This window comes from Myotis yumanensis, unplaced genomic scaffold (genome assembly GCF_028538775.1).
Source record: "Myotis yumanensis isolate MYYU_CA2020_CCGP unplaced genomic scaffold, mMyoYum1.0.hap1 SCAF_6, whole genome shotgun sequence".
Lineage (NCBI taxonomy): Eukaryota > Metazoa > Chordata > Mammalia > Chiroptera > Vespertilionidae > Myotis > Myotis yumanensis.
Genome location: NW_027223757.1, coordinates 60111101 through 60399458, shown reverse-complemented (window position 1 = coordinate 60399458; position 288358 = coordinate 60111101). Strand labels below are relative to the sequence as shown.

The 288358-nt window shown below is 38.5% G+C and overlaps 1 protein-coding gene and 1 pseudogene across 1 annotated transcript; one reads left to right on the top strand and one right to left on the bottom strand.

Annotated features, from left to right (window-relative positions):
• Positions 1–91354: 91354 nt before the first annotated feature.
• Positions 91355–92063, bottom strand: LOC139012866 (large ribosomal subunit protein eL13 pseudogene; annotated as a pseudogene).
• A 14680-nt stretch (positions 92064–106743) lies between these two features.
• On the top strand, positions 106744–229880 carry MEI4 (meiotic double-stranded break formation protein 4). Its single transcript, XM_070419333.1, has 4 exons — positions 106744–107050; positions 134233–134768; positions 176080–176211; positions 229611–229880. The coding sequence occupies exons 1-4, from the start codon at positions 106744–106746 to the stop codon at positions 229878–229880; spliced, it is 1245 nt and encodes a 414-aa protein (XP_070275434.1).
• Positions 229881–288358: the final 58478 nt, after the last annotated feature.

Here is a 288358-nt window from a genome sequence, read left to right as displayed (position 1 = left end):
AACTCCTTAACAGCTCTGAAGATACAATTTTTTTCTCCCTTCAGCACAGAAACAAAAAAGTAAAAAGCTACCTACTAGAAAATTGGCACTAAAAGGATGATTCCCTTCTAGTTCACCATCCTCCCTAGAATACATTCTTTTTCCCAAAAAGAAAAAGATTTTTTTTTCCAGTTAGGTTTTTTTGTGTGTGTGCCCTGACCTTCTTACCATGCAGTAATTGCTGGTCTAATTTTATACAACCGGAGAAGATTGTATGTCCATCAACTTGCTAACAATGGATTCAAATATAAACTGCCTCAGGTAAAGGGAACACATCTCTAACACTACAGCAGAATATTTTAAAGCACAAATTGGTGTAGGGTTCCCAATGATTTCACCACAGCTTCAGCACTAAGAATTTCTTTTCAATCAAGCTATGCCATATCTGGTCTGTGAGAAGGTGTAAGATAGACTCATGAAGGACTAAAAGGATGTAATGTGGTGGATATGTATCCTAAGGTAAATTACAAGACATTAACTGGGGCCCAGCCAGCATGGCTCAGTGGTTGAGCATCTACCTATGAACCAGGAGGTCACAGTTCAATTCCTGGTTGGGGCACATGCCTGGGTTGCGGGCTTGATCGCCAGTGTGGGACATGCAAGAGGCAGCTGATGAATGATTCTCTCTCATTATTGATGTTTCTCTCTCTCTCTCTCTCTCTCTCTCTCTCTCTCTCCCTTCCTTTCTGAAATCAATAAAAATATATTTTAAAAAATTAACTGGGTTTCAAGCAATCTCAACTGTTAAGGATTATGAGCGTATTTTGAAAATTACATTAATTGCTTTGAACAACAGTGCCAAGGGCAATGTGATCTGTAGTTAACAGGTTTATATATGAATTAATAATTAAACATAATAAATGTCCTCTGTCTTTTAAGATAATAGCAAGTTATTATTATACAACCTGGAGGCCCAGTGCACAAATTCGTGCACCAGTGGGGTCTCTCTGCCTGGCCTGTGGGATTGGGCCAAAACTGGCTCTCTGACATCACCCAAGGGGTCCCGGATTGTGAGAGGGTGCAGGCCAGGCCGAGGGACCCCACCAGTGCACAATTGAGGCCTGAGAGGGAAGCGGGAGGTTGGCTTGCCAGGGAGAGACCGAGGGAGGGCTCTAGGGTGTGTCCAGCCCAACTCGCTCAGTCCTGATCGGCCAGACCCTAGCAGCAAACTAACCTATGGGTCGGAGCATCTGGCCCCTGGTGGTCAGTGCACCTAATAGCAAGCTGTTGAGCAGCCTTAGCATTCATTAGCATATAAAGCTTTGATTGGTTGAACAGATGACCTGATGACCGAACACTTAGCATATTAGGCTTTTATTATAAAGGATAAACTGACCTCTTTTTTTTTATCAATATCCTACCAAGTGAAAGCATGCAGGGCTTATGGGAAAACTAGATCCTGCTACAGCATTCCAGGAATCCTGGAATGCTGTAGTTACTCATGAATCCAATGAACTTGTCCTTTAGAGCCTAGAAGAAAAGAAACAAGCATCACCTCAGGTAAGAACCAACATCAGCTATGATAACAATGTGAGAGAAAGTATGAAGATATCCTCTCCGTGGGGATGAGGGAGAACAGTCAGGTACCGCTACCTCTGCCCTGCTGGGGAAGCTGTGGGAGGCAGAGATGACATAAACTCCCTCCTCCTGCCTACTTTCCCCAGAACCAAGAAGCCTGGACTTCAACAGAGGAGGCCTGCTCACAGAAGCACTACAGTGTCATTAACCCCATTTGAGAATTAGACTGAGCATCTCACTGCCCTTGGGAGCCCTGCTGTCAGTGGGCAAGAGCTGGGAATCATTACTTGGTGTCAGAGAGAAGGAGGGCTACACTGGGGAGCAGCTCTCCAGGTGGACATAACATCTGAGAGGCGTGGCTCTCCAAGCAAGTCAGGAACCAGACAGAATGTTTTTTTAAATCCCCATAGTGTAGGAGCCTTGCTGCCTGTAAATCAAAAGCCTGGACTGTTCTAAGTCCTTTTGCTTTTTCTACTGAGTAAATGAAAAATGACATAACATTTGTCATTAAAAAAACATACACACACACACAAACAAGTGCTTGAAATGTAGAAGAAATGGGGGAAAGCAAACAGATACTTTGCTTATTAAAAAGTCTGAGGTAGCCCAGGCTGGTGTTTCTAAGTGGTTAGGGCATTGCCTCATGGACCTAAGGGTCTCAGGTTCAATCCCTGGTCAGGGCATGGGCATGTGCATGTGCATATGCATGATCGATGTCTCTCTCTCTCTCTGTCTCTCTCTCTCTCTCTTCCCCCTCTTCATCCCTCTCTCTAGAATCAATGAACAACATACCCTGGGGTGAAGATTACAAAACAAACAAATGTGAAGGGGGGTCAATGGGGGAAAAGGGACAACTGTAATACTTTAACAATAAAGATAACTTTAAAAATAAAAACAAGCAAACAAAACCCGTGAGGCCAATACTGATATAAGATGTATAGATGGAATTGTGTCAGGATCTTTTAAAAGAAGTGCCTAAAGGAAAGTAGTCCAATTAACATAGGAATAGGAGCATGCACTTAATGATTACTAAAGTAGGGAGAGAAAAAATAAAAAACTTTAACAAGAAAAATATCTGGAATTTTAAAGCAATAAGACACTTGGAGAAAGAAAAAGCCCCAATTAAAAAATACATTTAAAGCATGTGACCATATAAAAACCATCCAGATAGCACATATTTAAATTGTCAAGTGAATTAGTTGCAAAATGACTTTCATCAGATGCTGATGAAAAAAGAATGAGTAGTTTTAAAGTTAAAATTTAATAAATTATGCAAATATAAATAAAGCCAGGTAGTAAATATAGATAACATGTTTATGTAAACTTTTTATTAATATCAAGAAACATTATTTTAAAGGTAATGTAATGGGCTCAAAAGCAGCCATATTTATAGAAGAGAGTGCTAGAGATGACACTAAAGAGAAATAGCTCTTATAGAGCATTTAAATCTGAGTATAAATTTTCTCAGGCTTCCTATTTTCCCTTCCTGTTTTCTAATCCACCTTTTCTTCTTTAAAATATTCTTCAGAATAGTTCAGAATATTGGAGTCAGCTTAAGAGAGAGGAGCCACAATATTGATAACACCTTTGGAAAAACACTCAGAAAAGTCTGTGTATTATAATCAAGCAAACACATATTAGGGGCTTAGATTTCTGGGATTCTGGGAAGTCATTCCTTGGTATTTTAGTGGACATAGACAAACCTCTTGTGTAGTGGGAAAAAGTGAGAAAGCTACAGTCAACCGAACCACATTTATCCTAAACTGTACCCACTGCACTTATTATTTTCTTTTAAAAAACCCAAAGAATTGATCTCAAAGACTTCGATACATAAAGGTCACATTTAAACAAAGTTGTAGCAGCAGAAATAGCAGGGTTGAGGCACTCAAAGAGAATTCATGGAGAAGCTCCATACCGCAGCTGAGAGGTCACGTCTTAGAACCAAGACTGCCGGGCACTGTGAGTCATGCCTTGCCTCTCAGATCAGCAGCGGTCCTTGTCTTCACTTTTCTGCTATTTGTTCTTCCTTTTTGTGTGGTTTAGCCAAAGGATCTCTCTGTCTCCAATTCTGTTTCTCTCTCTCTCTCTCTCTCTCTCTCTCTCTCTGTTTTTGTTTGTTTGTGTGTTGTTTGTTTTTTTGGTCCTCTCTCCTTCTCTCCCTCTGTCTCTCTCTCACCCTCATCAAAACACACTCTCCGGTTTCCAGGCAAGAGTGATAGGTGTATCCTGATCTCTTGACCTCCTGGTGAGGGTCACAAACACCAAAGAAAACTCCTACATTAAGAGAGCAAAACCAAACAGAAACTGCTGCATGAAGAAAAGTCCTCAACAATTTTATCTATCTCAAAAAAACCTATAGAAATGTTGAAAATTTGAAGATCAAGTAAAGGCTTTAATATAGCAAAAATTCACATTTCAATTTTAATGGTTTTTAAATAACCACAAGGTTCCTCTTTAAAGTGAAGAGTATACCAGATGGTTCTTTGTCGGCACAAATTGTTCTCAATGTTTATCACGGGTTTCTGTAAGTGCCTTTGATTGACAGCGAGCGGTTGTGTTACAAAACAGTGTGACATCAGGTCAATCATGATGGAACTTGATAATGCCACATCAATAATGTGACATTTTATGCTCTAGTTTGGAACAAATTGCCGAAAGAAAAGAAAGTGATACTTAGCAATGGATGAATATTCTAAACAAATGTTAGCTCATCACGTTGTGGCCTCTGTTGATAGTATTCAAGGCCTATGGCACCATCCCAATGACCCTCAGAATCCCTAATGACTCTTAGATTGAGACATAAAGACATCCTCCAATGTAGGACATCACATGTCCTGTTGTTTTCATAAAAACCATTGCATTATGTAACATAATATATCTAATTTCACATCACACCATTAGACACATTTGGATACATATTTCAGGAGCATAACAACTTCTAAAGGATGTAGCCCTGCAGCCATAATTATAGGGTGAACAGAGTAGGGAAAAAAATGGTCTACCTTCTGAAGGGTAGATTATTCAAATAAGCAAATCATCACATAAAATAAAACTGACCCATCGCTTCCTCCATTAAATGAAATTGCTGTGCTCTGCTCTCCCTGTCTGTGATGGCAGCGTGAGCATGGTGGGTCCCAAGGTTCAGCTTAGCCACAGGAGAGCAAGCAGAGAGTTACCAAGGGACCACAATGAAGTAGGAACTGTCTGGCCTGCAAAAAGCATGGTCCAGAGGTGGAGTGATGAAGAAAGTAGGGGAGGAGAGGGGGTGGCCACTGGTGTCGATGAACTGTGGTTGGGAACCAGATTTATCTATTGGGGAATTTGATTAATTCTCTGACTTGTGTGGTGAGAACCCTCTTCCTCACCTCCCCATTTACATCTTCACGTAATTTCGTATTTTAGTTGATGCGTGGAAGAGGTGGATCTGTTTGGGGCATGGGACATCATGCTAAGGGCAGTTTTGAGGTGAGTGACAGTAAAAAAACTAAAGCCTCTAGCACAGCGGTTCTCAACCTGTGGGTTGCGACCCCTTTGGGGTTCGAAAGACCCTTTCACAGGAGTTGCCTAAGACCATCGGAAAACCCATATACAAATACATATTGTTTTTGTGATTAATCACCATGCTTTAATTATGTTCAATTGTAACAATGAAATCGGGGGTCACCACAACATGAGGAACTGTATTAAAGGGTCGTGGCATTAGGAAGGCTGAGAACCACTGCTCTAGCAGAAGTCTCATGGAACTTATGTTCCTACTCTTTGCAGGAACAGTTACATTTCTATTCTCTGAATAAAACCACCACTCTCCTGCTTTTATAACTTGGATTTTTCTATCCTTTTCCCATGAACTGAACATAATATCCCTTCAAGTTGCATTTCCATGAAATTTGTTCTAATTTGCTAAGTGGATTTGAGCTCTTCCTCCCTAACATACACACTTTTTAAAGTATATTTCTATGGCACTTAAAATAATCTGGCTTGTATTCTACCTGGTTTGGCATTCAGCTTGAGGTCAGGAATTGTGCTTTATCTTTATAGCCACTGAGGTGTCTAACCCAGTACTCAACAGATGTTAGTTAAAATACATTAAACAGCCCAGGCCCGTATAGCTAAGTGATTAGAGTGGCAGCCTGCACAGTGAAGGGTCATGGGTTCGATTTCTGGTCAAGGGCACATACCTGGGTTGCAGTTCGATCCCTGGTCCCTGTCAGGGCACAAGCAGGAGGCAATCTCTCAATGTGTTTCTCTCACGTCAATGTTTCTTACTCTTTCTCTCTCCCCCACTCCCACTCTCTCTGAAAAGCAATGAAAAATATATGCTCAGGTGAGGATTTAAAAAATGCATTGAACAAAAATGCTAGATTGTCAATAAGAAATGCAAAAATTAGTTTCCTGTGTTCTGCCTTACTTGCTAAAGCTATCTTTAAAGGAGAGAGGAGGAAATGTTTAAATTTAAATATTTAATTTATGTCTAAGTCTCATAGCCTCTTATGAGATACATTTATTTAATAATCCCTTCTAACTATAGTAAGAGAGCAGATATTTCTTCCAAAGGGAAATATGACCGATAGCTCCTATCTGCTCTATTTTAGAGAAGGTAGAAAGTGAGGTTCTCTGATAACCCTGTATTGGAAGGCACAATTTTTTCATGTAGTACAGTATCTGTAGCTGTATTCTGTATTCTCTCTTGGCACACAAGTTGTTCTTTTTCAATAATTGATTAGAGAAACCTATGCAGAAGTATATTTTCTTTAATAGTTGTTTTCTAAAAGAAACACTTATTTGTTCTTTTGATGTTTTTCTTTGACCTGTTTTTTGCGTTTATTCTTTCCCTTTGGAAAGAAACAGTTAACACAGGACAGCACTTAACTCGACCAGTATTATTTATTTTGTAGTTCACTGTCCTGACAGAGGCACAGAAAATGTGTCTCACGTGGGGTCTTATATAGTATCCAGTTTCTTCTGCAGGCTCAGGCATAAGCAGGAGACAATAGTGACTGATTGAAGCCACAAAAGCCCTTGAATTCTTCTTTCACAAAAGTAATCTTTCCCTTTGCATGTTTCCTTTCTATAGCACATTCTTTCGCATGACATGTTACGCTACATCCCTGATACTATCTGGAAAAAAACAACACAGAAAAGAAAAACAAGTCTAAGCAAAATACCATATGCTGTGGACCAGGGCATGAAGGCTTATGCATTTCAAATATGCTGTGAAAGTAACAGAATGTTACCGCCATTCCCAAATAAAGCACTATCTAAAAAATATCTTTAAACATGCTTGGAGTCTACTGCTTCTGCATACAAACAGGATCAGTAGGATTACTTAAATGAAAACACATTGATTGTTGCACCTTCATTGACATATTACTTCAGATTTTGTTGACTAAGAGCTATTGGGGAAAGTCTGCTTTCCTGTAAATAGAATTCTGAGAGAGAAAACAGATGGAAGAAGGGCATTGCTGAAAATGTGGATTCTTTCCTCAATACCATTAAATTATGATAAGCCCTAATGTACAAACAGATGTTTCACCTCAAACACAGTGTGACAAATACTACAGTAAAACTACATCTTTCATTTTATTGGACATTCCTCCCTTTCATGAGGCTTAGGTGATTTTGACCTTCAGAATTCCCCATTTCATGGTACCTGGTCAAAAATGTCATCATTCATTGAACACAGTTATTGAACATCAATACATGTCAGACAGTGTTCTAAGTACAAAAAATAAAGAAAGACTTTGCCCCTCAAGGTGTTCAGAGTTTAGATGGTGAAAACAAACAAACAAACAAACAAACACGATTGAGTCCAGCAGTGGTGGAGCAGCATGTTTTGGATGAATCCTCCTGTCCATACTAAATACCAACTCTTGATAAGATAGAAAAGGAACTGCTGAGGGCAGTGGAGGTGATGAAAGAGCAGGAAAAGAGGGGAGTCCAAACTTGAAAGAAGGGAATTGTGCTGTGGACGAGCAAGATTTGTGTTATGCATCTCCAAGGATCCTCCTCAGTCCGTACAGCATGGGACAGATAAACTTAAGCAGACAGCTGCACTATTGTTGGCTTAAAGAGACCTAAGTAGAAGATTTTGAGCCACCAGAGGGATTGGAATTTGAAGTGGGAAAAAAACTCAGAAAGGAGGGTCTCTAGAGAGGAGAGTCCAAAATCTGCATATACATTTCCTTAAATCCTTGGCTGATTCTTAAACTGTGCATGTGAGAAGAAAATGAAATGAAGCCCAAGAAGAAAATGACAACTGGAAGACTGAAAGCGCTTAGCAGAAATAGCAATACCTGTTGCCCCTGGCAAAGGAGGCAATGTTTAAAGTTCAAATTTCACATGCTAGAGGGGCATGGTAAATATCTCATAGTTTTTTGTTTTCTTTTTAATTTTAAAAATATTTTTTATTGTTGATATTATTACATATATCTCCCATTTCCCCCTTTCCTCCCTCCTCCCTGCCCCTACCCCTCACCCCCAGGTCTTCACTACCCTATTATCCATGTCCATGGGCTATGCATATAAATATACACTGAGTGGCCAGATTATTATGACCACCTGACGTTTGTAGGCAAATTAGCTATAATTTTCGCTGAAGTTGCTAGATTGCCAGACCATTATAAATAGGGAAGCAGGTTGTTTACCACGACAGAAGTGATTTTTTTCTGAAGATATGGGAAACAACGCGATTTAACAGCCTTTGAACGTGGGATATATATATATAGAGTAGCCAGATTATTATGACCACCCCATCAGTACTTCGTTGGGCCACCTTTTGCCTTCAATACTGTGGTGATTCTTTTTGGCATTGACTCCACGAGATGTTGAAAGGTGATGTGAGGAATCTGACACCATGCCTGATGAATAGCACTGTCCAGTTCTGTGAGATTTGATGGTTGTGGAACCAGCTGCCTGATGGCTTTTAACTTCGGCCCACAAATGCTCAATTGGATTGAGATCTGGTGATTGTGGGGGCCACCTAAGCAAGGTAAAGTCTCCCTCATGTTCTTGAAACCACTCCTGCACAATACGAGCACCGTAGCATGGTGCATTGCCTTGTTGGAAGAAGCCATCTCCTTTGGGATACACCATCAACATGAGAGGATGAACCTGATCAGCAACGATACTTAGGTATGTTGTGCTATTCAGACGTTGTTCCTGACATGACACCCAAACCATGACACTGCCCCCACCAGCTTGAAGGGTTGACTCATGTATGTGGGTGCATGTTTTCATGCTGTTTCCGCCAAATTCCCACTCTGCCATCTGCATGATGCAACTGGAAACGTGATTCATCGGACCACATGACTTTTTTCCAATGCTCGACTGTCCAATCCTTGTATTCCAGTGCGAACTGGAGATGTTTTATCTTGGTAACTGCATACAGCAAAGGTGTTTGAACAGGCCTCCGGCTTCCATATCCCATACAATGCAGTGTACGGCTAATTTGCCTACAAACGTCAGGTGGTCATAATAATCTGGCCACTCAGTGTATAAGTTCTTTGGTTTACTTTTAATTGAAATTCCAGAAAAGCATTGCTTTAGGAGTAAGAAATATGTCATAGAACTAAGGAAATTTTCACAGGCCAAAAGACTAAACTAAAATAAATTTACCTAAAAAAACTAAAAACCAAGCCTCTGAAAGCACAATTCATGGTAATATACGATATTAGGAAAAATGAAATAATTCTCATAGGCTTTATATCACATCATCCACAATTATAAAAAATGTGAAGAAATAGAAAAATATGATTCAATAGTCAAGAAAATAATATGTCAATAGAAACAGACTCACTGACAATATTGATGATGGTGGATTTAGGAGAAAAGTATTTATGATTATAATACATATGCTAAAACATCAATAGGAAAAATGAATATAATGGGAGAAGACATGGAAATTTTAAGAAGAATGAAACTATAAGAAAGAATGGTAAGTGTGGAAATGAAAATATATTATTTAAAATAAACGTATGAGTTAGTAGAATTAACCATATATTGGACACAGAAAAAATCTGTGGCCTTGAGAGCAATTTAAAAGCAATCAATCACTCTGAATAACTGAGCAAAAATGGAAAAATATTAACAGAGCCTCAAAAACTGTGGGACAATTCAAGCAGCTTACCAAATACATAATTAAAATCCCAGAAGGAGAGAGAAAAGGGGAAGATAATGGGACAAAAATAAATATTGGCGGAAAAACTAGCGGAAAAATTTCTAAATCTGATTAAAAAGATAGCCACCTACATGTGGTAGGATTGTCCCCAAACTTGTAGAGACAAAATCTATAATGGATAATAATAAAAATAACATGATGTGATTAATAGCAAATTCAACATTGCTAAGAATTAGTGCATGTGAAGATACAGCATGACAAACTAAAATGAAATACAAAAAATAAATAAATAACACTTTCCAAACTGGATGCAAAAGCATGAAGCTATCTACTAGTATGTGAGATCGTGGCCTGAGTGGTCAGAGAAGTAGGAAATGAGTCTAGAAGCTGTGATAGGTATCCTGAGCCAACTAAAAACTTTTTAAAAAAATATATTTTATTGATTTTTTACAGAGAGGAAGGGAGAGAGATAGAGAGCTAGAAACATTGATGAGAGAGAAACATCAATCAGTGGCCTCCTGCACATCTCCCACTGGGGATGTGCCCGCAACCAAGGCACATGCCCTTGACCGGAATTGAACCCGGGACCCCTCAGTCCGCAGGCCGATGCTCTATCCACTCAGCCAAACCGGTTTCAGCCCAACTAAAAACTTTTAACTTTATATCACATCTTAGAAGGTGATTGAATGATAAAGTCACAAAAGGACTTTAGAAATCTTTTAGTCTAAAACCATCACCTTAAATCTTTGACTTTCACTTACCCTGAAAATTATAATAACACTAGAGGCCCAGTGCATGGATTTGTGGGGGAGGGGGAGGCTGGAGAGGGGCCCTCAGCCTGCCCTGCATCCTCTCCTAATTCGGGACCCCTGGGCGAGGCGGGGTTAGCAGTGCACAAAGCGGCAGGTGGCCAGGGAGGAGCCAGAGCCAGGCCAGGCACCACCCAGCTCAGTGCTCTGGCTGCTCTCTCACTGCTCCTTAGTGCTGCTGTGGAGGTGGGAGAGGCTTCTGCCACTGCCACTGCACTTGCCAGCCCTGAGCCAGGCTTCTGTCTGAGCAGGGCTCCCACAAGGGAGCACACTGACCACCAGGGGCAGGTCCTGTGTTGAGCATCTGCTTCCTGGTGGTCAGTGTGTGTCATAGCAACCAGTTGTTCCAGTCAGTCCATCATAACGGTTGCTTAGACTTTTAGATAGATAGATAGATAGATAGATAGATAGATAGATAGGTAGATAGATAGATAGGTAGATAGATATTCCATTTAGAGGGTTGCTTTTGTAAATTTGCCCATTTGCAACTATGTTTGGGAAGAAAATGGAAACTGTACAGACATAGAAACAGCTCATAAAATAGACATAAAGAGCAGTTTGAAAACCATCATAGAAGCAAAGATTTGACAACTCTGCATTTGGGGACTACTTCCAGCAGTGATTTAAAGAGAGAATGTTTTTTGTTTTGTTTTGTTTTATTTTTGTAGGTCAAGGTAAGCAATATTAGTTGAAATTGAAAACTGTCTCTTGGAGAGGAAGAGGTAAAGAAGTTCTAAGAATAAGGAAGAAAACATTCAAGAGGCAATTAACACACTCTGAAAAATAACCAGGAACACGGGGGGAGGGCTCTCACACTTCAGAGGCCTAGTTAAGTGAATCATCCAGTTAAGTTATGTGTTGCAGAGAAATTTCATACAAGTTGAGTTTCCCCCTGAATCTAAGGATTGTTTATCATCTTTAAGAATATTTCTTCTGATTTTATCACTTCTGCCTTTTTTCTTTTTTTTTTTTTCCTTTGCATTTCAGGAGCTGCTTCCAGCTTACAGGTATTGCTGCTTAAACTTCCTCAAGCTAGGGAGGGTGTGGCTCAGTGTAGGGCACATGCCTGAGTTCAATCCCCAGCACCTCGATTGTTTGTTCATCTCTCTCACCTCCCTCAGAACTAAAATCTCTCAATCTGACTATGTCCTTCAACATTGGATAGTAGTTGCCTTACCCTAATTTTATAGTAAAGAAAGAAATTTAGACCCTTTCTCTTCAATTCAGACCCTGTGGCCTATATCATATTTTCAAACTATCTCTCTCAAAAGTATTACAAATGCAAAGAAGAGTAAACAGGCACCACAGTAGATCTTCTCAATATGCCTCCAGATTCCACTGTACTTAAGCACTCATATTTTATCATAAATGTCATGCATCATTTAATAATCATACTTGTTATAAATTTAAACTTTATTCTTTTTTCCCTTAACACTTCACCCTACCAGATTTTGAGTAAAAGTGATGCTCCAGAAAGATGCAATATGCTTATTCTTTCACTTCCCACCCAACTGGTACATCGGTGCCAATGCCAGAGCAAATGGTGGGCCCACAGAATCAAGTGTTCCAATGCCCTAACGTTCTGACATTTGCTTATCAGCCCAGACTCATCACTGCCACACTCCCACGGCAAATTATACTCCCACAATACAGTGCTGCTTGTATGATCTCGAGGCTAGGAACTGATAAACTCCAGAATTCATCTCAGAAATAGATACTGAATCTTTCTAAAGCTGACTGATTTTCTTGGTGTAAGAGTCCTACCGAGTTGTCACTTACGCTTCCAAAAAGAATCAAGAAATAAGAAAAGAATTAGAAATAGTTTGATTCCTCTAGTAAAAAGCTTCTAACTGAAAGCCAACATCACGAACTGAATATGTGACTAAAGTAATACAACTGGGATTGTTTGTAAAAACTCTCGTAGAACTCTCACTGTTTTGTGATTGTATTTTGAGTTCCTTTTCCTCCTACTTGTCCTCCCCCCTCGCCTATTTTAAAAATATTTTTAATAGTTATTGATTTCACAAAATAAATGTTTGGATAGAAAACCTGGTATCATGTTGATGTCTGCTGTCAGAATTCAAGTAAACTTCAAATTCAATTTTCCTAATTCCCCAGCTGTTCTTTTATGAGATTGTATACCTCTATCAAATTTAAATTTTTTGAATAAAAGTTTGTAAGTCTTTCCATTGAGTTAATTATCTCCTGCAGCACATGTTCTTCCCAAACATCTTTCCACAAGATCTCTTATGGAAGAACAGTCCAAAGCTACTCACGAAAAGTTTGAAAGTGCACAAGGGCATGTTTCAAGGTTGAAAGAGATGAATCTGAAACCTTTGACAGGGTCTGCAATTCTCTCTGTAAGGGACAAACTTTGGCAAGCCCCTAGTCCACATTAGTATAAAGACCATCTGCCACCAGCACTCACCCTGAGCATTCTCTCACAGACACCCCTTTGGTGAAGAGTTATGTACTTTCCACTACCCATAAATTCTCCAGTTTGTCGGGGCTGCCCACTGAAAAGCAAAGGGTGCTGAATGAATGTTTTCTGTAGCAGAAAACACCACACATTATTTTTGTTTAAACAATCCATTATCTTTTAAAGGCATCAGAACAATAATTTACAGTTTCATATATTTACTCATGCAGCTAACATTTCAGAGCTCTTTCCCTTCTCCATGCAGACCTGTACTTCCATTTGTGTTATTTTCTGTCTGCCAGAGGAGAACTTTGACCTTGCTGTGCACTACTATCTGTAATCCCTCCAGGTGGCACTTTCTCTAAGGTTCAGATAGTTTTCTCACACGTGTGAGTGGGTGGGTATTCCGCTGAATCCCCAAGGGGCCATCCAGCAGATTTCTGGGGTTTGCCCTCCTCTTCAGGACTCTGATTGAGAACCGTGGGCACCTTTGTTTCCGCAGATTTTCAGGTCTATCCATGTCTCACAACTACACATCCTCACATGAATTTACCCTCCTGTGTTTGCCTAAGGCCCTCTCCCCAGAGCTCAGAAGCAAATCCAAGTGCTAAACAAAGGGACCAATACCTGAGACTGACAATAGACTATCCTCACCATCCAGGTTTTTACCCAGACTCCCCAACAAAATATACTCTTTCCCCACTGCCTGTTATGAGATGACTTGTGTCCCTCGCACCCCACACCCCATAAAAAAAGACATGTTAAAGTCCTAACTTAACTGCTCTGTGAAGAGACAGACACAAGCATGAAGAACACCATGCGACTACAGACAGAGGCAGAGACGGGAATGATGAAGCTGCAAGCCAGAAATGGCCAAGGACTGTGGGCTACCACCAGAAGCTAGAAAGAGGCAAGGAGGCATCTTATCCAGAGTCTCAGAGGGAGCATGGCCCCCCTGAGACCTTGATTTCCCACCTCTAGCCTCCAGAACTGTGACAGAACACATTTCTGCTGTTTTAAACTAGCTGGTGTGCAGGAGGTTGTTAAGGCAGCCCTGGGAAGCTAACACACTGTCTAAAATGCTTAAGCAACTTGCTCTTCCAGGTCGTACCCGAGACTGTGCCACATACTGTCCGATATGTCTGAACTCCATTTGAGCCCCCTGTGGATTCATGTGCAGGAAGAAAACGTGCCTAGTTCTGACTGGTAGATGTCAAGAAAATTTCATAGACAAACATTTTTTCAATCCATCTCATACATGTTGGTCAGATTTTGCCATCCAAGGGGTGAAATAATAGAATATATATGTCCCTGTCCCCTGGTTTCTGGCACAGAGCTCCTGAAACTCTTGTAATTTACTAAGTGATAAGAACACTAGAAGCACTCTTATTCTAATATTTGCCTTTGACCTCGCCCTTAACAGAGGGGTCTTAAAACCCATGGAAAATCCTAAGTGAAAACAGCAGCAGGAGTGTCTTTGGTTCTGTTTTTGTGACTCTGAATGGGCTCCTGGATGGCTCCTGGCTGAGGGGGTTACTGGCAAAACCAGGCCAAGACTAGAGGCTTGCATTTTTCAGCCCCGCTGAAATGTGTCTAATGTTACAGCTCAGAGGAGATTCCAAAAATCTGCATCTAACTTTCTTGATTACACTATGCCTTTTTTTTTTTTTTTACAATTCCAGACATTTAATATATCTCCTTGTGCTGCTTATTTTTTCACAACCATGCAGATAAGTATAATGAAGAGTATTACCTATTTATTTGTAAAACACTAAAATATGTTTGATATGAATATACAGTTGACCCTTGAACAACATGTGGGTTGGGGCACTTCCTCCCTCCTTTCCACACAGTTTAAAAGTTGTGTATAACTTTTGATGCCCAAAAATGTAAATACTATTAGCCTAGACACATCTTTGTATGTGTGTGTATGCACATAGACACACTTATATGTATACACATAGGCACACAGACACATATATACTGTATATGCACACATAAATGCATACATACAGCTGTGTGTATGTAAAATATATTTATAGGACAATACACTGATAATTGTCCAAGCTATTTTTAATAAATCTTCAAATAACTTCAAAAAAAGAAGCAATGTTAGAAGAAGCTAAAGGACTGCGAGGCATAGAAAAGTTATTACTAAATGCATTCAATTCCTGAATGTTGTATAGATAGGTATGAAGTAACTGTTAGGATGATGCCAACATTTTTCAAAAGAGTATAGGATAATATCATACAAAGGTAACATCTTTATAAGGATATGGGCAGTAAGTTTTAGAGTTTGCTTTTTAATAACGTCATTCATTGGCTATCCTGAAGCAAAATGCTGCCAAGGCTATTTAAAAGAAAACAAACAACAAAAAAATCCTTTTTATTCTGATAAGGAAACTCCAATAGTTAAATACCTTTGAACAATTATGTGACTACAGACACTAGCATACTGCTAGTATTTCAACACAACTAAACCAAATTTAATAAGGCAGGGTTTGCAATGTTTTTGTGCTTACAACTGAAGATAACGTCAGCAATAAATTGAAAGTTAAATAGGGACTCAATAGGCAAAAGTAAAATTTGCTCACTTTTTATGCTTAGATTAGAGAGGCTGTCTACCAGTATCAGCCACTAAGGAAACTAAGGCTTTTAACGGCCAAAGAAAACATCTTATAATGGCATATGACCTTTTATTAGTTTCTGCCAAAACAGTGAAGATTTAAACTTGTTGAAGAGCAAGTTGTTATCCTCTTCCAGATTAAAGCCCGAGACACTGAGGGATTCGCTGTGTAGATATGTTAGTATTCAAGTTTGCAACAATTTCCTTATGTTCCCTGGCCCCCTCCAATTTCCTCACCACCTTCCTTAATTGAGGACTTTTTTGTTGTACCTTTGTATCTACCTGGTGACATGAAATATAATTTTCTTGGTAGAATTCTTTCAAAACACACACATAGATGCATTCACTTACACACTTGTACAAAGAGCAGTTTGTATGTTCAGGCTAGTAAAAGCTTCACTCATATTGTTTGAGAAATTAGATTCCTCAAAGTAATTCTTATTGATTGCTAGGTAAATTTTATGAATTTAGACCTATAACTATAAAGTACTATAAATGATAGATGCCAGGTGACAGATACATAGATACATAGAGAGCTACATTGGTTCATACGTAGATATAGATACATGGCATTGTCAACTTCAAAAGGATAACAGTACTTATTTAACCATGCTTACTCTGGCCCAGCAAAGATTGATGCCAATCTTTCTAGAAAAATAATTACTTGGTACTCTTCCTTTAAATATCTTCAGAAGAGCAATCACCTGACAAATAAATTCTGGCTATACCTAAGTCAAATTCCAAACGTTTTTAACATCTACCCTACATTTATCTTACCTGTTCTTTTGCTCTATACCTTTTGCCCTAACCTTTAACAGAACTGAAACCATTGTCATAGAATAGACTTCAGAATACAATTAAATCACTTCTCTAAGCATTATCTTCTCAAGACTAGACAGTAATTCACTTTAAATGTCAATTATAGGGGTCATTTTACAGTAAATAGTTCTACAGTGAATAAAGAAAATCAAAACCTTTTGCCATCAATGACCTTTTCTGGCCCAGGACTGGAAATTAAACAAAAGCCTACCATCTGCACACCTGGCCTGATGGGGAGATAAGCATAATGGCCTGTGACCTTTATAAATACGATGAAAGGGGAAGGGTGGCAGATTGTTCTTAGACTGTCCTATGCAGGAAAGAACAGAAAGTCAGGACGGAAAATTAGACTTGACATTCCCAGACCTATTAACAAGTCTGGATTTTAGACATGTTCTTCTATTGGACCCCAGGAACATATAACTTCATCTCTAAGGGTTATTCTACATTGTTTTTATGCTTCTACAAAGAATTTTTTCATAGGCACCTTTAACTCAAGAGCTCTACATCTATCAGCTAATAGAACATTACAAAGACTGCTATTCTCTCTTATAGGAAAATATTGGAGAAAAATTCCTTTTGAAATCTTTTTATGAATATAATATCTTTCACATAAATCAGATGCACAAATCTTTGTCTCACTTTCGATTTTTGCTCAGCTGTTAACTCAAGACTAATTACTGTAGTTTCAAGGGGCCTGCTGCACAAATCTTCGTTCCTACTGTATGAACTTTTAAGTAATTCTCTGGTTCTTTACTTTTTTTGGTATTCCTTTACATGACTTTGGTCAGCTCAATTAAAAGCCAGAGGTTTTAGCTACTAATGCTCTTTTGCTAACACTGTAGCATGTTTTCAAATTTCTGAGTAAAGAAGATTCCTTATTTTGCATAATTAGTACAGATGCAGTGAGTTGTGCTAAATCACTCCTAGTCAATTTACATTTCCTCGTTGAAAACTCTCATCTATAATCTAAGAACACATTGATATTTCATTTGTTAAGAAACAGGACAAATATTTCTCATCAAATTTTAATATTTCATTGTAATTGAATAGCAACTCTCCCAAAATGCATAGAAAAAAAAATACTTTACATGTAGAGCATTTGAAAAGGATGGTAGTATAGTAAAACCTAATGCAGTTCTAATAGGGATTGTTTTTTGTTGCTTAAAGTATTACAAAGAGTATTACATATGTCTCCTTCTTTTCCCCCCCTTGACATTCCCCCAGCCTCCCCTATCCCCCAGTGTCTTATGTCCATTGGTTATGCTTATAAGGATTTAAATAATAATTCACCCTTCAACATTAATAGAGAACATTTTTAGAAGACTGTGAGAATTTTATGTGTTCCCCCAACTAATTCTGCATGTTGACAATAAAAATAGACATGGCTCATTTTATTACTCTACTTAGTAGGATTATAGATTATATTGTCCAGTCTGATCACTATTGAGACTGAAAGGTGTTATCAATAATGCACTCAAAGAAAAGAAATAAATCAGAAAGATCCTGGGGGAAATATCGAAACCTTTGCATAAACACTAGAGTTACAAATAAAATTGTAATCTTCCTCATGTAATTCAATGAAGTTAAGTTCTACCAACTTAACATGTAACTATTTATAAACCTAGTTAACATATTTATATTTGAGACAGATATTAGTCTTGATACTGGAACTCCACTACTGTTTAGGCAAGGAGAGGCAATGTGCTCAAGAATATGTCTCTTCTTCCAACTTCAGGATACGAACCTCGCTTGGTGTTATACTGACTACAATACTTCATTAGCAAGAAATACACACATTCTCTGTATGTACATGTGCATGAACATGTATGATTGGTTGTGCACTCCAGGGGTAGTTAGTTATCATTTGAAATATCCTAATCAAAGTATAGATAGCTGGGATCTGAAAGATTCTAATCTGGCACCCACATTTCAGAACAACTATAAGTGCTTCTACTACTATAATCTATAATTAGCACCAGAAGGCTTGTTAGAAAGTAGTTTTTTCTTTATGAAGTTATGTTGTTCAAGTTGTGTAGAGTGGCCTTTTCATCAGTGCCTGGAAAGGATATAATAATCTAATGAGCCCAGTAGCCTACAGTCCTTAGAACTAAGTGCTTAGTTTAGGTTTAAGAACTATCTCTAATAATAAAAGTGTAATATGCCAATTAGACTGGATGACCTTCTGGACGAAGCCAGGGCTGGGAGGGAAGCCCAGGTCCTGGGTGCCAGAGAGAAGCCGGTGCCAGCAGCTGGGGGAAGGAAGGCCTACTCTTGCACAAATTTTGTGCATTGGGCCTCTAGTGTTAAAATATTTATGGAGGATCTTCTCACCTGATTGATCTGACTGGAAGCTTAACTGAACCCTGCCACTGAAATAAATATGTTGGATATGCTTCCGTGGAACCTGTCTTTTGTCAAACACTTGAAAGGATAGGAACTGGGCCTTCACTGAGTTACAAAATTGATCATAACAGTTTTGTTCCTGCTGGCTAATAAATGTTGGAGTGTGTAGCAGAATTTTCTCTCATTGTAATAAAACATCTGATTTATTTTAAAATGTATGAAGGTTGTATGGTAGCCTTTGTGTATCTCTTCCTCTTTGAAGCTACCACGTCTTCCAGAAAGAAAGAAATAAAGTGAATGACACGCAGTCAGTGTCAAATCTGAAAAATGAAACTACTGCAGCTATTTAAGAGTGTGAATTTGATACAGAGAATTGACTTATTGGAAGTGTATTGGAGGACTACAAGCAAGAAGGGAACAGGGAGGCAACAGTGACAGAAAAAATGCAGAAAGCCGCTTCCACCCCAGGCTGAAGGAAAGAGTGCAGTTTTTCAGAATCTAGAAGCTGCGAAGAGAGATGGACTCAGACCTCAGAGAAGGGGGCACTGCCCAGTGCTGGCAACTCAGTCGAGTCAGCAAGTGGGGGCGGGGGAGGAACTGAAAATGGAAACCAATTGACTGGGGAAAGAACCATTGCCTGGAGATGCTATCAGAAGCAAGAGACATAACAGGAAGTTGCATATCTCTTTTGTCTCCTCTTGCTTTCCCTTCTGCCTCTGGAGCCCTCTACTGTCAATCTCTCGGGGAGAAAGTTAGCAAATAGAAATGTTTGCAGAGGCCCAGCCCAGCATCACAAAGCAGAGTCCAATACAGAAAAATGGGTTGGACTCAGAGAAAATATTTTAATAATTTGCACACTGGCTTTGGTCATGTTACAACACACAACAATTCTGCACCTTGGCAATTATTGGTTTGGGCGATCCATGTGAACCAGTTTTGACTAAAGAAATCTATGGGGAATCAACTTGGGGTTACTTTTCATTGTGAAATATACTAGTAGAGTTTTTTTTTGGGTAGAGTTTATAAAATAAATTTTCTATAATGCATATGTTAAGTTTAAAGATTAATAATAAAAACCAAAAGTAGGAAATAGAGCATTTTGTGTCCTAGAAGCCTCCCTTTTATCTTACACTTCTCTGTTCTATCAACTCACCTTAAGGTTATCATAACCCTGAAATTTGTGTAAATCATTCTCTTACTTTTATTTATAGTTTAACCTCTTATATATTGTTTTATAATAGAGAACCCTAAAATAAACCCTCATAAATAGGAACAACCAACTTTTTCACAAAGATGCAAAGGTAATTTAGTAGAGAAAGAAAAGTTATTCCAACCAAGGGTGATAGGCCAGTTGGATGTCTAGGAACATGAACTTGAATTCATATCTCATATCACATAAAAATAATTCAAAATAGATCATAGACCTAAATGTAAAACTAAAAATTACAAAACTTTCAGAATAAAACATAAGAGAAAGTCTAGGTAAACTTGGGTTGATCCAATATCAAAATATCAAAAGCATAATCCATTAAAAACTAAATTTATAAACTTAAGATCAAAATTAAGACTTCTGCTCCTTGAAAGATATTTTCAAGAGAATAAGAAGACAAGCAAACAGACTAGAAATAAATGTTTGCAAAGCTCATGCCTGATAAAGAACTTATATTCAGAATATGTAAAGAACTCTTAAAATTCAACAGTAGGAGAACAAATACTCAATTTAAAAATTGGATAAAGACTGGAACAGGTACTTCACCAAAGAAGACATATGGAGGAAAATAATGGTATGAAAAAATATGCCTAATATCATAAATCACTATGCAAATTAGGAAAATTAAAATTAAAACCAGAATGAAATACTACTAGATACCCATCAGAATGTCTAAAATATATTTTCAAAAGCTAATCATATCAGATTATGGAGAGGATGTGGAAAAACTAGAATGCTCATATACTCCTGGTTGGAATGCAAAATAGTACAGTCTTTTTGGACAGCAATTTGGCAGTTTCTTAAATAGTTAAGCATACACCTAGCATAGATTCAGCCATTGCACTTGAGGAGAAAAAGAAATACATGTCCATACCAAGACTTGTCTAGGAATATGAATAGCAGCTTTATATGCAAGAGCCAAAACCTGGAAATAATTAAAATGTCAGTCAACAGGTGAATGGCTAAAATAAATTGTGATATATCCATACAATGGAATACTATTTGACAATAAAGAGAAATCAACTACTGATACAACAACATGCATAATCTCAAAATACTTACTATGCGTGACAAAAGCCAGACCAAAAGATAGTCATACTGTATAACTTCATTTATATAGTAAAACTCTAGAAAAGGAAAACTAATATATAGCAATAAAAAGTAGATCCATCATGATGTGTGAATGGGGGACATGGCACAGAAGGAGATGAAAAGAAGGAATTACAAAGAGATTACAAAGAAGAAAACTTTTGAAAATGATGAATATGTTTACTGTCTTGTTTGTGGTCATGGTTTCACAGACGTATGCAATGTCACAACCTATCAGACTTTATACTTTAAAAATATATGCAGTTGATTTTATGTCAATTGTGCTTCAATAATGCTTATTAAAATAAATATTTCTTTTACCTGGTTTTGAACTTTAGATAAATGAAATAATATTTTAAAAATTCTTTTGTGACTTGTTTCTTTCATTCCATATTATGCTTTTGACGTTAACCCTGTTGATCAATCAGTTGATTAGTTATCATCTTTTTCATTGTATTATAGCTTGCTTTTATATAAATGTATCACAACATATTTATCAACTTTGCTATTAAACATTCTGGCTTCTAGTTATTGGCCATGGTAGACAATGCTGTTCCAAATGTTCATGTGCTCATCTCCTGGTACACATTTGGAAGCATTTCCTTGGGGTAGATTCTAGGAGTTAATTGTGGGATATTTGCATGCTCAAATTTTCTAGGGAATACCAAACTGTTTTCCAACGTGGTTGCTCTAATTCATACTTCCTTCAGCCATGGGTGAGAGTTAAAGTGGCCAATAGACATAACAGCATCTGATTTTTTAATAGCTGCCAACATGGTGTATGCCACAGGTCAGCTTGGGCTGCCATAACAAAACACGATAGACTGGGTGGTTTAAAAACAGAAATTTATTTTCTCACAGTTCTGGAGCCTGGAAGTCTGAGAGCAACATGATCAGGTTCTGGTGAGGGCTCTCTTTCTGGCTTGTAGATGGACACCTTTTGACCAAGTTTTCACATGGCCTTTCCTCTCATCATAAGATAGAGTTTATAAATTGGCATTTAATCCACTCTGAGTAGCAGATTTTTGTTTGTTTAAATTACAAACTGTTCAACATCATCACTGGTCAACCATAATGGCTATGAGCATAGTAACTATTGGGTAAAAGATTTGGGGAAAAGAAAAAAGAAGGATCCTTAATCCTTGATAATGTCATTGAATCCCTACGTGAACCCAGGAACCACCTATTTCTGGACTGTATGAGAGAATGTTTTTACTGTCTAAGTCACTCCTGTCTGAATATTCTATTACTTACAGATAAACTGTTGCTATTTGATAGAAGGAGCTACAATTACCTGGGCACATTTTCCTAAACATAATTGGGAAACAGAGCAGAAACTAGCATAATCAGGACAAACCAGCATAATCTTGATCCAATTGGTTTTTATCCTGTGTTCCTGGAGTTGGCATGATGCATGTATTGTTACTTAATTGGACCAGTTTCCTTCTCTTTGTTGAGGATTCTGCTTTTATTAAAGGATATCAGGGTCCAAAAGAGAAAAAGAAGGCTGTGTTTCTTTTGTTTGTTACAAAATACGACACAGTTTCATTATTGAACTGTAGCCCCCACAGTTGGCTCCTTGTTATTAATACTGAGAATCAGCAACCTCTCCAGACAGCTCCCCTGAAACAGCCTTGATCCTGGAGGCTGGCGGACCGGAGAGATTTAATGTACTAATAGCAGTACACACGGTGCCATTCTGAGAACACTGCACTTGGCAGAACATTATTGCAACCAAAGGGCAATATTAATGTCTTATGAGGATGTAAACTTGTTGCAAATGCACCTGAATTCACAGAGGTAAGAAAATGAAGATGTAAGTAAGCCTGGGGGCAAGTGTTTAGCTTTGCAGTTTATTTTCTGCTTAACAATAATGGGAGAAGGAGTACTAACCTCCTATTACTTGTGATTCATACAGCAATCCTCTTATACCTCAGGTGGACAACTTTGGGAAGACGAAGCTGTTTGCATCTATATAGCTCAGAGAGTGATCCTCAAGACCTGGACTGTGAAAACTTGACAGTGCGAGGCATCAGACCATTTAGAGAAACGCATTATGTGCAATGTGTTCCAATTAATATGAAAACCTATCACTTCTCCAAAATCATCTTGCAGGGTAAGCAGTAAATGGATTGATATTTTACAGATTCTGTTGGTTAGGGTAACTAGAGCATAAGTCATTATGACTATCAGTCACTAATTATTACGCTGAATGCATATAATAAAGTCTCTCATTTTGCAGGAAAATAGCCTCTTTGGTCTGTCTTTTCAAACCCCAAATCACTTTATTTCTGTTCAGCACCTTTTATAGAATATGACCTCCAAAATGAATTTGTTAGTTAGCAAATTTTGGTGATAAAGCCCTACACAAAAAGAGGTGCTCACTTTTGAAGAAGTAGGAAGTTGAAGCAGAACACAGGCTACATTGGGAAGTCCAGGGGCTCAGGCCCTAGGCCTGACAGTGCCTCAGTGAACTGTGTGAATCTAGGTAAATTACTATCTGTGCCTCCTTTTCTTAACTTTCTTCCCTAATAGAAGTTAAACTAGATTTCATCTATAAAATTATATGTTCACTTCCTTAGTTCTGAATTCTACAAGCCCATTAACTTTATGCTGACTTTATCAGTATTTAAGACATTCCCTCTCATCATCACTTTTAACAACTTTCCACTAAACAACAAATGAAATATCATCTCTCAGAAAAAGTCTTACTTTTCAAAGAAACATTGGACCTCATGACCTTTTTTCCACTTTTATTGAGAAATAATCCACTTACAACACTGTATAAGTTTAAGGAATATAGCATGATGATTTGATTTACATATATTGTGAAATGATTACTGCTATAGATTCAGCTAACACCCATTTTCTTATATAGAAACAATAAAAAGAAAACAACAGAAAAAAGGAAAATATTTTTTCTCCTTGTGATGAGAATTTTACTAGGATTTAGTCTCTTAACTTTTCAACCTATCATACATCAGCGTTAGCTATTGTCAACATGTGGCACATGACATCCCTAGTGCTTATTCTATCTAATAAAGATGAATTATGCAAATTGACTATCACTTTGTGACAAAGATGGCAGTGCCCACAGTCAATAAGGAGGGAATATGCATATTGACGTGACAAAGATGGTGGTGGCCAAGCTGGGATGCTTGCATCATCACCATGGCAATGATGCAGGTGTTCCGCCCTGCCCCGGCCACTCTGGGCCTCTGGGCAGTGTGGCTCTGGGCCGGAGCGAAGGCGGTGCTGGCAGCCAGGGGAAGGACGGCCTGTTCTTGCATGAATTTTCATGCATTGGGCCTCTAGTGTATCTTATAAATGGAAATTTGTACTTTTTGAGCACCTGCCTTCAATTTCCCCTCACATCATTCTTCACCGCTGGTAAGCACAAGTCTGATCTCTTTTTCTATGAGTTTGGTGGCTTTTTAAAAAAAATTTTTATTGATTTCAGAGAGGGAGAGAAAAATAAAAACATCAATGATGAGAGAGAATCATTGATCGGCTGCCTCCTACACACCCCACCCTGTGGATTGAACCCACAACTCAGGCATGTGCCCTGACAGAGAATCTTACTGTGACCTCCTGGTTCATAGGTCGACACTCAACCACTGAGCCATGCCAGCCAGGCAGTGGCTTGTTTTTTTAAGATTCCACATATAAATGAAATCATATGGTATTTGTGTTTATTAGTCTGACTTATTTCATTTAGCATAATTCCCTCAGGCTCCATTTATATGGAATAATATTCCATTGTATATATATAATATTCCATTGTATATAATATTCCATTGAATAATATTCCATTGTATATCTATATCACAACTTATTTATTCATTCATCCATGAATAGACACTTAGGTTGTTTCCATGTCTTGGCTATTGTAAATAATGCTGCTATAAACATGATGGTGCATATACCTTAAGTAGTATTTTTGTTTCCTTTGGATATATTCCCAGAAGTGAAATTGTTAGATCATATGGTGTGTCTATTTTTAATTTTCTGAGAAATCTCCATACTCCTTTTCATAGTGACTGTACCAATTTATAATCCCACTAACAGTGCACAAGAGTCCGCTTTTCCCAAAATCCACACCACCATTTGTTAGCTCTTGTTAGCTCTTGTCTTTTGTATGCTGACCATTATAATATGTATGAGGTGATATCTCATTGTGGTTTTAATCTTCATTTCTCTAATGACTTGTGGTGCTGAACATCTGTTCATGTACCTGTTGCCTTTCATATATCTTCTTTGGAGAAATGTCTATTCAGGTTCTTTGCCCATTTTTTTTTCTTTTTGTTACTCAGTTGTATGAATTATTTAAATATTTTAGGTATTAACTCATCAGATATATTGTTTACTTTTTTGCATTCTGTAGGTTGTATTTTTACTTTGTTGATGCTTTCTTTTTTGTGTGCAGAAGTTTTTGAGTTTTATGTAATCCTCTTATTTATTTTTTATTTTGTTGTTTATATTTTATTTATTTATTTTTGTTAATCCTTACCTGAGGATATTTTTCCATTGATTTTTTAGAGAGAATAGAAGGGACGGGGAGAGACACAGAGAGAGAAACATCAGTGTGAAAGAGACACATCAATTGTTTGCCTTCCACATGGGGCCAGGGATTGAGCCTGCAACCAAGGTAGGTGCCCTTGACTAGAATTGAACCCAGGACCCTTCAGTCCACAGGCTGATGCTCTATCCACTGAGTCAAATGGTTTAGGGCTGTTGCTTATGTTTTTGGTGTCATATCCAAAAAAGTCATTACCAAGTCCCATATTAAGAAGCTTAATTCCTGTGTTTTCTTCCAAGTGTTCATGGTTTCAGGTCTTAGATTTAAGTCTTAATCCATTTAGAATTAATGTTTATGTGTTTTATAAGATATGGATCCAGCTTCATTCTTTTACATGGTAATATACAATTATCCCAGGACCACTTATTGAAGAGACTGTTTTGTCTCTATTGGTTCCCTTGTCAAATATTAGTTGACAATATATGCATGGGTTTATTTCTGGGCTCCTGATTTTGTTCCATTGGTCTATTTTTCTGTTTTTTTTTATGCCAGTTCCATGGTTTTTATGATTATAGTTTTATTGTATAGCTTAACACCTGGAAGTGTGATGCCTCCTGCTTTGCTTTACTTTCTCAGGATTTCTTATCAAAACTCATAATCTTGTTACATCTAAAAGTCTTAATATGTTTATGTATTATGGTTTTGCTCAGATAAGCAAGAAAAAGCTAGAGTCTACGAACTGACATTTAAAATGTGCAAATCACTCATAAAACCCATGCACATAATATTCTGCAGCCATGTATATAATATTGCATTGGAGGGCAATGAGCTGGAAAAGAAGTATAAGGGAGGGTCCTGTGAATAATCTACAGTGATAGAAGCAGGGGAGCCATGGTCACCTGATTATGGTCAGAGCCATGGTCAGAGCTACACTGCAGTATGAACTTCTTTGTACCTAATTCCTTCCCTTTCACAGATGACAGACCTGCATCAATCATGATCTAAAAATGTCCCCTGCTCCTCCTCCTACTCTCTCTCTCTCTCTCTCTGCTTATTCTTCATAGACATTTCCCCCAGTAAAGCTTTTACACCTCTAATTACATCTTAGTGTTTGCTCATTAAAGGACCCAACATAACACATGACTACTTGAAATAAACACTATTCTAGACTTTCTGTCATCCAAGTGTGACCATGTAATCATGTGGCTATAAATGGATATGGTGTAATAAAGTTATCTAACAGAAGTAGGCTTGACCTTCCCTTCCCCTTAGCCTCCATCCTTCTTACTAGAATGTGGGCATGATGATTAGATGCACAGCAGCTAACTCAGATCATGAAGTAGAAGCAACATGTATAGGATTAGGGCTACAAATCCCTGAGGACCAGAAACCATCATATCAACCTAGATGATCCATGTTTTCATGAGACAGAAAAATAGTTCTATTTTAGCTTCTCTATCAAACACTATAATGCAATCATAACTCTACAGGTCCCTAACCTTCAGGGGGGTGAGGAACGAGCAAGAAAATCGCTCAACAGGAACTTATACACAGTAGCATGGAATAGTGTTTCATCCACATGTGTGCAAGCACATATATTCATGTGCGCGCGCGCGCGCGCACACACACACACACACACACACACACACACACACCACACCCAAGATGAAGACTTTCGGAGAAGGAGATATCAGGAATACCAGTACCAGCTTTAGTATATCTGGGTACGGCCATAATCTGGACTGTGGAAGACAATCAGAATGTGGAAAGGAAGAGTAGATCAGGAAAAACAACCTGAGCATACCATTACTATAAGATTAAGCAACAGACTGCCCTGAGTACAGTAGAGATGATTTGGTGGCAAAGAGTACAATATAACACAGGTTGGGCGAAAGCATGAAAACTCTGCTTAGGCAACAATCCTGAAGACACCTGTGCTGGTTATTTATTTGATCTGAAGTCTGTCTCCTGCCCTTCTCCTCTCTGCTGTGTATTACAAGGCTACAAGGTCCTAACCCTCAAACCACACGTACCAAGGTCCTTTGACTAGATTTGGCCAATGGGAAGTACTGGCTAGACTTTGGAGAACCGGAAGATAGACAAAACCAGGATTTATCTTTATCTTAATGTTCTTCAATTACTACATCTCCTTAGTGTTTCAAACTTCTACTTCAAACGTTTGCTTCACAGCCCTGGCTCCTGGGCCCAGACACACTTTTTCTTCCCTGTGTTCCTCTTGTGCTAATGGCCATAGAGGCTTCCTATAGTTGCCAGTCTTGATATTGCCTCACCTTTTCCTGTTTGTCCTTTTAGCACTTCTGACGACTTAGTAGTTAATGTCCTGTATTAAATTCCCTCTATTGAATTACTTGGTTTAACAGATGGTATCCCTATCGTGTGCATATGCCTGTGACATTAATTTACATACAGTGAAGACTGCTTAATGTAAATATCCACACTTAATGGTCTGAAGGCCTTATTCAGCCACAAGAGCACCTTCCGTTATGCATAAGGAGAGTTGGAAGTGATAGAGTCAGCATCCCCAGAGCAGACAATAATGGACAGGGAGTTGGTGGATAAAAACTAGCTTCTTCACCCAGGGCCAGAGGAAGTGGATAACTCTGGATTGTGTGCCACACTTTTCCTCATAGTTCTTACAGCTGCCCATCGTAGTAACTAGCTTGATCTCACCCACTTTATATTGGCTTCCTTCTCCATCTTCTTTCTTCTCCATTTGTCTACCAATTTACTAAATAATCTACTTGCACTTGAATCCTTGTCTCTAAGTCAGCTCTACTGCATTTAGGGTAGTCTCTGGGTCAACTTCTAGGTCAAACAATAATACTTGTTTCTGGGCCAACTTCTAGGGAAACAATACAATTGGTTTTTGTTTGGTATCTGAGGTAAGAACCTAAATAATACAGAACATTTTCTTTTCCACACTTGAATTGTTTTTCTGTTTTACACTGTTTTTTATTAAATTTATTGAGGTGACATTGGTTAATAAAATTATATAAGTTTCAGCCCAGCTGGTGTGGCTCAGTGGTTGAGTATCCACCTATGAACCAGAAGGTCATGGTTGGATTCCTGGTCAGGGCACATGCCCAAGTTGCAGGCTGATTCCCAGTGGGGAGTGTGCACGAGGCAGCCAATAAATGATTCTGTCTCATCATTGATGTTTCTATCTTCCTCTCTCTGTCTCCCTTCCTCTCTGAAATCAATAAAAATATATTTTAAAAAATTATATAGGTTTCAGCTATATAATTCTGTAATACTTTATCTGTATACTAGAGGCCCCTCAGCCTGGTTTGTGGGGCCTGACATCCCCCGAGGGGTTCCAGATTGCAAGAGAGGACAGGCCAGGCCAAAGGACCCCACCAGTGCATGATTGGGGTGGGGAGAGACGCGGGAGGTTGGCCCGCCAGGGGGGGCCTGAGGGAGGGCTCCAGGGCATGTCTGGCCCATCTCACTCAGTCCCCATCTGTCAGACCCCAACAGCAAGCTAACCTACCAAAGTGTCTGCCCCCTAGTGGTCAGTACACGTCATAGTGACTGGTTGACTGGTGAACTCTCTGTCCCCTGGTGGTCAGTGCATGGCATAGCAAGTGGTTGAGCGACCTTAGCATATCATTAGAATATTACGCTTTGATTGGTTGAACAGCCAACCTGTCTACCAGACACTTAGCATATTAGGCTTTTGTTATATAGGATTGTATTGTTGCAAAACATTTTCTTGAACCCCATGCATTCATCTTTCACAGTTCCCTGTGTAAAAACTTCATCATAATAGCATTTACCTAATACATTTGGGTCTGGGCTCTGCATTTTTTTTTTTTTAATACTCAGTACTTTCCCTGGCACTAAGTAGCAGTCCAATAGATGTCTGCTGAATAGAAGAATGAATGAAGAGACAGGAAGAAAGAAAGTCTAGGAGAGGAGAGATTCTCATTGTATGCCCAGCACTCAGCACAGTGCCTAACAGGTCAGAGACACTCTACATATCTATTGATAAAATTAATAACTGACTGAGTTTGGTGATGATTAGCTTGTAGTTTAGAGTTGAGGACTTGGAACTAGATTATTCCTCTGAGGAACTGAATAAATGAAAAGAGAATATTGGTACTAGATGAGTTCATTTTGTAGTAAGAGAACTATAGTTGAAGCATTTGAATATAAAAATATGAAATATAAACTATAATGACATAATTACCTTAAAAATGACACAAGTCAAGAATCAGGGAGATGTCTAAAGAAATAAATATGCAATAATGAGATTTAAAGTCATCAAAATTGAGCATTTAGAAAAAGGTGGCTAAATTTAGATATAAGATTTGGCAAATTTACTACAAGTAACTTCATGAATAATACACTGCACTCAAAATTTGTTTATATTTTAAAACAGTTTTCACTATAGTTATGTGAATTACTAATCACAGATTTTTCTTAAAAAAAATAAGTGCCATGAAGATTTTAAGAGGTCATATTTTTGCAGTCATAAACTTTTCTTTTAGTCTTTTAAAGAAGGATTTAGAAGAATTATATTAAGTTCCCATTCCCTTCACGAACCCAAAGTATAATGAATAAAAAACATTTGATTCTTAAAAGTTTCTACTGAAAATCCAAACATAAATCTTTGTGCTATTCTTATGTACATATTAACAGAACCAGGTCCTTTAATAACTTATATTCAGATAAATAACTATGGGCAGAAAGAAAAAAATGCTGGTGCTACATCATAGTCATCACATAATAGAAATAAACTTTAAATACTTTCTGTTTGTTTGTTTTTAACAAACATTTCTTAAGATAAAGACTCCATGTCATGAATCCCGGAGAAAGCCAGACAGTGGTGATGCTGACTCAATGAGGGCAAAAGGAAAAAATCAATATGAAAAATTGCTCACTCTTTAAGCTACTCATCTACCTAATTCAGACTCCACAGCAAATCTTTGTTGTTGTCCCAGAATTCTCATGCCTGATGAAAGCCCCAGGTAGTTGTATATTTGGATAAACAGCAGTGGCAGCCTCCCAAGGCAATCTTCAAAAACGGGAGCTTTGTGTTACAGTGTTTATATGTCTTGATTCTCAAGAGGCTCAGCTCAGAGGAAGCTAAATATCACTGGTATTCATTTTATTGCATCAAATACATTTTTTTTTACCAATTTCTGAAAATCTATTAGGAACTATTATGTATTAGGTGTAAGTAATAGATACACTAAGATATATCACTATTAAAAATATAGAAAATAGGTTAAACATCTATTAAAAGTGTAAAAGGCAATGAAAGATTTTTTAGAAAATAAGTCAGCCTTCCTAGGTCAGTCTGCATCAATCCAACCTTCTTCCTAATATGCACAACCTAGATTCAAATACACTGTAGAAGATAGAGATTTTAAAAAATGCATCATCCTATTGTGCTCCATACTTCCCCATTCCCTGGTATATTTATTTATTTTTGTCTATTTTGTTTTATTTTCTGAGAAAGCTTCAACTGGTGAAAACAGTTTTTCCCTTAAGTTGGTACTGTTGTTTGTATTATTACCTGTCCATCCACCATCCTCATCCCAATGTAAGACATTAACACATTTAGAACACGAGAAAACGACCAGTAATCTATGGAAGCAGTCTACAGAATAGTCACATTAGGTTTTACATAACTCCAATCAAGCATCAGTCCTTTTAATAATCACATCGACTTAATACTATCTTGGAAGAGTTTAGAAATTTATTTTAATATCTTCAAATTTATAGTTGAGAAAACTGAATTGCAAAAAGTTTAAAATGACCAAAGGTCATCATTATTATTGCAAGTTAATGCAAAGCATGGAGAACCTAAATCCTCTGCATCCCATCTCAGGAATTTGTTTCCATTATAGAATCATCAGCTTCTTTTACCTTCTGTGTTGTATGTTTTAGCTCCTGTGACTAATATTATTATTTTAAATATCATTGTAAATATTTTTCCACTGATAAAACTTTCATTTGATGCAGACATAAGAGTCATTAGCCTACTAATTCACTCAACAAATTTTTATTGAGCAATTACTATATGCCAAACATTATTCTAAGTTCTAAGAATAAAGAGGTAAAAAAAATCCCTGCTGTCATTGGAAACTACAATCTAAGTTTCACATTACAACTCTTTATTGGCATAGTCCATCTTGGTCAATGAAACTGTGTCTTTGGTTAGAATTTTTTCATACCAGGAATTTATACCATTTCTCAAACAACCAAACAAATAAAACTCTTTGAATGGCAAGAGCAGTAGTTTTTCTAGTTTCAGAATTGAAATTACAGTGAGCAGATAAGGGGATATAGTAAGCAAAGTACAGGATAACGACAGGGATAAGTATCAAACTGGTGGGAATAACTAGTTCTTGCTGATTTCCATAAGAGCAGATACTAGTAAACACAACTGAATGCAACAAACATTTATTCAGCTCCCATGTGACTGTTGTCTTACTAGTTATCTTGTTAGCTAGTTATGTTAACTTGTTTGCTATTTATTTACAAGCACCTAAAACTTTGTGTACCACATCATAGATGCTCAATAAATATTCTGGCAATGAAAAAACAGATAATGTAAATCAGATACTATACTAGATCCCAGAGATACAATGATGAATAAAATATGACCCCATATTATAAGAAGCTCATAATTTCATAAAGGATCATAAATATAATGTTTATTAAATGTCTTCTGTTGACAAAACACTATGCTAGGCACTGTAGTGAGGATAAATAAAAAATGAATAAAACACAATAATTTTCTTGGGAAGCTTCCTATCTAATAATAGACAAACATGGTAATTAACCATACCTCTGACACGCTTCCCATTGGCTAATCAGGGCAATATGCAAATTAACTGCCAACCAAGATGGCGGCCAGCAGCCAGGCAGCTGAAGCAAACAGGAGGCTTGCTTGCTCCAGTGATGGAGGAAGCCAAGGTTCCCCACCTGCCGCCGCCCAGCTCTGAGCTGCACTCTAAGCAACTATGTTGCAATTATAGAAGCTAAACAAACCCCAGAAACCTGCTTTCAGCCAGCTGGCCGAGCTGGAGTTGCAACAGTGTTTCAATTATAGAAGCCAAACAAACCAGATATCTGCTTTCAGCAGCCGAGGTCTCAGAGCTGGAGCCGAGCCTCAGAGCTAAAGCCGGCTCTCAGTTCCAGTGACAGCCATAGAAGGTAAATAAATCCTAGAATAAAAATAAAAAAAAATAAAAAAAGGAGAGATTGGGAGCTTCAGTCACCCACCAGCCTGAAAACGGCCCTCAGCCCCTCACCCAGACTGGCCAGGCACCCCAGTGAGGACCCCCACCCTAAAGGGGGTGTGACCAGCTGCAAACAGCCATCATCCCTCATCCAGGCTGGCCAGGCACCCAAGTGGGAACCCCACTCTGATCCAGGACACCCTTCAGGGCAAACCAGCCGGCCCCCACCCATGCACCAGGCCTCTATCCTATATAGTAACAGGGTAATATGCAAACTGACCCTAAAAGAAGAAGGACTGGGAATGACTAGTCACTATGACACACACTGACCACCAGGGGACAGACACTCAATGCAGTAGCTGCCCTTGGTGGTCAGGGCGCTCTCACATGGGAGGAGCTCTGCTCAGCCACAAGCCAGGCTGATGGCTGCCAGTACAGTAGTTGTGGTGGGAGCCTCTCCTGCCTCCTCAGCAGCACTAAGGATGTCTGACTGCAGTTTAGGCCTGCTCCCCGCTGGCAAGTGGACATCCCCTGAGGACTGCCGGGCTGCCAGAGGGATGTCTGATTGCCATCGTAGGCCCAATCCCCCAGGGAGCAGGCCTAAGCCAGCAGGTGGTCATCCCCTGAGGGGTCCCAGATGGCAAGAGGGCACAGGCCAGGCTGAGGGACCCCTCCTCCTCCCCAAGTGCACAAATTTTTGTGCACCGGGCCTCTAGGATTTTATAATAAACTAGAGGCCCGGTGCATAAAAATTCATGCACTGGAGGGGGGTCCCTCAGCCCGGCCTGCCCCCTCTCACAGTCTGGGAGCCCTCAGGGGTGGGAGGCAACCTGGTGATCAGGAAGGCGACACCCCATCACACCTCTTCCGCTGCCACTGCTGGCAGCACAAGCCTCAGCCAGCCTTGGTTACCTGAACCTTGGGCCGGCCCTGGGCCGCTGGGCAGCCACCATCTGAGGCTTGTCTGTGCCTTGGCCTGCTCTTCTTGCCCGAGTCTCAGTTAGTGGGGGGTGCAAGAGGACCCAAGGCCCCGGCAGAGAAGAGGGTACTGGGCACCGCCATCTTGTGGCTGTGGGTGCAGCCATCTTGTGAGGGCATAGCAGTCAATTAGCATACTCCCTCTTTATTATATAGGATATTTTGAAAAATAAGACTACGGAGAGATTTTACATTTCACTGGTATAAATCAGAAAAATGTTCATAGAAGTAATGATTTTTGAGCTGGGTCCATGACTTCAGTTGGACTATTATTACCTCTCTGTTCTCATTCCCAGTAAGAAACATTATGCTTTTTAAAAAAAAAGTATGGTAAAATAAGAATTGGACTAATTAAAGCCATTAAAAAGGGAAATAATCAAATACCTAGTTATTTCTATAATAATCAAATACCTTATGCTTAAGGTCATTTTTGGCATTTTATACAATGGTCTTCCTCATTTTAGGAGAATAATTCAAAATTAGGTGCAATTCTCAAAAATACACTGTTTCTTTTTGTTTTGTTTTTGCTTATTTTTTAAAACATATTTTTATTGATTTCAGAGAGGAAGGGAGGAAAGAGAGATAGAAGCATCAATGATGACAGAGAATCATTAATCAGCTGCCTCCTGCACTCACCGCACTGGGGATCAAGCCCGCAACCTGGGCATCTGTCCCCACAGGGAATCCAACTGCGACCTCCTGGTTCATAGGCCAGCACTCAACCACTGAGCCATGCCAGTTGGGCCACTGTTTCTTTTTGCATCTACTTGTCTCTGATCACTTCCGTTCCCTCTGACAAAAACTTCCCTGTACTTGGTGTCCCCCAAGACCACACACACTTAGGTTGATTTGGTAGGAGGTTTCACAGAACTCAGCATATGGCCATACTCATAAATGCAATTTATTACAGCTAAAGCATACAAGTAAATATCAACAAAGGGAAAAGATGCATGAGGCAAAATTTGAAGTAAACCAGGTGCAAGCTTCCAAGAGCCCACTCCCAGTGGAATCCCACAGGATGCACTTAAAATTCTGCCAGCAACAAGTTGTGACAAGACCTATGAAGTTTTATCTATCAGGGAAGCTCATTAGAAACTCAATGCCCAGGATTTTTAATGGGGGGAGGGGTCGTCTCATGGGCATCTTCTGTTTAGCACCCTAACATGCACCAAAATTCCAGACTGCTATAAGAAAACAGGTGTTCAGCAAAAGCCGTATTGTTTGTGTACAGTTTAGGTATAGTGAGCCTTCTTATCAGGGGATGGTGAGAACAGTCTAAGTTCTCAGAAACCCAGGTAAGGACCAAATTTGCAAGCAGGTTTTTATAAGAACAACAGTGTCAGTCTTGCTTTGTTAACTCTTTTCTGTACACTTCCCATTTCAAACTCTTAGTATGATACTCATGAACCTAGACTCGACATAAACATCTCTTAGTAAATATTTCCCTAACACATCCAGATAAAATTGATCATTACCTTCTTTCCACCACTACTGTAATGGGTGTATAACTCAACTCCAATATTGAACTCATTACATTATATTGTTATTATTGGCTTCTGTGTGTCTACCCCATAACTGCAAGTTCCCTGAGGGAATGGGTCTTAAGCATCTTTGTACTCTCAGTGCTGATTGCAAGGGCTTCAGGCACATCATGAGAAGTCAGGTTCTTTGAAAAAGGCAATAATTCTGGGAAAATAGAAGGCAGCAAGAAAAGAGGAAAACTAAATGTGAGGTGGAGTGACCCAATAAAAGAAGCCACAGGCATGAGTCCCCAGGAGCTGAGCAGGGCTGTTGAGGACAGGACATCATGGGCATCACTGATGCACAGAGTTGCCAGGAGTTGGAGCCAACTCAATGGCACATAACACACACGTCTCTGTACACGGGCAGGCTCATTTGCCATGTGCATCCATACAAATCATATTTATAAAGATTTTTTTTATTACAAAAATGACTGGGGGTGTTATTGACATTTAATAGGATCAGGAATGCTAAACATCCTGCGATTACTGAACAATCCTACACAATAATGGATTATATGATTCAAAATACAACAGCATCTATATTGAGAAGAGATGCCATAATTCCAGGCACATTCTGGAAATCAGCAGTAGGGTCAATCCCATTCAGCTACCATAAAATAGAAATGTGTGTTTGAAAGACTCTGAATGTTCACTATATTGATCAAAAGATATTTGAGAAATACAGGGAAGTACATAAGAAAAATGAAATCATCAGTAAGCATCCTTCCTTTAAAAATATTTATCTTTATTGTTGAGGACATTACAGATGTCCCCATTTTTCCCCTATTACCTCCCCCCTCTGCCTGGCTCCTGCCCCACCTCAGGCTTTCACCACACTTGTTTGTGTCATTGGATTATGCATATTTGCATGTAAGTTTTAGAAACATGTTTGTCTTTCAACTTTCATGACATCACACTCTCCTAGTCATTCTATTTGCCTGGGGTGCTTCTTCTAAAACTTTTTGTTGTTCTTATCCTTTTAGATCTTTAATAAAACCCCCTTCCTCCTTCTGTTGCTATACTGCCTTCCAAGGTGATCTCATTTAGATTCATGGATATAAATAGAATCTACGTATCAACGACTCTAAAATATTTATCTTGTCACTGAGATCTCCCAATCTCCCCAGAACTCCAGACTGAAAATCAAGTGCCATTCTACATCTCTAATTGGATGTTTAATTGGCATCAGAAATTTAATGAGTGTAAACAGAAAAGCTGATTTCCCTCCCCACCCTCAACTTACTATGCTTTAATTATTCCCAACTCATAAAGTGATGCAATCCACTCTCTCCATTCCCACTCAAAACTAATCCCTAGGATTTATCCTTGATTACTCCCTTTTCCTAAACCCACATCTAATCTCTAACCAAATTTTGTCATGTCAATATCCAAAGCATTTCTGAATGTCTCCATCTCTCTCTTTCGTATAACCGTCATGATCTGAGTCTCCATAACCTGGTTCTCCATAACCCACTGCAATAGTCCCCCTGCCTTCTACTGCCTATCCCATAAAGATAAGTCAGAGAAATCCTTGAAAAACAATGGTCTAATTACACCAGTCATGCACTTTACTTTAAAGTAACTATTGTATTTGAAATTAAAATCAAAACTCATTACTTTCAAAACAAAATAGCTAGAGGCTGCCTACCTCCACAGCCTCATCTGGCTTTATCAATGCTGGATTTCTTTTATTTCCTGCAATATGTCAATCTCAGGATTCATGTAACCGCTTTGTATTAGCTGTTGTTCCTCATGCCTGCAATTCTTTTTTAAAATTTTTGCATGAATTATCATAAATACTTTCAAATGATGGCTGCTCAGAGAGAACTTTCCTGACAACACAATCTAGAACATTTAAGAAGCCACTCTTTATCACTTTATACCATTTTTATTCTTGTTATAGCCACTTTATCTTACACTTCTTTCTTTACTCCCTCCCCCTTCCTCTCCTTTCTCTTTATGTCTCCATTTACCATAATGTAAGCTCTGTGAATGTAGAGACTTAGTCCAACTTGTTCACTTGTGTATGTCTAGAAATTAGAACAGTGCCTAGAACAGAGTAAGCACACCACAAATATTTGTTGAATAATGAATACATCAGTTCTTCTTCTTGAGAGAAATATAATAAACATTTTACTGTGCATCCTTTTAATCTTTTTTATGAATACTACAGTATTAACAAATTTGAATCCATTGTTTGACTTCATTAATTAATCATAAATCTCAAAATCTAGTTATACAGCAGGAACCTTGGGAGATATGATTCTACATATTCTCTTTTAAGGAGCTTAGTATTTAGACAGAGTAAGGAGATACCACACAGCACAATCTGAAAGTTAATAAAAATACATCATAATATCAAATGAGCTGTCATAGAATCTATTCAAGTTCCAAAGAAGACAAGTTTTGTAGAAATTCAGTGAAGGGAGGGTTCTTAACAAACTAAATGAATGATGGTGTACTAGTTTGATGTTGGGACAAATACTAGTAGACAGAGAGGGTATAAGACAAGAGGAGGACACAACGGTAAGGTGAGAGTGGTAGGATAAGGATGTATAGTGGAAGGTACTGGGTGCCAGGCTGAGCTGCTTAAACTTAATAGGATCAGCAGTAAGGAAGGCTTGCAAGTAGAAAGCGACATAATGAAGATTAATCTAGCAATAGTATAAGAAGAAATGGAGGAGTAGATATTGGAGGCTAGAAGGACCAGTTGGGAAAGTTTCTGTAGAGCCAAGCATGAGACAATAAGGCTTAGACTAGGATAGTGCTAATGCCAAGCAAAGGGATGATGGGAGAAAAAAATGGTAATTATGTTAGATGATGGATGTGTTAATTAATCTGTTTGTGGTTATCATGTCACAAAGTATATGTGAAAATTCTTGAAATATATGTCACTTTACATCATTAACCTTATCTGATTTTTAAAGTTTGTGACAACCTTACAAAGGTTATGAATAGCATTCTGATTATTTTCACATCAATGTGACAATCAAAAGCCTTTAAATGACAGCAATTGAAAGAAAAATTTCACCTAAGTGACAATTATTGAGGATCAAATTGCAACCTTTGTTCCCCTGACCAGTCTTCACACAAAAAAAATATATGAATTTTCATGTTTTCAATAGTACAGGTATAGAAAGCTAAATAACACACTTCATTCCTTGCATTATCTAAAAGAAGAGGGAAAATAGTCACAAAATCATTTACTAAATGTATTAAATTTACCTCAAAAAGAATCCAAAATATATAAATTACTAAAATATGATATATATAAACTTTCTGTTTAATTCTGCCTAGAAACATAGACTAATATGTTATTTAGCTCTGCAGAAATTAAATAAAAAGTTTAGAATCAGCCTTAAATCAAACAAATGTGTCCAACATTCCTTAATGCTTGCAATGTGGCAAAGTCATTAGTATACACCATTGCTCTGAAGCCTTTAGTCCTGTGAGGTTCTTATCAATAAATTATTATTTGACTTTAGCCTTCTGTAGGATCATAAATACAGAATCAGAGCTTCAAATGAGAACTATTTTAGGCCCAGAATATGTAAAGGACAGCCATTCTCCTTCTCACCTTTATTTTCCCCATACTTTGGAGATAAAACAACACCAAAAATGGTAGACAACATAAATTGCCTTTATTATTTGTGCTGTTTTTGCCTAGCATGAGCCCATGGAGACATTTGAGAAATGAGGCATCGGTCTTCTATGGGAACCCGCAAGAGCTCATTTTGTTACAGGGAGGCCTAGAGAATGTCAGCATGGAGTTGGTTGCTAGTAGACATGTCATTATAAGGAAAAAGCATTTCTGAGAGTGAAGTCACATGCAGGAAATCAAAATGAAGAGAGGGGAAAGGAGACTTGGCAACATAATTTGAGTAACTGGGACTCTGGATTTTTCTTCCGTTTTGTCAGCAAATAGGTTTTGATTTAACTTGTTTGAGTCTCTGTTACTTATTTGCAAAAAAGTAAATAAATTCTGAGAACTATACTTTCCTTCTCGGACTCAACCTTAAGTGCAATTTCATTTTCCTACTATTAGAAAAATCAGAACCACGTCACAGACACTCTTCCAACGGGAATGAATTCATAGAAATATTTTGTAGCACTATAAGAAATATATGCAGTGCTTCTAGCTTGAAACGCTGCTTAATCTAAACAGTCTTTTAGGGTTTACAGTCTATGTAGTCTATTTTGTGCCAACATATTATTTTTAAAAATATGTCTAATTACTCAGTGGTGAATAATACATTATTAATAGTTTCTTTAGTCACTGAACTTGTTATTTCATTATTTGGTTCATATGTTGATACCATCTTAAAATGAAACCACAAAATCAATTACCTAACAAAACTCCAGTTTAAATTACAAAGACTTAAAATGAGAGTTGGTGTACAATACATGAAAAATCTAGTCAAATGTACTGATGGCACACAGAGTTTTTAAATATAGAATTCTAGAAATTGCTGGAGGTAAAGAGCTTGAATCAATGCCATATTTCATATAAAGAAAAGACTTTGTAACTTGAAAATAATTGAGCAAAATTCTGCCCTCAACTATTGTGCTTAAGAAAAAAAGGACCTAAAGAGAATATTGAGTTTACTCAGTATGTAATTGTATAGCTATTTTGTGCTTTCTACAAAGAAAATAAAAACCAAAATCTTATTCATGCAAAAGAAACTGTCATTTGAATTAATTTGTTTTCTTTGAAAATAGAAAAACTTAACTTTCTTATGATTTCTTTATACAACAAATTGTATAGAAGATATGTTTAACAGTAATGTGATACATAGTACATGTAGGAAAAAAGCCTTGTTTTGATAAGAGATTTTGTTTACTTTTTCTAGGCACCAGCTTTTTTTATTATCTGTAATAGAGTCTGTAGAATTCAGGATTCTTTATCCGTTAAAAAGAGTCTTTTTTTCCCTCTCTATCAATCAAACAGGAAGATGTGTTTATTGAATCTATAACTGGTATGAAAATAAAATGTGCTTTATTTAAGAGAAACTTAAATAAACCAAATTATATAAGATATAGCCCTTATATAATCTTTATCCTTGTGAATTAGGAAACTGTATTGGCCTCAACCAGATATTCTTTCTCTATTGTACCACATGATAGTCATTGATAACTATGGCCAAGTAGTTTAGTGAAGTATTTGTTCAGGTAACAAATATTTATAGAGTACCTACTATATACCAGGTACTGTTCTCCACTACAGATACAGAGCCGTAAACAAGCAGAGGAAGCCTCTATCCTCAAGGAGCTTACATGTTATTAGCCAGACAATAAACAAATAACAATGATATAAAATTAGGTAATGATAAGTGCTAAGAAGAAACATAAAGACAGTGAGAGGTGTGATTGTTAATTTCATGGGTCCACTTGGCGAGGTAATGGTTCCCAATTTTTAGTCAAACCCTGTCTAGATGTTTCTGTGAAGGTCTATTTAAGATGTGATTGGCATTTAAATAAGTAGACTTTGAGTAAAGCAGATTAACCACCATCATGTGACTGGGCCTCATACAATCAGTTGAAGGCCTTTAAAATGAAAGATCGAGGTCCCCTGAAGAAGAGGAAGTTCTGCCTCTGGGGTGCCTTTGGATTTCTGCTGCAACAACTCTGCCCTGGGTCTCTGGCCTGCTGGCCTGGCCTATAGATTTTGGACATGCTAGCCCCCACAATCACATAAGTCAATTCCTTAAGATTATTCTCTCTCTCTCTCTCTCTTTCTCTCTCTCTGTATGTATACTTGTGTATACTATTGCAAGAGAAATGGGAAGGGCCATGGTGAGAAAGTGATTGCTATTGTACATAAGGTAATGGAGAAAGAATTGATAAGGTAACATTTAAATAAATACCTGCAGCCATGAGGTCATTGGAAGGAGTGAGTTTTAAAACTGAGACTTGCACTCTAGCCAGTTTGGCTCAGTGGCTAGAGCGTCGGCCTGCAGACCAAAGGGTCCCAGGTTCAATTCCGGTCAAGGGCACATATCTCCGTTGCAGGCTCCTCGCTGGCCTAGGCCCTGGTCAGGACACGTGCAGGAGGCAACCAATTGATGTGTTTCTCTCACATCGATATTTCTCTCTGTCTTTCCCACCCTCTTCCACTCTTTCTAAAAATCAATGGGGAAAATATACCTGGGGTGAGGATTTAAAAAAAAAGTGAGAATTGCAAGTGCACAGGCCCTGAGGCAGGAACATGTTGCGCATGAGCAAGGAACACAGTGGCCATTGGGGCTGAAAAGGAAGGAGGTAGGTAGAGAGTGGTCCAACTTGAGATCAGACAGGTGAGGGGAGGGCTGATCTCTGAGTTCCCTAAAGGAAAACAGTAAACCACTAGATACAGGGGGTCTTTCCAGCAGAGGAGTAATATGATCTTACCCTGTGATTACCCGACTGGGGGTGGTGAACACACCATACAGTGTGCTGGTGATGTGTTATGTTAAGGAACTGTGCACCTGAAACCTATATAATATTTTTAACCAGTGTCTCACCCCAATAAATTCAATAAAAAAGAGGGAAAAAGAATGAACAAACCTGACTGCCATGGTGAGAGTAGAATCTAGGGGACAAAATGCAGTTATCCAGGTGAGTGATGATGGCGAATTACATTCACTCTCTGAATAAATTCTGTAAATAGAGAAAACAGTATTGAATCAAACAGGGAATGCGACAGAGAAAAAGGAGTCAAAGCTTTTAACCTGAGAAGCAGAGAATAATAAAGGTGCTCTTGACTGAGATGGGCAGTGTTGGAGGAAGAAAAGTGGTTGTGGGTGGGGAGATCCGCAGTGAGCTTTGGTCATACTTAAACTTGAGATACTGATTATTCATCCAAGTGGGGGTGTGGAGTAGGCAGCTGGAGGTGTGTCTGGCTCGGCGGTAATGGTCTGTGAATCATTTACTTAGAGACCCGGCTTAGTTGTTAACCTAGTTATTGCTACCTCGTAGGAGGCATTTGGGGAAATATGGGGGCTTTTTGGTTGTCATTATGACTAGAGAGAGTTAACTGGCATCTAGAGGACAAACACCAAAGATTCTAGGATTCTTGCAATGCACAGGGTGGGTCCTGAAAACTTCGAAATTCCTCTGGGTTTTTCAGAATTCTTGAATGCACTGCTGGAGTAATTCCAGTAAGGTTAACGGTTTGTTGGTTTTTATATATTCTGATTTTTTCAGGAATATGACTGCTATGCAAATCAACACAATATTGTACATTGTTTTGATCTCAACTTCTCAAGAGATTTTCATTGCAGAAAATAATGTGACAGTATCGTCATAACTGATATTTGAGATAACAGCTTACCCATCCCTAAGTACTAGTCTGCCTTTAGAGCCATCACATTCAAATATTTAAGCAGAGAAGACTTGAGATTCTTCTTTAAACATACATAGAATCAAATCCTATTACATTAATGGAGGTACATAAAATGTAAGGACCTTATCAAATATTATTATGATGATGATAAAATATTTCACCTAACTGCTTATTGATTTTAAATATTTTGTAGCACTATAGGAAATCTATGCTGTGAAATTAGTTATGAAAATTTTTATTGATTTGCTGCTTCTTTTTTCAATTTCCTCTATTCTCAGTTGCCTATCAAAGAATATGGTCTCCAAGTTTTCATTATATACCTGAAGCAATTAGTGAACTTTTAGGGAGAAATATATTTTATGTGATAACATATGCATAACATAGTACTTTTGAGCAATACTTATATAAACATGGCCCAGTTCATTTATGAGAGTATCTTATTTTCTCATCTCTGTCGTTTCAGTGCTCTACACTTTGACTTAGAACATAATGCTTACTTCAGACAGATATTTGCCTATTTCCTCATAGAGCAATGCCTCCGGTATTTCTCTTTTTCTAAGAGCTGCAGACCATACATTGAGGTTTGGTCATACTTCAATTTGTGATGCTGATTATTCACCCAAGGGGAGGATGGACACAGGTTGCTTCCACCTTTTGACTATTGTGAATAATATGCTATGAACATGGATGTGCAACTACCTGTTGAAGTCTTTGCTTTCGAGGGGAACAATTTTGGGGGATATATATACCCAGAAAAGGAATTTCTGGATCATATGATAGTTCTATGTTTATATATATTTTTTAGGAACCACCATACTGTTTTACACATTTGGCTGCACCATTAGTTATTTCCATCAGCAATGTACAAGTGTTCAAATTTCTCCACACCCTTGCCAACATTTGTTATTTTCTGTTTTCATTTTTATAATAGCCGTCCTAATTGGTATGAGGTGGTATCTAATTATAGTGTTAATTTTCATTCCCCTAATGAGCAGTGATAATGAGCATCTTTTCATGTGCTTATTGGCCTTTTGTGTGTCTCTTTTGGAGAAATGTCTATTCAAGTTTTTTACGCATTTTTTTTCATAAAGTTGCTTGTTTTGTTGTTGTTGCAGCTGAAGACTTTTTAATTCCTTTTTTCTGCAGGGTAGAATTCTTCACGACTGCTTATTTCTGAACTCATAAGAAAGCAGCCCACTTATCTTTACAGTTTCTTCTCATTTCAGATCTCTGAAAGTATTAATCTTATTTTAAATACAGTAATGCATATTAATTTTCTTTTTAAACATGTTACTCATTATTGTTATGTGTTTGGAATAGAGGAAAAGCTTCAGATTATAAACTGAAAAAAATAAGCTGAATTAGAATTCTCTTTTCCCTCCCATGTATCTTAGAGGATTGTGAAAAACATTTGTAATGATATAATTTTTGTCACTTAGAATATTGGTATAAATAAATACTAAAAATATAAACATGAAAAACATGAATACTTTTAATGAACATCATCTTGTTGTTCCAGAGAGATTAGTATAGGGGGAAAGACCAGTACATCTGGCAGAGATATCCAGATGGGGAGGTGGGGAGTAGTTAGAGATAAAGCATGTATACCTCACAAATATTCAGAAAACAGAGGGCTTTTAGGGCAGTGTATCTTGACCTTGACAGTATTCATATTTTAGATAATTCTTTGTTGTAAGAGACTGTCCTGTGCATTGCAGGATATTTAGCAACATCCCTGGTCTCAACCCACAAGGTAGCAGCAGCACCTCCCTACCCCGTCATAACAATAAAAAAAGGTCTAAAGAGATTGCCAAGTGTGCTCTGGGAGTAAAATGTTCCCTGGTTGAGAAGCACTGCTCTACCGCTATGACTATGAGTTAAAGGTGTGAAGTATATTAATTTCGAGTGACCCCTCCATAGAGAGAAAGTGGCCACGTCATGTCACAGTAGACCCATGTAGGATGATAGCATGTAAACATCACAGATCTTTGAATGCTAGATGCCACTAGATGCCACTTTGCTCAACCATGTTACCTTCCAGTTTTTTCTTCTCAATAAGAAGAGGGAAAGTAATACTCTGGAACTATTCTATACACGTATGTTAAAAGTAGCCTCAGATTACTGGAAAGACTTAGTTAGAGAAAACACGTGGGCAAGTCAAACACATTTTTCTCATCTCAAGGACACAGAAAGGAGTCATTGTTGTGAGGACACCTGGCAGATAAGCATCCAGCAGGCCAGAGGGAGCGGCCTCACCCTGGAGGTGGGATGGGAGACGATGTGTGTGCTGGAACTGGCGGGAGGATGTATGTTTGGGGTTAATACCGCAGTGAGTGAATGAAGTTACATCAGAACTTCTGGAGGCCTAAGCGTTTTCTTACAGATGGGCCTTACAGCTATAACACTACGGTCATTCTACAAAGAACCTTGTTTGAAAACATGCCAGAAACCTTTTAACTTGAGTCAGTTGCCCCTTGTCAATCCCAGAATTATTTAATACATGATATTGCTCAGCCTTGAATGAACTTATCATTTATGATTGGTCACCCCAGGCTAACAGAGCCTGGTCCAAGTAGATTCAAGAACTCCTAGGTTAGGAGCTAGAATGATGAAAGTTTTCCCAGAAGTGTCTGAGAATCATGCTAACAGACCTTTGGCCAATGAAAGTCCTATCCTCCAATTGAATCTAGGGAGATTTGCTTTAAGAATAAATTAGAATTAAATGAAATAGTGCAAAAAAAGTGCCTTATCCATAGGTCCTCAATAAAAAGCAGCACCATGATTATCCTTATCACTGTTAGAATTTTATTGTCCTTAAGATAGCAGAATGCAAATATTTAGCATTGAGGTTACTCTTGGAAATGGGGCCTGAGGACTTACTTCTTCTGGTCTGGTTTGCAGCAATGACATTATAGATCGTAAACTGGGTCTCCTGGTTGCCTCCAGAAGAGATTCTTTAAAGGACATTTTCTTATTAACAGTCTTTTAGCATATATCCAGGAAAGAAATAATTGGAGCCTAAGAAAATCTGGGTATATTTAAGAAACAGAGCAAGATCCTGTAACTAAAAGAAATAGAAATATCATTCAGTCTTTTGCAAAGGACTCAGACATATGTGTGTATCTCTGATAAGGTTAGTGATTTCTCCTCTAATATGTTCCTATAGCTACTAAATTTATTAAAGTGAATTTTTGAAGATCTTTTGGGTAGAACTAGTTTGAGAAGAAGGGAGAGAACAGGATTCAGGATTTCTTTACTCTGGATCTAGTCTTGCAGTATGAGAAAGTCAAAAAGACGAAATGTTATGTAGTCACACCTCATTTGTAAACTATTACAGCTACAGATAAGAGCACTGTTTTACTTGGTGTAAGCCAGGCTAATTAACAGGATGTGATTTGTTAATGTACAGTTAAAAGTACTGTATGCTTACTCTGTGTAAACCGAGCTAATTAACAGTAAGTTCTTTGTACATTTTTTCTCTAGAAGTTGCTGATAAATGTAAGTAAAACAATTTCACTTAATCTTCTTGTATCATTTGTAAATTTTAAGATTATCTTTATTACCTTCCTTCTCATCAATTAGTCACAAACTAAAAATAGCAACTTGTCATAAAAATCAGGGGAAAACTGAGAAATTATGACGTTTCTTAATTGTACTAATGAACTATCTGAATCATAAATTAAGTTTGATAAAATATAGATAGGATTGAGCTGATTTGGCAATTTATATTCCACGATTATGAAAAAGAGAAAAATTAAAATTGCCATGTGGGAATTAATTATGAATCCACCAATAATGGAATAAAGCAGAGATATGGCAGAGTTGCTGAGTGTTATATAATGGGTCCCAGGCCAAAGTAAATCTGGAAAAAAAAAAGTGTGTTATTTGGAAGGAGGATGAACAAGCTAGGAAAGTTAAAAAAGAGGTGAGGTGGGAGAGCATATACTGTCTGTGCACAAGTCATTACTGCCCAAAGATGTGGTGTCCTGGCCCAGTTCATGTGGCATCTCTCTCCTCATGGCAAAAGTGACCTATTGTCAAGGCTATTATATATTCTACTAAAGGCCCAGTGCACAAAATTGGTGCACAGGAGTGGGGGGGCGGGGGGGGGACCCTCAGCCCAGTCTGCACTTTCTCGAAATCCAGAACCCCTCAGGGGATGTCCGACTGCTGGTTTAGGCCCGATTTGTAGGGCCTAAACTGGCAATTGGACATCCCTCTGGCAATCCAGGACCACTTGCTCCTAACTGCTGGCCTGCCTGCCTGTCTGACCACCCCTAACTACTCGCCTGCCTGCCCAATCGCTCCTAACCGCTCTGCCTACCTGCCTGATCACCTCGTACCACTCGCCTGCCTGCCTGATCATCCTAACTGCCTCTGCCTGCCTGCCTGATAGCTCCTAACCACTCTGCCTGCCTGCCTGATTGCCCCTAACTGCTTGCCTGCCTGATCACCCTTAACCACTCACCTGCCTGCCTGATCATCCTAACTGCCTCTTCCTGCCTGCCTGATCACCCCTAACCACTATGTTGTCTACCTGATCACCCCTAACTCCTCTGCCTGCCTGCCTGATTGCCCCTAATCACTCTGCCTGCCTACCTGCTTGTCCCAAACTGCTCGCCTGCCTGCCTAATCACCCCTAACCACTCGCCTGCCTGCCTGATCACCCCTAACCACCTCTGCCTTGGCCCGCACCACCATGGCTTCATCTGGAAGGATGTCTGGAATGACGTCCAGAAGGTCGTTTGGATGTCCAGTCTAATTAGCATATTATGCTTTTATTTTTACAGATGTCAGCCAGTGTAAGACTCATTCATCTAATCTCCTTTGCTCTAAATTCATGTTCATCAAGCCACTATCCTACATAATAAAAGGCTAATATGCAAATCGACCAAACGGCAGAACAACCGGTCACTATGATGCACACTGACCACCAGGGGGCAGATGCTCAATGCAGGAGCTGCACCCTCAAGGTCAGTGCACCCCCACAGGGGGAGTGCCACTCAGCTGGCTCATGGCTGGTGAGTGCAGCGGCAGTGGCGGGAGCCTCTCTCACCTCTGTTGTAGGTGGGTGGTAAGGAGCGAGGGGTCCCGGGCTGTCAGAGGGATGCCAGAGGGATCAGGCCTAAACTGGCAGGCAGACATTCCTTGAGGGGTCCCCGACTGCAAGAGTGCAAGAGGGCCCAGGATGGGCTGCCCCTCCCTCTACCCCTCCCCCCCCCCCACCCCAGTGTACAAATGTCATTTTCCGCACCTCTAGTTTGATTATAATATGGTATTCCATGCATACAGGAAAAAGTAGAAAGTCATGACAGAGTGAGCATATCAATTGTAGTGATCATAGTAAATAGTAAATTGTTATTCTGTCTTACACATTGTATCTTGTGAACCTGAGCAATATAGATTTTCTCCTAAAAGATGTATTACCCTTCAGAGGCTGAAAGATCAAAATTCTGATCCTGCAAAGCAGTAATCTAGCCTACAATCTGCAGTGGATCCACCAAGATCAATGCCACTTTGTAATGTTCCTTGGCAGCCTCCAGCTGGCTTCCCTGCCTAACAACCAAGTCTCTAACTTCCTTAAAACTTCTACACAGTATATTAGCAGTCTATATCAGAGCAGTAAACTAAACAAAGATGCATACTGACATGAATTTATGATTACCAATTTGGCCCCCAAGACTGCCAGATACTTTTCCATGCTTCTCTAATTAGCTCATTCTTCCAATCTCTAAAGAAAATTATTTTCCATCTTCCCAACTCCCCACAAACATGATGTCCCACCCCTCATAAGTCACTTTAAATGGATGACTTTCCCTCACAATTCCCAACAAAATAGAAGACATCTCATCACTTAATCCACAAATTTATCTGAACCTGCAATTATTTCAAGGTAAGGAGTCTTGTATTTCTTTTGGGAGGGAGAGTATTTTTTAAAAACACGGAAAAAATAAACCCATGTCTGCATATGTTCCCAATATTTCTTTCTTTAAGATTTTAGGGGAGTCTCCTATTTCAATCTGAGAGGTGCAAGTCTTTCTACCAGGGGTCAAATCTATCACATGTTCTTGAATTCAATTCCAACCTATATTCTTAGGATTTTTGTTCCATCAAGTATCTTGCCTCCTTTATATCAATCTCTGTTGGTTCTACTGGGTCTTTTAAAATCAACATTCAATTATGATTTTTTTCAAATTAAAAACAATAGAAAGAAAGAAAGCAATAACAAATTTATCTTTGTTCTTCATATCTCTTATCAAGCTATCACCCCATCTATCTCTCTCCTTATTTTCACAGCCAACCTTCTGCAAAGAGTTGACCTTGGATGTCATCCCTCTTCAATTTCTTGCCCTCTACTTATGTCTTACCCATTCTATCCCAACATCTTCATTAAAAGCTCACCTTCTAAAGTCACCTCTGAATTCATTTTGTTTCATTTAAAGGAAATTTTCTATTTTTCATTATAAGGAATGTCATACCATTTAAAGGGGAAGTGAATCTCTTCTTAATACATTCTTCCCTCATCCAGCTGGTGTGGCTCCATGGTTGAGCATCAACCTATGAACCAGGAGATCATGGTTTGATTCCTGGTCAGGGTACATGCCTGGTTTGCTGGCCCAATCCCCAGTAGGGGTCATGCAGTAGACAGCTGATCAATGATACTCTCTCATCATTGATGTTTCTATCTCTCTCTCTCCCTCTCCCTTCCTCTCTGAAATCAATAAAAATATACTTTTTAAAAAGACGTTCTTCCCTTTGCTCTTATTACTCTCTACCCTCCTAACCCTTTGGCCCCTGTTTTTAGACTCCGTGGAGGTTTGTTCTTCTCCACCAATATTCAGAAGCAAACCAAGGGAAATAAGGTTAAACGTCCAAACTAAATTAAATCAATTTCTACCACCAGCAACTGAGTAGAAATTTGGGCCATTCCTAAGATGGGAAATACTATCGGAGGAATCCTCTAGGAATGGGAGGAAGAGCCCTTTACCATGAATTTTGAACATGTTTATTTTGAGATGCCTGTGAGATACCAAATGGAGATGCTTGGTAGGCATGTGAAAAAAGGGGGGTTGGAATTCAAATACCAGAAGATGAATAAGTGCAAAAATTTTCTGCTAGTACATAATGTTCAAAGGCCTGAAGTCAATAGCATCATCCAGGGAATGAGTGCACAGCAGTACATAGTATGATAGCCTGACGTCTAGTCCCCAAAAATTCCAAAATACAAGCTTGTGTATTTGATATTTGGAGTCTGGAAATTGATAAGATCATCTATGGAAAACATCAGGATTCTACAGAGAGGAGACTCAGGATCAAGTTCTGGGCCCGGCAAATTTTAAAGGTTTAACAGCAAAGAAGGTTCCAGCAAGAAGACTGAGAGGAGTAGCCAATGAAGTATAAATACATCTGGGCGACTGAAGCTTCAAGGACAAGAGAAGAAAATCTCATTTGAGCAGGAAAAGGAAGGAAGGACAGAAAGGAGAGAGGGCATATTGCATTTTGATTTGTGTCTCCAGAAAAGATATGTTGAAGTCATGATCCCTGGTACCCATGAATGTGACCATATTGGGAAACGGGGTCCTCCCAGATGTAATCAAGTTAAGAAGAGGACATCTTGCATTAGAGTGGACAGATCAGAAAGGGGACATTTAGACAGACAGACTCGGCAGGAAGATCGCCATGGGAGAAAACAGGGAGAAGTGGGAGGAATGACGCTGTGAGGCAAGGAATTCCAAGGATTGTCCCAAGGATTGCAGGCAACCACCAAAGACAGGGAGGGGTGAGAAAGGATTCTTTTCTAGAGTTCCTATGGGTTTAAGAAGGAGTGTGGCCCTGTTAAGAACTTGATTTCGAACTTCCAGCTTCCAGAACTCTGAGAGAATAAATCTGTGTTGTTTTAAGCCACTGAGAATGTGTTAAGGCAGAGTTAAGGAATTAATATAATGTGGCACTGGAGAAATGTCAAATTGATATTCACAATGTATCAGGGTTAATATAAAATTTCTCTCTCTTTGCAAGGAGGAATTTAAGTTTTTCCTCAAATTCTTGGTATGTAATTATGTATCATGTTCCCTAAACATAGATGTCCTTGAAAAACTTCAAAATCTTTTACATTTTATGTTAATTTAAAACTAGAAATTTCTGCTGTATGTCCTTGAAACAGAACTCATATTGCAAAGTAAACTATGTAAGTCACTCAGGAGGAGAGCACGAATTCTCCAGTTACAAAACAGATTTTATTTTTCTGTTGTACATCAGTCATGCCATGTTTCACAGACTTTGTGAAGACCCATGTGTTTTGCACTTGTTCAAGAAGCATTAGAGTATAAAATGATCTTATAGAAAATAACAATAATTATGGCTTTCTTTTATATTGCCTCTCATCTTTCACATTGAGGAGGAACTGATATTATGCATGGTCACAGAAATGACTGGTTCTGAATATGTATTCTAGCAAAAAATATCTGATTTCTTCTTTAGAAGTTTAGATCAACAGCAATAGTTATTTTCAAAAAGTAGTATGTGTTTCTGATTATAAATTAAATATGTATCCATTAGATGCGATTTGAAAATCCAGTTAAGTACAGAGATGGAAATTACAATTATTCACCACTCCTACCACTCAAATAAACTATTGTTAACACTGGAATGTGTCTCTAACATTTTATCTATGCACATATGTTTATCATGCTTTAGGTCATGCATATTTACTTTGAACCCCTAGTTTTCACTTATAATATTGCATTCTAAGAATTTTTACATATCACAAAAAGACTTTTAAAACTTTTTTTTTTTTTTTTTTACATTTTCATTGATTTCAGAGAGAAAGGGAGAGGGATAGAGAGATAGAAACATCAATGATGAGTGTGAGTCACTGATCAGCTGCCTTCTGCAGGCCCCCTACTGGGGATCGAGCCTGCAAGCCAGGCATGTGCCCTTGGCCAGAATCAAACTCGAGACCCTTCAGTCCACAGGCTGATGCTCTATCCACTGAGCCAAACTGGCTAGGGCTAGAAATCATTTTTAATGGTGCAATAATATCCCATGGTCTAGGGCTCTCACAATTATTTGCCACCCTATTGTAACACATTTAAGGATTTTTACATTATTAAATATGCTGTGATGAGCATACAAACACATTTCAGTGCCCACATATTTGAATATTTCTTAACATGTGGAATTACTGCAGCAATAATAACAATATGTTGAATGACAAGTATATTAACCTTAAAAATGAAAAGCACAAATATAAAAAAATGACTTATTTTTAGAAGTAAAGCAAATGTATATGTCCTAAAGTTTTATAAAAATCATTGTTAACCATTAGCTCTGATTAACAAAGAATTTCTGCACAAAGAGCTAAAATACTCCCCCAATCCCATCTCAGAGTGGCAAAACAGAATACGCTGGAATCCACAGGCATTAACTGATGAAATATTGTCACACTCCATTCATATAGGAAACGCCATTGCACTTGGACTTTCACAGGAGCATGCCATTAAAATTACACTTGAAACTTACTTCTCTTGCTACCAGAGTCAGCTATACCCTGGTGAAATGACTAAATTGTTTGTGTAGGAGAATTATGGATATGTGTATATAATCATGCTATGGACTTTCATATTCATTGAGGAGTGTTTTTAATTATAATCCCTGAGTAATTATTTTGTAAAGCATAACCATTTCAATTTGAAAATGAATGAATGATCAGGGACAAATAACATTTATCTTTCCTACATGAAAAACAAGTAAAACAATGATTTATGGGGAACAAATAAAAATGTGAAAGTATAGGCTCACTTAAAAAATTGTTATTACTATTATAAACAAGTAACTGTTTATTATAATTTGAATATTTAGAAAATCTTGTTCTTCCTAGTTTTATCTACTATAATATTACATTATAAATTGTGGGTGTTTTTTTTTTTTTTACTTTTCCCCTCCAAATTCTTACATTAGAATAAAGTGCCAATAACATATCAGCTTCACTATAAAGTTCATAAAATTTTCACGTGAAAAAAAATCACTGAAGCAGTACTGCAGGGATATTGCATTCTGGGCTACTGTTAATAATGGCTGCAATATTGGAATATTCAACAAATATAGCATATCAAATCCATAAAAGGCTAAGTTCATAAACACCACAGTCTAGTCCCTTGTAAAATATTTTAAAAACAATTTCGTAGTTTGCTTCCAATATGAAATGAGAGAATATGTATCTGATCTTTAGAAATTGTATTTAAGATGACAAGATTTAACATAAGCTAGAATCCATACCTTAAAAATATCTTTTGCAAAAGACTTTGATTACTTACACAATTTGAGTGACAAACATTTTAAAATGAGTATCTTATACTTGAAAACAAACAGGTATAATGTATTTCTTTTCAAAGAAAAGCTTTATCAAACAAGAAAGAAGTTGTTTTTTAATGACAACTATTATATTAATAGAAACTTTAAAATATACTTTCCTTTGGTGTTATGCTGTTATAAAAGGGTCTTTAATAACAAGTTTAATAAATAGTCATCTCAAATATTATGGTTTAAAATATTCTGATTTCAATTGTGACATAGTTTTAAAGCTCTTTCCCACCACTGTTTTCTTCTCTTTAATTCCTGTGTTGCTTTTTGTCATACGTACTATTCTTTTTTAAATATATTTTATTGATTTTTTACGGAGAGGAAGGGAGAAGGATAGAGAGTTAGAAACATCGACTAGTTGCCTCCTGCACACCCCCTACTGGGGATGTGCCCACAACCAAGGTACATGCTCTTGACTGGAATCGAACCTGGGACCTTTCAGTCCACAGGCGACGCTCTATCCACTGAGCCAAACCAGTTAGGGCTATCTACTATTCTTTTTATTCTCTAATCTGGATGCTTATTTTCTGACAGCTGATCTAAAGTGAAAGTTTTAAAGAGAATCCTTTAAATGGAAGTTTATCATTTTCTATCATTTTATTTGCTTTAATCATAATTATACATGGCCCACATTAATTCTACTCTTATAGACTTGACTTTTTACTTTCAGCTGTCATATGAACAAGATTGTATTTCTGACTGTTCATAAATGAGAAAAAAAGGATTCTATTTAGTTCCTCTTCTCATATTTCTCCCCATTATTGTTACTGCCTTCAAGCAAACTAATCAAGGATAATCTTTGATCATTCTTCTTTCATCTCACTGGGCTAAATTTAGCTTTCCCTTCAGGAAACTTCTGAAATTTATCCCTTTGTCCATGAAGCAATTGCTGGGAAAACTTCACACATTTTAATGTTACCATTTTGGTTCTTGCAAACTTTTCCTTCATGCTATATATCCCATCAAACTTCAGGGTGGATATTATATTTGCATAAAAATAAATTTTCCCCATTAAAATCATCATTTAATTCAATACTAGAATCAGTCTTTCAGATTACATAACTATTGCATTTTTTCTCATTCATAAGTTGCTTTTAATTGTACTCCCACCATTCTTTTTTTTCCTCCAATCAATTTATTTGTTGGTTTTGTTTGTCACTCAGTATGTATCCCATTTGCTCTTTTTATGCTTACTTATTTATGCTTACCATCATAAAAAATTAAGACAACTTAGATGATACAAAAAACACCTTTTTATTTAACACTTCTTGAAGTGGACAGTCTATTTTAGGAGAACTGTCAAATGCAGCTGATAAAGAATAAAGCCCAAAGAAGAAAGGAATAGAATATATGCCTGGCTGGGGCCACATATGGTAATTAAACTTGTTTGGAGTGCGAAGGAACAAGGAAATAAGTACAGGGCCCAGAGTTAGCCGGGTGCGTGGGGACTGGCTGATTTGATATACAGTGGGCTTTCTGTATCTATGGGTTTTGAATTCATGGGTTTCACATCCATGGATTCAACTAACCATGAATCAAAATGTTTTTTTAAAAATTCCCCGAAAGTTCCAAAATAACAAAACTTAAATTTGCCACGTATTGAGCACTACATTGAATCTACTTGAATGAAATGATATGTAGACATACCCAGCTATAGCCTACATGCAAATAGGTTATATAAAAATACCACACCATTTTATATGAGGGACTTAGAGTTTGTTATCTGTGGGGAGTACTGGAACCAACCTCCCTTGTCCGCCCCCATCTAGTCCCCAGGATATAGAAGGACCTTACTGTTTTTCTGGTCAAGCAAAGCATTTATTGGGACATGAAAGTTATATAAGTTTCATTTTGCTGATGTGGCACTCTGGGCAGGAGCAGCTCCATTTTAGGCCTAGAATTTATTTCAAAACTACTGAGGGCCCTAACCGGTTTGGTTCAGTGGATAGAGCATCGGCCTGCAGACTCAAGGGTCCCGGGTTCGATTCTGGTCAAGGGCATGTACCTTGGTTGCGGGCACATCCCCAGTAGGGAGTGTGCAAGAGGCAGCTGATCAATGTTTCTCTCTCATTGATGTTTCTGGCTCTCTATCCCTCTCCCTTCCTCTCTGTAAAAAATCAATAAAATATTTAAAAAAACAACAACAAAAAAACAAAACTACTGAGGTATATTATAAATTATAGAGAGCTGATTAATGTTCCCCAATAAATTTTGTCATCAAATAATCTTATCATTTCTTGAAGTCCAAGTACTTTAGTTGTCTTTAAGGAAATTTGAATTTTTAAAAACTTAATTTTTGATTTTAAACCTCTGACATCATACTTTATTCTATGCTATCTTGGGCCTAGCACTGAACTATAAAGCAGGCTCTTGTAACCTTTCCTAAACTTTTGACTGAGTTGTGTATTCTACATTTTTATCTTTTTTATTTATTGATTTGAGAAAGAGAGATAGAAAGAAAAAAAGAAAAAAACATTGATTTGTATTTCACTTATTTATGCATCCATTGGTATACCCAGAGCAGGAATGGAACCTGCAACCTTATGGGGATGACACTCTAACCCATTGAGCAACCAGTCCAGGACTTAAATTTTTATTTTTAAAAAATAAGTGGAATTTTAAAGTTGGTCTTTTTAAAAATATATTTTTATTAATTTCAGAAAGGCAGGGAGAGGGAGAGAGAGATAGAAGCATCAATGATGAGAGAGAATCATTGATTCGCTGCCTCCTGCACACCCCACACTGGGGATTGAGCCCACACCCTTGACCGGGAATTGAACCATGACCTCCTGGTTCATAGGTCGACACTCAACCACTGAGCCATGCTGGCTGGGCTTAAAGTTGGTCTTTTTGAAATAAGAATGTGCTTCTTCATAGAAATGTCTTTTAGAATGAATCCTTAGAATCCTAAGGTGGACCCCCAAAACCCTTATCCTATATAATAAAGAGGTAATATGCAAATTGACCATCACACCCTCACATAAGATGGCCACCCCCATGTGGTCACAAGATGGCCACCACAAGATGGCCGGCAGGGGAGGGCAGTTGGGGGCGATTGAGCCAGCAGGGGACCAGTTAGGCATCGATCAGGCTGGCAGGGGAGTGGTTAGGGAGTGATCAGGCTGGCAGGCAGAAGCGGTTAAGGGCAATCAGGCAGGCAGGCAGGCAGGCAAGCAGTTGGGAGCCAGCAATCCTGTGGGATCGGGCCTAAACCAGCAGTTGGACGTCCCCCAAGGGGTCCCAGATTGGAGAGGGTGCAGGCTGGACTGAGGGACACCCCCCAGTGCATGAATTTCATGCACCAGGCCTCTAGTTTCATCTATAATGTAGCTAAACAATGGTACAACCATTGTACCTAACTTTATGACATTAATTCTTTTTTTTTAAATATATTTTATTGATTTTTTGCAGAGAGGAAGGGAGAGGGATAGAGAGCCAGAAACATCGATGAGAGAGAAACATTGATCAGCTGCCTCCTGCACACTCCCCACTGGGGATGTGCCTGCAACCAAGGCACATGCCCCTGACAGGAATCAAACCTGGGACCCTCGAGTCCGCAGGCCGACACTCTATCCACTGAGCCAAACCGGTTAGGGCATGACATTAATTCTTTAGTGTATTTCTTTAGTTTCAATCTGTATGTAAGAACTCATCTATACTTATCATGTTTTTGATGATGAGTTTGCCCTGTTTCACCACTGGCTGCATGATCTGGAACAAGGTACTTAACCTCTCTGCCCCTCAGTGTCCTCATTTGCAAAACAACAGTAAAAATAGTACCTATTTACTAGGATCATTGTGAAAAATAAAATGAAAGAATTTCATAGGGTTAAACCAGATGCAAGAAGAGATTTCTGAAGGCATCAGGAAAAGTATTCCTTAAATTTAAATTTAAAATAAGTGGATATTGGTCTTTATACTAGAGCAGTGGTTCTCAACCTTCTGGCCCTTTAAATACAGTTCCTCATGTTGTGAGCCAACCATAAAATTATTTTCGTTGCTACTTCATAACTGTAATGTTGCTACTGTTATGAATTGTAATGTAAATATCTGATATGTGGGTTGGTCTTAGGCAACCCCTGTGAAAGGGTCGTTCGACCGCCAAAGGGGTCGTGACCCACAGGTTGAGAACCACTGTACTAGAGGATGGGAGATTATTTCTTTAATATATTTTTAATATCTTTATTAGCAAAATAAAATTTTGAAAATATGCAGTACTTAAAATCTGTAGACATTTATAAGTATATTACATACCTAATAAATTAACATGGCTTTCTTGGAATGTAGACAGAGTAGAGTTTTAATCCTATCACATCTTGTTGGCTTGAAGGGATGTACCATTGGAGCTTAGTAAATTTTCACAATCTTTTCACCTCAGAGCATATAGTTTGAATATTGGTAGCAGCATGAATAAATAAAGTGGGCTACCATGAATAATGCCTTGAAAACTAGGTATTGTGGCATCATTTTAAAAAATGGTATTGTTTTTAATTTTATGACAACAAATGGATGATTGTAAAATTTTTATGACTATACCCTTTATTAGTGATATCATTAACAGGGCCAGTACTTATTCTCTTGTCCTGTAGCTGTGGACCAAAAGTATTCATCCTAGTGCTTTGGCTTTAAGACAACCCGATATCCCCACCTAATGTCCATTCAGGACAAGGCTTGGATGATCCTGGTCCACCTTATTTCTGAGCTGCTCTAGTTTTTACATCTTCCCCTCATTCCTAACGTTCTGATGCATTGCCTTGTCATGACCCTGCTCCTGCTCTTGGCCATTTACCCTCCATGGCTCTGACTCTTACTTTGAGCCTGAGGACTTTCCTGCAGACTCATCTTTCCAGCATTTGTGGTTTCTGGTAAAGTCGGGTAGGTTCTCCATGCAGTTCAATTGCCTGCAGAGGGCAGGGAATCCATACCCGTCCTTCATTATCAAAGCACAATTGCTTCCAGAATTTGGTTGAAAGCTTAAATTCCTATAACTGACCTTTAATTCCTACTATCATACTAATTTTAAATTAACAGTATTTTTGTTGATGAGAAATGAGCTTAAGAAACAGACTGGATGCCGAAACCGGTTTGGCTCAGTGGATAGAGCGTCGGCCTGCGGACTGAGGGGTCCCGGGTTCGATTCCGGTCAAGGGCATGTACGTTGGTTGCGGGCACATCCCCAGTGGGGGATGTGCAGGAGGCGGCTGGTCGATGTTTCTCTCTCATCAATGTTTCTGACTCTCTGTCCCTCTCTCTTCCTCTCTGTGGAAGATCAATAAAATATATTAAAAAAAAAAAAAAAAGAAACAGACTGGTGACATAGATAAAAAGTGTTTATAATTGTGTTGTTGATGGCTAAAAATGTGGTCAATATATTAATTACAATGTCAAAACTCCAAAGAAATACACTATGGGTTGCAGTTTGCCATTTTACTGGTAGTTCAAAGATTATAAGAAAGGCGTACTGACTACTTTTGTGAGACATTTTCACCCCACAAGCTAAAGGTAATATTTGGAGGATGCAATATATTTGAATGCATGGACATAGGACATGAAAATACAGGGCAGGGTTATACATCAGATTAGTGCTAGGAATAAAAGCTATATGGACTAGAATTGGCTATCATATGATTTGACCCTGACTGGTTCAACCTGATTTATTTTAAATAAAGTCTGGAAGATTTGGAGGACAATCCTTGGAAGGAAGGAATGTTTATTTCTTTTTTCTTTCACCTACTAAATATAACATAGTGCCATGTATTAAGCTTATAACTATTTGTTGAAGCAGTGAAAAAGAGTCAAATGACTTTGGAGGCAATACAATTGGCAAAAGGAGGAGGAAGAGGAGGAGGAGGGGGGAGGAGGGAGGAGGAGGAGAAGGAATAGGAGGAGGAGGAGAAGGAGAAGGAGGAGGAGGAGAAGGAGGAGGGGGTGAAGGAGAAGGAGGAGGAGGAGGAGGAGGAGGAGGAGGAGGAGGAGGAGAAGGAGGAGGAGGAGGAGGAGGAGGAGAAGGAGGAGGAGGAGGAGGAGGAGGAGGAGGAGGAGGAGCAAATAAGCTTGGTGTTCTGAGCAACTTACACCGAAGCATGTCTTTGGTAAAAATTTAATAGATACATGCACTGAAGTACTAAAAATCAAATTGATTTCTCTTACAAGCAGACAGGAAATACTTGCCAACAGAAAAATCATTTGAACCAATTCAAAATTTTAATGTATTTCTTTCCACTTTAAAGTTTCTCTTTTCAGGCTATTGCTTAAAAGTTCTCAGACACCCTTCACAGTGTGCAGCACTTTTGGCAACTATATTCAGGCCTTTGCTACACTGAGCAAAGATGATTTTCCTTTACCTCTCCTGGAGCTGAGCCAGTGGAAATAGTATATTCTATTCTGAAAAGAAAAAAGTAATTCAAAAAATTTGAATAAAATCATTATCAAGCCATTTATTATTGAAAATTCTGAAAGTAAATTGTCTCGGCATTATTTTACTTCTTGCTATAAAATGCAGCCTGAGATTAATAATTTCTGACTTATTTTCTCCCTGGTATCTTTGGCTTTCTTTTCTACATGTAATGAGTAATTTTGTGTGAGCCTTTTTACTTTGACTGTAACAAGGCCGCCAAATAGCCAAATAGAATTGATTCAAACAGAAACGCATTCTTTTACTCACATTCCAATTTTAAAGAGAGGATCGTGTGTGAAGAAAGTGCACTTTCTATTAATCCTTCTTATGATAAGCCAGTCTGAACATATGTTGGGAATTGAAAGTCATATATTAAAAAAGGCAGCATATCTGCTGCTTGATTATTCAATTTATTAGATTTTTCTAAGGTGTTTATAACAATACCTAGTCACAGAGCATGTGCTCTGCATAGATTTGAAAACTGAAAAACACGGACACAGTAACAAGTCATGGATGTACAGTAATGAGGCCTAAGTTCTCAGGAACGATCATAAATTTCTATATCTGCAATATACTAATCATATGGGAAAATATTTTTTATTACTTTCTCTTGATTCTGGAGGTAGTAAATTAGAGCTTAGTATGTAATATTATTATTTTCGCTTCCAGGTATACAGGTATTTTCTTTTTTCATTTTTAGCAAATCATTAGGTCTTTGAATTCTATTTCAAGAGGAAAGAATGCCTTGGCTCTATTGATTGATGGTACCCATGGCTCCTTTCCTAAATCATCACTGGTGGGAACGCTGATGACCAATGGTTATAAGAGGTTAGTCTGTACAAGAACCACATGGGGGAGGGGGTTTCTTAAAATGGAGCTTCCCAGGCCTAGCCTCTGAGATTTTGACTGAGGCCCAAATGGGCCCTGGGATGCGCTTAGTTGACCACGTCCCTCAGGTGTTGCTGATTCAAGGGATTTCAACAGCATGGAATATTACTGTCATCCACCTTTTACAGCTGAGGCAATACGGAAACTTGGAGAGGTTAAGTTACATGATTAAAAGTAACACAACTAATTGTTTAAAAGCGAAAGTAACTGAATGCAGCTGGCTTTCTTTGCAAAATTAGAAATTTAATTAGAAATCAAATGCTCTTGACATGACAGGGCTTAATATGGGTCCAGTTCCGAACAGCCTCTCATTCCTAAATAGGACACTACCTTTATTCTTTCCTTGTTCTTCAGTCCACTCTAGTCACCCTGAAGTTTGTTTTGGGTATTTCAGTTCAATTTAGCAAATATTTATTGACCACCTACAATGTGCAAGGCACCACCCTAACGCATGCTCTTATTTTTTCTTTACATTTTAATGGAAATATTTTTGACTACTTATATTTGTTTTCATTTACAGCTCAAAACAAATGAGATCATTATTTCTGATCAAATTTGACATTTAAAAATGACTAGCTATTTCATCATATTTCCTACTTAGCAATCTTTGTACTTTTTGATTGATTCAGTAAATTAATTAGCTACTTAGGTGATATAAAACCTTAGTGTGTTAAGTTATGAATTTTTAATATAGCAATTTTTCTGTTCCTAGTTATAATATGCTTCTGGCAATACTTTTTGAAGTACAGAACATTTGTACCTAATTTTCTCTTCTGTTCCAAGTTTAGAAATAATTTTTCAAATCCAAATTTCTAAAATAAGTTGGGCTTGTGGACATAATAAACAAAACCACAATCAAATGTATTGCCCAGGAAAAGTTGAATACAGAGTCTAAAACTGGGGATGACTACCTAATCTTTCCACTAATCCACATACATTCACTCTGACACATACATACTGAGTATGGTTCTAATGGACAAGCATGGTAATCATTAAATAGGAAGTCTTGAGGACAGTAAGGGTATTTATTGATATGTCCTATTTACCTACTAATGATGGTGAATATATTGGACATTTCTGTGTGCCAGACTGCTATGTGCTTCAAGTAAATTACTCTCATTTAATTTTCACAAACCCTACTATAATCTTCATTTTATAGATATAAAAACTGAGACTTGGAGAGGTTAAGTTTTCCAAGGTGACACAGCCTAGGAGTGGCAAAGCTGGCATTTCAGTTGAAGTTGTCTGACTCTAGAATTTGCACTTTTTAAAAATATATATATTTTATTGACTTTTTACAGAGAGGAAGGGAGAGGGATAGAGAGCCAGAAACATCGATGAGAGAGAAACATCGATCAGCTGCCTCCTGCACACCTCCTACTGGGGATGTGCCTGCAACCAAGGTACATACCCTTGACCAGAATCAAACCTGGGACATTTCAGTCTGCAGGCTGATGCTCTATCCACTGAGCCAAACTGGTTAAGGCTAGAATTTGCACTTTTAAACACAGCTTTGAAAGGCTCCACTACCGTTGAAACTCTTAAATAACTCATTTAGGGCTGTGAATAGCTAATTAGATAGAAGATTTGTGTACCTCAAGATTAAAGCAGGATTGAATTTCAAGAACAGTTTTTCATATTTCTTTTACCATTCTCATGAAGCCTTTCTATCTTATTACTCATATTCCGAAGATATTTGGAAACTAATATAATCAAAAAAAGAATAAGCTAGTCCTTAATATCACTGCTTTCTCTTATCAACCTCTTTAGTGCCACTACTTTTATTATTTTTTTAATTAAAAACCTGAATGTATTTTTATTTCATCAAGAATCACTACATTTTGCTTTATCAAAATACTTCAAGAGTAATTTAGATGTTTTAAAAGACACAGTACTTGCTTGGAGCAACACATTAAAATATTAATATTTCTAGAGATTTGGTTTTAAAAAGCAGTCTCCAGAATATTCTTACTCCTTCTTAATTCTAAGACACATGCATAAATATTTCAATGAACATTTTCCTGTTTTTTATTCCTCTGATCTGCAGAGATGCCAACATAAAGCTGTGCAACAGGGATCAGAGCCAGGGCTGGCACACCACATCACTCCAAACCGGAAACAATTGTTATGGATGTTGAGCTTCTCTTTGTAATGCACAGATACACAGCAACTCTATGAAGTGCCAGGACAGGGACAACTCATAAATGACGTATCTTCCAAATACGTTTTCACACTGTTCCTACATCTATTCCATTAATATGACCTATCAAATCTAGAAACAAACAAAACAGGATTCATTTGAGGATGGATTTAAAAGCAAGAGCAAGAAAAGGATGAAGACAATATGTTTTTGATGAGTTTCTCAAGAAGGCAAACACCTCCAGCTGGAATTGTGAAAAAAAAATTGTTTATCTGGATGAAGCATTGGAGAGTATAAAAAGCAACCCACAATAGCATAGCATTTCTAAAAGATGATTAAATAGTGAACTCATTGAGGACAGAGAACTTTAGCTAGCTTAAGATACACTGTAGTATCAAACCTTCAGTTTTAACTCTTAAATTGAATTATTATTCATGAACAAAAGCAACTGACTTTCAGCTTAAGAAGAACAACTTGAAACGACAGGTAAGAATTATAATAAAGAAGAATACTATAATTTCTGATGAGCATTCAAGGGCTGGAAGATCTCTTCACAATAAACAATTGGAGATGACATTTCTACCAGGGAGTTAAAGTTGTGGGCATGAAAATGACCATCTTATCTTAATCTACCTGCACAGCTCAGTTTATTTTGATAACAAATACTGGAGATATAAATTGGAAAGTGTTTTTGTTGTTGTTGTTTGTTTTAAAGACATGGTCATTAAAAATTAGCAACAGATTCACTTTGTTACACATCTGGGTATACCAGATCCCATTAGGCCTGGGATCTGGGACCGGGCATACCTTTCCCTCCCCTCAAAGAGTTTATCCTCCCTTGGCATCACTTAATTTGTCTTAGTCAGCTTTGATCTTACTTCTTCTAAAAAGCCATTCCTAACTTTGTCCCCACAATTGAGTCTGGTGTCCATTCCCATATTTCCCATGACACCTGGTATTATCCCAATTAAAACACATGCCACACTATGATGCTTGTGAAGTGTCTCTGTTCCCCAAAGAATGAGTTCCTGAATGGTAATCCCTTCATTGTTTGCCCAGTGTTTTGCAGGCACCATGTAGGTTTCCAATGAGGATTCCAGTTGAGGCATCAAGAAATGAATGCAGCCGAAACCGGTTTGGCTCAGTGGATAGAGCGTCAGCCTGCGGACTGAAAGGTCCCAGGTTCGATTCTGGTCAGGGGCATGTACCTGGGTTGCGGGCACATCCCCGGTAGGAGATGTGCAGGAGGCAGCTGATCGATCTTTCTCTCTCATCGATGTTTCTAACTCTCTATCTCTCTCCCTTCCTCTCTGTAAAAAATCAATAAAATATATTAAAAAAAAAAAAAAAAAAGAAATGAATGCAGGGTTTTCAGTCTCTCTAAGGCCCCATGGCACGACATTTTCATGCTACATACTTCAGGAGCACCTAAGATAGCATGAATATGGTCTGGGGACAATTAGAATTTGGGGGCAGAGAAGAATTTCTGATGTCATCTTGCCCCAATCCTGTATTTTACAGAGAGCTAAAGTGATTTCCCCATGGTCACAGTGTAATAAATGGCAGACTACAAATTAAATCCCAGGTGCTCTGACTCTAAATCCAATATATTTTCTAAGATATCGTAGCACCTTCAACAGTGAAAGTAGGAAGCGCATGTTTCTGGCTCCAAGTTACCAATAGGAGCAACATAAGTTTACTGCTTTGTATAATAAGTAAGAAAGAAAATAGCTGTTGCCATTGTGATAAAAATTAATTCCACTGTAATAAGGCAATACCACTAGAATCAAATGAGTAACTCTTCACGTAAAATCATTTGGAAGAAGGTAAATATAAATGAATACTGACGAACTAGAATACACAGGCATATGGCTTTAGGCCAGTTAGTCTCATCGTTTGTCATGAGGTACAATTGCATTTCCTTTAACCCTCAAAATGTATCAATAGAAAGTCCAGCCTGAATTAGGTCCTCTGACCCAGACAAAAGTCAGCTAATCCCAATGTGTATGTTGGGGAGTAGGGAAAAGCAGGATGAACACACACACACACACACACACACACACACACACACACACCTTAGCAGCCATTTCTACAAAAGCTGCCTCTCAAGAAAGCTGCCCTTCAGGGAGCAACCTGCGCTGGCTGAACTCTGTGCGGAACTGCCTGCCTGCTTGCACTGTGTTTCTGCCACCTGGGCAGGCCCTTATAAAGGAGCTCCTGAAATCCTGTTCTAATCAATAGGAATGAAGATTTCCCCATCCAATTTGAACTGCACAGATCCAACCAACCAGAGTGGCTCAATTCTGACCAATCAGAACAGTGCCTTTTGGACCAATTAAATTGTGATAATTCAGAGTGCTCATTTGCATGAGGACAGACCAATCAGGGACTAGGGCAGGGACTTCTGTCTATATAGGCCAGCTCCCTTCTGGCTCAGAGAGTGCACTTTCCCTTTCCAGGAAGAGAGAAGATTTGGGTTTCCCTGGCTAGAGCTGAGACACCAAAGACGTGAAGAGCAGACCAGGGCAGAGTGGAGCACAGCAGAGGGGAGCAGAGCTGAGCTGCCTAGCTGAAGAGGCGCCTGGGCCCAGGGCCGCCTCACAGTCATGCTGTTTTCACAGCCTTGCTATATCACCATGGAGCTGTTTGCACTGAATGAAGTTTCCTTCTTCACCACACCTCAAATTGGGGATTCCTGTTCGCGTTGAATTGGCACCAGCGACCATCACAAAAAGTCATTTTGTGGATGGTTGTGATATCTTTTCAATCTCAACTGTGCCTTTTTCTGAAAAACCTTATTTGGAAAATATGTGCTCAAAGGTAATATTTTTCTGTGATTTGGGGAGCACAGTGCCTACAAAAGGGGGCTGGAAAATCTAGGAAACCTGTAGTAGTTGCATTCTTTTGGGAGTCCCAAATTTACTTATGAATTTTTGTTATTGAGGGTAAAAGGAATTGAGAGTTTTCTTATGGATAGTGATTGTCTATACTAATTTGCTTGTGGGTAAAGAAAACAAAAGGTTATCCACTACTGTTCTCATTTATTTTTATATTTGGAGTTGCTAAAAATATCACTGTGAAAGGGAGATAAGAATTCAGGTAATCATAGCTAATATTTACTTAAAACAGTGTTTTCTTGACAGTGTCTGAGGTGCTATGTATGGATTATATCACTTAATATGAGTGCAACTATTATCATCTCAATTTTATAGATTAGGAAATTGAAATATTACACGGTGAATCATTTACCCTGGATCACTTGCTATTAAGAAGCAAAACTAGGAACAAAAACTGGCAGTCTTAATTCAGCGCTCATACTAATAATCACTATATTGTATGCCTTTTATCAAATAAACAAACAAACAAACATATCCTCAACAAATGCAATTCTCAAGGAATGAAAAGGATGTGTTGCTAGTTAAAGTTGATAAGAAATAGGCTTTTCTCTATAACTCAGTATTTTTAATGCCTAACTTTCTGACTCCTTCAGACATTTATGTCTTAATGAGCTATATACTGCAGTATGTGCATAGTCAGATTCACATTCTTCCACTAGAACTCTACTGCCCCCTGAATATGATTAAGAGTTTTTTAAATAATCTTATTCTGTTTTACACAGATTAATATTTTTGTTATTGAATAAGACCAACATATTATCACTTTAAAATTTTATCATTATTAAATCAACCTTGCATTTTAAAAAAAAATATTTTTATTGATTTCAGAGAAGAAGGAAGAGGGATAGAGAGATAGAAACATCAGGCCCACACTGGGGATTGAGCCCACAACCCAGGCATGTGCCCTTTATTGCAATTGAAGCCGGGCCCCTTCAGTCTGCAGGTGGATGCTCTATCCACTGAGCCAAACCAGCTACGACAAAGCCTAACATTTTTTTTGTCAATTTAAAACATAAATTTACTGTAAAATGCTTTTTAAACTCTTCTCAAATATAAGCATTTAGGTAAAGTAATTTGGGAACTATTTTTACAATATGTGACTTTAGGTATATTAAAAAGAGATATAATTTATAGTTGTAAAAGTTTGCTTTTCTCTGCCATAGTCTCAATCTTTCCACTTTTCTACAATTCTGAACTTTAAGATTTAACATTAAGTGCTTTAAAAACATACTTTTTTTTCATGTACTTAATGTACTTTAATGGTCTGAAACACTTGGAAACGTTTATGGATTTTGCTCTTAAAGCACATTAACAAAGATTGGGGAAAAGTTGCAAGATGCCATCTTAACTCTGTGAATAATTATATGCCTCACAGTATAAATTACTAATTTTGTGTTAATAGCAATTGAATTATTGAAAAAATGATATGTAGGATTCTGTGAAATGATGTTAATTCTAATGACCATGAGATCATAATCTGCTGAAAATTATGTTAGGCTGTTACACCAATTTGAAGAAAATATTAGTGATGGAATAGTGAGTGATGATATATAGGGGTATGAAAGTAAAGCAGGTGTGAAAGTTACCAGGTAGAAGTCTAACCATGAGATACCTCGGTCCAAGAAGTCTGAAGAATCATTAAAAAGCATGAAAGCTGCCTCAGATGCCACTGAGAATGTGAAGACATTAGTGGATAGAACACTCTGAATAGGGCCTGGAATTAAAGGGCAGCAGCTAAAAAGAGATCTGTCTGGTTTCCTGGATGTGCTAGCGTGAAGAAACTGAGTTTATGCCTTTTGGAGTAAAGCAGAGTGGTGTCAAAGTCCTAGCTTCACCATCTACAAGTTGAATGTCCTTGGATGAGGTACGCAGCCCAAATTTTAGTTTCCTTATTGTAAATTAAGGATTAGAAACAGCACCTGGCCCATAAGGATTTTTGTGATGATTCATTAAATCAGGTAGTCCATGATTACCTGGCATAATCAGAATGTTCAGTATTTGCTGGTTATTATTTGATAGCAAAATTTGGCTCTTTTAGTAGATGGTAAAATCATTGAGGACAAGGACTTTCTTATGTATACGTAGTACCTAACATAATAAATGTTTCTTGAACTACTGAATTGAACACTGAGTTAATAATCTTCTCCTGTATAATGTTTTTGGCCTCAGAATTATTCATGAAGTTTCTCTGTTTCTTGTTAGAATGGCTTACAACTATTTCCACAATTTTATATTATAAAATAATGCAAGTTGTTTTTTTTTTAAACAAATAACATTTTTAACAATAGGCTTTCTTAACTTTATTTTTATTGTTGACACTATTACAGATGTCCCCCAAAGCAGGCTTTTACACATATAATTTTAAAATAATATTTAGAAATATAATTAGAATTGCTCCTTGATTACATTTTCTGTGCTCATTTTATCCATTTTACTTATTTTGGGTTTATGTTAAAATGGCTAATAGTATGTTATATTTTCCATCTAAGGTAAACCATTTTCCTTTGTGATTTCATTTGAAACCTGAAAATTCATACATAGGGACCATTAATAGTTTCCTACGACAGATATTGATTGGCATTTAATGAATTTGCTCTCTTAAAGCCATTACATAAGAGGAACATGACTTTCTAAAATGTTTTCTTCCACCTCTCTACTCAAGCCCCTTCAAATACTCTGCATTCAAGTGCAGTGAGCCACAGGAAGAGCTAGGAGACCGTAGGTGCATCTTTGCACATTCCCACCTTCCTCTGTTCTTTATAAACTCCTTTAGAAAAGTGTTTTGGGGCATGGCACACACAGCCAAATCACAGCATTTTCAAAAAAGTAGTTTCTAAAAGGAACAAATTAATTATTTTAAAATACTGAGGATCAATTCATATCTACAGGATAGGGCAGAAGTAGATATACAGTTCTAAGTATGAGAAACAATATTCTTACATTATTATTTACTAACTAGAGGCCCAATGCACAAAATTCATGCAAGAGTAGGCCTTCCTTCCCCTGGCTGCCAGCACTGGTTTCCCTCTGGTACTGGGACCTGGGCTTCCCTTGCAGCACCGGCTTTCTTCCGGAAGGTTGTCTGGAAGGATGTCTGGTCTAATTAGCATATTATGCTTTTATTATTATAGATTATTGTATTATTTTCCATACAAACAACTATAAGCCTCCTTTTCTCCACCCTGTATATTCAACAAACTTGTATTGATTACTTATATAGTCCCACTAGGAACGAGTAAGACGAAAACTACTATGTACATTTGTATAATTTTCATGAATGTTATATTTCTATTACAGTAGTTCCCTCTGCCTTATCCTGGGGGATACATTCCAAGACTTCCAGTGAATGTGTGAAACCACAGATGGCACCCAACCCTGGTTATACTATGTTTTTTCTTATGCACATATATCTATGATAAAGTTTATAAATAAGGCATAGCATGAGATAAAAATAATCCTATATAATAAAAGGCTAATATGCAAATCAACCGAAAAGCAGAACGACCGGTCGCTATGATGCAGACTGACCACCAGGGGGCAGATGCTCAACACAGGATCTTCCCCCTGATGTCAGTGTGCTCCCACAGGGGAAGTGCCGCTCAGCCAGAAGCTGGGCTCATGGCTGGCGAGCACAATGGCAGTGGCGGGGAGTGGGCCTAAGCCAGCAGTGGGACATCCCCCGAGGGCTCCCAGACTGCAAGAGGGTGCAGGCTGGGCTGAGGGACACCCCCAGTGTACGAATTTCGTGCACTGGGCCTCTAGTAACTAATAACAAAATAGAACAATTGTAAATATATATATTTACAATTAGGGATATATATATATATCCCTAAGTTATTCTTATAATAGAACAACCAGAATGACCAGTCACTATGATGTGCACTGACCACCAGGGGGCAGATGCTCAAGGCAGGAGCTGCCCCCAACTTGCAGGCCCCGATCGCCAATGGGGCCTGCAGGCCAAGCTCCTGGTCCCTCCCCCCCGCCGGCAGGCCCCGATCACCTGATTGGGCCTGGGCTCCCAGGATGGGATGGGGAGCCAGGGGTGGGTGGCAGCAGATATGGCCCCTTTCCTAGGGGGGCCAAGGGTTGACTCCCTTCTTGGGGCCAGCGGCCAACCTCCCAGGTCCCTCCTTCCCTTCCCCCTGCTCCCCCGGCTGGCAGGTCCTGATTGCCCAATCAGGGCCAGGCCCTGGGCTGGGATGGGAAACCGGGGGTGAGCGGCAGCGGACACGGGCAGTGAGGGAATGAGGAGGTGGGGAGAAGGGAAGGTGGGGACCGCATGGTGGCAGCATGTGGGCAGAGAGGGAAGGAGGAGGTGGGTAGGTGGGGAGGCAGGGAGCTGGGGAACCTGATCAGCCTTGATTGCTGGCCAGGCCTAGGGATCCCACCGTGCATGAATTTCATGCACCAGGCCTCTAGTACTATAATAAAAGTTATGTGAAATGTGGTCTCTTTCTCAAAATATCTTATGTGACTGTATTTCCCTTCTTCCAGTGATGACATGAGGTGATAAAATGCTGTTAAGTAGAGAACTTACACCTTTGTACTTAGAGGGAGACTTTAAGATTTCTCTCTGGCATACCCAGATTGCCAGAATCCCTACTCTTTCATTTTGGGGCCATTGCTACATAAAATAAGGGTTATTTGAACACACAGGGATTCCAGACAGTGGATCTGCTAACCAAAATGACTGATAAGTGATGCAAACTCAGCTCTTGTATAGTGACGGAGTGGGCCAAAATGAGATTTCATCAAGTCTCTCAGAATGGTGCACAATTTAAAACTTATGAGTTGTTTATTTCAGGAATTTTCCATTTAATATTCTTAGACCACGGTTGACCTCAGGTAACTGAAGTTGGGAAAAGCGAAACCACAGATGGGAGGGAAAAACTGGGTATACTTTTATCAAATCCATAACCACTACCTCTTCAGAAGCTCAAAGAAAATTATAAATAGTACTCAAGTACTTAGATATCTATGTAAGGCTTGATGAGAAAGGATACAGTTTTGTTATAACTGACTAATGTTTTCTAATAGGATTTCAGGGATTGCACTATATTTTGATAGTTTAGTCATTTATTTTAAATAACAGACTGTGCCATTATAAGGACAACAATCACACCTCCCTGGGTGCCTGGCCCTTAATAGTAGTTCAATTCAATTTGCATATTGAATGAATGAGTAGAATTGAAGTCCATTTCACACAGGCAGCAACACAAGGCAACTTTGCAACATTTCCCCTGTTCAACTCTTGATTATACCTGTGACAGATGAACAATGATTGAATTTTACAATTTCTCAAATAAGAACAGCGAATACAGTAAAACATTAGTTTAAAGTACAAGACAATTCAGTGTTGGCTTAACTAAAATTTATGTCTGCAGGAATAATGAAGAATGATACATTAAACAAATTACCAGAGACTCAAAATCATTGATTCTCTTTAATGAGCAAGAATGCTTAACCTTTTAAAGAAATTTATAATAACTGATTGAATGAAAATGGGTATCTTGATAAAGGAAGTTCATCCACTTAGTAAAATAAACTGAACAAACCTCCATGTAGAAATGCTTGGTATCTTATTCTATAAATATATGTTGAGACTTCTACCCAATAGCAACCAGCACTGTGTGTGATACCAAAGAAGACTACAGAGGATGCTTACGATCTGATTGGGATTCTAAAGTCTGAAAGAATTTTGGAATGACATCAGGCAAAACATGATTTAGAACATGGATGAGCAATGCAACGTGAAAGATAAAAAGTGCGCAAAATCACTCTTAAGTCACAATTTCTTGAAAGAAATGCAATATAATTTCACTTTTGGAAAAGGAAAAATTGTTTTAGAACTTACCCCCTCTGTCATCAGAATCAATGCATCTTTTTAAAAATATATATTTTTTATTGATTTCAGAGAGGGAGAGAGAGAGAGAAACGTCATTGATGAGAGAGAATCACTGATCCGCTGCCTCCTGCACGCCCCTCACTGAAGATCCAGCCCACAACCCGGGCAGGTGCCCTCAATTGGAATCCAACCGGGTCCTGCTGGTTCCTAGGTCCTTGCTCAACCTCTGAGCCAAGCCCAATGCATCTCTTTCCAGGAGAAACGTCTCCAAGGCTTTTTTGTTTTTCTTCCAGGTCTGGATGGCACTTCCGGCGAACACGAGGGGGCGCACTCCGGGAAAACGACCTGGCTTTCCTTTCCGTCTGCGGAGCCTGAGGCTCCAGGGCACCAGGGCTCCGCAAGAAGCTGGAGGCGCTTTCCCGCCACCTGCCCCGGAGCCGGCGCCGGCGCCGTCTTTTCCCAACAAGCAGCCATCGGGGCTCCGGGGGCCAAGGGTGCGGGAGCCTTGGGGTGTCGGGCTTTCTCACTGCCACTCCCTGAGGGCAGGAGGCCGGGCAGCTGCTGTCTGTCAGCGCCCCCGCCGCCGCCTGGGCCGGCCCTCGGCCTCCTGCCGCCTGGGGATGGCGCAGAGCCCGGGCCCCAGCGCTTCTGGCATCGGCTCCCCACTAAGGGCACCCACCCCCCGCGGCAGCAGCCCTGCAGGTAGGTGGGGGCGCTGGCACCCTCTCTCCCTCCCTCCCGGGGCTGGCCTCGTGCTCCCGCGCCCAGTCCTCGGGAGGCCCACGTGCCGCTGGGTTGGACCCAGTCCCGCCCTTCGCAGCTGTGTGCGGCCCACGCGCCTGGGGCTTCTCTTCCCTTAATGCCGCCCATCTCCGCCGACGCCCTGGAGATGCTGCAGTTCCCCCGAGTTTGTGGGGTTCTCCGGTGTGCACCGCGTCCCTGAGCGTGTCCGAGCCTGGCGTGACCGCCAAGATGGTTCCCGGGGCGCCCTGGGGAAGGAGAGGCCATGGTGGGGAGCACATCCGTTCACCGAGCACCAGTTACAGGGGAGGAAAGGGGAGGTGCTGTAGGTGTCATGGATGGGACCCACATGGTCTCCTCACTCCAAGCTTTCAAAGACGTGGTTAGAGATGGGAGTATAGGTACATGAGGAACGTTCAGGAGGAAATGGCATTAGAAGGACGAGAGGAAATGCTGTGGCCAGCGAAGCTTCGCGGAGAAGCCCGCCCTTCAGGAGGCGTCAGTACCAGATCTTAGAGAACTAGGGGCAGAAGTGGGGAATACCGATGAAGGGATCCATAAGAGTAAAAGCAAGAAGCCGGCGTGCATGGAACAAACAATGCTTTGGTGTGCCCAGAGCAGCGGTTCTCAACCTTGGCTGCACGTTAGAATCACCTGGGAATCTTTTTAAAATCCTAACTTCGTTTAAAAAGATTCCCAGGTGATTCTAACGTGCAGCCAAGGTTGAGAACCACTGGTCTTTCAGGAAATAAAGCAGGAGTAGCTTGGATTGAATTGTGAAAGGCTTTGAATAGCTTTATGGTCTGGAAGTACACACATATTTTGGATATGAATTTCATTTGGATCCGCAGATTATTAAAGAAGTGTTCTGTTTTTAATATGCATCAAATGCTCATAATGTAGAAAGAGCACACAATAACATGGGCTCTGTTCATGAGTAGGATATATTTGTCATTAGCAATATTTGTGTCTAATTAATTATACTCGATCAGTTTTTTGTCTGTATTGCCTTTTTTTCTAATTACATCAAGAGATTACTGCCCTAGCCGGTTTGGCTCAGTGGATAGAGCGTCGGCCTGCAGACTGAAGGGTCCCAGGTTCGATTCCGGTCAAGGGCATGTACCTTGGTTGCGGGCACATCCCCAGTAGGGAGTGTGCAGGAGGCAGCTATTAGATGTTTCTCTCTCATCGATGTTTCTAACTCTCTATCCCTCTCCCTTCCTCTCTGTAAAAAAAAAATAAAAAATAAAAAAAGAGAGAGATTACCAGTGTTTCATGTGGCTTCAGTGAGACTCAGTCACTTGGCAGAGATGTGTGTGTTGCTATCCACTATTCTAATTGTTTTTATTGGGGGAGACTTACTTTAGTTGGATTTTAGATCAAGTGCAATAATTTGGAGCTTGTATAATCTGGATGACTTTCAAAACAGGGAAATGGAACACCAGTGACAAAATTCAGAGGTACAATTTGGGCATGAAGGTCAGGAGCACAAATTGATGACTTTGAGTATCGTTTTTATTCTTTTTTCATGAATGATGGCAGGCATACCAATTTTTGGAACCAGATTTCCAAAACCAGCATTTTGGAAAATGTTACCTTAAATATGTTTTAGCATACATAAAGATGTTTGGAGTCCAGTGGATATTGTGGTGAAGATCAGAGAGAATATTTTAACTCTTTCAGAGGGTAGGTGTATGTCAAATGTATAGTAAACTGCTGTACAAAGACACTTGAGGCTGAAGGTCAGTCACAATTTAACAGAGTCAGTTAAATTAGGTTTGGAGCATTTTTGAGGTAAACATATGACTGCACTGGGAGGCATGGGTGGGGGGACCTGAGGGATCAGTCAGAAGGCTGATGCAGTCATAAAGACAAAAGGCATTCATGGTTTGAGGCAAAAGTAGAGACACTATATTAGGTTATAGAACTGATAGGGCTTGGTCTAAAACAGTGGTTCTCAACCTTCTTAATGCTGCGACCCTTTAATACAATTCCTCAGGTTGTGGTGACCCCCAATTTCATTGTTACAGATTGAACATAATTAAAGCATAGTGATTAATCACAAAAACAATATGTAATTATATATGTGTTTTCTGATGGTCTTAGGCCAGTGGTCGGCAAACTGGGGCTCGCGAGCCACATGCGGCTCTTTGGACCCTTGAGCGTGGCTCTCCCACAAAATACCACATGCGGGTGCGCACTTACAGTGCGATTGAAACTTCGTGGCCCATACGCAGAAGTCGGTATTTTGTGGAAGAGCCACACTCAAGGGACCAAAGAGCCGCATGTGGCTTGCGAGCCGCAGTTTGCCAACCACTGTTTAGGCCAGTGATGGTGAACCTATGACACACGTGTCAGAGGTGACACGTGAACTCATTTTTTTGGTTGATTTTTCTTTGTTAAATGGCATTTAAATATATAAAATAAATATCAAAAATATAAGTCTTTGTTTTACTATGGTTGCAAATATCAAAAAATTTCTATATGTGTCACGGCACCAGAGTTAAGTTAGGGTTTTTCAAAATGCTGACACGCCAAGCTCAAAAGGTTCGCCATCACTGGTTTAGGCGATCCCTGTGAAAGGGTCCTTCGACCCCCAAAGGGGTCGCGACCCACAGGTTGAGAACCGCTGGTCTAATGGATAATCAGGGAGGTAGTGCCACTAAGGACAGAGCAGAGTGTTTTAAGACTGGAGGAGTGAGAAGTTGAAGGAGAATTTGCAAGCAGCTGTAAGGTTTGGCAATTATATAATTTTCAACTTTGGAAGGAACAGTAAGCTTTGGTGGTGGAGGTGATTAGAGGTATTTGTTGTTGTTTGTTGTTTTACAGCTGGCAGCAACCTGCGCATGATTATATCTTGAGAGACAGAAGTCAATACAGAAAAAGAGATTGAGCGAATAGAGAGGAGATGGTTGGTGGAGAAGATACAAAGAGTTTGTATGCAATTAGTGTATATCCTTAGCTCATGGCTTAGACCAGTGGTTCTCAACCTTCTGGCCCTTTAAATACAGTTCCTCATGTTGTGACCCAACCATAAAATTATTTTCGTTGCTACTTCATAACTGTAATGTTGCTACTGTTATGAATCGTAATGTAAATATCTGATAGGCAGGCTGGTCTTAGGCGACCCCTGTGAAAGGGTCGTTCGACCGACAAAGGGGTCTCGACCCACAGGTTGAGAACTGCTGGCTTAGAAGGACAGGAAGATGTTGGCCGTTAGTGTTGAGGAGTGTATCACAGAGCTTCCTTAGATGCTAGCAGAGTGCCCAGAATCCAACTTGTTTACCTATCCCTTTATTTGTTAGGTCAGTCAACCAATTATTTTTTTTCCAGAGTTCATCACATGTTAGTTATAGCGATTTCTGGACAGGTAATGATAGACATCCAACACTAATTAAATAAGGAAAACAGTTACGGTTGTGACAACTGATGTGAAATAAAAGTATGGAATGTTGAGAGCATATGTATTAGAGGGAACTGACATGGTGTAAGGGTGTTAAGAAAAATTTTCACCAACTCAGCCATCCCTTCTCCATGCTGTCTCACTATTATCTTATAATCCCTAGTTCTCTGTTCACTGTTGGGCTCAGCCTCCCCTCTTTTGGGCACTTGAAATTTATTTTATCAGTGGGTTGGTGGGGTGGGAAAATTTTCAGGAACCAAGGCTTTGCAAGGATCTTTCTAAAGCCAGTTATTGTTGTATTATAGTGCCTAAGTATGAACTAAGTGGCCATTTAATTTTATTCATGCTACATTGACTCCCATTAGGGAAAGGCAAGGGTTTGGAGAATGGCAAATCAATAGTCAGCCACAGCCACCACTGACTTAGCCTCTTCACATCCTTTGAAGGAACCAGAACCAGCACGGATCCTGTCAGTTCTTATTAGTAATTTTAGTCAATGAAAGCTAGTGGGTTTTTTTTCCCTTTTATTTTAAATTTTAATGCTCTCTGGGTCAAGTGATTGGGGAATAAGCATCCACTCCTGTTTCTATCTGCAGGGAAGAAAACATATTATTGCTGCTAGGATTTTGCATTTATATAGCACTTGAGTGTTGGCTAAGTGCTTTTACAATCAATTTTATTGTCAATGTAAAAAGATAACCTAAAGTCACCCCTGTCAAAATTTGTTTGGTGTGATTCTGAGAAAAGGATCTTTTGAAGACTAGATATATAAGACAATGCGAACATCATCTGAAGAGAATTAGCTATTAATAGAAGATGTTAGCCACCTGATATTTTTTGTTATCTGCCTTTACAGTGAAAGAAGGAAAAGAAAAAACTTATAACAGTAGAAGTACAACCATGCAGGAAGACAACCCCCTTTATGACTTGGTTTGTAACTAGGGCACCGAGGGAGGGATGTTTTACGAGTGACAATATGTGTTCTATAATGTATATCCTTAAAGCATTAGGTTTTATTTAGAGCAAGTGTTGGCAGTCTTTCGGTACAGGGCCAGATAGAAAATATTTTTTCAGGCTTTGCAGGCCATGCTCTTTCTGTAGCAACTATTCAGCTCTGAGGTTGTAGCACTAAGGCAATGACAGGCAATACATAAATGAGTGGACTGGCTGTTTCAATAAAGTATGGTTTATAGAAGCAAGGGCACTGAGGTTTGGCCTGTGGGCCACAGTTTGCCGACGTCTGATCTATGGCACTTCTGAGATTCCTTGGCGGAACAGAGGGTGTTACATATTGTCTTGATGAATAGTCAGCTGGAAGCTCTGTGAAGGCAGAGGCTTGTCTTGTTGACTATTGTATCCTTGTGTCTAGCAGAGTGCCTGACAACTAGGAGACAAACATATGTTTAAACTAAAGGATATCTGATGGACAATTATTTGACAAAGGTAGGTGGGATGGTCCTATTTTCAGATTTTCTGGTCCTATAATGTGTATCCTGTGATACTACTGTATTGGAATGGAGTGCTTAGTTCAGAGAGCAAATCCAGAGGGATGCCCGAGGAATGAAAACGAGCTGGTGCTGTACAGTGATAGTAAAGAACACATGTCTGTGACTCTCCATCAGTAAAAGCACATACAGTATTATACCCTTTGGAAGGGGCCTGAGAGAATATATTCCAATCTCTTACCCTGTCTAAGGCTTTCATTGTTTGCCCTGTTCTCTGTGGCTTTGCTAACATTTATGCTAAATATATTCCTTTTGGCCCTCCAGACCTTCCCCATACCTCTTCATCCTGCAGGTCACGCCATTCCTTGCTCTCTCCACAGTCATAACGATGAATCGGTAGAATGAGAACTCCAGCTGCAGTCAGGTGGTCCTCTCCTCACCTTGCTCTCTCTCCCAGTTCTGGTAACTGTGCCCTCCTCTCATCCCTTTAGACCAGTGGTTCTCAACCTTGGCTGCACATTAAAATCACCTGGGAATCTTTTTAAAATCCTGATTTCTGGGCCTCGTCCTCCAGAAATTCTGTTTTTTTTTTTTTGTTATGGGGTGAGGCCACAGCATTAGTAACAAAGAAACAGAATTTCCGGAGGGTGAGGCCCAGAAATTAGGATTTTAAAAAGATTCCCAGGTGATTCTAATGTGCAGCCAAGGTTGAGAACCACTGCTTTAGACCGAGGGCTTCCCGCAGGTGAAGGATGCCCCTGCCCATTTGCTGTTATTACTGGGCCCTGGGACATTGTGCTACCCTTTTAGATTGCCCACACTTAGAAATAGTCTCTTTATTAAACTCCTCACATTATCCGCATTGAGGTACAATTAGCTTTCTGCCGGGACCCTGATGGATCTAATATTCTTACCACTTTTTTCAAAGACACCTGCTGTTTGTTACTTTTAAGTCCTACAAAGTCAGTGACTGTGGTTTCTGTTTTCTTTTTATCACAGGATATCAGCTGAAAGATCACCTGGAAGGTGATCCCTTTCACTTTTTCTGTTTAGAGTTTGGGTACATTCTGCTCCATCCCTGTCATATCTCTCTGTACTTGAACACCTTATACAACAGGGTACTCACTACTAAAACTCTCCTCTTTAGACACATCTGACTAATAGAGTATGTATGTACAACTTGCAACTACTGTCCTTGTCTCATGGGGTTTCATGGAACAAATCCAATTTATATTTCATCCCTCTGTTCTTTAGGCAGCAGGTTTTTTAATTCCTTTACCATTCCTATCTGTTTATAAGTGGTTTGCTTAGAGTAGAACATCTTTTTCCATGTGTATTTCTGATCACGCTGAGTTGGGCATAAGCATGATAACTTTACCTGGAAGCCTGCCTCCAGTGAATGAATATGAGAAGGATCAACACCTCCTCTTCCCTTGCCCTGCAAATGTAGGAGGAAACATTATCCACCCCACTCTGTACTCCCCACCTCTGCTGGTTTAAGTATCACATCATATGAACAGTGTCTTCAGTGATGGTTTAATTTTTCCCCTACTATTAGATTTGTCTGTATTTAAAGGTCGTCTATCAAGAGAGTAAAGTAGTTTAGAAATTGCAGATCTTTAGAAGGCTGGCTGCTATCCAGTTTTGTTTTGCTTTCCCTCAATTATCAAAAGTACACTAACTATCCTTTTATTACTTAAGGAGGCAGTATTTAAAGTATTTTTCTCACCTTTTTATTTAGGTTTAAAATCTGAACAGCAGATATCAGCATACTTATAGATTTTTAGTATTTTGTTCCTTTGTGGACATTTACTCTGTGCTTATGGCCATTACTATACCTCTTGCATTTTGAAATTTAACAAAATAGTATATTGAAATGCAGTATTTTATGGTTGATAGTCAAATTGACTTTAAGAAAATGTTCTGAAGGATGTTCTTAAGTATACCATTCATTTAAGTCAATTTTTATAACGAAACTCCAATTTATTTTTTAACAGGCCTCCGAAATATCTGTCAGGTTCTTTAATTCTTCCTTCTGATTTATTCAGTGAGCTCATTCCCCATTTCATTTTTTATTAGATGGCTTTCACCATGGCAGAACTCCAGAAAATAAATCCTCTTGTATTTAGTGTGTGCTTTGGTTTAATCTGGATGAATAAAAGAATGAAAACAACCCATTAGAAAGTAGTTTTGACTATTGCACAGAGAGATGTGACTTTCTTAATCTTTAATATAATTGTTCGGAAATATATTTCAGAGGCTGTGTCGTTTCCTATGCCTTCCTTCTATTGCATGATTAAATAACAAGACAAAACATACTTTTGATCCTTTTCAAATTCTACAAAATGGGTTTTACAATACCTGATTGTATATGATCCATTTCTTGTGATCTCTTGGAACAGTGGTAGGCGAAAACTATTTTCTTTCTATTCTGAACTGTTTGTATACTTTACCTAAAGCTCTATTATTCATGCATTAGTTTGTATTTTATTTATTTTCTTATTTGTCTGCCTTCCCCTGGATGCAAAGCTCCTAAGGGAAGGGTTATCCATATATCCACTGCCTGGCACACTGGTGCTGAACGTTTGTTGGCAGAATATAACTTTCTCATGACATTCTGCCTTTTTATAATAGAGTATAAAACACTTATGTAGCTCTCAAGAAGTTGCTGCTTGGAGAGCATTATGCTAAGTGAAATAAGCCAGTCAATGAAGGAAAAATACCACATGATCTCACTCATTCATGGATAATAAAGACCATTATAAACTTATAAACAATAATAGATACAGAGGCAGAGCTGCCTCAAACTGATTGTCAAACTGCAGTGGAAAGGCCAGGGAGGGTTGGGGAGCAGGAGGGAGGGGGGTAAGAGATCAACCGAAGGACTTGGTATGCATGCATATAAGCATAACCAATGGACTTAAGACGCTGGAGGGTAAGGGAGGCCAGGGGATTGTCAAGGGCGGGGGGAAAAAAAGGACACATATGTAATACCCTTTGTAATTCTTTAACCAATAAAAAAAAGTTGCTGCTTCCTAAAAAATACATTTATGTTATAAATATGTGTTTTAAAGGACTCACTCTTACAAAGGTTGTTGTGTTTATCAATTTAAAAAACCAGCCACTATCCATCAGCTATCATATATTTGATAATTATAAGTACTGTTTCATCTATTTAAAGCATAGATTTTTACAATTACATACATTTCCAATAAATTCTCATCAAAATCAGTTTCCCAAAACTCAAATTGTAATACTTTAAATGTAATATGCATGCAAGTAACTATAGCATAATGGTGGATAGCAAATGAAGCACCCATTACAGCTCGAAGACCCCAGCAGTACATTTTATATTAGATTGCTCATATAAAAATCTTTAATAGTAAATAGTAGACAAACTCAAGTTTCCCAGTATATTTTTAAAAATATGAGTACTAGATAAGATCAATGAGAAAGGCACTGATTCAAACTACATGGCAGGAACCCGGCTTCTTGAATTATTAATGTTCTTACCTCATTTTCATCTCTCATTGATAAAAAGCCAGGTTCAGCAAAGTAGTAAGGCAATGATTTCAGAGAATAGTTCCAATGGTCTGAGTAAATATTTTAGCAGCATTATTTTGGACATTTTGTACTTTGCAGTACTTTTAGTATGTGTTTCTGACTGGGGTCCATCACTTACCAACCTAATAGTGGAACCATATCCAAGTCTTTCCTCAGCTTCTCTCCTTCTTTCCAATCTGGCAGCAAGCCCTGACATTTCACAGACATCTCTCAGAGCTTCCCTGTTCTGTGTGTACACTTTCAGCACCCCGGCCTCCTCCTGCTTCCAGCCCTTCTTTACTGTGTGGTGTCAGTAGTCCCTTGGCTCCATCCTACCCAGATGAAAACTCTCCCTAAAACACCACTGGCTCCTTTCACTCATCTACTCAGAAGACAACACCTGTTTCCAGCTGTCCGCTGAAGTAAGTTCAAAGTCCACTGACTTTCAAGACCTCAACTTCCCTCTACTCTATTATTTTCCTTTATTCCCTAAAATATCTTATTCTTTAGTTAAGGAGATCCACGTGCTCTCCCACAAATACTCATGCCATTTATCTGTTGTCTGCTTTTACTGTCCATCCCATCTAAAGTGATCTTTTGCCCCCTCTTTGCCTCTGACTTCTACTCATTCTTCAGGTCTTCCAGGGCTGTTCCAGAGGTCCTTTCTCCTCCTTTCACATTAACCTACACGAGTCTCTTTCCCTGAGCTCTTCATAGATTTATAGTAAGACCTATGTGGAGGCACAGGCTTTGGAGGCAGTTGGCCTGGGATTGAATCAAAGCCACAAACTAGTCTCAAGAGGACCAAGCATTGCCTTATTTACTATGTGTCTGATACTGTTCATAGAAGTCACATGCTTTAACTAATTTTATCTCCTCAGTAACTTTATAAGTTAAGTACTATTTTGATTGCCATTTTAGATGGACAGACTTAGACACAAAGAGGTTGAGTAACCTGTCTAGGTCACACAGGTTGTAAGGAGCTAGCATGCTTGGCTCCTGGACCTGCTTTCTTAGTCCTTATGCTATTCTTGCCTCTTCAAGGCACATTTGAAATGATTTGTGATGGGGACTTTTAGGATTAATTGACATGTGGTATTATTCTTTCCTGTCTCACTGGGAGTCTTTGGGAAGAAACATCCCTCATTTAATAGAGCTTTAGGTGTTAGTGGGCCTGAATGTGTGTGTATGTGTGCATGTGTGTGCATGAGCTTCTGTGGTGATAAGCTGAGATGGACATCAAGGTTGGCACAAGGCAACCAAAGGGCAGTTCATGGAGGCCCAGTCTATGAAGGTTACACTAACCCTATCCCTAAGCCTAATATCTGTTTTGTAGAAAGAACACAGGCAGAAAGATTAATATTAAAAACAAAACACAGTTCTACCACTTGTTAACTAGGTATCCTTGAGGAGGCTACCATCTCTTTAATTTCCTTAGCTCTAAAGATACGAAATTCTAACTCACAGAATTACTTCGTGAGTAATTCAATGAAGTGCTAAATGTAAAATGAATGCCTGGTGTCCAATAGATGCTAATGTTTTCCTTTGAGGCTCTGTAGCTTTTGTCATGCCTGCTGATGCCTTTCCCTTTGTCCATGTAAGCAAGAAGGCCATCATTTCCTTCACTTTGCCTGTCTTCCCTTATGTACTATCTTCTTTATGAGGCTTTCCATGATCCCTTAGCTGGAATTAATCTTTCCTTTCTGTGAACTATTTCACTTCCAACCCTTTATCATACTCATTCATGTATAATACTAGTGGCCCAGTGCATGAATTCGTGCACATTGAAAGGAAATTAATTAGAATATTTTAATATTGCTATTTGCCCTTTCTCTATAATAGAAGTGTCCATCAAACTCACAATTGACATTGACAGATCGAAACACACACGTGCGATTGGCCCCAGCGAGAGCTTTATATATATCACGTGAGTCAACATGATACATATAAAGCGTGAGTCAACTTAGCCTTTTATACATATAGAATAAACTTGCTTAATTAGACCTGCTTTCTGATGTAGCTAAACTTTTTCCAGCCCAGTGAAGCACCCCAACTTCTCTTTCAGGTAATTGTCAGCAACACAACAGTAAATATCAACACAAAGCAGATTATTATTGTAGATCACACATGGAGAACAAAGGGTAAAATATTTAATTGCAGCAGTGTTTGACTATATTCTGTGCAGTGAGAAATCCTGAAGTCATTTTCAAAGTCCACCATTTCTTACTTCTTTTCAGTTGGTCAAGTTTCTAAACTTTCTAAATCTCCGTTTTCTGGCTAATGAAAAGAAAATAGGATTCTACTGTGTCTCCTATCTACCTACTCCAGGACTTCTGTGAGGATCAAATGAGATGAGGCATGGGAAAACGTTTCACAGACATTTGGTTAAAGTGTGACCTGTTTGCTATAAAGCAAGTTGTGTTCCTGGGCTGAAGAAACTGCAAGGAGGCAAGCCGTTGCTAGGGAGAAGAAGCCAAGTGTTGCTACGTGATGTCATTACCTGTAGCCCACAGCTACCATTTCCAGGCTGGCCATGGGGTCTGGGCAGCGTTGGCTGCGATTTGGTGGGGTGTCACTCTGGGATGGTGGCAGGGCCTGTGTCCCACTTGGGGGAAGCCAAGTGTTGCTTTGTTGGCCGGCTCTGCGCTGACATCTCTCTGTAAATGGCAAGTGTGCATCATGGCAGCTCCTGCATTGAGCGTCTGCCCCCTGGTGGTCAGTGCACATCATAGCGACTGGTCGGACAGTGGGAAGGACACTTAGCATATTAGCCATATATATATATATATATATGGCTTAATCTTTCCCACTGAGCTCAGTGCTAGAAATGATGAAAGATGAAAGCAAGTCCATGCCTCTGCTGAGCTCACTTGCTGTCTAATAGAGGAGAGAGAGCACTTCATGGCCATTGGTACTACCTTGTGGGAAGAATCATTCCAAATTGCTGTGGCAATGCAGTTAATGGAGCCAGGGTGAGGAATAAAGGAGCGGTGAATCTAGAGGGTTTAAGATGGGCAATTAAACTGGCCTTGTAGGGTGAGTGGAGAGTCTGGAGGCAGGGGATTGGGAGAAGGGTGTTTCTGTCAGAGAGTAAACAACCTGGACAAAGGCTCACAATTATGAGAGTGGGGAATTTGTTCCAATAGCAGCAAGTGTACTCTGGCTAGATTGTCCATGGGCAGTGGAGAGAAGTGAAGCCAGAGTGGTGGCAGTGTTTTTGTTTCTCAGTAGGATTAATTGTGTATCTACAGATCTGCCTTTAAAAAGAGATTTAATTGTTCTCTATTATGTCCCTCTAAGCCAACACTGAGGCATGACCATTAATAACTTAACACTGTCTCAGATGACATTAAGAGAAAGGTTCAAGGGCTATAACTAGGTTCATTGCTGAATTGGAGGTTTAGTGCTGGGTGTCACTCTGAAGAGGGATTTTGACAAATCAGAGAATAATCAGAGGTGTCTGCCATAATGAAAAAAGGCTCAATTATTATAATTTTAGGGGAAATGGGTATGGGGGATTTTTATGGGTGGGGGTGGGGATGGGAAGGGAGAGCATGATGGCTCACTTCTAATCTTTAGAGGGTGATTTGACAGAGTGGATCTTATGCTGTTTTGCTTTCAAGGGTGGATGTGGGATTAATAAGCAGAAGTTATTAGAGTGTATAGAAGGAGTTTCTAAGAACAAATCATTAGGTAATCAAATTTTCAATACTGTAATGTCTATGGAGACTTTAATTTGATTCTGTCATTGGGTGACAGACTAGATTACCTCTTCTAACACTAAGCTTTAAAGAATCCATGACATATATTCAACTTAGTTTTGGTGCTAAAGAAATTTTATTATACTCAAAATCTATTAAAATAAATGATCTGTTCCAAAATATGGTAATTTAATGTATCTACATGTTGGACAATACAGAAAGATAAAAGGCTTTTGAATCAAGTTTGCATCTTTATTTCTTACTATGTGATTTTTGAGCAAGTTAGTCCCTGAACCCCTATTTGCACATTCATAAAGAGTGCATAATAGCAGTTATGTCATCGGGTTATTGGAGGATCAAATATGATGATGGACATAAATCCATATATGTATTGTTGTATCATACAAATACTGGTATTGAAAGTAATTTGTTCCTGTTCTGTAATGTATCATGCTATGACCTCCTGAAAGCATTGAGCACTCTACTGCAGAAATAAAATATAGTGACATAGCCCACATTTTTTCTAAAGTGGAGGCTTTCTTTTATCATTCAGTTTCATTCTTGAATGTCTTCCCAATGAATAATATCATTTTATCCAGAACAACAAGAGTGATGACAAATCTACCTAAAATGGTAGCTCATTCCCCACCATCTAGATTCTAGAAGCATCTCCAGATTCCAGCATACAGATGCACCTTTCTATGGTTATTTCTCTTTCATTTTCTATTAATATAGACACACATACATAAAATACTTGACCGTGATTAGAAATATCTGGGATCATTTTGCTTATTGAGAAATAATTTAAAAGTAACTGTGGGCTTTCCAGCATAGCTCCCTAATTTCAAAACAGAAAGTGTATGTGTGTATTTATATGTATGTATACATACTCATGTACACCTGATTACTTGGATATACAGACACATTAAATACAGGTGCAGATTGTTAGGTATTCTTTCTCATGCTGAAAGGCTCTAAATTTTAAATAGTTGTTTCAATTAAGAAAATGTTGATTTTTTTTCTTTCATGATTTTTAATTGTGCTTCAAGTGTTTAAAAGATGAACTTTTCTGCATATTTCCTGGTAATAGGGACGAAATTAGGCTAGGATGCTGACTGTTTAAGTGTTTATTATTATTATTATGGTTAGTATCATCATGTTGTAATTTACTATGCTGTAAGAATTCTGCTTTGAGGACATTGAACTACTGAGTAAAAGTAAAAACAGAAAAAGAGAAACAAATATATACACATGTTAGATGCATGCTCCCAAATACACATATCTGTAGAAGCTGAACTTTGCTGAGCTTTTACTATGTGCTTGGCACCGTGTTAAGTCCTTTACGTGGATTATTTCATTTAATCCTCACCATAGCCCCTATGAGGTAACTTCTATTATTTTTATTTTCATGTAAGCAAACTAAGGTTTATAAAGGTCAAGTGTACAAATCTTAGGAGTGGTAGAGACTGCATTTTCACTAAGCTATTTGGCTTCACAGCTGCAGCATTTAACTGCCACACTGCAGTGCCGGGTGCTTGTGTAATCACAGATTCAGCCTTCGGAAAGATAGCGGTCAGTATGTGTAGCCTTCACTGCAGTGAAGTGCTGAAATCTGTCTTCATCTCAGACTGATGGCCATTCAGCCTCTGCTTGGGTAACTCTAGTCATTGGAGTTTCATAACTTGACATGACAGCCCATTCCACTGTTGGACAGCTGCTATCACTGGGTATCTTATTCATCTCTGCGTTGGAAGTGTGTCTCTGTGTAATTTCCATGTATGGGTTAATTGTGCCTTCTAGAGAAATATTGAACACCTCTCTCGCTCTTCGGTCTGGCAGCCTTTCAAATGTGGTTCTCCTCCAGATCGTCTCTTTCCTCAGCAGTTCCACACGAAGCCTCCAGACCCGTCACTGTTATAATCACCCTTCAGGACAGTCTGGTTTAATCCGTCGTTCCTGACAAGTTGCAGGACACAGAATTGGACACAGCAGTGTGGCAGTCGGTGCAGAGGAAGAAAACTAGGCTGAGCTGTAAGACCGAGGTGAAGGTGTGAGCACTACTGCTTACTGTGTTGCATTGGACAAGTGGAAACATAGCTGAACCTCAGACCCTCATCTATAACATGGACATAATAACTACCCTAATGGACAGAATTATTATGGGGGTCAAATAAGATGGTGCTGGGGAAAGTGCTCTTTGGACCACAGCCCCTGCCTCAGGCCTGTCAGCTTCCCTCCCCTTGGCCTTCACTTTCCACTCTTCCTCATCAGCCTAATGTGCTCCCTCACTGCTCTTTGCATCTTCGCTCAAAAGTCATCTGCTCATTGAGGCCTTTCTTGATTACTGTATTTAAAATTATATCCAGTCCCTTCTCCCTCCATCTTACCTGAATTATTTTTTTAGCTGTTTATCATGATTTGTACACAAGTATTTTATTTATTTTTCAACTCCCCCAACTAGACAATGTGAGCTCAAGAATTTATCTATTTCTATTACTGCTATATTCTGGACATAGCTAGAGACCAAATAATACTTTTTGGGTAAATGAATGAATTATCATCATGTTTATGTTTCAGATGTAGTCTGACTATCAAAAAGTACAGTGAGATGCTTTCCAGGCTTTTGAACCGAAGAAAGGTACAGCTGGGAAATTTATGAATTGTTCTTTTTTTATGTTTCAGATTCATAAATTAATTGGTCAGTTAATTTCCTTGTGCTGCAAGGCTATTTTCTGGCAGGATAGTTATATGAGTGGGATTCCTGGAGTGAAATATTAGAATTCTCAAATTAAAAAATATTACTGAAAATGAAAAAAATATAGTTCACCACTGGCTTTAATTTCTAATGACTTACGGTCATAGTTTGGTGAGTAAAGTTTTATTTTACTAGTAAAGTAACAACAAGTAATTGAACTTCCTGTTTATGTGCTCACTGTAACTATTCATCATCTAGATTTCTGATTTGACAGTGTGTCACTACAAGACTTTTGTCTCAGAGTGATCGCAGCCCCAGCTAGTTGGCTATTTCTGTGTTAATATGGTTTTTGGAGTTAGTGGATGAAGGGGATTTAACACACCCAGGGAGGCAGAAATGCCAATGTGTTTAGGCTGTACAAGTAGAAGGTTAAGTTGGGCCAGAAGGGTGCTGGGATCTCAGCTTGCCTCCCAGCATGAACAGAGCCTAAGAAACATGTTACCTGCCTAGATAGAGTTCTCAGGGTTGGGTTAGGAACATCTCCTTCATCTACTTGAAGGGGATTGAGGGTTTAAGATTACTGGGGGTTCAGAGAGTGCCAAATTTCTGCACCAATCGCTGTCTTTTGTGGTTTAGTGACTTGTACATTGAGCTAGCTGGCTGCCTCCTCTTAATGGACTAAAACAACTGAAGTCAGCAGAACATCTGATTGTAACAGGTGGTCTGTCTACTGGCAGGCTGAAGAGGGAAGACTTTGTGCAGAGCAAAAATGTGTCTTGCAATACAGGGAAAAAATTAAAGCATACACTTTCCTTACCCAAGAGAGTTGACTCTAGACCTATGAATTATTGACACATGCTTTTTTGTTGTTGAATGTTTGCACGTCTACTCAGATCAAATAATGCTGTCAGCAGCTAGTGCTGTGTCACACTGTTCTAAATTTAAATCTGCAGGATCGTGTTTGGTCTGAGTGCCTGAAAAATCCCACAGCCGCATATTTAAACTTATTTTTAATTTGCTTTAAAATGTATTTAATCACAAAGAAGCTTTCAGCAGAATGTTATAAATATATCATTGCTAAATACCGAAGTCTTGCAAATACTAATATACTTAACATGGAAGAAGAGTGTTTTGGGAAAGGGGGGAGGGGTAATATATGTGTTAGAAGAAACTGTGTTTGAGAAGATGTATGAAAGTGAGTTTATGATTTTATAAAATATATTGGAATTAAACAAAATAATTTCACTAGGGACATCACTGATACCAGGTCAGTGTAAACTTTAATAACAGTAATTATGATGGAAGCTTTTGTTAAGTAAACAATTACCCTTGTCTAGAAAAGTGAACGTTTGGGCACAGAATGACTAATTATTTTTCTAGTTATACCAGAATTGCATTTGGATTCAAGCTTACTAATTGGGTGTCAAGGAAGACATTGATCAATGTAATGGTTAAACTAATAAAATTGGGTAGGAAAGCACAAAATTAGAAATTATGTGGTTCCAAGACTCATTTGTTCCCTTCAGATAAATTGTAGTGTAATAGCATAGCTGTAATAGTGGTACTAGTAGTAGTGGTAGTGATAAAAATAACCAACAATTGTTGAGTGGATTCAGCAGGTACTATACATGCTTTTCAATCATGGTTCACGTTGTCTTTAAACCAATTTTATGAGAATGTTAACTACTAAACACATAGTTGTACACTGATTTTTTACTGTGTGGGACATCTGCACACCCTAAACCTTATGTTGTTCAAGGATCAACTGTATATTTTTCATTTTGTGCATAAAGTGAGATATAATTACTCTCTCATTTAGCTGACAAAGGGCAGAGCTGGGTTCGGCCTATAGGCCTGCCATTTGAAAATCTGGGCTTTAGTCCCTCTGCTACCCAATTCAGGTGGGAATACCTACTTATTTAGACTTATTTGCCGATGTTAGTGGAGGAGTGAAGAAGGGAAAGACAACATAACCTCTGACTCCTATAGCCTTTGATCCCCAAGGAAGTTAATCCTAACAGAAAGGAAAGACAAAACAGATCATTATTAAGAGCCAGAATTAGTGGTCAGGAGATGAGTATTCCGCCATTTGTTGCAAAAAGGGAAAATCACAAGGGTCTGAAATAGCTGAGGAAGACTTCCTGAAAGAGGTAGACTTTGTGTTATGTGCTGATTAAGTTTTTTGCCACAACACCTTGTATCCTTTGGTGTTCAGGTTCTAATAAGAATTCTATGAATAGGATTCTAGCCTTGTTTGCCTCAAAAGGGGACTTTGGACACTTTAAAAATGTAGTTCAAATATGTATATACTTTCAGTGTGCAGTTCATTTCTGAAAATAAATATGTTATTGCTTATCTCTTCTAAAATGTGGAAGTAGATAATATCAGCTTGTTAGTGTCTTCTGTATAGACATGAAAGAAAGAGTTCAGAGCAGTGTTTTGGAAGAACTGAAAGAGAGAGAACAGTGCTTTAAAAAGATAACTTTCCACATTTCATCGTATCACCCACAGTAAATGCTTCCTTCCTTTAGCAGTTGGGTTGGGCTCGACTAACTATATTTATTATATGAATTCTTTATTCAAATCTCACTGTTGGGCTCTTGTTTTTAAGATCATTCAATCATTCCAACAGAAAATAAAATATTTAAGATACATACATATTATGACTTTTTAAGACATACAAAAAAGTCATCGTGCCCTAATCAGTTTGGCTCAGTGGATAGAGCGTTGGCCTGTGGACTGAAAGGTCCCAGGTTCGATTCCGGTCAAGGGCATGTACCTTGGTTGCAGGCACATCCCCAGTAGGAGGTGTGCAGGAGGCAGCTGATGGATGTTTTTCTCTCATCGATGTTTCTAACTCTATCCCTCTCCCTTTCTGTAAAAAATCAATAAAATATATATATTTTTAAAAAGTCATCGTATATAATAAAGAGCTAATATGCTGATTAGACGGAATAGCAGAACGACCGTCTGGATGACCCTAAGGACGAAGCTGGGGCTGTGAGGGGCTGTGAGGGCTGAGTCCCTTGCACAAATTTCATGCATCGGGCCTCTAGTAAAGAATAATACAACAAATACCAGTGTACTCAACTTCTAGCTCAAAGAACTAGATATTTGCAAGGCAGAAGAAACCCTTTTTCTTTCTGATTTTACCTCCTTCCCCTGCAGAAGTAATCACATTGCTAAGTTTGGAATGCATCACCCCATGCATTTCTTTGTACTTTTGTACATATGTTTATATTATTAAGCAATATATAGTACTCTTTATATTATTTATGTCAAATTATATGCATTTTTGATTCTTGTTGCTTTTCTTTTAACTATGAAACAGTTAACTTTTATTGCATAATAGTATTTGATTGTATAAATATACCACAATTTATATAGCTGTTCTATTAACTGATATTTAGATTTATAATTTTTATTACAGACAATGAAATTGTGAACATGTCTCTGCATATATTGTGACAGTCTTTCATGTCTAAGACCATTTTCTTAGCTTTTCTGTGGCTTGCTTGTTCATCTCTTTTGCTCATTTTTTTAAGTGGATCATCTTTTCTTTTTTTTATAGATACTCTTAAGATGTTTGAATATTCACTCCACCCCCCCCCCCCTTTTTTTTTACCACTTATTGAAAATATCTTTGCCTAGTCTTTGGCTTACCTTTTTACTTTTGTGTGGTGTCTTTTGAAGAACAGACTTTTAAAATTTTAGTGTAAAAATTGTCATTTTCCCCCCTTTATAACCTATACCATATGTTTCTGGTGTAAGAAGTCTTCCGTATTGAGGGAATAAAATTTAAAAGTGTACTTTAAAGCTAAAGATGAAATTAACTAGCATGACCATTTAATTAAGAATTCATAGTCAAAATTGGCTCACATGCAGTTAACATATATTTTTGTCAGCACCAGTTTACTCAAAAGAGGTTATTATGAGATGAGCAATGAAACTGTTCATTTTATTCTTGTTTTCAGGCTGAAAGTCATTCAATCTTCTGAAGGAGATATTGTTTTCAGGAACAGAGTATGGTAGTGGTTCTCTAATTTTACTCCTTAGACCAACAACACCAGTGTTACCTGGGAACATGTAAGAAGTTCAAATTATGGGGCCAACTCCAGACCTATTAAAGTAGAACCTCTGGTGGTGGAGCCTAGGAATCTGTGTTTCAAGCCCTCCAGGTGATTCCAAGGCAGGCTCAAATGTGAGAACCGCTGAAACAGGATAAAGGAAGAGGAAGCAGTAATTCTGTTGTTTGTTTGGGTTTTTTTGGACAGCTATGTGTTCTGCTTTGTGAAGAGCCACATTTCCATGGATTGCCTTTCCATCTATGGCCTTTTCTTGACCTTCCTTTCTCAGATGTTTTGCCCATTGCAGTAGTCACATGTCAAAGTGAGGTACAAGGGGATAACTAAATTAAAATACCAGTGTATCACAGCCCTTCACTCTTTTTTCCCTCTCCCCATCTCCTAGATGAAAATTATTCTAACCAGTGATTAGTTTGTTCTACAATATCATTTAAATGGAAACTTGGAGTATGTACACTTTTGTGTATTATTCACTCGATATAATGTTTTGCGATTCATTCATGGTGTTGAATGTGTTAGTAGTTCAATCAAAAAGGATTGAGTAGTATGTCATTGTATGGATATACTGAAATTTTTTATTCATCCTGTTATTGAAAAACACATGGTTATTTCTAGTTTGGGGTCATTTTGAATAAAGTTGCTCTGAAAATTCTTATACAAGTCTTTTTTTTTTTTATCACAAGTTGGCAACAGCCCTATATTTTTTCTTTTCAACATCCTGTTCTGCAGATTCTTTGGTGTGTTTTTTTGTTTTGCCTGGGTGTCAAAGAGCCCAGCAGTGGCACGGGCCATGTGAAGATTGGCACAAGGCTGAAGTTCTTCTCCTCTGTGATGACCCTGGCTTTCTCCTTCTTGTAGACGTTTGGTATGGGTATGACTGGTCCTGTCAGCTGGGTGGCCAACCTGAGTTCTTCAGAACTGTCTTCCTTCTTGGAGGCCAAGGCTTCCTGGGGAAGAGTATGAGCTTGTAGAGGTACTCCTTCAGCCATTGCATGTTGCCTACAGGGACTTCTTGGACTTTTCCGCCTCCTCCAATGTATCAAGATCCCAATGGTCCCAGCCATCTTTTTTGTGGATGTCAGCCACCCTTAACTCCTTCAAGCTGAAGCCCCTGCTGGGTTACACTTTGGTGTGGTACCTCTTCTTGGGATATCTCACTATGGGGCTGGATGGGTCCCAATACAAGGTGCAAGGCAGTGCCATGTGCTTTGAATTTGGCTTGCTGGGCCTTGCATCTTTGGATCCTGAGTGCCAGCTGGTTAAAGCACATGGTAATGCACTGCTGCCAGTTTTTGTGGAAATGGGACTTTATGGTCTGCTTTTTCAGTCTTATTGAGAGGAGAACAGCCACCAGAAAGCCTTTTTGTGACATATATTTTTATATTTCTTGGGTAAATAAATGAGTGGATTTCCTAGGCTATATTTGTTCAAATATAAGAAACTGTGAAACCTTTTCCAAAAATGGTTGTCATTTTACAGTTCTACCACCGATGTGAGAGAGTCCCATTTGCATTCACGTATTTCTTAATTTTAGCTCTTTTTGTGGGTGTGAAGTGGTCTACCACTGAGATTTTAATGTGTTTCTCTAATAACTAATAATATAATAAAAGGGTAATATGCAAATAGACAAAACTGCAGAACAACCGAACAACCAATCAAAGCGTAATATGCTAATGATATGCTAAGGCTGCTCAACTGCTTGCTATGACGTGCACTGATGCCAGGGGCAGACAGTCAACTGGTTGACCAGTTGCTATGATGTGCACTGACCACCAGGGGGTAGACAGTTGACCAGTCTACCAGTTTCCATGATGTGCACTGACCACCAGGGGGCAGATGCTCCAACCAGTAGGTTAGCTTGCTGCTGGCGTCCGCTGATTGTGACTGAGCGAGATAGGCCAGACACGCCCTGGAGCCCTCCCGCAGCCCCTCCCCGGCCTGATTGTGCACCAGTGGGGTCCCTCAGCCTGGCCTGTACCCTCTCGCAATCTGGGACCCCTTGGCGGGATGTCCGAGAGCCAGTTTCAGCCTAATCCCGCAGGCCACTCCCCTTGGGAGGGTGCCAGAGGCAGGGCTCATGGCTGGCAAGCGCTGCTGCAGCAGGCACCGCAAGCCTCTCCCAATCGGGACTGATTGGGTGCGAGCCCACATCTGGACAGTGGGGCCGCGATAAGCAGGAGTGGCAGGTAGGAGCTGCAGGCAGTGCTGAACTGCGGGTTTCGGCCTGATCCCTGCAGGCCACCAAGAGGGACGCCACCCGTGCATGAATGCGTGCACTGGGCCTCTAGTAACTAATAATGTTGAATACCTTTTTAAACAGGGGCGGGCAAATTAGGTTAATTATAATAATAAAGACAATAATCCTATCTAATAAAGAGGGAATATGTTAATTGATGACCCTGCCCACAAAGATGGTGGCGCCCACAGCCACAAGATGGCAACGCCCAGTCCCCTCAGCCCCCCAGCTGCCCAGGGCTGGCCCGAGGCGCAGGTAACCAGGACCGGCCGAGGCTTGCACTGCTGGCAGTGGCAGCTGCAGAGGTGTGATGGGGCGTCACCTTCCCCTGATCGCCGGTTCGCCTCCCGCCCCTGAGGCGGGCAGGCTGGACTGAGGGAACTCCTCTAGTGCATGAATTTTCATGCACTGGGCCTCTAGTTAATAAATAATAATATAAGAATGTGGATACTCACAGTTATAAACCTATTTTTGCCCACCCCTGTATAGCTACTGGCTTTTTATAGCTTCTTTTATGACATACTAGAGGCCCGGTGCACGAAATTTGTGCACTGGGGGTGTGTGGTGGTGATGGTTCTTCAGACCAGCCTGCTCCCTCTCACAGTCCAGGAGCCCTCAGGGGATGTCCTACTGATGGCTTAGGCCCGCTGGGGAGCAGGCCTAAGCTATAGTCTGGCCATGGAGGCTCGGAGAAGGCGCTGGGTATGTGTGTGTGTGTGTGTGTGTGTGTGTGTGTCCCCATGTGTCCATTGGGGGCCTGCCCCCAGTCGTGTAGGAGGCTCGGAGAAGGTGCCCCTTGTGTGTGTGTGTGTGTGTGTGTGTGTGTGTGTGTGTGTCTGCTGCGGGCCTGCCCCCAGGCGCGCTATGGAGGCTCAGAGCAGGCACCCTTCTGTGTTGATCTCTCAGGCTGCAGGCCGTGCCTATGTGTTGTTCTTTCAGGCTCGGTGCCACACCTGGCCCCTGCCCCTGAGCTGGTTGTGACTATAATGGAGTCCCGACCTCATTTGCATATTACTTCTTTACACACACACACACACACACACACACACACACATATAGATATATATGTGTTTTGAGCATTTTTTAGTTGGGTTGCCTTTTTTTAAATCAGGGGTCCTCAAACTACGGCCCGCGGGCCACATGCAAATACAAATATTGTATTTGTTCCCATTTTGTTTTTTACTTCAAAATAAGATATGTGCTGTGTGCATAGGAATTTGTTCATAGTTTTTTTTTTAAACTATAGTCCAGCCCTCCAACGGTCTGAGGGACAGTGAACTGGCCCCCTGTTTAAAAAGTTTGAGGACCCCTGTTTTAAATGATTTGTAGAAGTTCTTTACATAGTTGCATCCAAGTCCTTTGTCAGATACAGAGAGTGAACATTTCCTTCCAGTTCATTGTTTTCCTTTTTATTAGTGTTTTTGATGACATCATTTAGCAGACTGAACTTTCATGGTCTAATTTATCCGTTTTTCTCTAATGATTATTGCTTTTTTTGACTTTGATGAATAATCTTTCCTGTACCTTATTTCATCCTGTTTTTACATTTAGGTTTTAGGTCTGTGAGTCAGCTAAATGTAATTTTTGGGCAAGATTAGAATAGATGACAGAGTTCATTTTTTCTCATATATTTAATTGTTTTAGCACTATTTGTTGAAAAGACTTTACTTTCCCAATTTCCGTGATGCCCTTGTTGAAAATGAGTTGACTTTAAAAATGTGGAATTTATTCTAAACTTGCTGTTTTGTTTCATTGCTCTGTATTTTAATACCACATTGTCTTGATTGCTTGATTTGTCTGTATTATGTGTTGCAGTTAAGCAGTGTGATTTTTCCAGTTTTGTTTTGTTTTTCAGGATTATTTTGGCTATTCTAGTTTTTTACAACTTTGGTATAAAATTTAGAATTTATCAACGTCTAAAAATAAAATTGATTGGAATTTTGATTAGGATTGTGTATATAGTTCAATTTGAGGGGAATCAAGATCTTAAGTCTCCCAAGCCCTGAACACAGTATATCTCTCTAATTTATTTAGGTCTTTAATTTATTGAACAATGTTTTACAGTTTTCTAGGTCCAAGTCCTTCACATCTACTGTAAAATTTATTTCTAATTATTTTGCTTTTTAAAAATTTTAACTTAAATGGATTTTATGTAGACATAATCAGTTTTTACATATTGAACTTGTTTCATGAGCCTTAGCTAAATTCACTCATAAATTCTAGTAGTTGTGGGTTTTAAGATTCCTTTAAGTTTTCTATAGGCATTCATGCTGTATATAAAAGTAGAATTTTTCTTTTTTTCCCAATCTATCTTTTCATTTCTTTCTGTATTTCATGGTCTGTTACCTCTGTTAAAGTATTTAATAGGAATAAGAAGAGTGGCTGTCCTTGTTGTGTTTTCAGTCTTAGGGATAAAGTTTCTTAGGAAACTGTTAAGATGATCATACATTGATTTTTACATAATTTATTCTGTTATTATGTTCAATTACAGTGATTGTCTTTTTAAAAGAATTTTTTTAAATTATTGATTTTAGAGAGGAAGGGAGGGGGAGAGAGAGACAGAAACATCAATGATAAGAGAGAATCATTGATTGGTTGCCTCCTGCATGCCCACTTCGGGATTGAGCCTGCAACCCAAGCATGTGCCCTGGCTGGGAATCGAACTATAACCTCATGGTTCATAGGTTGATGCTCAATCACTGAGCCACTCTACCCGGGCTACAATGATTGACTTTAGAGTGTTAAACCAGTCTTTCATTCTTGGTAAAATTCTGCTAGATGATGATGGTGATGAATTTTATAAATGGCAGGTTTGATTTACTAGTATTATGTAAATGATTTTTAATCTGTTTATTATACATATTGGTTTATAGTGGTTTTATTTTTTTCCTTGCAATACTTTGTAAATTTTTGTATCCGGCTTATGCCAATATACATATCAAATTATAAAATAAGTTGTTATGTTACCAAGTTGTATAAACTTGGTACAATTTCTTTTTTTATTGTTTACTAGAATCCAATAGTGAAACCATGTGGAAATGGAATTTATGTATGATTGTGGTTTTTAATATACATATAATTTATTTAATAGATATAGGGGTTCTCAGAAATATTTGTCTTTTTTATGAATTGTTGGTCAGTATATTTTCTCAAAAAACATATTTCAGCATTAATTCTCAAATTTATTAGCATAGATCTTCATTTTGCCTTATTACTTTTTTAATAGCTGGAAGATATATAGTGAAATCTTTCTTGTTATTCCTGATCTTGGTATGATTGGTGTTATTTCTCTTTATTTTATTTTATTTTTGATAAGTTCTTCTAGGTATTTATCAATTTTATTAATCTTTGAAAAACTTTTGCCTTTTAAATTTTTCTTCATTGTTTCTTTCTTATTGAATTACATTCTAATTATATCTCTATGACATCTTCCTTGTACTTCCTCTGGTTTTAATTTGCTATTTTTTTTCTAATTTTCTGAGGTGGAAATGTGGATCATTGACCTTAAACCTTTCTTTCTGTTATAAAAATAAGCATTTGAAGCTATAATTTTTCCTTTACAAGCTCTTTTGGCTTCTTCAAATTTTGATATGGTGTGATTTTAGTATCATTTCCATTTAAAAGATACTCTAATTACATTTATACTTTTTTTGTCCCCTATTTTGTTTAGAAATGTGTTATTTTCCAAATATTTGAGGGATTTTTCTAGATATTTCTAATTGTTTTTATTGTGGTTAGAGAACTTAGTGTCTCAGCTTATGATCTGTCTTTTTGAATGTCCCATGTGAATATGTGTGCATCTTCTGTCTATAAGGTGTAATGTTTTATAAATATCAATCAGTTCAAGATGATTGGTAGTACTTTTCAAATCTGTTATATTATCATTAGAGGCCTGGTGCATGAAATTTGTGCGGGGGGGGGGGGGTCCCCTCAGCCCAGCCTGTACCCTTTCCAATCCGGGACCCCTCAGGAGATGTCCGACTGCCGGTTTAGGCCTAATCCCGGGGATCAGACATCCCTCTCACAATCCTATACTGCTGGCTCCTAATCGCTCACCTGCCTATCTGACTGATTGCCCCTAACTTCCCCCCCCCTCCTGGCCTGGTCGCCCCTAACTGCCCTCCTGCTGCCAGCCTTGTCGCCCCCAACTGCCCCCCTGCTGGCTTGGTTGCCCCCAACTACACCTCCCCCCCCCCCCCCCCCCCGCTGGCCTGGTTGCCCCTAACTGCCCTCCCTGCTGGCCTGGTCGACCCCAACTTCTCCCCCTGCCAGCCTGGTCGCCCCACACAGCCTGCTTGTTCAGTTTAGTCATCCCTCACTAACCCCCCTGCCGGCCTGGTCGTAGGCAGCCATCTTGTGAGGGCATGAGGGTTAATTTGCATATTGCCTCTTTATTATATAGGATCATTATTATTCCAGGTCTAGTTATTCTATCATTTATTGAAAGAAGTGTGTTAAAATCTTCACATATGATTTTGGGTTTGCCCACCTCTTCCTTAAGTTCTGTCAACGTAAGAAACATTCAAATCTGTGCAGAATTTTTGTGAGTTTATTTGAGCCAAGCTGTCAACAAATGCCCGAAAGCAGAATTTCAGTTGAGATAATGCTCCAGAGAATGGCACCTTGTTTTATGCATTATAATAAAAAAAAGAGATGTAAATGGGTTATATGAAATCCATTGGTCATAGATTAGGGAGGCAGGAGAAAGCAAAGGGGAAACCTCTGGGATTGGATAAAAAGTAAAATGATAGACACACACTTCTTTTACTTAGGTGGGTATAGGATAGTTAACAGTCAACAATGAACTCAATAACAATTAGGGTGTTTGTGGTCTCCACAGAGTGGTGCCTGTGCTTTGAGGGGTTCGGAAAAAGGAAAATTACTTTGACATTCCAAGGATATGTTATCATAGATGCAAAAAGTCAATAGACAGATTCAGTTAAGGTAAAAATTGACAGACAAGATACTGGCCTAGGACATGACTACCCACCATAAACTGCTTTTCAGTTTTAAAAATTTTAATTTCAGACCATCCTTTGTGGTTACTTTAGGTCTCTGAGTTTACAAAGTCACCACGCAGGCCTTCCCTGAGCTAGTCAGGTTAGCATGTGGCCCCTTTTTGTCCACAGTACTTTCAATTTTTGTTTTATATTTTTGGAAATTCTATAATTGCTATTATGTGCATACACATTAAGAATTTTTTAATTTTCCTGAATAACTGACCTTTTTATCATTATAAAATGTTTCTCTATATCTCTTGGTAATATTTTCTTGTCATGAGGTTTCTTTTGTTTGCTATTAATAAAGCCATCCCAGATTTCTGTTTACTGTTTACATTTTATTTTCAATCCATGTTTGTCTAAAAATAGATAATTACCTTAACCTACATATTTTCAATTTAGCCCTTCATATGCAAGTCAAATAACTTAGGTAGACCATCTAGATTAAAATTGTCTTTTGCAATGAATTATTAAATATATGTGTAAATTAATAATTTTTCTTTATTTTCTTAGTAACTTTTCACTTAATAGTTCAGTAAAATTTGTAAGAGGCTAAAACCCAAATTTTATAAATTTCTTATAGTTATTGAAAGGACAAATAGCTTTAGACTCAGAAACCATAAGTTAAAGATCTGAATTTCTTTTATGGTATGAGCTACTTTAAGAAATTCCTATGGTTTTAAACAAATGACTTTAATTGATTACCCTGGAGTAAAACTGAACCACTGATGTAACTAGGGCTTATTCCTATTATTTAAATATTCTATTTATAAGATGAAGTAGATTGATGATATTTTCAATAAAAGACCTCTTTTATGGTCACAAGATAGCATGATAAAAAAAAGGTTCTAGAAATTCTTAATACAAATGGTGTTACTTAAAAAAAAAAAAAAAAGATGCCTACACAGCTGCAGTTCTGCCTATTCTTCCATGGGCACCAAGGTTCAGGCCTGGCCATGGTGTCATCAGGAGGCCACTTGTTGGCAGTGATGAGTTTGTTTGGGTTGGTAATCTCAGGTTGGTCAGATCTAAATTTTTAAGGAGGAAAGCAAGTTCTCATGGGTGGAACAAATGGGGAATTGGAAAATTTGGTATAGGTGCCTGGGAAAAGTAGACAATAGCTGTTAGGCCACAGGGATTGCCATCATTTTTTACCTTAAATGGATCCTGTTACATGGGTGGAGGTAGGTATTGGTTCTAATAGTGGAGGATAGCTAAGGACTAATTCCTGCTTTGGATGCCGTCACCTGGTACCCAGGGATATGTGCCTTATGCTGTTTTTTTTGTTGCCCAAGAGGGTACCATACTGGTTTTTAGGACTGGCTTGCAGCTTCTTCTGGCATTTCTTAGTTGGTTAGGGTTTGTAGTGCTACCAAGTGGGACAGGGATAGGTAGCATGGATCCTGTGAATTGACACATTCTTGGTAGAGAAGAGCTTTGTATTGATATAGGATGCAACTTCTGTGCTGTGAAAGTAGGTGTCTGTCACTGTCTGACTTCGGAGGATATGCAGTCATTGAACTAAGTTGACATTCTGGGAAGGCACAGGTGGGAACAGATAGTTGTAGTGGAAAGCATGAGGACCAGTCCTGAGTGATGACTGACTTACAACAAAGGCAATATGTGTGTGCGCGTGTGTGTGTGTGTGTGTGTGTGTGTGTGTGTGTGTTTGGAGCAGGTTGAGAAGTTGAGTTTAAAGGGATAAACATGCAAAGGACATCATGTGCTAGAGAATGTCTAGAATCAAAGTGCTCAATATTTGTGAAACAATTCCTCTCTAATAGTCTAGAAAAAGTAGAACTCTATCTTTTAAATGCAAATCTAAGTAGAAAGTTAAAGAAATATTGGATTACCTGTAAAATGAAGCCCTGTGAGAAGCTGTGAAGCATTGTCAGTTGCTGTGGTGCTCCCCTTGGTGAGATTTAAGTAAGTGAAACAGATGAGAATTAGAGCGCTTTTTAAGCATTAAAAATGAGCCTTAAAGAAAATGTTTCTGTGGAGCTGCTTGTGCTTTCTTGAGTTCATATCTGAAGTGTAAACAAAAGTGAAGTCTAGGACGATGTTACATAATAGTCGCTGCAAAACCCATCTTATTTTCTAATGTGTCACTCACAAAGTGGGACTTCTTATGATAGGGTCATGCACCTTTTCCAGAGGGCTTTGTGCCTTGCCTACTCCCCTCTTCACTCTTGTTTTTCTTGAAGCTTAGCCCTGGCTTGCTGGTTCCCAGAAGCCAGCTGTTCCTCTGTCCTGCGGCTGGCTGACCCTCTCTCAATTGCCTCTTCTGGGTGTTTCTTAGGTTTCTGGCTTTATTCTATATTCTTCATTCTATAATCTTCTTCTTTTAACTTTTTTCCATTTCCAAAGTGTAGCCTCATGAAGATTTCAGATTTGTAGAAAGTATAGATTTAAGTTGGGTTGATTATCAGATAATTTTTTGTGCCCTAAAGAACAATATACTTGTTTTGGTGATGAGTATTATGTCCACATCACTGTATGAAATACTAGTAGTTTAACTAGGAAACACCTGTAATTCTTTCAAATTATTTAAAAAAAATATGTGCAAATAGTAGGTGTCAGGTCTCCTTTCTTCCTGTGGGACTTACATAGTGGAAAATGATTGCTGCTGTGCTGTATATATGTGACTCTGTATTTCTGAATCAATGTACTTTTTGCTGATTTATAAAATGGGTTTGATGTGTTTTCCTGTGTGAAATTCTGCACTAGTAACTTGCCAGAATCCAGAGAAAATACTTCATATGCCAAAAAAAGATGTATTTAGGAATCAAAAGGTGAGGGGTGGGAGTATGTGTAAAAATAAGGCAGTGTTGCCCCGCTGGTGTGGCTCAGTGGTTGTGCATTGATTTATGAACCAGGAGATCAGGGTTAGATTCCAATCAGGTCACCTGCTTGGGTTGCAGGCTCGATCCCCAGTAGGGGGCATGCAGGAAGCAGCCAGTCAATTATTCTCTCTCCCTCTCCCTTCCTCTCTGAAATCAATAAAATATATTTTTTTAAAAAAGAAAGCATTGTTAAGAGACTCTATAGACAATTAAAATCTGTGGTTAGTTAACTTTCAAAAGGAGGAAAATGATAGTTAATTGGCCTGTTTTGATGGAAATGAAACAGAAAGAAATAATAAAACAAGCATCCTTTTTATCCTTACTAGCCTCTTGTCATGCTCAGACTTTCTTTGCTGAAAAGGCTTCTGAAGGCCACCTTAATAATTCAAGTGGAGAGTTTTGAAATCTTGACTAACTCCTAATTTTTCAATTTAAAATTTCACATGATGTTAATTTGCTGAGCACTTCACAATACAGTATTATTGAAACTATACCAATAATCAGGGGTTTGTCAGCTGGATCTAATCCAAAAATTGTATGTTAGACTCTGTATGTTTACTGAAACTAATTCTCTAAAAAATCTTATAATAACTTACTTTTCTGGCATTGTCAGAACTTTGCTGTGCCCCAGACCAATATTTGATAAATGCACATTCCATCATCATGGTATATGAGGACTTCCTCATAGACTCTTGTCCTCATCATATTTATCTCAGTGACTTAGGTAATGTTCAGTCAGTGTTCTTCAGTTTCTTGCTTTGAGGGAGAAGGCAATTACTGTATTTATTGTAGGGTTCACAATGAAGTAAAATCTGGCTTTCTCCCTTATAGTTTACCAACTCAGACCTAATAAACCTCTGTATGAACTAGATTTCATATATTTTCTTTACTCAGAAATTGTCTGGATGAAAGTTTAAAGTTATACTGTAGAAAGGCATAAGTTTAGAGGGAGTATATTCACTGGCAGTAGTCAAGAAAGGACACATCACAAAGTGAAGTGTTCCGGGCCAGCACAGCCAAGGGTTCGGTGAGCCTGGGGCGGGGATTGGGGTGGGGCAGCGAAGGATGTATAAAAGACAAAGAGAATAAGCTGGGGTTCTGTGGATCTCCTGTGCCTGGCTGAGGCCACAGCGAGAGACCCAGGCAAGCTGAGCCTTTATTTTATAGCCAGAGGTAAACAAGGCAGTGGTCACCATAGTTACAGTGTTCTTGTGAGTTTCACTTGTTTTCGCAGCACTTGCACCTCCCGCAGCCCATTAGCTACCCAGGTAAGATCTAGGGAGCATCATAAGGTCAAACTTAATTATGCTAAGAGGGCTGTGCCCTCTAAACTGTGACTTGTTTTTGGCTTTGCCAACAGGTCAGTCTGAGGCTTAACCCTATAGCCGCTCCCTACAGTGAAGGGGACATGAGACCTTTAGGTTAACTAATTAAATTCCCCTCCCAACCCATTCCCCCTGCAATGCCATTCTCCCTAGTATGTAATCTACAAAGATTTACTGATGAGAGCCAGGATTAAGAACTGGTCAAGCAGCTATCTGTGACTGCCTGACCTACATTGATACGCTCATTCATTTATTCACTCATTCAGGTACTTAGTAGAGTTCTTACTACAAGCCAGTCAGTGCTCTTGCTTCAGGGCTGTGGTGGCTAGTAGCTTGCTGCTTGGGCATATTGGAAAGCTTTGTGTCCCACCTCCAAAACATATTGTGTGCTTTGAATTAGTTGAAGAAACACCATACACATCTGAATTATTTTTTGGTAATTATTCTAAAGATTATGTATGGGAATAAAGTTTTGTACGCAGCTCTGCTTGTGGACATGGAGAGGTCTGAACTTCACAAACTTAGTAGACTTTGGGGAAAGCTGATCAGGAAGGGAGATTAGAGAATTTGTGACAAAATTCTCATTTTACTGACTGTGTTTGCTCAATTTTGAAAGGACTTTGTTGCTAGGTTAAAATTTTTGAGTATGTTTAATGTACTATTATTTCATTCCCCTCTCCCAAGCTGCTGCTGGGCTGATGTGTTTTATAGTTAAGGACGTCTCAGAATTCAGGACATGAGCTCTATGGGCTAGAGCTTCTTATCACAATCATAAAATGATTGGTATAAAGTTCTGGGGCTTTATTAAAAACCTGTCTTCATTTTTCCTATAATTTTTACTTCGAAAAATAGAATAGGGAATATTTCTGTAGGATTAGTATTAAGACATTTTTATGTCTTATGTAATATGTTTTATAAGGTTCATTGTGAAATACTTGGAAACTATAGAAAAGTATACACAAGAACATAAGATTAGACTTCCTCAACTCATAGTCAATGTATCATTTGTATTTTGGTAAGTAACTCTAGTTTACCTTTCTCCTTCCCCCTTCCCTCTTTCTCCCCATCCATCCTTCCCAACTATTTCTAAATCTATCAATATTTCAATCTCTGTAGATATTTTCCCTCAAATGTCCAATTTTACTGCGTTTATGCTTATGTTTAACTCTGCAGTTAACATCATGTGGGAAATATGTTCACATACTTTGAAATGTTTTCAAAAACGTTTTCAATTGAATTGTATAATGGTCATAATTTAATGAATGTATCTATTGTTAGATATTCAAACTGGTGACAGGTTTTATTTTAGGTTTTGGTGGGATTTTTTGGTAATTATAAATTATCTTATAAGATGATCTATGAGCATGAAGTTTTGTACATAACTCTGATCGTTTCTTTTTTTTTAAAATATATTTTATTGATTTTTTACAGAGAGGAAGGGAGAGAGATAGAGAGTTAGAAACATCGATGAGAGAGAAACATCCATCAGCCGCCTCCTGCACATCTCCCACTGGGGATGTGCCTGCAACCCAGGTACATGCCCTTGACCAGAATCGAACCTGGGACCTTTCAGTCCGCAGACTGATGCTCTAGCCACTGAGCCAAACCGGTTTCGGCCTGATTGTTTCTTTAAGATAAAATCTTAAATTAAAATGTTAGAACCTATTCTGGACCAAAGGGGATAAATACTTGAAGGTGTTTGATACATATTAAGGAATTATTCTCCTGAATGGTTATCTTATTTAAACTTCCACCAGTCCTGTATAGGAGTGATCTGGGGCTCTTATACAGAATTTTCATCAGTGATCTTGGAGATTAACTTATTTTAGAATTTAGGATTATAATTCAAAATAGTTTTGACAGTTTAGAGAGTTGGTTAGTTGATGGCAAATTATAGTAGAGAAAAGTGAGGGTAGGAGAAATTGGGCAGTAAATATTGTCACAATACTGTTTGCAGAGTAGTTGTTTATGTACATACTAGAAGCCCGATGCATGAAATTCATGCAAGAGCAGGCCTTCCTTCCCCTGGCTGCTGGCACCGGCTTCCCTCTGGCACCCAGGATCCAGGCTTCCCTCTGGCTGCCGGCAGGCTGCGGGGACCTGCAGCCCCGGCTTCATCCCAAAGGATGTCCTGTCTAATTAGCATATTATGCTTTTATTATTATAGGTTGCTTGAAGGAGGATCCAGGGATCTTAAGGAATGTGACTAGATTTTTCAAAGCCCTGTTCTCAAATGCAAAGAAAAATAAAGCACTTTTGAAAGAAGACTCTATTTTAAAAAGACTGTTAAAATTTTATATTTTCAGCTATTAAGAATTCAAGGACACTATATATCTTAGGGGAACATTAAATGTTCATTTTAATTATTTACTATAATTACTTGAGCATCAGTTGAATATTTAAAAAGTTTTTAAATATATGGTGACAGAAGATTTGACTTTGTGTGGTGGACCCACAATGCAATATATAGATCATATATTATAGAAATCTATATTTGAAACCTGTATAATTTTATTAACCAATGTGACCCCAATAAATTTAATTTTAAAAAAGGAAAAAAAGTGCAAGATAATTTTAAAAAAAGGTTTTCTGAAAGTTACTACTGATCTTTCCTAAATAAAACAGAGAATATGTTTAGGAAGTTCATCTTTTTTTTCCCACAACATTTTAGGAGAAATAGAATTATCTTTACCTTGCTAATGGCACATGGAGGATAGGAACCACAAAGACCCCAAATATCTAAAGCGGTATTGAGAAAGAAGAATAAAGTTGGAGGTATCACTCTACCTGATATCAAAGTATACTACAAGACTATAATAATCAAAACAGTATAGTACTAGTATAAAAACATACATAAAGTTCAACGGAACAAAATAGAGAACCCAGAAATAAACCCACACCTACATGGTCAATTAATCTATGAAAAGGAGGCAAGAATATACAATGGGATAAAGACAGTCTTTTTAATAAATGGTGTTGAGAAAACTGAACATATGCATGCCAAAGAACGAAACTGGATCATTTTCTTACACCCTATACAAGAATAAACTAAAAATGGATTAAAGATGTAAATGTAAGACCTGAACCCATAAAACTCCTGGAGTAATAACGTAGGCAGTAAAAATTTTAACATCGATAGTAATAAATACAGTTTTGGGATATGTCTCCTCAGACAAGGGAAACAAAAAAACCCAGTGGGACTACATCAAACTAAAGAGTTTTGCACAATGAAGAAGCCATTAGCTACGAAAAGACAACCTGTTGAGTGGAAGAAGACATTTGGAAATGATACATTCAATAAGGAGTTAATATCCCAAATATATGAGGAACTCATACTACTTAACATAAAAAATAAAACAATAAATTAAAAAATAGCAGAAGACCTGAATAGACATTTCTCCAATGAGGACATTCAGATGGCCAATAGATGCTCAACACTACTAATCGTCAGGGAAATGCAAATTTAAACCACAAAGAGATCACCTCACAACTGCCAGAATTGCTATTAATAAATAAACAAAAGCAAATAACAAGTGTTGGTGAGGATGTGGAGAAAAGGAAACACTTGTGCACTGTTGGTGGGATTGCAAATTGCTGCAGCCATTATGGAAAACAGTATGGAAGTTGCTTAAAACTACTATAAAACTAGAACTACCATATGTCTTAGCAATTCTGGGTATTCACCTGAAGATTTCCAAAATACTAATTCAAAAAGACATATGCTCCCCTATGTTCATTACAGCATTACTTACAATAGCCAAGATATAGAAGCAACCTAAGTGTCCTTCGATAAACGAATGGATAAAGAAGACATGGTACATATATACAATGGAATAATAGACAAAAAGAAGAATGAAGTTTTGACATATGCGACTACATGGATGGACCTAGAGGGTATTTTGCTACGTGAAATAAGCCAGAGAAAGACAAATACCATATGATTTCACTGATATGTGGAATCTAAAAAACAAAATAAATGAACAAAGAAGATAGAAACAAAATCATAGATACAGAGAACATTTTGATGGCTTCCAGATGGGAGGGGGGCTAAGGGAATGGGTGAAAAAGGGGAAGGGATTAAGATGTACAGATTGCCAGTTATAAAAACAGTCATGGGGTTGCAAAGTACAGCATAGACAATATCATCAATATTATAATAGCTCTGCATGGTGTCAGACAAGTACTAGACTCATGGGGTGATCATTTTGTAAGTTATATAAATGTCTAATTGCTATGTTGTACACCTGAAACTACTATAATATTGTATGTCAACTGTAATTGAAAAATAAAAAATGTTATAAAAAAGTATCAGTTCTACCCCTGACTTACTGAATTAGAATTTTGGGGGGATGGGACCGTGTGTGTGTGTGTGTGTGTGTGTGTGTGTGTGTGTGACTCTGATGTATGCCATTTGTTAGATGACGCTAAGTGAATTAATGTATGTGTTTTCCATCCCAAGAATTTGTCAAATTGTCTGAGCCTATTGTTTTTAATATTAATAAACTTAATATGGATGTGCATAGATTTTTCTTCTGTATATTTTTCATAATGCTTTCAGTTCCTGGGAAATTTTTTTTCTGTTACTTGGTGTCAACTGGTATTATAAACTTATTAATTAGTGTTACTCTGTAAAATCAATTTTAGGCAAATGAAATGCAGTGCAGAAGTTAAAAGGCACTTCCATAACTTTCTTTCTTATTGCCCCATAGGGACAGAAGCCAGGACGGATAATCAAGTATGGTATCTGAGAACTGCAAAGCTGGCTCTGGCCTTGGCGATCATCCGCTCAAAGCCAGCAGACAGAAGCAGCAGAGAACACACAGAGCACCTTGCGAGGGTCGTGTCGGGGCAGGAGTCAGAGTGGAGATCTAGAGTTGAAACCCTGGAAGCTGAAGTTTTGCAGTTGCGTCAAAAACTTCTTCTGAGCAGGATGTGTTCCGGATTGTTTAAGAGTGGTGAGTGTGAAATTACCTTTTGTTAATACCTCCATCTGTTTTATTTCAGTTTCACAATTATTTAGATATTGTTTAGTTTCCTAAAACTAGACTTCTAGGCCTATAAAGATTTTTTACTGCTAGCCATTTATTAAAACTTTATCGTTATTTACTAATGAATGGGCTACATTAAGCAGTGGGATGAATTTAGAGAATGAAAATAGATGTGAAGGCAACAATGTTTTAAGGCTTACAGATAAATTAATTTTAAAATCACATTGTTCAACCTTATTGGTATATGTATTTTATGTTGCTTTGGTATTAAATATTACTTGTGTATTTATGTCACTTTTATATCAAATAATTCATCTAGTAATCATATATCAAGTACCAGCTGTGGACCAGGCATGCAGTGGGTGATGAGGACCCAAAACCTACAAGAGGAGGTGCTGTCCTTGCCACTAGGTTCCTACTGTTCTAGCAGGGAAAATAGTTGTGATAAATGGGAAAATAGAGGTGCTAACCAAGTGCAGAGGGGAAGCTATTCATTCTTCCTGGTTTCTAGAAGGTCTCCCAGGTCTGGCTACTAGTCATGAGATGGTCCTGAGGCAGTCGCAGGAACAAAGGCAGAGCAGTGGAAGACACGCGTCCCATTCAGGATACTGCCAGCCACACTTCACAATGACCAGAACACCGTAAGGTAGTGATGTGACGGGGGAGAAGTGAGCTTGTAGGATAAAAGGTTGTGTTCAGATTTGTCTGAGTATAATCTGACCCTGAATATACAGGGATTACGTAGAAGGAAGGTGGAAGTATGTTCCTAAAATTCAAAGGGGATGAGAGGGAAGAGAGGTGAGTTGGGACCAGGATCAGAAGAGCCTTGAATATCAGCCTAGAGACTATTTTACTGTATATCCTATCAGTAAGTTTACCATACAATTTAGGGTCTGGGTAGGACACTTATGAGAGAGAAAGGAAGGGACTATTACTTAATTATGCTAGGGCAACAGGCAAAAACCAGGACTCACTTGAACAAACTAGAACATGTGCTCACCCCCTTCATCAGGAGCCATGGAACTCCTTTGATGCAGGGTATTGACCCTAATATCGGGATTGGGAAACATAATTCTGGTGATTTAAAAACAAAACAAAAAAAGTAAATTAGATCATGTTACTCCTTTGTGGAAAACCCTTCTCTGTATCCAGTCCACTTCACTTTATATACAGACTTGTGGTCAGTGCTGGGATGCTGTGGGTGACTTCACCTCTATTCACCTCTCCCACCTTCTCTCATACACACCCCTTGTCAACTCTGTCCCAGCCACCATGGGTGTCCTTCCAGCCCTCAAGGCTCTTCTTGCCTTGGCCATTGTTATGCTCTTCTCTTGGACTCTCTTTGTGGCTGGCCTCTTCCCTTCCTAGAGGTGTGATTCTAAATGACACCTCCTAAGTACACAGTAACCCCTCACAATTATTCTTTAAGCAAACACCCCCTCTGGGCTATTTATTTGTTTACTTAGTTGCTGCCATAGTCTATTTATTTAGGCTCTCCTGATCAAGAGCCTACATTCACTGAGAAGTATAGGTCTTCTTTTTTAAAAAATATATTTTTATTGATTTCAGAGAGGAAGGGGGATGGAGAGAGATAGAAACATCAATGATGAGAGAGAATCATTGATCGGCTGCCTCTTGCACGTCCCCCATTGGGACTAAACCTGCAACCTGGGCATGTGCCCTGACTGCGAATCGAACTTGACTGGTTCATAGGTTGACGCTCAACTACTGAGCCACACCAATAGGGCATGTGTAGGTCTTTAATTTGATAAGCATTCTCTACTAAATGCCCACCTCAAAGCCTGACACACAGAAGTTGCTCAATAAATATTTGTCAGATGAAGTGGAGCATAGAGGATGTTTTGACTGAAGCAGTGATTGGAGGCAAGGAGACAAGCAGTGATTGGAGGGAGGCAAGTTTTAAAGGCATTTACCAAAATCACCATAAAGAATGATGAGTTATACTAGATCTATGAGAGTGAGAACGAAAGGAAGTCAGACAAATTTGAATGATTTCAGAGTAGACACTTCAGACATTTGTGAATGATTTCAGAGAGCGGTTAAGGGAGATGGAGGCATTTAGGGTAATTGAGGTTTTCAATCCTGATATTGAATTGATTGTGACACTTTGAATCCAGTTAGTGAACACAGAAATAAGTTTGTAGAATTAAAAGGTTGAGTGCAGATTTGTCTGAGTGTAACCTGACCATGATTATATGGGAATTATCTAGAAGGAAGGTGCAAGTATGGCCCTAAAATTCAAAGGACATGCGTGGGCTGTAAATGGGGACACAAACTTAAGATTCATTTATATTAAGCAATAGTTAAAGGTATAGCTGTAGATGAGACTCATGGGGAGAATAGAGCTGGGGGTACTGTGGGTTCCAACATTCCAGGGGTTGGCAAAGGAAAAGGACCCATGGAAAGAATGTGACTGTCACATTAGGAGTACGCAAGTGTAGTGCACACATGATTGCTATGGGTGATAGGTACTCACTAACTTCAGTTTGGGGGATTGTCAGGAAAGCTCACTATCCTAATATCCAGATGTTACTAAATAGTGTTATATGATTTATAGCTACATTTTAGTCTCTCTAGAGTCTTTCTAGGTAATGGTACCCAGTGAATGGCAAACATAATCTCTTTTAATTTTCTCTGTAAAGTTATGATTGACACAATGCATACATATAAAAATTTCCAGTAATCTTAAAGTGTGACTATTGTAAACATCCAAGATATCAAAACTGCTGTTTACTGTGGCCTATTTATAACCCTGATATAGTGATATGATGTATTTTTTGTTTGGAATAAGAGTGTCCCTAACAGTGAGAGCCTAGGCGATAACTTGTTCTTACACTAAAAACTTTCACTTAACAACGCCTGTGAGAGAAATTTTCAAATATCATATAATTAAAATCAGTTTTACTCACAGCAGGAGTTGCAGGTAAAGCGTTTCATCGCAGATGTTTGGACATAATCTATCTTTCAATCTGTTAACTTAAACTTGAAAAATAAGGAATAAATGGATTGATTCAGATAAATAGAGTCACTCTTAAAGGGAAAGAAAAAAAACCTTAAGGGGGTAAAGTAGATTGATAGGAAAATAAAGGAGGAACACAGATGTTATTTTAAGATGTATAATTTGAAAGGCTGACATACCTTGCTCTAAGAAAACTTCATAGCTAAAAATCAAAATGATGTTATAGATGTATTTATATTATTAAATATTTCTTTCTGGAACTTTCAGGGTTGCTTTACATATGCAACTCTTCTGGAGTGTTTAGACAGCAGGCCCTCGATAAATGTTGAATGAAATACTTCTTGACAGAAAGAGGGGCTGAGGAACTGGATTTACAGTATTAACTACCCATCGAAGCAACTGAGATACCCAGATTGAAATAAAGCAGAGCTGAAAGTCGAAGTAAACAAATAAGGAAGTATGATATACTTTTTAAAGCATTTTAGGAACTCAGCTATTTAATTTCTTTTTCTACAGCTTCTTAAAGAGAAAATATATTTTTAAATATTATTTATTAAAGGACTAAACTATACATAGAAGGGATAAATAGAACTTGCTGAGAATTATGCCACATTTTTATTTTACTTAAATGCCCCTTTGCAGTGGGAAGAAAGAAGGAAGGAGAAAGGGAGGGAGAGAGAAAGGGAGGAAGGATCAAAGAAGCCCAGATATCCAGTGACATTCCCCAGAACCCTTGTGGTGGTGCATGGCAAACATAATAAGTTGTCTACTCTATATCTAGCTTTTTTCTTCCTTACTAAAGAACTCCCAATTTTCTTTTGGCAGAAGTGTGCTCATGTCCAGTGAGTTAACCCATGAACACCTTTAACTTGTTTTGCCAATATTGTTCTAAGGTTGGGCAGCAGCCATTGAAAGGTAAAAAGCAGTCTTATGAGCTTTTTTTCTTAATTTTAATTATTTTATTTTATTGATTTTAGAGAGAGGAAGGGTGAGGGAGAAAGAGAAAGAGAGAGGCAGAGAAACAGAAACATTGATCAACTGCCTTGTGTACGCCCCCTACCTGGGATCAAGCTCACAACTTGGGTATGAGCTCTAACTGGGAATTGAACCAGCAACCTTGTGGGTGCACGGGATAATACCCAACTAACTGAGCCCAAACAGCCAAGGCAGTTTTATGAGCTTTTGATAAATATTTTTCTTTGGTTAAAAAGACTGAGGTTACTGAAAGAGAGCGATTAATATATTTTTTTTAACCTCAATCATTCTTTTTCCTGTATGAGGCACTGCCACATGAAGACATGATGCCTGGGACTGTAGTAGCCATTTTGAAACTGGAGGCAATATTGAAAACTAGAGGCCTGGTGCACAAAATTGTGCACGGGGTGGGGAGTCCCTTAGCCTGGCCTACACCCTCTTGCAATTTGAGACCACTGTCTCCTAACTGCTCGCCTGCCTGCCTAATCACCCCTTACTGCTCGCCTGCCTGCCTGATCGCCCCTACCTGCTCGCCTGATTGCCCCTAACCACTCTTTCTGCCTGCCTAATCATCCCTAACTGCCTCTGCCTCGGCCCCCACCACCGCGGCTTCGTCCAGAATGACATCCGGAAGGTCGTTCGGCTGTCCGGTCTAATTAGCATATTGTGCTTTTATCATTATACATTAATGCCAACATGCTAAGGATGGTGAAGTAGTAGAATAAGAAGAACCTGGGTCCTTCTCGATATTGCTGAGAGGTCAAAGCAACTCTAGGCTTACTTTATAAGGAATTTTTAGAAAGGTCAATGATGGTTTAGGCCAGTGGTTGGCAAACTCATTAGTCAACAGAGCCAAATATCAACAGTGCAATGATTGAAATTTCTTTTGAGAGCCAAATTTTTTAAACTTAAACTATATAGGTAGGTACATTGTTATTAACTTAATTAGGGTACTCCTAAGCTGGCCTTTGCTAAAAACGTCCTCAATCTGATTGAGGTACGTTTGCTGAGGTCGACCCCTTCCAACTCTCCTATCCACACTCGTCTTGTATACTTGTTTCGTCTATCTCCTTTCGTTCATCCTCTCTATATGTCCAAACCATCTCAACATACCTTTCTCAATCCTCGACACTACATCTTCTTTCACTTCACAACGTTCCCTAAAACTAACTTAATAAACTTTACTTAAAGTTTTAAGTCTTAGTTAAACTATAGGTACCTTGAATAAAACTTGATATCATACTTAATAACAATATTATTTATTGATAAAATTAAATTCCTTACAATTTAGCTCCACCACGCTGCGTATCCCGCGGCCTGCCTGTGCTGCGTCTCCCGTAGCCAGACCGACTAACACCCCCCACTTCCGAACCACTTCTTCAAAATAGACTTGCCCAGGCCGAAAACCGACTTCTGCACATGGGCCACGAAGTTTTAATCACACTGTACGTGCGTTCCCGCGCGTGGTATTTTGTGGAAGAGCCACACTCAAGGGGCCAAAGAGCCGCATGTGGCTCACGAGCCGCGGTTTTCCCACCACTGGTTTAGGCCATTGTTATCCATGTATTTCCTTCCTTCTATCTGAGCACATCCTAATTTATAGGGGGGAGTGGGGAAGAGGGGTCATGAATAAATTAGAGCAATACTAAATTTTTCTCCCAAGAATCTGCTTGGTCTACAGTGGGGAAAATTAAAGAGAAAAACTATGTTCTTTAATCTAGAACAGTTTCTTAAAGATGGCTTCATGATGTTGGCAAGGATTTCATCTAGGACTGAGGTGGTGGGTGTGCGAGACCCAGAGCTTAGAGATAGGCCAGGCAGATGTTAGTGACTGTTAGTGACTATTCTTCAGTGTTGACTAGGATTGAAGGTGCACGGTGTCAGGAGCAGTGCCTTGTTGAGTGTGTGTGTGTGTGTGTGTGTGTGTGTGTGTGTGTGTGTGTGAGAGAGAGAGAGAGAGAGAGAGAGAGAGAGAGATGGGGCGGGGGGAGGCAGGCAAGGGGAATCTGGAGTTTGCTATGATACTTGTATAGTAATTTGGCATTCACAGGAGGGAAGTAGATGGATGAAGTGTCAGGTATGTGCTTTCCCCCTTACAATGTTATGTACTCAGTGTGTCTTTAGAAATGATAGATAGGCTACTGGAGGAGTAACTGGCTAGAGAAAGAGAAAGTATGATAAATTCAAATTAAATGAATTCATTGCTTTATTTGTGAAGCTCATTGAATACAGAGTGAGTGTGGAGGTTGTGTGCAGAGCAGTACAATTAGTTTAGGATGAATTTAGCTCATCTGCTAGTAAGATTAGGGTCCTGTGAAACAACCCATCCAACCAGATGGCTTTGGGAGCATCCCTACCCTTCTAGCTGACAACGCTTAGGGTTGTTCACCTCCTCCTGGCTGTCCCCTTTGAGTGCTTTATATCCAGAAGACTGAGTCCTCAGTGTCCCGTTGCCTTCCCTAGACCCAGCTTCTTGGCTTATGTGAGTTTGGATTTAAGAAAAGGTTTTTAGCTACACTGGTGTTGACCAAGGGTCAGAACAGTGGCTGGATTTAACAGCTGCCCATGTGCACCTCCTCAGACCCAGCATGGACCTTATCTTTCTCTCCTGATGCTTACTTTTCTGGTCCAGGCCACTCAGCCTCTGCCCCATCTTTTTGTTCTTGCCTTGTCCCAGACCGTGTACTGAGGAGACAAGGCAAACAATTGCCTTAACAGCTCAGCATTTATATGTTGGAGCACTCACAGTTCTACAGATGCTGAAAGAGCATGAAAAATGAATGTATAAGCATTTCCTTCTTAGTTTTCACATAGGTCTTCTAATATAAATTGTTAAATATAATGATAGACGTTTACTTAAAATTGCAGTTGATTTAAAACACATATGCATAATGTACATAGACATTCAAGAATGTGCCCTTAATTTAATATTGGTTCTAATGAAAGGCTCCCAAACAAAATAGAAACAGGCTCATAGATGTGGAGAACAGACTAATGGTTGCCATAGGGGAGAGGCAGTGGTGAAAAGGGTAAAATGAAAAAAATAAAATAAAGAAAAGTAAAAGGTGGAGTGATTGAAAAGTACAAATTGGCAATTACCAAATAGTCCTGGGGATGTAAAGTACAGTATAGGAAGTATAGCCAGTAACACTGTAATAATTATGTATGGTGCCAGGTATGCTTGAAATATTGGGAGATCACTTTGTAAAGTATATGATTGTCTAACCACTGTGCTGTACACCTAAAACTAATACAAAGTAATATTGAATGTCAACTCTAATTGAAACTAAAATTTAAAAAAAGGAAAGGTTCCAATATAAATTATATAGATAATTATACATTACATACGTCTTATTCATTATATAAAAAATGAGTTATTCTTTTGAAATTAGAGATCACCAACATACAAAGAAATTAAAGTTAAAAAAACTCAGAATATTTTTAAAAGGCTTTAATAGTGACAAGGCAATAATTTAGAAATGTAAACATCGTGGGTATTATAAGAAGAGGTGACTCTGGTAAGGAGGGGTGTGTGGAGATAAGGCGTAAGAAGGGCCAGACAAGCACTGGAGTAGGTGCTGGGCCCGAAGGAATCCAGGACCTTCAGAGGCTGGGCCTAGGTGAGGGCAGGCGCGCATCCCGCGGTATATAGTGTTCCAGTGGGAATCATCAGTCCTCCCAGTCTCTTCCCTGCACCAGGCTCTGAATCTCACTGCATGGTACAGCCGTCTTCCTTGCCTCTCTGGGTTCTGGAAAGTATAAATCTTGAATGCCTGGGTAACCCCCTTGGTGGGTTTGACTTTACTTTCTGTGTATCTCTGGGTTCTCTCTCCTTCCCTGCATCCTTCTTTCCTCTTCCCTTCCTAATAAGCATCCATGTGTCCCATGATAGAGGATACTGAATATGTCTGTGCAGTTGTATGAGACAGCCCCCCCCCCACCCTTTTTTTGTTTTGTTTTGCAGGGAAAACATCCTTTTTTCTTATATTGATCTCAAGTATTTTAAAAGACATCTTGTAAGGAAATTTTTGGATAGGAAATGCAGTATGCTGTATACTAGAAATCAGTAGAAAACCTTACCTTCTGATTAAACTATGCTATTATACCAATCCTTAAGGAGTAACATAACTAAAAAATAAATATACTGCTATGAATTAATGCTAGCGTGTTATAGACAATAAGACAAAACACGTTTACGCATAAAGTTTTTTTATCGTGCACTTGGAACTGTGAATACACATACTTGCATTATATTCTGGATTGTACTGAGAGCTAAACTCTCTAACCTGAAGTGAAATGAATTTGAATGAATTCCTAAATGGAATATGGAGACGAGGCACATTTATCAGTAACAGGGTCACAGAACCAGCAGTGCTGGGGAGTGAACCTCTGTGGAGGGAGTTCCAATGTGTGGGACCATATGGGTTCTTCTGTGGCTGTGAGATAGCACTCATTGTAAGGACGGGCATTATACTTTTCTTACACTGCAGGTAAGTGGTGGTCTTGTCAGTGGAATCTCCTGTTTTGGAAACGTGGATTTTAAAATTTAAATTGCTCATAAGCATTTCTTAGGGTTAGTGAGGCAATGAAACACATCAGAGTGCCTCCGCTGTGGGACATGCGTGCTGTGCAGGAGACACGGGTGGTGAGCTGCTCTCAGCCACTGAGCAAACCCGTTGTTTCCACAGCATCAATCACTGGATGATAAGCTTATGATAATTTTTCTTGTTTTTGGTCTCTCACCTTTCTCTTAGAGTCGGAGAGAAATATTGCCTGTGTGTCCCTAATACATTTAGACGATGTCTGCCACGTTTTGTGCTTTGAAATAAACAAGAAAAAGATTGTTTCCAGAGAAAGCTGGTTCTTATGCTTTCAAAATACTAGCTCTAAAAATTCCTCATTACTCTTTTAATTAATAAGTCACATGAAGAACAGACAGGGTTGCTTTTGTGCCCTCCCTCAGTGCTTGATTCAGTGTGATCTTACACAGGGTGGTTCTTCAAAGATGTTTCTCAGCTTGATATTCAAATTACCATCTCCGATTAGGCTTATAAATATTTGTAGTGTAAATAACTTTCACGAGCTCAGGTGGGATTGTCTATGTGAAATGTAATGTAATATATACATTTTACATCAGTTTGATGTAGCCACTTGCTGAAAAAGTAACTGGTAACAATCTAAAAAATGCTTCCTATCCTATGTACTATTGCAGAATTTTGGCATCTTTCCCTCCTTCCATTGTTATTCTAATAACAGATACCTTTCCCCCTGGTATTTAGTATAATTTGTTCATTCTTTCTGGTATAATAATATTTTTGATAGAATGACCTTATTCTTTGACCCTTTCATAACAAATTAGATGGCACTTTGCATATTTTAATACCTAATTTTGCTGTTGTGCCTTTAATAACTGAAGTTATTTCTACCTGTGTATTTTGTAAAGTATTTATCCTCATCTGATTATTTTTTATCCTGTGAACCGCAAGGCGTCTCATCATGTCTGTAATTTCCAAGCAGGAGTCAATCCAAAGTAGGACAAGTCCATGCTGGTGGGCTGCTTTGTGTGGCTGCGCAGCTCTCTGATGTCTGAGGAGCTGGGCCCAGAGAAGCACGGGCCTCGGTGATCTGTTCTTTTCTGGTCCCTCTGAAACTTCTCTTAAACAAGTGCCTTGTCCATGCATAGATGTCTGCGGAGGTGAACACAGTGATGACAAACTTAGCTGCTCTCTTGCTTTTTAACAGAAAATGTGGTTATATGTGAATCGTTTGTACCTGTGTGAAAAAGAGAAGTACCATTAGTCAAATTTGCAACTTAAAATTAAGTGTATTTTTACGTTTAAGCCACTTTCTGAAAGGCTTTGCCTCTGCAGTGTTGGTAAACACCGGCTAAGCTCCAGGCAGTGGCCTCGATGCTGTCTGTACGTCAGGATCACTGGGAAACTGTTAAAAATCCTGATGCCTAAATTGTACCCCAGACCAATTGTGTCAGAATATTAGGAGGTTGGGCAGAGGCATCAATATTTTTTCATAATCCCTAGGTTATTCTGAAATACAGCTAGGATTGAGGAACATTGGTTTGAGGTAGACTTTTATTTTCTACTAGAGGCCCAGTGCATGAAAATCGTGTACTAAAGGGGGAGAGGGGGTTTCTCAGCTCAGCCTGCGCCCTCTCACAAGTCCCGGAGCCCTTGGGGGATGTCCGACTGACGGCTTAGGTCCGCCCTTCTCCCCCACCCCCCCCAAAGAGCTGGCCTACGCTGTCAGTCGGACATCCTTAACACTGCCGTGGAGGTGGGAGAGGCTCCTACCACCACTGCTGCACTTGCCAGCCATGAGCCCAGCTCAGGGCTTCTGGCTGAGCAGCGCTCTCCCTGTGGAAGCGCACTGACTACCAGGGGGAAGCTCCTGCATTGAGGGTATGTCCCCTGGTGGTCAGTGAGCATCATAGCAACCAGTCGTTCCGCCATTTGGTTGATTTGCACATTAGCCTTTTATTATATAGGATGTTCAACTCAAACACCTTTATTAACAGCTTTCATTACTAATCCCACTTAGTTTTAATCCCCTATTTTATTGGATTAATCTATCAGAGTACTTAGTACACTAGTTATTTATTGGAAAGTAGAAAACAATAATTGGCCTTTTTGTGGGGGTACATTTGACTATAGATTTAGTCTACACTAATTTACTTCAGTCTGAAATTTGGGATCATGGATGACACTGTGGGAAAGGAGGGTCAATGTGTGGGCAGCTGTGGGGAGGGCAGTTCAGTTGTCTATATGCATGTTTGGATGTGCTGGCGGCACAGCTGGTTTGGAGTTTGGTCTTTGGTGGATCTCAAGCTTCTTTGTGTGAATAGTTAACTATAAAATGAAAACTGGCACTTTTTCCAACCTCCGTTTTCATTCTGTAAGGATAAATAATAGTAGACAGCTTCTTCCAGCCTTCAAAGCAATATCTGAAGGCATTCTCATTTTTAAAATTAGGGAGTACTTGCATTTCTGCTCTTCTTTCAATTATTTTTATTGACTTTAGAGAGGAGAGAGAGAGAGAGAGAGAGAGAGAGAGAGAGAGAGAGAGAAAGAAACATCGATTGGTTGCCTCCCACATGTGCCCTGACTGGGGATTGAACCCGCAACCTGGGTATATGCCCAGAGCGGGAATCAAACCTGCCACCTCTTAATGTATGGGACAATGCTCCAACCAACTGAGTCACATGGGCCAGGGCTCTTGTGTCAGTTTTATTTGTTTGTTATAGTATATAGCTTAGTGAATAATTTGTGGCATGCTTTTCAAATGCACCTTTTTATGTTATTGCTCTGTTTACTATACTGTTCAGGGTCCTTGAGTTATTCAGCAGCCCATGATAAGTGAAAATACCTCTTTAGAAAGCAGCCAGTATCTTTCCTCCCTTTCATTTACACGTTGCAGGTGGTTTCCCATATTAGATGGCTATGAAATCTTATTGGCAATACTTTAGTATATTTTTGAGAAATCCTATATCAACTGATGTAGAGACATTCTCTATTGCATGGTTTATAAGTAAGTCTTTAACTGAGAGGGTACTTAACATATATACACACACAACTAATAGTGCTTTAGTTAAAATTACACTAAAACCATTGTGGCAGCATGATCTTAATTCATGGATTCTGATTTTAATTCTGTTGACTTTATCAAGAATTCTCAGCTATTAAAATTACTTAGTATATTAGCTTTCAGGTAGTTCTGTAGTAAATTCTTTTCCCTCCAACTAACTAAAATTTCCTATATTTCCTGGAGATGAGTAGACACTCAGGTTTTATGGCACGAACATTTTGAGCCTGTATGTTTACCAGAAGACATCTTGGAAATTGTAAATAGACGTGATGTGGTTGTAACATCCATTATGACAGCATGTTTGAATGAGGAACAGGATAATGCCTAGAGCACCATGCTCAATATAAAACATTTTTCTACACTGATGAGTGGTCCTCATCAAGGTCTAGCACCCAGTAGTTATTCAGTGATTAATTTAAGAATGAACATGCATAAATGAATGAAGAAAGAACCTCCAAAAGGAGAGGAGGTATTATTGAAGGGGGAAGGGTTGCTGAGGACATATTTTGGACATAGAGTTTTTTTTAATTGGAAAGAGCATGGATTTTGGAGTTAAATGAATCTGGGCTGAACCTCAGATCTACCCATATTTGCTAAGCTTTTTTCTTTACATCCCAGGAGAATCACTTTCCCCCTCTGTAAAATAAGGATAAAGTGGAGGAGGAGGAGGATAATAACAGGCAATGGTGCGGTTTGATGGGACATACATGGCACCGAGCTTCCTGACACATAGATAAACATCAATAAATAAAGACTAGTTGCCTTCCTCCTCGGCCTTGATACTCTGATGGAAATTGTCATTGAGCCTTGGGTTTTTGTTTTGTTTTTGTTTCGTTCTATCTCGCAAAGTCCTGGATCTAGATGTTTTAGCAGCTTATAAGGTGGGAAAGGGAAGAACGAAGGTTTAAGGGTATGTGTATTTTGCTTTCCGGTAGTAAAACTGAATGATTGGCATCACGGCCACATTCTCAGTTTTAGTCCTGTAACAAAAGTAGAAGGTCCTCAGTGTGTTGCAGGCCAGGCCATCTGAGTAGGAATGTAGCTGTCATCCTGTTTAATTACTTTGGGAGTTACATTAATGGAACTTGATTTCCATTCTCTACTCTGTTTCATAAAAAGTTCTAATCTGAGTTCTAGTCTTTTGCCCTGATTTCCCAATTATATAACTTTCAGTGTTCTTATTTTTCCACAGAAAGCCCTATGAGTTCTCTCTCTTCTATAGAATATAATTCTCCTATTTCAGGAGTTCCCTGTAGCTTAATGCCACCCTTTTGCTTTTACAACTTTCCTCACAATTAAGAGTGTGTATTAAACAGTGGATAGCCTTCTGTTGTCTAGGGACAGATTTACATTCATGGCCCTTCCCATTGTGAACCCAGACTTTCTTTTCAGACCTGCATCCTACTCTACACACCTCTGCATTCCCTGTGTTCCAGCTACCCCTTCTACGAGCCATTGCCCATGCCCCTTGCCTCTTGGTCATGCTCTTTCCTGGTAGGAAAGACCTCCCTAATAAAAGCTTTGTGAGCCCTTGACACTCATATTACATGAAATCTTTCTTGATTTTTCCTAGTTTGAACTAATTTCTTTGTATTCTTAGAGCATATCATCTACACCAGTGCTTGAACTAATGCCTCTTGACCTATTGTAGAGCTAGTTATTGGCCTTTTTCTTAGTTCTTTGATGATAGGAGGCCATACCTCATTTACCATTTGAGTCCTTTTAGCCCCTTTTCCAGTGCCTTTATATTGTAGCATTGCATACATATAAGCTCTGTGAAATTGTCTATTCTGGCAAGGCAGAATATATTCTGTTTGGCTTATTTTCTCTGAAAAATGTGTGCTCATTTTATTTTTTAATGGTAAGAGATTATGCTGCTCTTTTGGTCCAGTTTATTTCATTTCCTCAACCACTTATTTTTACAATGGCTGATGGATGAATCAACTGTAATATTGAAGCTATGCTGTTCTGCCTTATACTCAGCCTTGCGAGTTATGAAAACCAGAACCTCTGAGAAAGCACTTTATCTTCAGGAATGTAACAATAGTAAAATCAGTAGTAATGAGTTCTGCTTGGTTAGAAATAAGGTGATTGCTTGCAGAAAATTGATTTTGAGTTCTCCCTCACAAGAATATATTTTAATCATAATCCACATGTAATGACTGACTACTGAGCTCTCTCTGGCTACACCTCTTTTTCAGAATTAAGAATATTTTTACATGATGTCCTTATGCTAGAGAAAAGACTCTACAGAATTAAGTATTTGACTTTTGGCCATAGCCATGCTTTCTTACAGAGTTGTCATTCAGGCTTTATTGTCAGATAGACTATACTTAAAAGGAAAGGAAAGAAAGAATGTTAGCTATGGAAATGCATATGTCCCTAGACTGTGAATGATTCTTGATCTTCATAACAAGCCTGTGATTAGTTCATATACTTAGGGCATCTGATGAACTATTATGTCATTCTTCAAATATTTTATTCCAGAGTGAAGTGAAAGACATTTAATTCTGAGATTCAAAATTGTCCAATTACAGTATTTTTCTATTTTTGAATTGTCACTCAGTTTAGGAGTATTGCCAATATTTTAAAATAGTCTTGTGAGCTTTTAAAGAAAAGAGTCACTTATGTTATCCCGTAGTGAAATAATCTTTTCACCTCTGAGATTGCATAACACTTTTCTTGTAATGCTGTTATAACATTTAGCGAAATTGCTGCACACCCACCTCCTGCCTGGCTCCATGCTAAGTGCTTAGGATACAGTGGTAAGACCGATGTGGTGCCTTGTCTTTGGAGTTTAAGTCTCAGGCAGAAGACAGACAGCTAACAAACATAATAACAAGTTTTATGGGAGTCCTTTTCAGAGGAGTTTGATCTCATCTAGAAAGTCAGAAAAGGCCTTCCTGAGGAGGAACATTTAAATTCAAATCTGAAGATTGAATAGTACTGAGGATAGGTAGATTTGAAAGGGGTAGGAGAATGTTCTAGATTTTAAAATTAGCACAGAAGTGTTGAGCTGTATATGTCTAAAGAAGTGATTTCCTACCTTGGTTGCATATTAAAATCACCTGAGAAGTTTGAAAAAATTCTGTGCTTAGACCAGTGGTTCTCAACCTTGGCTGCACATTAGAATCACCTGGGAATCTTTTTAAAATCCTGATTTCCGGGCCTCATCCTCTGGAAATTCTGTTTGTTATGGGGTGGGGCCACAACATTAGTAACAAAGAAACAGAATTTCCAGAGGATGAGGCCCGGAAATCAGGATTTTAAAAAGATTCCCAGGTGATTCTAATGTGCAGCCAAGGTTGAGAACCACTGACTTAGACCTTACTCTGAGAGAGACTATGGATACTTGGAAAACCATTATTGAGATATTTTTAGCAGGTGGGTAACATAAGATTTGTGATTGAGAAGATCACTGGACTCCAGCATGAGACAGATTGGAGAGGGAGGAGGCAGAATGTGCAGAGACCAGTTATGAGGCATTGCAGTGAATTGTGCAAGAGAGAGGCATAGCTTAGATGAGGCTGGCATTCGTTGGGATGGTGAACAATGGTAAGAGTAAAAGTTGGTGTCTTAGTCGGTAAGGGCTGTTATACCATAGACTGGGCAGCTTATAAACAACAGAATTGATTTCTCTTAGTTCTGGAGGCTGGGAAGTGTAGGTCAAGGTGTCAGCAGATTCAGAGTCCGGTGAGGACCCCCTTCCTGGCCTACATATAGCACCTTCCCCTGTGTCCTCACCTGGTGGAAGGGGGGAGGGAGCTGTCTGGGGCCTCTTTTGTGATGGCACTGACTCCATTCCTAAAGATTCCACCCTCATCACCCAATCATCTCCCAAAGATGTTACCTCTTAATGTCATTACCTTGGGGGTGAGAATATCAACATATAAATTCTGGGGGAACACAAACACTCAGACTATAGCAGCAGCAAAAGGAAATAAAAAAAAAAAGGATCATTAGGTAGAATGAAAATTCTAAGATAGCATTACATAAACCAAGTGAAGAGAATATTTTGAGAATGAGGAAATGCATGAGATGAAAGGTCCAGCAAGGTAGAAATTGTTCACTGTCTATTAAATCAAGTGACCAGGAGTTCATTCATTCATTGTCAACTTTGCTGAGAGAAGAATATATAAGGAAAACCCATACACATGCAAAAGGCAGTAAGTTTCATGACTGTCAATGGAAAGGTAACTGTGGGTGTGGTTAGGAAACTTTAAGGCAGGGGTCCTCAAACTTTTTAAACAGGGGGCCAGTTCACTGTCCCTCAGACCGTTGGAGGGCCGGACTGTAGTTTAAAAAAAAACTATGAACAAATTCCTATGCACACTGCACATATCTTATTTTGAAGTAAAAAAACAAAACGGGAACAAATACAATATTTGTATTTGCATGTGGCCCGTGGGCCGTAGTTTGAGGACCCCTGCTTTAAGGGAAGAGAGAGCATGTGAATGAGGCACTGAACTTCAGCAAGCCAGAGTGTATTCCCCACAAAGGGAAGCATATCCTGAGGCTGAGTGTGGTGTGTTGTCCCAGAAGACTGGATTTTTTTAAGGAAGTTTGGACTTTATCTTCCAATAATAAGGAGACATTAAAAGGTTATGGATTAAGACTGGGTGTTAATCCAGGGTGCTGCATGTAAGAGAGGGGAAGACACTGAACGCAGGAAAGCCTGGTAGGTGGTGGTAGGTAGTCCACGCAAGAAATGAAAAGAGCATGGACTGGGATCCTGGCAAGGGGAATGAAAAAGTTCCAAAGGTACATTTTGAAACAAACAAAAAATATGCAGCTTATTGAATAACTGAGAAGCTTTAGGGAGAGAAGAAAAAGAGAGTGCTCAAAAGGAATGAAAAATATTGAAAATTGGCCCTTTGAAGAAAGGACTTTTTATTTAGCCGTGATAACAGTGATGCATGTATATGTTATGTGTTGGTTTTGTTGACTCTGAGGTCAAACACATTTTGTATTTTGAGAGGGAAAGGGAAAACATATCTAAGGAACCAATGCCTTATAATTTTGTTTGGTGCCTGCAAAATCCATATTCTGACCGCTCTTGGAGTGACATCTCCATATGAAAAGGAGTGGTGATTTCTGAGCCCAGCAGGGTCTTTGAGGATCCTGGAGCAGAGTGCCTTCACCAGAGTCAACAGAATTTATGAGGTCTCCGGCACCATGGGGAGATAATAGGTGAATACATCAAGGCTCTGCAAGGCACAAGGAACATGACTGGCGTGTCTGATGGGGGACACATTCTTTTTAGTCACCAGAACTTAAGATTAAAGGGGATTTATGAATGTTTTGTGTATCCCAGGACAACGTGGTTATTTCCTTGAAGAAGCCTAAGTTATTTGAAGATATATGTTTAGCAGTTACCTGGGGACAGAATAAACTATTACTAATTCTGAAAATTAATAAGAAGGGACATTGGAAGGTAGTAATGCCCACTCTGGGCATAAATAAAATCATATTTTAAGTGCTACTAGAAAAGTAACTTTGCCTGAGTTTTTTAAGGTTTTTCCCCTCTGCTTCATAGAAAACAATTTCTTTAGTATCTTTGATCCTAGTTTTTGCACAATACTTTTTTATAGCTTTTCAACAAAGCCTACATTCCATGGACTGGTTTTGATATGTCAGATTTAAATAAATAATAAATAGATAGATAGATAAAATCTTGAAACCAGAACTCATAGCCACGAGTTACTATATAAGACAGGCTTTTAAAAATGTTCTGGTCAGCAGAAGTTCTTATCCTTAGGAATGCAGCTGATCTTGGGACGTCCCGATAGTGTTCTGAATTATTTTTTATCTGAACAGATGTGTATCAGCTAGACAAATATGTGCCTGGCTCCATATCAGGCAATTCAATGACCACTGCAATTAGAGATTTTACAAGTTGCAAGGTACCTAACAAGATGAATGTACTTTGGAGAGTGGAATGAAAAGGTAAAAAAAAAAAAAAAAAAAAAAAATTAGAAGGTGAATTAAAATTAGAGACTTAATGTTCTTTTTCAGGTGTGATATTGTGAACATATAGTTTAGGCAGAAAGTTAAAAAAACAACAACACACACACACATACTTTTTCAGCATAATACAAGGATCTAAAATAGCCCATATCATCAGTAAATACTTAAATGTATGATATTTAATCAGTACTGAGCTTGACTTTCCAGATTAGAAAAGAAGAAAAAAGTTTACTTGCTGCTCATTATGACTTTATGGTCTGGTTAGAAAGGCAAGATCTCCTGAGACAGACACAATAAAAATGTTATATCTGATCTATATAGTTTTGGTTATATTTATTCATGGTCATTTGTTGATTAGTTGCTTCATTTTTTTCAAAAAAGAAAAGAAAAAAAACACCCAGTGATTTCTGGAGGAGACCCAGTAGTAGAAGATAGAAGAAAAATAGAATTTATGTATTTATATTCCAGTGGAGGAGACAGGTAATAACATGTAAACCAATAAGCAAGAAAAAATCTGAGAGTGTTAAAAGCTGTGAGGAAAACAAAGGAGGTTGAAGTGATGGAGTGCCTGGGAGTGGGGCAGGGCTGCTACTGTAGACAGGGTGGTCAGTGAGACCTCATTGAGAAGGAGGCATTTGAGCTGACTCCTGCCCCGGCAGTGTCATCCGGGTGGCCCTGAGGCAGCACCTAGCTGGCATCAATGAGCAGAAACAAGCCAGTGGCTACACAGCAGAGTGAGTGAGGAGTAGAGGGCAGGAGATGAGGCCAGAGAGTGGACAAGAATGCAGATTATGTAGGGCTGTTCTAGTGGGAACCCTTTGATGAGCATTAAGCAGGAGACTTAAACTTCTTGCTCTGGCTGCTTGGGGAGAATGTAAGAGGGAGTAGGAGCAGGACTTCTGGGTAGGCATCCCTGGCTGTGGTCCATAAGGGAAGCTGACAGGCTTAGGACAAGGCAGGAAGGACACAGCTAGAATAGATAAAGCTCCAGTTCTGCAGAATAGGACATAAACTGACAAAGGTGAACCCTGAAAAGGAGTGGAAATCCAGCTGAACTTGGAAATATTAAGCATAAATTAAACATGAACCTGTAGGGAGGAAACAGACATTTCTGGGAGGTTTGAAGGTATGATTGGAGATGGCGTGAATGGGACACAGCCCACTTCTCTGCTACCCAAAGAAAGCAGAACAGATAAATTAATCTAGTAGTTCTCACACTAGAGCCACTTGGGAAGCTTTAAAAAATAGTGATATTTGAGGCCCACCCCCGAGATTCTGATGTACTTAGGTTGGGCTGTGGTCTGGTATTGGAGTTTTAAAAAGTTCCTAAAGTCACTGTTAACATGCAAGTAAGGTTGAAAACCACCCATATAAAATCTCTCTAAACTAGGAGATTTCGAGCCTAGCAAGAAACAAGTAAAGCAGGCTTAGTGCATGGGTTTGAGAATAGAGAAAAGCATTGTTCTTGACACTTGCTCAATTACGAGACTCCCATGAGATGTTTATTTAAAATACAAGTTTCTGGAGCCCTCCCTGATTCCCTGTGCCTAGGAATACTTAATTTTAGTATGTTCCACTTATGCGGATGTATAGGTGGGGAAACATTGCACTGGATAAAAGACCTTGGTGCTTCTGATTTTTGATAAAGTGAGCCAAATGGACACATTCATGGCAATGAATGTCAACCTCAGTTGTCTCAGGGGGGCTCCGGGTATCAAGCCAGCTTAGAGTTAACATCTTGGCAGTATAGATGTGAGCAGTTGGAACCCTGTGGTCAAGAGCTGAAATCAAAGCAGTGGATCCAAGGGATGGTGGGAAACAAATTCAGGCAAATTCTTTGGAAGAGGCTTGGTCAGTAAGAGTTTGGACATCTGGGGGATCTCAGCAGGCAAGGTAATTGGGCTAGATTGTAGAGAGCTGTGTGGTTTGGCATTCACAGCATTGGGAGGCTAATTAATGTGGTGTATTGCTGCCATAGTAATTACCCGTTCTGCATGGTGTTCATAACATCCACACACTGATGAATGGAAGTTATGCAGGTGGATTCATTGGTTCACTTGGCAGAGTGCTGTACTTTTGAGGGTTTGATGTTATTCTGTAGGGCTGTGATATTGGCATCACAGTATAAGAGTCCACTGTCTCTCAACCTGATTCTATCTGTGAGGAAATGGAATTAGGACTATGTATTTTACTTATCCTGATCATCTTTGCCCCGTAGATGACTGAATCCAAAGAGTGATTGCTGCTGCTTACCAGCTCCTCATTTTGTCTTAACTCTTCCTTTAGAGAAATTCTTTTGTTCATACATTCAGCCCCTTTTTATTCAGTAGCCTTTAGCTATAAACGATGTAGATAATACAAAGAGAGAAGGTCCATGCCCAGCCCATTGGATCACATAGTCTGTTGTGATCATAATTCATTGCTTTTAGCCACTAAGACTCTGTGGTCCAGAGAAAGATACTGTTATTCAGAGGAGAAAAGCGAGTGTTTATTTTGCTTTAAAGAATAGGACTTTTGAAAGAATTTTTGGGGGGAAGAAGTTGCTGACCTTGAAGGATGGGTAGGATTTAAAAAGCTATGGAAACTAGGATATTTCAGTCAAGAGGGAACCGTGTAAAGCACAGACACAGGACTATACTGGCAAATAGCTTAATTGACTGCAGCATCTAGAGCATGAAGAGGTGTTCTGGACAATAAGACGCAAAACTAGCTTGGAGCTTATTAAGAGGAATGACAGCCAGTGGAAAACACGCTTTATTCTGTACACACCGAGGAGCCTTTGGAGATTTTTTCAACAGGGAGATTAACAAGTATGGCGTGTGCGCTAGGCACGTGCCAAGTAGTATGCTTCCTGCAAGTGATTTGTTTAGGTGGCCTGAGGGGTAGGTTATTTAGGCAGAGTAATTGGGTAGTTGTGTTTAGAATTATTTGGAAGAGGAAGGGGACTGGAGACGAGACCATCACTGTCACAGCCAGGTCTTACCTGTAATTATTTAGGCATGGAAAAAAAAGAGGTGACATAAAAGAGGTTTTTATTTATTGAGTAAATATTTACTGAACTCTTACACCACATTCCAGGCTCTGGTATATGGCCACAAACCAGGCAGTCCAAGACTGTCATAGAGTGCTCGTTCTTGTGGGTGAGACAGGTTATACCAGCAGGAAATGATCAGGCAGTGTAAAGTGAGATTCAGAGAATTAAAACAGGAAGATGTGACAAAAAATATTTTGGTGGCTTCTTTTTTTTAAAGAATTTATTATTTTTTAATCCTCACTCGAGGATATTTTTCCATTGATTTTTTTTAAAAAAGAGAAAGTAGAAGAGGGAGGGAAAGACAGAGAGAAACACATCAATTGGTTGTCTTCTGCACATGCCCTGACCAGGGCCTGGGTCGGGGAGAAGCCTGAAACCAAGATACATGCCCTTGACCAGAATTGAACCTGGGCCCCTTCCATCTGCAGACTGACACTGAGCCAAACCAGCTAGGACTATTTTGGTGGCTTCTTTAGCTTGGGTGCTCAGGGAAGGCCTTTCTGAAGGAGTGACATTTAAACAGACACTGGAATGATAATGAATAACTAGTCTTGAGAAAATTGAGGTGGGGTGTGGAGAGCATCCGAGGGAACGTTTAATGCAAAGACCCCCAAAATGGGAACAGACTTAGTATACCCAAGGAACAGAAAGGTGAGACAGGATTAATATTACTCGTCAGTGGAATGTATATGAGGTTCAACAAAGAGTCAGAGTTGACTCTTAGTTTTCAAATGTTCAAGAGGAAGAGTAGTAGTACAGTTATTTGGAAATTGGACCAAGTTTAAAAGTGAAGGATATGATTTGTTTTGACATACGAGGTTTAAAGTGGTGAGACCAAGTCATGTCAAGATACCTAGGGACTTGAGCGTGGGAGAGGAGGTAGGATTGGAGATAGAGATTTGGGGGGCATCTGCTTAAAAAAATTATTTGAGGCTGTAGGAAAGGTGGGGACATCCAGGAAGCTGGAACAGGGGAAAAAAGCCAAAGGCACAATGGTGAGCAAGGTTTAGATTGGCAAACTAGAAGATGGCTTGGGAGAGAGAGATGGGGGTAGCTAGAAAATTTTAGAGTTTGAACACCTGAAAGCAGGAGGCATTATATTGTCAAATAGTCCTGAACCAAGCAGACAAATACAACAACAAATACACTGTTTTGTGAACCTCATGCAGTGAAGACAATTCAGCTAAGACATATCATACCATTAGCTTGGAATTTCATGCATTTGACATTGCTTCTCCCTTGGTGTATTCAAAGTTAAAATTGCGACATGCTGCTAGAGAGGGATTAATCAAAACTTCAGCCTTTTCGATCAGCATTTCTCAAATATGTTTTACAATAGGCTAAAATATATACTTCCAGATGCAGAAGACAAACAATTGCTTTAAAGTGATTTTTTTTTTCCAGATAAATTGTGTAGTACTTTAGCATTGCATTTCCTGTTTGACCACCAGGTGGCGTAAACATTACTTTTATTCTATGTATCCCTACATGTGATTATTATTAATGCTAAGAAATCATAGTTGGTAGTGATGACCTTTCAGTGAATTGAAAAGATGCTATTTGATTTTACTTTTTGTTAATATATATGCAGCAAGTATTTAGACCACCAACCATGTAGAAGGGTAGGCATAGGCAAAAGAAAATACCCAGAGTAGTACACTCTGTCTGCCCTTAAGTAAGTTTACAGTTATGACTATGTGAAACACAGAGTTTATTCTTGTACTGTTATTCATTAGTTATTGTATTATTTTCCATACAAACAACTGTGACCGTACTTTTGCCACACCCTATATTTACTGAGCATTTAATGTGTGCTAGACTGTGCTTGATTAGTGTTTTATCTCTTTCAAATCTAATGACAGGCATATTAGTTAGACCATATCCAATGGCTTGGAGAGAAATTATAGTCCTCAGTCCCTTCAGCCCAATAAGAAGTTAAAAGAGAGACCTGGCCAATGTAGGTCAGTTGGTTGAGCATCATCCTGTGCACCCAAAGATTGCCAGTTAGATTCCCGGTCAGGGCACATGCCCAGGTTGCAGGTAAGGGTGTGTGTAGAAGTTAACTAATTGATGTTTGTCTGTCATCAATGTTTCCCTCTGTCTCTGACTCTCTTTCTCCCCTTCTCCTTCTCCTATCTTCCACTCTCTCTAAAATCAATTAAAACATTTTTTTTAAAAAGAGAGAGAAGTAACATTTGACTTCTGCTTCACCTTAGTCCCTCCTGGAAAAATAGGAACAGCAGAAAGCTGCAGTATCATCTCTCTATTTTCTCCTCCCTCTTTTGGGTATGATGTTTTGTTAGCCATGCTTTGAGATTTATGATTAGAAAAGTCATCCAAGCAAATGAGTAGAAGAGTCTGTTTGTAATTTGTAAGACTCATTTGAAAGAGACAAGAGTATATTACTGTCTTTTTCCATGCTATATATTACTCAAATAAGCTTGGGTATTTAAAAATCTTGTTTGTATGAATAAATATATTATTAATGATTATTGTCAGAGATTGTAACCTATTAATATTCAGTATTACTGAAAATGTTTAATTTTCTCTAGAAAGCTTTTTTCTCCTCTTTCTCTTCCATCTTATAAGGATATATTCAATAGTGATACTTGCCTACTATTATTTCCTGCACTAGTATTAGGCAGTGAGTGCTTTCTAGTATGGAAGTGCTGGTTTCCAATGCAAACCCTGCTCATAGTCCTCAAAGTTTTCATCATTGAGAACAAATAGGAGAGGAAATAAATTGGTTATTGGTTATATATAAGAGGTAGTAGGTTCTATAAAAAGTATATTATTGACTATTTGTTAACAAGTATTTTGAGACATTTCAAATGATTACTACAATAGCCATATTCTTTCCGTCTGTCTATTCTATGTTATTTTTCTTATTTATTTATAAACTTGTGGTTTGGTATAAGTTGCAAAGGAATTGATCCTCTTAGTGAAGCTGAGCCTGCATTTCATTATCTCCCAATGTCATTATGAATATTAAAGGATGACAGAAGGTCTGTCTGTCACAGCCAGCAGCAAGTGGTAGCACTAAGAGTTTCTCCTGATAAGGTGTCTTCTGCAGGTGATGTTATTACTCATTGAGATGTCCACAAAGATTGCAAGAGACAGGACTTCTGCCATTCAGGAGCTCATACGCAAGTGGACAACATATAGAAATTGATGAATACTATGATGGAAATGTCCAGAAGCTGCTATGGAAAAACAGGCTTCTTTTGTTTTTTTGTTTTCCTGCTGTGGTTAGAACATGATTGGACTTGGAACTGAAGAATTGGTTTTGCTTCCTCACTGTGTGGCTTTTCCCAGGCCTCTTAGTCAAGTTGAGCCCGCATTTCATTATCTCCCAGGGCTGTTGTTGGGAAGAACAATTGAATTATGTGGTGACACTACCTTGTAAAGTGAAATATGAACATCAGAGTTTTCTATTCAATTCAGTAGAGTGACTTTAACACTGTAAGCCATATCGTATAAAATCTCAGTGTCCTCTCCCCACCCTAACCCTAACCCTAACGCCAGAGCACAGGAATGGGTAAAACTACTCCCTTCAAATGAGTACCTCTTGGTACAGGAAGGAGATGAGGTGGTGTGACTGTGATTTGCCAAAAGGCACAGCAATGAGGAGCAAAAAGCAGAAACAAGAAAGCAGATTTTTGCTTCCCAGTTTAATAGCTGATAGAATTTATTTTATGAGTCTTCCTTAAAATCATCACCCATGAAATTCAGCTTACCTTGATGGGAAATTGAGTAGGTTAATGAAATATTTAAACTGTGTTCACTTTCTTAGTGGAGCAACGGTTTGAATTCCCTAGAAGAAAAATATACTCTACCTGAATAATTACCCTAATAACCACCCCCTCCCTTTACTTTTGTGAAGAATGAGATGGATGTGGTGAGAAGTCATTTTAAATGTTTATCCTTGCTCATAAGTAAAAGAAGCTGTCCATTGGCTTAAAACGAGCAGGCTGTCTTGCCTGGTTTAGTATAGAAACAGCCACATGCAGTTAGACACTTTGCTAATAGTTCACTGTCCTGGGTACCACCACATTTTTTAACTTACTGCATTTTCTCCCTAACATGAAGTACAGATAGTATAGTGATAATTAACAAGCACACATTTGCATACTGGCAGTGCCTATAGCAGGCACTTGTTAAGTGAATGAACTCTAAGTTAAAGCTCCAATTTTGTCTCATCAGCTTCTAATTTTACCAAAGGACAAAAGAGCAACAAGTGGAACCTCAGTTCTCAAACTTAATTCATTCCACAAGGCCGTTTGAGAAGGGATTTGTTTGGAAACCAAGTTGTTTTTAACCATTAGAAATAATGTACATTGAATTAATCTGTTCCAGACCCATAGATGATTCCATTTTAATCTTTTTAATGTATAGTACATGTATAATGTATTGTTTAATCTATAAATAAACACTTCTTAAATTTATCAAGCTATCCCTCATAACCTAAAGGAATCCCTTTCAGCACTGGTTCCAGGGGTGTCTTTGAGGAGGTCAGGATGCGAATGAGGCATCTTCACTTTTTCACATATCACTGCCTCCGAAATACTATCACTGGCTAACTGCTTTCCTTTATCCAAATCAACAGCAATCTTTCTACTTATTCTGTTGCCTTTGTTGTTCTGAGAGCGCTTTCACACCCTTAGCGACATTAGCACTCTTGATGGCCTCTTTATGCTTTAAAATTGCGCTAATCCTCATTTGGCCAGCCACAAAAGCATTCTCTCCTTTGTTTGTTGCCTGAGAGACACTGTTTGCCATGCTGAGGTATCAGCATGAAAGGGTTGTCAGATTGAAAACTAAATTTTTTGTCCACAATCAAGACATTTTTTCTGTGAACATCTCGGTGGAGAACCGAAATGTTCCAGAAGGGAGACATTTGAAAACTGGGGTTGGGTTTCCAAATATATGGTGCTGAGGGTAGCAGTTGTCACTTTCATCATTTTTCTTATGCCTTGTTCAATCAGTGTCCCCCTGTCTCCAGCTTTAAAAAAATATCTAACTTCTTAGAGGAGATGTTCTTTAACTTCCTATATGACAGGGGCATCTAAAAAATATTCCCATACATTCCCCCCATCTTTCCTTTAGCCTCAGAGGAAAAAAAAAATACTTCCCCATCACTACGCACCCATCCACTAGCATCCTTGACTCAGTCTCCTCCCTCCTCTCAGGCCATGCCTCACCTGGCATTTTTATATTTTCTTCTGTCTCCAACACTTGCTTCTCTGTTCTTAGTCTGTAATTGCTCACGTCTCTCCTCATTTGTCAGGCCACATTTGCCTTCAGTTATTCCCCAGTTTATACTTTCCGGATCCAAGTCCTCAAAAGTGTTACCGTTCTTCCCTTGCTTTCTCCCCATCCACTCTTCAGGCCATTGCAGTCTGACCTCTCTACCATCCTGACTCACCAAAGCTGCTATGGATCACTGGTGATAATCATTGACAAACAACAACAGCCTTATTTATGTTTCTGATGGCATCTCTACCAAAGAATGATCTACACGTAGGTTAAACCTTAACTGCAGTATTTCTCTAGCAGTGTCAGAGATTCTAGTGATTATAGACATCGTTTCAAGGATAGATAGATAGATAGATAATTATAAATAAGTACACATACACATATAAATTGTTTATTTTTATGTATAAGTGCACTGAATTACACTCACTCTACACTTATAAATTCTAGGGTCCTTAATACATTTTAAAACATCTTTTATGACTTGGCCTCTTAATCTCCATCTTAATCTCTTGCCGTATTTATTTATTTATATATTTCGTAAAAGGAATGTCACATTACTGTGGGTCCTTATATACACAATGCTTTTCTTTTTCTTCTTAAGTCTGTGCTTTTGTGCTTACCCTTTGGGTATATGGAGTTCTCTGTCTTCCTCCATTCCCCTAACTTTTAGCTTTGAATTTCTACTTATGTTTTATAAGTTAGCTCCACCATCACCTCTTCCAGAATGAACTAAGCTAACCAGGGTCCTTCTATTTGCATAGCACCCTGAACAAGTCTCTCTCTAGGTACACCGTATTGCTTGTTGGACTCTACCAGATGGCGACCTCCTTTAGGTTTTATGGTTTCTCCTCTGTATCTTTCAAGCGTGGCACACAGTTGAATGACAGATAGTGATATAGATGAATCACCTTTACTTCCTACCAACCTTTTCCACAGTCAGCCTAGTCAATTTCTGTCAGTTTTTCATCTATTCAATTTTTACAATACTGCTTTAAAATGTTTAATGCATATCTACATGCTTCATTTAGCATTTTAAATTAGAAAAGTCAATGTCTAGTTTTTATATGAAAATATCTTACAATATTTTATATTATTATAATATTTATAATATAAAATTATACCTTATAATTTTATATAATAATATCTTATTGTTACAGCGTTGCTATCTACATAGATGCATATGTGGAAAGCTTGTGCCTTTTTACTTTGAATTACCCTCTCTGTTCTTCATCACATCCTTGGATTCTTCTCTTTTGTTTTGCCCTGCCTACATTTATTTCCTATTGCTTAAAAAGTCTCAGTACAGAAAGATTACACTTGTATTTCTTTCCATTTCAGGAGACTCACCTTCCCAGCTGCAGGCTCAGGAGCCTGGAAGTTCTGAAAATACATTAACTGGGCTGGAAGATTCTGGGTGTGATTTATCAAATGAGCAGAGAACTGAACCTTCAGAAGTGTCTCAAGATTTTGTGGAGAGCTGCACCCCCACACTCTTTCCACCACTGCCAATTGCAAAGAAACACTGTGCGACTTCAAAAAATCCTTTGTCTTCTCACATGCAATTTTTGCAACATCTACTTGAACTGAAGAACTGGACAGGATCAGGGAGTCTTAAAACAGACCTAAGCCACTTGGAGAACACCTCTTCCACAGTATCTGATTCTGTTTTTCAGTTGCTAGAAGGCCTGATCACTTTTTACCGTGACCCAAAATTTCCTCTTTCAAGCTTTTGGACAGAAGCTGTTGCTACTTTAGCTAGACTGCTCAGTGATTGTAACTTATCTAGTCATATTCTTAAAACGTGTTCCAAGAAGTTGGAAGAATTTGAGAAAACTCTACTGCACATTATTTTAAGGAGCAACCATATAAATCGGGTAAGTAGTAAACCTCTTCTATTTATGAAATCTCTAATATATGTATAATTTTGGTGAACATTCCCATTGGATAATGGCTATTGCTGTCCCTTAGCCTTGTGGCTCTGTTTTTAGTTGGATGTCTTGCAGCTATTACCAGTCATCATGTCCCCACCTCTGCCTCTGATTGCTATAGCGTTGCTGTCTACATAGATGCATATGTGGAAAGCTTGTGCCTTTCTACTTTGAATTACCCTCTCTGTTCTTTATCACATCCTTGGACTCTTCTCTTTTGTTTTGCCCTGCCTGCATTTACTTCCTATTGCTTAAAAAGTCTCAGTATTTTTTTTAAAAAACCCAGTAATATTGATAGTTTCCCAATCTATAACGTCTATGAATTCCCTATACTGTATTGATTTTTTTTTTCTTTTTTCTGACATTGACTAACAGAGGCCTGGAAGTCAAAGAATATTTTTTATCTTCTTTTAGAATTTCTCTTGTAAGTGATATAATACCCTGTGGGCCCTCTGCAGATATGGGTTAATTGAATAAATTGGCTGAAGAACACATAATATATGGCTTTTTTACAGTTTTTTTTTCTTAATTTATTGAACATTGCTTAGAAAGGTTGGCTCAGGGACTCTTTTTTCACAAGTGACATTGAGGTAACCTGAAGTGTTTTGTTGTCTGGCTCTTGAGACATAATGGAGAGTTGTTTTCTTTATTACGTTCTATTTTCCTCACTATCTGATCCTTTGGGAAACTCCAAATGCCTTTACATTTTAATCCTTTTTAATTGACAACTGAAAATCTCACAGGGGAAACTAAAAGGTCTGTCTAACTTATTAACTTTATTTCACTAGAGGAAAATGTTGTTGGACTTTGTTTTGTTAGCTATATCATTACTGAGTGTTTGTCCTCAGCCATTATCTAATGCTCAGAGTTTTGGTACAGTGTAGGCTTTACCTGAATTTTCAAATCTCTGACAAAATTTGAATAACTTAATTTGTTGCATATATATCTGTTCTTTCCTTCTCTCTTAAGGTATGATTTAATTAACATTATAGAAAACTTCATGATTAACCTTTTGGCATTTGTGAAAATCATTGAATTTTCTGTCTGGCAAACTGATTTTTTTTGGCATACTTTTGCTTTCTTCTTTTAAAACTACTTTAGACAGGTTTTGTGTGATTTGGATCCTTAAAGATGCTCTGATTTATATTCCTTATCAATTACCTCATGATGTTTTCAGTCTAGTCTTTCTCTTACTTAAGGATTAAACCATCCAAGATTAGCCTTAGGAATTGTATGGAAGTAAAGGAGGGTGGAAGAAGCTTCTGATGGTACAGATGGGTCTTAAGTACATTTTCATGACATTTCTCATGCTGCAAGCCATTGTTGAGTAGTTAGAAAAATAAGTAAATGAATGGCTTTGGTATTTTCTCAGAGATGTAATTTTTGCACCTACAGAGAGAATTATAAAATAGCACACTGGACTTAAAATTAGGATGATGATCTATAAATAAGTTTTAATGACATTTTATTGGGATTTTTTTCCTCCCCAGTAAAAGCATCTTAGACTAAGTCATTAAAATTGTTGGCACCCTTACCATCATTATGACCATCACCATCATCTCCTAGTTATGTTCAGAAAGCTTCTTTATTAGAGCAATTGAATACTGATTGCTCTTTATAAATGCTTTTCTGTCTTTTGTAGCCTTCTTGAGTAATAAGCAAAGTCTCAGAAAGAATATATTTTGACATGAAATATAGGACAGCTCCTATTATTGCATTTTTATTGATACTACTCTTGATTGATTAAAACAAAATAGCATAGTTTAGAAAAAATATACTCCTTTGGAAAAACCTATTTGCATAGATTAGAAGTGTTTAATTAAATTATACTGCTTAAAAACTTGAGCTCTGCTATTGATTTTATTTAAGTGAGCTTATGTTTGTATAATGTAATAGGAAAATTTGTGGTGTGAATACTTTAATATTCTGACAGGAATTGTAATAGTTATGCTTTAAATAAAATATAAATCTTCAACTGCATGTTCTCAATACATTTAGTCATAAAATTATTCTGACTTAAGTGTTCTTTAAGGAAAAATAAGAACTTGTTTCTGTCTGGAAACTGATTTTTTTTTCTTTCTTCTTTTAAGACTACTTTAGACAGGTTTTGTGTGATTTGGATCCTTTCAGATGCTCACATTCGTATTCCTTATCAGTTACCACATGATGCAAAGATGCTGAGGTCATCATTGTGAATATTAGTTATGTCAGGGCTGTATGCATTCAAGAGATAGGAACTACCCTGAAATTTGTTTTAAATAATTCCCTGATATTAGCTTGGTTGCAATTATTTGTAAGTTTAGAGGGAAAAATGTGTGATTTGTGAATTTTCAGATTTGGATAAATCCTATTTATTTCATGCTATTTTAGAAACTTTATATTTATTTAATAACAATTTTTTAAGGAATTGTTATCTTAGACCAGGGTTGGGGAACATTCCGGCCTGAAGGCCATATAAGGCCCACAAAATCCTTTTGGTCTGGCCTTGCCAAGGCATTGGGGGTGAATTAATTAAATGTTTGACCAATATAGCAGGCTGGTTTTTAAGTTGATATTTTGTATGGCCAGTGAGTGATGTTATAAATAGCCAAATGGTCCCTTGGCAGAAAAAAGTTCCCCACCCCTGTCTTAGACCTATGTCTGTACAGAAGCCGCCCCTTATTCACAGTTTTGCTTTCCCTTTCAGTTATTTGCGATCAGCCATGGTCTGAAAATATTAAATTGAAAATTTTAGAAATAAGCAGTTCATAGTTTTAAATGGGAAACTCTTCTGACTAGTGTGATGAAATCTTGCCCATCTTGAATCATCCCTTTGTCTAGCATATCCACCTATTAGTCACTTGGTAGCCATCTGGGTTATCAGATCGGCTATCCTGGTATTGCAGTGTTTGTGTTCAAGTAGTCCTTTTAGTAGCCTAAGGCAATATCAGTATGCCTGCGTCATTCTCCTCACTTCATCTCATCACGCAGGCATTGTATCATCTCACATCATCATGAGAAGAAGGGTGAGCACAGTGCAGTACAAGAGAGAGGGAGACCCCATTCACATAACTTTTATTACAATATATTGTTATAATTTTCTATTTTATTTTTAATTATTATTGTTAACCTTTTACTTGCTTAATCTATAAATTAAACTTTATCATGTATGTATAGAAAAACCATAGTATATAGAGAGTTCAGTGCTATTTGTGGTTTCAGGCATTCACTGGGGGATTTGGAGTGAATTCCCTGTGGAAAAGTGGGGACTAGTGCCGTGATGGCGAACCTACGACACGCGTGTCAGAGGTGACACGCGAACTCATTTTTTTGGTTGATTTTTCTTTGTTAAATGGCATTTAAATATATAAAATAAATATCAAAAATATAAATCTTTGTTTTACTATGGTTGCAAATATCAAAAAATTTCTATATGTGACACGGCACCAGAGTTAAGTTAGGGTTTTTCAAAATGCTGACACGCTGAGCTCAAAAGGTTCGCCATCACTGCTCTATTCTATTCCTTCCCTCTGTGCCTTAGTGCCTGTTGGTCCCTTGGCCTAGAATACCCTTGCTCCATCTACCGAACTCCACCTACCCTTACAAATTGAGATCTAGGGTTAGCTCCTCAAAGAAACCATCCCTCCTACCCTGCTTCTGTCTTCCTTCTTTTTGCTAATTAAACATCCCTCGTGTAAATTTATCATAGTACACATCACACTGTACAGTAGCTCCTCACTTGGTTTATTTTCCATTAAAATCTAGAGTCTTTATGGCCATATACCGTGTCTCACCCAGTTTATATCCTCATTGCTCAACACGGTGCCTAGTGGTGGTTTGTGGCATCTCCTTATAACCTGGTGAGGGTGGAGGTCTAGCTCCCCACTTGGCCTTTGTTCGTGTGGGTGGGATAGGCCACAGTTATTTTTTCTGTGGTATCTGGCTGCATTAGGGAAGTAATTTTTTAAAAAAATTTTCCATCTTTCTGGGCTGCCTTTTTAATGTCCTTTGGCTAGAGAGAGCAGGCTTTCATTACTGTTGTTATTGGTGTGTGTTTTTTCCCTATGCCTGTCGTCATTTCTGAGTTGATGGCTTTTTAAATTCCAAATATGAGGCAAGAAGAAAACCAAGAAACTCACCACTTTGTCCTTCCGTTGATTTTAAAGTCCATAGCCAGCCTGTCTGTCAGTTCTTAAGTTTGTTTTCGATGTAATGCCCAGGGTTTTTAGTTGTGCTTACTGAAGGGAACAGAGATAAGTAAGTCCACTTCCCAGAAGTGGAAACCTTTCAATGTATTTTAAAAAGTCAAATGATATTTCGCATCACCCAGCTCCTCAGTACCACCCCTTAGAGGTCCCCATTGCCAAATCTGCATTTCTCTTCTGCCACCATTTACACCTGTTTTTAAATAAAAAACTTACACTGCTATTTCTCAGCTTATTTTCTTTTTTTATCTGTGCACTTTGTATTATGGAAGATAAAATTTTATGTCGTAAATAGCTGCCCTCTGCCACCTATTCTTCAAAATAGTCATTATCATAATGTTTTGATTAAATCAAGATGCCATATCTATCTATCTATCTATCTGTCTGTCTGTCTGTCTGTCTATCTATCTGTCTGTCTGTCTGTCTGTCTATCTATCTATCTATCTATCTATCTATCTATCTAAAAGCCTAAGCGACCAAATGACTGAACGACTGGTCGACCGGTTGCTATGATGCCCACTGACCACCAGGGGGCAGATGCTCAATGCAGGAGCTGCCCCCTGGTGGTCAGTGTGCTCCCACAGCCAACCTCGAGCAGCCGGCCAACCTCTTGTTGTCCTCCTCCCCCACCCCCCCCCCAATCCCTGACCGGACGGCCCCAATAGGCCCTGATCGCTGGCCAGGCCGAGGAACCTCATCCATGCACGAATTCATGCATTGGGCCTCTAGTATTATTATAAATGTGAAATATAAGCACTGAGACATGTAATATATAATTAATTTTTCATTTGCTTAGTTTTCTATGTACCTATAATTGATTCTTGTTTCAGACTCTTCAACTGGGTTGCAAACATCCTCTCAGTATGGCCAAACAAATTAATTCATTTATCACTTTCATCTTTTTCTTTTAAGATACTCTTTCTGGAACCCCCAATCCTCTTGTTCTAATGTAGACGATGCTCCCTGCGTCTGCTGCTCAGCTTTACTCCAGGGACTTCTTTTCATCATTACCCTGGGCATTCCCTTTGCTGCTTTCTTGTGCTGCCTCGCATAGTCTCTGGATTTCATATACAGGGTATCCCCCAAAAATGTATATATACACATTGAATAAGTATAAAGGCAGTGTTTATTGAAATACATTTCATTTTCAAAATGTAATAGAAAACAGCTGTTAAAGTGTACATTTTTGGAGAACACCTGTATTCCTTTTCTTGGTTTATAACTTAATTGAGGTGATGAACATTCTTTTACCGTGGGCCTTTTAAAATTCATTTTCCTGAGTTACGGTAATGCTTTGAATCTGGGATTTTATCCGTCACTTCTGAAAAACTTTTGATTCATTTTTCTCATATGTTTTTGCCTTCTATCTTCCCTGTTACCTTGTTCTCGAGCAGCGGTTGCCAACCGGTGGTCCAGGGACCACTGGTGGTCCGTGAGGTCTGAAAGGTTGGCGACCGCTGTTCTAGGGCACATCTTCTAAATTGCTTATCGTTTTTATTGTACTGTTTATTCTTTTTATTTTTCCTGTCAGATTTCCTTAATATCTTCTCCCAGCCATTCTATTGAAATTTTTAATTCCACTTAAGTATTTTTAGTTTCTATGAGTTATTTTTCTCATGATTATTCCTTTGTATAGCTCCCTGTTCTTGTTTTTATACACTAAGATGTAAAATGTTTATATTTTCTTTGTTCACTGCTTTGCCTCTACTTTCTCCTGGTCTTGATTTCCCCATCTCAGTTGCTTACTGTTTTCTATATATGAGGCTTTCCAGTACCTTGAACTAATCTGGAAAGATGGCTAAGATTTAAGATGGCCACCTGGCAGATCATCTGGGGAGGCATGCTAACTGCTTGAACAGAGGCTGTGAAGCAGGAGGAAACATGGAGAGCCCTGGAGTGGACACACATTTGGGGGGTTTGGTTGGGAAGGAGAGGAGCTTAGCAGGGAATGACCCTAACATGATGAAGGGCGAGGTAATGAAGATCCTTGTGTTTTGTTAATACTTGAGTTTCTTCTACAGGCCAGAGGTCTTCAGGTGTACAATTTAAAATTGTATTCACATTTTTGGGTGTAGGAGTATGTGCCTTTTTACCTAGGAAAGTGGTCATAGTTTTCATGTGATTCTGAAAGGGTACCATCATCCCCAAAAGTAAATATCATCTTTAGCAGCAGTTGTGTCTTATTCACACTGTAATGATATTCCTGAAGTGCCTCCATGTACCAGGTAGTTGGACATCATCTCATGGTCCTCCCACAGACATAAAAATGAATGAAATCTTGCCATTTGCAACAACACTGAGAAATCACTGAGATTGATTAGCTCTCCCCACCCAAATAATTATCTTCTTTTCATCCAAATTCTACTCACTTTTCAAAACATGTCTCAAACCACACTTTACTAATAAATTCTTTCTTATCAGTTTGATCCTGAAATAGGTTCCTCTTCTGAACTTCTATTGCGGTTATTGTTAACACAATTCACTTTTCAATTTGCCATATGTTATTTTCTTTCAGCTTATCTAGTATGGCTCAAGTTTTAAAAAATACTTTATTTAGCTTTTCATATGTTTTTATCACAGAGATTAATAGCTTAGGTTAAAATCCCAAAACTTTTATTTACTAGCGTGGCTTTAGATAAGTTAACTAACTTCAAGTTCCACATCTATGAAATGGAAATAAGAAATATGAGTATTACCATATGACTCATAAGGCTTTTGGGAATTTTCAGTGAGTAAATGCAAATGAAGTGCTTAGCATAATATTTGGTCTAAGGTTTTAAAAAATGTTTCTTTTTGTTACTCTTGTCATTGAGGAAGGGGCCATATCCTGTTTTTTTCCCACTATTCCTCCTATAATGCTGAGCCTTTATTAGGAACAAAATGTGGGGTTTTTTTTTTTAATTAAAAATGAAACAATGAAAATAAATGAGAAGTTATACTTCATATGCTCCCATATATTTAAATACCATCTTCTGACTTTGTTCAAATTTTTGTATATAGAATATTCTTTAGCAGCAGTTCTGTCTTATTGACATTGTAATGACATTCCTAAAGTGCCTCCATGTACGAGGTAGCGGACATCATTTTATCCTTCCACAGACAAAAATGAATGAAATCCTTCTATTTGCAACAACATAGATGGACCTTAAAGATATTGTGCTAAGTACAGGAAGTCATACAAAGAAAGACAAATACCATTTGTTTTCACTTATATGTGGAATTAAACAACAAAATGAAACACAAAGCTGAACAAACAAAACAGAATAAAACCAGACTCATAGACACAGGGGACAGACTGATGATTGCCCGAGAGAGGGAGGTTGGGAGAGTTAGTGAAATAGGTAAAGGTACAAAGAAGAGGTACAAATTTCCAGATGTAAAACGAATCATGGGAATATAAGGTATAGCAAGGGGAATATAGACAATAATATTGTATCAACTTTGTATGGTGACAGATGGTAATTATTGTGGTGACCATTTAGTAATGTATATAAAGATAGAATCACTATGTTATACATCTAAAACTAATATCATATTGTATGTCAATTATATAAGAAAGAAGGAAAAAAAGAAAAGGAAGGAAGGAATAAATGAAGGAAGGGAGGAAGGGAGGCAGGGAGGAAGGAATCAGCTCTATTAGTTACTTCTAGAAGAGGGAATGGAAGCCAGGTGCTGAAAGGTAAAATAAGGAGGATTGGTCAGAAGTGTGGTTTGAAAGTCCTTAGAACCCTGGATGTCCTCTCCTACCTCATATGGTAGGGGTATTCCTCTCCCACAACAACAACAACAAAAAAGGACGAAATTGCCCTAACCGGTTTGGCTCAGTGGATAGAGCGTCGGCCTGCGGACCCAAGGGTCCCAGGTTCGATTCCGGTCAAGGGCATGTGCCTTGGTTGTGGGCACATCCCCAATAGGGAGTGTGCAGGAGGCAGCTGATCGATGTTTCTCTCTCATCGAAGTTTCTAACTCTCTATCCCTCTCCCTTCCTCTCTGTAAAAAATCAATAAAAAATATATTTAAAAAAAAAGAAAAGGACGAAATTTATTCTCTGGAAATAATTTTTGAAAGGTATTATATTGGAAAAATTAGAGTTGAGGGTGAAGGTACTATATGTATTTTAAAAACTGGTTTAAAGTGTCTGTTCAGGTCTCTGCTCATTTTTTATTGGCTTGTTTGTTTGGTGTTGAGTTGAATGAGTTCTTTATATATTTAGATATTAACCCCTTGTCAAAGCTGTTGTTTGCACATACCTTCTCCCATTCAGTTGGTGTTCTTTATGTTTTGTTGTTGGTTTCTTTTGCTGTGCAGAAGTTTTTTTAGTTTGATACAGTCCCATTCATTTATTTTATTTACTTCTTTTGCCTTTGGGGTCCAATTCACAAATATTCTCTAAGACCAAAGTCCATAAGTTTAATACCTATGTTTTTTTCTATGTAATGTGTTGTTTCCTATCTTATATTTAGGTCTTTGATCCATTTTGTGGGATATGTAACTGAAAGCAATAAATAAACAAAAAAGAAAAATAAAATTCATAGACACAGACTACAGTATGATTGTTAGAGAGAAGGGCGTGGAGAGGGTAGTAGAGGATAAAGGGGACAGATACATGGTGATAGAAGATGATTTGATTTTGGGTGGTGAACACACAATGCAATATACAAATCATGTATCATAGAAATGTACACTTGAAAACTACATAATCTCATTAGCCAATGTAACCCCAATCAATTGAATTTTTTTAAAAAGTTAATGTGAAAAGAAAAATAAGTTATTTAGAATAATGCAGGTAAATACCAAAAGATTCAACTAGAAGAGTTTCAAATGGGAATGATGGTGGAATGGACAGGGTACCACCATATTTGAGATAAATGATGTAAAACTATCTGACAGTATATGCCTGAAAATTTGTAATGAAAAAATCTGGGAAAATTAAGTATGTTAAAGAGAAAATCCCACAGGATTTAGCTATGGATTCAGTGCGGGAGAGGAAGAAGTAGGCATCCAACAGTAGCATTCCTAGGTTTCTGGTCATTAACCTCTAGGACAGCGGTTCTCAACCTGTGGGTCGCGACCCCTTTGGCGGTTGAAGGACCCTTTCACAGGGGTCGCCCAAGACCATCCTGCATATTAGATATTTACATTACGATTCATAACAGTAGCAAAATTACAGTTATGAAGTAGCAACGAAAATAATTTTATGGTTGGGGTCACAACATGAGGAACTGTATTTAAAGGGCCAGAAGGTTGAGAACCACTGCTCTAGGAGACTAGAGGTGTCATTTACAGATTAAAGGATGACTAGAAGATGAACAGGCTCGGGGAGAAGAAGGGGGACAGGGTTCTTTCAGACATAGTGAGTTTTATGATGACTCAAGATGACTATAAGATTTATGCAGAGCAAGGCAGTTGGCTTTATTAATCAGGATCTCAAAAGAGAGAACTTTTCTGTAGAAAAATTTAGCTCTCCAGAGCATATAGAGATTATTTAGAGCTTTAGGGGGGAAAAATCATAGGCAGAAAGAGAGGAAGGCCTAGGACTGAACCCTAAGCAGCACAGACAAATCTTAATGTGCTGGGGTTATGTTATTGCTTGCACATAAACAACTTGATATGTATTTTTTTTATTGTTGACAGTATTACAGATGTCCCTTATTCCCCCACCTTCCCCTCCTCCCTGCCCTCCTCCACCCAGCCCTGTGCCTCCTCTGGCCTTCACCACACTATTGTCTATGTCCATGGGCTATGCATATATGTTCAACAGCTTGAAATTTTGAGTTAATGCTGGGGAAATATAGTATAGATAATCCACAATAATAATTTAAAATTACATATTCTTATAAAATATTTTCATTTGGATATAATTTTGTGGAAGCTTACATAAGATAGATGAGCCTGTTGATTACTCTTTTCAGACTAGTAAGTGTGGAAGGATATGACATTGTTACCGTAACTGTCTTAATGTTGTTAATATTTTGCCTTTTCCAGCGTTTTTATCTCTTAGTTCTATCAAAATGCTGTTTTCATTCAACACTTTAATTCCTTCATTCTATACTATAGAAACTTCTTTTTTACAGGCAGATTATTTATTTATTTATTTATTTCAGAGAGAAAGGGAGAGGGAATGAGAGATAGAAACATCAATGATGAGAGAGAATCATTTAGCAGCTGCCTCCTTCATTCCCCACACTGGGGATTGAGTCTGCAACCCAGGAATGTGCCTTGACCTGGAATCGAACTTTGACCTCCTGGTTCATAGGTCGACACTCAACCACTGAGCCTCGCCAGCCGAGCTAGTTTATAAAATTTTAAAAACAGACAACAGAAGAACATGACATTGAGATGGCCATAGTTCTTATTCATTCAGGGAATTCTTAACATTTTCAAACAAACACTAATTTATCCTAATGAAGAAATAACCATGACCATTTTGAGATAAAATTATAGTTATTTGAAATTATTTCAGAGTGTCTGGGAGTCAAAATTTAAGGTAATAGTCATCTAATAGAGATGTTGCCTAGGGAGGAATAGGCATTCTTGGGAGGTTGCATGAAATGGAGATTCCTTCAGATCAACTTAAGAAAAAGCAGGTTATTATAAGGATGAGTGCAGACTGCCTCGGCAGGTGTGGGCACATGGTACTTTCTTTTACCCTCTTATGTTTTCTCTTTTTAAGTTATATAGATATTAATCTACTGATCAGCTTACTGTTTTGGTTTACTGTTTATCTCTTCTCTATATCATGTCTTTCAATTCCCTCATGCTTAAAACTAAGTTAATGGCCTTGCAAAGTTCCTAGCTAATTATAGTCTACCTGACTTAAATAATTCTAATTTTAATAGAGTTTTATTGAATTGAATAATTGGATTAATGCATGAGTAGTTAACGTTCCTTCTATTAAACGTTAATGTCAAGATCATCATGCCAGAATCACTAAACATGCTCAGATAAGACTCCCATATTAAGATTAACATTTATACACTGAGTGGCCAGATTATTATGACCACCCCACCAGTACTTCATTGACACTTCCAAAAATACTGAATATTGAAAACTTCCTAAGCAAATACTCTCAAGGTTTTATTACTATTATTATTTGCAAGCTAATTCACTTCATTGTACTGATGGGGTGGTCATAATAATCTGGCCGGTCATAATAATCTGGCCACTCAGTGTATATAGAATTTACTCTTAAAATAACGTAAATCCTGATAAAAAATATGACAGTAAATCCATATACTGATATTGTATCACATGATAATTTAGGACTGCTTTTGTAGAGCTAAGCATACATGTCTTTCCCTTTGTTATTTTTCTAATGCCTATGATCTGTCCACATCAGTGCAATTAGATTTCCCAAATATCGCGTGCTACTGTCCCCCACAGCACATGAGTGTTTGCCCCTTCATGCCTTAAAACCTTACTACTAAAAATGTGGTCCAGGGACCAGCCATGTTGACCTCATGTAGGAGCTTGTTAGAAATGCAGAATCTCAAAACCCATTAGATCTACAGAATCTGATTCTGCATTTTAACAAGATCCCCAGGTAATTCAGATACACATTAAAGTTTGAGAAGTACTGCATTAAAAAACAAATTTTGATTCCAACTCCTCATAGAATAAGGCCTACATGTATTGAATTCTTGCTAAATGCTTTCCATAGATCATTTTACTTAACCCTTATAACAACCCAGGGAAGGTATGTTTATTATCCTTATTTTACAGATGGAGGAATGAGACATCGAGAGGGAATAACTTTCCCATGAGTATAGCTAAGCAGGACCTGGATCTAACCCACACAGTCCTCAAGAGGGTTTGTTCATAAAACGCTAGCTGTGGTCTCCATAACCCCAGCTTGTAGAAGCCCAGTGCCCTATGTCCACTGGTGCGATGTCTATCCTTTCAGTTCAGAGAATCTCTTTCTTTCCCATACCCTAACTGGAGAAGTCTTTAAGAAGAATATCCACCTTCTCTCTGTCCTGGTTCCCAGAGGGTTTTAGAATTAACTACCTGCATGGATTGCCTGCCTGTCATGGGTCAGGTCTTGGGAGATGCAGGCCATTGGGGAGGATAGAGAATGGAGAGAGAGGGGGGTATGTTCTGAATATAGTCTGTAATCTGGCCTTTAGAATTCCCTTGGGGAATAAAAGTCAATCTATTAGTTAGGGTTAAGGGAAAGATGAGAGAAGAGGTTAGAGCGTAAGTCGGCACCCTAAAATAATGAAAATAGAATGACTTTTAGTATCAGGTTAGGACATCATGTCATTTTACACATAAGGAAAAGGATCTTCATATCATAAAAATATCTTCATTTACTCAGGAGTTTAAGGGAGCTTTGTTATAAAATAGATTGCACAAACTTAAAATACATAATTTGATAAATTTTCTTCTACTCAGTTTTGTCTGAAATTCTTTTCACAGGAGGCAATCACCCTTTTAAAAAAATATATCTTTTTTGATATCAGAGAGGAAGGGAGAGAGAGATAGAAACATCAGTGATGGGAGAGAATCATTGATTGGCTGCCTCCTGCATGCCCCCTACTGGGGATTGAGCTGGCAACCTGGGCACGTACCCTTGACCAGAATTGAACCTGGGACCCTTCAGTTCACAGGCTGACACTCTATCCGCTGAGCCAAAACTGGCGAGGGCAGGAGGCAAACACTCTTATCCACAAAATGCAAAAATGAAAGTATGTGGGAGAGTTTACACTACTATGATTGAGATTTTGCCAAATGACATTGAACTTTGTTTTGTTTTGATAAGGGAAGAAGTCAGGATAAGAGAAGTCACAAGCTGCCTATTAGTATAAGGGGCAAGGGGAGTGTGCAGCTGAGATTGGAGTATAGGGAGATTGGCACCATTCTGTAATTTCATAGTTTTAGCATGTTTATTGTCATCTGTAAACAAAACATTGATGTATATAACTTGGAAGCATGGCCATTGCTCAAGCATGCATTGCAAGTAAAAGATTAAATATGAGTTTTGAATGAATAACTTATTGGACATATATACCAATGCTTATTACTTTTAATCAAAGGTCTAGCAACATCACATTTATGGTAGTCTTTGAGTAAGTATAGCACATGCAGTGCCATAGTAACTACCATTTATTTTGACTTGAGATCTCCTTAGGGCAGTGATAGCGAACCTATAACATGCGTGTCAGAGGTGACACGCAAACTCATTTTTTTGGTTGATTTTTCTTTGTTAAATGGCATTTAAATATATAAAATAAATATAAAAAATATGTCTTTGTTTTACTATGGTTGCAAATATCAAGAAATTTCTACATGTGACACGGCACCAGAGTTAAGTTAGGGTTTTTCAAAATGCTGACACGCTGAGCTCAAAAGGTTCGCCATCACTGCCTTAGGGCATGCCCCTGAAATTTGGAAAGCATCATTACATTTCTTTGTAAATCTGTTGTTTTCCCCCCCGCTCCTTGTATTGTCAATTGCAGCTATGTTTAGCCTTCTACAGTTTCAAAGGAAACCATGGGATGCTGTCTCGGAAATAGAAGAACTGAACTTCCCCACACATTCCAGGGATTGCTGTCTGGAGGATGGGGCTTTTCCTCCTCCCTATTTCCCTGTAATACATGCTTAGTCTATGATAGGTATATACCTAAGGGTATAAAAGGGGCAGTGGCAAAACACTTTAAAAATACACCTTCCCTGCCTTTCAGATGTGTTCATTTTTCCCCCAGGAGTCTTAAACAAACAAACATGAAAAACATGATGAACCTGCTTTCTCTACATGACTATAATAATTTCAGATACTAGGAAATACAGAAAATAAAATAATAATATGTATTCCATTTCGTGGCTTTGTAAATAATTGAAAACAGAACAGTCTTAGAAAGATCTCTTACTTTATTTCACTGGGAGTGGATTGTGGAAGCAAATTCTTCTGAAATATGAGATCAATTATTGTACAAAGTAAAAGGTTTCTTTTATTTTAGCCTTTTTCATGAATATTTCTGATATTTTATGATAAGCAATTTTTCTCGAGAAAGAACATCAGATTGAACAAAATGAGAGAAAGTAGATGTTGCCAGTCTAATCTTTTTATTGCTTCAGAGTAAAATCAAATAATAAAATCAGGACACTTAAACATTAATACATACTACATTTAAACCAAGATTTGTATGTAGTTACTTTTTTTTTTATATATATTTTATTGATTTTTCACAGAGAGGAAGGGAGAGAGATAGAGAGAGTTAGAAACATCGATGAGAGAGAAACATCGATCAGCCGCAACCCAGGTACATGCCCTCGACCGGAATCGAACCCGGGACCTCTCAGTCCGCAGTCTGACGCTCTATCCACTGAGCCAAACCGGTTTCGGCTGTATGTAGTTACTTAAAAATATGTTTACTAAATACTTAGTGTCAGTCTTCTGTCAAGAGATGAGTTCCTTAGAAAATAGTACTAGAATTTCCTTTTTATAGCAAACTAATCTTAAGTAATTAAGAGAAATCAAGGCTTAACAAGCGTCAATGTAGAATTTTTTTCAAATAATTTCTACTAATTGACATAAAATTACATGTTTCTTAACCTGTGTTTTGTTTTTTGTTTTTGTTTTTAAACAGTGCCTAAATCCCATGCCCAAACCATTAATATTTAATCTTTAGGCATTTGGTATTTTTAAAAGTTTCACAGGCAATTCTAATGCTCAATATTATGGAGAACCACTGAGCTAGAAGCATAGTATATTAAATATATATATATATATATATATATATATATACACACACACCATTTAGTAACTGAAAGGACACAATTATTTTTAGATGATTTAGTGTAGATCCTGAAGTTTTAGGTCCTGAAATGAGCACTGATCTCTCGCCATGATGTGGTGTGTGGTCTAGTTTAAGCTGTTACTGAGCAGACACTGTGAGCTGAGCAGCCATCACATGCTGGTTTGGGCAATTATTGAGTTGACATAATTTTACTCAGCTGCCAGGAGAGGTTTTCTGTTCATGGACACATGCTATTCTAATATAGATTAATGTATCTCCTTGATGCATTTCAAACCAGTGAACATGAGGCTTCATTCTCCATGAATTAATTAAATACCAAAGGAATTTAATGCAGAAGAAACACTGTACATTCTTAGGTGCAAGAGTGTCGATGAAAGCTGACAGAACAACAGTTCAATCACAGGGGTTATTAAGAAGCTCTCATAAAATTTGCAGTCTGGTAAGTAACAGCAAATGACTGCATGCTGAGCACTGTTAAATGTAAACCTCAAATTAAATTGACTTGCACTAGGTTGGTTTTCTCCAGTACCATATTAACTTGCATAATTTCTCCTTTTATACCCCCAGGATAGAGAGACGAGGAAATATAATCAACCATCTGGGCCCCGTTCAGATGCCATCCTAGGCAACCCTTATTAATTCTATTTATCCCTCTTCCTAATGAGCTACTTGTTCACATTTTCCAAGGAATCAGTTGCAGTTAACATTACTTACCCAAGGATTGAGGCTTATTAAAAGTTGTCAATACTCATTCCCCTCCCGGTTACCTCTATGAATGACACACTGACACTAAAATTCCTCCATCACGTAAACATTTGGGTTAAGATGGTAAAGAATACAGAAAATCACTAGGGATTTGGAGGGAGAAGTGAGTTTTTCAGTTACAAATAAGTCACATAACCTCTGTGTAGTTTCATTTTATCATTTGAAAATGGATTAGGGGATGATAAAATGATGTTTATGGAGGCACTTTGTACATTTTTGAAACTTTATGCACATGCTATTATTTTATTATTAAACCCAGCCGTCTCTGGAATGAGAAATGAGACATAAAGGTTACAGTCATCATTAAAATCCTTGTGAGGATTTGTCTCAAGCTATTCCAAACTACAGATCATAGCTTGGAATAATAGGCCTAGTTTGGTATGAAGAGGCATCATATTTTCCATATTTGCAATAAGCTCTTTGGAAGGAGGGAGAGCAGAGAAAGAAGAGTAAGAAACCATTGAGAAGGAAAATGTAAGGACACAGAATAGAAGTGTCTCGCATTTCAGTATTCCTTCCTTCCTTTTTATCTGACTCTGCTCTGTCATTCTGTAAAAAGTTGGTTGGAATGACACACAAGCGAGATGCTATATGTGTGTATGTGCCCACTGGACATTGCTAGTTTGAGAATGGGAGAGATTACCAGCATTATGTTTTGGGAGTGGAAAAGTGAGGAGAGCTTTCCATTTATTTGTCTTTATAAGGAAGGCCTTTGGCTCCTGGGTAAGAATAACTTGGTAAATGCAACTTGGAGGAACTGGATTAGGAAAAAGTGGAGAAGGAGCAGCTAGATAGAGAGCAGTAAGACTGAACAAGGGCTGTTGTTCTCCCTACAGTAAATAGGCATCAGCTGTGTTTGCTCCAGGATCCCCCCGTTCCCACTAGACTTCAGAATCACCCACCTTGCTCCCCTCAGAGTTACAGGATTAGAATTTTAGTGGGCATTGTGGCATACTTAATTTTGAAGGAGGGCATGGAAAGAAACACCCTGAGGCACAGCCAGTGTTTAATCTTGTTTTGTTTTTTTTTTTACCATTCTAAATGTACAGCTTATGTGTTATCTTTTCTCATAACTTAAATTATTCACTAAGGATCTATAGATTTTTTTACACTAACTTTTACTCAGAGTGATTCTATTTATTTATTATGAATGAAATCAAGTTGGCACATTAATACTAATATCAAGTTGTTGAACATTATTCAGAATTTTCCCCTTAGATGTTCTGGATATAAGAAATATGGAGGTGGTAAAAATTCCATGCCATATTTTCAAGGAATCATGACTGTGCATTTAACTACAAACTGACTTGAAAGTGGGACATTAGGCTTCCTCATATGTTACTAACTTGAAAAAAGTCAAAGAAAAATATGACTTTTAGTACAGACTTGAGAGAAGAAGTTGCCATTTAGGTTCTAGTTGTGGCAATATAGCTAGGAGTGTCCTGTGATACTATGGGAAGAATATGATGAATACTGAAAGGATAGTTAAAAAATATGACTGCTTATTTCCTAGCTATTACTTTAGGTGTTGTTTTTACTTAAAGATATTTTTACTGTTTTAACTTAAAGCTTCTAAACACTAGGAAGCCATTCCATATTTTTTCAGGAAAAAATTAAAGATACAAGATAGACCTGGCCGGTGTTGCTCAGTGGTTGAACATCAACCCATGAAGTAAGAGGTCGCTGGTTCAGTTCCTGGCATCTGGGTAGATGCTCGGGTTGCCAGTCCAATCCCTGGTAGGGGGCGTGCAGGAGGCAGCCAATCAAAGATGTTCTCTCTGGTTGATGTTTCTATCTCTCTCTCTCTCTCTCTAAAAATCAATAAAAACATATCTATTTTTTAAAAAGATATGAGATGGTCAAATTGGTCACATGTTCTATCAGGAATAGTGCTGATGAATCCAGCAATTGTTTGGGCCTATCTGTCAGGATATATACACACAAAATCAGGATGATGCTTAATTGAAGCAAGGACAGACAGATTTGCTCTCCTTGGAATGTAGAATTAGACAACAACTGGAGTCAGGGCTCTAGTGTTACACAATCCAAGCATTAAACACAATGTTAAGTTGTGGGAAAATAGTAGAATCCAGACCTTAGAAAGGAGAATGGAGTGAATAGAAAAAATAAATCATTTGGTTCCCAAGAGAGTCAGAAAAGCTAGCCATTGATGACTTCATTTCTGATGGGCCTGTCTGTTCTCTCAGCACATTTGCACATTTGCCCCTATCAACACATGTACTCCTTCCTGCCAACAAACTTCCATTTTTACATGAGCATTGAGTGGGTTTCTCTTTCTTGAATCTGCCTTAAGATTGGAGGGATATGCCAGTTCCAGTGCATGCTGAATACGAAATCATTTTCTTCTCCCTCTTTCCTTTTTCTTTTTTATTTTTGCATTTTTATATAATACTCTCTGTTGTCTAGCTCCATCAGTGGTTTACATCCCTAGAATTATTTAGCCAACTTTTAAACATATGAATGTCCAGGACCCATTCCAGACAAATCAATATTTCTGGGTGACAGGGTTTAGGTATCAATATAATTTTAAAAGCTCCCCAGGTGATTCTGAAGTATATCCAGTCTTAGAGGCACTGATCTATACATGATATTTTCTATGTTCTAAGATAATCATCTCTCTATTTAGTAGAGCTTTATTCACATGTATGCTTATAGATGTTTCATTTTGGTACAGTATGCCTACTAAATATATTTTATGAGCCATTGGATTTTTGGTTAGCAGGTTTTATCTGTACTTTCAGCATCAGTATTAGGCATATGACTTTTTAATCTTAAAACGCTTTGAAATCATATTGAGTAGTGCATTTTTTTCACTTTTTTATTATACAATATAGTACAATAAAATAATAGGAGATATTTTCATCTTGCGTGATAATGATAAGAATGTTCTATTAGAGTGAAAATATCTTTAGGTTGGAAAAGTAAAAAATAAGTGAAGAATAAGACCTACAATAATGTCCTCCCTCCATGTCATCCTTTGGGCCTTCTGATTAAATTGAACTATAGTGGTTTGAATTTGAATGAAATAGTATTCTGCGAACTACCACCATTACCTGCTATGTGTTTTTCTTATTCAAGGTGAATGATTACAATTTAATGAGCTTTCAAACCTCACATTTTAGATAACACTATGTTAATTTATTATCAAGTACATATTACTATGTAAAAATGAATAGTTGAAGAATGTTCTGTGTATGATCTGGTTTAAAAATTTTTGTTGGGGAACATTATTGCTCAGGGGTTAAACAAAGGATAGGAGTTGAATTTTAAATTCCAATTTTTAACTTCCATTTAAATAATAATTAGAACTTTACATTCTGATGAATAATTCTTAGTTGTATAAAAGGGAAAGAAAGGCAGTATAAGCAATTATTTAGTACCAGTAGTTTATACCAGAAAAATACATATTTAGAGTTAAGTTTCAGACATTTTGCAATTTGAAACCAGAGTTATTGCTTCAAGAAGTAAAAATTCTAAAAGGATGAGGGCAATCGGTTAGGGATGATTTAAGTTTTAAAACATATTCAAGTTTCTTACACAGGTAATGTATGCTGTTTTATGTCTACCTCAAGAACAGGACAAGGAAAAAATTCATCTTATTTTGTAGTATAAGGGACTAATGAAGATTATTTTCTGAGAGCAAAATTTGTTAAGCATTAGAACAGATTACCAGAGGAGGTTGTAAAATCACTTTCTCTTGAGGTCTCTAAAGTAGAATTATTTCTCCTTTTTTTGATATGTTAAGAATGTTTCTTCCTAAGAGGGATGAATAACCTGACCTCTAACTGTCCCTTTCATCTGGTCTGTTTTCGGTTGCTGTGCATGAAAAGAAAATATGGCCAGAAACTTCATTAGGGTCTTGGCAAAGGAAAATGTGGACTACAGGAATAACTTTAGAACAAAGCATGTAGTTAAAGTGTACATGAGCCATGCTGTTACTTTCCATGCAGTACTATGTCTGCATATTTATTGCTTTGGACTTTAAGAAAAATAAATGAAGTTTAATATTGTCAGTATAGTAGCCCCCCTTACCTAATGCTTTCTGAGATTTGTTACCCGCAGTTCCAATATTAAATGGAAAATTCCAGAAATAAACAATTCAGTAAACGATTCATAACTTTTAAATTGGGCACCGATCTGAGTAGCATGGTGAAATCTCACCCTGTCCCTCTGTCCAGCAGGGCTTATTTAGTACCAATAGGTTAGACCAGAAAAGTAAATATTTGGAGTTAAGTTTCAAATATTAAGTTTCAAGTGAAGCATCCCTTTGTCCATAGCATCCATACTGTGTGTGGACCCCACCCATTATTCACTTAATAGCTATCTCTGTTGAACGGTGTGGCAGGATCACGGTGCTGATGTTTAAGTAACCCTTATTTTACTTAATAATGGCCCCAAAGCAAAAGAACAGTGATGCTGGCAACTTTGATATGCCAAAGAGGAGCCACAAAGGCTTCCCTTAAGTGAAAAGGTGAAAGTTCTCAACTTACTAAGGGGAAAAAAACATATGCTGAAGTTGCTAAGACCTACTGTATTTGTGAAGAAGGAAAAAGAAATTTGTGCTAGTTTTGCTGTCGCACCTCAGACTGCAAAAGTTACCGTCACAGTGTGTGATAGGTGCTTAAATAAGAAGGAAAAGGCATTAAATTTGTGGATGGGAGACATGAACAGAGAACTTGTTCCAATTGTTGGCAGCATGTTGTGCCAGCAAACATTGAGCCTGCAGTAAGACTTCAGCAAGGGATCCCCTGAAACAAGTGATCACATTCACATAACTTTTATTACAATATATTGTTATAGTTGTTCTACTTATTATTAGTTATTGTTAATCTCTTACTGTGCCTAATTTATAAATTAAACTTTATCATAGATATGTATGTATAGGAAAAACCACAGTCTATATAGGGTTTGGTACTATCTGTGATTTGGGCATCCAGTCTTGGACAATATCCCCATGGATAAAGGGGGACTATTGTATTAAAAGAGAAGTACATATCTACTCTGAGAGGCTGAAGTGGCAGTGTCCACCACACCCAGAAATGCCTTTAACAGACCTTCTGATTAGCAAGGGCAGTGAAGGTGGGGATATAGAACTTAGAGAATTTGTAATATCTGATAAGTACCTTCATTGCATTTTACACATATACTAGAGGCCCGGTGCATGGATTCATGCACTGGTTGGGGGGGCATGGCCTGTGGGGATCGGCCAGCTGTGGGAGTGGAGTGCTGCTCATCCCAGTCAGCAGAGAGGCTGTGGATCCACCCTCGGAATGGCTGCTCCCCCTGTGGGAGCGCACTGACCAGGGAAGCTCCTGCATTGAGTGTCTGCCCCCTGGTGGTCAGTGCGCATCATAGCAACTGGTCGACTGGTCGTTCTGCCGTTGGGTCACTGGGCTTTTATATAGATGTTTGGGGGAGGTGTTAACTCTGCCAAGACTCAGGGTAAGTACAGAAATCTAGAGGCTTCACATGGAGAATATTATGTGTTATAGGTATTGGAATATTAATAAGTGCTCAGCCAAAAGTTTGCCAAGTCTGTGGCAATGCAAAACATAGGGAGAAGCTTCCAGAGCATGGGGTCCTGGCAGGAAATTAGCTATAAGGGCCTTTTGGGGTCATATTCATGTGGAACCTTGGATTACTATTTTAAAGGAACTTAATTTTTGAGAACCTTGATTACTGTTTTAAGGAATTCGTTGTTAACCTGGATTGGGTGGCAGACTATGCTAGTGGATCAGATCTACCTTGCCAACTGTTTTTGTAAATTTGGTTTTATTAGAACTATCTGCACACACTTGTTTATATATTATCTGTGGCTGCGTTTGCACTACAGTGGGAGAATTGGGTAGTTGCAACAGAGACCTCTGGCCCACAAAGCTTAAGATATTTATCTGACACAGAAAGTGTGGCAATCCTGTCTTGAGTGATAGTTTTATCTTATTTTTCTGAGGATGGCCTGACCACATTTATGACTTACAAAATCAGCTTTGGCAGGTGAGAGGACACTAGTTTCTTGACATATCCTAGTTCTTGCAAATAGATGTGCTTGATAAAGATAATTCGAATAATGAATGAATGAATGTATTCATGGCCTGCAGGGATTGGCCAGCTGTGATAGTGGAGTGCCGCTCATCCCAGTCAGCAGAGAGGCTGTGGGGATAGCAAAGTGAGTTAAAAAGTAAACTTAGATTTCAGGCAAGAGATAATAAAATCCTGAAGAAAGGATAGTGTCAGGAGGAGGTCTAAATTAAAGTTATTTAAGAACTACAATTAACTGGGCATGCCAGTGATTTCAGTTTATCAGTCATGTAATCATTTGTTTGTTTTACCAATGGCTCTTATTTTTAAGCTTATTTTTAAATTATTATCAAAATTTTCAAACATATGCAAAAGTAGGGATGAACAACCATGTAATGGACCCTCCATCTCAGCCATAACCAGCATGTGCCAATCATGTTCTATCTTCACTCCTCAAGAAATTCTATCATTGCTGGAGTATTCTAAACCAAAACCAATCACTGGTCAAAGGGTAACCCGTACTGCTAAGCCTATTATTAGTCTCACTGCAGATAAGGGTACATAATCAATGTTTGTGTATGTTTCTCTTTCATTTAAAAAGTGGCTGGAACAGTGCTTGTCAGAGAGTAGTGCAATGGTTCTCACCCTGGGAAAATTTTCCAAAACGCGTAGGCCTGGGCTACTCGAGACATTCTGATTTTGTGGTTCTGGAAATGTCCTGTAGGCATGCATTTTGAAAATGTCCCATAGGTGATGCCAAAAAGCCTCAAAGGCTGTGGAGCCCCGGGTTAGTTAAATACCACAGCTCCATGAGACATCTTAATGGGTTTCACACTCAAAATGTCAATGCTGCATTTTTTACCGTGACATCATTTGGGATCCAAATCAGTATGAAGGCTGTGAACATTAGGACATTAAAACTATGTGTAGTCATTCTGTAACTTAAGGAAGTTTGAAAACAGTGCAGTGAATACCTTGTATCTAGAATGGACATCTGTCATCAATTGCCTGGGTTAGTTCTGCTTGTCTCTTCTCCTGGAGTAAATGTTAATAGCACTTTGTTTCACTCTCAAAAGCATCTGTTTGAATAATTATGAATGACTCGATATGAAAAGTGAATATTCACTATTATGAAAGGTATTCAGCCTACTCCTAGATCATGGATAATGTTTTGAATTTTTATCAAGAAACATGATGGAAAGTCCCTGAAGCAGAAGAAGAATGTGGTTTGATTTATGTTTTTAAAAGATCAGTAGCCGGCATGTGAAGAATTGATTGAAAGGCAGCTAGGGTGTCCCTGCCTCCTGGCGGTGGCACCAAATGGGATGCCATTCAGATGAACTGTTGGTTTTACAAATGTGAAACTCAGAAGAGCAGTGTGGATTAGAGATCAGTGTGGGAACCTTTAACATCAAGAAATATAGAAATTGTTGAAATAAACTAAAATACAGTGGTGGGAAAAAAAGGAGAAGCAGGGCTGGTTCTGGGTCAATCTAGCATCTTAATGTGTGTAGGAGGAGAGAAGAGGACTGGCAAAGGATTATACCCTGAGAGGAGGTTGCTTCGGAGGCAGTTTACTCTCTGAAAATTGTGAGAATGTCTCAGGTTGAATTTCCTGGGAATCAGATTCTGGGAAGAAGTGTGATGTGCAGGATGTTTATCCAGGAGTCCTTAGGATCCACATCTGTGGAAGAGAAGGATAGGAAGCAGAAAAAGCAGGAGAAATGGAGTCGGGATGTAGGCCCAACAGCAAGCTTGGTTGACCCCCAAGAGAGCTCTGGAACTAGGATGGTCCTTTAGAGCTGTCCTGAGTTGGGCCCAAAGGCCAGGTCATTATACTTCCAGTGGAATATGGGCCACCCTACAAAGGACCTGACTTTGAGTGAGGTCGCTCCGTGGAGCTGAGGCAATATCTGGCAGTTGAATGCTATCTGCTAACAGCACTCCTAGCAGCTGTGACAGTTGCTTCATTGAACAGGGATCTGCATGGCCATCAGTGTCTACCACGAGGACAAATTAGATGAGGACTGGTAAGTGACCTTTGTTTATTTACTTACTCAACATCCTATATAATAAAAGCCTAACATGCTAAGTGTCTGGTTGTCTGTTTGGCTGTTCAACCAATCAAAGTGTAATATGCTAATGATATGCTAAGGCTGCTCAACTGCTCGCTATGACGTGCACTGACCACCAGGGGACAGACAGTCAACTGGTCGACCAGTCACTGATGTACACTGACCACCAGGAGGCAGAGGCTCCGATCAGTAGGTTAGCTTGCTGCTGGGGCCCAGCTGTTCAGGATGGAATGACATGGGCCGGACACACCCTGGAGCCCTCCCACGATCCCTCCCCGGCTGGCCAACCTCCCACATCCCTCCCAGCCCTGATTGTGCTCCCTCGGCCCGGCCTGTGCCCTCTTGCAATCCAGGACACCTCGGAGGATGTCAGAGAGCCGGGTTCAGCCCGATCCTGCAGGCCAGGCCAAGGGACCCCACTGATGCACGAATTCATGCACTGGGCCTCTAGCAGTTATTGACGATCTAAGGTATGCCAGGCAGATTTTTTTTTTTATTAAATCTTTATTGTTCAGATTACATTTGTTCCTCTTTTTTTTCCCCCCCATAACTCCCCTCCTCCCAGTTCCCTCCCCACCCTCCGCCCTCACTCCCCACCCATTGTCCTCATCCATAGGTGCACGATTTTTGTCCAGTCTCTTCCCGCATCTCCCATTCCTCTTACCCCCCCAAGAATAGTCAGTCCATTCCCTTTCTATGTCCCTGATTCATTATAATCACCAGTTCATTCTGTACATCAGATTATTTATTCACTTGATTCTTAGATTCACTTGTTGATAGATGCATGTTTGTTGTTCACAATTTGTATCTTTACCTTTTTCTTCTTCCTCTTCTTAAAGGATACCGTTCAGCATTTCGTATAATACTGGTTTAGTGGTGATGAACTCCTTTAGCTTTTCCTTATCTGTGAAGCTCTTTATCTGACCTTCAATTCTGAATGATAGCTTTGATGGATAAAGTAATCTTGGTTGTAGGTTCTTGGTATTCATCACTTTGAATATTTCTTGCCATTCCCTTCTGGCCTGCAAAGTTTCTGTTGAGAAATCAGCTGACAGTCGTATGGGTATTCCCTTGTAGGTAATTGAGTCTCTTTCTCTTGCTGCTTTTAAGATTCTCTCTTTGTCTTTTGCTCTTGGCATTTTAATTATGATGTGTCTTGGTGTGGTCCTCTTTGGATTCCTTTTGTTTGGGGTTCTCTGCGCTTCTTGGACCTGTAAGTCCATTTCTTTCACCAGGTGGGGGAAGTTTTCTGCCATTATTTCTTCAAATAGGTTTTCAATATCTTGCTGTCTCTCATCTTCTGGGACCCCTATAATTCTGATGTTTGTACGCTTGAAGCTGTCCCAGAGGCTCCTTACACTATCTTCATATTTTCGGATTCTTTTTTCATTTTGCTTTTCTGATTGGGTGTTTTTTGCTTCTTCGCATTTCAAATCTTTGACTTGATTCTTGCGCTCCTCTGGTCTGCTACTGGGTGTCTGTATAATATTCTTTATTTCAGTTTGTGTATGCTTAATTTCTAGTTGGTTCTTTATCATAGCATCGAGGGTCTCATTAGTTTTCGTGAGGGTCTCATCAAGTTTATTGGCAGCTTCTAGCACATTATTGCAAGCCCTCAAAATTGCGTTTTTTAGCTCTATATTCTCCATTTCTGTCATGTTTTTTTGTCTCTGCATTTTTTATGCTTTCTTGTGCTCCCCCTTGTGGTCTTTGTGCGCAGTCTTGTTCTAGTTGAGCCTTGATTGTTGTAGTTAATACTAGAGGGATTTGACCACCAGGCCGACTGGTTGTCATGCCAGGCAGATTAAGTGCTGGTGGATAAGTGTGTAAAACAACTATTACATGTTGTAATAAGTACAGTGAACTAAAAGAACAGAGTTAAGTAATGAACAATACAGGATTAGGATTTACTTAGCTTATTTAAGAGGTCACTTGTGACCTTTACAATAATAGTTAAGTGCAGTAGTTTGGGTAGAAACAGACTTAAGTAGTTTGAGAAATGAATGTGATATTTTTATTTTGAAAGAGAAGTTTTGATTTCCATCTGAAAAGGTAACAAGCCAACTTCCTTTATTAAAAACATACAGATTAATAATGACTCCTGGATAAGGTTGTCTTATATTTAATTTTTAGCATTATTTAACTTCTATTCACTTGATTCTCAACGCTGTTGACAGGAAAAGTATCATTCTCCCCATTTTATAAGTACGGATACTGGAGTTCATAGAGGCTGAGAAGCCCATCTTTTCATATCTTCTCCACTAGTCTTTCCATCAAATCAAGCTGACCTGGCCAACTGGTTGATATTAGGGAGAGCTTAAATATCTTTTATCAAATTCAAATAATCATGTTGCATGAGAGTTTCCAAGCGAAATATATTATTTGGGACATGCTTATACCAAGAAATTATTCATTGTTTATCTGAAATTCGAATTAACTCTATTTCCTGTATTTTAATTTGCTGAGTCTGGCAGCTCTAGTTGTATGATGCAATGAGATTTTCAGCTTCCTTTACAGTCTGTGCTGCAAAGAAAAAAAAAAAGAAAAAAGGAAAGAATCCCTTGATAGCATGTGCAATTGGCAACACTAGAAAATGTAAGACCTACGTTGATGGGCATGCCTAAGTGAATGCAAGTTAAAGTCAGCTAAATCAATGCATGCTGAGCAAGTCTGGCTTGTATATGTTGCCCACTATCAGATGTGGGATCTCATTAATGTCTATCGAATCTTCCCAGGTGAGAAGAGACATGACAAGACTGTTTTAATGAGTATAGAGGTGTACTTGGCAGATGGTCCAGCAATTTCTATTGCCAAGCAGCAAAAATCTGTAGTTAACACTTGAATGGATCTCTCAGCCTTCCTCCAGGCCACCTGTTGGGGACTCTGGCAGTCTTGCCCTGGCCTCAGAATGGCAAATGTTCTGGAAAAAGGGAATAGGAGCAATTTGTCCCAGTTCACCATGATTAGAAACTGATCTGCAGGCCAGCTGCTGCCAGTGAAAGCATCTTTAAGAGTGTGATCATAGACAGAAAACTGTACATGAGCTTCACAGGAGGCAAAGAAGTCATCTGCCTGGTGCCAGGGGATAAAAGGAAAAGGCAAGTTAGGCAATACATTTCAAAAGTATTTGTTTTAATATCAGTGTTAATCTCAAGCTTATACTGAGCCTCTAAGCTAGCGTTTTTCAACCTTTTTTTTTTTATCTCATGGTACACATAAACTAATTACTAAAATTCAGTGGCACACCAAAAATATATTTTTGCTGATCTGACCAAAGAATACGTATAATTTTAATTCATTCACACCAAATGGCTACTGTCGTGTTGGCTGCTGCCATTTTTAAAAAGATATTTTTATTAATGTTTAGAGAGAGAGAGAAAGGGGGAGTGAGAGATAGAAACATCACATGAGAGCAAAACATGGATTGGCTGCCTCTTGCATGTCTCCAACCAGGGATCAAGTTGCAACCCTGGCATGCACCTGGAATTGAACTGGCAACCTTTTCGTGCACTGGACAATGCCCAGCCAACAGAGCCACACATAGTTGTCATTTTTCTTATTTGACAATTTCAGGGAAAAGAGGTCATTGCCCCTGACTAAATAGTCAGGTATTGCATGCTTTAAAAATTCTTGCAGCACACCAGTTGAAAATCACTGCCCTGAGCTATTAATTTTATAACTAGGGGCCCAGTGCACGAATTCATGCACCTTGAAAGGAACTGTGGGCCACGAGGCTGAGGTGAGCACAGGGGCGGGTCTCAGCCCATCATCTACACCCTCGCCCAACCCCTCCCGCCACAACCCTGCTCCCACTGCTGCTGCTCCCATGCACTGACAGCGCCAGCCCGCTTGCACCACTGACAGTATGGAGCGAATGGGGCCAGCACCAGCAGCAGGTGTGAGCAGGGCCAGCACCATCAGTAGGTGCAAGCGGCGGCTGCTGTCCCGATTGCCCCTCAGGAGCAGGGGGAGGTGGAGAAGCCCTTGGGTGATTGGGGCTGGCAGCAGGTGCGAGCAGTGGCTCCGGTGCCAGCTGTGGATGTGAGTGGGGTTGGCACCAGCAACAGGTACGAGTGCCGGCAGGGACCTTGGCACACGGGAGCAAAGAATTTTCAGTAACCACTAAATGCTCACCCCAATGACAGCGAACAGCGCCCTGCCTTGGTCTGGCACCCCCACTGACTTGCTCCACCATCCTCCCGCCGCCGACGCCTGTCATGTTCCACACGTGCCCCCTGGTGGTCAACGCATGTCATAGCAACCAGTTGTTTGGTTGTTCTGCTGTTTGGTCTATTTGCATATTAGGGTTTTATACACACACACACACACACACACACACACACCCACCAGTAGCCCTGCGCACAAATCCATGCACCAGTAGCTTGGTTCCGCCCTCCAATAGCTCTCCCCGTCCCCCCTCCCTCCCGCCCCCCCTCATAGCTTGCTGCCCTGCCCCCTCCTGTTGCTCTCCGCTGCCCGCTTGTAGCCAGTAGCTTGATGCCACCCTCCTGTAGCACTCTGCCCACTGCCCCACCTTCCTGTAACTCCCTCTGCCCCCCCGCCCCCCAGCTTGCTGCCCTGCCCCCTCCTATAGCTCGCTGCGCCACCCTCCTGCTGATTCGTGATCTGGTCGTTATGTGGTCGGTCCTTATGCTTCACGGCGTAATGACCATTTGCATGTTACGTCTTTATTATATAGGATAGATGAAAAATTAATTAAAACAGACTTTGGGGGCCTTTTTAGTACTTGGATTCTATTAATAGAATCTTATTGCTATTAAATGGAAGATACATGTCATAGACACTCTGAATTTTTAATAATCAAAGGTTAATACATAAATAGGTCACAAAATATAGACGTGTCCACAAATGTAATACATTTTTTTCTGGTACACAAGCAGCAGTATCTATCCTTATTTGTATTTGGATATTATAAATGGTTTCTTTTTATATTGTAAGAATCCATTGTCTGTCTCCAAATTAATGCATATAAATATATCTTCTTGATTAGAACTCTTGCTGAGAGCAGGAAGAGAAAGAAAAAAATCTACTTAAAATCACAACTGCTTATATTGAAATTGATTGCATGATTGGATATTCAAGGGTATTTAATTAAAGCTCAGTTGTACTCTAATTTTCTTTTAGCAATTTATTAAAGTTGTGTAAATAGATTTCAGAGTCATCATTCCCTTGTTTATAGATGCATCTCTAGTATTGAAAAACAAATTTATTTTAAGCATACATGTGTTTGTTTGTCTGACATATACTTAAGAAAACAGTTTCTTGTATCAGATTTAATTTATTGGGGTAACAGTGGTTAATAAGGTTATATAGGTTTCAAGTGTACAGTTCTTTGATATATCATCTATATCTTGCATTGTGTGCCCACCACCCAAAGTCAAACCTTCTTCTGTCATCATATATTTGATCCCCTTTACTACCCCCCACCCACCTTCCCCCTCTGGGAACCCCCTTACTGTTGTCTGTGTCTATGAGTTTTTGTTTGCTTATTTTTCTTATTTGTTCATTGGTTGCTTTCAGTTTCATATCTCACATAATACTGTGCTTTCAGAGATTATTTCTGTAGTTTGTAGTGTTTTAAAATTAGTGTTTATATGCAAGCAAAGATATGCATTTATTAGCTTTTTTTTTTTTTTTTGCTAATTTGAGACACTATAATTATTTGATGTATGTACTTGGTTTCTAAGATCTTTTTCTAGGCAATTAATAAACTCACAGTGTATAAAGTAATCTAGTTTAGGATCCTGAGAGATGTGTGTGGAAATATATCTTATTTCTGTTCAAAAGAAGGTACTTAAATAATGATAATCTTTTTCTGTGAATTTTTAGCTAAAACATATTCATTATAGCTTTTCTTTATTATTTCCTGATTATATGCTTCCTGAAAAGCTCAATACTGGAATATGGAACAGCTGTTGTGAACCCATATGGATAAATATTCTTTGGGGAATCCACAAAGAATCATTTCCTATATTCCTTAATTACCAAAAGCTTAAATATGAACATTCTAAATATTTATTTTGATTACACAAATCATTTGGTTCAGTGAATATTAATGTATTAATTTAGATGAGAAAAAGATTAAGTAGGTAGAACTTTAAAAGTTTTTATTGATTTTTAGAGAGAGTGGAAGGGAGAGGGAATGAGAGAGAGAAACATCCATCGGCTGCCTCCTGCAGGTCCTCACTAAGATCAGGCCCCAAACCCTGACATGTGCTGGACCAGGAATCTAACTGGCAACCTCTCAGTGCATGGGTCGACACCCAATCACTGAGCCACGCTGGCTGGGCAAGCAGGTAGAACTTTTGAAGGTGAAAATAAAAGAATATATTAAACTATATGCATAGATTCTGTAGGAAATTGTGTCCATCTCACTGTTCTTGATTTTGTTTGGAGTCAGAAGAGGAAATGAGCTACTCTCCAGGCCAGTTATCTAGTGGTGATACAGAGTTAGACTCCCTGGAGTGGAGGTTGGGCTGGGGAACAAGGTAAACATCTGATACTTTGCCTAGAGTACAGCAAAAGGTAGCCTTCAGATTTCCTAGTCCACGGATACTTTCACGCAGTGGTGCCGAGGCATTAGGAGAGCAGGAGAAGCCACATGGGCTTTGATTCTCAATCCTCCAAAAGACCACCAGGAAAACACTATTGATTAAGCAAAGCAAAGTTTACAGAACAGCCCTTTGGCACAGTTGTAGTGGTATTTACAAATGGAAAAATTCAGGAAGGCTATTTATAGAATTTTAGGGCCTGAGCTCAATGATTTTCAGGTGGGTCTTGCCAAGTGTCAAACTGATTGGGACTAGCAAGAATTTGTAATGTAATAACTTTCGATTGATGGGCATAGCTAGGTGAGGATCCTGAAGCAAGTGTTAACAAGCAAATTATTTTGATTGACCACAATTTTTTATTCTAGGAGCTAGTATTTCCTGTTGGAAGCAGCTATGTTTTTAAATGCCCGGTCCCAGTATTTTTTAATATAGGGATAGAAAAGAAGTCTTTGTACCAGTATTGTTTAGCATAAGATCAGGAAATTGTACTTGGTCCAGTATTGCTTAGCTACTTACCTGTTGGTTTCATTTTTCAGCATTGACAGCTAGGTATGTTCTCCAAAGTGTCAATGAGAGAGGCAACAAACAAAAAAATAGCTATACTCTTCTCCTTCGTCTTTTCTGTCTCCTGGCTCTCCTCAAAAGCTGGTCCACAGCTTCTTCTGAACATTCTTATGAGGCCACCTATTCTGACACTATGCTGGGCTCTTGAATCCTGATTCTTTTCAGTGTCATGTTATCAGAATATGCAGAAGCCTTGATGATCAGCATAGCCATCCTTGTTCCCTGAGTTTCCCCTCCTTTAGACCAGATCTCACAGTGGTTGATTTTGAGTATTGCATGATTTTAAGTATTGCAGGTCATTTGATCATATTTTTCTGATCAAAACTACTTAAGAAATGATTTCCTTTCTACCAGCTTTTTGTAGCTACAATTGGTATTTAACATTTCCTCTCATACTTTCAGTTTTATGGTTAAACAGTCTTACTGTGTGTGTTACTTGCTTTATTCATTCAACTATTGATGGACACTTAGGTTGTTTTCATATCTTGGCTATTGTGAATAATGTTGTTATGAACATACATATATGTTTTCAAATTGTATTTTTGTTTTCCTTGGATAAATACCCAGAAGTGGAACTGGTGGATCTTATGGTAGCTCTTTTTTTTTTTATTTTTTTGAGGAACCTCCATACTGTTTTCCATAGTGGCTGTACCAACTTCATTCCCAGCAACAGTGCTAAAAAGGGTTACCTTTCTTCACATTCTTGCCAACACTTGGTTTTCCCTGTCTTTTGGATGACTGTCATTCTAACAGGTGTGAGGTGATATATTATTGTGGCTGTGATTGCGTTTCCCTGATGATTAGTGATGTTGAGTATCTTTTCATGTTCCTGTTGGCCTTCTGTATATCTTCTTTGGAAAAATGTCTATTCATATTTTCTGCCTATTTTTAATTGAATTGTTTGTTTTCTGTTGTTACTGTTTTTGAATTGTGAGTTCTTCATAATTTTGGATAATAGTCCCCTATCAGATAAATATTTGACTTGCAAATATTTTCCTCCATTGAGTAGGTTGCCTTTTCATTTTGTTGATGGCTTTTTTGCTATACTGAAGCATTTTATTTGTTATAGCCCCACTTGATTTTTGCTTTCATTGCCTTTTCTTTAAATGTTACATCCAAAAAAATCATTGCCAAAACTGATGTCAAGGAACGTACCACCCATGTGTTCTATTAGGATCTTTATAGTTTCAGGTCTTACATTCAAGTTGTTAATCCATGGTCAGTTAATTTTTGTGCATGGTGTAATATAGTGGCCCAGTGTCACTCTTTTCCACGTGGCTGTCCAGTTTTCTCAGCCCTATTTATTGAATAGACTATCTTTTCCTTATGGTATATTCTTGGCTCTGTTGAATAAATTAATTGACCATATATGTGGGGGTTTATTTCTGGGCTCTCTATTCTGTTCCACTGATCTATGTGTCTGTTTTGATTACTATAACTTTGGATTACATTTTGAAATCAGGGAGTGTGATGTCTCCAGCTCTGTTCTTTTTTCTCAATATTATTTTGGCTTTTTGCAGTCTCTTGTGGTTCCATACAAATTTTAGAATTGTTTCTATTTCTCTATAAAATGCTTTGGAATTTTGATAAGGTGGGGATTGTATTGAACCTATTAACTGGTTTAGGTAGTATGGACATTTTAACAGTATTAATTCTTCCAATCAGTAAGCATAGACTACCCATTTATTTGTGTCTTCTTCAATTCCTTTTATTAATGTCTTATAATTTACAGTATACAGATCTTTCACCTTCTTGGTTAAATGTTTCCTTGGGCATTTTTTTCTGATGCAATTATAAATAGGATTTTCTTAATTTCTATTTCTGGTAGCTTGTTAGTGTATAGAAATGCAATAGATTTCTATACATGGATTTAGTATTCTGCAACTTTATTGAATTCATTATTTGTAACATTTTTTTTGGTGTAGTCTTTAGGGTTTTCTATATATAACATCATATCATATGCAAATAGTGACCATATTGGTTGCCTTTTATTTATTTTTCTCGTCTAACTGCTCTGGTGAGTATTTCTAATACTTTGTTGAACAAAAGTGGTAATAGTGGGCTTCCTGTCTTGTTTCTGATCTTAGAGGAAAAGCTTTTCAGCTTTTCACCATTAAATATGATGTTAGCTGTGGGTTTATAATATATGGCCATTACTGTGTTGAGGTATGCTCCCTTATACCCACTTTCTTGAAAGTTTTTCTCATAAATGGATGTTGAATTTTTCTGCATATATTCAGATGATCATATAATCTTTATCTTTCATTTTGTTAATGTGATGTATCAAGTTAATTGATTTGCAGATGTTGAATCAATCTTGCATCCCTGCAATAAATCCTACTTGATCATGATGTATGATCCTTTTAATGTATTGTTGAATTTGTTTTGTTAAAATTTTGTTGAGGATTTTTACATCTATATTCATCAGGGATATTGGCCTGTAATTTTCTTTTCTTGTCTGATATAATTATTTCAAAAAAGGGACTTATTAGCATGAAAGACAGAGAAAGGGTTTATCTGTGGAGAGGGAGAGGAGTGCTGGCCAAGTTTCATTTCTTGACCTGGGGGTGGTACTTATTACATAAATGTTTATTTTCTAACTATTTGTTAAAATGTTGATGCTTGTGTGTGTTTTTATAACAATGCACTTTCTGTATACAAGTTATAGTTTGCAATGAAAAGACCTTACAATTAATTATGCAGTCACTATACTCTTGCAAATGCAAGAGGACATGACAGGAGTGTGTGGGTCAGTCTAAAGAGGACAATCCAGTAAGAATCTTGGTAGAAGATGCAGGCCTTCAACATATTCAACAACGGGTTTTCTTGTGAGGTGATGCTGAACGCTGCTTTAATGAGAATAAAAACAGGAATCCTGACTGGAAGTAGAATCCAGTAGAAACACATTTGGACAAACGTGTACAGTTTTGATGTTTAGGGCCACATTCTTTGTGTACTTCTAAGAAATTTCCCCTTGGTTTGAATCTAGAATTTTGGCAGGCATGATGTGGTTTCACTTAGACCCTCACTCCATTGCCTTTCCCCCACAGGACAGAGAAAGGTAGCAAGTGAGAATCTGTTTACAGTTGGATCACAATCTAGCTATTTTCAAGAGTCTACCTATCTTTGTTAATCAGTTCTCCCTGTATATGGTCCCTTGTCCTTCTACAGATGAGAAAACAAGAAAAAACTGATAGTGATTATAGGAAGTGATCTTGGCTTCCCTAAAGTATCAGTAACTTCTTTTTCATGTCAAGGCTGCAGCAAGGTCTGAGTCTGGTCAGGGGCTTCCACAGTGTGCAAAGGTGGCCAGCAGAGATGCACGAACTCCTGAGCTTGACTTGATTTTGTCATCTGAGTTTTCATTTTTCTTTGGTCTGTGGGCTGATTTCTGTTGAGCTGTGTCAGGTTTATTGTCCATCAGAAGCCAAAACTAATTTCCGAATGTGCCCTCACTATATATAGTACTGGCTCCAAGCCCTTTAAGGCGTCGCCATAATACCTTTTATATCACTTCTGTTGAACACTAGAAGTGCGGAGCTAATACTTTATGACCAAGATATTTTTATTAATGAAAAGGGTTACACTTCTCTCTTTTTCTGATTTATAGTTTTCTTTGTTTTGCCCTTGATATCTACTTATTCCTGAATAACAACTAATCCTTTTCATTCTTAAAATTTCTGTAAGCAATCCTCCTGTCTTCATCTAGATAGCTACAATTTTATTTTTCATTCTCACCCATCCATTGTCATTCTTTCTATAGGCACATTACTGTAAATACAATTAACTTGCTCAATAAGTTGAATTAAGCTAAAATACTCTCTTGTCTAAATGTTTTCATACATTGTCAAGTTTATTTTTGCTTTTTATTCATTCTCTTATAAGTATATATTTTAAATTATTATTAATAGTAAATATTTAAACTATTATTGGCCATTTCTGAGCTTCAAATTTATCATACCCATGCCCAATCCAATCCGATACTGTTGTTCAAAACCCCAGATCCAGTAGGAGCCAAAGATGGACTAGCAATATAAGTACTCCAACTTGACCTCAAGTAAGCACATAAACACTGTACTCCCTAAGTGATGCTTTGACCGGTAAACTTATTGTAATTGTGAATACCTCTATTTGGAATGCTCTCTTGTTAAATGTTCAATTCCAGTTTGTCCTAATGAAACTCTTGCCATCATCTGCCATCACCATCATATTTATTTTTTAAAGACTATATTTGCTTACCCCTTCAGGCTGTAGTTTATATCATAGTTCTTTTTCACACAAAATCAAGGACTTGGCTTATTACCTGGGTAGAAACTACAGAGGGTAAAAAATACTTTGTTATTCAAGCTAAAACCCCAGCCACAATTATACTTGTGTGCATTTTTAAAATTGGACCTAGTTTTGTTTTTTCTTTTATTTTTTATATGGTTGCTGTCATCTCCCTTACTAGTCTGGAAAATTTACATTGTCACATAGCCTGTTTCAGTATTTTCATTATGTTTTGGTACATGTATGTTTACTGCCATAAGTTTTCATTGAAAACTAATGTTTAAAATCAGTGTCCTTAGAAAAGTGTATTTCATATCTAATTTTCCTTTAGAGCATATCTCAAAAGCATCAGAGATCTTGCAAAATAGGTGCTTTATTTTGCATATCTTTTCATAAGGTAAAAAAAAAAAAATCACATGTACCATTAGAACTACAACAGTATTTGATTTACATTTACAGGGTGGGGCAAAAGTAGGTTTACAGTTCTAAATACACGAAACAGAGTTTATTCTTATATTATTTTCCCTGTGAACAACTGTAAGCCTGCTTTTGCCCATCCTGTATATCAGTCTAATTGGTTTCTTGAATTCATGTTTTCTTGAGCTTTTAAAACAGAAATATCAACATTAACACTACTCTAAAATGAAGTCATTTTTCTTCCTGGTCTCAACAAAGACACTTTTTTCCCCTTAATTTTTTTTTTAAAAAACTAATCACTTATTTTTTTTACATGTTTCACTGTATTATGATAAAAAAAGTATTCTATGTTATATATCATTGTAATGTTTGCTATATATAATAGATGCACCCAAATTCCTACATTGTTGGATATTTAGCGTTTTAAAAACACATAATTTATATATATATACACACACACACAAACACACACACAGAGTATTTTCATTCCCTCACATTGTTTAAATAGTATGTTCTTTGTTTTAATTTGGCTATTTTGAGATGTTGAACCCTTTTCTCAAATATTCAATTACTATTTCTATTTACTTCTCTGTGAATTACCTATTAATATTTTATATTAAGTGCTCAATGATGTTTTAACACTTTAAGTATATTTTACTAGTTCCATTAACTCTTAATAGATCTTTTACTCACAAGTTTTTTCTCACTTTTAGTTATTATACTTAAAACTTTTTATTTTTTTTATTTTTATTTTATTTTATTTATTTATTTTTTTATTGCTTAAAGTATTACAAAGGGTATTACATATGTGTCCTTTTTTTTCTTCCCCGCCCTTGACAGTCCCCTGGCTCCCCCTAGCCCCCAGTGTCTTATGTCCATTGGTTATGCTTATATACATGCATATAAGTCCTTCGGTTGATCTCTTACCCCCCTCCCTCCTGCCCCCCAACCCTCCCTGGCCTTTCCACTGCAGTTTGACAATCAGTTTGAGGCAGCTCTGCCTCTGTATCTATTATTGTTCAAAAGTTTATAATGGTCTTTATTATCCATGAATGAGTGAGATCATGTGGTATTTTTCCCCAAGAAACCAGAAACACCAATCAGAAAGGATATGTGCACCCGTATGTTCATAGCAGCACAATTCACCATAGCTAAGATCTGGAAACAGCCTAAGTGCCCATCAGTAGATGAATGGATTAAAACTTTTTATATGTGAACTTTTTTTTGTCTTACTCATTTTATTGCTCAAAACTTAGAAAAGTTATTACCTGGCCAGAACTCTAATGAACATAAGTATTATTTTCTGGTATTAGCTACTTAATCTACCTTTAATTCACTTTACTATGGATATTTTAATTAACCAGTGAGCATCCCAAGTTCTTTCTGTCCAAAATTTCCATCACTTTGCCCTTTTTTCCCCCAATGAGTATATTAACATGATGTGGAAGATACTTTTAAGTGATGCTGTAGAATTTGGGTAGTAGTTTTCCTCTGTTAAAGAGATCTAACAGTTAATGCATTAGAAAATGAAAAGAGCCTTTCTCTTTTATTTGGAATTTAATATTTCCTAGATATATCTTGGTTTCAGTGTATCGATTTTGTTTGAAAACTGGAGTCCTGTTTCCTATATCTGATCTTTTGTTCATTCTAGAAAGATTTATTTACTTTGAACTTTGATGATTTATTCTGATTCATTTGTTCAAGAACTTATGATTTTCACAATATCTAACTCTTATGTGTACCTGATTTTCTTTATTTCTTCCATTACTATTTAAATTTGCTTTTATTATGAGCTTCCTGAGACCATAAACCTTATTTATTTTGTCCCCATGTTTTTATCTTTCTTCTCTATGAACTCTGTAGCTTTAGTAACGCGGCCAACAAATGCTAGTATCAGAATATGCTTTCTTTTGGTGCAGATTAAAATGAAATATAAAAGTAGGTCTGAACAACCTTAAAATAAATTGTCACAGAAAAGGGAAACAGTCCTCTTCAGAATACCAAATAAAAGGAGACTCCAGGGATAATTTTCCCTTTTTTTAAAGTCCAACTTTTACAGGTCCCTTTGGTACTATTCAGTAAGTATTAAACTACCGTTTGTTTTATTCATTAAAAATGTCTCATTTCTTTTCTTAAGAACAAAATTATGGATTCATATACTTGTGCCTAGCACACAGTTATAGATTAACATATTTTTTTCTCTAAGTGTTTTGACGACAATATGCCAAAGGCTTATTATGGCTTTTATTCTTGCTGTTGAGGAATTATGTGTCAGTCTAATTGTTCTTTTCTGTTAGTATATATTATGCTTCCCTTACCTGTGAATGCTTGTTGTTCTTATGCCTGGAAAACTTTCTTCCTTTATATTTCCCTGTGTTGTTTCTTCTCCAGATGTCTCTCTCTATTAAAAAAAGAAATCTATATAAACATATAACACCTATTGTTAACCTCAATTCATATTTACACATTCTCTTTTTTACATTCTGAATGATTTCTTTACATCTATTTCCAACTTACTATCTTTCCTTCTAGTTGGCTATTTTTGTTATTCAGTGAGTTTTTATTTCTCAGTTTCAGTTGCTTTTAGGATATCCAAATTTATTATTACTGTTTAAAAGATGATGGCTTATTTTCAAGTTTATTTGGTCACTGCTTAGTATTAGTCCATGTTTGTCAAAATTTTATCTGTTGGTTTTCCCAAGAACTAAATTGGAGATGTTTTCTTCAAAAGTGATTTTGTAATGGTTTCCATGATGAATCTTACCAAATATTCCCAGAAATTGAAGAGGAAAGAACACTCTTAAACTCAATATATGAGGCCAGCATTACCTAGCTACCAAAGTCAGATAAGGACACTACAAGAAAAGTAACTATAGGCCAATATCCCTGGTAATTATCTTTGTAAAAATTATCAACAAAATATTATCAAATCAAACTCAACAGCACATTAAAAGGATCAAACACCATGATCAAGGGCAATTTATTTCTGGAATACAAAAATGGTTCAGTAAATGTGATACACCATATAAAGAACTAGATGAAAAGCATATGACTATCTCAATAGATGCAGAAAAGACATTTGTCAACATAACACCCTTTCATTATGACAACTCTCAACAAATTGGGTACAGAAGGAACATACCTCAGGAAGATGTGCTAGAATAGATAAAGATGGCATGGGTGTTGAGCGAGTTTCCCATGGTTTCCATTATGGTAGCCTTGCCTAGAATGTTATGTCAGCCCTGGCCTCCTTGTCAGCCTGTCTCAAAAGTTCTGCTGTATTTACAAAAGAACAGTGTCAAATATGATGTAAAGAAGAGAAGAGATGCCATTTTTATAATAGTTTACACAAATTTAATTACCTAATGGTTATATACTTTCGTTTTTGCTCTCATATGAACTTCAGTCATATTGGGGAGACAACAGTTCATAGCTATAGCATGGAAAATCTCTCTGATGAAATTTAGTTCTCAACAATGTCCTCTACCAGGACTTTACTAACTCTAGAAAAGTAGATTTTATTGCTGGTATTTAACTTTTCAAGGGTTAGTGAATTAACCTTATATAACCTTCAATACTTTTATATTAGCATTCTACATTATAATAACTTTTAACACTTATTGAGCACTTACTAGGTGCCTGGCACTATGTTAACCATTTTTATTGAATCTTAATATGCACAGCAATTTTAGGAAGCAGGTGCTGTCACAATCACTAGTTTGCAGATGTGGAAACTGAGACATAACAGTTAAACTAAGTTGTTAGTACAAGTGAATAAGTAGTGGAGCTGGGTTTGACACAGACAGTGTTGGGCTTCTGAATCTGCAAACCTCTTACTCACTAAAGTCCCTCTTATTTTACTGTGAACTCTTTCTTCACTTTAAGCAGGGGTGGGGAACCTTTTTTCTTCCAAGGGCCATTTGGATATTTATAACATTATTCGAGGACCATACAAAATTGTCAACTTAAAAATTAGTCTGCTATATTTGGTCAAACATTTCATTAACTCACCCCTAATGCCTTGGCAGGGCCATACCAAATGATTTTTGGGCCTTTTGGGTCCAGGTGCTGGAGGTTCCCCACACCTGCCACAAAGAATTAAATACTGAGAAAGGAGATAAGTAAAAATTTAAAGCATTAGCGAAATACCCAAAAGAAGGTTTTCAGAGCTTAGATAAGCATACTCTTTCTTTTCAGGTACAAAGAAAATAATCTGAAAATAATAAGTAGTACTGGAATATTACAAGGGGTGTCTGAACCAATTATATGTTTAAGAAATAACAAGATAAGTAACTAGACCTCTATGGTAATATATTGATGTGATTTTATGATTAAGTTGATTTAGAAAACTATTATTAATAGCTAGTTATGTTTGCCCAGAATATTAATAAAATTGCTTTTGAACTCTATAATCCATTAATTTTATTATATTGACTGACTTTTAAAATTAAAATATATCTTTAAAATGCCAATCGGAGCCCTGGCTAAGTGGCTCAGTCAGTTGCAGCATTGTCCTGTACATCAAAAGGTGGCAATTCAATTCCTGGTCAGGGTACATACCTAAGTTGCAGTTTTGATCCCCCATGCAGCGCATGTGGGAGGCAGTTCATCCGTGTTTCTGTCTCACATCCATGTGTCTCTTTCTCTCTCTCTTCCTCTCCCTCTAAAGTAAATAAAAACATATCCTAGGATTAGGGTTAAAGATGTCGTTTTGAGAAATATCTACATAAGTGTTCACCGTAAAGAATATGAGTGACATGTGTCATATGGCATTTACTATTAAATAAATAAATCATTTAAACATTTTATATATAAAATCCATGTCTCCTTAGTATGCTTTTCAGCTTATGTAGAACAATCATAAGGTAGATGCTATTTCTGGGTTTTGAGATTCTCCTTGAAGCATCCTTCCTCCCAGATATTTTAAAGGATATATTTACTGCATTTCCAGCTGTGAGTTATATACCCCTTATTTAATGTGATTAATAATCAACTGGCCTTTCTTCTAATAACTATATGTGAAATAGTTTATTGTCTCCAACTGTCCTTTTATTAGTGCTAAGTACTTTTGTGGCCTCTGGATGAAAATTTAGAGCCCCTCATTTTATTCTCCTCACTCTAAAGAGCTTGGCTTTTGACTTGTGAAGACTAGAGAAGTACCTCCACATAGAAGTGGGACTCATACTACACCAGTAGCTCTCCCCAACGACATCTCCAAACTTCTCTCTTTCACCCCTTTTCTGTATCTGTCTATATTAATCTATCCATCTAGTGGCTACGGGCTTAAGAGTCTTAGTTTGTCATCTCTTTTTTCATCTTGTATATAGTCTATCATCTAAATGGTTACATCATCTTTTGATACTTCAGCTAAAATATCCATTTTGCACCTTGTCATACAATTAAAAATATGAACTGCTATATAAAATTTCATTACTTACATTATTATTTATCTATTGCATAATTGTGCTTGAGACTCACTCACCTAGAATTTATTGACACTTTTTGTACTCCCCACAGCGTGGAGCTCACTGGTGAAGTGTTAGAAAATGTCCACTAAATCTATTTTGACCTGAGTTGACAAAAAGTAGAACCCTACGCATTTTTATCTTCAGTTTCAGGTACAGCATTGTGTGTCTCAGAGTCTGGTAACCCTGGGAAGTTGCAGCTTGTTGAGAAAATCTATAATACCTCTGCTTCTATCAGAAGTAAATAGCTTCATTGATGATCTGGATGCCATCAATCAGGTATTTATAACTGAAACTGTACCTCTCCTTTATTGTTAATAGGGCTGTAGCTTTTCTTTCCCATCCCCTCCCTTCTCTTTGCCAGGCTGATATTTTATTTATTACCTTATTTCTTATGTATATGAATACTATTACTGCCTACTGAAATTATAGAAAGCTTTTTTCAGAAAATAGTTTTCAAAATAACATCCTGTTACTTGTACTTCTATACATGTACCAAAGGTGCCACTGGTGACAGCAAAGGGATGCTTAGGTGAAGGGCCTTAAATCTCCAAGCAGGCAGCATGTTCCTAAAGCAAAGCAGTGAGAGAAAGTGGATGGGAGAGGGTGCTAAGTGGAGCATAGCCTCTGACCAGTGGTGATTCTTCCTAATCGCTGTGAGAATCGTCTGGCTAAATTTAAACATCTAGTTCCCAAGCCATATATCATTCATATTAAATGGAGGTCTCTGTTGTTAAACCTCTCCAGGTGATTCCAAAGTGTGTCCGAGGTTGAAAACCAGTGCTCTAAGCCCTTTTATATGTATATCTTATATCACTGCTGACAGATAGGTCTAAGGAACAGCAGTCATTCCCATATTGTAATGTTGACTGGTATATTATACATTCATTTTGTTAGCATATTTAAGATGATTGCTGTTTCTATGGTAGAATTAAGTACAATTAAAGGAAAAAAGAGGCTGGTAGAAGTGTTTTGGTAAAGAGGAAAAAATTAAGAATACAAAAATGTATGTATATAATTTCAAGTACCTTTAACCAAGTTCTTACTTCTGAGTTCTCTACACTATATTTAATGGCATATGCCAAAAATACTGTATAATCTAATTGAATTCAGTGAATGACATGGCAAATCATCTAGTCAGCAGTTTGTTCAAGTGACTACTAAGTGGTAAACTCTCTTAAGAACTCTGTTAGATAATTTTTTAATATAATTGCTACTGATCTCAAGGACTTAAAAGTCAATTTCAGAAAGAAATAAGGCACATTTTACTAATTTAAAAAAAAGCAAAGTGTCAAAATGCCTAGTGCTGTTTGTAGGAGCTCCAAGATCAAAGAAGTGATCAAGGTAGGTTGCAAGTCCCTGCAAAGACTTCATGAAAAGGGAACAACTTGAAAAATGGGTTTAAGTTGAAAAAGAGATGATAACAGAATATAAAAACTTTGCATGTTTTTAAAAAATGTGTGCCCAGGATTCTGAGAAGACAGGTAAGGTCATGGCATTTAAAAACAGGAAGTGGGGGGGGGGGGGGGAGGGAATGAGGACACATTTGTAATTCCTTAACTAATAAAGAATTTAAAGATTTAAAAAACAACAACAAATAAATAAATAAATGAAGTAATGTGGGAAATTAGCTCATCAAGTGAGATTATTTGTGTGGAGAATAACAAAATACAGAAAAAAAAATATTTAGTTATATACTCTCATTTAATTTTCACAAAACTTCATGAAGTAGTTATATTTTTTACTTACATTATAATGAAATCAAATTTTAGAGCAGTTAAGTAACTTGACCAAGATTGCAGAAAGAACATATGCTAAAGATATAACTCATACCCTGGCCCTCTAATTGTTATGGTGCTAACAATAACACAAGAACAATAACCACGTTTCTGCTATTTATACGCTTTACCTGAATTGTTCCTATCAATTCTTCTAATAACCCTTCAAGATGTTATAGAATTATATATTAAAGATGAGGAAACTCTTAGTTGGCATTCTTTTTTAAAAATATTTTTTAAGTTGATTTCAGAGAAGAAGGGAGAGGGGGAGATAGAAACATCAATGGGCTACCTCATGCACACCCCCTCCTGGGGACTGAGCTCGCAACCTGGGCATGTGCCCTGACTGGAATTGAACCCTGACCTTTTGGTTCATAGGTTGACACAACCACTGAGCTAACCCAGCCAGGTTAGTTGTTATTCTTAATAGTAGACAATAAAATTCACTCCAGACAATTTATGCCTAAAAGGATGCATGAATAGCTATTAAATTGTTGGAAGGGCTGAAGAGACCACATGCCTTATTTCATGAATGACTCCCATAACCACCCAGCAGAATTAAGCTACCAAAGGAATTGCTATCTTTGCCATTATGAACAGGACACTACCTGCTGAATTAAGAAGCTGCTGCTACAGTCAGAGAGTCCAGAAAACAGTCCAGCCACAATGTACAACCGCCAAATGTATGCCCTGTACCTGTCTCACTCTGTAATTCAGTTTCAACTACAAAGTTTTTGTGACTGCATTTGTTTCTGAACCAACAGTATATACAGAATCCTAGCAGCAAGGAAGTATAGAAAATGCAGTTTTACGGTTTTTCACTCTAGTCCAAGGTGTCCATCATATATAAGGCTCAGAGATTCAGTAGCATGCTGGTAAGAGATGGAGTCAGAGTAGGGAGTGAATACAGGGAGGCCATTTGTTTGGGACTCTCAGTGCAATACATCTTCCTCAAGCGGCAATAGAAATAATCACTGGATATAAGAGGCATTATCCAAAGGACTCAAGGAAAGATTTAAGGTGAAAGAGAATTGTAAAACTAAGAGAAGGAAAATGTTACCATTGAGAAGGATTAGGTAACTGGGAAGGAATGCTTGTTTGTGAATGGCATAAGTTGAGTTTGTATATATTAAGTTGAGGAAACAATGAAGTAATCTAAATGTAGGCAGATATAAATAGTAAATGAAAAACAAGAGAAAGGAGAGGGGCATACATTGAAATTTTGGGAATATCAGTATATGGCAATCATGAAATCATAGTCAGAAAGAGAACAGGGACTCAGAAAAGTAAAGTGGAATAGGAAAGGCAGATTTACAACAAGGATAGAAGACAAGTTTTACTTTAATATATATGTTAGATTGCCATTATAAATGTCAGATTAAAATGGTTTAAAATTTTTGTCAGATATAAATAATATGCTTTATATGTAATGTCGTTTTGCAGAAAATCTCTATCTATAAAAGCCTAAGCAACCATTTGATCGTTTGACTGGTAGCTATGACCCTCACTGACCACCAGGGGGTGGATGCTCAATGCACAGGCATGGAAACATGGAACAGACTGATGAATCTCAGAGGGAAGGGGGGAAGGGGAGAGTGGGAAGAAATTAACCAAAGATCTTATATGCATACTAGAGGGTGAGGTCTGGCCTGCAGGGATCGGGCTGAAATCAGTAGTCTGACATCCCCCAAAGGGTCCTGGATTGTGAGAGGGCACACCCAGACCAAGGGACCCCACAGGTGCATGAATCCATGCACTGGGCCTCTAGTCTATAAATAAAAATATAAATATTAAAATCATACTTCACATTTGTTTTCTTTATATCTTAGGTTTCTGCTCCCCCAAAACATCTGTATCATATAATACATAGTTTTGTATTCTGCTTTCTCACTAGAAAATGTGATTTTTTAGTGTCTCAGTAGTATTCTGTGATATTTATGTTCCTTGATCTAGTCTATTGTTGGACATTTAGGTTATTGTTATGCAATTTGACCTCTGATATAAAACTTAACCATTTTCTAAAACTGTCTCATGAAGATATATATTTCAGTTGACTTTATTAAATTAACTGCATTCAATCTTATTAGTGATTTGTATCCCAAATTTGAATATTAAGATTTTTGAGAAAGTATATAATAATATCTAATTATAATTAAAAAATAAGCCCTGACTGGTTTTGCTCAGTGGGTAGAGCATCGGTCTGCAGACTGAAGGGTCCCAGGTTCTATTCCGGTCAAGGACATGTACCTTGGTTGCGGGCACATCCGCACCGCAGTAGCGGGTGTGCAGGAGGCAGCTGATCGATGTTTCTCTCTCTTCGATGTTTATAACTCTCTATCCCTCTCCCTTCCTCTCTGTAAAAACAAATCAATAGAATATATTTTAAAAATAAAATAAAATTGCTCAGAACTTCTGAAAAATAATTTTAAAAAGTCGTGATAATTTACTATTAATAGAATATCTTTCCCAATGTGAATAGCTAAAAATCTGGACTTAGATATGAATTTGAAGTTAAGACAAAAGGTGGTACAAACTGTGATTCTGTAGATAGGGAATGGGACATGAGCCCCATGATTGCCTTAACTTTGGGGTTGACGGCCCTTCCTGGACTGGCACAGGTGGAGCCCAGCCATGTCCCAGCAGCTTCCCTCAACTGAAGAGACAGGTGGGAGTTCAGAAGCACTGATGTAGGTAGAATTTCTAGGTCATGCTCATGAAGAGAAGAAAACTGAAGAGGAATAGTTCAGGAAATGTATACAGAGGTTTTTCTTGATTATTTGTTGAATACTAAGTTGCATGTATGCAGGACACTTCACAAGGCCAAGTGAAGAAAATCTACACAGGAAAGAACTACAGAGAAGCTGTGAGCTGAACCATGGCCAGAGCTCACACAGTGCTTGGGGCCATCTTAATTCTACCCAGTCATATTGGCAAGACCTTATTTAATACTCTGGACAGTCAATAGAGACCCCAAAAGGTTACACCTTAGCAGCACGGTGATTTATAGTCCTAGGATAAAGGCTCTGCTGGATAGATTCTAGCAAAGCTTATAAAGAAGCCCTGAGAGGATCTTGCTGATTCACAGCTAAATTAACTTCCTGCTGGAAGGACACAATACAGAACCTCAACAACATGATGTCTTTCCTGTCTGTCCATCAGCCATTCAGAAAGTACATGCGAAGAAGCAAGAATGTATAAATCATAAGCATGAGTAAAAAACATCAATTAATGAAAAATAAATCCAAAAATGACAGAAATGGAATTAGCATCCAAGTACCAAGATAGCTATTATAAGTATGTTAAAAGAAAACATGAATAATAAGGTAAAAATAGGAACTTTCAACATAAAAATAGTATATATTAAAGCTGTTAAACACTAATCTAAACATTTCATACTCTTCCAAGGCTTTTACATATTTTTTTAAATTTAAAATAGCTAACTATTAACCAGTTTTTTGAAAAAGAGGATTTGTATCCATTTATCTTGTCATCTTTTTCTATAGCTGTGTTTATTTGAATGCTGTTTCCTTGGATGTTGAAAAATTGTTTATATAATGCTGAGGATAAAACTTTCCTAGTATCTTGACAAATATGTGATTTGTATTTCTCCACTTGGAGTTTGTATCAATTGATTTAAATTAAGAGTTTGTAGCTATCATTCTTTTTGGAAAAACAGAATTTTCTCTTCATGATTATTGTATATTTACCATCTTGTGACAATCACCTTGGTTTTCTATTTATTTTGAGAATAACTTTGAAAAAGTGGCTCTTGTACAGGATTCAATAGAGTGCAGACATATTGACTTTCTGAAGGCCTGCCTTCTTTGGCTGTTCAAAATTGAGAACAAAATCAAGACATTGATTTTAATTTCCCAATCATTATGACCCTGGGACATTGTGTTGGAAAATTTTGTGAGTAACTCCTTCCTTAAGTGGCTTATCCTATATTTAGATTGAATGCAAGCAGCTTCCATATCTAGGAAAAGCCAGTCAGTAAATAGTTACAGAGCATCCATGGGCTGAACATCCTATATAATAAAAGGCTAATATGCAAATAGACCAAACATCAGAACAACCGGTTGCTATGATGTGCGTTGACCACCAGGGGGTTTTCGTGGAACATGGTGGGCATCGGCTGCAGCAGGATGGTGGAGCAGGTGAGCGGGGCTGCCAGACCAAGGCAGGGTGCCGGTCATTGTCATTGGAGCAAGCCTCTGGTGGTTACTGAAAATTCTTTGCTCTTGTGCACCACGGTCCCACCCGGCACTTGCACCTGCTGCTGGCGCCAGAGCCACCACTTGCACCTGCTGCTGTTGCCCAGCACCAGTCCTAATTGCTTGGCACCATCAGTGGGTGTGAGCGGCGGCTGCCGGCCCTGTTTGCCCCTGAGGGGCGATCAGGGCAGCAGCTGCTGATTGCACCTGCTTCTGGCACCGGCTTCAATTGCTCCTTGCCTTCAGCAGGTGCTGGCGGGAGCGAGGCTGCTGGCAGACGGGGCCAGGGTTCATGGCAGGAGAGGCCGGGCAGGGGCATGGAGGATGGGCTGAGACCCGCCCCTGTGCCCACCACAGCCTCATGGCCCATAGTTCCTTTCAAGGTGCACAAATTCATGCACTGGGCCCCTAGTTGGTAATAAAGGAGCTTCCCCCTGGTGGTCAGTGTGCTCCCACAGGGGGAGCGCCACTCAGCCAGAAGCCAGGTTCATGGCTGGCGAGCCGCTGTGGCAGCGCTAAGGATGCCCAACTGCTGGCTGGAAGCCTGCCTAAGCCATCAGTCGGACATCCACATCCCCCAAGGGCTCCCAGACTGCGAGAGGGCACAGGCCGGGCTGAGGGGAACCCCCCCCCCCCCCCCGAATGCACGAATTTCATGCACCGGGCCTCTAGTCATATATATATATATATATATACATACACACACATACATACATACATACATACATATACATACACACACACACTTATACTTATTTTTAGTAAATTCTGCTTTGTGTGTAAGAATTTTGTTAATAACTCTACAGTTTTTGCCCTGGCCAGCATGGTTCAGTGATTAGAGAGTCAGCCTGTGCACTGGAGGGTTGCGGGCTCAATTCCTGGTCAAGGATGAGTACCTAGGTTGCAGGTTCAATCCGCAGTCCTGGTTGGGGGTGTGTGTAGGAGGCAACCAATCAATGTGTCTCTCTCACATCAAAGTTTCTCTCTCTCTCTCTGTCCCCCTCCCTCATCCCTTCCACTCTCTCTGAGAAAAATGATTGAAAAAAATGTCCTCACTCCTTGAGTAAGGATTAAAAATAATAGTAATAAGTTTAAAGTTTTCTCTAGCTGTGTGTGATTTTCACAGAATCAGCTTTATGATCAGACATCGCTAAAATTTTATACTACTGAAAGCTAGTTTATCCATGTATTTTATTTTCAGACTTTAACAAAAGTAGTATTTTGTTAATGTGGAAGGTGACATGGAAAAAGGGGCATGAATGTTTAGTTTATCTTTATATACATATTAAAGAAACATAACTCCAGTCCCAGCTCCAATTTGGGCCTCAAGTTGCCTTGAGGTGAGGATAAGTAGGAAGGTGGCAAAGATAACATTTTATGAAGAAGCTAAATCAATAGAAAGTTTCTATGTATGGTATGCCAAGTAAAATCAGATAGGAGAAAGACCACAACAAGCACAAAGTAAATAATATAGTGGGTTAGTGGGGGGTTGAGGCTTAGCCCTGACAAAATAGTTGCAGACACTGAGCAAACTCACATTTGGATTGAACCCTGTGAATCGGAGATCTTATTCTACATTACCTTTAATAATTTTCAAATAGATAGACAATCAATGGCCACAGAGGAAGTAGAAAGAGATGTGGGACATCCTGTGTGGTTCTCAAGGTCCTAGTTTTGAAAAATGTATCTTTGTCCTCAAAAAAGACATGTGGTTCACAAGTGAAACTTCTGTTGCGCTTCTCACACATTGAGACTGAAGTTGTTACAGATCTCCATTTTATAACCTAGATAATTTTACAGCTTATATCTAGATTAAGTCTGTTTGGTATAAGTAATTCTTTAGCTAGGAATTTTTTACTAAGGACATTCAATAGATAAAATTTCCTCCCAATAACAACTAGCAGGAGATCCACTTGAGGAGGATATAGGCCTAGTCCAATGGTCAGCAAACTGAGGTTCGCGAGCCACATGTGGCTCTTTGGCCCCTTGAGTGTGGCTCTTCCACAAAATACCGACTTCTGCGCATGGGCCACGAAGTTTCAATCGCACCGTACGTGCACTCCCGCATGTGGTATTTTGTGGAAGAGCCACACTCAAGGGGCCAAAGAGCTGCATGTGGCTCGCGAGCTGCAGTTTGCCGACCACTGGCCTAGTCATCAGCCTCCTTTTCTTTTTCCTGGGGCCTATTCCCAGTAAGTACCGCCAGCTTATCTTCTTCCTCTCAACTTGCTGTCAAGTTCCTGAGGCCTCAGTATGCTAGGAGCATGTTTATGGAACCAAGTCAAATAAGAAAGAAAATTTCTTTAAGAAGGTGTATTTCAATTCTTGGCATGGTGAATAAGTGTAAGGTATTTCCCTCAAAAATATATGTAACTTATAACAAATACAAGATTAATGTCAATAGTGCATAATGAACTACACATTGATAAGAATAAGAGAAAAACAATCCAATAGAAAAATAGCTAACAATGTGAAAAGGCAGTTTAATAGAAGAGGAAACACAAAACAAAAGTTAACTTGAATGATGCTCAACCTCAGCAGTACCAGGGGAATGGAAAATTACAAAACAATAAGTTGTTTCATGATTTACTGATTATATTGACATAATTATTTTTAAAGTTAACATGAGAACAATATCAGGTGTTTGTGATTTTGTGGGAAAATAGAGTTCATCACCAAGTAAAGTTAATGATGTTTATCCTCTAAAATACAGCTGGTCTGTATCTGTACAAAGGAGACCTGAACAAGGTTGTGGACTTTACTGTTATTTCCATTTTTTTACAAAATTGTTAGTTATTTTTAAAAGATGGCTGAATGTGGTATGTCAAAATGAATATTCAGTTAAAATGAATAATTTAGGTCTTAATATATTAACAGTGATAAATTTTAAAAGCATAATATTGAGTTATAAGGAAGAAGGGAGTATCCAAGGAGGAAAGATACTCAAATAAATGAGTTTTAAAAATTATATATACAAAACTGTTCACACACACACACACACCACTCCTCCAGTATATCCATACATTTAAAATGTCTTTTAAAGATACATAATCTGAAGTATATATGAAAAAATATTAATGGCATTGAATGTATACAGGGTGAGGCAAAAGTAGGTTTATAGTTGTAAGTATGCAAAACATCTACACTAATAAAAGGGAAACATGCACATTGACTGTCCCTCTGCTAAGCCCACCAGCCAATCAGGGCAAGTATGAAAATTAACCCAACAAAGATGGTGGTGCCCACAGAGCTTGAGGCTTGGGTTGCCCCCGGCAACGATGAAGGAAGCCAAGCTTCCTGCCCGCCTTGGCCTCCGCTCAAGGAGGGGCTGGGGGCCTGGGCCTCTGGGGGGTGTGGCCAGCCTGAAAATGGCCCTCAGCCCCTCACCCAGGTTGGCAAGGCACCCCAGCGGGACCCCCCACCCTGAGGGGGCTCTGGCCAGCCTGAAAACAGCCCTCAGCCCCTCACCCAGGCTGGACATGCCCCCATGGGGTGAGGGTCCCCGCTGGGGGACATGGCTAGCCTGCAAACAGCCATCAGCCCCTCACCTAGGCTGGCCAGGCACCCCCAGCAAGGACCCTCACCCCATGGGGGCGTGCCAGCCTGCAAACCACCGCAGGCCCCTCGCCCAGGCTGCCCCACACCCCAAGGGAACCCCCACCCTGATCTGGGACACCCTTCAGGGCAAACCAGCCGGCCCCCACCCGTGCACCAGGCCTCTATACTAATAAAAGGATAATATGCTAATTAGACTGGGAGACCTTCCAGGAGACCTTCCAGACATTCTTCTGGACAAAGCCATGGTGGCGGGGCTGAGGTAGAGGCAGTTAGAGGCCAAGAGGGGATGGCAGTTGTGGGTGATCAGGCTGGTGAGGGGGGCCATTGGGGGTGATCATGCCGGTGGGCAGGGGGGGGCAGTTGGGGGTGAGCAGACCAGCCCGGGGGCCAGTTGGGGGCAAGCAGGCCATCAGTGGGGGTCAGTTGGGGGTGATCAGGACTGTGGGGGGGGCAGTTTGGAGTGAGGCCAGCACGGGGGCAGGTGGGGGCAAGCACATTGCCACGGGGGGCATTTGAGGGTGATCAGGCTGGCAGGGGGGCAGTTGGGGACGAGCAGGCCGGCAGGCAGAGTAGTTAGGGGCAATCAGGCAGGGAGGCAGGTGAGCAATTAGGAGCCAGTAGTCCCAGATTGCGAGAGGGATGTCCGACTGCCGGTTTAGGCCTGATACCTGTAAACCGGAAGTAGGACATCCTTCCAAGGGTCCCAGATTGGAGAGGGTGCAGGCCTGGCTGAGGGACAACCTCCCCCCCCCCCCCCCCCCCGCATGAATTTCATGCACCTGGCCACTAGTTTTATTCTTATATTATTATTTATTAATTAATATGAACAACATTAAACTTACTTTTGCTGCACCCTGTATATTGTGTGTACTCAAGAACTATGCTTTTTTCCATTATGAAATATATTTCTGTTGAAAAAAATATTTCAGAATTAAAAATATAAAATAGATTCTAAAAGGAAAAGTCTTCTTAGGTATCAAAACTATATTAATTTAAAATGAAATCTCAATTTTTAATGGATACTTTACAGGAGTCTTTTTCTCCTTTACAGAGTTCATACCTCTATCTAATCAGCATGTTTTGGGGTATAGTAGCCACACTATTAAAAATGAATAATGCTTTTGGAATATTAATAAGGATGTGGTGAAATCTGAATTTAGAGTATTATGTACATACTTATATTAAATACTTCAGAAGCCTAATATTTACAAAGTAGATGAAATTTCTACATGAAAATTGATTTTTTAAATTAGAAGAAAAGCATATTATCAGAAGAAAACTAAAATACTCTGCTGCTCACAAGGGGAAGCATTTTTACTTTTCAGATATCTGTTTAACTTATTAAATAAAATAAAAGCTAAGCAACTCACATATAAAAATAGAACATGCAAATTAATGATTCTGAATCTGGAATGAGTTTGTTTATACTTTCTTTAAAGTAAACTAATTTTCTATAGCCAGGCGAAATATAGCAATAAAATAAGCATTTTGTAATAAGATAAAGAGAAAAATAATCATAGCTCTGAGCAAGAAAGAGGTGACCTGGTTCAGCTGAGAGAGGAACCATAATGCTTTCTGTAAGTTTGCGTATTTTGATCCTATGCAGATCCCGGAAGCCTGGCTCAGTTAGCAGTCAGTCCACAGGGAGAGCAGGTTTGCATCAAACTGTGCTCAAGTGGACAACATGGAGATTAGTAGTCCTCAGCGTGGGCTTTTCCTGTTTTAGCTTTATTTAACAGGAACTTAGGAGAAATTCCTCCTAAAGAGCTCTGTTTTAGATTAGCAAAGCTTTTCCTTTGCCAGTGTTTTTGATTCAAATAATGAAATTAGGTAAGGATTAAACAAGGCTTAAAATTCCCCAATCTACATAATCGGTCAAAACATTACCATATTGCTGAATGCCTGTTTGAAGCTGCTACTTATTAAGAAAATCTATGAGCTAAACCTGCAATAAAGGTGAAAGTTAGCTAGGGCATTTGCCACATATAGGCTAGATCTTTTTTTTATTTTTATTTTTTAATCCTCACAAGAGGATATGACTTTTTCTTGATTTTAGAGGGAGAGGATGGGAGAGAGAAAAAATAAATCAAACATCGATGTGAGAGTGCCAACCTAGGTATATACCCTGATTGGGAATCAAACCTGCAACCTTTTGATGTGTGGAATGATGATCCATCCAACTGAGCCACCCCACTTGGGCTAGGCTAGATATCTTTAAGAGAAGCCTCAAAGGATAAGATAAATCATTGTGCCTAAGAGCATGAGCTTTGGAATCAGATGTGTGGCTAAAATGCCAGGTGATTTCTGAAGTAGTCTGTTTTGTCAACAAATCGATTCTGAAGGCTCTAGAACGAATCACAAATGTATAGGCAATACAGAAAAGAAGAACATGTTAAATTAACCATGAGGATACACTTGGTAAAATGGATGAATGAACAGACTGACAGGTCTCAGAGGGGAGGAGGAAGGGAGCGATGGGAAGATATTAAATATGCATAGCCCAAGGACACAGACAATAGTGTGGTGAAGTTCTAGGGTAGGGCGGGGCTGGGTGGAGGGAGAGTAAAGTGGAGGGGGGACTGGGGGACACCTTAAAAAAATTTAGACTGTACAGGAAACCAACTCATTTTCTTCAACACATAGATTGCATAATAATGAGAAGAGCATAAAGAAAGAACAGAAGAAGGAGCCTGTGTTTTAAGAGACTCAAGAGACATAATAACTGGTTGGTATATATCAGGGATTGAGCAACTGTAGTCCTTGGGCCAAATCTGGCCTGCCACCTGCCTTTGTAAATCAAGTTTTATTGGAACACAGACTTGCCCATTCATTTATGCCTTATCTATGGCTGTTTTTGCACTAAGACAGCAGAGTTGAGTAGTTCCAACAGAGACCATATGCCCTGCAAAGCATCAAATATTTACTATCTGGCTCTTTACAAAAAAAGTTTGCCAATTCTTGCTATATATGAATCGTGTTTGTAACCTGATTTGAACAAATCATAAAATATAATAAATTATGAGACAGCTGGGGAAAGCTGAACACCATATATATATACTTTTAGAAGGTCCCTAGCTTTTAGAAATAAGTATTTAAATATTTATGGATAAAATAACAATAATCCTTTTAAACCTCAGATTTTCTTCTAACATTTTTTTTAAATATATTTTATTGATTTTTTACAGAGAGGAAGGGAGAGAGATAGAGAGTTAGAAACATCGATGAGAGAGAAACATCGATCAGCCGCCTCCTGCACATCTCCTACTGGGGATGTGCCCGCAACCCAGGTACATGCCCTTGACCGGAATCGAACCTGGGACCCTTGAGTCCGCAGGCCGACGCTCTATCCACTTGGCTTCTCTTAACATATTGACAGCAATAGTACTATGACAATTTTTGTGGGTCTCATTAAATAATCTGTATTTGCAATTAGCAAAATTGACATTGTCAGTGCCCAATTGCTGTTAGCTGCTCTTACTACTATTCAATAAGATATAAAGCTTAAAACAGAACACTCCACTGATGTTAATACACATTTATAAAAATTTATGACATTAGAACCATATTCAAGAACAAGTTTCCAGGTATTATGTTTGTATTAATGTTTCCATCATTATGAATGACTAGAGACCTGGTACACGAAATTCATGCAGGGTAAGGTCCCTAGGTTTGGCCTCCCTGCCTCCTCCTTCCCTCGCTCTCTCAACGCCCCCCCACCGCCACCGCTGCTGGTCACCTGCCATATTCCGCGCCGCCCCCTGGTGGTCAGCGCACGTCATAGCGAGAGAGCGAACTTCCACTCTCCTGGTTGAACCCCTAAACCATGCTCTATAGAAACCAGGTATGAGTAACCACAAAGATTTTTGTTTTACTCAAGGAATGTAAGTTTAAAATGTTCATCTCCCCTCAGTATAAATCTTGTACAAATATCTAGGAAACACTTTGAAGAGGTACCAGAATTAGTTTGGTGGTGATGTCTGAATTTCCTTGTGTGGCTAAGGCAGCAGATCTGGCGAGGCTTGAAAGGTTTGTCATGGGAAGCCATAAAATAAATTAGGTTTGCTTTCTGATTTTGTTTTTGTATAATAAAACTTAAAATTCTTAACATTCATAAACCAAAATGTGACTCAGGATGCTGGATATGACAGAATAAGCCACTACACACTCTCTCCCACTGATTAAACTAAAAAAAAAAAGAAAGGAGGGAAAAACAAAACAAAAAGCAACTACCTGAGGACTGAAATAAAAAAATTTAAAAAAGCATGTGCATTGTTGACAAAATTTGAACAAAAATATCATATGGGTATGTTTCCCACTTTTCCCCTCTTTTATCTCTGGGATTTGATCTAAGATCAGCCCCACTCTAACTGTACAGTGCTTGAGGACAGCAAAAGCTTCGACAGGAACTTATCTTTCTGGCAGGTGGACTGGGAATGCAGCATTTCTGAGCTGGAGAGTGTGGAAAGAATCCTTGCGATGTTTTTGTTTTGTTTTCTTTCCAGTTCCTTCAGTAGTGATCAAGGTCATGTAACTGTGCACCAGCAGCGTGAATGATAAAAACGCAGATCTGAGAGAAACCTACTCTCCCGGGCAGGAAGTGAAAAAAGAGAGCAGGAGAGGAATGGGAGTGGCAGTGGGGGAACAAATATAAATTTTGATTCTCTTAGACATTAAGCATCATGGGTGGCATTTGTTTGTTTGTTTGTTTGTTTGTTTCTTGGGCTGTTTCACAGGATTGACTGTCTTTTCTGGGGTGATGTGATGATTAAAAAAGAATGACTTAGCTTTTAAGAAACCTACTGAAGCTTATATACTGTATTTATTTCAAGTAAATGCTTTATGGTTGAATGCCATGCAAGTGGTGACCAGTTAAAATAAAATACAATCAGAGTATTTCTGAGGAGTACAACTCCCACTTAGAAGATTTTGCTGAGAAGTTAACACTATAAATACCTGAGTGTTTTGTTTTTTTATGTGTAAAAGAATAGTTTCTTTAGATCAATTCAAGATTCCTTATTTTGCAAAATTTTCTCTATTTTGTAATTCTCATTAAATGTTTAGTAATTTTAATTACTCTTTTCCTGTTTCAATTCAAAGCCATATAGGCTTGTTGAGAGAAACCAACTAAGGAGGAAGCTATTAAAATGTAGGCAGACTATTCTTTTAAAAATAGGTTAAAAACGCAGAAATTGATCCAAGCCATTATGCTCAATTAATATTTGACAAAGGAGACAGGAGCATACAATCAAATCAAGACAGTCTCTTCAATAATGGTGCTGGGAAAATTGGTCAGATACATGCAAAAAAAAAAAATGAAACTAGATCACTAACTTACCCCATACACAAAAATAAACTCAAAATGGATAAAGGACTTAAACATAAGACAGGACACCATAAAAATCTTAGAAGAATCCATAGGGAGCAAAATATCAGACATATGTTTTAGCAATATCTTTATCGATACAGCTCCTAGGGCAATGGAAACTAAAGAGAAAATAAACAAATGGGACTACATCAAAATAAAAAGCTTCTGCACAGCAAAAGAAACCATCAACAAAACAACAAGAAAGTCCACTGCATGGGAGAACATATTTGCCAATGTTCAATGTTATATCCGATAAGGGCCTAATCTCCAAATTTATAGGGAACTCGTACAACTTAACAAAAAGAAGATAAACAATCCAATCAAAAAATGGGCAAAGGACCTAAATAGACACTTTTTGAAAGTTGACATACAGAAGGCCAAGAGACATATGAAAACATGCTCTAAGTCGCTAATCATCCGAGAGATGCAAATCAAAACGACAATGAAGATACCATCTTACACCTGTCAGAATGGCTATCATCAACAAATGACAAGTGCTGCCAAGGATGTGGAGAAAAAGGAACCCTCGTGCACTGCTGGTGGGAATGGAAACTGATGCAACCACTGTGGAAAACAGTATGTAGTTTCCTCAAAAAATGAAAAATGGAACTCCCATTTGACCCAGTAGTCCCACTTCTAGGACTATATCCCAAGAAACTAGAAATACCCATCAGAAAGGATATATGCACCCTATGTTCATAGTAGCACAATTTACAATAGCTAAGATTTGGAAACAACCTAAGTGCCCATCAGCAGATGAGTAGATTAAAAAAACTGGTACATCTACACAATGGGAATACTATGCTTCTGTAAAAAAGAACTCTTATCATTTGCAACAGCATGGATGGACCTGGAGAGCAGTATGCTAAGTGAAATAAGCCAGTCAGAGGAAGATAAATAGCACATGATCTCACTCATTTGTAGAATATAATGAACATCATAAACTGATGAATAAAAATAGATACAGACAGAGAAGCATCGAACAGACTATCAAACTTCAGTGGGAGGGTAAGAGATCAACCAAAGGACTGACTTGTCACGTGCATATAAGCATAACCAATGGACACAGACACTGGGGGGGTGAGGGCATGTGCCGGGGGTTGGGGGTGGTGGGGGGAGGTTAATGAGGGAGAAAGACATAAGTAATACTTTAAACAATAAAATAAAAAAATATGTTAAAGAACAAGTGGTTCAAATAACCATTTCAGTCTCTATCTAGAGGACATGATCAGTGTATCAAAGATAAAGACCTGGCTGAGTTATCACTAAAGGCCATACATTTCTATGTGCTTGTGAGCATCATACCAGTCTCTGTGTTCTAAGTCCAGAAGCTATGATAGTGCAATTCAGAATACAAAAATGAATGTATTACTTCTTAAAAATGGGCTGCCATTAAGTAATCATTAATTTACTTATGACTTGATCATAGTTGAAGGCAGAGATGTAATCAAATTGGTAAAATGGGTAGAAAGAACACAGTGCCAGTTGGAAGCTCTGGATTCTGTTCTAGCTTCATTAACTAGTTGAGTGGCTATGGAAAATCTATTCCACTGAACATAATTCTAAAATCAAATGCAGTTACTGTTTGGTGGATGTATAATTTTTAATTCTTGGGCAGTTGAATCAAAGACTGAGAGAGGCAGCCAATCCAACATGTGTTTTATGGGAACTCGTCAAACAGACTGCATCATGGTCACTCCGCTTTTGGGGCCATTTTACCACTTTAGTTTGGAGAGCTTCCCAAGGGTTATAGAGACAGATGCCCACACAGAGCCTGCTTGTTTGAGTGGCTCATGAATTTGTTTGTTTGTCTTTCTCTTGTCATAATAATTATCTATAGCTTTTGGAATCATGATATTAATAATTCTTTAAAAATAGAGTTTATGATGATAAAGCATGTTCTAAAATTTAGATTTGAAATTCCTGATCATTTTTATACCTGCAAACAGAGGCTCTCTGTGTACACTGAAAGGTCGCAGTGAAATATCTTTCAAAGCCTTCAAAATATAACAGAAGCCTTCCTTCAATGCATGATGAATTGGGGTTAATTTTCTCCATCCTGAAGATATAGACAATTTGTTTCTCCATAAAATTGATTCAACTATCTCAGCTCTCTAAATTTCTGCTTGTTAATTCAGAAGTTTGCATTGCAAATTGAAACCTTTTGTTAAAGAATGATGGGGTGAATACAAAACATTAAATACATATAAATCAGTAATTTGATACATTTTTTATTCCATAATTCAAATTATGCAGTGCATATATATGAGAGTGTATTTATTGTTATAGTTATAGCTGTGACCATGCCTTCAGCCAAACCCCAATCTCTGCCACATTGAAGAAAGAAGTTAAAGGCAATGGTTTTATTTTATATTTCCTTTTATGGATTTACTGTAATATATATTTATATTATATTGATAGAAAATGAAATGATGGTTTTTCCAGGAGGCTATGGAAAGAGCGGGGAGATCAGTGAAGCAGGCAAGAATTCACACTCTTACTCTTTGTTTTCCTACTTCACCTACTAATGGAGACTTGGATGGCCTCGGCCTTATGTGGGTGCCTCAGTTCCAGAATCCCACCTTGTATAGGCACAGCCTTTGTTCTGTCCTGTGTAGAAGTAGCCAAGATGTTGGTCAGCCAGGATTGGCAAATTCTCCCGATGGGACAGCTTCAGCACTGTGGGACAGATCATCCCTCTGTATTCAGTCTTTATTATTATTTCTCACTCCCAAAGATGGTCCTCATTTTCCACACAGTGCAGCCCTTCTCTTTGTCCTTACCCCTTACATGTAAAGCAAACTTCTCGAGTTCTTCCTTCATTATTTATTCAGTTTCCTATAATGTTGCTTCTTCAGTTTATTATCTTCAGTGTGGATTTCAGTTTTCCTTTTGGAATTTTTCCTCATTTCACCACATTACATTTTTATTTCACTCTGTATGCTTTTTATAATTCAGTATGTCTTTTTATCTTTCATTGGCTTTTACCTTTTTAGAATGAACATGTACCCTTTAATGCCTTGAACTTGTTTAACCATATTCTCTCTACTTATTCTAGTTTCTTTAGTAAGTAATTTCCAGTCTTGCTCTTCCTCCTTGTATTTAGGATATTATTTCTTCTCTGTGTCACCTCAATGTTTCTCATGGGTCTATATTTTTGTGTAATTGACTTTTCCTTTTCCCTTATGTAGTAAAGAGAAAATTTCCATCAGATCTGACTGGGATTTCCCCACAAATGCCATGTCCTGGTCATTGTTCACTCGGGTGACAGAAAACTCCCATCCCTCTCCTATGCTGGAGAGCAGACTGTGGCACCTGTGTTCAGTGCTTTTCTCATGGTCTTGACATGGAATCCTGCGTATCCCGGGCCAGAGTGCTTTGATGAGCATGTGGGATATAGTAACACCAGAGTGCTAAGCACTGGCAGTTTCCAGAACTTTTGCTGCAACTTGTCCTATACACAGCATCAGTGCTCCTGGACCCCCACCCTGTGGTTTGGCAAGTACAGGAGAATTGAGGCAGAGAGCAGGGAAGGCTATGGATTATGTTTCTCAGTCCAGCTCAATCAGCCTCCTGCTTAGTTTCTTTTGCCCTCATAGATACTTAATGAGGAACTGGAGGACTCTTTTGCCCTCACAGATACTTAATGAGGAACTGGAGGACTCTTGGTGAAGTAATTTTTAATAAGAATTCCTTTTTTTGTTGTTGTTAATCCTCACCCAAGGATATTTTTCCATTGATTTTTAGAGAACTTGGAAGGGAGGGGGAGAAACAGAAAGAGAGAAACATCTATGTGAGAGAAACACATCAGTTGATTGCCTCCCACACACACCCCAATCAGGGTGAGCCTGCAACTTAATATGTGCCCTTGACCAGAATCTAAGCCAGGACCCTTCAGTCCACATGTGGACTCTATCCACTGAGCAAAACCAACTAGGGCAGACTTCCTGTCATTTTTAAGGGTGCAATGGAAAGGAGTGAGGGAACATTTCCTTATGCACTTATTTTGGTGACTTAATGAAAAATGTGCTTAAATTAAAGAATCAGTGGTGCATGAAGTCATTTTGCATATACAGGAGCAAACAGTTGTGGAGGAATCAGGTGTATAGTTGCTGTCACAACCACTCTGTGCTAAAGTTATAATTAACTGGAGAAGTTTTCAGTAAGTATGGGAAATAAAGCCAATTATTTCCTCTGTATTTGGCTGTGCTAGCAATAAAATGTCAATTAAATATGATTAATTCTTACTTTTTTCCATAAGCATGAGAATGTATTGCTTCAGTTTTATTGGCTGTCATGATAAAGGTCTGTCAGTAATAATAGAAATAATCAGAATCACTTCAGTATCATGAGAAAATTCCAAATGTATTTTAGTAATATGTCTCTTCCTGATTTTTTTCTTTCTCTGGCAAGTAAAATCAAATTTGTTCTAAACAATTTTCTGATGCAGTTAAAACCTAATGGCTTCTGTGAAGTCTTTTCTAATCACCATGGGCAAGGAACTCCCATATCCTTCTTACTGCTATCTTTTTTTTTCTTTTATATATTTTATTGATTTTTTTACAGAGAGGAAGGGAGAGAGATAGAGAGTTAGAAACATCAATGAGAGAGAAACATCGATCAGCTGCCTCCTGCACATCTCCCACTGGGAATGTGCCCGCAACCCAGGTACATGCCCTTGACCGGAATCGAACCTGGGACCTTTCAGTCCGCAGGCCGAGGCTCTATCCACTGAGCCAAACCGGTTTCGGCCTTACTGCTATCTTTGTATGATAGATATTAACACATTTTATTGGAAATAATTATAATTCAATATTATTTGCTTGTCTTTTTCTTTGAATGTACCAAGGTTAGTGACAATGTCTTATTCATTTTTCTGTTTTTCTAACTCACCTATGAGAAAAATAAGTGTGTTTATAAATGAGGATTTTTCTCTTTAAACAGAAATGAAATACCCATAATCAGCAACTCTCACTGATTCTGAAACACCCACCACTTGTTTTCTAAATTGTGATTCACTCAGAATTTAGAAGAAGAAAATGAATGAAAAGAACATTGGGATCTACATCTCCTCATATGTCCACTTTATGCAGACATCCTTTGATAAAAAAAAAAAAAAGAATGATTTCAAGGAAAAAGACTAATATGTGGCTCTTCAAATTTTTTAAAGAAATTAAAGGATATGCAAAGCACATATTCTGTATTTTAAAAACCACATACTGAAGGAATAGAAAGAAATGGATTGACACCAAAAGCAAAGAAAGAAAAAATAAGCAACTGGGATTATAAAGTAAAAAGTTTTTTGTTTTTTTTAAAAAATATATATTTTATTAATTTTTTACAGAGAGGAAGGGAGAGAGATAGAGAGTTAGAAACATCGATCAGCTGCCTCCTGCACACTCCCCACTGGGGATGTGCCCGCAACCAAGGTACATGCCCTTGACCGGAATCGAACCTGGGACCCTTCAGTCCGCAGGCCGACGCTCTATCCACTGAGCCAAACCAGTTTCGGCCAAAGTAAAAAGTTTTTGCATAGCAAAGGAAACCATCAACAAAAGGTAAAGGAAACATGGAATGGGAGAAAATATTTGCAAGTCATTTATATAAAATAAGGAGTTAATATTCAAAATATGTATAGAACTCATACAACTCTATTGAAAAAAAATCCAATAAAAGAATGGGGACAAGGGCTGCATAGACATTTTTCCAAAGACATAAAAATGGTCAATGGATACATGAAAAAGTGTTCAACATCACTAATTATAAGGGAAAGGTAAATAAAAATCATGATGAGATATCACCTCAGACCTGTTGGGATGGCTATCATTAAAGAGACACGAGAGCCTGGTCAGTGTGGCTCAGTTGGCTGAGTGTTGTCCCATGCACCCAAAGGTTGCCGGTTCGATTCATGGTCAGGGTAAATGCCCCAGTTGCAGGCTCAGTCCCCAGTAGAGGGCATGCAGGAGGCAACCTATAGATGTCTCTCCCTCATTGATGTTTCTCTCTCTTCCTTTTACTCTCTCTCTCTCTTTCTCAAATCAATTTTAAAAAACATTAAAAAAAAAAGACGGGATAAAATGTTGGTGAGGATGTGAAGAAAAGGGAGCCCTTGTGTACTGTTGGTGGAAATGTAAATTGGTGCAGCTGCTATGGAATACAGTATGGGAATTCCTCAAAAAAATAAAAATAGAACTATTATATAAATTCCGGGGATGAATTATAAAGTGTGGTGACTATAGTTAGCAATACTATATTTTATATTTGAAAGTTGCTAAGAAAGTAGACCTTAAAAGTTCTTATCATAAGAAAAAAGCCTTTGTAACTATGTGAAGTGATGATATTAAATAAACTTACTGTGATAATCATTTCACAAAATATATACATCAAATCATGCTAAACACTTTATACTATAAAGCAGTGGTTCTCAACCTTGGCTGCACATTAGAATCACCTGGGAATCTTTTTAAAATCCTGATTTCTGGGCCTTGTCCTCCAGAAATTCTGTTTGTTATGGGGTGGGGCCACAACATTAGTAACAAAGAAACAGAATTTCCGGTGGATGAGGCCCAGAAATCAGGATTTTAAGAAGATTCCCAGGTGATTCTAATGTGCAGCCAAGGTTGAGAACCACTGCTATAAAATTATATGTCAATTACATCGTAATAAACCTAGGGGAGGAAAACAAAAGTAATTAACAGTGATGGGGCGTTCTGGATGGCCTAGAGGTGCCCAGTGACAAGTTCCGGGACTGGAAGAAAGAAACAAAGAAGAAAAGCTGTGGTGGGTGTGGAAATTTAGAGTTTCAGATTTTAGAACTGAGCACTTCTAGCTGTCGGTTATGGAGGAGGTGTGAGGTTCATTGCAGTTAACTAGGCCAAGAAATCATCTGTCAGGGGGCTTAGATGGTTCATCCTAGGGCCATAGGAATTATTCAAGATGACAGCAGCATGTAAAGTCAAAGGAAAGGGGTTTGAGAGACAGATGCCTGGCATTTTGATCAGTGCCTACGAAGTGGTAGGCACACAGTATCTCAATAAATTGATGAAAGAATGGTAATTCTTTGGATTAAAATTAGAGAAGAAAAGCTGGTATGAAGGTGTCTTATTAAGGCCCCTGTTGTGTGCAACAGGCTCAACTCTGCCAGGATCTCTGGGAAGGTGAGCTTTGTAGTTGTGATATGGCATACTCAGACCTTCTGCCATATTGTGCCACCTCTTTTCCAACTAGAGTGCCACTACCTAAGCCCCTCTCTCTCAAGGACATTCTGCAGTTGCCACACTTAAGTGCACAGCCAGGTTTCAGAGGCAGAAGGTAGTCTCATCTGTAATTCTGATTTTGCAGTGCTAAGTAGAATACTATAGTACTTCTTTTCTCATTTATTAACCACGTTATTTTGAGTATGAACTGTAGCTACTTTCAGACTATGTTGTTGTCTATCATACAATGAGCTATCACTGTGAGGCGAGTGTGGTGCTGAAATGTCCTGGGGAATGAGGCACATGGGGCATTTACAGTTTCACTGTCAAGAGTAATCCAGACCAAACTAGGTCATCAATAAGTATTTTGAATGGATATATGCATCAAGTAATTGTTGAAAGAACAGAGTTGCATGCTACTTTATATATTTAGATTTATAGAGAGAAAGCATGTAAATATTTTAATGGAAAGAGCAAGTCCAAAAAGATTTAAGACAAAAGAAAAATAAGGTGGATGGGCACTCCCCTGACCACCTCACAGAAAAGGAAGGATTTAAGCCCGCTGAGTGGCTGTAGGACTTACGGGAAACATTTCGGTCAGCTGGGAGTATGATGGCCCAGTGCGGTGCCTGGGTATGTGAGAAGGGTGGACTGACCCATCAGAGCTGAATTCCTGTCACTCTGGGGAAAATCACATTCAATGTTTGTGCTAATGCTCTCCTTGGAGGTTTTGACGTGCACCATAACCTAAGCCTTAGGGATTTTTATACTGATATTCGTATATTTTTGTATGTTTTCTTGAAAGTGCTTAGATGTTCAAAAAATGCAAATAAGAAAAAGTGAGAACCGCAAAGTTATTTATGAAGCAAGGCCTCTCCTTGGCACAGTCTTGGTGACTGTGGAGCTGTAGTGTGTAGTACGGAGTAGACGAGGGGCTTGGTGGTGCCTGGCATGCCAAAGCGACCATTTCATGTGATTCTCCGTACAGTGCGAGGAAACCTCTTTGATTCCCAGTCAGTGCATGTGTATTCCTAAGAGTCTGACGCTTTTTGGTGGAACTGCTATTTGACACAGTATTACATTAACATTTGAGGCAGTGTTTCCATCAACATGCATCTCATGTGGCAGATTGATTATAAACCCTTTTCCGATGAGCACATCTAATATTAAAATGTGAAAGCAGTGGCAGAATTTGGTAAAAAGTAATAAAAGTTGTATTTCTGTTTTCATCTTAAATATGCACAATATATGGTTAAGCATCTGAGAAGATAACTATGCTATGTGTTCTATTTCATTCAGCCTTTGAAAAAATTACTGAAAAGCACCTATAGCAGTTGAAAGCAGGGATTTGAGAAAGAAAATACTGATAGCTTCAAAAACAGTGAACTTGTCTTATAATTGCATGGTGTCTGATTAGACCTTTAATGGCCTAGATGTAATATAACTTGCTTATTTGTATATGGGCCCAGGTTTTTGTTCTTGTTTTAATTAAACATCTAGGATTTATACATAGGAGGGGGAGAGTAAGGACCCAAATATGTAATACAGTTCCATTCTTAGAGTGCTAATCAAGTTCTCTCCTTAACTTGGATATTATACTGTTTTGTTTCTTTTCTGTACAAATAAAATACCTTCTGAGCTTGGTTGCTTGGCTCTGGTGATTACAGTGTCCCTTGTTAGAAAGCTGAGCCTCAGCTCCCCTGTCAGAAAGCCTCAGAAGTTGATGGGACGTGGCAAGTGTTAAAGAAAAGCTTTGAAAATAAAAATACATAAATTAAATCTTGTATCTTTCTTCAAATGGTGCCATAATTATCCTAACATTAACTGTTACTTAAAATATGCATGCTATCTATATATATAAAAGCCTAAGCAACTGTTCAACCAGTAGCTATGATGCACGCTGACCACCAGGGGGCAGATGCTCAATGCACAGGCATGGAAACATGGAACAGACTGATGAATCTCAGAGGGAAGGGGGTGGGGGGAAAGCAGGAAGAGATTAACCAAAGATCTAGAGGCCCAGTGCACAGATTTGTGCACCAGTGGGGTCCCTCGGCCTGGCCTGTGGGGATTGGGCCCAAACTAGCAGTCCGATATCCCCCAAGGGGTCCCGGATTGCGAGAGGGCACAGGCCAGGCTGAGGGACTCCACCGGTGCATGAATCCGTGCACTGGGCCTCTGGTAAAACATAGGAATAAAGCTTTTAAGATGTATTTTGACTCAGAAAAAGCTGGCAGAATGCTTCCTCCTTCTTGAAAATAAGCTAATGTTTTCTCAATAACTTCAGTTTAGAGAGAGGTTTAGGTTTGGCTTATGGATTATGTGTCTTAGAATTTAACAATAAGTTAAATCCACAAGTGTTTTCTATATGCAGTGTTCTAAATTAGATGTTCGAGATTCACAAAGCAGAAAAAGAGCCACTCACTGTGGTCAAGGAGTCAAAAGGCCGTTGCTATTAGCATTTTTAGCAGGTATTATTAGCACATTTTGAAGATGCTTATGTATTATCCAAGTTCCTAACATTTTTTAATGATTTTATAGAGGAGTAAGCCCTTCTCATTCAATAGAGCCATCTAATTCATTGATAAGAGCATTATGTATAAAGCATATTTTTCTTTTGAATCTATATAGGACACAGCTAAATGAAAAACCTTTTACAAAAGGACAACTACCAAGTACTCTTTATTTTTTTTATTTTTATTTTTTTAAATTTCTCTACTGTTCTTTTTCTTTTTTTAATATATTTTATTGATTTTTTACAGAGAGGAAGGGAGAGAGATAGAGAGCCAGAAACATCGATGAGAGAGACATCGATCAGCTGCCTCCTGCACATCTCCCGCCGGAGATGTGCCCGCAACCCAGGCACATGCCCTTGACCGGAATCGAACCTGGGACCTTTCAGTCCGAAGGCCGACACTCCATCCACTGAGCCAAACCGGTTTCGGCTACCAAGTACTCTTTAAATGTTCATGTTTACAGTGTGGATAGGGAAGCAAGTGAATTCTTCATTATGCTAGAACCGGTCAAGCAAGCATTCAGAGGGCTTACAGCCTTCCTGAGCAGTGAGGTATATACTGCCAGTGTAGAACTATAGGTTTCAAGTAAATGCTGCTGATTGTGCAGTAAGACACCACAAGGGATTGGGCTGTCATGGGGCTTTCCAAGTAGAGAGTGTGCAAGAAGCTTTCTGTCCTCTGGGAGCAAAGTTTATTACATGCACCTCTTAATCCTCCGTACCTTATGGGAAATGGGCAATAAATAGTTTTTTTTCTTGAGTAAGGTGAGATTTGAAAGACTTGGCTTGTAATGTATTTTAACACAAATTAGTACATATTTGTAGTACCTCCTATATGCAAGATTTGATAGACCTTAAAGAATGAAAAGAACATAGAGACACAGGAAATGAGAGAGAATTGCAAATGGGGAAGAACATGAGCAAGAATGATGAGAAACGCCAAATGTGTTTGTTCTTGGTGTCAACCAATTTGAATCCATACAATGAATTTTTCATACTCTTCTGTTCTCTTAAATCCACTTTGAATGGATCTTTTACCCATGAATTAGTCATCTGAAAATTTTGGCTCACTGAGCTATATGTATTTTCTAAATGGTCACACATTTCATTATATAATATTAAATATATATGTAACATATATACATATAGTATATATATGTATCTCTTAATATTACTATTGCTCTGATCAGAAAAGTTATTAAATATTAGAAAACTTTCCAGCTCACTGTGGTGGATACAGGTTTATCAAACTTCCAATTTTTGCTTGGAAACTTGAATTTATCATCAAATATTGCAATTTGGAGTGTATGTTTTTTAAATGATAGTCTCACTTTATTCATAATTTCTTTATTCATAATGTTTTTATAAACTATTTTTCCAAGTAAAATGATACTTCATGCAAAAAGAAGTTAGCTCAGCTTGTAACTCATACACCCAAGTAATTTTTTGTGTGAAACCATCATACTTAAGTATGTAGCAAAAACACTTAATGCATATTTCCAATTTTGTCATATAGACTGTTAAAAAGAGGTGCACTCAGAATTGCTATTTATTAAAATTAATAATTTTTACTGTTCCATCAAGGACATTCTTGAAACTGGCTTTTTTTTTTCCCCACATTTTGTGGTGTGTGTTTTTTTTTTATTTTTGTTTATACTGTCATGCTAGATGGTGAAGAACAATGCCTACTGGTATAGTTTGGTGTACCACTGTTTTGATTTGGTACTAAGGTGCCTAAGATTCAACCCATTATTGCTTTGTATAATCAATGCAAATATTAAGACAGTGAAAAAGACAAATAATTTCTTAATTTTATTCTGATCGTTTAACCTCACAGACCCTCTGAAGAGGTCTTGGGCCACAGCACTTTGTGGACCACACTCTGAGAACTGCTCATGGAGAGGAACAGGGATCCATGAAGCTGATAAAGAAAGGTTACTGCCAGCCAAACAAGGTTTCCTAATACCTAAGTGTTAGTAACACATTACTCTGTGCCCTACAGAATTGTAGATCTTCTAGACTGGCCACTGCCTTTTACTAGTGTAAGATGGAAGAACTCCAAGAAAGTCCCTGGCTTACCCAAAGTTGCTTATTCAACAGCAAAAACGAGTGCTAACTCTGCAACTTCAGGGTTTGTGGACTTAGGCAAAAAGCCGTTTCATATCTCTGAATCACAGTTCCTTTGTTGTAATTCAAAGCTAACAATTTCTACACTACATAAGCTTAAAGAGTTGTGAAGAGCATATGAGACAATGTACATCAGGGAGCTTTGGAGACTATATTAACATTTATGACACATCAAGGTCTCCAGAATTTTTGCTCTGTGAAAATACTAAAGCCCAGTCTCTTCCAGAAGAGTTAACTGAACTCCAAAGCGTGACCCGAGTCCTTGTGTGGGCATCTCCTGAATTTTCTGTATCAAGACATAAATTAGGGCCGAAACCAGTTTGGCTCAGTGGATAGAGCGTCGGCCTGTGGACTGAAAGGTCCCAGGTTCGATTCCGGTCAAGGGCATGTACCTGGGTTGCGGGCACATCCCCAGTAGGAGATGTGCAGGAGGCAGCTGATCGATGTTTCTCTCTCATCGATGTTTCTAACTCTCTATCTCTCTCCCTTCCTCTCTGTAAAAAATCAATAAAATATATTAAAAAAAAAAAAAGACATAAATTAGGTTCCACTAAAAGCTTAGGGAAGGATATAATGAGAGGCTTAGACTATATAATCTCAAAAATAACTACATTAGAGAAGATCCATTTTTGATGACTCATTCATCAAAGACTATGCACTATTTTATTAGAATATCCAATTAATGGGCTATTCTAGTTCATTGGATTTTCTGTTTAGCTAAGAGTTATTTGAACATAATTAAGTATTTTCTAGACAATCTTGGAGGGTGTGATGCTTGTGAATGTTAGTTCTCACTGAATTTCATCTAAACTAGAGAGAATGCATTAATAATGGTTCTGTGTGACCATGACCTTCTTTTAAAAAAATAAATCCTGCTTTCTACATACTCTTATTTTTTTGCTTGTTTGTTTCTCCTAAAATCATAAATGGGGGATAAGGGTAACTCAGTTGAGGATTCTAAATCATTTGGATTCTGGTTAAAGTTTATATTTGAGAATTTGCTCTATTTAAAGACATGGTATTAAATTTACCCTTTAAATCTTCACAAGAAATGGTATCACTCACCCCAACAACTTTTTACCTCAGTGTTTGAGATTAAATTCTTGACCATTGTGCTCAATATAAGACTTCTGTCTGGAAATATTATTCTTTAAAAAATCAATAACAGAAATAAATATTAAATGACTAAAATAATGCACAATACAAAGTTAATATCAGTAATTGTAGAGTGATGGATTATGGATGACTTTTCATTTTTTGTTAATCTAAATTCCCATTATACTACCTATCTTTTTTTAATGGACTTTATTTTTTAGGGCAATTATAGGTTCACTGCAAAATTGAGGGGAGTTACCAAGATTTCCCCAATACCCCCTTGTTTCCATTTGTGCACAGCCACCCCACTTTGACATCCCCCACCAGAGCTGTACATTTGTTACAATTACTAAACCTATATTGACACCTCATTATTGCCAAGAGCCTGTAGTTTACATTAGGGTTCACTCTTGGTGTGCATTCTATGGGTTTGGACAAATGTATAATGACATGTTTCCACTATTATATGCTACATATGTAAGAAAAATATTGCACTTAAATGTTACAACTTTCCCCGAGGAAGTAACATTTAAATTATTTTCACATTAAAGCTCAGGAATTGAGATTCAGAGGTCATATGGTTCCAGATCACATGGTTTGTAAGCCTCAGGTGTATTTGACTTCAAACTCTAGGCCCTTAATTAGTATGCTATATTCCTGGAAAAACAAAGCAGCTAAGTTAAAAAGACTTTTTATGCTTTGCTAAGGTAGTTGGTTTTGCAGAGTAAGGATTAAATGGAGAAAAAATTCTGCAATTACTGAAAAGGTAGTTCCAAAAAACAAAACAAAACAACTCCCCCCCCCCCCACCCCGCCAAACACACACACACACACACTCTTAGAAACAGATTGTATCATTAAGGAAATACAATGGTATTGTTTTATTCATCTCAGTAGAGACAATCAGTTTAACTAGAACTTTAGCAAATTTCTTTAACAAAAAATTAGAATGCCAAATAGGCAACTGTGCATTCTTGTGTGAAGAATTCGCTATCTGTTTTTGGCCTAATATATTTTCTCCTAATAATTTTACCCTGGATATTAGTTCTTCCCTTAACTCCCACAGGGCTCGATGAAAAATGCTTTTCTTCCACTCGCATCCATTCTTTCATTAGTTACCTCGTAAATTCCAAGCTCCCTCACATGGTAGACAAGGCACTCTATGAACTGGCCCCCTACCTTTCCAGCCTGGTCTCTCACAGAGTGCACTGACATGCAGTATTTTCTGTCTTACATCATTGCCTTGGTTGATACTCCCTCTCTGCCTGGAATGCCATTCCCAATTCTAGCCTTCCTTCTCTTCCCTGATGCCTTCTCATCCTTCAAATGCAACTCAGATGCTTACCTGACTTCCCCTGCCTCGGTGGAGCATCTCTGGCATATGTCCCCATAAATCCCTTCTGTTTAGTCCATTGAGCACATGAAGGGTTACCTAAATTTATCAGGAAGGACAGGCTTCTTGGACATAGCATTGTTAACTATTTGATAAATGGAGAAATAGGGAAGAGAAACAGATTAATGATAACCCACTTAGTGGTATGACCCCATGAGCATGTCACATGGTTTGGGAAATGCCCTTTGTGACTCACGGTCCCCTTCAGGACGTCAGAGTGTAGAGCAAGAGCATGGATTAGTCCTGGTTTCCAGACCTAGCCCTGCCAATCATAGCCACGTAGATGAGAGGAACTAAACTTTGGGGCTGTCTGTTTATAAAGTAGGATGATATTAATGCACCCTTCATATACGTATGCTAAAATCAGGTATGTGAAAGAACTTATAATATGTAAATCTGATCATGTTTCATACTTTTAAAAATCTTTCAATAGCTTCCAAAATTCTCAAGGCATCCAACAGTTGTTTCAACCCTGGCTGCATATTAAATCACCTGTGAAGTTTAAAAACAAAACAAAAAAAAACACATCCTACTTCAGGCTCCAGACAAGTTAAATCTGAATTGATGCCAGGTACATGAATAGGCATTTTGAAAAAAACTTCCGGTAACTCAAATGCATTATCTAGCTTGAGAGCCTCTGGCCTAGAGGATAAATTCAATGTGCCTAATATGCAAAGCCCTCTTTGATCACACCAATTCCTGCCTCTCCAGCTTTCACCTTCTTAGCCTACCTCCTCCTCTTTCCCTGTGCCCTGGAGAGTGCAGTGAAATTTACAGATGCTATATTTTTTTATCCATAATATGTCATGTATGTCAAAGAACCTTCCCCGAATTACTCCTCTACATACACATATAATCCTACATCACCTTTTACCTGGGTTACTTTCCTGGTTCAGCCCAGTTACACCATAGCTTGGGTTAGAAGTTCCTCCTCTGCATCCCTAAAACTCCTTCACAGTAGATAATGAATCTACTGGTCATTTATCCAGAGAGCCAAGCACAGAGTCTAATATATAGATAGGTAAGAGCAATTACTAGAAGGAAGGGCAGGGAGGGTGGAGAGAAGAACACAGGGTCATCCCCCATGAGAATGTTTGAAATGGGCTCTGAGTCACATGGCAAGTGCAAAGACTTGAGGGAAGGAAAAGAGGGACTGATGGCATAAAAGAGATTATGAACCAAAAGGCTGTGAACCAAGCATTTCCCAAACCAACATCCCACAGATCGCTGTCTCTCTAGATTTTGTTGTCTGTAAAAAATAGCATTAAAAATAAAGGCATAGGAAACACATAAATTTATTCATTTGTATTTGCTACCGAACTTATCAGAGCCTTTACTATGAATATTACCAAACAAATGACCATGAAAACTTTTTATTTTCTTGTGATTAAACATCTTTTAACCAAACACAGTGTGAGAAACACCACTCTAGGACATATCTAGTGAGTTTCAGAAGCCTTGGTGCATGTGTAGGGCTAAAAATAAACGAAAAAAGAAAAGGAAATGCCACTAGCAAGAAAGATAAGTGATTTATGTACTTTGAAGTGACATTTTTCTGCTTACAAATCTTATATTGATTTTATTAATAATGCAAGTAAATATGGTAGTTTAAATTTTTTAGTTTAGATAAGAAAACTCAGGATACGAAGCATTTATTACTTTGACCTGCTTTTCCTAGCACCAATGTATGTTCAGACACTGACTTTATATGCTTTTGGCAATCATACCATAGGACCTCTGTGAACAGATCAATACCTACACTTAAAAATGAAAGGAAAAACTTGGGCCATTATTCACCAACAGTAATATATACATAAATAAAAGAGCTCTTCCATGCCAAATTATATATATATATGTATATATATATATATATATATATATATATATTGCAAATATAAAACAAATTCTTTAAGGCAGAACAATCTAGAGCATTGTCCAATAAACTCTCTTCTTGACCCCCCCCCCCCTGTTTCTTCAAAAGAAGTTATATAATTTCTGTGTTTGTGGGTGGGAAAAGTAAAGATGTGAGGGTAATGAGAAAGAAAGGAAGGTAATTACCCAATAACTCCAAAGTTATCGCCCCCCATCTTTAAGTCAAAAGATAAAATTATTGAGCAAAAGTTTCCAGAGACTGAATCTGAGATCAGATAAATTATGTAATCTACATATAGAGTAGGTGTTCACATTTGCCCCTGCCTGTGATCATCCCCGAGAACCCAACCAGTGGTGCCCCAAATAAGCACTGCTTGGCTTCTGGGTGGAAAAGAGTGATTGGTAACTGTGCTTCATCCAGCCCTGGGGCCTTGTTTGGGTTTTCTGCTCCCTTGCTATTGGAATGTGACTTCCCCTTGGATGCATCCCCTGCTTGGCCAAGCCCAGTGCCTTATGCAGAGGAGGTCCTGACAAAAGTTACTCATTTAGCATTTGTATATATTGAATGGCATCTCTATGCCAGAGACCAGTTTACCAGGGGAGATTGTTGCAATGAACAAGGCAAAGCACTTCCTCCTGGATCTTACATTCCAAGAGCACAAGAAAAAAGATGCATATAAATTATGTCAAATAATTAGTGCGGGGATGAAAAATAAGTTGTGGTGAGAAGATGGAACGCTAGGGGGCCATGTCAATAGTAGGGTGTCAGGTGGACCTCATTGAAGATCTCACATTGAAACACTAACCTGGGTGAAGGGAATAGACTCTGTGAATATTTGGCAAAGAGAATATCAGGGAGAAGGGTCAGCAAGCACAGAGGTCATGAGGCTGCAGAGTGCTTGGAATAAATATTTGGTGAATACATGGATGGCTGGTTGGATGGGTAGAAGTGGGCACATAGAAGTACCTATGGAATTGGGAGGAATGGAATGACTGCCAAATCTCCCCACTCCTAGACAACTTGTCTTGTCAGGGATCTGGAGTACAGGCGGGGCACAAATGTGGCCCTGCTTTATGGGGGGCTTCTCAGGGCAATCCCTTCATCCACCAAAGACGAAATGGGGCAAGTGCTCCATATGTACCCAATCCTGGAGCAGAGTAGATAGGATGAGAGACAGAAAGGACGTGGCAAACTGGTTCCCTTCAAGTGTAAACATTTTAGTGATGCATGCCAAAGCCCATGCCAAGGAGAACAAACAAAAGAACTACCAATTAAGTTTAGATTGAGTTAGTTACATAATACGGCTAAATGTCACTTTACTTCATACAGTGATATGTCCAAACTGTAAAGTTAAATGGATGTAGCTTTAATTTGACTTTAATTCTGGAATGATTTTGTTAGGCATTTAACAAAGAGGTTCAGGGACAGTAGTTAGGGGAAAACAGATAATTACGTGCCATTCAAACTGTTTACAAGCATGAAAGTTAGAGCTAGGAAAACTATAATTACATTCCCAGTAAAGCATGATGTGCTGGTTTGCATCAGGTAGTTGCATTCTTAGTTATTGTTATTTTTACAGCAAAGAGATGTAGTTTTTAAAAGAAATGTGCCTTCAGTTTATAGAAGTAATTGTTCATCATATTGTTTTCTGATAATAAATTATTGAAACTAGTTCTTTCATTTAAAGTAACTAGCATAATACAATTGTTTTAGATTAGGTTCCAAACTATGTTTGGGTTGAGGGAGATTTCATCACTTAATTTAGCATTTGGCAAATGCCTATGAATTATGTTTAAAGAGGATGTCTATAGTAATAATAATGCATTTCCTATGCATATTTCATACTTGTATATTTAGCAACATGAGTTGGATTCCTTAACACTCAAACAGAGACTTACCTTGAATTTTGATCATCATAGAATTTTACAGCTGGAGATGGCTTACAGAGTTTACATACCTCACAGCAATCCTCGGACTGGAAGCTCTTCACCTCTCATGCTCTTTTGTCCTATTAAACAACAACAACAAAAAGAATGAACCATAAGTCCCTTTAAAAAAAGGTACTTGAGAAAATAAAATTATACTGTAGAATATATTCATTTTAAATTCAACTTAATTTTATAGATTTAGATTCACATGTCACAGCATGCCATAAAAAGTTATTCTCAGGAGAAATGTGTATGGAGGAAGGCAAAATTGTATTTTGTGAGCCCTAGAGAAGGCAGGAAGGTAGAAGGTCTTGCCTATTTTTAGTTTATTTACTTCAAAAGCTGAAGGGTTATAGCTAAAGGATGGGAGTTGAATTTGTCCAATTGCATACATGGACCAGTCTCCCAGCCCTTTCTGCCTGGAGTGTTGCCTGCTTCCTTCACAAGGTGGTGCCTCTGTGGGCTCTCAACTGTCTAATGATTCCCTCATGGGGAGCTGCCCATCTCCTGATTTTTTTATCTGTCATAGCATTCTATGTGTTTTCCTTATAGTATTCATTACTGTGTGTGTGTGTGTGTGTGTGTGTGTGTGTGTGTTTAGTTTATTTCCAGTCTCCTTTTTCTAGACTGTAAACTCCTATCAGGCACATCTTACATCTTTTTGGTTCACTACTACATAGAAGCCAGCATTTTATGTAGCATATTGCAGGCAATTAGGAAGTTATGAGAATGGATGACTCCATGAAGAAATGACTAAAAGTGTGAAAGAACTATGTGTTATCATAGGGTAATAAGACTTTAAAAGACATATTATGCCTCTGAAATTGTGAAATAAGCATTGAAAAGGGTGCATGAACTGGACAAAGAGTCGTTTTAGCTCCTACAGTTATTTGTAATGCTTCAAAACATCCGGAATTCAGAATCTTGGAAAGGGATGTCTGTCTCTAGCAGCAAGTACTGAGTTAATACTGTTCCATCTTCTTTTATGCTACATAAATGTCTCATACAGTTCTGTGGTAACAGAATTTAATAATGTGCAAAGAATTGAGAGTTGCATTGAAATACATATTCAGTGGTAAAATGCATATCATACAGCATGTAAGATGCATATACCACTTTATATGGGCATTGGGGCTCTAGTACATATGGAAGTTATCAAACCACAGTAATCAAGGGCTTTTTGAATTGAAATTCTCATTTTTTTACAAAGAAACTATAATCCAGAGAGATTAGGATTTATTTACTTAAAATCCTTTTTCTGATATTTGATGATATAAATCAATACATAACTGACTTTTCCAAGGTCACACCACAAGATACTAAAATTTAGAATAAGAAAGAACACAGATTCAGAGCCATAAAGACCCGGAGGGAATCACAGCTCCATCATGACACACGCAGCCCAGCTTCACTGTGTCTTTATATAAAACAGTGACAGTACCACCACCTAACCCATTGTGGTTTAAATAAGAAGTCATATGTAAAATGCCTAGCACTGTGCCTGAACTACAATTGGTACTCAATAAATATTGGTTTTCTCTACCTTCCCTTAAAGTCACCTCTCCTTAGGCAATCTAATCTAATAAAAGAGAAACATGCAAATTGACCGCACCTCTGCTATGCCCCAAGCCACACCCACCAGCCAATCAGAGCGACTATATGCAAATTAACCCAACCAAGATGTCGGCTGGCAGCCACGGAGCTGGAGCAAGCAGGAGGCTTTGGTGCCCCGGCAATGGAGGAAGCCAAGCTTCCTGCCTGCCCTGGCTGGCCCTGGGCTCTGCTCAAGACAACAAAGTTTCAATTATAGAAGATAAATAAACCTCAGATACTTGCTTCCCATGGGCAGCCTGCAAACAGCCATCAGCCCCTCACCCAGGATGGCCACACCCTCATGGGGTTAGGGTCCCAGCTGGGGGGGCTTGGCCAGCCTGTAAACAGCCATCAGCCCCTCACCCAGGCTGACCACACCCTCATGGGGTGAGGGTCCCCGCTGGGGGCCTTGGCCAGCCTGCAAACAGCCTTCAGGCCCTCACCCAGGCTGGCCAGGCACCCCAGCAGGGACCTCCACCCTGAAGGGGCTGTGGCCAGCCTGCAAACAGCCATCAGCCCCTCACCCCAGCTGGCCACACCCTCATGGGGTGAGGGTCCCCGCTGTGGGGCTTGGCCAGCCTGCAAACAGCCCTCAGCCCCTCACCCAGGCTGGCCAGGCACCCCAGCAGGACCCCCACCCTGATCCGGGACACACTTCAGGGCAAACCAGCCGGCCCCCACCCATGCACCTGGCCTCTATCCTATATAATAAAAGGGTAATATGCAAATTGACCCTAACAGCAGAAAGACTGGGAATGACTGGTCACTATGACACACATTGACCACCAGGGGGCAGACACTCAATTCAGGAGCTGCCCCCTGGTGGTCAGTGCGCTTCCACAGGGGGAACTCTGCTCAGCCACAAGCCAGTCTGACGCTGCCAGTACAGCGGTGGTGGTGGGAGCCTCTCCCGCCTCCTCAGCAGCGCTAAGGATGTCCGACTGGAGATTAGGCCTGCTCCCCGCTGGCAAGTGGACATCCCCCAAGGGCTCCTGGGCTGCCAGAGGGATGTCTGACTGCCAGCTTAAACCCAATCCCACTGGGAGCGGGCCTAAGCCAGCAGGTGGTCATCCTCCAAGGGATCCCAGACTGCAAGAGGGCACAGGCCAGGCTGAGGGACCCCCGAGTGCACAAATTTTTGTGCACCGGGCCTCTACTCCTATATAATAAAACCCTAATATGCAAATCAACTGAACAGCAGAACGACTGGTCGCTATGATGCACACTGACCACCAGGAGGAAGACGCTCAATGCAGGAGCTGCCCCCTAGTGGTTAGTGTGCTCCCACAGGGTAAGTGTTGCTCAGCCAGAAGCCGGGCTGGCGAGTGCAGTGGTAGTTGTGGGAGCCTCTCCCGCCTCCGCAACAGTGCTAAGGATGTCCGACTGACAGCTTACCCCCGCCCCTAGCACATGAATTTCGTGTACCGGGCCTCTAGTATCTAATAATAGTAAACCCACAGTATTGCTGCCAACACATCTGTTTACTGATCAGTTAAAGCTATTAAAAATACGAATCATCCTGATTTAGGAAAATATGAGACAGAATACCCTAACAACTCCAAAGGCAACATCTCTCAGGGATTGAGAAAAATAAGTAGAAAATGTGTGAAATGGAGGGAGGTGAAGAAAAGAAGGAAAATAAAAAGGGAAATACTGAGTGAAAATTTCAGATGTTAGTGTCATCACACTTTCATTGTCACTAGCTACAAACAGGAATATACAGTATATTACATATGAAATATTATATTATGTATTATATTAATTATATTTCCTTCCAAGTCTCATATGATCCTTCCAAGTTAGGTTGATAGGAGGCCATTAACAGATAGCATTGCTCAGATTTCCATGGCCAAATATTTCAGTGATAATCTTTTGAGAGTCGAAATGCCAGTATTCAGAAGAAAGATATTATGCCATTTTCCCTAAATGTCATCCAGGTGATAGTGGCTGACAAAGGAAGATTTCCTCACAGGCTTATATTTGCCAACCTTTATAACTGACATACATACTCAAATACATGGCTAATAGTTTAAACTGGAATAACAGTCTTAAATATTGACTATCAGAAATGTCAACTCTGGCCATTTGAAAAATGGATGTTTTGAAAATATCAGTTTCTGTGACTGATGGGAGCAGTCTGTTCTGTTGACTCAGTCTGTTCTCTAAGCGGTTTGTGTTGGGGAGGGTGAAATGCTCCACTCCAGGAACCCAGGAGTCAATGTCTTCTTTTAGAACATGCCCTGGGTGAGGAGCACTAAGAATGGCCCTCTTAGTGCTCCTTACCCAGGGCGTGTTCTAAAAGAAGACATCTGGAAGATGTGAGAATGATTCTCTGGCCTCTCACAAATCTTTTCTTTTTATTTAGACACTAGAAGCTCGTTGCAGGGGGATTCCTGCAAGAATAGGGCTTCCTCGGGTCGATTGCGCCTCCAAGCCTCGCCGCCCATGGCCGCAGACAGGGATCCCAGCTGGGGGCGGGGCTTAGGCGGCCCATTCGCGCCACCACACCCAGCTGCCCAGCGCCGCACATGGGGGTCCCGGCTGGGGGTGAGGCTTAGGAGGCACACGGGGGCCTGGATGGCCGCTCTCGCTGGCCCACACTGCCGGCATTATGCAAATTAGCCGCCATCTTTGTTGGTTAATTTGCATATTATGCTGATTAGCCCATGGGAGGCGTAGCAAAGGTACGGTCAGTTACCATGTTTGTCTATTATTAGATAGGATAATAAAACAAATTGCTTTAAATGAGAACAAGAAGATTGGAAAATATAATCCATGATATGAATTTTCTGAAATCTGCATATTATTGACTTTGAAATAGAAGTGATTACATCATAATATGTTGAGCCGAAGGGAAGTAAATGGAATGAACATTTAATAACACTCAGCATTTAATAATTAAAATTTAATATAGCATATTAGCAATAACATGCATCAAATGACTTCTTTGTAGTGACCACTCTCAAAAGACTGGGTTGACTCAGGCCCTGACTGGTCATCAGGGGCAGCATTATCAGGGTCAGCATTATTATGTCAGAGCAGAGTTAATGCCCTGGGCTGCTGCATGTTTTGCTATTTGCATCTCACACACACACAAATCTAAAATGAATGAATGAATATGACCTCCTGCTACTAAAGCCTAACTACTTTTGCGAGCAAAAATGAATTAGTAAATTAAATACCATTGATTGTCAGTAGTTCAAACTGGAAGCATTCAACAATAAATAAATCATCACAGGACTTGACCTGAGGAACACTGTAAATGATTTGAAATGGATATTTAGCTAAAGTGCATAATTAATAGATAGAAGTTTCTACTGCCTCCATCAGGTTTGACAATTAACTAGAGTGACTCACAGAACCAAGGAAAGTGCGCAACTATTTTATGATAAAGGATACAAATCAGGATCAGCCAAGTGAAAAGATGCATGCCCAAGGTCTGGAAGGGTCCTGAACATAGACCATACATGCCCTCTTCTCGTGGGAATCTGGGTATGGTACCCGCTCAGTATATTGGTGTGTTCACCAACTGGTAAGCCCCACCAAGCAATGTTTTCCAGAATTTTTATTGGAGTTTATTATGTAGATGTGTTAGATGGAATTATTAGCCACATCACTGAACTCAATCTCCAGCCCCCAGTCCTCACTGAAGGTCAGGCTGGCTCAATGCCCCAGTCCTTTAATTTGCATGTTTGGTGTTTCAGGTGACCACCCCTTCCTTACTCATCTCCTTAGTAATTTCAAGTGTGAGCCTAAGGCCCACCATGAATAACAAAGACACTCCTATATACTCAGGAAGCCCCAAGGATTTAGAGGCTGTCTCCCAGGAACCAGGGGCAAAGACCAGACAAATTCTGCATTATACAATACATGCTCACTGAATTTTTTTTTTTTTTTTTACTAACCAAACTTTTATAAAAAATATCTTCAAACCAAAGTCTTATTTCATGGGGGCCAGTGCAGGTTTTTCCATAATTGCTTTAGAATTGTGTTTATAAAACATTATTGTTACCAAGGTATTACATACACACTTGTGGGTCATTAAAGCAACTTAGTATGTTTATATTAATTATATGCAGTTGTATACACGCACATACACAATTTCCTAAAATAAATTGTGCATATGGTATGGGTACTCTTTTTCTCTAAATGAGTTGTCTTAAAACTTAAATCTTTGAAAAGATATATAACTTAATCTATTATACTACTTGCTAAGAGTAACTGTTTCGTAGTAATTTTCTGTAGATAACCCCCAAATAAGTAATGTTTGATGGTCCATCATATCTTCTAGGATTACTAGAAAAATTATGCTGCATAAGAAGTGTTTTCTTGACTGAATTTGAACCCGGGACCATTCAGTCTGGGGACCTACACTCTATGCACTGAGCCAAAACGGCTAGACCATTTTCTAAAGGTTATTTTAAATTAACCAATGACAATGAACTTACTGGGAACATTATTTTTTTCTGAAAACAATTACTTGTAAAGCATATACCCAAGTCTTCACAGTGTTAGTTAAGTAAACTAATTGATCTGTCTTATAAATGCAAGTGTTTCTTCAGAACACTTGATTTTGGTTTTGTAGTATGTGTCTGAAAAAGATGAGCATCACTTTAACCTGTTTATTAGTATAAGTATGCTAAATTGTTCTTCTACTTGTTTTATTTTCAGTACATTTAAGTTAACATGTGAATTTCCCATAATGCACTAACTTTCCATATTCATGTGTTTTACTGTAACTCATTCAGCAGCAATGCCGCTTCAGTAATTCCATGGACATTACCCTCTTGTGATATATATCCCATTGTATCCTGGTCATTTATGTGTAATTCTACCTTGAACTGAGATGCCTAAAGGATTTAAAGCCATACTTGCTGATGTTATGTAATTTCCGTCTCAGCATTGTAGCTGGCAGTAGCTACTGAGGAAATGGCATTTGAAGAAGAAGGAATGAAAGCCTAAGACTTCCTCTGGTTCTTTACTCCTTTCTTTTTTTAAACATTTGTCATCAGGTAGTGACTCTCACCAGATACTAAGATAAGAAAGCTATCTCTAGGTCAAGCATGTCAAACTTGCAGCCAGCAGGCCACATGAGCTTTTAAATAAATGAGGCATGCGGCCCACCGGCCGGGAGTTTGACATGCTTGCTCTAGGTCCACTTAGCATTTTGTGACAGATCAATTTACCCAGCATCTTCTCAGCACAAAGATAATGAAAAAAGTTAAATCGATACCATTGTACTTAGCTAGTTATTAATAATAGGAAAGAAAAAAATGGAAGGCCAGACATTACAGGCATGTTCCCTCCAAAGGGGGACTGGACAAAGGGAAGATAGATGCAAGCCCAGTAAAGTTGGGATGACTAGGAAAGGCGCTTACTGTCAGTCACACCTGGGAACAGAAGTCATTGGCCAGAATGGGCATGGCCACTGCAAGCTCTCAGAAAATTTGGGGTATATAATCCCCTGAACAAAGAAGTTCACTCTCTTGGTTCCTCTTAGCATGCTTGGCTCCCTGGCATTTTCCTGTGTGGCCCATGGCCATGTGGATCTCCACACACAATGGACTGCAACTAGCCTGATGCTACACTGGATCTGATCCAACATGGAAAGGAAACTCTGGATATTGACTTTGCTTCTAGTTTTACTAAAACCCCAGCTATACCTCTTCTATGACTGGACTAAGGGAAATGGGAGTTTTGCAATGCAGGAATATAATTCCACTGAATTAGAGCTTTCTACCACATCTCATCCTCCCCTGGCGACCTCTAGAAATGCTGCTTCCAGCGATACCCCAAGAATCATACTCCCACTAGCAACAGGGAAAGAAAAGACAAGTTATTCTCCAATAACAAAACCAGAAAAACTCATAGTTTGAAGACTAGTTCCTTCTCCTAAGCTTTCCACATTACATATGGACTTTTCTTTTTAACAGTTTCTCTGAGGGGGTGGGGAAAAAAAAAGAAAAAAAAGAAAGGGGGGGTGGGGAAAAAAAAGTTTCTCTGAAATATTTTTAGATAACAAAATTATAGTTGTTAGAGAAATATTTTATGTAGTAGTGAAAAAATACACTAAATGTTGTATATATATATTTTAATAAAAAATCAACTAGATAGACGGTAACAAACATTTAAAATGTTTTTAAACAATATCATATAGTTGTAGCATGACTGCTTTTTCTTTATTCAAAGATTATTTCTGTAATAGTTCTCTCTTAGAAGTAATTTATCAAATTCATAAAACTACTTAAAAAGGGTAAATTTTACTGTGTGTCAATTCTATCTCAAAAACACCTGTTTTTTAAAAAATGAGAAATGGTGGTCGATTGTTTTTTTAAAAAAGAAGAAAAATATATTATTTACTTTGCTCTAGGCCCAGTCTCTATTGCGATAAAAAGATAAAATGTTGATAACATAGTGTTTTCTCCATTATGTTTCTAAACCTCCCTCTGTGTTAGGCCGTTCCACTCAGCCTTTGATAGCAAGTTCTAATACACTGGTTTCATTGAGTTAGTGGTGATACATATTGAAAATAGAAAGAAAAACAGAAAGATGTGTTGGCTTTTTATTTCTGCAAACCCAACCCTGCTCAGTTGGCCTTTGGGAGAGAATAAGTAGACTATCTGAGACAAATCAAATTCGACTTTCAATCTCTAAGCAAAATTATTGGAAAGGATCTGGTCACTTTTCAGCCCACCGCCTTGTCACTGATCCTGGGCTCTAGATCCAGTGCTCTTAAAATATACATACATTGTATATTTACTTCCTTACTTGGGCACATTCATCAACGCTTAGCTAAGCAGCCTCTAGGAAATTGTTTTAACCCTCTGTCTTTTGCCTGGTTGGGCAGTCACTGATGCTCCTCTAAAAATCTATTCTAGCTCCTGCCTTCTGCCTGGTTGGTCAGGTTTTGATGCTGTCTTGGATAATCTTTTATTTAGAATCCTAAAGAAGAATGTTCCTTGTTGATTTTACCCCCAGTGGCTATTTGGACATTTGTTTTTCATCAGTAACGGCCATCTAGATCTGTTTCCAGTGTATAGCCGGTATGTCATCAGCTTTGGCTTCTTTTTCTCAAGCTCTGTCTTAATTACATGGTAGGAATAGTTGAACTTAGTGAAACTGCATTCTCTCCCAAGAATACTACTTTCCTGCTTCCTCTTGTTATCCATTCTATCTTTCAAGGAGATAAGTATCAAACATTTAAGTGACTGTAGACTGCATGGAAACAATTACACTCTTAAAGGTTTTGTTAACACTTAGAAGAGATTTGGCCCTTGACTGTGCACACCAGTTATCTAATCTATTTCCACGGCCTGAGAGAAGGCAGAGGGATTCTCCAGAATGAACTGCTGCAGAGATTGGTGACAACCCTCCCTGCTGCCCCTTTAAAGCTCTCTGCCTCTCCTTTGCTTCACTGCATATTCTCTTACCAGAGACAGGTGTTTTACCTATGCTGACAGTAATTTTCAAGTCATCTCCCAAAGCATCCTGCCATCCCACCTAGCAGGAAGCAAACCTGCAGGATCATCATTCATGATTGAAGTCATTTCCTGCCCTTTAGCATGGTCTCACACCAAATCACTCAATTCTCCTTGGAGTTCTTTTATAGCCCTTAGCGCATGCATTCTGCACTGTCATGATTTACTTACTTCTTTGTCTCCTTAGAGATGCATACTAGAGTTCTTATACAGGTAGGGAACCTGTCCTGTTCATCTCTATCTGTAGCACTTACCGCAGGGTATGGCACATGAGGGTACACAATAAATGTTTGTAATAGGACTGAACAGGGAGAGGGGAGTGCAAGGCAGGGAGAACCATAAAATTTTAAAGTGCTGAGTACTCCCAGCAGAATTAGTCCTTAAAGAACTCAGCTGCTTTTATTTCAGTCTCTGAGCCCTGTTCTTTCACTTAATAGACTTATAATAATAACCAAATCATCTGGTTTGTATTGTTTTGTTAAGAATTACTGTGATAAAAGTCCAGACTCATAAATGATATATTTGCTTCTCAAATTTATTTTGAAGGGGATTTCCAGATTTAGACCAAGTTTAATATTATACTATAAAGTAGTGGAAAAGTTAGTGAGTGGGATTGATGACCCCAAATTGAGGCTACAGATCCCAAGAAAGCAGTGGGGATGCAGCATAAAGCTTTTTAAAGTTGACTCAAGAGACCTATTAGAACAGGAAAATGCTATGTCCATGTATTAAAATCAATGTGGAATCTATCTTATCATCATATCCACCAGTCTGCTGGTAGGTAGGAGTCAAACCACAGGAATATGCAAATATAAAACATCAAAGTATTAGGGTCTAATCTATGATATTATTGAGTCACCAAAAGAACATGTTACTTGTGTTTAGGACTCAGAATAGAACTGGCCTCTAGAATAGAACTTGAATAAGTTGACCCATCTAACACTAGTCAGATAATTGGAGAATATAACATTAAAGAGAGACAATCAAGCTAGCTCTTTAAATATGATGTTGATAGGGGTTTGGAGTAAGGTCTGGGGAGGACTCTTTTGCAGATGTTCATATCCATATGGCTTTCTAATATCAGAAGGGCTTTATAATAATCATCTTACATTTAGCTTCCTCAGCACCACTCTTTTATGCAAAAAGAATTATCTGCTAGATTACTACTGTCTTTGAAGGATTTCCTTGATAGAGGAAAGTAGTGCTGCCTCAGATTCTTGACACAGCTCTAGAACAATTCGCAATAAACTTGAGATGTGTCCAGTAACTGACACAGCACACTACTTGAATAATGCCAGTAAGTAGTCTTCTTCTAGGTGCAGAGTACCTTAGGAATAGGGGCTCTTTCACTTTGGGGAAAAAAACTTAATGATGGTGATTATGATGATAACAGATAATACTTATTCAAAAAATCTGTGCTCCTGTGCTATGTTTTCAATGTATGATTTAATGTAATCCTCTCAGCACAACCCAGTGAAGGAGTAACTGTTACTATTTCTAAGCTTTAGATGAGGAAAAACGTAAGGCTTAGTGAGGTTAAATAACTTGCCCAGGTCACACAATTAGTAAATGGCCAACAGGGGTTATTAGATCCATGAATATGTGTTCAGTTGATGGCCTTCCTTTACAAAGAAACCTTGCTCAATACCATTCTGTTTTCTCAAAGATCTCAACCAACAAGAGGCACTGCCACATCTGTTTTTGTTGGGAGACTCAGTCTGTACTGTTGTCAAATACAAACCACCCTTTCACTCTCTGTGATCCTTGTCCAAAGTCCTCTTGCACTATAGGCCTTTTTTTTTTTTTTTTTTGTCTGCTCATTTTGCCTATTACCTTACTATATAAATTCAGTCTCAGGGAACAGATTTGAGAAAAGTAAGTAAAATCGTTTAGTGAGAAAAATCATTATTTTTGAACAAGGGCCATAATGACAAATTTTCTAAAATCCTTTCTGTTATGTTTATTCCTCACATGCTCGTTTTTATGTACAAATCTTGCATACTTGAACTACTCCCCATAGGAAACAAGGTAAACTATCAAGATCCCAAATGTTAGTAATGTCAATAGTTTAGAGCTCTATCTAAGTTACCTCACAAATTAGACACAAGCTCTTTAGAACCAGTCTCCAATATCCAGCATTTAAGGTAGATATCTGTACCATTATCTGTATAAAGCAAAATGGATTAATAGCCATTGAATCATTTTTATTATTCTTTGCCCAGCACTTTGATCAGATGACTCACCACTCTATAGCCCACACTCCCTTTGAGCCCTGGCTCACAATTCATATCTATGAAATCTTCCCCAATTATCTACTTTCTGCTCCGATCAGCCTTTAGCTTTATACTTCCTCAGTAAGGGTTGGCATCCAAGTGTTGGGCAGAGGAAAAGGATATGACACAATCTTTTTAGGAAACATAGTCTTAAGTGAATGTGTGCTTCTTTTGCAATCATAAGTTCATTGATTTCATGTATTAATACACATGCATGTATATTGTATAATGTATATATAATAGAAGTCTATAATGATATAATATAGATATATCCTATCTAATAATAGACAAACATGGTAATTGACCATACCTTCGCTACACCTCCCCTTGGCTAATCAGCGAGATATGCAGATTAACTGCCAACAAAGATGGCGGTTAATTTGCATACATAGGCGTGAAGCGGCGGAGCAAGGGCTTGAAGGCAGCTCCAGCCGGAGCAGCAAAGACTAAAGGCGGCTCCGGCCGGAGCGAAGGCCTGGGTCCCGGGTGCCAGAGGAAAACCGGTGCCGGCAGCCAGGGGAAGGGAAGGCCTATTGCACAAATCTTTTCGTGCAACAAGCCTCTAGTAATTATATAATACTAGAGACCCGGAGCATGTAATTCATGCACTCAGGGGGGGTCCCTCAGCCCAGCCTGCACCTTCTCACAGTCCGGGAGTCCTCGGGGGATGTTCAACTGACAGATTAGGCCTGTGGGAGCACACTGACCACCAGTGGGCAGCTCCTGCACTGAGCATCTGCCCCCTGGTGGTCAGTGTGCATCATAGCAACCGGTCATTCTGCCATTTGGTCGATTTGCTTATTAGCCTTTTATTATATAGGATAGACATATGATTATAGGCAACAAAATATATTAAATATATGCACTATATTACATAGCATATATTAGATATGTGCTTCCTTTGCTTTATTGATTTTATATATTACACATGCATATATATATTAGATATGATATGCATGTGGTTCTACTCTGCTCTGACGCACTGTTGCAGTACTGTGCAGGGCCCTAGCCAAGCCCCTGGTTATCTGTCCGCTCTATAAGTGCTTTCTCATGGGCTTCAGAAGCCTCAAAGGGCATAGTAACTGCTGATAGAGAGTGAACTTCCTCCTCCTCAGGTCCTTGACTGAAATTTACTGCTTCTTTGCCGTCTAGTAGATAAAAAAGGCTAAGTTCTTAAAATTCAGGGGTATGTTTCTCATTTAGTTATTATGGGACAATGGACCTTTTCCTTTAAAGTATTGTGTTGAATTTATTCTTCTCAACACTATTGATTTCAGTTGCTATAGTCTCATAAAATCTGACATGTAGGATGCTGAACCATTGGTGTATTATAGTTAGTGATCATTGAATTTAACATTTAGGTTACATGCCTATACTCTTTTGTCTTGATGTTCTGCCCTGTAATGATCGGATTTTCTTTATCTCTTGAGTTTGAAGAAATACAAAGAAAATGTGTTGTGTTTTCACCCCTTCACAGCATACTTATTTCTCAAAGTGTCAGACTTCACCTCTGCATGCCCTCAGCCAGCACATATCAATTAAACTGTTGAATTTAATGAACTTGGTCAGATTTTTTAGCATTAAATACAAACACCCAAACTTCAAGCCACACCTCCAGTGTACAGTGCCTCCATTATCTGCTACCAAGGAATGGGACTGTTTTTGTCCCTTTAGGCATCTCTTTCATTTCTGTGTCAGAGACAGCAAAAGGCGGTACCTTTTCAAAGCTAGGAACATGACTAGTCACCTTCCTGCCTAGATGAAGTCTCAAGGTCCCAAATATAAAAGGCCAAAATCGAGGAAGGGATCCCAACATAGTACAGGCAGGTACAGCTCCCTGTGTGGGACTACTGAGCTGCAGAGAGCCCTCCAGAACCTGGCCCTTCCTGCCAATCCCTGCGTGGTCCTCATCCTCACGCTCACAGGATGGCTCTTCTACTTGCAAGCAGGAACAGTGGTGAAGAGGGAAGGCACAAGGTACGTTCCACAAGAGTCCATCTGGTATTGAAGACAAAGAGCGTTCCCAGAAACCCCACCCTGTTACTTCTGTTTACAGCTCTTGGACCAGAATTGGCCTTAAGGAAGACTGGACAATGTACACTTTTAGTTGATCCATTGTCACCAGGAACAGAACTGAGGTTGACAGATGAAAAAGGAAGGGAAAAAATGGATGTGGGTGAGCAAGTAGCAGTGTCTTTTTCAAGGATAGTACGTCTTTGCAAAAATATCTGAATCCCAACTAGTTAGGAAACTGGTATAATATGTCTATAGCCTTAACTTCAGAATCTAAGTTTTAAAGTGAAAGCAGCATGTATAGAAATATTAATATTTTCTCACCATTTAAAAATATTTATATACTTTGACTTTCGCAAGCCCAGCTCAAGAATAGAAAAATAAAATGTTTCAATTCTAAAATGTTCTACAAAATATATGATGATTTTTCTTCAAGAAAGTATGTCCTCTTCTGAATGTTCCCTGCTGTCTAAACAGGATTGGGTCGTAAGATGTAGTCATGGGACTATAGACGCTTCCTCTGAAGGCTCCCTCAATCCTAAAAGACCTAGATAAAGAGATAAACTGGTAGTAATGCATCAGACAGACACAGCCCTGATGCTTGTGACTGAAGTTCATTCCATCTTCCCCACAGGGTGTTCAGGCAAAAAACCTGGGTATTTTCCAGGTGGGCATGTTCCTCCTGTGTTGGGTATTTTCTAACATAGTGTAGTTCAGTCTAATGTGATGCCGAGAATGTAGCAATTACACCAGAATATAGAAGAGTAAAAGCCATCATCTTAATACCATTTACTTTACTTTTGATTCAGGCAATGCAGTAATTCTGAAAGTCTCTAAGCAGAGCAGGCAGCTTCCAGAGTGATGGTATTTGGTGACTACAAGAAAGACCTCCCCCACAGACATGCATTTTAGTCATGCTGAGAGGGAGGGCATGTAAGGTAATGCATACTGTCTCAAATTAATATTCTACAGGCTGTCAATATTTTGGAACAAGAGAGTTTATCCAATTACTTATTATGAGAACAGGCCTTTAGGACAAAGGTGGGACCCAAGATAGATAAGTTCTGGTAAACGTAAAAAGCAAAGCCCAAAACCACATGGAGAAATGAGACACTATAGTAAGGACCCCAGGTAAACATGCCCAGAGTGCGAGTCTCAAAGCCAATGGAAAGGTGCCAAGACCCAGTCTGCGTGCTTTACACACATGCCCTGAAATTGCCCGGATGCTATGGCCTCTCTTGGGAGGGAGACTTCTCTTTATGATAAACACACTTGGCAATTTTTTTTAAAAAATATATTTTATTGATTTTTTACAGAGAGGAAGGGAGAGAGATAGAGAGTTAGAAACATCGATGAGAGAGAAACAGCGATCAGCTGCCTCCTGCACATCTCCTACTGGGGATGTGCCCGCAACCCAGGTACATGCCCTTGACCGGAATCGAACCTGGGACCTTTCAGTCCACAGGCTGACGCTCTATCCACTGAGCCAAACCGGTTTCGGCACTTGGCAATTTTTAACTGTTTATAAAAATATGTTCTACATGTAAACCAAGGTTAACTAAAAAGTAAACTAAGTAACTTCAAAAAAGAATAACCATTTGGTTCACAAAACCCCAATGTATGGCCCAACAGAATAAACACTAGAATATATAGCTAATATCAACAGAGGTGAACTCTAAAATCATTTGCACTGCTCTACCTATTATTGTCATTCTAAAATACTCTACCCTGCTGTAGTTAAAGCTTCAAATTAAATGAAATAAATGTGCCTTTTTGCTATAGAATTTGCATTTAAGTACTGCCTAATTTCTGTTAATGTTTAAATAAGTATATAAGTTTATAATAATAGTTCCAAGAAGAATTACCTATTATCTCATACAGGAATTTGGACTATTCATGATCATTACTAAGCAGGTTTAAAAAAAATATTTAAGCATTGCTCACATGATCAGGTTAAATACATACTGCAAAAATTTTTTTAGTTTGGAATAAAGTGTTAAAAATAATTTTATATGGAAAAATGCCACTGATAATAATCAATACAGTAATCCCCCCTTATCAGTGGGAGATAACATTTCAAGACCCCCAGTGGATGCCTGAAACTGAAGATAGCATTGAACTCTCTATATATTATGCTTTTCCTATACATATACACCTATAATAAAGTTTCATTTATAAATTGGGCAATTTCATGGATAGAGTATTTGTTCTTACTATACATTTTAGCAACCTCAGCATATGATTTTTTTCTTTCCTTATTAAATTGAGAACTTTCACCTTTTCACTTAAAAGAAGTACTTCATAGCTTTTCCTTGGCATATCCAAATTGCCAGCATCACTACTCTTGCACTCTGGGACCATTAAATAAAATAAGGGTTACGTGAACACAAGCTCTGAAATACTGTAATAGTGAATCTGATAACTGAGAGGGCCACTAAGGGGCTGGTAGCCTACACAGCATGGAAATGCTGAACAAAGGGGTAATTCATGTACCAGGAGGGATGGAGCAGAACAGCATGGGATTTCATCACGCTACTGAGGTGTGCAATTTAAAACTTTGAAATTGTTTATTTCTGTATTTTTCATTTAATAATTTGGAAGGCAGTTTACTATGGGTAATTAAAACTGTAGAAAACAAATCTGTAGATAAGGGGGCACTACTGCATGTGTCTGTAGAGGTACCTTTTAAGTCACTACAATTCCTGTTCAATTCAAAACAAGAAATGTATATTGAGATTTACTATGGACAAGAAAGACATTGTTCTAGGAATTATAGAAACTGTAGGGACGGGAACACATTAGCTTTACTCAACATGTGTAGAATCTCAACAGATGATAAAACAAATATATAAACAACCAGAATATAAGCTAAAAAATTCAAATCTATAAAAATGGTGGGATCCAGATACCTGGTATCTTTAGTGGTCACTAAATGCTGACCAAAGATCTAGTAATTAATTATTGATGATAGAGTCCATTCCACATCAAGGGAATCAGCATATAGACATTAGATGTATTCATCTAATAATGTATAGTCCAATTTGTGGGAATGTGAGGGCAGAAGTAATTAATATTATAAGCATTTTAAAAGAAAGTATAAAATAGAACAAACAATCTTAAAATTTGTATGTAACCATAAAAGACCCTGAATAGCAAAGCAATCTTGAGAAGGAACAAAGCTAGATGTATCCTGCTCCCTCTTTTCAAACTATATGCAAAGCTATAGTAATCAAAATAATGTTATTGTCAAAACACAGACTCATAGATCAATGCAACCAGAGAGTCCAGGCATAAACTCACATACTTACTAGAGGCCCAGTGCATGACATTCATGCACTGGGTGTGGGGGGTGTTCCTTAGCCCACCCTGCACCCTCTCGCAGTCTGGGACTCCTCAGGGGATGTCCACCTGCTGGCTTAGGCCCACTCCTTAGCGCTGCCTTCGAGGCAGAAGAGGCTCCTGCCACCACTGCTGCGCTGGCCAGCCATGAGCCTAGCTTCTGGCTGAGCAGCGCTCCCCCTGTGGGAGTGCACTGACCACAAGAGGACAGTTCCTGCATTGAGCGTCTGCTCCCTGGTGGTCCATGCACGTCATAGTGACCAGTCATTCTGCCATTCAGTCGATTTGCATATTAGGGTTTTATTATATAGGATGACAAAGGAACCAAGAATATGTGACGGGGAAAGGACAATAAATGGTGCTGGGAAAACCGGACAGTAACATGCAAAAGAATGTAATTGGACCACTATCTTACACCATACACAAAAATCAACTCAAAATGGATTAAAACTTGAATGTAAGACCCAAAACCATAAAACTCCTAAAAAAAAAAAACACATAGGTAGTAAGCTCCTTGCCATTTGTCTTGAAAATTACTCTTGGATTTGCACCAAAATAAAAAATGAGCAAATAGGACTACTTCAAACTAAAAAGCTTCTGCACAGCAAAGGAAAACATCAACAATGAAAAGGCAACCTACTGAGTGGGAGAAATCACTTTCAAATCATAGACCTGTTAAGGGATTAATATCCAAAATATATAAAGAACTTGTATAAAACAACAGTAAGAAAATAATTGATTTTTAAATGGAAAGATCTGAATAGACATTTTTACCTAGAAGACATACATATGGCCAACCTGTACATGAAAAGATGCTCAACATCACTAATCATCGGAAAAGTGCCAATCAACCCCACAATAAGATATCACTTCACATCTGTCAGAATGGCTATTTTCAAAAAGAGAAACAAACAAAACAAAATAAAACAAAACAAAAAAAACAAACTAGTATTGGAAGCATGTGGAGAAAACAGAACCTTTGAGTGCCGTGAGAAATATTCACCAGTGATACATCTGATAAGAGGTTAATATCCAAAATTTATAAAAAAAACGCATACAACTCAACACCAAGAAATTAAACAACCCAATTAAAAAATGGGCAAAGAGCCTGATAGACACCTCTCTAGAGACATACAGATGGCAAATAGTCATATGAAAAGATGCTCAAACTCACTAATCGTCAGAGAAATGCAAATTAAAACCACAATGAGATATCACCTCACACCTGTCAGAATGGCTATCATCAATAAATCAAAATACAATAGGTGTTGGCTAGGAGGTGGAGAAAAGGGAACTCTTGTGCACTGTTGGGGGGAATGCAGATTGGTGCAGCCACTGTAGAAAGCAGTACAGAGTTGTCTCAAGAAATTAAAAATGGAACTGTCTTATGACCCAGCAATTCCACTCCTGAGAATATATCTAAAGAAACCCAAAACATTAATTCAAAAGAATATATGTATCCTTATGTTCATTGCCAGCAATATTTACAATAGTCAAGCTATGGAAGCAACCGCAGTATCCATCAACTGGATGAGTGGACAAAAATGTGGTGATATATCTATGAAATGGAATATTACTCAGCCATAAAAAATGATATTTTAGCATCTGCAACAACATGGATGGACCTAGAGAATATTATGTGAAATAAATCAGAGAAAGACAATTACCATATGGCTTCACTTATATGTGGAATCTAAAGAACAATATAAATGAACAAACAAAACAGAAACAGACTCATAGATACAGAGAACAGACTGATGGTTGCCAGAAGTGGAGTGGTTTGGGGGACTAAGTAAAAAAGTTCTCATTACAAGAAAAAATCATTTTTGCAACTGTATATGTTGATGGATGTCAACTGGATATCTTATGAGATCATTTTGCAATATATACACATATCAAATCATTATATTGTACTAGAGGCCTGGTGCATGGATTTGTGCACCGGCGGGGTCCCTCAGCCTGGTCTGCACCATCTCACAACCTGGGACCCTTCAGGGGAGGGAGGATATAGCAGTGCCAAAGCAGCAGGAGACCAGGGAGGAGCCCCAGCCGGGGCCAGGCTCAGCTCCGCTGCTGCTCATCCCCGCCCCGCTGCACCTGCCACTGCTGCTGCTTGGTAGCGCTGCTGCGGCAATAGAAGAGGCTCCCACTGCCACAGCTGCGCTCACCAACCATGAACCCCTTCTGGCTATGGGAGCACACTGACCACCAGGGGGCAGCTCCTGCATTGAACATATGCCCCCTGGTGGTCAGTGCACATCATAGCAACTGGTCGTTCCAGTCGTTCAGTCATAAAGGTTGCTTAGGCTTTCATATATATTGATATCTGAAACTAATACAATGTTATGTATTAGGGGTTGAGAAGTACAGATTGGTAGTTACTAAATAGTCATAGCGATATAAAGTACAGCATAAAGTACAGTCAATAGTACTGTAATAACTATGTATGGTGCCAGGTGGGTATTGGAAATATCAGGGGGAATACTTTACAAAGTATATGATTGTCTAACCACTATGCTATACACCTGAATATAATACAATATTTCATGTAAACTGTAACTGAAAACAAAACAAAAAAATTTTTCTGTACCTATTGACACGATCATATAGTTTTTCCCCTTAAATTTGTTATGATGGATTATATTGATAAGACTTCCTATTATTGAAGCACCTAAAAAGAAATCCTGCTTGATTACATTACTGGATTAAATGTCATTGTTTGGAATCATGTGTCTATAGTCATAAAACTTGGAAATGTATATAGTCATAAATGAGACTGGTCTACAGTTTCCTAGTTGTTTTTAAATTGCCTTTATTAAATTTAAATTTGATTAGTTATCTATATATTTTGACTCTTTATTAGAAGAATACATTTCTCTGGGCTCTAAAAGAATGTTTCTTCATTTACGTATTATTACAGCAAATAGATTTGGTGAATATTTCTAACATATTTCTTAATAAGTAAATGATAAAGCCATTTTATATCTTTTCACTGATTCCTGTATTCCCTTGTGTTAGGCTTTCCATTGCCCATCTCATTTTCAGCCACCTAAGCCAAATAATAACTTCTACAAGGCACATCTACATTTTCCCTCATGACCACGTATCCAATTCCACACAATCTAATCCTATTACTCCCTGATTTCTGTAGACTCAGGATGCAATCATGTCTGGTCACTTACAGATCATAACTCTAACTGCTCTAAGACTGAGTTGTACAGTGAAACATGTTCCTAAAATCCTTCCCCTAAAAATCCTTATATTATCCTTGGCAAGAGTATTATTGATGGGAAGTATTTGATGAAATGTTGAAATAAACACACAGAACTTGGTATGTGTAAGCCTCTTTGCCAAGTATTCTCCGAATCATCTGAGTAATAAATTGTAGCAATAATGCAGAGAAAGGATTTAGAGCTTTGTAAACCAGCAAGAGAAAAAAGTAATACAAGATTGTCAAGTTTTCTCCTTTGTTCTCGAAAAGGAACAAGACGACAGAGGTATTAAGTCAAATACAGTTGACCCTTGAACAACATGGGTGTGAACTCTGTGGGTTCACTTAAATGCCGATTATTTTCATTAAATACCTGCACTGTTTTTTGTCTATGGTTGGGAGTCCGCCTATGCGGAGAGTCGACTCTATGCATTAATCTACACCCTATTATATATAGGACTTGGGCATATGTAGATTTTCTACCCACTCAGGGTCCTGGAACCAATCCCCTTGGATCCCAAAGGACAACTTAAATTTGGGGGTTTTCACAAGTTACACGTGGATTTTCAACTGTATGGGGGGAGGGTGGGTCAGTGCCTCTGACTCCTGTGTTGTTCATGGGTCAACTGTATTTATTTTTTATCTGAAAATGTAATCACCTTATTTGGCTTTTTTCTGATTTGAGCTACAACCAATATTTTTTTAAAAGGAGCGTGTTGTTTATTTGTAGGTGCAAGCCAGTTATGATGCTTCACGCTATGAAAATATTTTCTCCCTCTTTTGGGTTCTGGAGCAGCTTCTTCAAAAGGAAAAGGAAGAAGGCAATACTTTGAGTTTGGGGCATGATGATCAAGAAATCAAGAAGTTTCTTCAGAAGCATGATGATGCTGTTTTGCAACTCTCTGATACATTTCCTTTATTTACTTTTTATTTATGGAGACTGGGCATTCTCTTGAACTCCATGGAAATAAAAACTGTTGAAAATAACTCACTTCCTTAGCAATTTACCAAATATATGAAACATACAAAAGTTGAATATATGAAGATCTTGTACTTAAAAGATTTTCAAGAATATTTTTAAATGAGCATTTTAAGTGGATCTCTAAATATAATGATTAACTAAATTTAAGAGTCTTAACATGTGACAGATTATTATGAGTCATATTTCTTTCCTATAATCCATCAGTATCAGCTATTCCCATGTGACTATGTTTTATAATGTTATTCAATATAGGCCTCTTATTCTCTAAAATGGGTCATTAATTGTGCATGTCATAAAATATATTTACTTTTAAAATATTTCCATGTAATAGATACTAAAAGGCAATGGAAGAGATCTTAAAAGTTTTATTGCTTCATCAACCCACCATTTAAAATAAGTGGTTATAAATTAGATTTTTAAAACTTTTTTCTTACACAGTTTCACTTATATCATTGTCTCTCTTAGAAGGGACTCCTGCAGGAGGGAAGTCGAACATTTGTAAAGGTAATTGCCTTTAATTTCCTATAATCAACAGATCTGTCAAATCCTTTTGAAAGTACTAATTAGTGGCTTAAATGTTCAGTTTGTTTTTTCAAAAAATGTTAGTTTTCATTCTGTTAATTGGATATAATATTTCTGTTATTGTTAAAATGTAGTTTAAGTCATGTGTAATAAGACATTAAGGAAATTTTCACAAATTATACCATCCAGAAATATACTTTATTCTTACTAAAAGTATGTTTATACTTATTAAAAGTATTGATTGAATTTTCCAGTTACACCATTTTTTTGACTTTATTTCAATTATTAAAATCATACCCAACTAGTTTAGTGAGCACATAGTATGTACTTTCCTATACCACAACTTAGGGCACAATAAACCCAAATTTGCTCAAGTTAATTACCATTCCCAAATGTCACTGATATTTTTTAAAAGGTATATAAAATAATTATCTGTCAGTTATTTTTGGAATTATTTCTAACTTTATGGAAAAGAACAAGCCTTTTTTATAATACCGAGACTCACTGTATGTATCAGTCAGAGATTAGTATGTAATAAACAACCACAAAATCTCAGTGACATAAAGCAGGAAGTAATTATTTCTCCGAGGTGTAGGCGTCACGTGGGGGTCAGCTCTCTGCTGGGAAGCTCTGCTCAGGTTGCAGATCCCACTGGCCTGGGCTCCTGATTGTAAACTGGGTTTTGGTCTCTTCCACATGTGCATGTTCTGGACCCCGAGTTGAGGGCAATGAAGATACTTTAATGAATGTATAGCATTTTACCAGAGTGAGAACATCCTCAAACATTAATGCTTTCAAAGTGCAAAGCTCGCTCTAAAGGTGCGGTGGCTGGACTGTCAGGCTCCCGTGCTCAGTCCAGTAGGAGAGGAAACAAATGTGACCTTTTGTCCTTGGCTCTTTAACTAGACATTGGTGACATTTTCGGTAGGTCTTCCACAAACTAGTGTACTTTCCACTCTTACTTGTTGGCACAGATAAGGGCAGAATATTCCTGGATGAGAGGCAAGGCAAAAAGCTATTTACATTTCCAGATTTTTATGTACATTTGTAGATGTTTTAAAAATATTGGTGGTTCTAACTTAATGCTAGTCTGGTTTCATTTATTCATCAATTATTAAGCACCAGCTTTGTGTACAAACCAATTATTTGCACATATAAAAATAAGCATATTGAGTTTTGTATTTTATCAGATTTGTAAAACAGAACTTTCTTTTAACAGTCAATATAATGACTCAACATCAATAGTTTGTATTTGCTGAAGATGATTAGAGTGGTAACATTTACCTATTGAAAAAAGATACAGTATTTTATTATTATGGAAAGTCAATTCATTCTTTTTAAATTATTTATAGAATTGGACAACACTAAGTTCATCTGGTCAATGAACGGGCTACTCTGTTAAAAACTGTCAAAATCTTATGAGTATGACTGACTCTGGCTCTTTTTGTTTTGTTTTCATTTAATATGAAAGTCCTCTAAATAGTTTTAAGAATCCATCTATAATAATAATAATAGCGTAATATGCTAATTAGACCATACATCCTTCTGGATGACCTTCTGGACGAAGCCGGGGCTGCGAGGGAAGCCCGGGTCCCAGGTGCCTGCCAACCGCCAGAGGAAAGCCTGGGTCCTGGGTGCCAGAGGAAGCCAGTGCCTGCAGCTGGGGGAAGGAAGACCTACTCTTGCATGAATTTTGTGCATTGGGCCTCTGGTTACTAATAAGAAAGAAAACTTGTAAAAAGAAAATATGAGTCTAACACTCAAGACACTGAAATAATTCATAGATATATACTCTGAATTTATAAAATTTTCTTCTGATATTTTAATCTAATTTTTTTGTAGCTGCTTAACTGGTTGGTGAACTTATATTTTAGTTAATAGCTGTGTTTCATAGCCAATCCATTGGGGTATCAAGATTTATAGATAAACATTAACCTCATTAAGTCTCTGATCTACATATAAAGCTGGTTTTCAAATGTGGTCCCCAGGCCAGCAGTATCAGCAACACTTGGGGACCTATTAGAACTACAAATTCTGGGGCCCCACCCAGATGTGCTTCAGAATCAGAAATGCTGGGATAAAGCCCAGAATTCTGTTTTATCAAGTGGTTTGAGAATCACTGTTCTAATCATTGTTTAAACTGAATAGGAGGACTTAATACATATAAAGTCATTCAGAAAGTAGAAATTCAATCATCCCAAATTACTTAACTAAATTACTTAACTTTCCCTGTGTGTGCCTTAAAATTCCAAAGGAGGATTTGGGGGAACTTAATTATTCATGATTAAGTTAAAATGAGTATTTAATTTACAAGTATATCTGTCAATCATAATAACACTTAAATATCAGCATCATTTTAGTTCCACATTACTGCAAACTTCATAGTTGCATAAGGACAGCACCCCAGACATGATAAGGGAACAGAGCTATCACTGCTTTGGGCTTTAACATCTTAACTAAGACCTTTTCATGAATGATTAATGCTTGAGGAACAATAGATACACCAAACACTTAACCAGCAGGGAAAAGGATTTATTTGTTTTTTTCTTCTCTTCAAACACACACTCAATTCAACATCCATTTTGTAAAAAGAGTTCCAGATCTCTTGAGACTAATTCTAAAGTTTGAAAAAAATTCTCCTTTCTTATCTTTTACTTCCTTATCTTTAAGGGGTGCCACCACAGGCAGGTGCTTTTTTTCCCTAACCAGCATGGAGGACATGGAGCAGACCCTGACACTGCCCTGGCATGACCTTCCCCAGAACTCCAGAGCCAGGCCACTCCCCGGGAAGAGTGATCACTGGACTTCAAATGTGTGGCTTATCTCTTTCCACATGGACCATGACCAAGAAGTGGAGTTCACCATAGATGACCAGGCACCTAATCTTGCAGCTAACAACGTCTAGGATAGAGCACAAGAGACTGGGCTCTGCAATTATAAAACACACAGCAGAGCTAGAATTAAGTTTATAGAAATGTGAGGATATCTCTAAATCTAAATAAATATGCTGATATTATTCCCATGTGAAAACAACACTACTACTAATTTCTGAAGCTAGTATGATCTTGGCTCCTGAGGTTCTTTCCTTTTAAATAGACTCTCTTCCATACATATCAGATAATCCAGTGCCTTGGCACCACCACTTTATTAAGGCAGGTAGAACACCCAGCATATTGAGCCCCCAGTATGTGCCGGGCAGTCCTCTAAATTTACTGTTTTGTTTATACCTAACGGCCTTATGAGATACGTTTATATTATCCCAGGGTAGATGAGGAAGCAAGCGCAGAGCATGTAATTTGCCCATGGTCATAGGACTGGAAAAAAAAAAATCAAAGTATTCAAACAGGTGAGAAGCAACGAAGGCAACAACGTGCACTCTCAGGACCCAGGTACCCATAGCTGTCCTGTCCTAACTGCAAAAGTAGAAAGTGTAGAGAGTAAAGTTATCCTGACTGTAACACTCCAGTTTTCACTCTTTTTTAAAAGTTATTTTTAGACCTACGTTTCATGCCCTTGTGATAATGGTAATGGTGGGAAATTTATACTCCGTTAAGTAGAACTGGCTGATGGAAATATCCTGTGTGTGTGGAAGAATAAAAAGCTGCAGTACGATGCCAGAGGTTTCCAGTCGGTGGCATCTATTTAAATCAGTGGTTCTCAACCTTCCTAATGCCGCGACCCTTTAATACAGTTCCTCATGTTGTGGTGACCCCCCAACCATAAAATCATTTTCATTGCTACTTCATAACTATAATTTTGCTACTGTTATGAATCATAATGTAAACATCTAATATGCAGGATGTATTTTCATTGTTACAAATTGAACATAATTAAAGCATAGTGATTAATCACAAAAACAATATCTACACTAATAAAAGAGAAAAATGGTAATTGGCGTACGACCGCTACCCTTCCCATTGGCTAATCAGCATATCCTTATGCAAATTAACTGTCAGCCAAGATGGGCCGGCAGCCAGGCAGCTGGAAGCGAACATGAGGCTTGCTTGCTGCAGTGACTGCAGAGTCCAACGTTCCCCATTCCCCCGCCTGACTTGCAGGCCTCTGAGCTGGCAGTTTGAAACTTTGTAAAAAATATAGCCGGCTGGGATCTCAGAGCTGAAGTTATACATTGTTTCGATTATAGAACGGCAAACAAACCAGCAGCGGAAGCCTCAGAGCTAGAGCCAGAGCTAAAGCTGGCCCAGAAGAAAAAAGAAAAAAAGGAGTGTTTGGGAGCTTCAGTCAAAACCGCCAGCCTGAAAGCAGCCCTCAGCCCCTCACCCAGACTGGCCAGGCACCCCAGTGGGGACCCCCACCCTGATCCAGGACACCCTTCAGGGCAAACCAGCCAGCCCCCAGGCCTCTATCCCATATAGTAAAAGGGTAATATGCCTCCCAGCACCGGGATCAGCGGAGCCGAGAGGTCTGGCACCAGATCTGCATGACAGGGTGCAGCGCCCAAACCCCCTGATCGCCCTGCGGCTCTGTGTGTGACAGGGGGTGGCGCCCCAACCCCCCCCCCCCCCAACGGGCCCTGCTCTGTCTGTGACGGGGTAGAGCCATAACCTCCCCATCGGCCCTGCCCTAGTGTGACAGTGGTGGCGCCCCAACCCCCTGATCCGCCCTGCTCTGTGTGTGACAAGGGGTGGTGCCCTAACTCCCCTATCGGCCCTACTCTGTGCGTGACGGGGGAGCTCCCCAGCCCCCTGATGGGCCCTGCTCTGTGCATGACGGGGGGGGGGGGGGGACAGTGCCCCAACCCCCTGATCAGCCCTGCTCTGTGTGTGACAGGGGGTGGCGCCCCAACCCCCCCCCCCCCCCCACGGGCCCTGCTCTGTCTGTGACGGAGTAGAGCCATAACCTCCCCATCGGCCCTGCCCTGAGTGTGACAGTGGTGGCGCCCCAACCCCCTGATCTGCCCTGCTCTGTGTGTGACAGGGGGCGGTGCCCTAACTCCCCTATCGGCCCTACTCTGTGCGTGACGGGGGAGCTCCCCAACCCCCTGATGGGCCCTGCTCTGTGCATGAGAGGGGGGAGCTCCCCAATCCCCTGATGGGCCCTGCTCTGTGGGTCACAGGGGGTGGCGCCGCAACCTCCCCATCGACCCTGCCTTGAGTGTGATAGGGGGCGGTGCCCCAACCCCCCAATCAGCCCTACCCTGAGCGTGACTGAGGGTGGCATCGCAACCTCCCAATCCGCCCTGCTCTGTGCATGACAGGGGGCGGCGCCCCAACTCCCCAATCAGCCCTGCTCTGAGCCCGACCAGGGGCTGCACCTAGGGATTGGGCATGCCCTCTGCCACCCGGGAGCAGGCCTAAGCCAGCAGGTCGTTATCTCCCGAGGGGTCCCAGACTGCGAGAGGGCACAGGCTGGGCTGAGGGACCCTCCCTTCCCCCCCCCCGAGTGCACAAATTTTTGTGCACCGGGCCTCTAGTGTAATTATATATGTGTTTTCCGATGGTCTTAGGCGACCCCTGTGAAAGGGTCGTTCGACCCCCAAAAGGGTCACGACCCACAGGTTGAGAACCGCTGATTTAAATGAAACAGGTCTAAATCCTTCTCTAGTATTTGATTCTTGGGCAAGCCAGTGCGAGTAACACTTCCTGAGGATAATGCAAGTTACATCTTTCAAAATGCCAGAATCAAGATAAGACGACTGTATATGGATGAGAGTTAATTCATGAGCCTTAGACGTGGAAATAAATAATATATATGAAGCATAGTTTCTCTACACTGGCTTCAAAATAATACTTTTTTAAGTGCAAAGAAAAAAATATCTCTATTTCATTATTAGACTTGATCAGTATGATCCTGTTGACAGTATTTGACATTTCTAAACCATCTCATCAGATAAAAAGAAATGTCTTTATTATCATGGGAACAAAAACATAAATAAATAAGTAAATAAAAATATTTCGGTGATATGTTCCCCCAGAAAACTTCAGGCAGCTCTTGTTTATGCATTTTCCTTTGATCTGGGGAGAAGAGATGTGAGACTTTTCCCTGCACTCTGCCTTGTCAATCAACCCTCCAGTTCCCTTTGAGAGCCCTCCTGTTCACCATATTGAAGTAACAGTGAGAACACACTGTTGAAGGCACAGATGAAAGGACAAGGTGGGGTAGTGGAGAGAATAGAAAAACAGAAAAGAGGGCCATCATTGGCCAAGATATCTTGTGCCTTAGAAGGAATAATTTCATACTCTCACTTTCTCATTATACCATGGAGCCTCTGTTTTTCAGTGTTAAGGTGTAAAGAACAAAGAGGATCTTCTAGGGAAGCATGTTTCTTCTGAATGCATACATAAATGATTAGACTAAAACCCGTCCAGGTAACTACCCCTTTTTACTAAAAGTTATTGCCCAGCATTGGGGGTTGGGTCTCTCTCCTGTCTTCATGGAGGCCTTTCAGTGATAGACTATTTTTCACAATTAACAACATCTAGTACAGGGAGTTAAAAGTGAGGGTATTACTCTATCCCTGTTAAATGAATCAAATGTACTTTTTTATTTTTTTTTAATTTTAAAAATGATCATCTCACCACATACATCTTTGTATGTATGAAATACAATGATAGTGCAAAAGCATTTTGTGAACTCTAAAATAAAATGACAATACTAAGAAGATGTTGAGCTAACACATCGTGTTTATTACATGTTCTTGTAAGCACTTTACATGCACTTTCTCATTGACTTCTCATAACAACCCTGTAAATAGGCCAATACTATTATTTGTACTAATTCCATTTTTGTTTGTTCCTGTGAGCGCCCTCTATAATATGGCTGGCCACACTGCCAGTATTTTTCTCTTCCAGTTCTCCTATCATTGATGACACTCCAACTACTAGCTGATACCTGTGTCAATCACAACAGAGTTCCTGTGAACAATAACTTTACTGGTCACCTTGCCCTAAAGATCACTCATTACTCACTGAAGCATAAGCAACCGTGCACCCATCATCTCCCAATTGGACTTGCCTGGACTGAACTCAGATTCTGCATGCCCCTGGGACCTTGTGATTCCACATGCTGACAATTCCCTTGGCAGTCCACCTCCTCCTGTGGACAGCAATCAGGTACACTGTCTCTTACCCATGAATCTTTCAATCTAAGAACATACAAGAGTTTATGACAAAAAATTTACCATTCGTTAACCCATCATTTGTACATTGTGTATTTTTAAATGTCCAATTTTGGAGGGGACTTAAAAAGGACCTTGATACTATCTATTTCATTACCCTCATTATATAGCTGACAAAACAGAAAGATAAGCAGAGAACTCAAGTCACACACTGAGTTGATTGGCTGACTTAGAACTACTTTAAAAAATATTGATGTAAATGGGCTTGATGTTAGTCTTTCTAAACTTAGACCCTGATGTTTAGCATACTTAAGTGCTATGTTTTGGCACATAGTAAGTGATCAATAATATCGACTACATTGCTATACTAATTTATAAATTAACTGTCAGTTTCTTCATTTCTCTCATATTCTGCAATGGTGATCAGTTCCCCAAATTGAGGACAATCTGCAAACACATAAGTGGGTGAATAGACTGGAGCACCCACTACTCACCCACTATTCAACACTTCTCATCTAAGCAACTCTTCTTTCCTTCAATTCACAGTTCGTAAATCTAGATCCATGAATCTAAAAATGTACACAGAAGTATTCTCTTAGTAGCTATCTTCTTTCCAAGTGATACTGCCTAGGTAGAGAATGGACTGAAATTTGGAAAGTGTTGTCCTTATGTTACCAATTGTGAATAGTCATAGGTCAAATAACAGTACAAGGATTAGGGTTGTCTTAAATAATATGACGTTCTGTACTAATGGAAAACCATATCTGTACACAATATAATTTTATGTAAATACATCCCACTTCCCAGATATCCATATAAATAAACTTTTGTGATCGAACTCAATTGTAATATATAAAAAATCAACAGAAACTTCAAACCTTTCTACTCTTGACAACCATCAGTTGTCACAGGTTTTAACTAGATTATTAAAAAACAGTTCTGCATCAAGAGTTGAAAAGCTCTAGGCAAAATGTGCCATATATTTCTTTTCCTTTAGTATATATAAAAAAAAATACTTTTTAGACCAAAGAATGTCTTAAAGGAAGTTATGTGTATTGTTCAGACATAGTGAAAAGAAGGACATAGGACAGCGATGGCGAACCTATGACACGCGTGTCAGAGGTGTCACGTGAACTCATTTTTTTGGTTGATTTTTCTTTGTTAAATGGCATTTAAATATATAAAATAAATATAAAAAATATAAGTCTTTGTTTTACTATGGCTGCAAATATCAAAACATTTCTATATGTGACACGGAAGCAGAATTAAATTAGGGTTTTTCAAAATGCTGACACGCCAAGATCAAAAGGTTCGCCATCACTGACATAGGATTTTCAAAGTGCGTTCATATTATTTTGATTGACTATTGAATAAATGAACAAAAATGATGGGATTTCATTTATTATTTTTATGAGGTCATTTTGGTGGAAAGAAATCAGGACCAGGCAGCCAATGCAGCATGAAACTGGCTGTTACATTATCCCACGTTTGGAACCTCATTAAGGCCCTTCTCCACCTATTACCAATTCAAGAGCATGGAAGAGGTTCAACATATGAAAACAAGGAATATGAAATGATGGCATAGTTTACTTTTGCTTCACTTTCTACAATCACCATTCACTGTGGCTACTTCAAAGGTTTAATTATTCAAAGAACAGATACGCCCTTTTTTGCTCTTGGATATTACTTGGACAGTACAAAGGGTAATTCATAGCAAACGTGAATGTTCACTCAAACGGATTGTATGGGGAAATATTTTATATATGTTTTATCCTCAAATTGGGGCAAGGAGGAAGCATTGCGGTAAATGTGATCAATGATGGCAGAATTTGTTAATAGTCTGAAAGACTATCATCAAGTCAAACTGTTAACTCAGAAGAAATATGGAAAGTCCATTAGATGTCAAAAAGCATATATTATGGAGGGGATTTTTATGAGTACTCTGAACAGGCAATTACGTAATAAGAACTAGATGTGGTCCCTGCTGCCAGAAGATTCAATGTGATTTGGCTTTCACCAACTTCATTTTTGAAAATAGGATTACAGAAATGATTAAGTAGAAATAATGCAAAAGCATTTAGTACATCACATTTTAGAAAGTATTGAATATCTAAAAAGCTAAAACAATCCTATCTAATAATAGACAAACATGGTAATTGACCGTACCTTCACTACGCTTCCCATTGGCTATCAGGGCAGTATGCAAATTGACTGCCAACAAAGATGGCGGTTAACCCCCAACAAAGACGGCGGTTAATTTGCATACGTAGGCGCAATGCTGGGAGGCGAAAGGGGAAGGACGGAAGAAGCCGCCTGCCGCTGAGGTGATCAGAAACCCAGGTGGCAGGCAAGAGCCGGGTGGCAAGAGAACAGGGCCCCCTGGCCCATGATTGGAGAACCGGGGCCGCCTTTGCCCGCCCCCCCGGCAGGTTATCGGAGAAGCTGGGCAGGGAAGAGGCGGCCGCCAGCAGCCGCCTCTTCCCTGCCCCCCTCCGGCCGGTGTTCGGAGAAGTACCTGTATTTTTTTTTTTTCAAAGTACCTGTATTTTTAATAATTTCTTGACATGGTAAAAGAATTTTACATTACGATCCAAGGGTGGTGGGATGAGGAGCAGGAGCATCAGAACAATCCAACAAACAAAAAGAGAAACAGAAATGCATGGTGGAAGGGATTGGAAGGGTGGGTAGGGGCATTGCCCAACTAAAATGCAATTGGTTTGTTACTTGAGTACTATTCATGGGAAGACAGCATCCTGACTCCTTCTCTATACAGCATATTGGGAGTAAAAATGATGCATCCAGCTGGAAATATGATTAGGGGTTGCAAGACAGACAGGGAAAGAAGAAGTCAGAAATAGACACTGAGAGAGTCACTGGCTGGCTGGCTAGTAGTGATAGAATAGAAAAGTGGGGGATATTTCTGGAAGATTCAAGAGATAGGGGGCAACTCTTCTATGGTTTTGACTTGCCCAGCAGATTTCCACATACACACATGTACACACCTATGTTTGCATGCACAAACATATGCACATAACTGACTGCCCTCCCTGGAAGCACAGAAGAAGAAGAAGCCGCCCAGGCTGCAGCCACCAGAGAAGCTGCCAGCCCTGTAGTCCAGGGCACCAGCGCCTGTGGCCAGGGAAATAGGTTCCCTCTTCTCCTACTGCAGTCATTACTTCAATATTCCCCTTCTGAATTTCTCTCCTGTGCTGCAACCCAACTCCACTTTTCATCGGAAGGATACGGAACAGAGAGCAGTGTTAAAAGCTTACATTTTTAAGCCAGTAAGGTTGGTACTTAAACATATAAATAGAAAACTAGAGTCCTTAAGGTAACAAAGGCTGCAAAGGACAGGGACAGCACATGTCCTAGTATATCCAGCAATCCATATGGGGACTGAAAACTTTGCAATGATGACAATTAGTGAAGATATGAATCAACTAAAATAGTTGGCAGGGACAATTCCATCTTTGAAAATATCTACATCAAATCTGTTTAAATAGATTTTCATCTGCATAATATAATACATTCTGACAAGACCACCACCACCAATCTGGTCAGTGTTGTGCCTATAAATGTTGAATAACTGAGGGAGCCCCTCCAAGTGCACAAATTTTTGTGCACCGGGCTACTAGTGTTTAATAAGGCAAGAAGTGATGTAGTTGTTAATACAGAGATCTTCCTTGAAAGTTGTTCTACTTATAATGGGTAAATATTTTTACTATTTTCAGATATAATTGATCCTTGTCCATCTTTTTATAGCATCATATACCTGCCAAATGTTGGTTATAACTATGTGACACCTGATTCACACTTAAGATAAATTTACTTCTTAGTGACTACAAAGAAAAAAGAATGTCATGGCCAAATGAGCTTCTCAAACTATAAGTAGGCCCATTTATAAGTAATTTTCTATTTTCATTTACTATTAACTTTTGCAAAGCAAATATACATAGGTCATTATTATTTCAAACATCATTGAAGAAGAAACGGTCTATTATTTTTCCTAAATTATTTCAGTTTAGTTTTAAATCATGAAAACTAAAGCCTGACAAATATTCACAGCAATATAAACAAGTATGGTGTGATGGAGTGATTATACTTCTAAGTAAATACCCAGAAGAAACCCTGGCATATATACAAAGAGAACATTTATTAATTCAAGAATGTTCACAGCATCACTGATTGCAAATGCTCATAAATCAGAAAGGAGGGGAATAAATTTTGTTATTTTCACTCAATTGAACTATTCAGTAATTAAAACAAATGAGCTACAGTGATATTCAGCAATATGAATTACAACAAAAATCAGTCAATCCCAAAGATTACATATGGCATGAAACCTATTTTTACAGAATCAAAAATAATTAAAATAAAATGTACACTTTTATGACTGCATATAGATATGATATACTGTATAAAAAGGAAACTTATTAAATAGGATTTAGAATGATGCTTACAGTTATCAGCAAGCAGGGAAACAGATTAGATAAAATGAATCATATGGCTAGATATAGGCTATTGTCAAGTACTTCCTGAATTTTGTTTCAGATTTGTGAATAGTTATTCTGTTTTCTAAAAGATAACTAATAAAAGAAATATGGAACGGGAGAGAGGGACAGACAGAAAAGAAAGCAGGCTAAGAAAGGACCAATAATGAGAGTGTTCTGTGATCTGGAATCATGATTACTCCAATTCTGTGCTTCCACAGAACAAAAACAAATATACAAAACTAACAAACACAATAATAGAACCAGAGTCCAATACCTCTGTACATATAGAGTTGTTTTTGGTAAAAGATACTGGACCTTATTAATTTTTTACTTTTTGCAAATTAAAAAAGAAAAGAAAAAGAAGCATACAGTCTAATGTCTTTTTAACCAAACATAGAGGGCATTTAATGAATAGTTTCAAGTTTTGCATAAAGTACTTAGGTTAAGCCTGCTTTGTTCCAATCCTAATTAAGTTTCATTTGATCTCTCATTAAGAATCAGCCAACCCAGATACTTTGGCTATAGTTCAGGTCATAAGCAGACCTATGAAGTGGTCATCGTCACTCTGACTCTGCATTACCCTAGGTTATTTAGCAAAGGATTTGTTTGGACATGCAAGGAGGTAAAACTAAGTTCCACCAGAATCTCAAGTGGGAGCTAATTGGGAATAAATAAGTATGGCTTTCAGTTATTATAAAATAAACACAAAATCAATCGTAAAGCAGCTTTATAAAGTCTAATTCCTTTACAACTTCTATTTTCAATATTAGTTGCATTCCTAAATGTACCTAATTTCTTAAGTTGGTCTAGACTCTGTAGTTAGTCCTCGTTATCAGTGACAAGATAACAATACAAGATTACTAAATTACTTGAATTAATTTTACAACCCCAGTTCAGTATTTATTTTGTGAGAAATATTTATGAACCTTACCCTACTTAAAATGTACACAGAGTTGGTTATCAAAACCAACGCATCTTCACCCAGCTATTTTGAACTTAGCCCACATCTCCTCTATTTTAAACTTTTTCTCCAATGGAATCAGGGAGCTCATTTCAAAGTCAATGTTTCTAAAGTCTTCAAAGGTCTATCGAGAAAAATCACCATTGGCCCTGACTGGTTTGGCTCAGTGGACAGAGCATCAGGCCATGGACTGAAAGGTCCCAGGTTCAATTCCAGTAGAGGGCATGCACCTTGGTTGCAGGCTTGATCCCCAGTAGAGAGTGTGCAGGAGGCAGCTGATCGATGTTTCTAACTATCCCTCTCTCCTTTCCTCTTTGTAAAAAATCAATAAAGTATTTTTTTTTAAAAAAAGAATCACTACCATCATGCTTTTCAATAATACTAAGTTTCTCCCTTCCAATATATTTCCACCAATAGCAGCAGTAAAGTCTTCTGATTCCGCTCAGGTAATCAATTTGGCAGATAGTCGCCCACGATATATTCACTCCAAAAATTTCCATAATGTATTGGACTGATCTTCTACTTTAAGGAATGTTATGCCATCTTTACTTCATTCATAGGCCACACTAATGTATAAGTTGTATTCAATCAATTGAGGAAGCAATTAAAATTTCTGACTAACTCTAACTGTAGAATATATATAGGCAATAAGCACTGACCAGAAGGGGCATGAGCAAGTCGGCATGCCTTGCCTTACTTATTACTTGAACTTACTTATCTTAGGGGTCTTGAGGCAAGGTTCTAATGGCCTAAGCAGAGTGGGGAAGCTTTTGTTTTCCAGGCAAGATATTCCATGAGGTTTGGGTGTTTAGTGTTCTCCCAAACACCTTTCTGATTCTGATGTCCTACTCATTTCCATTCAACATGCTGTTACTAAGAAATCTGACAAAGATGTGAATTCAACCTAACCTGAAATTTAGCAACCCATTGCACCGCACAGGATGTTTTATTCTTGTCTATGTCAATCTTGTTTTAACAAATAATTTTGACACAGACACAGAAAGTCCCTAATTCTTTGACTATGCCTTGAGCCAAGGATTTAAAACTCAGATCTTATCATTTTCTGTTACTTCGCTCTCCAACACAGCTAGAAGCAGCCAGTCTTCCTTTCTTCCTGTAATCCTTAGTCCTTCCTACTCATTCTATCAACAGCTACATGTTTTTTCGAAGTCTTATTTTCACTGGTCATTTCATTTTAGAGGATAATTTAAGTAACAGTTTCACATGCTCTGCCATTAACCACCTGAATCCCCAGTTCTGTACTAACTAGATATCGTCAATGCCTTTCAGTCAGTTTAAATAACACATTCACTGATTTGCATTTCCTGAGGACTTGTTGACTTTCCTGGGACTAAATACCATATTGGCCAGGATTCTTAACTGCAAATTAAAAAATATTCTGATCAGCCGAAACCGGTTTGGCTCAGTGGATAGAGCGTCGGCCTGCGGACTGAAAGGTCCCAGGTTCGATTCCGGTCAAGGGCATGTACCTGGGTTTCGGGCACATCTCCAGTGGGAGATGTGCAGGAGGCAGCTGGTCGATGTTTCTCTCTCGTCGATGTTTCTAACTCTCTATCTCTCTCCCTTCCTCTCTGTAAAAAATCAATAAAATATATTTTAAAAAAATAATAAAAAAAAAAATAAAAAATATTCTGATTTATCTAAGTAGAAAACTGATTTAAAGGGATATTCTAGAGTTCATATAAATGAGGGAAGAGTCAGAGGGCATGATTCTGAAGCTACGCATCTAGGAGCAATGACACCACGCCACAGGGACATGCTGGGAAAGGCACCATGGCCATGCCACTTGGAACTGAAGGCCCTGAGGACTGGATGCCTGATGTTCCAGTCCCTTCTCCCCCTCCACCCCCAGAAAGAACCAGAATCTCCGTCATTCCAGAGTGTGTGTTCCCACTTTCAGGGTCACCTGGTCACAACACTGACTTTCTAATGAAAATCTCAAGTGGGTTCAAATGCCTGGAGAAATCTAAGTCACATCCCTGCATCTAAAACTGCAAAAAATTCTGGAATAGAAATATTCTGTCCTTCTTCTTGGGAAGACAGATTAATAATGTAAGAAATCACCAAAATACAGGAACAATATTGAGCCACCACAAATGACGAATATCCACTATGTTTACCACATGTTAGATTACCTAAATTGATCTCGTCAGTCCTGTGGTAGACATTACTAGGACTCACACCAAAAACTGTTCCGGAGTTCTTCCTCTTCCTAGATAATCATTGGAAACCATACTTGCCTTCCCCTAGAAGTCAGCATAGTTCGTAGAATTTACCTTAGTTGAAGAAATGTAAACCGCATGACAAGTGTCACTTCAGAAGAACATTTTTGAGCTAATATGCCTTCCACATACTCTCTTGCCCTGCCATGGTGTACACTGACGCCCGTAACAGACATGGCAGCATCATAACTAAGTAAGGCTTCCATCAGCCTGCTGTCTGAGTGAATAATCTGACAACAACAAAAAACAACAACCACAACCAAAACCTCCCTTCTTGATTTGCAATGGACATGAAGCAAAAGCAAGAAATAAATCTCATTGTTCTAATTCTCTGAAGTTTTGCTGTCACACAGCCTAGGCCATTCTAACTGACAGAAGGCCAGACCTCTCTTCTGACTGTACCTTTTATACTAGGCATACCTAACAGCTTGTCATGACACGGGGCTTTCACACAACACTTCCATTTCATCATGTCCAAAACAGAATCTTTGAACTTTTCCATAAACTTCCTCTGCTGTTTTTGGCCTCAATCAGTCTTCCAACAACCATAGGTTTGCTCGATTTAAAAACCTAGAGACCCTTCCTGATTCTTCCCATTTCCTATTACTCACATGCTGTCAATTTCCAAGAGCTGTGGTTTTCATTTCCTCTATGTCAGTGGTTCTCAACCTTCCTAATGCCGCGACCCTTTAATATAGTTCCTCATGTTGTGGTGACCCCCAATTTCATTGTTACATATTGAACATAATTAAAGCATAGTGATTAATCACAAAAACAATATGTAATTATATATGTGCTTTCCGATTGTCTTAGGCGACCCCTGTGAAAAGATCGTTTGACCCCCAAAGGGGTTGCGACCCACAGGTTGAGAACCGCTGCTTTATGTGTCTGGCATTCTGGACCCCATGTCAACAGCCTACCCCAAAACATCATCATCGTACATCATTTAATAAAACAGCCTTGTATCTATTTACCTACCTTTCTCACTGCCTTACAACCCAGCCTTCCTGCTACAGTCAGCATGGTTCTTTTGTTTTTAAATATAGATTTAAAACCCCTTCAGTTAAACCCACCAATGGCTTCTCATTTCTTTTAGTGCAAAGTTGAGATTCCTGACAGAGCTTTAAGGTTCTAGATGGACTAGCCTTGTGCTCATCATATCTTCACTCTCTTCTCCAGAAGTGCTGACTGGTATTTTCTTAAGACAAGCTATGTTTTTTCCCACCTCAGAGCTTATGCTCCTGCTGTTATATTTTCTCTCTAACACCACTTTTCCAAGTACCCAACATGTCATCCAACACCACCATTCTATCTGGCTACATCTAGTCACTCACCAATAACCATTCTTTACCTTTCTGCTTAACATTATTGCCTCAGGAAAGGTGCCTTCATTCCTTGATCCTCCAGACCAGTTACATTCTCCCAAAGTAGTTCATACTTAATGTTCACTCTTGCCCTCCTTTTGTTATTATTTGTTTGGGGTTGTCTTCTCAAAATGGTCATTAGTTCCAGGATGAAGAAAACATTGCCTAGTTTGCTATTGTTTCCTCAATGCCTGCACAACATACGTTGTCAATAATGATTTTTTAATTGAATGTATTGGGGTGACATTGGTTAATAAAATTATACAGGTTTCAAGTATACAATTCACAACACATCATCTGTATATTGTATTGTGTGTTCACCACCCCAAGTCTAGTCTCCTTCCATCACCCCTTTACCTTCTTCTATCTCCCCTCACCACCACCCCCGTTCCCTCTGGCAATCACCATACTGTTCTCTGTGTCCATGAGTCTTTTTCCTCCTGCTTAATCCCTTCATCCTTTTTGCCCAGTCCCCAACCCCCTCCCTTCTGACAGCTGTCAGTCTGTTCTCTGTATCCATGAGTCTATCTCCATTTTGTTAGTTTATATTGTTCATTAGATTCCACATATAAGAGAAATCATATGGTACTTGTCTTTCTCTCTGACTGGCTTATTTCACTGAGCATAGAACTCTACAGGTACATCCATGCTGTTGCAAAAGGTAAGATTTCCTTCTTTTTTAAAGGCCATTGTGTAAAGGTACCATAGCTTCTTTATCCATTCATCCACTGATAGACACTTGACACTTGGGCTGCTTCCAGATCTTGGCTATTGTAAATACGCTGCAATGAACATAAGGGTGCATGTATTCTTTCAAATTAGTTTTTTTGGGGTTCTTTGCTAAATTCCCCAAAGTGGAATCTCTGGATCATAAGGCAGTTCCATTTTTTTGAGTAAACTCCATACTGCTTTCCAAGTGGTTGCACCAATCTGCATTCCCACCAACAGTGCACAAGGGTTCTCTTTTCTCCCCATCCCTGCCAGTAATAATTATTTGAATGAGGGTTTGAAGTTGAGTCAACGAATGAATGACAGCTAAAATATGCTCTTACTCCCTTCCCATACTTCCAGTTTTTTTAGTTGTTCTATCTAAGTCTGTGTCTGGCTTTTTTAACTTGGTAGATTTAAAAATTACCCTGTGGTTTGTTGTTCAGATCATGTTATCTGCCCATCTGTTCTTCATTTTGTTTCATTTGTCCTCCTTATATCCAGCTTATTGCTGGCATGGAATCATTTTCGTTTCAATCTTCTTAATTGTTTGGAAACCAGGGGTTTGGTTTGTTTATTTCTCATACCTCATGCTGGCTCACAATGTTGACACTTTTTCTGATTCAAGTATTTGCAGAAACTATTAAGTATCTTCTGTATCTGGGACATAGAGAAGAAACCAGAAAAATCTGGTGCTTTTATTTTTTTTCTTCTCCAAATTAAAAGGAAACCTATTTTGAAATAAAAATATTTTCAGCTTGCTCCATGTGATTAGAGTTCTAATCCTTACATCTGAGAAACATTTTCTTTCAAATATTAAAACTTAGATTTGAAAATACATTTATTTGAAAATTGTTTTAATATTTAACATGACTAATCCTATCTGATTAACAAAATATCTGTTGTCTAAATAGGTTCCAGCTACATAAGCTTTGAAGGTAACAATCTAAGTAATGAGATGGAAAGCAGAACGGTTAAGTCAGGTGCAAATGGGTCTGAATCATAATCCATTTGTGGGATGTAGGAGATGAGCTTAAGAGTCCATTCAAAGACTAACTTATGAGTCTTCTAGGATATTTGGTCTCCCATCAATAAATCATGAGCCAATGGAGTTTCTTAATGAGCATCATGTCTGGATAGATGATAGCAATTTGACAGGTTCCACGGCTGATTTTTTAAAGTGAATTAGAATTCTCCACTAGTCCCTCTCACCTCCCATGGCAGCGTTTCTTTAAAGGGTGCATGGGAGCCGTCATGATGTGTCCTCCCACACCTGCTGGAGAATTGAGAAAACTGCTCTACAGATGCAAATTAATGGAGTTTGTCCTGCAGCAGCCTAGATAGTGTTCAGAGAAATAAAGAACACGCATGGCAGCAAACAGCAAGGAGGGGGGCTGAGAAAGCAGTTGCAGTGGGTCTTCCAGCACAGGTTTAAAGAGCACTTTGATTAAAGCATGATCTGAAATGAATTTTTTTCTATATGAAGCCATTTTTTTGAAGACACGTAACTTTTGGGGACAAATGTATGAGTGAGAAATGACTTGGATCTTTATTATGGACAACAAACTTGTGTGCCATCATGTGTAGGTCAAAGATCCTTTTAATGATTTATTCCAAGTAGAGAGGTTTGCAGCCTGGCAGGTTCCATGATATTAAATATTATCTGAAACCTAGTAAGATCTCTTGCATTGAAAAAACTTAAAACTTCATCAGTTAGGTGCTTTGGTGATTATACCCGTCACTCAGGGAAGATACAGTATATGTTTCTTCTGTTGGGAGTTACTGGATGTGTGTCTCTATGGCCAGGAGACATGAACCCTTTTAAAGATGGAACATAAGCCTCTATATCTCTATTAGCCACTTATCTCTGAGTCCTTGACCTCTGGGGCCTTGCTGACACTGGCCATTTCCTAGAGGTAGTAAATTATGTCTGAGAGCACTTCTTTCATATTCAAACCAACCAATCCAGAGCCCATGCCCCAGTTACCTCCTTTAAGGGGCTCGCAGGAGGCTTTCACACTCTGGGCCACCATCCACCTGCCCTAATCATACCAGGCCAGCCAGGTAGCAGATAACTAGGGACAGCCCCTATATCCAGAATCTGCTGAAATTATTAAAATGAGCCCATCTTAAACCTGCCTACTCTGCCTCGCCCATATTTTCCTATGGAAATGAAAAGAAAGGACGATAAAGGCCATCACCCATGTGTTTCCCGGCTCCTCTGCTGCCTTCTAACCCTTCTGCTTCCTCACATGGCCCCATGGCATGCTGTGCCCCCTCCCCAGTCAGCATCTATGAGTTTAACTATCTTCTCAAGCGCAGTCTTCCTCTGATCTGCTGGCCTCACCACACCTGAATAATAATAAATCCTGTATCTTAAAACAATATCCCAGCTTGCACAATGTTTCCGGGGATACTAATGGTCTCTCATTTCATCTAAGTAGGCATCTCCACTCTGAGTGGTTTGAAAGGTGTCAACAAGTTTTCTAAAATCAAAACTACCTACAACCAATCACCTCAAATTTATACTAGTCATTTTAACTAGGTTAAGAAATTATTTGAGAGTGATAACAGTTACCTTAACCATAGCTCATAAGAAAATAATTTCAACTCTTAGGTGCCTAGCAGAACACAGGCTTAAACATGAGGAATTACTTCAGAGTGAGGAAGATGGAAATGTCTCGGAAGACAAGCCCTGAGCAATCGGGGGACTAATTGGAGAAGCGATGAGGATTAAAGAAGAGGACACAGGAGCACCAGGCAAACTTTTGACAATTTCATATTTTAAAATACAGCCCAACCTTGGCATTAGGCTATCTCCAGACATTTATTCACTTACAATTTGACATTTTTCTAAAATCATTCTTTTTCCATAACACAACCATCTATTTTTGTTAGAAGAGATGTTATACAATTAGTACATTTTGATTTGCTAATTTAATGTGCCTTGCCCTCCCCCCAAAAGAAAACAATTGTAAAGAAAAAACTGTCTTATCTGTATAGGTAAAACTTGCCAGAATTCCGCTGTCAGGAGAGAGAGCTCAGGACAGGGGTAAAGTTCTGGTGATGTGAAAGCAGCAGGCAATTCCAGGTCTAGACGACTAAACTTACACTCAGGAGCCAATTACAAAGCCTGCTCTCATGGGCAGTCCTTTCTCTAGTCTTTGATGGAGATCTCCTGGCTTGATCAACATTCTAAGACCACTGACCACTTCATCATCGACTCTACATCCTACCTTACCCACCTACGCAGAGGCCGAGTAACCCATAAATCGTCATGTCACTTCTATGTTTAGAGTTCTCCAGTGGCCCATACATACTCTAACCAAAGCCCAAATCCTTAGTCACCCACAAATGCTCTTCTCTCTGGATGCCCATTGTCTGTCTGTCCCTATTTCCTTTCACTTTTCACTTCCTGCCTCACTTTCTCTGCTGCAGCCGCTCCGTCCTACTTACTGTTCTAGAACATTCCAGCCATACCTTCACCTCAGGTCTATCTGGAGACAGAGAAAGCAACAAGCTTTACTCAAGCAACTGAACATGGCTAGAGACAAATATACAACCTCACAATCCTGAGTTCTTTTCACAAACGCCATCTTCTCTGTGAGGCTCACTCAGACCACCCTACCTTAGCCTGCAAGCTTCCCCTTGACAAACATCACCAACTTTCTTCCCTGCTTCATTGTTCTAACATTTACCAACTTCTCACACACCATATATGTTATTTATTTTCTATTTATTCCCAGACTATATGACACTGAAGGTAAGCTTTTTTGTCTTTTTCTTTTTTTCATTGCCTTATGCCCCATATAAAGCATGCTAAACAGTACCTGACTTACATAAATCAGAAATATGTTAATTGAATACATAAAAAAGATTATATTAGATGCTTGAGATATAGTCAAGCATAAGTAGCTATTCCCATTTTTGAGGAACTCCAAATATGGGTGCACAGTAAACAAGTATTTTAATTATTCCTATGTCTGCAACACACACTTGTAAATTTAAGTAGTTGTGAAACTGGGTGACTTGTACCAAACCAGTGGTGCTGATGACTCTGAGAACTCCAAAGGCTGAGCACAGAAATGGCACTGCCCTTCAGAGAAGTGGTGCCAACCCTGGCCGCTGAAGGATGGCAATGGTGTGAACCCCTTGCAAACCTGACAAAAGGGCATCCTGACCAGCCAGGTACAGCCCCATTTTATACTCTGAGCAACTGAAATTTTGGATGGATAAATGGAAGACAGTTAATCCTTTTACAAAGGTTTGGTAGAGATGCTCTAAATAGTACTCCTAATTCATTTACAATATTTAGATTTAAAATAAAACTTTTAAAACTCCTGGTGTGGTCATCATGTCCTGAGCTCCTAACAATGTGTCAGGCATTGTGAGCTGGAAGGGAAAAAAGGAGGATGTAAATTCAAGCCTGCACTTCTCTGCTTGTGAATAATTTTAATAATAGAATGACAAAAGGATTTGTTTCTTGAAACTACTTAATTATCATAAGCTCATTAAAATGGAATGCAAATTCTTCATGGAGATGCTTGTTACCAGTAAGAAGTTTAGGAGAAAGCACACACTGTCTTAAAGAGAGGTATTATCCAACATCAGAGTCCTGGTTTCCCCCTATGCTTAACCTCTAAGAAACCCCACTGCTCTAATTCACATCTCTAATAATGACTATCATAGCTGTGTCTTCTAGGGAGGTGAAACTTAATTTCCCCCAAGCACTCCATGCCCTGGGTCAATTTAATTCATCATCTTACCGGGTACCCACCTTGTACACATACATCTTCCATGAAATTCCCTTTCTTCCTTTCACTATCAATCAAATCTCTGCTTATCATTTGCACCCTAGTCCCATTTTATTGCAGTGAGTTGTTCCCTGACTTCCCCTGCTTGCCCGTCACTCCACTTGCCCATCTGTGCTATCATCGCATATGAAATCATTTCAGTAGGATTAGTTCGTACCTCCTCTGTGCCAGGCTCATTTCTAGAGGCTGGGAATGCAAATGTAAACAAAACTGGAAGAAATATCCCTTCCTGCGTGAAACTTAAAATCTAGGAAGTGGTAAACAAAAATAAAAAATAAAAAATATCTGGGAAGTAGATTATGCCATCTATATATATAAAAGGCTAAGTGACGGACTGTGAGTTCATCCAACTGATTGACTGGCCAGTACATATGACACGCACTGGCAATTTAAAAATAAACGTTGACTCGTGCATGCGTGATACATATAAAGCTCTCGCTGGTGCCAATCACACACATGTGTTTCGATTTGCCATTGTCCATCGTGAATTTGGTTGTTTTTATTGACAGACTATGTCTGAAGACCAACTATTGGCACTTCTATTATAGAGAAAGGGTGAATAGCAATATTAAAATATTTCTTCTAATTAATTTCCTTTCAATGTGCATGAATCCGTGCACTGGGCCACTAGTATGTGCCTGGCACATACTAAATGTTTAATAAATCTTATGGGAGGAAGGAAGGGATGCAGGAAGGAAGAGCAGGAGAAAAAATTGAAAAAAATAAATAATTCGTTTTGTGATTCTTGAATCTAGTTTGTTTTTTAAATTTAGATGGAAAATGTCCCTTTCCAAAGTGACAAAAAGAAAAGGCTTCATTATTATTTCAGTGAAAGGCACACATTTGTTTTTCTATTTAAAAAAAATAAAAATGTTGAATCTTATTTATGCTCCAACACTACGTGAATGTGCAACCTGAAGAAGGCTTTATTCTGCAAAAGCTTACCAACTGGTTTTAGGGTTGTAGAAAAAATGGCTTACATTTATTGCAAGTGAGCAATGCCTTCAAAAATAGGATAGAAACAATTATTCCTGCCTTCTCTCTCAGTGAGTGGTAGTATGCTCTCTTGGGCTTAAAGAAAGTCAAGGTCATTGAGCAGATGGTCCATTATTGGGGTAAAGTAAAGCAAGATAATTCTTTCATCTGAAATTAGTTTAATTCTGGAGAGAAATTTTTCACAGATGTACTTGAGGTTGGCACAAAAATGACAACATGTTGAATTTAAATCAATTTCTCTGATTCCTTATGTTTCCTGTTAACTATTAGTCAAATGTTCCTCTGCTGTATTTGACAGAATAACAATAAAGGATAAACGCTAATTCTAAATAAAATAAGTAATCATCTAAGAAGCATTTGTAACAAGATTGTATTCGGAACTTCATTTAACAACCCCAATTCAGGCCCTGCATAAGAAATGTAACATAAACCAATCCTTTGAAAAGGAGATTCTGGGAAAACAGGCAAGTGTCACTGTGTCTGAGTCACTTGGCTGTGCTGTATAATCCACAAACAATGAAAGCATGAAAGTCACCTTACCTAAAATGATGGTAAGGATGTTTTGATGAGTAATTCCAAATGGCTACAAAGTCTCTCAGAAGTTTGGGCTAAAGATATACCCACATTTAGACATAGGCTTGAAGTGCACATTCAGTATTATCTGAGCATGTGACAGCTATTAAAAAATTTCTGCTTGGAATATCTCTAATCCCTGGCATCCTACATCATAGTCTTATTTTTCATATTTCCTGTGGGATCTGTTTTAATCTTTTGTATTAGTTGGCAAATGGCAATTCTATTTTTGAGTCACTCAGATGGAAACACCATCTCTAAAACTATGATACCACACCTCACATGCATATTTCCTGCTGTATTTTTCTTCCTAGTACTCATTCCAACATAATAAGACTGTATACTTTATATACAAATCTTAATTGTCTCTTCCCCAACTAGAAGAGAAGCTTAAAGAAGGGCAGAAGTTTTACAATGTTCACTACCATAGCCCTAGCAACTCGAACAGTGCCTGGCATCCATTAAGGATTTAATAAATACTTGCTGAATGAATCACTCAATTTCTTTATTATTTCAGATTCTCCCTATGTAAATACATTTTGTTTATCAATAATCTATAAAATTTTATTTGGGGGATTTGGCTAAGTAGAGCATTTGCAAAAATCCTCGGTTCTTTTGCTTCAGCTGTACAGTAAAAGTTATAAAAAAATTAGAAATATGAAAAGTGAGAAGTGTAGCATGAGGGTAAGGAAACACAGTTATGGGGGCAGGTTACTAAACTTAGAGGCTTGTGTTCCATGTCTTTCTTATAACGTAGGTAATCCTCAAGAACCAGAACACTCAGCCAAAGTAAGCACTGAGCTCTCACCCCACGCTAGACTTCTGCACTCAGACTTTGAGTGCTGGTTGTCTCATGTGCAATGAAGGAACTGAGCTAGATGATTCCTTAAGGCCTTTCCTAAGCTCTACTGTCATGACTGCTTACTTAAGAAAGAATTTTATTTTTTTAAACAATAGAACCAACATGAGAATTCTTCATTATCAAGAGATGTTACTAGGTATTTTGCAAAATTTTAAAAACATGGAAGAAGCAAGTCTCGAGAAAGGATGAGGCTGGTCATCCTTTGGGTTCATTGCATCAAGAGTCTGTGGTACTCCACTAAACTCCACCATTAAAGTGACTCAGAACCCAAGTCCCAGGCTCTGCCCTCAGTTACAAAGGTGACTAACCACCTGAGTCGGTTGTTCGCCCCAGACCAATCTGATATTGCCAGAGAATCAGGGCGATGTGACAGAACGATGGTTCCCATGGACCCACCATTATGGGTGGGATACTGTTCCCTGAGAAAGGACCAAGTGTCTATTGAAACTTTAAATCCCAGTGTGTTTGACATGAAACATATTTGACATTAGCACCTGTTGTGACATCTTCCTACATGAATAGCACTCCAGTCAGATGATACTTTTTTTACTCTAATCATTAGTATTAAGGTCAATTCTGGTGTTGAATTTAAATGGTAGGTTACTGACTTGAAAGTTAATCTTAGATAATCCTCAAAATAATGCTTAGTCAATATTGATCTCAGTAACTCTTACAACTTAATTTTATAAATCATAGAAATCAGTTTATATGCTTTCTCCATTCTCCCATGCAACCCAGACCCTGCCTTAAATAGAATCCTCTTCCAGTGCATCTACCTCTAATGGGGCAACAGAGATAAAATTTTCTAGACATAGAGATAAAGAATTATTTTTTTCTTATTATGTGGTCAATAATATTTGTGACTAGTTATTTAAAATTAACTGTGAGAACATTACTGATTCCTCAATCCCCTCTGCCTCACCACCAAGCCAGAAAGTTTTCTTTTAGGGCTGACCTGAAAAATAATCAACATTTCGTTCTTTATTTAACATTTATTTCTTAGGGTGTATGCTCACATGTGTGAATGCTTATTATTTGCTCTCTCACCAAAAACCTTAGAAGTACAGTAAGTTTTAACTGTCATTTATTTGACATATTAAAATATCATCCACCATTTTAGGATAAATTTCTTTATCTCTTCGTAATACAGAACTTGTCAGCAGATTTTGAATTACCAAAGAGATATTCATTCTTGACAATTTTCTGGCAACTTCAGTTTAATTTCTAAATAACGGGGGGAAAAAACAGTCAAGGATATTTTGTGAGGACAATTTCTATTCTGGCTTCCCTGTACCAGAAATCTTGGAGTCTCTGGAAACTGAGTGCTTATTCTGGTTCCTATGTTTTTCCTGTTGGTATTATTTTCCCCAGATAACACTTGTAGAAATTAAGTGGTTCATTGCTTTGGGGAAAATATTAATCTTCTCTCAATAGTTGAAATTTAAGGTACTTTCTCCCCTTACTTTTGCTTCAATTTGACAAGCTGCAGGCAGAAGTTGAAGCAGGAATCCAATATACCTAAATGTTATAGTAATAAGATGGAAATGGGCTTTCCACAGAATCATTCCTTGAGACTTATTGCTCCACAGTGCCCTCCCTTATCCCATAAGTTTAATGAAATGTGTAACTAGTTTCTTCTCAACAGAAGACTTCAAAAACTAGGAAAATCTCCAATATAAGTTTTTTGGGGAAATTGAATTATGTTAGAAGTAAGCTGGACAACAGTAATGGGTGTTCAATAAGGCACCAATTATTATTGCTTCAAATACAAGAAATGTTAAGATACCATGAGAATATTTTGACAAGAGAATTATGGGTAAGAATTGGAAATAAATTTTACCACTATAATTAAAATAAAGCTTATTTTCTCCCAAACTTTTGTCTTTGTTTCTTTTAAGAGATTTAAAGTTGTAAGAATACCTCATTAGTATTACACATGTAATGAAAAGGATAAAAGGCTTCTAAGAGGCAGAGTAACTGTATTAGGTTGATTTAGCTTCAGAGAAGAGGCTAAGGGCTGATTCACTTTCTAACATTTGGAGAACTCTGTTCTAGGATGCCAGTGACCAGCTGTCCTTTGCTGCCACAAAGGGCAAACTGAGAAACAATGGGTTAAACTTCCAGTTGAAACATGGGAATGCATCTCTAAGTGTATAAGGCAGTGCTGTAAAACCCTAGGTGTATACTGGGTCACCTGGGGACTTTAAAATAACGATGCCCCAGAACAATTAAATCAGCACTGATATTATTTCAAAGTTTCTCAAGCGATGCTAAAAGTCAGCTAAGGCTGAAAACATGTTTTGTGTGAAACAAAAGGATTCTCCAAAATGACTTCAATGGAACATATTAGAAATTGAGCAAATAAGTTAGAGACAAAATAAATACGTCAACTCTTCTCTAAGCAGGCTTGTTTTCAAGTCCCATCCTCATAGAAAGCTCTCACATTTTTTCCATATCTGTGATTTCAAAGGATAAAAGTGCAATTTGGGGTCCAGCATTTAGACATGGAGTATAATAAATACATCTCCCATCCAGAAGAATTCCAGACACTCTCTATAATACTCCCCATTCACAGAGGTGAAACATAATTCCCATTCCTCTGTGTGAGCTGCACATGACTTACTTCCAAAGAGTATAGTATAAAAAAGGGGGGGATGGAGAGAAAGATTATAGTGGAGAAATCTGATAAATACCTTAGCCAGGAGTTCAAGGTTAACATCAAGAGTGATAAGTCATATTAATATTATGTGCCATTAATATGCTGTGATGAGAATGGTGCTTTTAACTCTGGGTTTTTCTCCCCCAAACCATCTCTGCAGTCTAATCCCAAGAGAAAAAAATGAAAAAGTAGCACAGCCAATAGGACATATGGAGACATTACAATTAAATAATTGTGATATCCTGAATGTCAGGATCCTGGGATAGAGAAAGGACATTTGGTAAAAATTAAAGAAATCCAAATAAAGTGTTGTCTTTAGTTAACAGTAATGTAATAATATTGGTTCATTACCTGTGACAAATTAACTACAGTAATAGGAAATATTATCATGTGAGTAGGGTATATAGGAACTCTCTGTCCTCTATAACTTTTCTATTATTCTAAAACTATTCTAAAATAAGTTAATTTTAAAAAACTGAGCAAACATTTTGTGCTGTCCTTATTTTCCACATTAACCTCTCTTCTTCCAGGTTTATGTTACTTAATTGATTTTTTTTAACTTAAGTCTTCACTTTGAATAAAAGGAGTTTTATGGCTGAAAAAAAATAGTAGCTTATATGGCATAAGTCGTCTGACCAATGTGGCTCAGTGGTTGAGCATTGACCCATGCATGAACCAAGAAGTCACCAGTTCAATTCCTGGTCAGGGCACATGCTCAGATTGCAGGCTCTATCCCCAATGGAGGCGTGCAGGAGGCAGCTGATTGATGTTTCTCTCTCATCAATGTTTCTATCTCTCTATCCTTCTCCCTCCCTCTCTCTCTAAAATAAATAAAAACAATTTTAAAATTTCATAAGTCATAAGATTGTACTCATATATGTAGCGACTGGACCTAATAATTTTTATATTTATTTCTGCATATATTAAAATACATTCACTAAATGGCAATAATTATATAGCTACAGCTGAACAAAGAGCAGTGTTAACAGGACTTTAGACAGTATCTTGTCTACTAAGAGGACTCTGGCCAAATAGTTGGAATAACTAGTAACACCATAGCTCTCAAACCAATGAAATGATCACACCAACAATAAGTGAAAACTTGCTAGCATCAACTTGAAAAATCTACTATGTGAAGCTGTCCTTTCTCAATTTTTTGCCTTCCAACAAATATGAGCATTATTTCTGTACTCTGCAAATTCTGGCCAAAAGAAATGAAATGTGATCCTCACAGGGATAGGATTTCCCTTCCCTAGCTTCTTTGTTTCTGTTAAGATTGGCCACCATTAGAATGACACCCCTTCCTTCTCTCCCTTTCCATCTCCCCCTGTCATGTCCTTTGAAAGCTTCTCATATTTCTCTACTGCATAGAAGCACATCTTCCTTGATTTTTATTAATGCAAACAGATAAAATAGAATTCCACAGACAAAAATTATACTCACAGGGCCACAAATCTACTTTCAAAAGGAAGGTATGCCATGGAAGCAAATGGAAAGAGCAGCACATAGAGAATTTAAAAATGTACAATCTAACAGATACTAAATATTACCCATTTAGTATCACTTAGATACTAATGAACTTCTTCAACAGAAATAGCATCTGTTCCTCAACTAGGATTTGGGACTATGTGCTTCTTCAACTTTTTCCTTGAAACAGCTCAGTCTTGAACCATGTTTTAATGGGAAAACAGAACAAAATGTCTTTTTAATGTCAATTTAAGCAAGACAATCATTTTTTCATAACATAATAACCAAGGAGGAAGTGAAAATACAAGCTGGTCCTTGTCCCCAAAGAAAACCTGATTAAAATGAAAAAGTTGCACTTACTTATGATATCAAATGTTTTCATCGTGGGAATGGAAGTGCAAACAATGAAAGCTGTATAAACAGCCTCACTTTACATAACTAACATTTACTGAGAATTTCTCATGTGTCTTGTTGACCTTAGCAAATATAAAGGTTTATAGTTTCACAGCTGGAATTATTTTTGAAGGAGCTGAGTATAATATTTAGCCATAATAAATATACACATTATTTCCAAGTGTTAAAAATATCTTTTAAAAACTTACCACTTTTCATTCCTATCATTCCTGTCTCATTGCACTGAGAGCCACCTGTGACAAGCAGAAGGATGAGCTACCAAGGCAGCGTGTGGTATTTTGGAGCTGGGTGAAGCTTGCCTCTTTCAGAATCTCCATAAGCAGTGAGGTGGAAATTCACACAGAGGGCTAGGTAAGGTGTCTGGCCTACTCTAACAACGACTAGTACACACGCATTCTCTATTAGCATTTGAAATATCCCCTGTCCCTGAAAGATTACATGCAATAAAATTTAGGGGTGGATAACAACATGTCAAAGGATTTCAATAATGAATTTGGGACTGAATAAAGTGGCTTATGAAAGATGAGAGCAAGGAACAGTCTTTGATATCACTTTCGCAAGTAAAACAACATTTGAGACTAGAACTTCTATTCTCTCTACAAAGTAGATATTGCACATCAAAATCCATTGTAAGAAGCCAAACCACCGGACTTCAGTTTGGAAAGAAAATTTCACTCTGAAGGATCATTTGGTTGGTGCTCATTCATCCACAGTTCAATAAGCTGCTAGGCCTGTCTGTGCATGAGCCTGTGGCATGTGGCATGTCAAGAACGCACCTATGCCTGGTGATAAGCTATCCCCTGATAGGAGCAATTAGAGGACTCAGCACATATATAAATGTGTATGTGTACACTCACATACATATACACATGTGCGCATACACATACACAGGAAACTCACACACAGAACTCATTATGAGGCAGAAATATGACAAGAAAAGATGAGGAAAGTGCTTTAATAGACAATAGGCTGTGAAAGAGTTAAAATCAACATCAATATCTTAGGAGATAGATGGCTTGACCAATACTATGTTACAGTTAGAGTCAATTCTCATCACCCTTAGAGGTCCCTCACGGGGCATACAAGGCAAAGAAGCATATAAATCACAATAAGTAGTGACCCTGTGCATCCAAATGATCATTATTCCCTTAATACCTACCTCCATAGAAGCCAAGTGTGGAGGTTTAGAGCATACTCTTTGAACAGAAAGCTGGGATTCACAAACAGTCCCGTCTTTTATTACCTGTGAAACTATAGGAAAAATATGTAATTTCTGTCCTTCACCTTCTTGTCTATGATCTGAGGAATGTGTGTGGCATAAGGTAAAAGCTTAATAATCATAATGCCTCAATTTCCACAAGCTGAAATTCTTTCCCCTATTTCTCCGCCTATTTTTATTGATCTGATCCTTCAAGGCCCACCTCAAACACAAAAGCAATGAGCACAATAGCATTTAGATATTTCCCTGAGTTCTCCAACTCTATTCTACACAGAACTAGCTGCCCCCGCATCTCTACTCCCAGAACACCTATTGGAAACACCATGAAGTAGTTATAAGTGGGTGAGGAGCCAGAGCAAGTTGGAGTATATTGGAAACATGCCCTTGAAAACTTTCTTACAAAGACCACTCCAAATTTTGACACATCCTCAGATTTGCATGGAAAAGGAGAAAATCTAAGCTTCTGGATATTTTAATAATAATTCTCAGGATAAGTTATAAGGCCTTCTTCTCCCAAACCTCTCCAAGCCCCAACCACTCAACAAACATATCACATTGTATGAGAAGAAAGAGTAATGACTTAACTATCCTTCCCCTAATTCTCCAGAACCTCAAAATACAAAAGTATTAAACAGGTAACTGATTGAGTGAATGAAATTAGCCTTTGTTCTTCCTCTCTGGAAAATATTTGTAACTTAAATTTTATTTCTAGGAAGTAGGTGGGAAGAGAATCTCCTCTGAGGTTTAGAACACAGTATTGCTCTTAGCCTGGCTCAACCCTCAAAAGTCTGGCTTACTATGGGGGTAAGATGGACAGATGGATAGATAGTTGATTGATAGAGTGATAGATAGATAGACAGACTGATAAATAGAGCTGCACATTGAAACTTTCTATTTTGTGATGAATCACCTTTCACTTTTGTGAAAAAATTATCTAAAAGTAAAATGATGTGTGAATCTACAGCATAATTTCCAAATTAATATATTACCTAATCAAATAAATGCATTTAAGTCAACCCTAATCTCTGCTTTGCAATGTTTTGTATTTTTTAACAATCCCATGAAGAGGACATATAATACTTACTGGACAATTTGATAACTAAAATATCATAATATGGGAGAAATGACAAATTGTTTAATTTCAATATGATAAAATACAGGCTTTAGTATTTGATGCTGCCCATATTTGGCCCAGGAATAAAAGTAAAAGGAAAGGAGAAAGTGAAGAGTTAAAGATGGGAAGTGAGTCAAGCTGAGGAAGTAAGCAAGGAACAGGAAGGGTGGGAAGGAAGGAATATTTGTTTTTATCAGCTGTATTCTTTAAACCTGTTTTCCAGTAGTATGTCAATATCATCAAACATATTTTAAGAAAATATTAAGAGGTTTAAAATCATTGAGATGATAAGAAGTAGTTCAGGCTAAGAATTTTTAGTAACCAAGTAAAAACACCAATCCCTGGCATTGTCATCAACCCTTAACTTAAACCCGTGGTTGGTAAACTTCGGCTCTCGAGCCATATGCGACTCTTTGGCCCCTTGAGTGTGGCTCTTCCTAAGCCTTAGGAGTACCCTAATTAAGTTAATAACAATGTACCTACCTATATAGTTTAAGTTAAAAAAAATTTGGCTCTCAAAAGAAATTTCAATCGTTGTACTGTTGATATTTGGCTCTGTTGACTAATGAGTTTGCCGACCACTGACTTAAACCATTATAGCAAGATCACTAGCAACCACATTTTTAATTATTCAAGCAAAAGCACATGTTTTGGGATTCCGGAATTTAAAACATGACCTTGTTTTGTTGAACACATTAGAGAATAAATCAGTCTGAGGCTGACAATTAAAGCATGTTTCTGAATGTAAGGCACACTAAGAGACCGGGGACTGGTAGTTTAGTAATTAAATTCCTCACGGAGACACTTTTATCATCTGTTCAATTAGGACACATTCATTTGCAGGTGTCAGAAAGCCAACTCTAACTTAAGAAATGGAATTTAATGACTTATGTAATTGTTAATCCCATAGGTGATGCTGCCTTAAGCCACAGAAGGTATCAGGACCTTAATCATCTTTTTTCCTATCCTCTTCCCTTTCCCTTCCTCTTCTCTTCTGTTTCCTTTTCTGTCTCCCATTTCTCCGTTCGCTTCGCTTGCCTTCATTCTTAGGTTGTTTCTCTCTCTCTATAATAAAAATGTTGGCATTAGGATTATGAAACTTAATTCTGAAAACTGAGTAACCTTCATACAAAGATAGCTGCCTTTGATAGCCCTGCCACAGGTTTCATGGGCGATGCAGATTTTCATGGGCTGCATCCCTCAACCATCTCTAAATCAAGCAAACAGGTCTTAAGGTTGTGGTGCTCCAATTGGCCAATGCTGGGTCACATGCCATCCCTGTGGTACAAGGAAAATGCATGATCAATTCTACCTCAAACCAAGGCACTTTTTTTTTAACCTTTATTGTTGAAAGTATTACAGATATGCCCCCCCCCAAGGCACTCTTTATGCATAAATGAATAGTGGGGCAATGGTAGCAGTGCTTCTCAAACTTTAATGTATATTGACTCAAACTGAGGACCTTACTAAAAATATCGGTATGTATTCAGTAAGTAGTCCGAATGGGGACAGGATTTCTGAACTTACAAAAAGATCCCAGGTCATGTTGATGCTGGTGGTTTGGGAACCGTACTTTGAAAACTGCTGCGAGTTGACCAAAGATGCAGAACAGGCAAAAGAAATAAGCAGATAGCAATTAAACTACCCAAATAGGTTTACATAGATTCCAATATTATGGTTTTAGAAACACATCCTTGGAAAAAGCATAAATTTTGAAAGAAAACATGGCAGTCCTTCATAATTCCACATATAACAAGAAAACTCCAAAAAGAAGTATACAAAAGACAAACCAGCATGATTTAGGTCTGGGTTTGCACTGAAGAATATTTGTACAAATACTATAAGATGATTTTACTATGGTTGCAAATATATATTCCTATAGAAAAATGCTGCTTTAGTTTTTCTGCATATGTTTTTTTTAAAATATATATTGTATTGATTTTTTACAAAGAGGAAGGGGGAGGGATAGAGAGCTAGAAACATCGATGAGAGAGAAGCATCGACCAGCTGCCTCCTGCACACCCCCCACTGGGGATGTGCCTGCAACCAAGGTACATGCCCTTGACCGGAATCGAACCCGGGACCCTTCAGTCCCCAGGCCGACGCTCTATCCAGTGAGCCAAACTGGCTAGGGCTTCTGCATATGTTTTTACATGTTGCAAGATGATACGGATCCTATGTTTAACAGTTTAATTTCTGCCGAAACAATTCCATACCACATTATTCCAGGTCACAACTGATTGTGCTATTATTTTAATAGTTCACAAAAAATATCCCTAGGCACATAAAAAAATGTAAATAGCCTAACACCAAATGGTCTGATTAGACTTAATTCCTAATTAGCAGGGCTCCTAAACTCTGGGCAGTGTCCCAGCGCCCTCCTTGGTTCCTTTCCCCTGGGTTGTTTGCACCTACCTGGTGGTATGCTAGTTTTTTTTAAAAAATAAGTAGAAGATGACCACATGACCAGATACAATAAATTTCTCAGTCATTCCCCAAAATGTCAAAGAACCACAATCCAGAACCTGGGCTAATAAGCTATGTGTACAATCTTAAGTCTATTGTTATTTCTCCTGACTCCAAACAACCTGAAAGTTCACCTCGTGTGGAAATGCAGTAATTTCGGTCTTCCTTTGGTTTGGTCCCAAGGTACTAAAGAGATAAATCACAAAGAAAGGAGCCAACATAAGGATTCTGTTTTGAAAAATATGTAGAATATGACCTATGAGAGGCTAGAATTCAACCAAATTCTACATCTTTTGTCTAAATCCTTAATCATAGATTTGATGCTATATAAATGAATACATACATTTATATTTCTGGTAAGTATGTTTATCTGATTATTAAATGTACCAAGAAGTGAATACACGCTTATAAAATGTCCTATTAGAGATAATGAACAACTGTTCTTCTGGGGAATGTTTTCGGGTGGTAGAGGCCTAGTAGGAAATACCTTATACGTTTTTGTGTTGCCTGATTTGATCATCTATAAAACTCAATGGACTTATTCAGTAGTTAATAACCACATATTTTGAGAACTAAATTATGTTTTTCTATGAGTGAATATGCTCTATTCTTTTCCCTTTCCTTCCTTGGACTTGTATATTAGCTTACAGTTCTGAAAAAAAATGATAACTAGAAAGGATACTGTCGGGTCCGAGCCCCTCTAACAGGAACTGTACCTCCTTGGACAGGGCCCCCACAGATATATTTAGAATTGTCATTTTATTACATTTTGTGCTGATTCTTCAACTGTGACTATAGTGATCACAACAAATGTAAATCTGTGTAAGTTTATACTACTTTATTTATATGATACTAAGTCAGCGCTTCCACAACACTTCATAAGAATAAAATTAATACATTAAAATATTAAGAGGTCTCTAAAGGTGGCTCGGAGAGTAGGGAATGAGGCAGGGATGGTTATTCTACCAGAAATGCATGTCCTAATTCAGTTGTAGTTCAGAAGTTATTTTTATGAAGTTACTGTCCAGTCATGGATTACACTTGCCAGTCATTCTTTCATCTTAGTGGGGCCATTAATTCCTGCGAATGGGTTATGAGCAGAAGTAATGGAATAGTTTTTTTGTACTCTTTCCTTCCCTCTCTGACAGCCGAATATCAATCCAGAATGATCCTGGAAGACGTGCTGATGATGGTACAACCTCCAATATCCTGGGCCCCTGGGTGACTATATGGAGTCGAATTCTCTACCCCACTAACCAGAAGAACCTGCATAGGACTTTACATCAGTAAAAAATAAGCAGTTATTGCATTAGGGCTCTGAAATTTGAGAGGTGGTTTGTTAAAACAGCAAGCATGACACTACCTGACACAGCAAAGACACACTTTACTGATGGTCCCAGGAAAAGAAGAAAGCACTTCACAAGTCAAGGACAATGTGGGTTTGCAGAAAACAAAGTTGAGCACTGACCTTTGATTAAAACAGTTAAATCACCACTTACAAACAAACCCCAAAGAAACCAATTGTCTTGGGTTTAAATAAAAAAACAGGAAAGATAGCACAGAATTTTCTTAAATCTTTTAAAGGTTGTTTCCCACAGCTAAATAGATCTATATATACTTAGCATTATCTTTAAATGTTATTATCACCCTTCAAAATTATAGTGATGTTTCACTGTTAGTAACATAATGTTTACATGATTACAGAATGCACTTTTTATTATAGATATAAGCTTAAAAATAGCAATTTCTGTTCAAAATATCATTTTCTAATACATCTAGAATGATAAACAGGGTTTAAGAAGGATATAAGTTTCACTTGCCACTAAAGGAGTTGGCATTTATTATCTGGTTTCTAGGGAACTGCTAGCCTTCACTAAAATAGCTCTTTTAAAGAGCTGTTCTTCTATCACCAGATAATACTAGTACTTTATGGGGGAAATATTTAGGATCTTATTAGAGAAATAATATAGAATAGATCACCTTTTCAAGGGAAGATCGGTCTTGTTAGGAGGTTAATTAGTCCCAAACGCTCCAAGAGCATCTGATACAGAGTAAGATACCCAAAGCACAGTCACAAAGTCTATGCTTGTGTGTCTGTTTGACCAAGTTATCATTTCTTGAGCCTTTTGTTGTTGTTGATATATTCCTTTTTCATGTTCCCTTCCATTTGCCCTTTCCACAATTTGGTAGGAATAAACAAAAAAAAGAGAGAGAGAGAGAAAGGTATCAATAAGTGAATATCAATAAGTGCTACTTTTGAATTTTGAAAAGATCAGAAAGGAGACACAATATACCTGTATATCAAAGAGCAGAAAAACACCCATGAAGGGAGTGAGGTTTTACCTCACTTGTAAGCTAACAAGGTAGCCTCTCGCAGTTTCATGGATACTGGTTAAGGAAACAAGATCCTGGGTCAGAGACAAAGAAACTGAATACTCCAATAGCAGCATTCAGAGCGTCGGCATTTATCATGCTTCTTCTTCAAACCTCACTCCCACAATAATGTGAAGAGGATCAGGTAACCTGGCACACACAACAGACTGCCTTACAGGAGAGGAGCCCTGAGCTCAGGGAACACAAAACTTTTGTAAGGGGCAGTACACCTATCCTTTATTGGGGGTTAACACCATCTCTGCCTCCAAGACTAAGCAAGCCTGTCTGTTCTAAATACACTATTTCTGTCTTCCATGGCTGTTTATTATACAGACATCATTTAAAATAAAGTGGTTCAGAAGAAAAAGCGGCAAATGAGGTTTCATTTGTAAGATGTGTAAAAATGCAAGAAACTCATGGACATTAATTTCTTTTCTTCCTCTCCTTAGTATGTAAATATATACACGTTTACATATTTTCTACCAGGCACATACACACAGAGAATAGTAATTAACTGCTATATAGAATAGGTTTAGTAAATACCTAATTTTTTGAATTATTTACAAACTAGAGATTTAATGCAATATGTAAAATATGTATCCTAGTATGCACGTACATAATATGAAAAGTAAGCACCCAATGTAAACTTATGTTTAATATATAATATATAAGTATATTCGGTCACATGTCGCTTTATGACAGGGATCTGTTCTGAGAAATGCATGAAGTGACCCCATGGTTGTGGGAATGCTTAGGGGCCATTATGAACAAAACGACATGACACTAAATCAAGCACAAGAAAAAAATGACGCAATCAAGAGACACGGTAGACACGAGATGTACGAGGCTGCTGCCAGCACAACACGGCATACTATTTTACAGCAAACTTTGTTTAATAAGTAGAAAGAGAACATGAAAATATAAGAAGTATAGTACAGTAAGTACATAAGCCAGTAACACAGCTGTTTATTATCAGGTAAAGCATGATGTGCTGTACATAATTATAGGTGCTATGCTGCGATATGACTTGGCAGTACAGCAGGTGTGTTTACACCAGCATCATTACAAAATGTGATTAATGCATCACACTTCCACATTAACACCACTTCAGCCACTACCTCACGATAAGAATATTTCAGCTCCATTATTATGTTACTAGTGGCCTGGTGCACAAAATTCATGCACATTAAAAGGGAATTAATTAGAGGAAATATTTTAATATTGCTATTTTCCCTTTCTCTATAATAGAAGTGTCTGGCTGGCCCCACCTCCATTGGGCGACACCAAGCCCTGCCGGGCAGGGGGCACGGCCTCAGGTCCCCCGCCTCGGCCCGGCGCCACGCAGCCTCGGGTCCCTGCTGATCGGTCATTACGGCGTCACTGTGTGATGACCATTTGCATTAATATTATCTTTTATTATTAAGATGGGACCAGCCAAATATGTGGTCCTTTGTTGATCAAAATATTGTTGTGTTATGCATGACTGTATTTAAATAAATTTTTAGTTAGTAAATAGTTAATTCAATCAAAAATAAGTGTTTATTAAGCCCTATCCTACATAATTAATTACCCCGTGTGTCATCTGTAAGGCTGAGATAATAAAAATATTCATTAATTGCATTATTTTGAAGTTTAAATGACACAATGCAGTTAAATGCACCCAAAATTGCAGTTGGTTTATATGTATCAATTAACAAAATGTTAGCTCTTATTTTTTATTATTTTAATGACTATATTTTATCATGTTTTCAAAATCATCTCTTCGTTGGTACTTATTTTACTAGGTAACTATAATAGCTATCTATCTGTAAAGATACATGTATGCATATAATGTTTTGTGCATTATAAATATATTTTAGGTATAATTCTATTCACCTTCTAAAGAACTGAACTAGAATGTTTTTCTTTGGACTGTAGAAAAGTTTATTATATTATTACTGATTCAAATAGACTCAATTTGAAGTGTAAAATCAAGTTAAAACAGAGGAAAGATACTAGAGTATAGCATCCTGCCCCCACCAGGAACAAGTCCTGAAGTAGCATAATAATTCTCTCCTACTTTGTAGATAGAATCCTTTTACTAAACTGTGGTCCATGAGGTTATAAGAAAAGAAACAGATGCCGTTTGGGGGAGGGAGGAGAGAGAGAGAAAAACTGAAAGAAAGGACTCCTACTGGAAGCCCTATGATTTTCCCTTCAAAGAGTATTCCTAGAGAGCCTGTTACAAGGGGGTGGAACCTTCTGCTCCCATGGGAGAACACATCAGGAGAAGGATTCTTTTTGTTGGACTTACATCTACAAAGAACCCTCTTTTTAAAAGCAGGACCAGGTCATGCTGCAAAACACAGGCTGCTATTTATGGCATTTGCTACTTTATTACTGGTCTCTGATCATCTTTCACTTCTCAGGACATGAAAGCTTAGGGGGAAAAGGAAGCTCGGGAAATAAAGAACTGGTGCTATTAGAATGTACTTAGGTATAGGGTGGGGCAGGCAGGAGTAAGGGAGAAATGAAGACAGAAATAGGGTAAACTTAATGGATTTATTCTTTTGTTACATTATGTCTGCATGAAATTTTTCTCTCCTTCATCTTTAAAATCCTCCTCGGTAGTCTGAGCCTCAAATGAAATAAAACAATGAAACTAACTTGCCGAATTTATGAGGCAAAGTCAGAATGGTTACAAATTTCCCCGGGTTATTTACCCTGTGCAAAGAGCACTAGGCAACCAAAATAAATGAACGTGCAGATGCTTGTTTGTAATGAAAAGCACATCACCACTACTGCCGACTAATTACCAGCCCAGAAGTTTAATTAAGATCTAATCACTCATTTTTGTACCATATTGCCTTCATTCTCCTGCAAAGGAGGTCATTCCGTAGACAGTCAACGGTGGGCCAATCATCATCTGGTTCTGGAAAGGAGCTTTTGAGGGACGTTCAGAACACACACCAATGCATTTTCCTATTATCTGTCCCAAATAACACTTTCATTGGGATAAAATCCATATGTCTCCCGATGCTTCCATTCAATCCTCATTTAAGTGAATAAAAGACTTCTTTATTTTTTTTCAGAATGACACTTATTTGTTTAATTTGAAGCATGGAAACTTGCAGATAAAAGTAGTAACTGTTGACTCCTTTCTTTAATTCATGGCTTGGTTTTAACAGCTCAAGATGATTTATTTCTACTTCCTAATATAGCAAAAAGAAAATCCTGCAACAGATGTTACCTGCTGGGGTTATAGTACAAATCTATCTTGTTCCAGTCCTAAAATATGTCACCGGTGAGGAAAAGAAAAGTGAGGCAGCTGGGCGGCACTAGAAGAATGCTAACAGCAAAGAAATAGTCACTACCCCCATCCTGACTCCCAGTCGTAAGTCCATGTGAAGCAGCAGGGGATGCCCTTTAAAATTGGTGCTTACTCACTAGATGATTTCTACTTTTTGGTTTTCTGTCATGTATTTGTTGTTAAAACAGCAAGGAGAATTTTTTAAATTCCATGCTAAAATCCCTTCTTTTCCCCTTGCTGAACAAATGAGACCTATTTGGTAAAGTGAAGATAAAAAAAAAGTTTCATCATAACAATGGTGTGAAAATGAATTGTTAAATTCTTATTTATAAGTTAATAAGTAAGACTAAAAAATGAGAAAATATATACATACAGAAAAAAGAGACCATCACAGGAATCCCTTTTCCCAGATTTGATGAGAAACTACACAAAGAAAATTCTTCACATTCTGACAAATATTTCATCACATTTTTATCTCTCTGAGTATCTTTAAAGTCTCTTCTAAAAATATGAGACGAGAAAAGCTGCGAGCTTCTCGTGGAGAAGTTTCTTTTCCCACTCTTTGGGGAATAAACAGCCACTAAAATATGACCTATACTCGCAGGGTTACGAAAATGAATATTAGTCCATGTTTTCAAACTCTGGATTTTCTAGGACAGCGTGGGCTCCACACACCCTGGCTGTTTGGAGGAGCAGCTGCTCTGCCATTTCCTGAAGCCACTGCCTTGGCCCCTGTGGCCTGGAGTTTGACAGCAGCTGCATCGCTGATATTCAGGATGAGACCCAACACTGACATTTGCAAGGCTCAGGGCAACAATCCAAAGGGGAGCTCACAGAACTTATGTCTAATTATTTTAGGGTAAATCAAGCTAACACACTCAATTTGAATTCTCTTCCCAGTAGTTTCTCTTCGTACAGGAATGACCTGGAAGGAGGTCCAGGGCATGAGTTAGGCAAGTTCCTACAGAGCAGATGTGCAAACAGCATCAGGTCTTCCTGCCTGCGTCCCTTTCCCCTCTCCTGATAACTGGGGTCTGTGAAGTCCCCTCCCAGTTTATATTTCAATGGACTGCCCAATTTAATGTCCTGTTGTTCAGTTTGGGTCATTTCCCCCCTCTAATCCAAGGCACAGTCACTGGTGTCATATACATCCAGCAGCTATTAGTATTTGCCCTCTCCCATGCACATTCTGAAATTGATGAGAATTTCCTGTAACCTGTGTTGTAGTAGATTTTGCCCATGGGTTTTTGTTTGTTTGTTTGCTTGCTTGCCTATATTGTTGCTCTCCCACTTTTTAGGAGTGGATTTGGAAAGATCAAAAGATTCCATCCAGGGACTGGAGAGCATTATGCTAAGTGAAATAAGCCAGTCAGAGAAAGATAAATATCACATGATCTCACTCATTTGTGGAATGAACAACATAAACTGATGAACAAAAACAGATCCAGAGACAGAGAAGCACCAATCAGACGGTCAAACCTCAGAGGGAAGGTAGGGGAGGGTGGGGGTAATGGGGAGAGATCAACCAAAGGACTTGTATGCTAGCATATAGGCCTAACCAATGGACACAGACAACAGGGGGGTGAGGGCATGAGTGAGAGGGATTGGGGGTAATGTGGGGATAAGGACACATATATAATAACTTAATCAATAAAAAAAATTAAAAAAAAGATTCCATCCAGGAGACTCTTTATCTGAGAATGACCTATTGAGCCTCCTTTACCTTATCTGTAAACTAGGGGTAATTACAGTATCTATTTTATGGGCTTGAGGTAAGGATCAAACAACAGGAGACATGTACATTTTTAAAGGGATAGCCAAAGAACATATATGCATACTCATAGACACAGACAACAGTGTGGTGATGGCCAGAGGGAAGCGGGACCGAGGCTGGGTGGAGGTGGGCAAAGGGGGAAAAATGGGGATAGCTGTAGTAGTGTCAACAGTAAAGAAAATGTTAATTTTTGCTTTTATCCATTAGATTCAAACTCCTTAAGAACCTTCCAGATTCTTTTTATGATGAACTTCCAAAGAAGGTTTTCTTATGTGTTGGCAGAATGCATAGAAGATATGAAACAGAAAAGTAAAGGTGGTGGGAGGTGCCATTATTCACAATTGCAATTACATCAGAAAGGTTCTTGGCAGCCTGCTATTTGAAGGAAGGCACAGAAATAAAAATCGATAAAGAGTTTTATTACTCCCCAGCACAATAATGGACACATACTTTTCACATAGAGATTATAGTGTTATTAGGTAATAGCTTGAAAAACATTTAAAGTGTCTTTAAATAAAAACCTCAGAAGTTAACTCCATTAAAAGTTTTTTAAAAACTTGACCATAAAACATATTTTATTAGGAACATAGTTACTTTGTCATCCTTCCTTAGGTTAAATCAATGGCCATATGTGTGCGTGTGTGTATGACTAAATAAATAACCCTTTAAATTTACCTTGTTATTCAAAGTAATAGTGAAAGAAAAATCATGTGCCATTAGTCACATAAGACATCTCTCCCACTACAGCACAGAAAGCCCAGTGTGATATGTGATGTTTATAAATCTATCCTGTACCACCATTATTTTAAAGGAATGCAAACTGTGTATCAAGTTTTAGTTATTGGCAAAATTGAGTAGTTGGTGGCAGGGCCATATTATCCCCAATTGAAAAAAACCTGATATCAAGAGATTCCATGAAATTCAACTCTAAAGTCTATTTTTCTTCTACCCCATAACATATTGGCACTTTAATGATCACTCAATATAATCATGAGGTTGTTTGCCTTTTGACCTCTTTTTTTAACTTCCCTGGAGTATAAATAACTGAATGGTAGAAGCTATCATCTGATTCCTAGATAAGACTGGAGCAAAAACACTGAGGATTGGTATGTCATATTAAAACCAATAGTAAACATTACCTAATGCTCAATTTTCTGGCTACCTTGGTGATTCTGAATGACACACGCAGCTGTATCCCAATGTCCCCTCCTGTAAAGCTCACAGCAGGATGTGTGGTACAGTGAGCAAAGCTATGAGCCAAGGGAGCTGAGGGGCAGCTCGAGGAAAGGACGGGCCACCTGGCACTTGATAGAGTCTGATGGGCTAGAAAGCAGCACTTTGCTACAAGATAGGAATCAGGAAAGAAAGGAGGGACGGAGGGACAGTTGAAGCCTCGTGGCCCTTGGACTCTGAGCAGCACCTAATACCTTGAACAACATCCCTTACTCTTGCCATGCTCCATTTCCTCTTCTGTGGCATTACACAGTGTTGATTGTTCCCCTACCTTCTCAGCTACTCCTCTACATTATTTCTTTTTTCCTTTTAGCTCCCATCCTCTTCTCTCTTCTCTCTGCCTTCTCTTTCTTGTGAGTGCACCACTGATTGCAGTGCTTTTATATGATGTTTTAAAGCTGGCACAGTGTATCAAAGCTGTTATTTTCTCAATAGATTAACCCTTCCATTTTGACTGAGCTATTTCATAGGACCAACACATTTTCATGTCATTTTAATAAAGGAGTGGACACAACACTGGTTAATTTGAATACATTTAAATTAAGAACCATTCTACATAAAAGAGAATGATAAGATAAACCACAAAGTAGAAGAACTATCTACAAAGTATTTAAATTCCTACAAGTCAATAAGATAAAAAGAGACAATTCATTACAAAAAAAAAGAAAAAGACCTGCACAGGTCCTTCAAAGAGAGATACTTCCAGGCGGGCCGCATGCCTCGTTTATAAATGAGGCACGTGGCCCGCGGGCCGCAAGTTTGACATGCTTGTAATGGGTGAATTAACACAAGAGAAGTTACTACATCTCAATTACCATAAGATAAACTCAAATTAAAATGATTTTGAAAGAGCAATACTCATCCACCAGACTAGTGAAAATTAAAACATTTAATATAGCCAGTATTGGTATTATGCAGTGCAAGAACTCATGTTCATTACAGATGGGAGTGTTAGGTGTTTAGCCACTTTGGAAAGTAGTTTGACTTATATAAGTAATTTGAACACTTTCATTCCTGATGCCCATCTATTCTACTTCTAAATACACTTTAAAGTATAAAGAAAAACGGTTGCAAATGTGCATAAGAAGTCATGTCCTAGAGTGTTTATGGCAGCATTATGCATAATAGCCCTAAGGTGGAAACAAACCAATGTCAATAATAGAAGTAAAAATCTATTTTATGGATCTAAATGTATTCCTACAATGGCATTCATGCGGCAATGTAAGTGAATAAGCAAGTCTACATGCAATACCATTTGTTATTACAAACATAATGTTGAGCATGTCTCAATAGAACTCGTAGAGTATAATTCCGTTTTCATAAAGTTCAAAAACAAAAGCTCAACTATATTGCCTAGAGATATGTACAGAGATGGTGACTCTCTAAAGGAAGGAAATAATGACCATCACCAAAGTCAGGGTAGTGGTTACCTCTAGTGGGAGGAAGGTCAATGTGATCAGGATGTGTACACAGAAGGTGGGGTGGAGGTGGAGGGAGGTTCTATTATGTTGGGCAAGTTTCTTGACCTGGTGGTGGTTACATGAGTAGATGTTTACACGTATAAAAAATAAAAAGGAAAGTGTGGTAGCTGGCCTCCGAAGGTGATCTCCCAATGAAACATGTACTCCTTTTTTTTTTTTTTTTTTTATTGCTTAAAGCATTACAAAGGGTATTACATATGTGTCCTTTTTTCCCCCCCGCCCTTGACAATACCCCGGCTTCCCCTACCCCCCCAGTGTCTTATGTCCATTGGTTATGCTCATATGCATGCATACAAGCCCTTCAGTTGATCTCTTAACCCCCTCCCTCCTGCCCCCCAACCCTCCCCAGCCTTCCCACTGCAGTTTGACAATCTGTGTGAGGCAGCTCTGCCTCTGTATCTATTATTGTTCAAAAGTTTAAAATGGTCTCTATTATCCATGAATGAGTGAGATCATGTGGTATTTTTCCTTCATTGACTGGCTTATTTCACTTAGCATAATGCTCTCCAGCTCCATCCATGCCGTTGCAAATGGTAAGAGTACCTTCTTTCTTACAGCAGCATAGTATTCCATCGTGTAGATGTACCACAGTTTTCTAATCCATTCATCTACTGATGGGCATTTAGGCTGTTTCCAGATCTTAGCTATGGTGAATTGTGCTGCTATGAACATCTGGGTGCATATATCCTTTCTGATTGGTGTTTCTGGTTTCTTGGGATAAATTCCTAGAAGTGGGATCACAGGGTCAAATGGGAGTTCCATTTCCAGTTTTTTGAGGAAACTCCATACTGTCTTCCATAGTGGCTGCACCAGTCTACATTCCCACCAGCAGTGCACAAGTGTTCCTTTTTCTCCACATCCTCTCCAGCACTTGTTGTTTGTTGATTTGTTGATGATAGCCATTCTGACAGGTGTGAGATGGTACCTCATTGTTGTTTTGATTTGCATTTCTCGGATGATTAGTGACTTTGAGCATGTTTTCATATGTCTCTTGGCTTTCTGTATGTCCTCTTTTGAAAGGTGTCTATTTAGATCCTTTGCCCATTTTTTGATTGGATTGTTTATCTTCTTTTTCTTAAGTTGTAAGAGTTCCCTATAAATTTTGGAGATTAGGCCCTTATCAGATATGACGTTGGCAAATATGTTTTCCCACGCAGTGGGTTTTCTTGTTGTTTTGTTGATGGTTTCTTTTGTTGTGCAGAAGCTTTTTATTTTGATGTAGTCCCATTTGTTCATTTTCTCTTTAGTTTCAACTGCTCTAGGAGCTGTATCAGTGAAGAAATTGCTTCGGCATATGTCTGAGATTTTGTTGCCCTTGGATTCTTCTAGAATTTTTATGGTTTCCTGTCGTACATTTAAGTCCTTTATCCATTTTGAGTTTATTTTTGTGTATGGTGTAAGTTGGTGGTCTAGTTTCATTTTCTTGCATATATCTGTCCAATTTTCCCAACACCATTTATTGAAGAGACTATCTTGGCTCCATTGTAGAAACATGTACTCTTGTAGTCCCCTGCTCTTGACTCTGGGCTGCCTTTCACCCACAGAGCATGGTGAAAGTGATATTGCATGACTTCTCATGTAGGTCATGAGAAACCATGTTGTTCTTCCTTTGTTCTTTTAGAATGTTCACCCCAGGGAAAGCCAACCACCATGTAAGAAGTCTGACTATGCCGAGGCTGTCATGCAAGAGAAATTCCAAGCTAGTGCTGTGTAGAGAGGCCTTTTGGAGAGATAGATGTCCAACCAGCATTCAGCTCCTCCGGCCATCTCACCCCAGGCACCAGATATGTGAGTGAAGGAGTCTTTATGCAATTCCTGCCCCATTATCAACTGCATGAGAGATTCTAAGTACCTAGCTGAGTCCAATCAACCAAAAAATCTGAGAGATCATAACAGAAAATTGATTATTTTAAGCCACTAAGTTTTGGGGTGGTTTGCTCTGCTGCAATGGATGAATAGATTAGAAGGAGAGCAGAATGAGTAGAGAAATTAAAGTGGAAAATTTAATTTATAACTAATAAAAATAAGGGGGGGAAATTGCATATATCTTAAGATATAAAAATGCAGCACTTCTTGGAAGATGTCTCATTTATTTTAACAAACATACTCTTTTCTTAGTGATAAATTCATATTTCAACTGCCTGTTAGATACCTCTACCTGAATATCCTGTTGGGTTATTTTTTAACAAAACCTGTCCAAAATGAACACATCCTTTCCCCCTAAAATTGGCTCCTGTTCCTATTAAGAATTCTGCTAATATCAGAATAAGCCTGACTCATATTTATACTCTTGCTTAGTAATTCATTGAATTCAGTATTCAATCCTATAAATTATGGCTTTCATCTATTCATCTATTCAGTCAGTCAGTCGTTCGTGCTTTCAATCAATAATCAGTCCTTACTATGCTCTGGCACTAACCTAGGAGCTGAGCTACAGGGGTGGCCCACCAGTCATGCTTCTGGCCATCATGCGGCTGGAAACACCATTCTTGCAATAGCTTTCCTCGTTTCATTTTTGCTATCTTCACCCTCTTTCCAGGCTTTATTTCTTCTCACTTGAACTAATGGTCCATTTTTCTACTAAAAGAACAGGTTTTTCTGCCTCCTGTTTTCACTGGTCTGGCTTAGCTATGCGGCCAGATGGATTCTTGTGCTCTGATGACTGTATTCCCTGGCAAAAGTGATTCACTAATATAGTGCTGATCTGCTTCCTTTTTCTAGAACTTAAATGCAACCTTTACACAGAATCTGTAATGCCATCAATTTTCCACTCCATGAAAGCTTTCCTGGGTGTGAAATATCCTTTTTTTCCATTTCAAAATCAGTTTATGGAGGGGAGAGGCACTATATATTTTGCCATATGTTATAGTTACATGAAATGAATATCTTCCCTCTCCAAACCATGGATTTAACAACCCACCTGAAACGGCCTTTCTTTCAACTGATTAATTTGCTTGACCCTAATTTGACATAGTCCATTTTCATAGTCTGTTTGCATTTAGTAGGGTGTCTAGCTAGTACATGCATTTCATCAATGTTAACGTCTGTCCCTGCAAGGTAACATACTTACATTGTGGCTGCTATGAATGTAGAGAAATGAAAAGGATCAGCTGTCTCAGAAATTACAATGTGAGGTTATATTAATAATCCTGCAAATCGACACAGAAGATAAAAGCTAATTCAAATATCCTTTTTCAGTTTGTTCTAAAAGAAAAATGAAAGCTAAAGAACATGACCCTTGCTGCCTCACAGACATGCAGAGAAATACACCAGACTTTTAAAAAATTAAGTCTTTTGTTGCTCTGGAAACTCTCCCTTTAAATATTTCCCACAAAACCTGTTTAATGAATTATTGTTCAGTTACAGCGTTTTATCCAGTTTTCTAACACTAAAAACTATATTTTTATGCAACATTCATTTTCAGAATTCTTTTGCTTAAACCTGTGTATATAATTATGCCTTGGGAAAAGAAAACCCCAAGCATTCGACTAATTTTTTAGCCCCATAAATCTTTTCCAGTAGTGTCCTTCTAACATTATGCACAGAATTTTTACATGAAAGTAGTTTTTATGTCATTTTTGTTTATACATTTGTACATAATTATGCTGAGAAAACATAATTGCAAATGATTTGACTGATTTTTTCAGCAACAAGCATCTACCTGAAGAAGTAAAGCTGGTGAAGCAAAGTCCACTACAAAGATCATATAAAGATTCTCTTCTTCCTCAGAATTCCGCATTGAATGCTTCCACAGTTTGAAAAGAAAAAACAATCTTTTAAAAAATATCTTTCTTCTAATTCTGAACAGCTGCATGTCTTTATGGAATATGGAGTAAAAGCTGCCCGACTTAGGGGTGTGAACACAGGCCCTAAAGGAGAGACCTCTATCCTTTACTATAGACCAGGAGTGGGCAACCCCTGGCACGCGTGCCAAACATGGCACGCCAGTAACTTTTGCTGGCACTTGAAACCCTCTCTTATAATCTTCCATTTACAATTTTTTTCTTAATATAGACTTTTTTTATTTTTCAGGTAAATTCAGTGTAGGTGCATCTTAGATAAATAAATAATTTTACATAACAAGTTATCTTAAAGGCCATAGACATGGATTGACGAGAGAGGGGAAGAGCAATTTCTATGCCTCTGCCTTAACTCTCCCTGCCTTCCTAGATCCGACTAGTGTTTTAGTTTCATCTACATACGCTTGTGAATCTTTGTTCTCAGTGATGAATTTTGTTAAGTCTCGTAATAGGAGTAGCCTGATGAATGAAAGTAGTAGCTCGTGCATATCTCTGAAGGTCACGAAATATAAACCTGATGTAAAATCTCTGTCATCAGTGATGCAGCAGCAAAGGTACCACCGATAATATCAAACGGAGTCATAACGTTTTCTGTCGTACTACCAGTGTACATGTATATATTAAAAAATAAATGTATTTTTCATCATCATATACTGTGTTTTTGCCGCTTGAATGAATTTTATTATTTCTTCAAGGTTCTTCACATACGTACACCTTAAGAGATATCGAGTAGGCGTAACATGTTCTCAAAAAATTAGGTTTGGCATGCAGAAGAATTTTGAGTCAGAGATTTTGCTGGTTTTGGCACGCACTCACAAAAAGGTTGCCCACCCCTGCTATAGACGCTGGGAAACTGGGGGCAGTTTCCTTAACTCTGTGAGGCCACCATGGCTTCCTGCCAAGTGGGGATAATAAGCCCCACCTTCAGAATTCAGGTAAGAATTAAACAAGGTCACCAATAGAAGGGGCAGCTGATCTTGCAATAGTCGTTAACAGGACAAAAGATTAATAGAACAAAATAGTAACAGAACAAAAGGTTCCTGCCATTCGAATGGATGGAGTGTGATTAATCGTGGGAGGTGGAATGCAGTAGTTAGAAAAGACTGGATTGTATTTTATAATTCAGAAGCACATTAGGAAAGGGAACTAGCCTCATGATTCATAAAGCTGTAAGCTATGGGATGTCTGTGAAGAAAGCTCAGCAGAACTGCTGCGTATTGACACCAATGAGTTCTAGTCCCAGAGCCATGCCATCCCTTTCATGCTGGTGGTTCAGGGTTCAGCCAAATGTCAGTCTCTGGATAGCTCTTCAGGGTTGAACTGTCATTTTTCTGGTTGTTTAACTTAACAGAATCCTGGCCAAAAACTTGGTTTACAGATCACACACAGAGACTTCTATTAGCTAACTTGTATGTTGTGCTTTCCACCCTCATAACGATACCCGGAGAACTGAGAAATATCCCCTCAGATAAGAATGTTCTGCAAATCAAGTAGGAATGTGAGCAGTAAGCTAAAGCTGAAACATTTCTACTTGCTATTGTATATTATTCTGGTCTGGTGGTTTCAGTTTACCTTTCCTATTGATGAAATATGGCCAATTAGTCCCACCAAGCCCACTTCACTTGGTATTTTGTGGACAGGGCATATAGGCAGGAATTGTGGAGATGGCGTTGTACCAACCCTGAAACATTGCTGTGCCCTCACAGGGCCACAGGCAGCACATTCATCTCAGAGCAGCTGCTCTTTAGGTTATTAGCACCCTGACATCTACCAGGAACGGATGAATGCCCCCTGGAATTTGAAGTGGACCTGCAGTTTGGGATCTATAGGGAAGGCAACTGCCACTGTGGCACAGGCTGGGGTTTTAGAGAACTTCCTTATAGTTTCACACACACACACACACACACACACACACACACACACCAACCCTTTTGGAGGAATTAGCCTCTATAAGAAGCTGTCTGGCTTCTGTTATTTCCATAAATTATAGTAATGACCAAATTTTGGAGTGTGACAGGCTTGTTATTTGATAAGAAGATGAGTAGACCTATTAGAGCAAGAATGAATAGTGCCCATGGTAATGACACCATCGTGATATTTGCCTGTATTAGTAAATAGTCGTGGTCTAATTCCAGGAAAAACACGCATACACCCCGTAGAGATGGAGAGGGAAGGAGCAGCCAGGGAATATTTCTTAGACGAGATGGCAATTGACCCATGAGAGGAAGCCAAGACACTATGCTTTCGACCAGTCCTAAAATAAATTTCCTTGCTCATTGCTCTTTATGTCCCTATCCAGGCTTGGATAAAGCCTGCATCTTCCTTTTCACAAGCTTTTATCCCCTCTCACTTCCTCTCTAGCCTTAAGGTAGCAATTACTAGCAGTAGGATCATCTAGTGACTGAATTATCGCTGCCTCTTTGGAGCTCTTCCTCCCTCAAGCACTGTTCCCTCCATTAGTATTCCTGCTAAATGGACTCTGGTAAATGGCACTTTGGTAAGTAGTAAGTCCCTTTCCTTCTCCCTTTCTTCTCCTGGCATCTCCCTAAAATTCTTCCTCTAACACACTTCTTACATCAAATTGGAAGCTTCTTAAAATTGGACTGAAATATCTTTTACAAATGTTTCCCTCCCATTCGACTGCAAACCCCAGAGGGTGCAGAGCTGCCTGCTGGAGAGGGGGCATCCCTGTTGAAAGAAAGGAACTGAAATTCCAGATGCCAAGGCTGGTGCTTCCTTCCATCCCCTTCACCTCTTTGGAAGCATTTCATCTTTCACTACCATCATCCTACTCCAAAATAGCCTCAGACTCTCTCACTCTGTTCTGAGTAACGTTTCCATTCCCCAGATATCCTTCAGGTGCTCAAGACCGCATCCTCCTAACTTTCAACAGTGTCATGGAATTTCCCTGACATTCCATCACAAAATGCTGCCAATGAATCAACAAATGCATTGAAAAGAAAACGTGAAGATGATGATGATGACGATGATGATGACGATGATGACTATGATAATTTTTAATTTAGCCTTGATGGGCTTTTATTCTTCTCATTTATATCAGCCTTTGCCTGATTCCATATATATTCACAATTATTGCTTCTTAAGTCTGAATGGGCATCCAGAAGATGTGAGTCCAAGCAGAAGCACTTTCTCTTCCTAGATTTGATACACTGGGGAGGACGTTTGCTTCTCTAAGCCTCGGTTGTCTTTTGGTAATGGTTAAGTGTGAATTCCTATCAGGCCCACAGAGCTGCTCTAAGGGACAACTGAAAGAGTCTGTACAGTACTAGGGACCCTGGAATGCACTACAAACATATAAGCTATTATTGTACTGAGAAACTGAATATATCAACAGATCTGCATGGTGAGACTATAATGACAATGGACCTCTCACCCACAACCTCTGCAACAACCAGCCCAGGAAACTAAACACAACCTCTGCAGCACCTGGCCCAAAGTGATCATAACTTGCTCAATAAGTACTTGTTTTCCCAATTTTTGCCACCTTTCTCCCCCACTTCCAACACAGAACCAACCAAAGAAAGCCAAATATGGTTACCAAACAATCACATAGGATTCCTCCCTTCTAGTTAGCCCCTTTCCAACTTTCTTGTCAATAACCTCCAGTCAGAGTATTCTTAAAGCCTTTTCTTTTTCTCCATTATAAAGCCTTTCAGCTCCTTTGCCTGCCTGCCTGTCTGCCTTTGAGTTTCTGCCCAGTACAACTGATAGTGACTGACTCCTTTGCTGGGGCAAATCTGCATCAATAGCCCCTGGCTGTTCTCATTTAGGTGGACTTTGTATATTTTTATAATACCTTAGGGTATATTTAAATTTACTCCTATAAAATTAAACAATAGCTACATGTTTTTCTCCAAGAAAAGCCAATCATTCATTGGCTTAATGTTGATATTAATTAAGCATCTCCTACATAATAATATTATGATGGCTCCTCCAGGGTTTTAAACAAAACTAATTTATGTAAAACCATTAATAATGTAGAACCACGTGAAACACCTGTCCTTGGTTGAATGATATGACACAGAATATGAAAAATTAAACAAAAATTCAGCAAACCAAGACAATGGAAAAATAGTATGTGCAGATATGTAAAATTAGTAATAGAAGCAATAAATGAACTAATTCCAACAAGTAGATACCTCCTATGCTTAGCTTAGGGTCTAGGAGGGTTTCAAGCAGGAAATTAGATTTGCCTGGGACTTGCATGAAGGTTATACATTTAGGAAAGAAGTGGAAATAATCCACAGGAAATGTCTACTAGTGATGTCCAGAGGAGGCATATGCAAAGCCTAATAGGGAAGCAGGTAATGATTGCAAGAACAATCAGTTGGGAGTAGGAAATGGTGGAATTAAGGTTAGAAAACCATTCACAAAAATGTGAACTTTATGCTGAGGAGCTCCTGAGGGGTGTAATACATGTACATATAATTTCAAATTTAGAAAGTCTTTCCTCCAGATTTATGTTAATTTCTCAGTATGTGCTCAGAAACACTTACCCCCACACTAATAATAATTGACCCAGTGATCCCATTTCTAGGAATATATCCCAAGAAACTAGAAACACCAATCAGAAAGGATATATGCATCCCTATGTTCATAGCAGCACCATTTACAATAGCTAAGATTTGGAAACAGCTTAAGTGCCCATCAACAGATGAGTGGATTAAGAAACTGTGGTACATCTACACAATGGAATACTACAATTCGGTAAAAAAGAAGGAATTCTTACCATTTGCAACAGCATGGGTGGAACTGGAGAGCATTATGCTAAGCAAAATAAGCCAGTCATAGAAAGATAAATATCACATGATCTCACTCATTTGTGGAATATAATGAACAACATAAACTGATGAACAAAAACAGATTCAGAGATAGAGAAGCATCGATCAGACCATCAAACCTCAGAGGGAAAGTAGGGGAGGATGAGGATAATGGGGAGAGATCAACCAAAGGACTTGTATGCATACATATAAGTCTAACCAATGGACACAGACACCAGCGGGATGATGGCATGAGTGAGGGTTGGAGAGGTAACAGGGGGGATAAGGACACATATGTAATACCTTAATCAATAAAGAAAATAAATAAAAATAATTTGTAAGAGTATAATTTTTGATGCAACAAACTATAAATACAAATTATCAAAGAATTTCTAAATACTAAAATCATAATCTTTAATTATCTTTGGAAATCTTTTTTAATATTTGCTTAGTAAAAAAGATTTTACAGAAAGAAAGACATTGGAGAGTAAAAAGACATTATGAATATTTTAAGTTCTCAACAGATTTTATTTGAAAGCCCATGTTCAAAAAATCTTCTAAGAATTTTGCTATACTATATAAAGTACAGCATAGGGAATATAGTCAATAATATTGTAATAACTATGTATAGTGTCAGATGGTGCTAGACTTATCGGGGGCATTATCTCACAAGTTACATAAATGTCTAACCAGTATGTTGTACACCTGAAACTATTGTAATACTAAATATCAACTACAATTTAAAAATTAATTTATAAAAATAATTTTACCATGCTAAGGATTATAAACTAATATGATATAAAGTTCTCAGGTGGATAACTATCACAAACAACTCTAGTCAAACAAACAAAATATGGCACCAAAGCTTACAACCTTTGATTTTGGATTATGGAATCTTATTTTTCTGAAGTAGAAATGTCAACCTTTCCAATAACTTTTAAGGTAAAGTTTACCTTTCTGGTAGTTATATTATAATGACAATACTTTAGACAAAGCAATCTGATGCAGGAAGAAGGGCATCTTTTTGGTTGCTCACTAGCCCACCAGTCTCTGAGCACTGGGATGGATCTGTTCATGAGAATCACCCATTCTCCACCAGCACAGCCCCGAGACTGTCTCCCAGACTTGCTCTATTAGATGTTAGAGTCTCTATTTTGATGCATCCTATCTTTTCAAACTTCTAAGATGGATTTTAAGTGAAATCTTATTAGATGTTCAACGTTCGATTTCAATGGAATATCAAGTGCACGTATCAAAATGCTCTCCAGATATTCAATTTGAGGAATGTAGAAAAATTGCAATGCATTTTTGCTGTATAAAACCTATTTTGTTTCATTTCTCAACCCTCTGCCTGTCTCTCTGGGGGTCCAAGCATATACTGAAGATACTTAATTAATTTCATATTGTAATACATTATTGGGAGAGTGATTCTTTCTACATCTAACAGGAGATAGATACATCAAGAAGTACATCTTTCTAGAGGAACCCAACCACTGGCAACCTTGTTGAAGTTATTGTTAAGGAAGAATCAGGGCTCCTGAGTCTTCCCCTGCTCCAGGAGTCCCTATATAGGGGGAACATTTTCCTTATTAACCACAATATCCTAAAAGTAACCATAATATCCTAATAATATAGCCTAAAAGTCCAAAATGTTGGCCCTAGACCAGTGATAGTGAACCTTTTGAGCTCGGCGTGTCATCATTTTGAAAAACCCTAACTTAACTCTGGTGCCGTGTCACATATAGAAATTTTTTGATATTTGCAACCATAGTAAAACAAAGATGTATATTTTTGATATTTATTTTATATATTTAAATGCCATTTAACAAAGAAAAACCAACCAAAAGAATGAGTTTGCGTGTCACCTCTGACACGCATGTCATAGGTTTGCCATCATTGCCCTAGACCCACTTAGGAGCTGAAGACAAATTATATGAACTTGAAAAGCCACCTTGGACACCATGCTTCACCCACCCTACAAACAAATATATTATGGCTTGAAATATATGAATCAAACTTGTTTCAAATATTAAGTTTCTTCGTACACTCTTCTGGAATCTCCACATGCTCGACTGGCCACAAGTAAGACTGTTTTGTACTAGCTTGTACCATCTTTCCTTGAATGATTATGCATCAATTATTGATGTAAAAGTTATGAGTTTTACAGTGAATCTTTTATAATAGTTATTAAATATCAATAAGATGAATATCACTTCTCCATGAGGAGAAATAAAGTTTGGCAAAAGAGAAATACATAAAAAGTTTCTCGTATGGTTGGGGAAATAACCTAGCCACATGTCACAGATACAGTAAAATACTTTGCATTCAAAAAACAAATACTTGCTTAATAAACATACATTTTCAATACAATAATAATATAGAAAAATGTTCTTAGAGAAGGAAAAAAATAAAATGGAAATATAGTAAGATGAGGTTGAAAAAATTTAAACTACATATTCCCTCAGATGATCAATAATGAAAAAGCATTGCTAACAAGAGGGGAGAGGTCAGCAGAGTGGAGGGTCAATTACAGTAAAAGAGATTGAAAGTAAAACTTAGCAAATCATAGGAGGTAAATAGTTCCAGAAAGATAAAGCTTCAGAAATAGGACACCTGAGGAGACAAAGATAAAAAGAGCCGAAAAAGCAAGCGGGGATGTTCACAAATAGAAAGAGGAGTCCATGAGAAACTTTGAAAACTGGAAATGATTTTATCTGCAGGCTGACAGAAATTCAGCAGCCCAATAAGCTGGCCCCAGTAATAACAATTCCTCTCATATCCCAGGTGCTTCATATGGTGAGGACAGGAACCAGAATAATATTGATTCAGCATCAGCATGCTAATGCTGAAACCAGAGGAAGTCCCATTTTCATCTGTGAAAAAATGGGAAATATATGAAACCTCAGGATGCCAGAGTGGAAAGCATATGGGTGTCAGTTGCTTGAATCTCATCTACAATTTATCTTCCAGAAGCTCATTGCCTTCTAAGTCAGAACACTGTCAGATAAGTTTTGTCTGTATTGAGCTGGAATCATCTCTGTGCATCATGACCCATGGAGTCTTCCACATCAGATACAGCTGCTGTGTATCACATGGTCTACTTCAGGCCAACATCCTGACAGGTCTTCTGACCAGTGCCCTTAAGATATGGTTTCAAAACTCTGCTGCTGGCCTGAGAGCTCTTTGAGTATGCTCCACCTACTCTACAATTCTTTGTATAATCTGAATAGCTTTCTTGCAACTTATAGTTTAAGAATGTGGTAAAAATCAGTTGAGTTTTGTAGTGAGCCATATCCTAACGATGACACTTACTGAATTGATTCAAGTTAGACCCATGCTGCGGCTAAGCCATATTTACTTGATCCTGGGCATATGTAAATAATTTTGGTTTATCTCAATTTTGGAACCTGACATTTACATCAGATAAAGTATTATTTTATTGGTTGTTCTGCTTTTCCATATTGTTTGGGCTCCTCATTCAGTCACTAGATTACATATCTTGCTCAGCAGTGTGTCTCCATCATGTCATTTAATAACTTGATATAAGTCACTAACATAAAAATGATCAAAACAGGACAGAAGACAGAGCACAACCATTACAGATGCCACTCAGGTTTGGGGTTCAAACATTCCTAGGTGTATGATAAACTAAAACACATTTCTTCAGCTTGTCCTCAGCGATAAGCTGAGAAACTGTCAAATATTTTGCAGACACATTTCTCTCATCTCTTAGTAAGCCTGTGTATAAGTTAAATGAGGTGTCAGAAGATGTTCTTATTGAAATTATGCCTGATCTTAGTAATCATGGTTTTCTTTTAATTTTTTCTCCTCCTGCCCCTGGTTATTTTCCTTTAACTATGCTTTAAAAATGGTGATAAAAGTAATACATTCTTATATTTTTAAAAGTCTCACAACTACAAAACATCAGTCTTCCATCCTCTCTAAAGCACAACAACCCTCTAGAAGTAATACTGCTAGTAGTTGGCATATGTTTTCAAATATTTTTTATTTTATATCCATATTCATATGTACAGATAGGGGGCTAGTTATAAACTATATATTATATTATATTATATTATATTATATTATATATATGGATATAGACAGAAAGAGAAGATATTGATGTTTTATATGATTCATCTCTCAAATGTCTACTGTTTATTAACATATCCAACTATCTAATGTATTCATCCAGTTTGACTACTTGCCTTTTTAACTTTAAAAAACCCGATTTATTTTAATGGGTAAATGCAAGTTTCACTGTAAATTATATCAAGTGTAAATATCTTCTATTTGCCTTTCTAGATTTATTTGCCATCCTTCTCCTCCTCCTTTTGTATCCCAGGAAGCTGGTATGCATGGACCACATCAAAAAGCTTCCTTTACCACCTAATTCAGTTTGAGCCACAAGATTGGAGAGCGTGGGGAAGAGCTGTTCTTCCTTCTCTTAAGGTCTGTCTTGGGCTGGCTACACCCCTTGACCAGAGGCTCCTAGAAGTGGTAGGAGACGGCTCCCTCTAATCCTAGCACCATTTCCCCTGCAACTTGCTAACACCTTGCAACATATATTTTTAAATTGTTCCTTTATTAAATTATCTTCAAATTACATAATGTGAGTGAGCAATCTGTTTCTGGCCATAATTCTGATGAGTATATTAGTGATTTTAGGTTGTTGACAGTATTTTACTACTTAAAAAATTTCAATGAACATCCTTGTACACATATCTGTGCACAATTTAGAAGATTATTTCTGTAGGAAATTTTTTAGGAGGGGAATTTATAAGCATCGCTCTTTTCAATTTTTTTCTTAAAAGTTGTAAATCTGTACTTATAATAACACTATATGAGAGTTGCTGGGAGCATAAACTGTGTTCCCTATGCAGTATGCAATCCATCTGAAGTATTTAGTCATTTATTTTAGAATGTTTCCTTAGTCTGAAATAAAAATGACCCATCAGTTTTCAGAACCCACTTCTGACATTTCAAGAAAAATTGGAAAACTATATTTTTTCAGCTTGTAGTCTGTTCTCTCTCCTCTTCCCACAACCCTCCCTGTTCCTCTGTTAGGTCTGCCCTTGTGCCTGAGTCCATTAGCCCTGAGTTGCCCCTTCTGCAGCATTAAGGAAAAGCCTGCAATGTTTACCCACCCACTTCAACTTGGGGGGATTAAACTCCAACTCTGTCTTCCTTTCTGGATAAAGCTGTTAACATCTTCATTCAAGATGTTCAAACTTCTATATACTATTTTCCTCTGGGCCCCCTGGAATGAGAATTTTAGGCTTTCCTGTCTGTGGTCCCCCTTCCTAGGATACCGGCTCCCTAACTTCCTAGCCTCTAAAACAGTCTTGAAATCCAGACACAGACTTTTCAACCCAATGAAACAGTGACTGCGCTTGAGTGTTTTCTTTGGTTTGCTTTGGGGAGCGGGAAGTGCCCTGAGTGAAAAATCAATATGGGCTCTTCAAGGGTCAGGTCCTTTCTAGTCTCTGCCTGCATTATTCTTTAAATAGTTCCTTTTCAATATTTTGTTCAGAGTTTATTATTGGAAGTAGAGTTAGTTTTACCAAGACACTCTATAATAACAAGAAGCCAGAACTTGGTATATAACCTTTTAAAAATGTCAGTACCCGAGAATTTTTAGAAGTCAAGTAAAAGCATGGGTGTTATGTGATCAATTTCTGGCTACATTTTAAGTAAGGAGACTAGTGTTGCTCCAGAGTTAAAACGTTGAGACAAATGGGTTCCCATTTTATCATCTGTGATACTAATGGAAACTCTCAGGGCATAAAAACACAGAACATTTAGTTACTGT

Bases quoted from the DNA above. Each gene is read 5' to 3' on its own strand.
- MEI4 (XM_070419333.1), top strand. From the start codon at position 106,744: ATGAAATGCAGTGCAGAAGTTAAAAGGCACTTCCATAACTTTCTTTCT. The intron at 107,051-134,232 runs GTGAGTGTGAAA...TTTCCATTTCAG, and splicing joins TTCCGGATTGTTTAAGAGTG to GAGACTCACCTTCCCAGCTG. The intron at 134,769-176,079 runs GTAAGTAGTAAA...TTTTATCTTCAG, and splicing joins GGAGCAACCATATAAATCGG to TTTCAGGTACAGCATTGTGT.